Source organism: Paramormyrops kingsleyae, chromosome 13 (genome assembly GCF_048594095.1).
Source record: "Paramormyrops kingsleyae isolate MSU_618 chromosome 13, PKINGS_0.4, whole genome shotgun sequence".
Taxonomy (NCBI): domain Eukaryota; kingdom Metazoa; phylum Chordata; class Actinopteri; order Osteoglossiformes; family Mormyridae; genus Paramormyrops; species Paramormyrops kingsleyae.
Genome location: NC_132809.1, coordinates 24,749,810 through 25,038,167, shown reverse-complemented (window position 1 = coordinate 25,038,167; position 288,358 = coordinate 24,749,810). Strand labels below are relative to the sequence as shown.

The window sequence follows — 288,358 nt, the reverse complement described above, 5'->3', positions numbered from 1 at the left end:
TCCAACATGGTTAATGACTCGCTTTCTGCTTGTGAGGTTGAATCCCAGCCAAGCTGACTAAGGAATCGCTTGCGTTTGAAATTAAAAAATTCAAAATGTGTCATCTACAAAATAACCATCTGTACTTTATTTCCGCAGAGTTTCCGTTTACATATCCCAGCTTTGTTGTTAAAACGCAACAAGATTTCCAGCTTCGGAAATCCAGAAATCCACTCTTCTCCGTTTATGGGACAGCGGCAGTGATGCCAATATTCCAGATTATTCTTAGAGTCTCGGCACAGCAGCCTTGCAGTAGGTGACCGCCACGCTTTCTGGTCTCAAATGTGTGACTGTGTCACTGAGGGCACAGAGGACTTAATGGAGTGATTCTGTGAATCGCCAGAGTGGTGAAGTGACTTTTCTGTAGGTCGGGACAGCAGGAAATCAGAGGCTGTCAATGAAAGCTCACTTGACAGGAAATAAATGATGTCTTGTAAACAAATTGCATTATTGCTTTAATTCATATGAGCTAATTAGATTTGTCAGGATGGAAATGTGAATGTCAGGGAATGGAGTCTATCGGACACAGAGGTTCAGGATAAATCTGTATAGACGGAGGGGGTTGATGTCTCTGTCTATGCCGTACCTGTAACCAGATTATACGTCTCTATTATAACTGAGGATAAGGGGCTCTGCACCGAAGCTCATCAACATTTTCTTAACGTTCTGCACATAAATCGAATAACCATTTAAAATCAAGTTTGTCTGCCATATTGGTTTGACTTTTCCTGCTGTAATGCAGACGGGGGCAGGTCGAGATGCAGAACAGACACATTCAAAGACAGGAGATGTTTAGCTGCCAGCAGAGGGCAGCACTGAGGCTTTAGCTCACTACAGTGCCTCTAATCAGAGGTCAAGCAGCTTCCAGTAAGACAGAACCATAGTAGATCAAAAATGTAATCTTCTGTGGGTAAAATAACCATTTCAGAAATAATTGGTTAAAAAAAGATTTCAAATATGAGTAAAATAAGTTTGGCAGAACGAACTAGTAGCAGGATTCATAAGGTGTGGAAGGAAGGGAAAAAGGATAATAATAATAATAATAATAAAAATAATAATAATAGATTTTATTTCTAATGCACTTTACATTTAAAATAAATCTGAAAGTGCCACAAAAGTAAGTCACCCTAAAAAAGCGAAAACACCTATTAAAACAACAATTAAAACAAGCAAGTAGATCAATAAATTAGAAACCTGTAGCCTACAAAATTAATCAAAATCCATAAGTACTGTTAAAAAGAAATGTCTTAAGTCCTTTTTTGAAATGTTCACTAGTCTGTGTTGCTCTCAAATGGGGAGGTGTTCCATGGTCGAGGAGCAGCAGAACAGAAGGCCCGATCACCCATGGTGCTGAGTTTGGTCCTGGGAAATAGGAGACGATTTGTATTTGTAGATCGTAGAGACCGTGTTGAGGTTAGGGGGGTAAGTAGTTGTTTTAGGTAGAGGGGGGCATTTCCGTAGATGCATTTATGAGTGATAAGGGAAACCTTGTATTCGATCCTTGCCGAAATGGGAAGCCAGTGCAGTGACTGAAGAATGGGTGTAATATGTTCATATTTTCGAACTCTCATCTGAATCCTTGCTGCACTGTTTTGTATATATTGGAGTCTTTGAAGATCCTTGTTGGGCATTCCAATGAAAAGTGCATTGCAGTAGTCGAGTCTGGAGGAGATAAAGGCGTGAAGCAATTTTTAGCATCTGGCAAGGTGAGAGTAGGACGCAGTTTTGCAATATTTCTGAGGTGGTGGAATGAAGTCTTGCAAAGATGTTTAACATGAGCTTCAAAAGTGAGCTGAGGATCAAATCTTACACCAAGGTTGATGGCTGATGAGGCGAGGGGAATGTCGTGACCGGAGACTGTCATGCTGGGTATGAAGGCTGACTGAAGCTGATGCGGGGAACCAACCAAGATCACTTCAGTTTTAGAGCAGTTTAACTGGAGAAAAATTTGTTAATCCACAATCTGATCTCCTCAAGACAGATGCTGAGTATCGATGGCATTGATGGTGATGGTGAAGATGATGCTGCAGAGGAGTATTTGTCAGTTTTCATGTAAAGCTGTGTGTCATCAGCATAACAGTAAAATGAAATTCTATAGCGACTAATGATTTGGCCAAGAGGGAGCATGTATAAAGTGAAAAGGATGGGGCCGAGAACTGATCCCTGGGGGACTCCACAGGTCACAGTGTGTGTCCGTGACCTTGCTTTTCCAAGGGAAATGTACTCTGTTCTGTCAGTAAGATAAGATTGAAACCAAGACCAGGCAGTGTCAGTTAGTCCAATGGTGTGATGTAACCGATTGAGGAGTATATCGTGGTCAATGGTGTTGAATGCAGCAGACAAATCAAGGAGGACGAGCATCAGCTGCTATCAGCAAGTCATTTGTGACTCTAATCAAAGCTGTTTCTGTGCTATGGGCAGAGCGAAAACCAGACTGAAATTTTTCAAAGAGGTTGTTGTATTTGAGGGGATCGTGAATATAGATGGCAACTACTTTCTCCAGTACTATAGATGGCCCCTAGTGCACATTACCCACAATGCACCAGCCATATCCTCATTAAGTTATAGGCTTAAATGCTTTAAAGCATGAAATTACCTCCATCACAGATTAACCTGGTTTTCAAATGAAGGATCCATACCAAGCAGTGAGGTGTAGATTATGAAAATAATAGTGTGCATTGAAATGTGCCTGCGCTTGAGTACAATATGAAAGGCGTGTGCGTGTCTCAGTGATGGGTTAAGGCTGAGCTTTTTCCTCACTGTCCCCGATAATTTCCAGGAACCTCACAGCTCGGCCTTAAACGTCCATCCCGAGTGCTGCTGAACAGTCCCCACACTCCAGGCTGTCAGGCACATTGCTGTCGTTAATCCTGGGTTTGTGGCTGTTTTTGGAGGGACTCACATTCACAGCTAGAGTGAATTAAAGGGTAATGGAGAGACGCTGCTCTTCCATGTGCAGTTTGATTTCTGAGCACCCGTCTGATCCAGTACGCTCTGTCAGAACTCTACTCTTTCAAATAGAGAGAATTAGGAAAGTTTGGCCCAAATGAAAACTGTCTCCTCCTCTGTCTGCCCAAGTGAAGAAGGATGCACATTCACAGCTTTTTCTGAGCAATTACACTGGGGGGCACGCCTCACCAAGGAACAACAGTGAGACAAAATTAACACCAATCAGAGGCATTCTTCACTGTGCATAACCAATCATTATAAGGAGAATCATTTTCGCTTAATTGGATTTGACAATGCCTTAATTGATTTGTGGGATATGCATACCCTAATTCAGTAGTCAATTTCAATTCTCTTACATCATTTAATTGCTTAATTGGTTGTGTGCAGGGTGACCCATAATTAGCAGCTACACCTGTTTGATCTCGGGGGTAAATGCAGATGTGTGACAGCCAGACTCCTGCTGGTTTCTGGCTCAGGGAGTCTCTTATTAAGTTAGCATTCAGAGGGTAGTTTTTTTATAATGTGCAAAATAATGACATGATACTTTAATTATCATTTGTACAAGCACATTGGAATGTGTTAGTTTTCATAAATCCTCTCTTTCACCCATCCCGTATCAGACAGAGGGTGCTAATGCGCTACGCCAATACCACACCCCCATAAGGGGTTATCGTTGGGTTTGAACCCTGAACCTCTAATTAAGTAGCCAGCACCTTGCCCACTGCACTACACTGCCACAATCAGTGTGTCGCTATGGTAACAAACAGCTGCCCCACGCTGCCTGGGACAGGATCCAGGGGCCCTCTGACACTGAGCAGGATAAGTGTTTGGAAGGGAAGGTTAGGGTGGCAGCCTGCTACTGCAGGGAGGAGCAGCCAGGGAGCGCTGTGGAGGCAGGTCAGCTAGGAGCAGGGCTGCCTGCAGACAGGCACTGCATGGGGCAGCACATTCTGGGGCCTTCACTCTCCAGGAGGCGGGCCCAGTGCCACCATTCACTAATGGAAGGTTCTCATTGGTCTTCCTTTTGATTGACACCCACTCGTTGTTTCCTTAGTATGATTACGAATAATGCTTTTATCTCTTGTGTTACCTTCAGATTTTTGCATGTACTGGACTCTAGGAAGAGTTCTCAATTATGATAAAAAGTCAGTTTAAAGTTTAAAATGTGTATCAAATGATGTGCATAACAAGAAAGAAGGTGGATGTAAAAATGTGTGTGAAGCATTAATCACATCCTCAGCTATCGGGCAACCATATGGCCAAGCAGCATGTGATCCCAGCGAACCTGCTGATTCTCAGTCACTGGGGGCCGTTACTAGTAATTCCTGCCTCTCTCTTCATCTCACCTTTGTGTTGAAACCAGAAAAGCGCACTGGGGCAGAATCCTTTTTTGGTTTCATTGAAAATGCTGCAAATTTGAGAAATGAGTGGGAAGTTTTGTTAGCAGCTCTGGGAAGGGAATTTCAGCAAAGGGACCATGAATCCAGCTCTAACCACCTCAGAGAGAACATCTGCAAACATCTCTGAAGCCATCAGTACCGGGAAACTCCCACCTACTACCCGCCTTACTTTGCACATTTACACTGCACATATGCACAAACGTAGTTTATACACTATACACACACACACACACACACATATATATATATATATATATATATATATATTTATATATACGGCAGGGACAGGAATTTGGCATGTACAGCGCCCTCCATAATGTTTGGGACATTTTTCCTCAATTTACCCCTCAGTTTACCCACAGTTTAAAATTCAGACAATTCTAACGTGATTATAGTGCACATTCCAGACTTTAATTTATAGTTATTTGCATACATTTTGGTTTCACCATGTAGAAATTACAACGCTTTTTATACATAGTCGCCCTCATTGCAGGGCACCGTGATGTCTGAGACATTTGGCTTCACAGCTGTCTGTGATTACGCTGGTGTGTTTCATTGCTTCATTAGCAGACATTCCTTTTTAATCTGGCTTTTGCTTCAGTTCTATTGTTTTACAAAACTTTTTTTTTTTTTAATCTGTCATCTTATCTATATATGTGAATTTTATTTATTACTTATGAATGAATGTTACATTTACATAGCACTTTTTCAAACACCCAAAGCACTTCACAGAACCCCCCCCCCCCCCTGGATGATGCGACAGCAGCCATTCTGCACCAGTACGCTCACCACACAGCAGCTAAGGTGGTGAAGGGACAGGAGAGGATTCACCAATTAGATATCGGGGATGATTAGGAGGCCAGATCTGATAGGGCCACAGTGAGCAATTTTACCCCCCCCCCCAAAAAAAAAAAATTTTGCCATCCAGGTACTGGTCAGGCCCAAACCTGTTTAGCTTCAGATGGATTATCTAGGCTAAACTCCAGCTGCTATGGCCACTGTGTTATTGAGTCTCCACCATGGCTCCATGCGTGTGGAGTTTGCAGGTTCTCCCCATGTTGTTGTAGATGGATGGATGGATGGATGGTTGGTTTAGAACAGGCAGCTCATACATTGGCAGTTACAGTCTCTCATTTCATGCTACCCTTGTCTATCCTACAATGACAGGACATAAGATGAATGCATTAAGAAAAGAATTTGTTTGAGCGGTTGAAAGAGAATGCAGACCATAATTATTACTGCATGTGGCCCAATCCAGGGGAATCTCCAGCTAAAAAGATTGTGTCCAAACAAAAGCCTGTCAGGGGAACAGAGGCCGTGCTGTCAGGATTGCGAGATGAGCCCAGCAGGCTGCCCCCTGTGGTGATGGAAGGTACCGCGGCTACCTGGGCGCCTGATCGACCGATTGGCCGATCGACGGGTGATCAGGCCCTGGGAGCTGGGAGGATGCTGCTTTCTCATGATGGGGATCAATCGCTTCCGTATCTAACGGCGAAGAGAGTTCAGCTCATTATGCAGGCAGGGTGATGTGGGGATCTCACCCTGCACCTCCATCACCGTCTGAGGGGCCTCAGGGAATGGGGGGGGGGTGGTCTTTGATGGATCTGTCACTTCTGCCGCTGACAGACGCAGCACCTAAATAAGCACGTTTCATAAGGCACCCATCATTTCCGAACCACATATCCAGCTGTTTTGTTCTTTGCTCTCTGCGATGATACATTTACCTAAATAAACTGCCGCATTTCATGCACTTCCATGAATATTTTTTACTCTGTAAAACATACTGTACCTAAAAATAACTCAAATGAAAATTATTTTCCGCTCTCTCCTATGCACACGATGGACTCCCAACCAAACATGTACAGCGCTGGAAGGGGAATGACAATGTGAACTTTTTGTTCAACCGCCTGCTGAATCTGTGATTATTGCAACATGATGCCGTAACTTGACGTTTAATCGGGACCCAACGCCTCTGACTGTGTTGACATTAGTTATCACAGTCCATACTCAGTATCTGCTCACTCTGATGTAAGTTCCAGCATTTGTAACCCTCCAGTTACAGCTCCCTGGTGTGTGAGTGTGAGTATGTGAGTGTGAGTTTGTGTCTGGTCCAGGAAGGTTTCTGTAAGTCAGTAATCAATGCAGACAAGATCCCAGTTAAAACAGGATAAGGGGCACTATCTTTAAGACTAAGGGGAAAGTCCTAATCGTCCAATCGCACTGTTTTTCAATGGTGTATGAAGAAGGATTAATGGTGAAATGTTAATTAAACACCCAGAGTAATTAATTGGAGGATGTAATTAGGATCAAGTGGTTGAATTATTAGGAAGGAAGTGGTCCGGGAGACTAGACACACTGCCCTTCGTGAATCCTCTGAGCATGTTAATCACTTTATGGGAGGAAAAAATGCAAGGCATTGGACTGGGAAACGTGCTCTGACAGTACTGGTGTGAAGGCATTTTTAGGCACGTCTACGAACAGCTCGTGAAAACGTCTTACTTACAAAAAACAACACGCACCCTGGAAACCTATACAGCACACACACAATAATGTGAAGTGTGGGACAACGATGACAGGCGGCTGTTGTTAATGAACCAGTAACCACTGTGGTGCCTCACCAGCCACGTCGAGAAACATCTCAGGCTGGTCATCCAGGGCCAAGAGTGGGAGAAGCGACAGGAGGGTCACTGCCAGCTGCCCAGCAGATCTAAAACTAAATAAACTGTAGAAGCACTGAAGCTTTCAGCCATGGCTGTGTCACGAAATGCATGGAAATGTTCAATGATTTCAATTTCAGTGATTACTATCCATCCATTTCCTGAAACTGCTTGTCCTATCCAGGGTCACAGAGGGCCTGGGGCCTATAAGTACAAGGCAAGAAACAACCCAGGATGGGGCACCGACCAATCACAGAGCACAGTCACACACACACACACACACACACACACACACACCATTCACTCACACAGGCACACACAGGGACAATTTGGTAACTCCAATTAATCTCAGCAGGTTTTTTGGTTTGGCCGGGGGAAACTGGAGTACCCAGAGGAGACCCCACAACAACATGGGAAGAACATACAAACTCCAGTGTTAACCACTGCACCACCATGCCACCCCAACTGATTACTGCTTACAAAAAAAAAATCATAAAAAAATTAAATGGCATCATTTGTATAATTATTTACATAGAGGATTAAACAATGCAACAAAGCAGATAGTTTTAGTGTATCAGGGTCTAGGTGTGTGATGATTGTAATGATAAAGTTATCCAATACAAGTGCTTTATTACATATGAAACACGCTGAATGTATGTAATAAAACATATACATGTCACTTCTGTGTAAGACCACCACTGTAACATCAGTAATTCCATAATAATTTGTCTTGTAACAAAATGGAGTTTATGGGGCTTTTAAAAGGTTTTTACATGGGAGACAGACATAAAAGAGTAAAGTGTCCCGCAAATATTCTGGCTACGCACATGCTTTTGCTGGCCTGCCAGAGCCAGCGCTGCCCCCTACAGGCCACTGCCTGGGTTTGCGGCATCACGACGTCAATCGCACAAGTGTAGCTTCTTGGCCCCCGAAGACACATCAAGCCACTGCTCTCCAAACAATTTAAAGAGTAACGCCTCCCGGTGGCTAAGGGGAAATCAGCCTGCTCCGCATTTTCTGCTGACGACTGTGGGGCGGGCGGGGGCTCTGCTGAGCTAGCGGCAGCATGCTAACGGGCTGCACCCCGCCCCCCTTTAAACCGCCCATTCATGGTGTATTAGATGTGTGTGGAGATACGGCCGCGTACTAGAGCTGCAGGGGGTGTAATTGCCTTTGGCGAGTCATGCTTCCTCTCTGGTGTGTGATTAGGTCACTCTGCTGACGCGGGAAATGCTGATGGCCGCGGAGAGAGACGCAGCGGTATTACAGCAACTGCAAAAGGCCAGGGCAAGCCGTAAGTCTGATATGATGTCCACGTCCAAACAGCAGAAGCTTTACAAACGGTAACTGCGAATGGGTAACGCAGTGGCTCGCACTCAACTGGGAGACACGCTCTGGTTGTACTTGTGTGAAGCAAAACTGGTTCATATTTTCAGGCACATCTATGAACAGCTCGTTAAAATGGCTTCCTTAAAAAAACAAACACACACGTTGGAACCTATACTGCACGCATGCGGAAACCGATACTGCATGGAAACACACATCGCAAAGGCAGTGGAAACTCGCAGTGGAATACAGCATGTGCTATGGAATCCGGTACCGCACACACACAGAAACCGTATCGCATACGCAGACCCACATCACGAATGCGATAAAAACCCGTACCGCACGCGCTGTGGAAACCTGCACCATATACCGCAGAAAACCTTACCGCCAAACCTGTACCACACACCACAGAAAGCCTTACCGCCAAACCTGTACCACACACCACAGAAAGCCTTACAGACAAACCTGTACCACACACCGCAGAAAACCTTACCGCCAAACCTGTACCACACACCGCAGAAAGCCTTACCGTCAAACCTGTACCACACACCACAGAAAGCCTTACCGCCAAACCTGTACCACACACCACAGAAAGCCTTACAGACAAACCTGTACCACACACCACAGAAAGCCTTACAGACAAACCTGTACCACACACCGCAGAAAACCTTACCGCCAAACCTGTACCACACACCACAGAAAACCTTACCGGCAAACAAACCTTACCGCCAAACCTGTACCACACACCGCAGAAAGCCTTACAGACAAACCTGTACCACACACCGCAGAAAGCCTTACCGTCAAACCTGTACCACACACCACAGAAAGCCTTACCGCCAAACCTGTACCACACACCACAGAAAGCCTTACAGACAAACCTGTACCACACACCGCAGAAAACCTTACCGCCAAACCTGTACCACACACCACAGAAAACCTTACCGCCAAACAATCCTTACCGCCAAACCTGTACCACACACCGCAGAAAGCCTTACCGTCAAACCTGTACCACACACCGCTGAAACCTGTACCACACAGGACACGGAAACCCATACTGCACACCTCAGAAAGCCGTACCACACACACCACAGCAGTACCCTAAGGCAGAACAAGCTGAACAATATTTCACATATGGGGAGCATGTGTTATGGAGGCTAGTGTTAGGCTGTCTAATTTTACACGCAGAACAAGATAACCAGGCCAATATTCACATGATACAGCAACATATAGCACACAAGTTCATCAAAGGTTCAAAGTAGCAGCTGACATCCATACAGTCCAAATAAATGCTTTTTAAAATCTTTCTCTGTGCTCCTCGTGTTAAAGGTGCACAAACAAAGCTGGTGTAGCACATGGGGGTGTATTAATTACAGGTGTCACAGAGGCACACATCTCCAGCCATGAATATGTAACGCTTTAAAATGAGCCACATTCAGACACAAGGAGCCCAGCCACGCATAAATACTCACTATCCATCACGTGTGAAAAATTAATGAGACCCCGGAGCTGCAACTATGGCTTCCCAGCCAAAGGGCACCGAGGAATGATTATGCTTTATTTTAAGAAGTGGGTCAGAGAGTTCATAAGTTTGCTGGGAACATCTTGATGGTTAGGAAAAAAGGGGCATGGGGGTGGTGCTCTCTCTCCTTCAGAAGAAGGGTGTGGGGTCGGTGCTCTCTCCTTCAGAGGAAGGGTGTGGGGTCGGTGCTCTCTCCTTCAGAAGGGTGTGGGATCGGTGCTCTCTTCTTCAGAGGAAGGGTGTGGGGTCGGTGCTTTCTCTCCTTCAGAGGAAGGGTGTGGGGTCGGTGCTCTCTCCTTCAGAAGAAGGGTGTGGGGTCGGTGCTTTCTCTCCTTCAGAGGAAGGGTGTGGGATCGGTGCTCTCTCCTTCAGAAGAAGGGTGTGGGGTCGGTGCTTTCTCTCCTTCAGAGGAAGGGTGTGGGGTCGGTGCTCTCTCCTTCAGAAGAAGGGTGTGGGGTCTGTGCTCTCTCCTTCAGAAGAAGGGTGTGGGGTCGGCGCTCTCTCTCCTTCAGAGGAAGAGTATGGGGTTGGTGCACTCTCTCCTTCAGAAGATGGGTGTGGATATACACTCTATACACACACTGACACATTGCTGGCTCTGCTTCTTAAACGTGTCTTCAAATAATTTTCAAAATCATTTTTATTATGCATTTTCAAAGCTGGATAGGTAGGAAGACTGGAATCATTTTAAAATAACTTCACTGGGACATTCAGGAACAACCACACAACTGAGATTTCAGGCTGATGCCAAAAGACATACGCAAAGCCTCCCAAGAAGATCTATCAGATTTCCACCGGAGGAGCAACCTTCCTGTTATCCTTCTGTGATTACACTTTCACAACTTTCAAAACAAAGTGGCTTGGATAAGCAGAGAAAGGGATCATAACATATCATAACGTGCATTTATTTTCTGTACTGTGTGTTATTTAATCCAAATGGGTCAACTTTCTTTAAGATAAATCTCACCCAAGATGAGGTGCCACTCCCTTAAATGTTTATTATTCCAGGCGTTTTCTTTAAAGTGCAATGTTTTTAGATACTCATATGTCTTCCAGTGTTTAATCACTAGGCCGAGGCATTCGGAGGGTTGCCAGAAGAGATGTTTGAGATGAAAGCGAAGGCAATATTCAGCTGTGACTGGAAACCAGCTTGACCTGGTGAGAACATGCAAACTCCACACACAGAGCAGAGAAGGTAGGATTCGAACCACATGGTTCTGCTGTATCACCAGTGAGATGGGTTACCTTTATCGTGCGAGGTAGTGAGGCAGCACCTGCCGTACCCTGTGTGGTGATCACCATCACCACAGTCTGCTCAACTAAGCGCAACTGTCCACGGGATTAAATCCTGCACCCCCAACCCACATACCCACACAAAGAGGCACAGTGGTTAATATTTTTGCCTCAAACCTCTGCCCCCACTTTGCAATAAACCCACTTACCCACTCACAGCTGACCGTGGAATATCTAGCAGGGAAGAAATTTCACCAACTGACTTATTGCAGAGGTGGCATCGTATGACAGCACCACACTTAAATTCATTGAGCTCTTCAGAAAGGTGCTTTCATTCACAAATATTTGTAAAGATGACTGCAAGACTAGGTGTTTGATATTATATAACTGTGGCAATGGGTCTGACATCTGAATACAATGATTAAGCAGTGTGTCTCAATTCTTTTGTCTATATAGTGTATAAGTCCATTGATGTGGCTCTTTTAGTGCATCCTACTGTATGTTTACTGTGTCAAAACCTGAGTGTAATTTTTTAAGTGTTCATTGCATGCAGATATTTAATATGGATAATAAAAATAATGCAGACACACCTGATTAATAGCAGAATACCAGCGTCAGGCTAAACGAAGCCTCAGGCTTAACGAGTTTCCATCATGCCTGGCACATCACCCAGAGCCCAGACTTTCAGATTTATTTCGTCAGGCTATGCGGAAAACCTTTCAACAAATAAAGTTTTGACTGATGTTTTCTTGACTCTGAGAAGAAATACAAATAATCAGTGTAATGACCTTTTTTATTTTTGGCATTAAAATTTTTCCGGAAAACAAGGTTGCTACCCTGTGCAGCCGATGTGTTCAATCATTTCCGGAAAGACCTTTGTTTTAGCTATCATCTAGGTGTGCTGGTCACAGTCTCATCCTCATTCTCCACATCTAATGAGCAGAGGTGTAAAGTAACAAAACATAAATACTTGGTTAATACTTAAGTATTTTTTTTTTTTCAGATTTGTACTTCAGTATTGTATTTTAATTTTTACTTTAATTTTGCTAATAATGACATTTTTCTCTGATGCACTCTGCATGAGACCATCATTATCCACCCAATTAAAGGAATATTATTTGTGCAAAACCTGAAGCCCAACTGAGCGTAGGGCTGCACAATTCTGAGTAAAATAGAGATCAGGATTCATTATCATGATTTTTTTGAGCAATATATTTCTATCTTTATTATTATTTTACATTACTAATTGTCTTTATGAAGATGGAACAACCAATATGAGATGTGATGTATCGGTTAACATACTGATATTGCTGCCTGATATTTAAATTAAATGAAAATATGTAGTTAGCAGCAGTAGCACTTAGGCACAGGTGTCAGACTCCAGTCCTGGGGGGCCAGAGCCCTGCACATTTTTGAGTTTCCCCTCGTTTAACACACCTGATTCAATTTCTTGTGCTAATTACCCCATAGCTGTTGAGCTGAATCATTTGTGGTGGAACAGGGAAAGAACTAAGCTACACAGGGCTCCGGCCCCCCAGGACTGCAGTTTGACACCCCTGCACTAAAGACACAACTACTGAAATAATGGAGATGATTACATAGGATTACGGAGATGATTACATTGGATTACTGGTTTCCCAACCCCTCGCTCTGTGTATCAGAACAGGTCCGTGACCAGTATTACAGGGGGGGCGCAGAACACTGTGGTTTTGTGGAAGGACGAGTTCACTTCCAAAAACAAACTGTACATTTGCAATTATGACCCTTAACATTCATGCATTCCGTTTGCATTTGGAAAAAAAGTGGAAATGATTAAACTTATGACCCCCCACCTCCATTGCCGTCTTCCACAGGCATCAATGTGGAACCCCTAGAGTGGACAGTCAGCTATCCCCCATCCCGCCCCCCCCCCCCCCACGTCCACACCTGTCACAGAACAGGAAGCAATGTAACATCATTCCTCTAATCTGCTCCAGCAAGCTTGGCAATTATCACCACTTTTTCGGAAGAAAAAGAAAATATTCACTTTTCCTCTTGTGACTCACTTTTCCTTATTGCACTGCACTGTAACTTGCAGTGCTACAAGTGTATTCAAACCTGTCTTGAGTGAATTTAAAAGGATTTTAACATGTAACACTTCTTACTTTCGATACTTAAGTGCTTTTTTTATTTTTACTTGAGTAGTACTTTACTGGATGACTTTTACTTGAGTAACATTTTAGTGCGATATCCATACTTTTACTTAAGTACAAACCTTGAGTACTTCGTCCACCACCACTAACGAGCCAATTCTGGGTGTCAGCCGGCTGTGGAATCCTGAAGGGCTGTTATTCAGAGCAGGAATGCAGAGCCTCACTGAACCTCACCTCCTGGATCGGCAAGACTGAGCGCTGACCTAAATATCACTGGGAAAATGTTGACATTCTTGAAAATTTGCAAGCCATTGGAGAACTTAGGAGACGTATTACAGATACATCAAGCAGGGACTCGGATTTACATGTTTATTCACTGGGATGATGGTTTATAATTCATGCTTTTTGTAAATAGATGTTGAGTTCATGACCGAGTTCATGGCATCTTCTCACATCTCAGAGATGGAGATTGGCTTGGTGAGGATGAGGAGAGCTGTCTTCACTCTTCACCACAACACCCATCCTAATGTTCTTCATGCACAGGTTCTCCATGAATGTGACTGAAAAGTATCTTCAGCTGTGGTGCAGAGCTTAGATACCATCGACCCATTTTGTCAATGCTTATCTTAGTGAGGGTCACAACAGAATCTAATTACACATTTATTGCTTAATTATTAGTTATTAACTATGGTTTTTGTTCATAAAACCAATCGCTGTCCAATATGCTTTCTAACGAATGGCAAAGACGCCCAATTAATAATAATAATAATAACAATAATAATATAACTGTATAATAATAATAGTAATATCACAGATAGATTGTGGATGCAGGATGTCTGGCCTCAGCCTTAGAGATGCGGTGACAAGCTCAGACATCTGGGAGGAGCTCAAAGCAGAGCTGCTTCTCCTCTGCATTGAAAGGAGCCAGCTGAGGTGGTTTGGGCATCTATCTAAAACGTTTCCTGGACGCCTCCCTGGGGAGGCCCAGGGATAGACCCAGGACATACTGGAGAGAAAATATCTGTCATCTGGCCTGGGGGTGCCTGGGTGTCCCCCCGGAGGAGCTGGAGGAGGTGGCTGGGAGGAGGGAGGTCTGCTGTTACAACCCAGAGCCAGATAAGCGGTGGAGGAATGATGGATAGATGAAAGGTGTGTTTGGAGGCTGCAGGAAACTCCCATTCTGAATCACCGAGCAGCCTCACCTTTTAAGCTGCATGTGCTTTCCTCTCATTTTCTCTATGCGTTTATCGATCAGACAGAGACACAAACAGAGCTCACAGGCATAGACACCAAAAGACGTCCCAGACACACACACACACGGACACAGGCACAGATACCGACAAAAGACACAGGAACAGACGCACACAGAAGACATAGATACAGACTCGCTTTGCAGTCGGAATGCCAAACTCTCAAGTTGTCTGTTGTATCACACTCAGGCGTGGGAGATCACATGATTCATTAAGGTGGCACCAGGAACAGTACAGTGACACTGCCGCAGTTGATGTGGATGCTGTAGAGCTACAGGAAGCAGCACATCGCCTGACTCTGAGATTCAGGGCATCACCCGCTATACTAAGGAGTAATGCTTCCATATGCTGAGTCACAGAGAGGTAATCATGGACTCTCAGCTCCCCCCCCCCCCCCGTCCTCTCCGGATGGCTTCGCCTCCTTTGCCTCCAGCTGCTCGCTCTCTGGGGGTTGTTGGCTGTCCAGGGTTCCATTCCTGAGACATTCAGTTCTTCCAGACTTTCTGCTGAATATCTCTCCTGTTGTCTGTGGGCCGTTGGGCCAGCTGGCATGTCACTGTGCTCAAATGACTCAGGCACAGAGCAGAAATGTACAAATACTGCAATTAATTAAATAAGCAAAGTGGAGCCTGGAATTACCTCTGCTTTCAGAAAATGCTTGCAGAGCCAGCACAGGCCTAGTACACATCCAGCACAGAGCCAGCACAGGCTTAGTACACATCCAGCCCAGAGCCAGCACAGGCCTAGTACACATCCAGCATAGAGCCAGCACAGAGTTAGCACAGGCTTAGTACACATGCAGCACAGAGCCAGCACAGGCCTAGTACACATCCAGCACAGAGCCAGCACAGGCCTAGTACACATCCAGCACAGATCCAGCACAGGCATATTACACATCCAGCACAGAGACAGCACAGGCCTAGTACACATCCAGCACAGAGCCAGCACAGGCTTAGTACACATCCAGCACAGACCTAGTACACATCCAGCACAGACCTAGCTCCGAGCTGGCACAGAGCTAGCCCTGAACTAGTATAGAACCAGTACAGAGTCAGCACAGAGTCTGCACAGAGCTAGCACAAAGCCGACACAAAGCTGAAAAATATCCTACATAGAGCATGCACAGAGCTTACGCAGTTATCACAGAGCAAGCACACATTTCGCACAGAGCTTGCACACAACCAGCACAGAGCTTGCACACAACCAGCACAGAGCTTGCACACAACCAACACAGAGTCAGCAATTAACTAGCAAAGAGCAAGCACACAGCTGGCACAAAGCCAGCAGAGAACAAGGAGTGGGGGCTGCCTCTGCCATAATGCAATGATTACAGAGGCAGCACAGTGATTTTAACAGAATGAATGAAGAATTAGAGAATCTTATATCAACCATGATGAAATGTTCAAATAATGGCTGTAATGGCTTGATTTGCCTTCCAGTAGTCAGTGATAGCAACCTCTCCATGTAATAAAACATAGATATAAATCTGCAGCTGATGATGTCACAGGCAGAGGTGAGGTCATAAGGCCTTTCTGAAGTGAACTACCCTTAACCCCTATCACATCCCGGGCAGCGCAGGGCAGGGGGCTCCCCGGATGGGACGGCAGGTTTTTTTGTCTTCTTACTTAGAAGAGGCTTCATTACGGGGCTCCTGGCATTAGGTGGCACGCTCCAGCAGAACGACGGGATAAAGAGCAGCGCAGGTTGACGCTCCGCATGCGAGGAAGGAGGGACGGAGGCAGGAACCTTAAGCCTGATCGGGATTCATTGCTCATTCAGAGTCAGCCGACAGAAGGCGGTAAGGATGATCCCGAGGGACTCGTGCTGTTGAGGGCAGCGCGCTGGGGATGGCAACGTGGAGGGGGCACCGTGCCCATCCTGCCGCGACCACGCGCATCTCCCCGGCCTGACTACATGTCATTATCCGAAGAAGCGAGGCCGCGCTCCTCCCACGACCCTCTAGGGGACGCTAATTGGCTCCAGAGCTCCCCCTAACAACGTGGCAGTCTGCACCACTGCTCGTCCCACTAAACCCTAAACAGCAGTTTGCAAACAACACCAGGGCGGTAATAAGCGGCTAGGTGGGCAATTAATATACTTACAAGGTGCCTCGCTTGCATTGTAATGTAAAAAAATGCCCGTTTGGTGAAAATAAAATGCTAGGAGTCATTAATATATTCCGTTAAGCGGGGAGGCGGGAGCCTGACTAAGTAATTAAAGTCTTTAGGGGTTCAGTGATATGGCCCCTTAGGGGGGGAATTAAAGGGATTTTAAAAGGGAATCGAGGCAAAATGAAATATAGAATAATATATACACACGGTCACGGCTCCAGTCATTAGCTGTCAACTTAGACTGCCCTTATTACACAAAAAACACGCCCCCTTCCCGGAGGGGGGGCAAGCCGTGTCCTGTCAGAGCAGATGGCACCCCCCACGATGAGACCTGGATCTTAACAAAGCAACGAGGGCCGTGTGCTCATGTTTAGGGAGCCTGAACACAGCAGCAGTCAGGTAGGGGGCCTGAACACGGTATTCAAACCCTGACATGCAGGCATGTGCGGGGCCTGAACACGGTATTCAAACCCTGACATGCAGGCATGTGCGGGGCCTGAACACGGTAAAGCCCTGTCACGATAATTATGTTATCACAAAATATTTGGACATAACCTTAATCGCTTTTTCTGATCTCGATTTTGGTGAGTTGTGTTTACAAATGTGTTTACTTACATAAGAATGAATGCCACCGACACTTTAGGGCAGGGGTGTCAAACTGCAGTCCTGGGGGGCCGCAGCCCTGTGTAGCTTAGTTCTTTCCCTGTTCCACCACAAATGATTCAGCTCAACTGCTTGAGGTGTGTTAAACGAGGGGAAACCCAAAAATGTGCAGGGCTCCGCCCCCCAGGACTGGGGTCTGACACCTGTGCTTTAGGGAGTCACGCTGCCTCCACCCTCTCATCTGCTCTTTGTGCTGCAAGCCTTGACCTCAGGCGGACGAGTGAACATTGTAGCGCCAGACCTTCCACACCAAACCACCAGGCAACCCTGTACTTTGATGTCAGGCCTGGGGTGGCGCTGTAGAGCAAAGCTGCCCTTAAAAGACATATTTACGAAGTGTGACATGCATGTTATAAGAATAAATAAGTATTTTACTAAAACTAACCATGTACTATGCACTTACTGTACGCAAGACAGGGTAATAAAGATTAATGAACACATTTCCAAAAACCGAAACAAAATAAGATACGAAAATAGAATAAAAAATACAACAAAACAAAACAACAACTATAAATATTGGATCCAAAACCAACTGAACCAACATAAAAACAAACGCCAAATTCTTCCCGTTACTGTTTCTAAATATTTAACTGAAGTAATTAGTGCGATGCACTCAAACCACAGAAACAGTCAAACAGCACTGCATCATTTTGTAGTCACCGGCAAAATCTTACAACTTTCCATCTATCCGCAGAAATAAAACTGCTAAAACACAAAGTTAAACATGTAACCAAATAGATTTACATCTTTAAAATAAAAATTAATGAAACCAGATCAGAACTAAACAAGATTTCAAATGAAAATTAAATAACACTAATGAAAAAAAGAGTACAGATGTGTTTTATTTTAGTTTGTAGCCACCTGGGAGTCTTTATAACCCAGCAGACAGGAATCATATAAATGCCAATATTTCTGGACTTTTCAGTCAACCATTCTTGAAATGCGCTTGCCCTTTTCCTTATCATTCTGATCATAGAAAGTGTTTATATACTATCTTTGGTCCAACTACTTTCTGACTTCCTCCTGCTTTTCAATAGAACATTCAGCATGTAGCATGTAGCAGCGTGTAAAAATGCCGTAACAACCTAACATAGCTTTGCAGCTTTAACTTATCGTCCTGGAATATGCCCATTCCATTAGGAAAGAAAAAAAAATCTATTGATAGGATAACCTGGCCATTCAGTAGATTCAGGTACTCAGCTGACTTCACTTAATTGTGCATGTATCTGTCTGTGACTGTGGAGAGATTGTGCTCACAGAATGGAGTTAGGATTCAAACCCACAACCCTGGAGGTATAAAGCCACAAAGCTACAGGCAACTTATACCCTCCTCTAAACAAGAAATCTGTTCCGAGCACTCAAGAATAAGACTAATTCAAAATGATTCCATTTAATTAACAGTTTCTTGTAAACTGTGCTTAATTTATAGAGCAAACATGGGCCGGGGGGGGGGGGGCACCCGAAGTCTGCCCACTGAAGAAGAGCGAGCACAGAGGCGGGCGGCTTTACACAGGCTTTTAAGCCAATTAGGTAGCGTATTGAAAGAGTCATTCTTCTCTCCTGGACTGTCAATACGTTATTATCTTGGCTGCTTCAGGGCGCACTCTCCGCTCCAGTGTAGATTTACGCTAGATGATTCCTTCCTGATTAGTATAACGAAGCACTGCAGATCTCTCGCTACCTCCAGTGTCTACACATCTCTGCCCTAGCGGAGTCTAGCTGGTAAGTGAAGTTTTGGCAAAAACGCTAAATCGCAGGACCAAAATCAAGATACCATGTAGGAATATTTCATCCACTCGAAAAATCAATGTCTGGTCAGAGCTGTCATATTCCTGCAATGAGGGAGGTGGGAACAGGCGCGAGGGTGAAGCAAAAGGGGGGGTTAATTACGGGATGGGAATATGGTAAACAAAAGCGGGCCACAAGGGATCAAACGCAAGACGAACACAGAAAAAAGGGGAAACCACTGTAACACACACTTGGGCAGCATCAGTGACTGAACTGGGGAGCAGAGGACTGGGACGCACTCTTATACACCACTGATGCAGAGCAAACGAGAGGCATCCGGAGTGAATCACCCGAGGACTGAAACAGGAGCTAAGACAAATTAGTAACAGGTGTGGCTCGTTAACTCCAGTCTTTTAACTACATCTTGGGACATTAAGAAAAAAGGTTAACATTTAAGGAGGCAGAGATGCACTCTGGCAAGGTGCGATTTGGACATAAGGAGGTGGAGTTGAGCTCCGTCTTTATTTAAACCCTGGACGCATGTATGTATATATGGATGGATGGATGATTGTGAAGTCATTTAATTCCACTGGCTCACTGCAAACTCTTATCCATCGTCCTCTGCACCCAGACAAATGGACAGCACATGTAGTAACGTCTCTCACATGCGTTTATTTGTTGAAGCTTCCCTTTCACTTAAAAATCACCGAATGTCCATGATTAGCAGCAGAACATGCCCAGAACCGGATACCAGACTAGATAAGCACAAATAAACAGCTGTCCCAGAATCTAAAATTCATTATTCTAACCTGAGCACTGAAGTGTACAGTATATAAAATTTCTTCCCATTACCGAAAAGTATGTTAAGTATTCCTGGATGGATTGTGGGGCTGTCTGCTCTGGCTCAGTGAGAGCATATTTCTGTTCCTCCAGGTTGAAAAGCTGCCGATTTGTTGGATCTCTAAGCGCCTGTAATTACTCAGTCAGTTCCCCGTCATTATTTCCATGAAATCGCTTCTTTTCTGCTTCCGTACCTTTTGTTTTGTTTGTTTATCTTTGCAGTCGTTAGTCTGCCAGAGTGCGGTGATGTTACCCCAGTAATCGAGGGTTAATTATCACCCCACCCACACCCACTTTTAAGTATAAACCAGCAGCCACATGAACCCCCCCCCCCCCCCCCACCCCTCCATGCGTCACAGGGTGACAATACTCCCTGGTGTCCCAGCGAAATATACACCTGGGAGAGTGCTTAAGGAAACGTGTCTTTGACAAGGTCGATGCAGCACGCATGTGATAAGTGAACTGTGCAAAAAGATGAGATTACAAGGTTTCCTTTTGAGTGTCAGAGCTTAAAGGCGAATGGAATTTTTACATTTTATTTATTAGGTTAAGAGCCCAAACTATTACTGTCAGAGGAGCAGGGTGACTGGGGCATCCCGCTGGAAGCCTGAGCACATGGCTGCAGAGTCTCTGGCCTTATGTGCATGTGAAGGCGTGTTGTGATGGTGCAGTGTCAGTAGGCAAGGATGCCTTTCCGATGAGCCCAGAAGAAGTTGGTTCTCCACCAGTAATGACTGGGAGGGATGTGTCGCCCCAAAGTGAAATGTACTGTTAGTAATTACGAGTGTCTAGTGAGCACCATTCCACTTGAAACAGCTGACTGAATTCGATTACTCAAACCCCCTCCCTGTCAGCCCCCCCCCACCGCCGCCAGGCCACTCTGAGGTGCCCCAGTGGTCCATATCTCTGACCTCCGTGGTCACATCTTAGGTTCCACTTTAATTTGTCACGTTGCCCTGAGAGTGTGCGGTCACCACAGCCCCTGAGAGTGTGCGGTCACCACAGCCCCTGAGAGTGTGCGGTCACCACAGCCCCTGAGAGTGTGCGGTCACCACAGCCCCGTCCACTCTGCCATGTTCCCTCAACCCCTTCCTCACTATCGCTCCTGATCCCCCGCACCCCAGACCTGTCACCCTCTCTGTACTCCTGTTTATATAGCGCCTTTCCCAGTGTGGTTGCCTGAAAGAGCTTAACACAGAATCAAACAACGGTTACACTGATATAAATGATTAGTGAAACAAAAACTGTTTGGTACTTTGTTACATAACTGGTATCATGTTGAATCATTTGAGCTAAACTCCAAGCACAGCATTAGCACTGATTTCAGTGTATGCTTGTAGGCACTCTCCCGGTGATATGTCAGTCCACGTCACCTCTGCTCCAAGTAATCAGGGATCAAGTAATCAGGATTGAAGAAATGCAGATTACCTGGTGATTTCACATAGACTGGTTATGATTAAGACAGAGATGAGCATATATTGCAGACAAGTTCAAATAAACACCTGATACCCCCCCCCCCCCCCCCCAGCCAGGATCACCTGGGATGGGGGGGGGCTTCTGTGGTCCAGGAGACGGAATCAGTATACAGTGCCCAGCATAAATGAGTACACCCCCTTTGAAAATTAAGATTTTTATCCATTTCTCAGTGAACACAGTTTTATTAAACATGGAATGAACAAGCTGGTGACATACTGCTACATCTTTCTACATTTTTGGGGAATGAGCTCTTCCAGAACCAGGATGCTGGATGGGGAATGATGCTCAGCCTGTCCTTCCAGAACTCCCCACAGGTGCCCTTTGGGTTGAGGTCAGCTGACCACAGAATCACTTTCACTCTGTTCTTCCCCAGAAATGCAGCAGTGGCCTTGGATGTATGTTTTGGGTCACTGTCATGTTGAAGGAGTGCCCCGTCACCCTGGCACAGAGAGATGGTACCATCCTCTCTTTCAGCATATCTGTGAATTCATGATGCCATCAGTGAAGTGTAATTCCCCGACACTTGCAGCACTCGCACCCCCACAGAAGAACAGTGTCACCACCATGCTTTACTGGGGGTACCATGCATTTTTCATCATACTCCTCGCCCTTGAGACGTCATACAGTTTGGACGCCATCCGTTCCGAAAACATTTACCTTTATGTCATCACTCCAAAGTGTAGAGTCCCAATAGTCTTCACCTCCGTCACCGGCGCCCCGGCAAATACTAAACCGGCTTTTTGTGCACTGGCTTGAGCAGTGACTTCCCTCACAGACAGCATCCTTGCACATCACTCCCCTGCAGTGTATGTCGTATTACGTCACGGGAAACAATCACCCTAGTTTGGCTTTCTATTGCTTTAGCTGACTGTGACAAATTTGCATGGCGATTTTCCTGAACTCTTCACGTCACAAACGCTCATGTCGAGGTGTTAGCTTCCACAGAGGGCCTGGACGTCTCAGGGAACTTGCCACAAGTCCATCCATTTTGAATTTCTGAATCACTTTTGCTACTGTAGTCTGACTGGTTAGCAATCATTTATTAATTTTCTTGTAATCTTAACCTTTTTTGTGTAAAGAAATGACTTTCGTTCTCAAGTCTTGTGACATTCATCTTCCATGTGGTGCCATTCTTGTCAGCATTGAATGAGAAGGGATTTTATTTGTTAAATACCACCATTAATTATCTAGCGGCCACCTGTGTGATAACTGACTGGGCTCATCTATTGTTGAGTTCCTCTCAATTAGCATTTTATCAAGTTTTATTCCTAAGACATTCACTGGGGTGTACTCATTTTTGCACCATGGTCTTAAATCATTTTGTCTAAAAAATTCCCAGGTCTCCAAGGAAAAATCAGTGAACCAGATTTGCTGGAATATTTTTAGAATTTAGTGATCAGTGTTGGCACACCACAGCAACGACATGTGTCCTCTACATTTAACCTATATGTCACATCGTGACATGGGGGGGGGCAGCTAATTCAGCGGCCGGGGAGCAGTGCTAGGGGGCAGTACCTTGCTGTTCAAACCATTTTTCAATTACATATGTGCTTCCTTAACCATTATGGCATAGGATCGCATAGAAACTGTTAATTCTAAAGAGAGACAGATGATTTTCTAAGAAATCTTTTGGGGTGTACTTATTTATGGTGTAAACTGTATCTAGAAACGACTGATCTGTGCAACAATGCATGCTGGGAGATGCACTAAAAGACACGTGGTGGCACGAATTGATAAGAGGGTGCAGAGCTGTCAGGCACGGCCTTCAAGCCTGTCCCCCTCCCCATCATACCTCCCCAATCAACACGTTTTGAAAAACAGAGCATTCATAAATCCCTGCAGGAGTGTCCCGATTTCAACTGTGAGAGTCCATGTCGTGATATTTATCTCAATGCTGTTGTTGTCCTTCATTTACTGAGCAGCTCATTTTGATCCCGTTCTGTCTCCGGACGAGTCTGAGCTGCCGTGAGAGGATTCCTCGTCAAAACCGTGGGCCGATCATATGCACAGCCCCCCCTTCTGCAAACAGTCACGTGTTTTTCTCTCTACATTAGATGTTTTTGCTTCGAGACAGACCGAGTTTATTTAGCAGCGATTAAGAAAGACGTGGGATGCAGGGCAGTCTTTCTCACTCCGTACTGTAACATTACCGTGTCAGGGGGTCATGCTGACATTTGCTCTCCTTTCAGCCACCTGGTTAATCTTCCTTCTTCCTGCCATTTATGGTGTAACAGCCCCACCAAGTGGTCAAATAACAAAAGGAGATTTTTTTTTTTCAGGACTGAAGGAATGTATTTTCAAATCCTATGTTTAAGTCTTTCCTTTCTCTATACAACATATTATATGTCTACATGTTAATATTTTCTTTAACACATAAACGTGACAACAATCCTCCATCCCCTTTTTTAGATGAGATACCACACTTACAAGTGCCATACTCCAACATTAAGCATTTACAGGAGCAGCAGAGCAGTTTGCAAGCTGTGTCTTGGTAGGTGAAAACATCACCCTCTCCATCTTTTCACCTTCGATCAGTTCCTTGATGTTACGTATGTGACACAGTTTATGGGTAACCTCAGTCCTTCCCTGTCATCTGTGATGCACTGAATACAGTGTAGGAAAGAATATAGCATCATCAATTCCATCAGCCAACGCAAGAGTTTCTCCAGCAAGGTGACTGCGAACAACCTCCTTATACTCACTGATCTGGTGAGAACTTCCTATCCTGCCCCACGGGCATGATGTTGTTCCCGACTTCTGTTCCTCCATCTGGTTTCAGTGATGCATCACTGAAAAGAACAAACTTTGGTTTATCAGGTTAACCCAAAAACTGTAATTTCAGTTTCTCATAGTTAGTTTTCAATTTTCTCACAATTTTATTGGCTTCATGCAGGCTTTGTACTTTTGCACGCTTCATAGATGAAGCTGGGTAACGCACATCGAGCATGACAGCTTGCTGTCCACAGACGTTGACTTAGATCCAAGCTGATCTACTTCAGGGCTGGGGGGGGGGGTGGGGAGGGGGGTAGCTTCTAGGGCTCCTGCCTGGAATATTTTCTCAAAAGCCCTGAATCTTTTAGGTATTTAAAATAATTTTAACTTTGTGACATTTCCCGTCAGTCTCACTTGTCTAGACCGGCAAATGAGTGGGACAAAAGTTCTGTTACTGGGGAAATATCGCCAACTATAGGTCTGCCTTAACATTGCCATGGGGGAGTTGTCTTGTGTGTGTGTCATGTTTCATTCAGTCAAGCCTGCTCACTAGCTAGCTAACTAGCTTTGGGACTATAAGAAACATGGACATAAGAAAGTTTTAAGGAGCAGTGAACCACAGCCACCACCAGCAGCATCAGCATCAACCAGGGCGGAGAAATTGGTTCAGGTTCACAATGCTGCCAACTTTGGTCAGCTGGCTGGGGTGAGATTTCCAATTCGAGACAAGTCTGCACACGCATTTATATGCATGCAATAGTTTTATTACCCTGTAAATAGTCTGTAAGGTTTGCAAAGTAACCCAACGCTTTTGATTTAGCTATTTTTAGGTTTATAATGGAATAATATAGATTTGCCATAAGACTTCATGCACGAGCGTCAGAATCTGAAGGTGTGTCACGCCAGATGCATGAGAGTTAGCAACCCTGGGTTTGTGCATAAGCAGCTATGACATCTAAGCCGGCAGCAGTGAGTTTTGAGGTGACTAACCTAACGGATCGCTGCTGGCTAACTAGCTAATATGTCTCAGCATAGATACATGCAGCATAAGCCGCATTGTGACATGAGTCTCTGTCACTGCCATCTTGAGGTGGCATTCTGACCCATTCGAGTGGTAGAAAATGCCAGACTTTTTTGCAGCTTTTGGATGTTCTAACAAAAGAAATGTCAAGACTAAGCAACAGGGAATGACATATCACAGGTGTGAAGTTATTTAGAATATTTCACTGTTACGAATGTGATAAGTTATTGAATGTATTAATAAGATAGTGAAAGTGATATTTATGAATCATCGTCGGCCTTTTTCTGCATTTATATGAGATTAGAGCTACATTTGTATTGTTCGTCTCTCTTGTATAAACATGCAGCCCAAGTCATTTTCCTGGTGTTAAACTGGTTTATCACAGTTGTGTAACTGTCACATTGCAACTGATATTTGCCATAAATGGAGAAAGAAAAATCTGCCAGGAGGAGCCCCTGCCCCCTTAGGTTTGGGCTCCACCCCTGAGAATCACGTTATATAGCTCGAGTGGAATCAATGTGAATGGAATCCAGACTCGTAGCATATCTTTCTTGCTATACAAAGACAGCTTCATTCTCTGTGGAAATTTCAGTCTCTTGCATTTTTCATATCAGTTGTCACAGTGTCAGCGAAGTCAGCTGTGCTTCCCCAAATCAAATCATCCCCATGACATTGAAGTGCTCTGTTAACATCGCCTTCCTGATCCAACCAGGAAAATACAACTGGATCCACCTGAGGTACACTGCCCCCTGTTTTATATACAGCATTTTTCACTCTTTTGTACCAACGCAAATAAGCGCTCACAAGTCCCTAAACATTTTTTAAGCTTCTAAAGTTTTCCCTAAATAGCCACGGGTGGAGGGCAAATGTAAATGTCATGATTTAATGGAGCCACTTGTAGAAATGCAGATAGCAGGACTCTAAGGGATCCAGACAGGAATCTTTGGGAAGCCACTGAATTCAAGGTCTTCAAAGCTTCTAGCTACTAGTTGTGCATTTGGTGCAAATCCATATGAGGTCTCTTTCATTGTTCAGACCCATCTTGTTGAAATGCACTTTTTACCAACATCTGTTACCTCTTCAAAAACACCATTATTCTTCCGGTTACTTGATTCAACTTGTTTTGCTACTTCAAGTGGTATATCATCCATCACGAGCACATCTTCCTCCTCTTGATTGATTTGAGTCCCTGAATGGTCTAATGTATATATTCAGTAGTAAACGTGTCCAGTGTCCATTATCTAAAACTACAATGCAGTATGTTTTTGTCAAAATAAAATTAACTTAAATCCTCCAGATTTAAGTTAATTTTCCTCAGTTGTATAAATCAGTTGTTTAGATTAATCGAACCATTGGTAAATAGTTGATAGATTAATCTATAGAAAAATATACATTAGTGGCAGCTTAATGCATTGCGTCGCTATATCATTGATCTCAATATGACAGTTTTTTTATAACGTAAAAAAATATACAGGTGTTATTGTGAAGGGTAATTATATGGCACAGCCCTACTTTCAGCAGCACTTCCGCTAATTTTCGATTATGCTATTCAAGAAAGCTGGTGCTCCATGGGCTCTCTGCAGCACTGTTTTTAACTTAAGTGTTAAAATTTTCTAAAAAAACACCAGAACATTGACACCAGTGCTGCTATTTTTGGATAAGTGCATGTTTTAAATTAAACTGATGTTACCCATGTAAGTTTTCACGCACAAAGTCCCTTACGTGGCCAGGATGCAAGCAAGTGCGGTGACGGGGAGACATGAGGCTGAGGGTTGTGCCAGGCAGAGGGTATGGCTTAGGATGCTAGATCAGCTGATTTGGGCAGAGCTGGCACCTTTCGAAGGTGGCTGACGGGCGATAGGAGGTAGGTGGCGATGATATTTCAGGAGACTTTGATCAGGCCAATCTGAGGACAGCTCTATCTCATTATTATCAACAAGTGGACTTTGCAACCAGGGGAGAAAACACATTATAGCAGGTTTACACAAACATTTAGGGCAGCCTCCCACGCCCACCTTGGAATTTTGGATCATCTCTCTGTTACGCTAAATCCAACATGGAGGCCACTACTGTGAAGTTAATAAGGATTTTGCCAAAGGGAGCAACTTCAGCAAGTCTGTTTGGAATGTAATGACTGGACTGTGTTCTGAGAAGCTGCCACTGTCAAGCAACACGTCAGTCTGGGGGAGTATGATGGGATTCATAGCCAAGTGTGTGGATGATGTGACAGTCAACAAGAATCACCACAGGTGCCAACCAAAAACCCTGGCTCACAGGAGAGGTGCGTACCGAAGTCCCTCCAGACAGTGGTGAGAACAGCAGAGAAAATCATCAGGACCAACCTCTCGTCTACCCAAGATCTGTACTTGTCACCCTGCCTTAGGAGAGCCACCAAGATAGTCAGAGACCCCACCCAGGCAGCCCATGGACTGTTCAACCTTCACCAGTCAGTGAACATGTCTAGTCCAACCAATGGCCTTATGCAGCAGATTGTGACGACAAGACAGCCGAGTGAGACAGCTTGGCTCTAGAAAGAACTCTTAGAACAAGTGCTTCTGCACGGTCCTCCAAGGGTATCCTACCAGTCCTCCAGAGCATCATCATGTCACCAGACACCTCAGGTCCCAATCCTGCCATCAGTGGAGAAGGGCCAACCACAGTTTGATCAAACCCTACATGGTATATGTTCAAATCCTCCTCCTTGTCCACAGCCTCATAAGCCATGGCCTTACTGATGGAGGAGCTGTCTCGCACTCTGCAGAGAAACCTTCTGAGTAGCACTCAATTCCCCTCTCCACCTCCTATAAGCAGAGATTCATCCCTTCCTGAGCATTGCTATGCATCACCATGCTGCACCTCAGTTGCAAAGAGGACTGAGCCATATCAGAGAATATAGTCATTGCCGCTATGTCCAATATGGAAGCAGGGCCCATCAGTGCAACCCCATTTCCAGTTTTCCTACCAGCCACAACAGGCAAATGCTCCTAACCCCCCTCTTCCATTGGGTCCAGAGCTCCATACTCAGCCTGTACCAACTGTAACTCCACTTCAACCAGCTCCCCTTGTTCAGCAAGCAGTTCAGGGACCCCCTCAATTTAACAGCAAAGCTATGGCTGCCTACTTCCCCCATCATGGGTTCCCATTCGTTGAGGGCTCCACCTTTGCAGATTTCACAAGGGAAAACAGGGCTCAATACACTGAGCTTAGTATGGCTTTGAGCAGTCTTCTTCACCCCAGCCTTTCTGAGCTGAGTATTCAATCCACCTCAAGCATGTGAAGGTCCCTAATGCCCAAGACTTGTCTTGGCACATGCAGAGTCTTCAGTGCCCTATACTAACACATTCCATGAACTAGACAGAAGGTATGGACAACCCTATCAGTTTGTGTTGAAAGAGATCTTAGAGAGCCCACCACTCATTCTCATCGGAGATGAACAAGCCTTTGATGAATTCTCTCTGCATGTGCAGGCCAGAGTAGGAATGCTCAACGCCTTGAGAGAGGATGGCATTGAGGAGCTACACAGTGGCACCAATGTGCAGCATCTGTTGCGCAGGTTAACCTGCCATAAGCGGCAGCAGTTCAGAAGACACCAGAAGACATCAACCCTGACGAGGCAAAGTTCAATTTAAGTCTAAATTGGCCCTGTGAGTGTATATGCCCTGTGGTGTGTTGGCGACTGCCCAGGGTTGATTCCTGCCTGTGCCCATTGTTCCTGGGATAGGCTCCAGTCCCCCCCACAACCCCAGTTGGGATTCAGTGGTTTCGGAAAACAGATGGATAGTTCTTGCCTTTCCCCCTTGTTTCAGCTTTGTAAAGTTAGTTAATTAATATAATTAAAGTAGCTTGTGTAAGGGGATATTAGCCAGCTAGCAAGCTGTGCATAATGGCAGACGGTGCTAATATTGTTGACTTGCTTTTGGCAAAGCCATTTAATAGTTTTCCTTATGAGGAGAGACTTGGAATTAAACAGCAGGGCAGACCAACGCCCAAGATTGATTTGGTGCAAAAATCAGGGAAAAATAACTGGTCTTTTCAGCTCTCCTGGTATGACATGGTGAACTGGCTGACTGGAAGTGCTGTGACAAAATAAATGTACTGTTGACCATGTTTCTTGATGAACCCTTCTCAGGGAATGGGATGTGTGGTTTGGTCAAACGTGGGTTTTGTGGATCTGGGTAACTTTGACAGGGCATACAAAAGGCACAAAAAGTGCAAAGAACCTGTGAGTTCATGTGCAAGGTTAAGCTGTCTGGGCAGGGTCAGGGTTGAACATGCAGTGGTCTTTGCATTCAGGTGGCAAAATATAATGAAACAGTAAAAAAAACAGGGCCTTCATAAACCGCATAATTCATGTGACGTCCCTGCTTGGCCGTCCGGAGCTGGTATTCAGGGGACATGATGAGAGTAATGAATCAGCAAATAAGGGGAATTACAGGGAATATACAGAAACATTAGCTAAATATGACACTGTCTTGACCACACAATTTCAGGCATCAGCTGTGTTTTCTGGTATGTCCCACTCAATCCAAAATGACTTGATTTCTGCTCTCGCAGCCACTGTTTCTGATAATATCAAAGGTGAAATTCAATCTGCTCCTTTTTTTGTATGGCAGGTGGATGAAGCAGCTGACATTTCGTGCCATGCCCAGCTGTCTGTCATTGTTAGATATGTGGATACTGTAGGTAAAACTCAGGAGCGCTTCATTGGATTTTTGGATGTGTCTGGGCGTCGAGATGCTCAGTCTGTGGGAAGGGAGGGGGGGGGCTGTCATGTGGAGATGCCGCCTTCTGCCGGTATTTCATCACGGTCGGCTCTCTGAAACGGACCTGCAGCTGGGAGCGCAGCCATGGGGAACGGGATGAGCAAGGTAGCCTAAACCTAACCCTAACCCTAACACCTCAACTCTCACATTCCCCAAAGAGGCGCTCCACAATCCTCTTACGGCATTTTTCTCCTCATTCGGTTTGATTTGGTGCCTCCATGCCTCTATAATACCTGGCCAAACTACGCGGGCTGTGCCGTATATAATGCGCTGCGTTTCGGGTGTTGAGGGCACGTATGCGTGTACGTGGCTGATCCTGGGGCTGGTTTTTCTTTTTTCTAGCCCCATATAAAAATATAAAACCAGGTTCATGAGCAGATAACTTTTTTATATATATAAAAAATATATAAAACGGGCGATAGCTGTTATTCTTGTCTGAATGTTGTTTCCCTTTCTTTTGGTGCCTCCCGTCTGCTCCATGATGCAGCTTGAGCGTCTATTTTTACCCCTCATATATGGAGGATATTAAATTGCGCTGAACGATCGGCTGTTTTTCTCCTCACTGCCAGATAATATAAATATCAGTCTCCTCTCCCCCCAGGTCGTTGATGGGCTATATCTTGGAAATATAAGAGGTAGGATTTATTTTTTCTGAATAATGTGCAATGACATCTGTAAATTGAATATTTGAATATCCTTGCGTTACATTGAACTCGATTTTTTCCAGTTTCCTGATAAATTGTGGATGTTTTAACGCCTACTTTAGCTCAAAGTTCTCATTGAAGCATGTCAGCTGCAGAGGTCCCATTCCGCACTGCACGCGGAATCTCCACCACCACCAGGTGGAGCCAAAGCGCCACCTTGCTCATACATGATGCGCTGTTTGGTGCAGAATAATTTCCCTTTTGATTGGATATGACTTATTTCCAGATGAAATCCGACCCACACGAATGGTTCAGTGCTGACACATGGTCCGATTCTCTCTGTGACGGATCAGGTTTTCACAACACAGGACCTTTATAACTCGGGTCAACGGCTGAAAATAGAGGGAAGGATCAACCTTGATATCTGGAGCTGAATATACGAAGCTGCCAGTTTAAGGCTGGTCTGACCAAGGTCGTGGGTTTGGTTTCAACACTGGACACACACGGGACTCCTCTGGTAGTGGTAGGGACACGAGCCTACCGTCCATACCCAAATTTACGCCCGTGCATTAGCAGTGAAAGGGCTGTCTGAGTGCTCACACATATCCATGCATGTTTGTGGTACTTTGGATTTCACTTTCTGGAAAACTTGATACTGGGATTCAATGTGTTTTTCGCTGATGTCTGTAATTTCAGTGTTGAAGCCTTTTCCACTTTCCCCAGTCTAAGATCCCCAGTTTGTGGCATTACACCCTTTTCGAATTAATGACCCCGCCCACTGCCATGTGAAAATCATAGTGCTGTTTACATGTTTGTTTACTGGTATCATGTTTGACCAGTGCTCATCCCCAGTGCGTTTATAGTTACTGGAAAATATCATTGTATATTTAAGTTTTGTGTGTGCTTGTGTCAACATGTCTGCTTATTAAATCTGAAACCCAGTAATTACTAATAAAATTTATTATACATTCACAGACTCTGAAAACACAGAGAGTTTATCTGACAATGGAATCACCCACATCCTGTCTGTGTACAACAGTGCCAAACCAGTGATTGAGGTGAGAAGGACGCCCCCCACCCCCCCCCCCCCCCTTGCAGTAGAGGGCGCTGTCGTGTTGATGTCCAGCTGCTTATCTTCTCTGTGAGGAATAACGATGAATTAAATTTATTAGAAACAATGTAACCTATTTTACATGGGAAACAGATACAGGCCATTAAGTTAAATTCTGCACATCACTGGCAGAGAAAATTTTTGTGCTACACACTTAAGTTCACATAATTAGTTAATCTTAACAAAGTACAATGGGGGAGTGGGGGGGGGGAAGCATAGGGTACAAGTTGGGGTATAGGTATAGATTCTGGGCCCCCTGACAAAATGTCACCCTAGTTTCCCTTCCAATACAAAGAAATACTGAAAAAAACACAACGATGAAAAGAGGGTATAATAACACAATATTCACCCATTTTCAGTCCACTTCTGGTGAGCACGGTGCCTAGGTAATACTGTCTAATGACTGTTCTATGATGTTGATTCTGCCTTGGTCCCCATGATTACACATGGATACAGATAATTGCTGAATGATGTATTCAGTCTCCATGGCTGAGGTTTCCCTGTCTTCTACTCCAACAGGGTATGGCCTACCTCTGCATACAGGCCTCGGACTCATCCAGTCAGAACCTGTGAGTGTCTGTCAGGGGGGGGTGGGGGGGGGGGGGGGAGTACACATAAATATTTCGGTTTAGTTATCGGCCTTTAGATCTTTGAACTAGAAATTATTTCAGTTTTTTCACCCAAGATCTCTGTACCTCACATCCGGCTGGTTCTATGTTCAAGACCCACATGCAGGTGCAGTTTCATTTCCGCATCAGTCAGTAGCAGCCTGTGAGTGACCCTTCAGCTGGGGGGTGTCACATGGGCATCTCCAGCACTGGAAGCCGCTGATAATGGGGGGGGGGGGTGGGGGGTTCATCATTCTGTCTCAGTCTGTAAATGACAGGGTTACATCTGGTCAGCTTGTTAGTGGTTTGTAGATGGATTATTCCTGCTTCCTTGTCAGACACTGCCCTCTAGTGGACTGAGGGTGGCCAGCAGTGTCACCATTCGTAGGTGTCCCCACCATAAGCCTTTTTGCTGAAATGCCTTATGCCCCAAGGTGACAGACAACAATAAGGGGGGGGGGTGGCCAACTGCTGGCCCTGATGCCCCCTGGGTTACACATTGCTCCCTCACCCACCTCCCCGGGACAGCGCCCCCTACTGGGTTACGCATTAGGAACGCATGATGCTCCCCCTGTGGAACAGCACCCCCCTGCTGTGTGATGCCCCTCGCTCTGCCCAGTGACCCCCAGGTGTGAGTGGCCGTGCCAGCCTGCTATACTCCTATACGCTGTACTTGTTTATTAGAGTACCAGCTCTCCACCTCGGCCTCTCTCTCTCTCTCTCCTGCCATTTTTAATAGTTCATTCCTTTTTAAATTCTTTCTGCTCCCAGCTGAACAGGAGTGTTTTGCACCCATTTCACAATCACAGCATGGCGCTTAAATCTCCCAGTACGGATGCAGTGCGCTTCCTCAGACCTCTCTAAATCACTGCGGCGTGCTCCGTTTCCATGGCAGCTTGGGAAACTGTGCAACCGTTCACCACACTGCTGTTGTGCAAGGACTTCCTAATGACATGTGAAACTTCGGCCCTGGGCAGGATCACAGCACCCCCCCCCACCCCCCCATCATCAGGCAGACATGTTTTGTGTCCTTTTTTTTTGTTTGCATTTTAGTAATAATTGTGGAATATTTCCTGCAAATGAATCCTTTCATTGGGGAGACTAACAGTGAGCTTGTCTCTGCTATGTGCTTTATACAGAAACATGTTAGTGCTTATCGTGCCCCTTCTGAGAGACGTCAGTAGGGGGCGTCACTTCACAACCCAGCAGTAAGCGGTGCCGTGCCCACCGCCCCTTCACAGCCCAGCTATAGGGGGCGCCATGCCCACTGCCCGGCAGTAAGCGCTCCTTTGGCCACTGTCCATCTCAGCCCGGCTATAGGGGGCGCCGTGCCCACTGCTCTTCACAACCCGGCTATAGGGGGCGCCATGCCCACTGGCCTTCACAGATGCGCAGTAGGGGGCCCCATGCCCACCGCCCTTTCCAGCCAGGCAGTAGGGGCTGCCGTGCCCACCACCCTTCGCGATCGTGCAGTAGGGGTCGCTGTTCCCATCGCTATTCACAGCCTGCCATATCTCATGTTCATCTGCAACTTTTCTTTTGACAGGTTGAAGCATTTCAAAGAGTGCATCACCTTCATCCACGAGAGCCGGCTGAGCGGAGGGGCCTGTCTGGTCCACTGGTGAGGATCTGCAGCTGCCTCTGTGGCCTGCATGACCCACAACCAGGGACACTGATACCCTGCACTCCCCTCCCCCTGCACATACAGCACACCCTCCACACCTACCTGGCAAATAGCGACAGTCTCCGTGCCTAAATCATCTTGCGATGGTTACCATGGAGATGATCCTGTGACCTCACAGTCCCAAATTGGGGCTTGTGGGTAATGAGTGACACTGGGGACACACCAGAGTGAAGTATGGGGCTGTATTAGTGGGTACAGAGAAGAGTGCAGGTTTAAGTTTTAGTTTTGAGTCACCCTGGATTAAACCAGTATAACAAGCAGCATTCCTGAGAATTGCACTGCAGCATGTTCAGCGCAGTTTTTAACATGTTAAAGCACGCCAAAGGCGCCCTGTGCGCTGCCTGATCCGCCGCCCTGCTCCCGGGCCGCAGCCTGGCCGGGGTCTCTCGCAGCACCACGCTGGTATTGGCCTACCTCATGACGGTGACCTCCTATGGCTGGGAGGACTGTCTGTCCGCCGTCAAGGCTGTGCGTTCCTTCGTCGGACCCAACTACGGCTTCCAGCAGCAGCTGCAGGAGTTCCAGAGGGGCCTGCTGTCTGAGGTACGGCACACACCCTCCACACCTACCTGGCAAATAGCGACAGTCTCTGTGCCTTAATCATCTTGCGATGGTTACCATGGAGATGATCCTGTGACCTCACAGTCCCAAATCTCCAACGAACTATGCCCTGTTTAGCTCCGCCCCAGAGCTATTCCACACCCCCCCCCCCCCCAGATTCACCGCATCCAGCCATTCCCTGCCCACCCTCCAGCCAGTCTTTCTTCCCCCCAGGTGCACCCCATCTCCTGACAGCTGGATCCATTAATTGATCCCAAGGATAAATGATATAAGCAGAAATCTCAGATGTCAATCGTATTTGAGTAAACCTTATTATTTAAATGTTATTCTACAGATGGAGAACAGGGTGAAATCGTAGCTACACATATTGCACCATTATATTTAGTCAACTTGAATTGTTATCATCATAAAGCCATGCATTCGTGTGAAATCCCCACCACTGTGTTTGTGTACTGCAGCTTCTGTTTGTTTTGAAGCAATGTTTTTACAGAAGTTAAAGGCAGCCTGTTGACACATGGGTGTGACATGTGATAAGTGGAGAATTTGGGGGCCAGGGTGGGTCTGGGATGGGGGGGGGGGGGTGTTGTGCCATGGCTTCAGGCTGTCTAGGTACTTTTGCAGGTGTGATCTGCCTGGGGAATCCAACGGGATCACTGACGCTTGTGACCAAGTTTGTGGGAAAAGCCTCTGTTTCCTGCTGCGGTCTCACCAGCGGGGGTGGGGGGCACTCTCTGGTTCAAGAACCTCCTGTCTGCCACTGCGCTCTAACCAGTGCGGGGGAGGCACTATGCACCCCACCTCACTGCACCGTGGCTAAACCTGTGCATGGCTGCACATCCTGCGTTGAGGCCTTAGCGGCAGTGTCGCAGTTAGTGTGAGGTTTGTGTTTCCAGGCTGAAGGTATGCTGCAGTCCTGCTTAGTAAGGAATAGTCAGACACTGTAAGAAAAATGCAAATTAAGTGAGGAAGTGCTCATAGGAGGCACTTGAGAGAATTCCCGGAACTCTCAGTCGTTTTGTCAACTCATGACTAATGGCTTGTTGTGTCTGGCTGATTACTATCTTTTCTTATGCAGCAGGTCTTATACTGGAAACAGAAAATCGGTAAAGTCCTGCAGTGTTGAGCAACATCCCAAGCCGCTCTCCGCAGTGGCTTAATTATTTAGCCAATTCACCACGAGTTATGGTAGGAGCAGAAGTTGAGAGAAGTTGACGGGGTAACATCAGCCTGGGCTCTTCAAACCCGTGGCAGGATCTGTGCCTAAATCGGCGCAGCCCCACACTGATGGTTAATGAGCAGCTCGCTGCCACACTGATGGTTAATGAGCAGCTCGCTGGCACACTGATGGTTAATGAGCAGCTCGCTGGCACACTGATGGTTAATTAGCAGCTCGCTGGCACACTGATGGTTAATGAGCAGCTCGCTGGCGCACTGATGGTTAATGAGCAGCTCGCTGGCACACTGATGGTTAATGAGCAGCTCGCTGGCACACTGATGGTTAATGAGCAGCTCGCTGCCACACTGATGGTTAATGAGCAGCTCGCTGGCACACTGATGGTTAATGAGCAGCTCGCTGCCACACTGATGGTTAATGAGCAGCTCACTGGCGCTTCTTCGTACATTTGAACAAAACTGCTTTGAATCCAACTGAACATACAGTTATCCACAGGAACTTATAGCAGAGAGAAGCGTTACCCTTCCTATGGTGTTCAGGTCGGCACCGACCCGTTTGTAAGTTTAAAATCCATAAAAGCACCACATAGATTTGTGTCAGGAAACCAAATCAAGGCAAGACATGCCCATATACAGTATGCCATAGTTTTTCTAACCCTAACCCTAGCCTGAGTTTGCTAACCCTAATTTCGGGCCTTAGGGTGAATCAGCAGGTAGTTGGAAAGTAGGCAATATGCTACTAAAGCATGCTGAATTTTGTTTTCTCATCCGTGTGGGGAGCAGAACTGTCATAAAAACACATGTTGATGTCTGGATATGCCATAGTTTTTCTAACCCTAACCCTAGCCTCAGACTGGTAACCCTAATTTGGGGCCTTAGGGTGAATCAACAGGTAGTTGGAAAGTAGGCAATATGCTACTAAAGCAAGCTGAATTGTGGTTTCTCATCCGAGTGGGGAGCAGAACTGTCATAAAATCACATATTGATGTCTGTATATGCCATAGTTTTTCTAACCGTAACCCTAGCCTCAGTTTGCTAACCCTAACCCTAATTTGGGGCCTTAGGGTGAATCAACAGGTAGTTGGAAAGTAGGCAATATGCTACTAAAGCAAGCTGAATTGTGGTTTCTCATCCGTGTGGGGAGCAGAACTGTCATAAAAACACATGTTGATGTCTGGAAATGCCATAGTTTTTCTAACCCTAACCCTAGCCTGAGTTTGCTAACCCTAATTTGGGGCCTTAGGGTGAATTAACAGGTAGTTGGAAAGAAGGCAATATGCTACTAAAGCAAGCTGAATTGTGGTTTCTCATCCGTGTGGAGAGCAGAACTGTCATAAAAACACATGTTGATGTCTGGATATGCCATAGTTTTTCTAACCCTAACCCTAGCCTGAGTTTGCTAAGCCTAATTTGGGGCCTTAGGGTGAATCAACAGGTAGTTGGAAAGTAGGCAATATGCTACTAAAGCAAGCTGAATTGTGGTTTCTCATCCGTTTGGGGAGCAGAACTGTCATAATAACACATGTTGATGCCTGGATATGCCATAGTTTTTCTAACCCTAACCCTAGCCTGAGTTTGCTAACCCTAATTTGGGGCCTTAGGGTGAATCAACAGGTAGTTGGAAAGTAGGCAATATGCTACTAAAGCATGTTGAATTTTGTTTTCTCATCCGTGTGGGGAGCAGAACTGTCATAAAAACACATGTTGATGCCTGGATATGCCATAGTTTTTCTAACCCTAACCCTAGCCTGAGTTTGCTAACCCTAATTTGGGGCCTTAGGGTGAATCAACAGGTAGTTGTAAAGTAGGCAATATGCTACTAAAGCAAGCTGAATTGTGGTTTCTCATCCGTGTGGGGAGCAGAACTGTCATAAAAACACATGTTGATGTCTGGATATGCCATAGTTTTTCTAATCCTAACCCTAGCCTGAGTTTGCTAACCCTAATTTGGGGCCTTAGGGTGAATCAACAGGTAGTTGGAAAGTAGGCAATATGCTACTAAAGCATGTTGAATTTTGTTTTCTCATCCGTGTGGGGAGCAGAACTGTCATAAAAACACATGTTGATGCCTGGATATGCCATAGTTTTTCTAACCCTAACCCTAGCCTGAGTTTGCTAACCCTAATTTGGGGCCTTAGGGTTAATCAACAGGTAGTTGGAAAGTAGGCAATATGCTACTAAAGCATGTTGAATTTTGATTTCTCATCCGTGTGGGGAGCAGAACTGTCATAAAAACACATGTTGATGTCTGGAAATGCCATAGTTTTTCTAACCCTAACCCTAGCCTGAGTTTGCTAACCCTAATTTGGGGCCTTAGGGTGAATCAACAGGTAGTTGGAAAGAAGGCAATATGCTACTAAAGCAAGCTGAATTGTGGTTTCTCATCCGTGTGGAGAGCAGAACTGTCATAAAAACACATGTTGATGTCTGGATATGCCATAGTTTTTCTAATCCTAACCCTAGCCTGAGTTTGCTAACCCTAATTTGGGGCCTTAGGGTGAATCAACAGGTAGTTGTAAAGTAGGCAATATGCTACTAAAGCATGCTGAATTGTGGTTTCTCATCCGTGTGGGGAGCAGAACTGTCATAAAAACACATGTTGATGTCTGGATATGCCATAGTTTTTCTAACCCTAACCCTAGCCTGAGTTTGCTAACCCTAATTTGGGGCCTTAGGGTGAATCAACAGGTAGTTGTAAAGTAGGCAATATGCTACTAAAGCAAGCTGAATTGTGGTTTCTCATCCGTGTGGGGAGCAGAACTGTCATAAAAACACATGTTGATGTCTGGATATGCCATAGTTTTTCTAATCCTAACCCTAGCCTGAGTTTGCTAACCCTAATTTGGGGCCATAGGGTGAATCAACAGGTAGTTGGAAAGTAGGCAATATGCTACTAAAGCATGCTGAATTGTGGTTTATCATCCGTGTGGGGAGCAGAACTGTCATAAAAACACATGTTGATGTCTGGATATGCCATAGTATTTCTAACCCTAACCCTAGCCTGAGTTTGCTAACCCTAATTTGGGGCCTTAGGGTGAATCCACAGGTAGTTGGAAAGTAGGCAATATGCTACTAAAGCAAGCTGAATTGTGGTTTCTCATCCGTGTGGGGAGCAGAACTATCATAAAAACACATGTTGATGTCAGGATATGCCATAGTTATTCTAATCCTAACCCTAGCCTGAGTTTGCTAACCCTAATTTGGGGCCTTAGGGTGAATCAACAGGTAGTTGGAAAGTAGGCAATACGCTACTAAAGCATGCTGAATTTTGTTTTCTCATCCGTGTGGGGAGCAGAACTGTCATAAAAACACATGTTGATGCCTGGATATGCCATAGTTTTTCTAACCCTAACCCTAGCCTGAGTTTGCTAACCCTAATTTGGGGCCTTAGGGTGAATCAACAGGTAGTTGTAAAGTAGGCAATATGCTACTAAAGCATGCTGAATTGTGGTTTCTCATCCGTGTGGGGAGCAGAACTGTCATAAAAACACATGTTGATGTCTGGATATGCCATAGTTTTTCTAACCCTAACCCTAGCCTGAGTTTGCTAACCCTAATTTGGGGCCTTAGGGTTAATCAACAGGTAGTTGGAAAGTAGGCAATATGCTACTAAAGCATGTTGAATTTTGTTTTCTCATCCGTGTGGGGAGCAGAACTGTCATAAAAACACATGATGATATCTGGATACGCCATAGTTTTTCTAACCCTAACCCTAGCCTGAGTTTGCTAACCCTAATTTGGGGCCTTAGGGTGAATCCACAGGTAGTTGTAAAGTAGGCAATATGCTACTAAAGCAAGCTGAATTGTGGTTTCTCATCCGTGTGGGGAGCAGAACTGTCATAAAAACACATGTTGATGTCAGGATATGCCATAGTTTTTCTAATCCTAACCCTAGCCTGAGTTTGCTAACCCTAATTTGGGGCCTTAGGGTTAATCAACAGGTAGTTGGAAAGTAGGCAATATGCTACTAAAGCATGTTGAATTTTGTTTTCTCATCCGTGTGGGGAGCAGAACTGTCATAAAAACACATGTTGATGTCTGGAAATGCCATAGTTTTTCTAACCCTAACCCTAGCCTGAGTTTGCTAACCCTAATTTGGGGCCTTAGGGTGAATCAACAGGTAGTTGGAAAGAAGGCAATATGCTACTAAAGCAAGCTGAATTGTGGTTTCTCATCCGTGTGGAGAGCAGAACTGTCATAAAAACACATGTTGATGTCTGGATATGCCATAGTTTTTCTAATCCTAACCCTAGCCTGAGTTTGCTAACCCTAATTTGGGGCCTTAGGGTGAATCAACAGGTAGTTGTAAAGTAGGCAATATGCTACTAAAGCATGCTGAATTGTGGTTTCTCATCCGTGTGGGGAGCAGAACTGTCATAAAAACACATGTTGATGTCTGGATATGCCATAGTTTTTCTAACCCTAACCCTAGCCTGAGTTTGCTAACCCTAATTTGGGGCCTTAGGGTTAATCAACAGGTAGTTGGAAAGTAGGCAATATGCTACTAAAGCATGTTGAATTTTGTTTTCTCATCCGTGTGGGGAGCAGAACTGTCAAAAAAACACATGTTGATATCTGGATATGCCATAGTTTTTCTAACCCTAACCCTAGCCTGAGTTTGCTAACCCTAATTTGGGGCCTTAGGGTGAATCCACAGGTAGTTGGAAAGTAGGCAATATGCTACTAAAGCAAGCTCAATTGTGGTTTCTCATCCGTGTGGGGAGCAGAACTGTCATAAAAACACATGTTGATGTCAGGATATGCCATAGTTTTTCTAATCCTAACCCTAGCCTGAGTTTGCTAACCCTAATTTGGGGCCTTAGGGTTAATCAACAGGTAGTTGGAAAGTAGGCAATATGCTACTAAAGCATGTTGAATTTTGATTTCTCATCCGTGTGGGGAGCAGAACTGTCATAAAAACACATGTTGATGTCTGGAAATGCCATAGTTTTTCTAACCCTAACCCTAGCCTGAGTTTGCTAACCCTAATTTGGGGCCTTAGGGTGAATCAACAGGTAGTTGGAAAGAAGGCAATATGCTACTAAAGCAAGCTGAATTGTGGTTTCTCATCCGTGTGGAGAGCAGAACTGTCATAAAAACACATGTTGATGTCTGGATATGCCATAGTTTTTCTAATCCTAACCCTAGCCTGAGTTTGCTAACCCTAATTTGGGGCCTTAGGGTGAATCAACAGGTAGTTGTAAAGTAGGCAATATGCTACTAAAGCATGCTGAATTGTGGTTTCTCATCCGTGTGGGGAGCAGAACTGTCATAAAAACACATGTTGATGTCTGGATATGCCATAGTTTTTCTAACCCTAACCCTAGCCTGAGTTTGCTAACCCTAATTTGGGGCCTTAGGGTGAATCAACAGGTAGTTGTAAAGTAGGCAATATGCTACTAAAGCAAGCTGAATTGTGGTTTCTCATCCGTGTGGGGAGCAGAACTGTCATAAAAACACATGTTGATGTCTGGATATGCCATAGTTTTTCTAATCCTAACCCTAGCCTGAGTTTGCTAACCCTAATTTGGGGCCTTAGGGTGAATCAACAGGTAGTTGGAAAGTAGGCAATATGCTACTAAAGCATGCTGAATTTTGTTTTCTCATCCGTGTGGGGAGCAGAACTGTCATAAAAACACATGTTGATGTCTGGATATGCCATAGTTTATCTAACCCTAACCCTAGCCTGAGTTTGCTAACCCAAATTTGGGGCCTTAGGGTGAATCAAAAGGTAGTTGGAAAGTAGGCAATATGCTACTAAAGCATGCTGAATTTTGTTTTCTCATCCGTGTGGGGAGCAGAACTGTCATAAAAACACATGTTGATGCCTGGATATGCCATAGTTTTTCTAACCCTAACCCTAGCCTGAGTTTGCTAACCCTAATTTGGGGCCTTAGGGTGAATCAACAGGTAGTTGTAAAGTAGGCAATATGCTACTAAAGCATGCTGAATTGTGGTTTATCATCCGTGTGGGGAGCAGAACTGTCATAAAAACACATGTTGATGTCTGGATATGCCATAGTATTTCTAACCCTAACCCTAGCCTGAGTTTGCTAACCCTAATTTGGGGCCTTAGGGTGAATCAACAGGTAGTTGTAAAGTAGGCAATATGCTACTAAAGCAAGCTGAATTGTGGTTTCTCATCCGTGTGGGGAGCAGAACTGTCATAAAAACACATGTTGATGTCTGGAAATGCCATAGTTTTTCTAACCCTAACCCTAGCCTGAGTTTGCTAACCCTAATTTGGGGCCTTAGGGTGAATCCACAGGTAGTTGTAAAGTAGGCAATATGCTACTAAAGCAAGCTGAATTGTGGTTTCTCATCCGTGTGGAGAGCAGAACTGTCATAAAAACACATGTTGATGTCAGGATATGCCATAGTTTTTCTAATCCTAACCCTAGCCTGAGTTTGCTAACCCTAATTTGGGGCCTTAGGGTGAATCAACAGGTAGTTGTAAAGTAGGCAATATGCTACTAAAGCATGCTGAATTGTGGTTTCTCATCCGTGTGGGGAGCAGAACTGTCATAAAAACACATGTTGATGTCTGGATATGCCATAGTTTTTCTAACCCTAACCCTAGCCTGAGTTTGCTAACCCTAATTTGGGGCCTTAGGGTTAATCAACAGGTAGTTGGAAAGTAGGCAATATGCTACTAAAGCATGTTGAATTTTGTTTTCTCATCCGTGTGGGGAGCAGAACTGTCATAAAAACACATGATGATATCTGGATATGCCATAGTTTTTCTAACCCTAACCCTAGCCTGAGTTTGCTAACCCTAATTTGGGGCCTTAGGGTGAATCCACAGGTAGTTGTAAAGTAGGCAATATGCTACTAAAGCAAGCTGAATTGTGGTTTCTCATCCGTGTGGGGAGCAGAACTGTCATAAAAACACATGTTGATGTCAGGATATGCCATAGTTTTTCTAATCCTAACCCTAGCCTGAGTTTGCTAACCCTAATTTGGGGCCTTAGGGTTAATCAACAGGTAGTTGGAAAGTAGGCAATATGCTACTAAAGCATGTTGAATTTTGTTTTCTCATCCGTGTGGGGAGCAGAACTGTCATAAAAACACATGTTGATGTCTGGAAATGCCATAGTTTTTCTAACCCTAACCCTAGCCTGAGTTTGCTAACCCTAATTTGGGGCCTTAGGGTGAATCAACAGGTAGTTGGAAAGAAGGCAATATGCTACTAAAGCAAGCTGAATTGTGGTTTCTCATCCGTGTGGAGAGCAGAACTGTCATAAAAACACATGTTGATGTCTGGATATGCCATAGTTTTTCTAATCCTAACCCTAGCCTGAGTTTGCTAACCCTAATTTGGGGCCTTAGGGTGAATCAACAGGTAGTTGTAAAGTAGGCAATATGCTACTAAAGCATGCTGAATTGTGGTTTCTCATCCGTGTGGGGAGCAGAACTGTCAAAAAAACACATGTTGATATCTGGATATGCCATAGTTTTTCTAACCCTAACCCTAGCCTGAGTTTGCTAACCCTAATTTGGGGCCTTAGGGTGAATCAACAGGTAGTTGAAAAGTAGGCAATATGCTACTAAAGCAAGCTGAATTGTGGTTTCTCATCCGTGTGGGGAGCAGAACTGTCATAAAAACACATGTTGATGTCTGGATATGCCATAGTTTTTCTAATCCTAACCCTAGCCTGAGTTTGCTAACCCTAATTTGGGGCCTTAGGGTGAATCAACAGGTAGTTGTAAAGTAGGCAATATGCTACTAAAGCATGCTGAATTTTGTTTTCTCATCCGTGTGGGGAGCAGAACTGTCATAAAAACACATGTTGATGTCTGGAAATGCCATAGTTTTTCTAACCCTAACCCTAGCCTGAGTTTGCTAACCCTAATTTGGGCCTTAGGGTGAATCAACAGGTAGTTGGAAAGAAGGCAATATGCTACTAAAGCAAGCTGAATTGTGGTTTCTCATCCGTGTGGAGAGCAGAACTGTCATAAAAACACATGTTGATGTCTGGATATGCCATAGTTTTTCTAACCCTAACCCTAGCCTGAGTTTGCTAACCCTAATTTGGGGCCTTAGGGTGAATCCACAGGTAGTTGTAAAGTAGGCAATATGCTACTAAAGCAAGCTGAATTGTGGTTTCTCATCCGTGTGGGGAGCAGCAGAACTATCATAAAAACACATGTTGATGTCAGGATATGCCATAGTTTTTCTAATCCTAACCCTAGCCTGAGTTTGCTAACCCTAATTTGGGGCCTTAGGGTGAATCAACAGGTAGTTGGAAAGTAGGCAATATGCTACTAAAGCATGCTGAATTTTGTTTTCTCATCCGTGTGGGGAGCAGAACTGTCATAAAAACACATGTTGATGCCTGGATATGCCATAGTTTTTCTAACCGTAACCCTAGCCTGAGTTTGCTAACCCTAATTTGGGGCCTTAGGGTGAATCAACAGGTAGTTGGAAAGTAGGCAATATGCTACTAAAGCAAGCTGAATTGTGGTTTCTCATCCGTGTGGGGAGCAGAACTGTCATAATAACACATGTTGATGCCTGGATATGCCATAGTTTTTCTAACCCTAACCCTAGCCTGAGTTTGCTAACCCTAATTTGGGGCCTTAGGGTGAATCAACAGGTAGTTGGAAAGTAGGCAATATGCTACTAAAGCATGTTGAATTTTGTTTTCTCATCCGTGTGGGGAGCAGAACTGTCATAAAAACACATGTTGATGCCTGGATATGCCATAGTTTTTCTAACCCTAACCCTAGCCTGAGTTTGCTAACCCTAATTTGGGGCCTTAGGGTGAATTAACAGGTAGTTGTAAAGTAGGCAATATGCTACTAAAGCAAGCTGAATTGTGGTTTCTCATCCGTGTGGGGAGCAGAACTGTCATAAAAACATATGTTGATGTCTGGATATGCCATAGTTTTTCTAACCCTAGCCTCAGACTGGTAACCCTAATTTGGGGCCTTAGGGTGAATCAACAGGTAGTTGTAAAGTAGGCAATATGCTACTAAAGCAAGCTGAATTGTGGTTTCTCATCCGTGTGGGGAGCAGAACTGTCATAAAAACACATGTTGATGTCTGGATATGCCATAGTTTTTCTAACCCTAACCCTAGCCTCAGTTTGCTAACCCTAATTTGGGGCCTTAGGGTGAATCAACAGGTAGTTGGAAAGTAGGCAATATGCTACTAAAGCAAGCTGAATTGTGGTTTCTCATCCGTGTGGGGAGCAGAACTGTCATAAAAACACATGTTGATGTCTGGATATGCCATAGTTTTTCTAATCCTAACCCTAGCCTGAGTTTGCTAACCCTAATTTGGGGCCTTAGGGTGAATCAACAGGTAGTTGGAAAGTAGGCAATATGCTACTAAAGCATGCTGAATTTTGTTTTCTCATCCGTGTGGGGAGCAGAACTGTCATAAAAACACATGTTGATGCCTGGATATGCCATAGTTTTTCTAACCCTAACCCTAGCCTGAGTTTGCTAACCCTAATTTGGGGCCTTAGGGTTAATCAACAGGTAGTTGGAAAGTAGGCAATATGCTACTAAAGCATGTTGAATTTTGTTTTCTCATCCGTGTGGGGAGCAGAACTGTCATAAAAACACATGTTGATGTCTGGATATGCCATAGTTCTTCTAATCCTAACCCTAGCCTGAGTTTGCTAACCCTAATTTGGGGCCTTAGGGTGAATCAACAGGTAGTTGGAAAGTAGGCAATATGCTACTAAAGCAAGCTGAATTGTGGTTTCTCATCCGTGTGGGGAGCAGAACTGTCATAAAAACACATGTTGATGTCTGGATATGCCATAGTTTTTCTAACCCTAACCTTAGCCTCAGTTTGCTAACCCTAATTTGGGGCCTTAGGGTGAATCAACAGGTAGTTGGAAAGTAGGCAATATGCTACTAAAGCAAGCTGAATTGTGGTTTCTCATCCGTGTGGGGAGCAGAAATGTCATAAAAACACATGTTGATGTCTGGATATGCCATAGTTTTTCTAATCCTAACCCTAGCCTGAGTTTGCTAACCCTAATTTGGGGCCTTAGGGTGAATCAACAGGTAGTTGGAAAGTAGGCAATATGCTACTAAAGCATGCTGAATTTTGTTTTCTCATCCGTGTGGGGAGCAGAACTGTCATAAAAACACATGTTGATGCCTGGATATGCCATAGTTTTTCTAACCCTAACCCTAGCCTGAGTTTGCTAACCCTAATTTGGGGCCTTAGGGTGAATCAACAGGTAGTTGTAAAGTAGGCAATATGCTACTAAAGCATGCTGAATTGTGGTTTCTCATCCGTGTGGGGAGCAGAACTGTCATAAAAACACATGTTGATGTCTGGCTATGACATAGTTTTTCTAACCCTAACCCTAGCCTGAGTTTGCTAACCCTAATTTGGGGCCTTAGGGTTAATCAACAGGTAGTTGGAAAGAAGGCAATATGCTACTAAAGCAAGCTGAATTGTGGTTTCTCATCCGTGTGGAGAGCAGAACTGTCATAAAAACACATGTTGATGTCTGGATATGCCATAGTTTTTCTAACCCTAACCCTAGCCTGAGTTTGCTAACCCTAATTTGGGGCCTTAGGGTGAATCAACAGGTAGTTGGAAAGTAGGCAATATGCTACTAAAGCAAGCTGAATTGTGGTTTCTCATCCGTGTGGGGAGCAGAACTGTCATAATAACACATGTTGATGCCTGGATATGCCATAGTTTTTCTAACCCTAACCCTAGCCTGAGTTTGCTAACCCTAATTTGGGGCCTTAGGGTGAATCAACAGGTAGTTGGAAAGTAGGCAATATGCTACTAAAGCATGTTGAATTTTGTTTTCTCATCCGTGTGGGGAGCAGAACTGTCATAAAAACACATGTTGATGCCTGGATATGCCATAGTTTTTCTAACCCTAACCCTAGCCTGAGTTTGCTAACCCTAATTTGGGGCCTTAGGGTGAATTAACAGGTAGTTGTAAAGTAGGCAATATGCTACTAAAGCAAGCTGAATTGTGGTTTCTCATCCGTGTGGGGAGCAGAACTGTCATAAAAACATATGTTGATGTCTGGATATGCCATAGTTTTTCTAACCCTAACCCTAGCCTCAGACTGGTAACCCTAATTTGGGGCCTTAGGGTGAATCAACAGGTAGTTGTAAAGTAGGCAATATGCTACTAAAGCAAGCTGAATTGTGGTTTCTCATCCGTGTGGGGAGCAGAACTGTCATAAAAACACATGTTGATGTCTGGATATGCCATAGTTTTTCTAACCCTAACCCTAGCCTCAGTTTGCTAACCCTAATTTGGGGCCTTAGGGTGAATCAACAGGTAGTTGGAAAGTAGGCAATATGCTACTAAAGCAAGCTGAATTGTGGTTTCTCATCCGTGTGGGGAGCAGAACTGTCATAAAAACACATGTTGATGTCTGGATATGCCATAGTTTTTCTAATCCTAACCCTAGCCTGAGTTTGCTAACCCTAATTTGGGGCCTTAGGGTGAATCAACAGGTAGTTGGAAAGTAGGCAATATGCTACTAAAGCATGCTGAATTTTGTTTTCTCATCCGTGTGGGGAGCAGAACTGTCATAAAAACACATGTTGATGCCTGGATATGCCATAGTTTTTCTAACCGTAACCCTAGCCTGAGTTTGCTAACCCTAATTTGGGGCCTTAGGGTTAATCAACAGGTAGTTGGAAAGTAGGCAATATGCTACTAAAGCATGTTGAATTTTGTTTTCTCATCCGTGTGGGGAGCAGAACTGTCATAAAAACACATGTTGATGTCTGGATATGCCATAGTTCTTCTAATCCTAACCCTAGCCTGAGTTTGCTAACCCTAATATGGGTCCTTAGGGTGAATCAACAGGTATTTGTAAAGTAGGCAATATGCTACTAAAGCAAGCTGAATTGTGGTTTCTCATCCGTGTGGGGAGCAGAACTGTCATAAAAACACATGTTGATGTCTGGATATGCCATAGTTTTTCTAACCCTAACCCTAGCCTCAGTTTGCTAACCCTAATTTGGGGCCTTAGGGTGAATCAACAGGTAGTTGGAAAGTAGGCAATATGCTACTAAAGCAAGCTGAATTGTGGTTTCTCATCCGTGTGGGGAGCAGAACTGTCATAAAAACACATGTTGATGTCTGGATATGCCATAGTTTTTCTAACCCTAACCTTAGCCTCCGTTTGCTAACCCTAATTTGAGGCCTTAGGGTGAATCAACAGGTAGTTGGAAAGTAGGCAATATGCTACTCAAGCAAGCTGAATTGTGGTTTCTCATCCGTGTGGGGAGCAGAACTGTCATAAAAACACATGTTGATGTCTGGATATGCCATAGTTTTTCTAATCCTAACCCTAGCCTGAGTTTGCTAACCCTAATTTGGGGCCTTAGGGTGAATCAACAGGTAGTTGGAAAGTAGGCAATATGCTACTAAAGCATGCTGAATTTTGTTTTCTCATCCGTGTGGGGAGCAGAACTGTCATAAAAACACATGTTGATGCCTGGATATGCCATAGTTTTTCTAACCCTAACCCTAGCCTGAGTTTGCTAACCCTAATTTGGGGCCTTAGGGTGAATCAACAGGTAGTTGTAAAGTAGGCAATATGCTACTAAAGCATGCTGAATTGTGGTTTCTCATCCGTGTGGGGAGCAGAACTGTCATAAAAACACATGTTGATGTCTGGATATGCCATAGTTTTTCTAACCCTAACCTGAGTTTGCTAACCCTAATTTGGGGCCTTAGGGTTAATCAACAGGTAGTTGGAAAGTAGGCAATATGCTACTAAAGCATGTTGAATTTTGTTTTCTCATCCGTGTGGGGAGCAGAACTGTCATAAAAACACATGTTGATGTCTGGAAATGCCATAGTTTTTCTAACCCTAACCCTAGCCTCAGTTTGCTAACCCTAATTTGGGGCCTTAGGGTGAATCAACAGGTAGTTGGAAAGTAGGGAATATGCTACTAAAGCATGCTGAATTTTGTTTTCTCATCCGTGTGGGGAGCAGAACTGTCATAAAAACACATGTTGATGCCTGGATATGCCATAGTTTTTCTAACCGTAACCCTAGCCTGAGTTTGCTAACCCTAATTTGGGGCCTTAGGGTGAATCAACAGGTAGTTGTAAAGTAGGCAATATGCTACTAAAGCATGCTGAATTGTGGTTTCTCATCCGTGTGGGGAGCAGAACTGTCATAAAAACACATGTTGATGCCTGGATATGCCATAGTTTTTCTAACCCTAACCCTAGCCTGAGTTTGCTAACCCTAATTTGGGGCCTTAGGGTGAATCAACAGGTAGTTGGAAAGTAGGCAATATGCTACTAAAGCATGCTGAATTTTGTTTTCTCATCCGTGTGGGGAGCAGAACTGTCATAAAAACACATGTTGATGCCTGGATATGCCATAGTTTTTCTAACCCTAACCCTAGCCTGAGTTTGCTAACCCTAATTTGGGGCCTTAGGGTGAATCAACAGGTAGTTGTAAAGTAGGCAATATGCTACTAAAGCATGCTGAATTGTGGTTTCTCATCCGTGTGGGGAGCAGAACTGTCATAAAAACACATGTTGATGTCTGGATATGCCATAGTTTTTCTAACCCTAACCCTAGCCTGAGTTTGCTAACCCTAATTTGGGGCCTTAGGGTTAATCAACAGGTAGTTGGAAAGTAGGCAATATGCTACTAAAGCATGTTGAATTTTGTTTTCTCATCCGTGTGGGGAGCAGAACTGTCATAAAAACACATGTTGATGCCTGGATATGCCATAGTTTTTCTAACCCTAACCCTAGCCTGAGTTTGCTAACCCTAATTTGGGGCCTTAGGGTGAATCAACAGGTAGTTGGAAAGAAGGCAATATGCTACTAAAGCAAGCTGAATTGTGGTTTCTCATCCGTGTGGAGAGCAGAACTGTCATAAAAACACGTTGATGTCAGGATATGCCATAGTTTTTCTAATCCTAACCCTAGCCTGAGTTTGCTAACCCTAATTTGGGGCCTTAGGGTGAATCAACAGGTAGTTGGAAAGTAGGCAATATGCTACTAAAGCATGCTGAATTTTGTTTTCTCATCCGTGTGGGGAGCAGAACTGTCATAAAAACACATGTTGATGCCTGGATATGCCATAGTTTTTCTAACCCTAACCCTAGCCTGAGTTTGCTAACCCTAATTTGGGGCCTTAGGGTGAATCAACAGGTAGTTGTAAAGTAGGCAATATGCTACTAAAGCATGCTGAATTGTGGTTTCTCATCCGTGTGGGGAGCAGAACTGTCATAAAAACACATGTTGATGTCTGGATATGCCATAGTTTTTCTAACCCTAACCCTAGCCTGAGTTTGCTAACCCTAATTTGGGGCCTTAGGGTTAATCAACAGGTAGTTGGAAAGTAGGCAATATGCTACTAAAGCATGTTGAATTTTGTTTTCTCATCCGTGTGGGGAGCAGAACTGTCATAAAAACACATGTTGATGTCTGGAAATGCCATAGTTTTTCTAACCCTAACCCTAGCCTGAGTTTGCTAACCCTAATTTGGGGCCTTAGGGTGAATCAACAGGTAGTTGGAAGGAAGGCAATATGCTACTAAAGCAAGCTGAATTGTGGTTTCTCATCCGTGTGGAGAGCAGAACTGTCATAAAAACACATGTTGATGTCTGGATATGCCATAGTTTTTCTAACCCTAACCCTAGCCTGAGTTTGCTAACCCTAATTTGGGGCCTTAGGGTGAATCAACAGGTAGTTGGAAAGTAGGCAATATGCTACTAAAGCAAGCTGAATTGTGGTTTCTCATCCGTGTGGGGAGCAGAACTGTCATAATAACACATGTTGATGCCTGGATATGCCATAGTTTTTCTAACCCTAACCCTAGCCTGAGTTTGCTAACCCTAATTTGGGGCCTTAGGGTGAATCAACAGGTAGTTGGAAAGTAGGCAATATGCTACTAAAGCATGTTGAATTTTGTTTTCTCATCCGTGTGGGGAGCAGAACTGTCATAAAAACACATGTTGATGCCTGGATATGCCATAGTTTTTCTAACCCTAACCCTAGCCTGAGTTTGCTAACCCTAATTTGGGGCCTTAGGGTGAATCAACAGGTAGTTGTAAAGTAGGCAATATGCTACTAAAGCATGCTGAATTGTGGTTTCTCATCCGTGTGGGGAGCAGAACTGTCATAAAAACACATGTTGATGTCTGGATATGCCATAGTTTTTCTAACCCTAACCCTAGCCTGAGTTTGCTAACCCTAATTTGGGGCCTTAGGGTTAATCAACAGGTAGTTGGAAAGTAGGCAATATGCTACTAAAGCATGTTGAATTTTGTTTTCTCATCCGTGTGGGGAGCAGAACTGTCATAAAAACACATGTTGATGTCTGGAAATGCCATAGTTTTTCTAACCCTAACCCTAGCCTGAGTTTGCTAACCCTAATTTGGGGCCTTAGGGTGAATCAACAGGTAGTTGGAAGGAAGGCAATATGCTACTAAAGCAAGCTGAATTGTGGTTTCTCATCCGTGTGGAGAGCAGAACTGTCATAAAAACACATGTTGATGTCTGGATATGCCATAGTTTTTCTAACCCTAACCCTAGCCTGAGTTTGCTAACCCTAATTTGGGGCCTTAGGGTGAATCAACAGGTAGTTGGAAAGTAGGCAATATGCTACTAAAGCATGTTGAATTTTGTTTTCTCATCCGTGTGGGGAGCAGAACTGTCATAAAAACACATGTTGATGCCTGGATATGCCATAGTTTTTCTAACCCTAACCCTAGCCTGAGTTTGCTAACCCTAATTTGGGGCCTTAGGGTGAATTAACAGGTAGTTGTAAAGTAGGCAATATGCTACTAAAGCAAGCTGAATTGTGGTTTCTCATCCGTGTGGGGAGCAGAACTGTCATAAAAACATATGTTGATGTCTGGATATGCCATAGTTTTTCTAACCCTAACCCTAGCCTCAGACTGGTAACCCTAATTTGGGGCCTTAGGGTGAATCAACAGGTAGTTGTAAAGTAGGCAATATGCTACTAAAGCAAGCTGAATTGTGGTTTCTCATCCGTGTGGGGAGCAGAACTGTCATAAAAACACATGTTGATGTCTGGATATGCCATAGTTTTTCTAACCCTAACCCTAGCCTCAGTTTGCTAACCCTAATTTGGGGCCTTAGGGTGAATCAACAGGTAGTTGGAAAGTAGGCAATATGCTACTAAAGCAAGCTGAATTGTGGTTTCTCATCCGTGTGGGGAGCAGAACTGTCATAAAAACACATGTTGATGTCTGGATATGCCATAGTTTTTCTAATCCTAACCCTAGCCTGAGTTTGCTAACCCTAATTTGGGGCCTTAGGGTGAATCAACAGGTAGTTGGAAAGTAGGCAATATGCTACTAAAGCATGCTGAATTTTGTTTTCTCATCCGTGTGGGGAGCAGAACTGTCATAAAAACACATGTTGATGCCTGGATATGCCATAGTTTTTCTAACCCTAACCCTAGCCTGAGTTTGCTAACCCTAATTTGGGGCCTTAGGGTGAATCAACAGGTAGTTGTAAAGTAGGCAATATGCTACTAAAGCATGCTGAATTGTGGTTTCTCATCCGTGTGGGGAGCAGAACTGTCATAAAAACACATGTTGATGTCTGGATATGCCATAGTTTTTCTAACCCTAACCCTAGCCTGAGTTTGCTAACCCTAATTTGGGGCCTTAGGGTTAATCAACAGGTAGTTGGAAAGTAGGCAATATGCTACTAAAGCATGTTGAATTTTGTTTTCTCATCCGTGTGGGGAGCAGAACTGTCATAAAAACACATGTTGATGTCTGGAAATGCCATAGTTTTTCTAACCCTAACCCTAGCCTGAGTTTGCTAACCCTAATTTGGGGCCTTAGGGTGAATCAACAGGTAGTTGGAAAGTAGGCAATATGCTACTAAAGCAAGCTGAATTGTGGTTTCTCATCCGTGTGGGGAGCAGAACTGTCATAATAACACATGTTGATGCCTGGATATGCCATAGTTTTTCTAACCCTAACCCTAGCCTGAGTTTGCTAACCCTAATTTGGGGCCTTAGGGTGAATCAACAGGTAGTTGGAAAGTAGGCAATATGCTACTAAAGCATGTTGAATTTTGTTTTCTCATCCGTGTGGGGAGCAGAACTGTCATAAAAACACATGTTGATGCCTGGATATGCCATAGTTTTTCTAACCATAACCCTAGCCTGAGTTTGCTAACCCTAATTTGGGGCCTTAGGGTGAATTAACAGGTAGTTGTAAAGTAGGCAATATGCTACTAAAGCAAGCTGAATTGTGGTTTCTCATCCGTGTGGGGAGCAGAACTGTCATAAAAACATATGTTGATGTCTGGATATGCCATAGTTTTTCTAACCCTAACCCTAGCCTCACACTGGTAACCCTAATTTGGGGCCTTAGGGTGAATCAACAGGTAGTTGTAAAGTAGGCAATATGCTACTAAAGCAAGCTGAATTGTGGTTTCTCATCCGTGTGGGGAGCAGAACTGTCATAAAAACACATGTTGATGTCTGGATATGCCATAGTTTTTCTAACCCTAACCCTAGCCTCAGTGTGAATCAACAGGTAGTTGGAAAGTAGGCAATATGCTACTAAAGCAAGCTGAATTGTGGTTTCTCATCCGTGTGGGGAGCAGAACTGTCATAATAACACATGTTGATGCCTGGATATGCCATAGTTTTTCTAACCCTAACCCTAGCCTGAGTTTGCTAACCCTAATTTGGGGCCTTAGGGTGAATCAACAGGTAGTTGGAAAGTAGGCAATATGCTACTAAAGCATGTTGAATTTTGTTTTCTCATCCGTGTGGGGAGCAGAACTGTCATAAAAACACATGTTGATGCCTGGATATGCCATAGTTTTTCTAACCATAACCCTAGCCTGAGTTTGCTAACCCTAATTTGGGGCCTTAGGGTGAATTAACAGGTAGTTGTAAAGTAGGCAATATGCTACTAAAGCAAGCTGAATTGTGGTTTCTCATCCGTGTGGGGAGCAGAACTGTCATAAAAACATATGTTGATGTCTGGATATGCCATAGTTTTTCTAACCCTAACCCTAGCCTCACACTGGTAACCCTAATTTGGGGCCTTAGGGTGAATCAACAGGTAGTTGTAAAGTAGGCAATATGCTACTAAAGCAAGCTGAATTGTGGTTTCTCATCCGTGTGGGGAGCAGAACTGTCATAAAAACACATGTTGATGTCTGGATATGCCATAGTTTTTCTAACCCTAACCCTAGCCTCAGTGTGAATCAACAGGTAGTTGGAAAGTAGGCAATATGCTACTAAAGCAAGCTGAATTGTGGTTTCTCATCCGTGTGGGGAGCAGAACTGTCATAAAAACACATGTTGATGTCTGGATATGCCATAGTTTTTCTAATCCTAACCCTAGCCTGAGTTTGCTAACCCTAATTTGGGGCCTTAGGGTGAATCAACAGGTAGTTGGAAAGTAGGCAATATGCTACTAAAGCATGCTGAATTTTGTTTTCTCATCCGTGTGGGGAGCAGAACTGTCATAAAAACATGTTGATGCCTGGATATGCCATAGTTTTTCTAACCCTAACCCTAGCCTGAGTTTGCTAACCCTAATTTGGGGCCTTAGGGTTAATCAACAGGTAGTTGGAAAGTAGGCAATATGCTACTAAAGCATGTTGAATTTTGTTTTCTCATCCGTGTGGGGAGCAGAACTGTCATAAAAACACATGTTGATGTCTGGATATGCCATAGTTCTTCTAATCCTAACCCTAGCCTGAGTTTGCTAACCCTAATTTGGGGCCTTAGGGTGAATCAACAGGTAGTTGTAAAGTAGGCAATATGCTACTAAAGCAAGCTGAATTGTGGTTTCTCATCCGTGTGGGGAGCAGAACTGTCATAAAAACACATGTTGATGTCTGGATATGCCATAGTTTTTCTAACCCTAACCCTAGCCTCAGTTTGCTAACCCTAATTTGGGGCCTTAGGGTGAATCAACAGGTAGTTGGAAAGTAGGCAATATGCTACTAAAGCAAGCTGAATTGTGGTTTCTCATCCGTGTGGGGAGCAGAACTGTCATAAAAACACATGTTGATGTCTGGATATGCCATAGTTTTTCTAACCCTAACCTTAGCCTCAGTTTGCTAACCCTAATTTGGGGCCTTAGGGTGAATCAACAGGTAGTTGGAAAGTAGGCAATATGCTACTAAAGCAAGCTGAATTGTGGTTTCTCATCCGTGTGGGGAGCAGAACTGTCATAAAAACACATGTTGATGTCTGGATATGCCATAGTTTTTCTAATCCTAACCCTAGCCTGAGTTTGCTAACCCTAATTTGGGGCCTTAGGGTGAATCAACAGGTAGTTGGAAAGTAGGCAATATGCTACTAAAGCATGCTGAATTTTGTTTTCTCATCCGTGTGGGGAGCAGAACTGTCATAAAAACACATGTTGATGCCTGGATATGCCATAGTTTTTCTAACCCTAACCCTAGCCTGAGTTTGCTAACCCTAATTTGGGGCCTTAGGGTTAATCAACAGGTAGTTGGAAAGTAGGCAATATGCTACTAAAGCATGTTGAATTTTGTTTTCTCATCCGTGTGGGGAGCAGAACTGTCATAAAAACACATGTTGATGTCTGGATATGCCATAGTTCTTCTAATCCTAACCCTAGCCTGAGTTTGCTAACCCTAATTTGGGGCCTTAGGGTGAATCAACAGGTAGTTGTAAAGTAGGCAATATGCTACTAAAGCAAGCTGAATTGTGGTTTCTCATCCGTGTGGGGAGCAGAACTGTCATAAAAACACATGTTGATGTCTGGATATGCCATAGTTTTTCTAACCCTAACCCTAGCCTCAGACTGGTAACCCTAATTTGGGGCCTTAGGGTGAATCAACAGGTAGTTGTAAAGTAGGCAATATGCTACTAAAGCAAGCTGAATTGTGGTTTCTCATCCGTGTGGGGAGCAGAACTGTCATAAAAACACATGTTGATGTCTGGATATGCCATAGTTTTTCTAACCCTAACCCTAGCCTCAGTCTGCTAACCCTAATTTGGGGCCTTAGGGTGAATCAACAGGTAGTTGGAAAGTAGGCAATATGCTACTAAAGCAAGCTGAATTGTGGTTTCTCATCCGTGTGGGGAGCAGAACTGTCATAAAAACACATGTTGATGTCTGGATATGCCATAGTTTTTCTAATCCTAACCCTAGCCTGAGTTTGCTAACCCTAATTTGGGGCCTTAGGGTGAATCAACAGGTAGTTGGAAAGTAGGCAATATGCTACTAAAGCATGCTGAATTTTGTTTTCTCATCCGTGTGGGGAGCAGAACTGTCATAAAAACACATGTTGATGCCTGGATATGCCATAGTTTTTCTAACCCTAACCCTAGCCTGAGTTTGCTAACCCTAATTTGGGGCCTTAGGGTGAATCAACAGGTAGTTGTAAAGTAGGCAATATGCTACTAAAGCATGCTGAATTGTGGTTTCTCATCCGTGTGGGGAGCAGAACTGTCATAAAAACACATGTTGATGTCTGGATATGCCATAGTTTTTCTAACCCTAACCCTAGCCTGAGTTTGCTAACCCTAATTTGGGGCCTTAGGGTTAATCAACAGGTAGTTGGAAAGTAGGCAATATGCTACTAAAGCATGTTGAATTTTGTTTTCTCATCCGTGTGGGGAGCAGAACTGTCATAAAAACACATGTTGATGTCTGGAAATGCCATAGTTTTTCTAACCCTAACCCTGGCCTGAGTTTGCTAACCCTAATTTGGGGCCTTAGGGTGAATCAACAGGTAGTTGGAAAGTAGGCAATATGCTACTAAAGCAAGCTGAATTGTGGTTTCTCATCCGTGTGGGGAGCAGAACTGTCATAATAACACATGTTGATGCCTGGATATGCCATAGTTTTTCTAACCCTAACCCTAGCCTGAGTTTGCTAACCCTAATTTGGGGCCTTAGGGTGAATCAACAGGTAGTTGGAAAGTAGGCAATATGCTACTAAAGCATGTTGAATTTTGTTTTCTCATCCGTGTGGGGAGCAGAACTGTCATAAAAACACATGTTGATGCCTGGATATGCCATAGTTTTTCTAACCCTAACCCTAGCCTGAGTTTGCTAACCCTAATTTGGGGCCTTAGGGTGAATTAACAGGTAGTTGTAAAGTAGGCAATATGCTACTAAAGCAAGCTGAATTGTGGTTTCTCATCCGTGTGGGGAGCAGAACTGTCATAAAAACATATGTTGATGTCTGGATATGCCATAGTTTTTCTAACCCTAACCCTAGCCTCACACTGGTAACCCTAATTTGGGGCCTTAGGGTGAATCAACAGGTAGTTGTAAAGTAGGCAATATGCTACTAAAGCAAGCTGAATTGTGGTTTCTCATCCGTGTGGGGAGCAGAACTGTCATAAAAACACATGTTGATGTCTGGATATGCCATAGTTTTTCTAACCCTAACCCTAGCCTCAGTTTGCTAACCCTAATTTGGGGCCTTAGGGTGAATCAACAGGTAGTTGGAAAGTAGGCAATATGCTACTAAAGCAAGCTGAATTGTGGTTTCTCATCCGTGTGGGGAGCAGAACTGTCATAAAAACACATGTTGATGTCTGGATATGCCATAGTTTTTCTAATCCTAACCCTAGCCTGAGTTTGCTAACCCTAATTTGGGGCCTTAGGGTGAATCAACAGGTAGTTGGAAAGTAGGCAATATGCTACTAAAGCATGCTGAATTTTGTTTTCTCATCCGTGTGGGGAGCAGAACTGTCATAAAAACACATGTTGATGCCTGGATATGCCATAGTTTTTCTAACCCTAACCCTAGCCTGAGTTTGCTAACCCTAATTTGGGGCCTTAGGGTTAATCAACAGGTAGTTGGAAAGTAGGCAATATGCTACTAAAGCATGTTGAATTTTGTTTTCTCATCCGTGTGGGGAGCAGAACTGTCATAAAAACACATGTTGATGTCTGGATATGCCATAGTTCTTCTAATCCTAACCCTAGCCTGAGTTTGCTAACCCTAATTTGGGGCCTTAGGGTGAATCAACAGGTAGTTGTAAAGTAGGCAATATGCTACTAAAGCAAGCTGAATTGTGGTTTCTCATCCGTGTGGGGAGCAGAACTGTCATAAAAACACATGTTGATGTCTGGATATGCCATAGTTTTTCTAACCCTAACCCTAGCCTCAGTTTGCTAACCCTAATTTGGGGCCTTAGGGTGAATCAACAGGTAGTTGGAAAGTAGGCAATATGCTACTAAAGCAAGCTGAATTGTGGTTTCTCATCCGTGTGGGGAGCAGAACTGTCATAAAAACACATGTTGATGTCTGGATATGCCATAGTTTTTCTAACCCTAACCTTAGCCTCAGTTTGCTAACCCTAATTTGGGGCCTTAGGGTGAATCAACAGGTAGTTGGAAAGTAGGCAATATGCTACTAAAGCAAGCTGAATTGTGGTTTCTCATCCGTGTGGGGAGCAGAACTGTCATAAAAACACATGTTGATGTCTGGATATGCCATAGTTTTTCTAATCCTAACCCTAGCCTGAGTTTGCTAACCCTAATTTGGGGCCTTAGGGTGAATCAACAGGTAGTTGGAAAGTAGGCAATATGCTACTAAAGCATGCTGAATTTTGTTTTCTCATCCGTGTGGGGAGCAGAACTGTCATAAAAACACATGTTGATGTCTGGATATGCCATAGTTTTTCTAACCCTAACCCTAGCCTGAGTTTGCTAACCCTAATTTGGGGCCTTAGGGTTAATCAACAGGTAGTTGGAAAGTAGGCAATATGCTACTAAAGCATGTTGAATTTTGTTTTCTCATCCGTGTGGGGAGCAGAACTGTCATAAAAACACATGTTGATGTCTGGAAATGCCATAGTTTTTCTAACCCTAACCCTAGCCTGAGTTTGCTAACCCTAATTTGGGGCCTTAGGGTGAATCAACAGGTAGTTGGAAGGAAGGCAATATGCTACTAAAGCAAGCTGAATTGTGGTTTCTCATCCGTGTGGAGAGCAGAACTGTCATAAAAACACATGTTGATGTCTGGATATGCCATAGTTTTTCTAACCCTAACCCTAGCCTGAGTTTGCTAACCCTAATTTGGGGCCTTAGGGTGAATCAACAGGTAGTTGGAAAGTAGGCAATACGCTACTAAAGCAAGCTGAATTGTGGTTTCTCATCCGTGTGGGGAGCAGAACTGTCATAATAACACATGTTGATGCCTGTATATGCCATAGTTTTTCTAACCCTAACCCTAGCCTGAGTTTGCTAACCCTAATTTGGGGCCTTAGGGTGAATCAACAGGTAGTTGGAAAGTAGGCAATATGCTACTAAAGCATGTTGAATTTTGTTTTCTCATCCGTGTGGGGAGCAGAACTGTCATAAAAACACATGTTGATGCCTGGATATGCCATAGTTTTTCTAACCCTAACCCTAGCCTGAGTTTGCTAACCCTAATTTGGGGCCTTAGGGTGAATTAACAGGTAGTTGTAAAGTAGGCAATATGCTACTAAAGCAAGCTGAATTGTGGTTTCTCATCCGTGTGGGGAGCAGAACTGTCATAAAAACATATGTTGATGTCTGGATATGCCATAGTTTTTCTAACCCTAACCCTAGCCTCACACTGGTAACCCTAATTTGGGGCCTTAGGGTGAATCAACAGGTAGTTGTAAAGTAGGCAATATGCTACTAAAGCAAGCTGAATTGTGGTTTCTCATCCGTGTGGGGAGCAGAACTGTCATAAAAACATATGTTGATGTCTGGATATGCCATAGTTTTTCTAACCCTAACCCTAGCCTCAGACTGGTAACCCTAATTTGGGGCCTTAGGGTGAATCAACAGGTAGTTGTAAAGTAGGCAATATGCTACTAAAGCAAGCTGAATTGTGGTTTCTCATCCGTGTGGGGAGCAGAACTGTCATAAAAACACATGTTGATGTCTGGATATGCCATAGTTTTTCTAACCCTAACCCTAGCCTCAGTTTGCTAACCCTAATTTGGGGCCTTAGGGTGAATCAACAGGTAGTTGTAAAGTAGGCAATATGCTACTAAAGCAAGCTGAATTGTGGTTTCTCATCCGTGTGTGGAGCAGAACTGTCATAAAAACACATGTTGATGTCTGGATATGCCATAGTTTTTCTAATCCTAACCCTAGCCTGAGTTTGCTAACCCTAATTTGGGGCCTTAGGGTGAATCAACAGGTAGTTGGAAAGTAGGCAATATGCTACTAAAGCATGCTGAATTTTGTTTTCTCATCCGTGTGGGGAGCAGAACTGTCATAAAAACACATGTTGATGTCTGGATATGCCATAGTTTTTCTAACCCTAACCCTAGCCTGAGTTTGCTAACCCTAATTTGGGGCCTTAGGGTTAATCAACAGGTAGTTGGAAAGTAGGCAATATGCTACTAAAGCATGTTGAATTTTGTTTTCTCATCCGTGTGGGGAGCAGAACTGTCATAAAAACACATGTTGATGTCTGGAAATGCCATAGTTTTTCTAACCCTAACCCTAGCCTGAGTTTGCTAACCCTAATTTGGGGCCTTAGGGTGAATCAACAGGTAGTTGGAAGGAAGGCAATATGCTACTAAAGCAAGCTGAATTGTGGTTTCTCATCCGTGTGGAGAGCAGAACTGTCATAAAAACACATGTTGATGTCTGGATATGCCATAGTTTTTCTAACCCTAACCCTAGCCTGAGTTTGCTAACCCTAATTTGGGGCCTTAGGGTGAATCAACAGGTAGTTGGAAAGTAGGCAATACGCTACTAAAGCAAGCTGAATTGTGGTTTCTCATCCGTGTGGGGAGCAGAACTGTCATAATAACACATGTTGATGCCTGTATATGCCATAGTTTTTCTAACCCTAACCCTAGCCTGAGTTTGCTAACCCTAATTTGGGGCCTTAGGGTGAATCAACAGGTAGTTGGAAAGTAGGCAATATGCTACTAAAGCATGTTGAATTTTGTTTTCTCATCCGTGTGGGGAGCAGAACTGTCATAAAAACACATGTTGATGCCTGGATATGCCATAGTTTTTCTAACCCTAACCCTAGCCTGAGTTTGCTAACCCTAATTTGGGGCCTTAGGGTGAATTAACAGGTAGTTGTAAAGTAGGCAATATGCTACTAAAGCAAGCTGAATTGTGGTTTCTCATCCGTGTGGGGAGCAGAACTGTCATAAAAACATATGTTGATGTCTGGATATGCCATAGTTTTTCTAACCCTAACCCTAGCCTCACACTGGTAACCCTAATTTGGGGCCTTAGGGTGAATCAACAGGTAGTTGTAAAGTAGGCAATATGCTACTAAAGCAAGCTGAATTGTGGTTTCTCATCCGTGTGGGGAGCAGAACTGTCATAAAAACATATGTTGATGTCTGGATATGCCATAGTTTTTCTAACCCTAACCCTAGCCTCAGACTGGTAACCCTAATTTGGGGCCTTAGGGTGAATCAACAGGTAGTTGTAAAGTAGGCAATATGCTACTAAAGCAAGCTGAATTGTGGTTTCTCATCCGTGTGGGGAGCAGAACTGTCATAAAAACACATGTTGATGTCTGGATATGCCATAGTTTTTCTAACCCTAACCCTAGCCTCAGTTTGCTAACCCTAATTTGGGGCCTTAGGGTGAATCAACAGGTAGTTGTAAAGTAGGCAATATGCTACTAAAGCAAGCTGAATTGTGGTTTCTCATCCGTGTGTGGAGCAGAACTGTCATAAAAACACATGTTGATGTCTGGATATGCCATAGTTTTTCTAATCCTAACCCTAGCCTGAGTTTGCTAACCCTAATTTGGGGCCTTAGGGTGAATCAACAGGTAGTTGGAAAGTAGGCAATATGCTACTAAAGCAAGCTGAATTGTGGTTTCTCATCCGTGTGGGGAGCAGAACTGTCATAATAACACATGTTGATGCCTGGATATGCCATAGTTTTTCTAACCCTAACCCTAGCCTGAGTTTGCTAACCCTAATTTGGGGCCTTAGGGTGAATCAACAGGTAGTTGGAAAGTAGGCAATATGCTACTAAAGCATGTTGAATTTTGTTTTCTCATCCGTGTGGGGAGCAGAACTGTCATAAAAACACATGTTGATGCCTGGAAATGCCATAGTTTTTCTAACCCTAACCCTAGCCTGAGTTTGCTAACCCTAATTTGGGGCCTTAGGGTGAATTAACAGGTAGTTGTAAAGTAGGCAATATGCTACTAAAGCAAGCTGAATTGTGGTTTCTCATCCGTGTGGGGAGCAGAACTGTCATAAAAACATATGTTGATGTCTGGATATGCCATAGTTTTTCTAACCCTAACCCTAGCCTCACACTGGTAACCCTAATTTGGGGCCTTAGGGTGAATCAACAGGTAGTTGTAAAGTAGGCAATATGCTACTAAAGCAAGCTGAATTGTGGTTTCTCATCCGTGTGGGGAGCAGAACTGTCATAAAAACACATGTTGATGTCTGGATATGCCATAGTTTTTCTAACCCTAACCCTAGCCTCAGTTTGCTAACCCTAATTTGGGGCCTTAGGGTGAATCAACAGGTAGTTGGAAAGTAGGCAATATGCTACTAAAGCAAGCTGAATTGTGGTTTCTCATCCGTGTGGGGAGCAGAACTGTCATAAAAACACATGTTGATGTCTGGATATGCCATAGTTTTTCTAATCCTAACCCTAGCCTGAGTTTGCTAACCCTAATTTGGGGCCTTAGGGTGAATCAACAGGTAGTTGGAAAGTAGGCAATATGCTACTAAAGCATGCTGAATTTTGTTTTCTCATCCGTGTGGGGAGCAGAACTGTCATAAAAACACATGTTGATGCCTGGATATGCCATAGTTTTTCTAACCCTAACCCTAGCCTGAGTTTGCTAACCCTAATTTGGGGCCTTAGGGTTAATCAACAGGTAGTTGGAAAGTAGGCAATATGCTACTAAAGCATGTTGAATTTTGTTTTCTCATCCGTGTGGGGAGCAGAACTGTCATAAAAACACATGTTGATGTCTGGATATGCCATAGTTCTTCTAATCCTAACCCTAGCCTGAGTTTGCTAACCCTAATTTGGGGCCTTAGGGTGAATCAACAGGTAGTTGTAAAGTAGGCAATATGCTACTAAAGCAAGCTGAATTGTGGTTTCTCATCCGTGTGGGGAGCAGAACTGTCATAAAAACACATGTTGATGTCTGGATATGCCATAGTTTTTCTAACCCTAACCCTAGCCTCAGTTTGCTAACCCTAATTTGGGGCCTTAGGGTGAATCAACAGGTAGTTGGAAAGTAGGCAATATGCTACTAAAGCAAGCTGAATTGTGGTTTCTCATCCGTGTGGGGAGCAGAACTGTCATAAAAACACATGTTGATGTCTGGATATGCCATAGTTTTTCTAACCCTAACCTTAGCCTCAGTTTGCTAACCCTAATTTGGGGCCTTAGGGTGAATCAACAGGTAGTTGGAAAGTAGGCAATATGCTACTAAAGCAAGCTGAATTGTGGTTTCTCATCCGTGTGGGGAGCAGAACTGTCATAAAAACACATGTTGATGTCTGGATATGCCATAGTTTTTCTAATCCTAACCCTAGCCTGAGTTTGCTAACCCTAATTTGGGGCCTTAGGGTGAATCAACAGGTAGTTGGAAAGTAGGCAATATGCTACTAAAGCATGCTGAATTTTGTTTTCTCATCCGTGTGGGGAGCAGAACTGTCATAAAAACACATGTTGATGTCTGGATATGCCATAGTTTTTCTAACCCTAACCCTAGCCTGAGTTTGCTAACCCTAATTTGGGGCCTTAGGGTTAATCAACAGGTAGTTGGAAAGTAGGCAATATGCTACTAAAGCATGTTGAATTTTGTTTTCTCATCCGTGTGGGGAGCAGAACTGTCATAAAAACACATGTTGATGTCTGGAAATGCCATAGTTTTTCTAACCCTAACCCTAGCCTGAGTTTGCTAACCCTAATTTGGGGCCTTAGGGTGAATCAACAGGTAGTTGGAAGGAAGGCAATATGCTACTAAAGCAAGCTGAATTGTGGTTTCTCATCCGTGTGGGGAGCAGAACTGTCATAATAACACATGTTGATGCCTGTATATGCCATAGTTTTTCTAACCCTAACCCTAGCCTGAGTTTGCTAACCCTAATTTGGGGCCTTAGGGTGAATCAACAGGTAGTTGGAAAGTAGGCAATATGCTACTAAAGCATGTTGAATTTTGTTTTCTCATCCGTGTGGGGAGCAGAACTGTCATAATAACACATGTTGATGCCTGTATATGCCATAGTTTTTCTAACCCTAACCCTAGCCTGAGTTTGCTAACCCTAATTTGGGGCCTTAGGGTGAATTAACAGGTAGTTGTAAAGTAGGCAATATGCTACTAAAGCAAGCTGAATTGTGGTTTCTCATCCGTGTGGGGAGCAGAACTGTCATAAAAACATATGTTGATGTCTGGATATGCCATAGTTTTTCTAACCCTAACCCTAGCCTCAGACTGGTAACCCTAACTTGGGGCCTTAGGGTGAATCAACAGGTAGTTGTAAAGTAGGCAATATGCTACTAAAGCAAGCTGAATTGTGGTTTCTCATCCGTGTGGGGAGCAGAACTGTCATAAAAACACATGTTGATGTCTGGATATGCCATAGTTTTTCTAACCCTAACCCTAGCCTCAGTTTGCTAACCCTAATTTGGGGCCTTAGGGTGAATCAACAGGTAGTTGGAAAGTAGGCAATATGCTACTAAAGCAAGCTGAATTGTGGTTTCTCATCCGTGTGTGGAGCAGAACTGTCATAAAAACACATGTTGATGTCTGGATATGCCATAGTTTTTCTAATCCTAACCCTAGCCTGAGTTTGCTAACCCTAATTTGGGGCCTTAGGGTGAATCAACAGGTAGTTGGAAAGTAGGCAATATGCTACTAAAGCATGCTGAATTTTGTTTTCTCATCCGTGTGGGGAGCAGAACTGTCATAAAAACACATGTTGATGCCTGGATATGCCATAGTTTTTCTAACCCTAACCCTAGCCTGAGTTTGCTAACCCTAATTTGGGGCCTTAGGGTGAATCAACAGGTAGTTGTAAAGTAGGCAATATGCTACTAAAGCATGCTGAATTGTGGTTTCTCATCCGTGTGGGGAGCAGAACTGTCATAAAAACACATGTTGATGTCTGGATATGCCATAGTTTTTCTAACCCTAACCCTAGCCTGAGTTTGCTAACCCTAATTTGGGGCCTTAGGGTTAATCAACAGGTAGTTGGAAAGTAGGCAATATGCTACTAAAGCATGTTGAATTTTGTTTTCTCATCCGTGTGGGGAGCAGAACTGTCATAAAAACACATGTTGATGCCTGGATATGCCATAGTTTTTCTAACCCTAACCCTAGCCTGAGTTTGCTAACCCTAATTTGGGGCCTTAGGGTGAATTAACAGGTAGTTGTAAAGTAGGCAATATGCTACTAAAGCAAGCTGAATTGTGGTTTCTCATCCGTGTGGGGAGCAGAACTGTCATAATAACACATGTTGATGCCTGGATATGCCATAGTTTTTCTAACCCTAACCCTAGCCTGAGTTTGCTAACCCTAATTTGGGGCCTTAGGTTGAATCAACAGGTAGTTGGAAAGTAGGCAATATGCTACTAAAGCATGTTGAATTTTGTTTTCTCATCCGTGTGGGGAGCAGAACTGTCATAAAAACACATGTTGATGCCTGGATATGCCATAGTTTTTCTAACCCTAACCCTAGCCTGAGTTTGCTAACCCTAATTTGGTGCCTTAGGGTGAATTAACAGGTAGTTGTAAAGTAGGCAATATGCTACTAAAGCAAGCTGAATTGTGGTTTCTCATCCGTGTGGGGAGCAGAACTGTCATAAAAACATATGTTGATGTCTGGATATGCCATAGTTTTTCTAACCCTAACCCTAGCCTCACACTGGTAACCCTAATTTGGGGCCTTAGGGTGAATCAACAGGTAGTTGTAAAGTAGGCAATATGCTACTAAAGCAAGCTGAATTGTGGTTTCTCATCCGTGTGGGGAGCAGAACTGTCATAAAAACACATGTTGATGTCTGGATATGCCATAGTTTTTCTAACCCTAACCCTAGCCTCAGTTTGCTAACCCTAATTTGGGGCCTTAGGGTGAATCAACAGGTAGTTGGAAAGTAGGCAATATGCTACTAAAGCAAGCTGAATTGTGGTTTCTCATCCGTGTGGGGAGCAGAACTGTCATAAAAACACATGTTGATGTCTGGATATGCCATAGTTTTTCTAATCCTAACCCTAGCCTGAGTTTGCTAACCCTAATTTGGGGCCTTAGGGTGAATCAACAGGTAGTTGGAAAGTAGGCAATATGCTACTAAAGCATGCTGAATTTTGTTTTCTCATCCGTGTGGGGAGCAGAACTGTCATAAAAACACATGTTGATGCCTGGATATGCCATAGTTTTTCTAACCCTAACCCTAGCCTGAGTTTGCTAACCCTAATTTGGGGCCTTAGGGTTAATCAACAGGTAGTTGGAAAGTAGGCAATATGCTACTAAAGCATGTTGAATTTTCTTTTCTCATCCGTGTGGGGAGCAGAACTGTCATAAAAACACATGTTGATGTCTGGATATGCCATAGTTCTTCTAATCCTAACCCTAGCCTGAGTTTGCTAACCCTAATTTGGGGCCTTAGGGTGAATCAACAGGTAGTTGTAAAGTAGGCAATATGCTACTAAAGCAAACTGAATTGTGGTTTCTCATCCGTGTGGGGAGCAGAACTGTCATAAAAACACATGTTGATGTCTGGATATGCCATAGTTTTTCTAACCCTAACCCTAGCCTCAGTTTGCTAACCCTAATTTGGGGCCTTAGGGTGAATCAACAGGTAGTTGGAAAGTAGGCAATATGCTACTAAAGCAAGCTGAATTGTGGTTTCTCATCCGTGTGGGGAGCAGAACTGTCATAAAAACACATGTTGATGTCTGGATATGCCATAGTTTTTCTAACCCTAACCTTAGCCTCAGTTTGCTAACCCTAATTTGGGGCCTTAGGGTGAATCAACAGGTAGTTGGAAAGTAGGCAATATGCTACTAAAGCAAGCTGAATTGTGGTTTCTCATCCGTGTGGGGAGCAGAACTGTCATAAAAACACATGTTGATGTCTGGATATGCCATAGTTTTTCTAATCCTAACCCTAGCCTGAGTTTGCTAACCCTAATTTGGGGCCTTAGGGTGAATCAACAGGTAGTTGGAAAGTAGGCAATATGCTACTAAAGCATGCTGAATTTTGTTTTCTCATCCGTGTGGGGAGCAGAACTGTCATAAAAACACATGTTGATGCCTGGATATGCCATAGTTTTTCTAACCCTAACCCTAGCCTGAGTTTGCTAACCCTAATTTGGGGCCTTAGGGTGAATCAACAGGTAGTTGTAAAGTAGGCAATATGCTACTAAAGCATGCTGAATTGTGGTTTCTCATCCGTGTGGGGAGCAGAACTGTCATAAAAACACATGTTGATGTCTGGATATGCCATAGTTTTTCTAACCCTAACCCTAGCCTGAGTTTGCTAACCCTAATTTGGGGCCTTAGGGTTAATCAACAGGTAGTTGGAAAGTAGGCAATATGCTACTAAAGCATGTTGAATTTTGTTTCCTCATCCGTGTGGGGAGCAGAACTTTCATAAAAACACATGTTGATGTCTGGAAATGCCATAGTTTTTCTAACCCTAACCCTAGCCTGAGTTTGCTAACCCTAATTTGGGGCCTTAGGGTGAATCAACAGGTAGTTGGAAAGAAGGCAATATGCTACTAAAGCAAGCTGAATTGTTGTTTCTCATCCGTGTGGAGAGCAGAACTGTCATAAAAACACATGTTGATGTCTGGATATGCCATAGTTTTTCTAACCCTAACCCTAGCCTGAGTTTGCTAACCCTAATTTGGGGCCTTAGGGTGAATCAACAGGTAGTTGGAAAGTAGGCAATATGCTACTAAAGCAAGCTGAATTGTGGTTTCTCATCCGTGTGGGGAGCAGAACTGTCATAATAACACATGTTGATGCCTGGATATGCCATAGTTTTTCTAACCCTAACCCTAGCCTGAGTTTGCTAACCCTAATTTGGGGCCTTAGGGTGAATCAACAGGTAGTTGGAAAGTAGGCAATATGCTACTAAAGCATGTTGAATTTTGTTTCCTCATCCGTGTGGGGAGCAGAACTGTCATAAAAACACATGTTGATGTCTGGAAATGCCATAGTTTTTCTAACCCTAACCCTAGCCTGAGTTTGCTAACCCTAATTTGGGGCCTTAGGGTGAATCAACAGGTAGTTGGAAAGAAGGCAATATGCTACTAAAGCAAGCTGAATTGTTGTTTCTCATCCGTGTGGAGAGCAGAACTGTCATAAAAACACATGTTGATGTCTGGATATGCCATAGTTTTTCTAATCCTAACCCTAGCCTGAGTTTGCTAACCCTAATTTGGGGCCTTAGGGTGAATCAACAGGTAGTTGTAAAGTAGGCAATATGCTACTAAAGCATGCTGAATTGTGGTTTCTCATCCGTGTGGGGAGCAGAACTGTCATAAAAACACATGTTGATGCCTGGATATGCCATAGTTTTTCTAACCCTAACCCTAGCCTCAGACTGGTAACCCTAATTTGGGGCCTTAGGGTGAATCAACAGGTAGTTGGAAAGTAGGCAATATGCTACTAAAGCAAGCTGAATTGTGGTTTCTCATCCGTGTGGGGAGCAGAACTGTCATAAAATCACATATTGATGTCTGGATATGCCATAGTTTTTCTAACCGTAACCCTAGCCTCAGTTTGCTAACCCTAACCCTAATTTGGGGCCTTAGGGTGAATCAACAGGTAGTTGGAAAGTAGGCAATATGCTACTAAAGCAAGCTGAATTGTGGTTTCTCATCCGTGTGGGGAGCAGAACTGTCATAAAAACACATGTTGATGTCTGGATATGCCATAGTTTTTCTAACCCTAACCCTAGCCTGAGTTTGCTAACCCTAATTTGGGGCCTTAGGGTGAATCAACAGGTAGTTGTAAAGTAGGCAATATGCTACTAAAGCAAGCTGAATTGTGGTTTCTCATCCGTGTGGGGAGCAGAACTGTCATAAAAACACATGTTGATGTCTGGAAATGCCATAGTTTTTCTAACCCTAACCCTAGCCTGAGTTTGCTAACCCTAATTTGGGGCCTTAGGGTGAATCCACAGGTAGTTGTAAAGTAGGCAATATGCTACTAAAGCAAGCTGAATTGTGGTTTCTCATCCGTGTGGAGAGCAGAACTGTCATAAAAACACATGTTGATGTCAGGATATGCCATAGTTTTTCTAATCCTAACCCTAGCCTGAGTTTGCTAACCCTAATTTGGGGCCTTAGGGTGAATCAACAGGTAGTTGTAAAGTAGGCAATATGCTACTAAAGCATGCTGAATTGTGGTTTCTCATCCGTGTGGGGAGCAGAACTGTCATAAAAACACATGTTGATGTCTGGATATGCCATAGTTTTTCTAACCCTAACCCTAGCCTGAGTTTGCTAACCCTAATTTGGGGCCTTAGGGTTAATCAACAGGTAGTTGGAAAGTAGGCAATATGCTACTAAAGCATGTTGAATTTTGTTTTCTCATCCGTGTGGGGAGCAGAACTGTCATAAAAACACATGTTGATGTCTGGATATGCCATAGTTTTTCTAACCCTAACCCTAGCCTCAGACTGGTAACCCTAATTTGGGGCCTTAGGGTGAATCAACAGGTAGTTGGAAAGTAGGCAATATGCTACTAAAGCAAGCTGAATTGTGGTTTCTCATCCGTGTGGGGAGCAGAACTGTCATAAAATCACATATTGATGTCTGGATATGCCATAGTTTTTCTAACCGTAACCCTAGCCTCAGTTTGCTAACCCTAACCCTAATTTGGGGCCTTAGGGTGAATCAACAGGTAGTTGGAAAGTAGGCAATATGCTACTAAAGCAAGCTGAATTGTGGTTTCTCATCCGTGTGGGGAGCAGAACTGTCATAAAAACACATGTTGATGTCTGGATATGCCATAGTTTTTCTAACCCTAACCCTAGCCTCAGTTTGCTAACCCTAACCCTAATTTGGGGCCTTAGGGTGAATCCACAGGTAGTTGTAAAGTAGGCAATATGCTACTAAAGCAAGCTGAATTGTGGTTTCTCATCCGTGTGGGGAGCAGAACTGTCATAAAAACACATGTTGATGTCAGGATATGCCATAGTTTTTCTAATCCTAACCCTAGCCTGAGTTTGCTAACCCTAATTTGGGGCCTTAGGGTGAATCAACAGGTAGTTGTAAAGTAGGCAATATGCTACTAAAGCATGCTGAATTGTGGTTTCTCATCCGTGTGGGGAGCAGAACTGTCATAAAAACACATGTTGATGTCTGGATATGCCATAGTTTTTCTAACCCTAACCCTAGCCTGAGTTTGCTAACCCTAATTTGGGGCCTTAGGGTTAATCAACAGGTAGTTGTAAAGTAGGCAATATGCTACTAAAGCATGTTGAATTTTGTTTTCTCATCCGTGTGGGGAGCAGAACTGTCATAAAAACACATGTTGATATCTGGATATGCCATAGTTTTTCTAACCCTAACCCTAGCCTGAGTTTGCTAACCCTAATTTGGGGCCTTAGGGTGAATCAACAGGTAGTTGGAAAGTAGGCAATATGCTACTAAAGCAAGCTGAATTATGGTTTCTCATCCGTGTGGGGAGCAGAACTGTCATAATAACACATGTTGATGCCTGGATATGCCATAGTTTTTCTAACCCTAACCCTAGCCTGAGTTTGCTAACCCTAATTTGGGGCCTTAGGGTGAATCAACAGGTAGTTGGAAAGTAGGCAATATGCTACTAAAGCAAGCTGAATTGTGGTTTCTCATCCGTGTGGAGAGCAGAACTGTCATAAAAACACATGTTGATGTCTGGATATGCCATAGTTTTTCTAACCCTAACCCTAGCCTGAGTTTGCTAACCCTAATTTGGGGCCTTAGGGTGAATCCACAGGTAGTTGTAAAGTAGGCAATATGCTACTAAAGCAAGCTGAATTGTGGTTTCTCATCCGTGTGGGGAGCAGAACTATCATAAAAACACATGTTGATGTCAGGATATGCCATAGTTTTTCTAACCCTAACCCTAGCCTCAGACTGGTAACCCTAATTTGGGGCCTTAGGGTGAATCAACAGGTAGTTGGAAAGTAGGCAATATGCTACTAAAGCAAGCTGAATTGAGGTTTCTCATCCGTGTGGGGAGCAGAACTGTCATAAAATCACATATTGATGTCTGGATATGCCATAGTTTTTCTAACCGTAACCCTAGCCTCAGTTTGCTAACCCTAACCCTAATTTGGGGCCTTAGGGTGAATCAACAGGTAGTTGGAAAGTAGGCAATATGCTACTAAAGCAAGCTGAATTGTGGTTTCTCATCCGTGTGGGGAGCAGAACTGTCATAATAACACATGTTGATGCCTGGATATGCCATAGTTTTTCTAACCCTAACCCTAGCCTGAGTTTGCTAACCCTAATTTGGGGCCTTAGGGTGAATCAACAGGTAGTTGGAAAGTAGGCAATATGCTACTAAAGCATGCTGAATTTTGTTTTCTCATCCGTGTGGGGAGCAGAACTGTCATAAAAACACATGTTGATGCCTGGATATGCCATAGTTTTTCTAACCCTAACCCTAGCCTGAGTTTGCTAACCCTAATTTGGGGCCTTAGGGTGAATCAACAGGTAGTTGTAAAGTAGGCAATATGCTACTAAAGCAAGCTGAATTGTGGTTTCTCATCCGTGTGGGGAGCAGAACTGTCATAAAAACACATGTTGATGTCTGGATATGCCATAGTTTTTCTAACCCTAACCCTAGCCTCAGTTTGCTAACCCTAACCCTAATTTGGGGCCTTAGGGTGAATCAACAGGTAGTTGGAAAGTAGGCAATATGCTACTAAAGCAAGCTGAATTGTGGTTTCTCATCCGTGTGGGGAGCAGAACTGTCATAAAAACACATGTTGATGTCTGGATATGCCATAGTTTTTCTAACCCTAACCCTAGCCTGAGTTTGCTAACCCTAATTTGGGGCCTTAGGGTGAATCAACAGGTAGTTGTAAAGTAGGCAATATGCTACTAAAGCAAGCTGAATTGTGGTTTCTCATCCGTGTGGGGAGCAGAACTGTCATAAAAACACATGTTGATGTCTGGAAATGCCATAGTTTTTCTAACCCTAACCCTAGCCTGAGTTTGCTAACCCTAATTTGGGGCCTTAGGGTGAATCCACAGGTAGTTGTAAAGTAGGCAATATGCTACTAAAGCAAGCTGAATTGTGGTTTCTCATCCGTGTGGAGAGCAGAACTGTCAAAAAAACACATGTTGATGTCAGGATATGCCATAGTTTTTCTAATCCTAACCCTAGCCTGAGTTTGCTAACCCTAATTTGGGGCCTTAGGGTGAATCAACAGGTAGTTGTAAAGTAGGCAATATGCTACTAAAGCATGCTGAATTGTGGTTTCTCATCCGTGTGGGGAGCAGAACTGTCATAAAAACACATGTTGATGTCTGGATATGCCATAGTTTTTCTAACCCTAACCCTAGCCTGAGTTTGCTAACCCTAATTTGGGGCCTTAGGGTTAATCAACAGGTAGTTGGAAAGTAGGCAATATGGTACTAAAGCATGTTGAATTTTGTTTTCTCATCCGTGTGGGGAGCAGAACTGTCATAAAAACACATGTTGATGTCTGGATATGCCATAGTTTTTCTAACCCTAACCCTAGCCTCAGACTGGTAACCCTAATTTGGGGCCTTAGGGTGAATCAACAGGTAGTTGGAAAGTAGGCAATATGCTACTAAAGCAAGCTGAATTGTGGTTTCTCATCCGTGTGGGGAGCAGAACTGTCATAAAAACACATGTTGATGTCTGGAAATGCCATAGTTTTTCTAACCCTAACCCTAGCCTGAGTTTGCTAACCCAAATTTGGGGCCTTAGGGTGAATCAAAAGGTAGTTGGAAAGAAGGCAATATGCTACTAAAGCAAGCTGAATTGTGGTTTCTCATCCGTGTGGAGAGCAGAACTGTCATAAAAACACATGTTGATGTCTGGATATGCCATAGTTTTTCTAACCCTAACCCTAGGCTGAGTTTGCTAACCCTAATTTGGGGCCTTAGGGTGAATCAACAGGTAGTTGTAAAGTAGGCAATATGCTACTAAAGCAAGCTGAATTGTGGTTTCTCATCCGTGTGGGGAGCAGAACTGTCATAAAAACACATGTTGATGTCTGGAAATGCCATAGATTTTCTAACCCTAACCCTAGCCTGAGTTTGCTAACCCTAATTTGGGGCCTTAGGGTGAATCCACAGGTAGTTGTAAAGTAGGCAATATGCTACTAAAGCAAGCTGAATTGTGGTTTCTCATCCGTGTGGAGAGCAGAACTGTCATAAAAACACATGTTGATGTCAGGATATGCCATAGTTTTTCTAATCCTAACCCTAGCCTGAGTTTGCTAACCCTAATTTGGGGCCTTAGGGTGAATCAACAGGTAGTTCTAAAGTAGGCAATATGCTACTAAAGCATGCTGAATTGTGGTTTCTCATCCGTGTGGGGAGCAGAACTGTCATAAAAACACATGTTGATGTCTGGATATGCCATAGTTTTTCTAACCCTAACCCTAGCCTGAGTTTGCTAACCCTAATTTGGGGCCTTAGGGTGAATCAACAGGTAGTTGGAAAGTAGGCAATATGCTACTAAAGCATGCTGAATTTTGTTTTCTCATCCGTGTGGGGAGCAGAACTGTCATAAAAACACATGTTGATGCCTGGATATGCCATAGTTTTTCTAACCATAACCCTAGCCTGAGTTTGCTAACCCTGATTTGGGGCCTTAGGGTGAATCAACAGGTAGTTGTAAAGTAGGCAATATGCTACTAAAGCAAGCTGAATTGTGGTTTCTCATCCGTGTGGGGAGCAGAACTGTCATAAAAACACATGTTGATGTCTGGATATGCCATAGTTTTTCTAACCCTAACCCTAGCCTCAGACTGGTAACCCTAATTTGGGGCCTTAGGGTGAATCAACAGGTAGTTGGAAAGTAGGCAATATGCTACTAAAGCAAGCTGAATTGAGGTTTCTCATCCGTGTGGGGAGCAGAACTGTCATAAAATCACATATTGATGTCTGGATATGCCATAGTTTTTCTAACCGTAACCCTAGCCTCAGTTTGCTAACCCTAACCCTAATTTGGGGCCTTAGGGTGAATCAACAGGTAGTTGGAAAGTAGGCAATATGCTACTAAAGCAAGCTGAATTGTGGTTTCTCATCCGTGTGGGGAGCAGAACTGTCATAATAACACATGTTGATGCCTGGATATGCCATAGTTTTTCTAACCCTAACCCTAGCCTGAGTTTGCTAACCCTAATTTGGGGCCTTAGGGTGAATCAACAGGTAGTTGGAAAGTAGGCAATATGCTACTAAAGCAAGCTGAATTGTGGTTTCTCATCCGTGTGGAGAGCAGAACTGTCATAAAATCACATATTGATGTCTGGATATGCCATAGTTTTTCTAACCGTAACCCTAGCCTCAGTTTGCTAACCCTAACCCTAATTTGGGGCCTTAGGGTGAATCAACAGGTAGTTGTAAAGTAGGCAATATGCTACTAAAGCAAGCTGAATTGTGATTTCTCATCCGTGTGGGGAGCAGAACTGTCATAAAAACACATGTTGATGTCTGGATATGCCATAGTTTTTCTAACCCTAACCCTAGCCTCAGACTGGTAACCCTAATTTGGGGCCTTAGGGTGAATCAACAGGTAGTTGGAAAGTAGGCAATATGCTACTAAAGCAAGCTGAATTGAGGTTTCTCATCCGTGTGGGGAGCAGAACTGTCATAAAATCACATATTGATGTCTGGATATGCCATAGTTTTTCTAACCGTAACCCTAGCCTCAGTTTGCTAACCCTAACCCTAATTTGGGGCCTTAGGGTGAATCAACAGGTAGTTGGAAAGTAGGCAATATGCTACTAAAGCAAGCTGAATTGTGGTTTCTCATCCGTGTGGGGAGCAGAACTGTCATAATAACACATGTTGATGCCTGGATATGCCATAGTTTTTCTAACCCTAACCCTAGCCTGAGTTTGCTAACCCTAATTTGGGGCCTTAGGGTGAATCAACAGGTAGTTGGAAAGTAGGCAATATGCTACTAAAGCAAGCTGAATTGTGGTTTCTCATCCGTGTGGAGAGCAGAACTGTCATAAAATCACATATTGATGTCTGGATATGCCATAGTTTTTCTAACCGTAACCCTAGCCTCAGTTTGCTAACCCTAACCATAATTTGGGGCCTTAGGGTGAATCAACAGGTAGTTGGAAAGTAGGCAATATGCTACTAAAGCAAGCTGAATTGTGGTTTCTCATCCGTGTGGGTAGCAGAACTGTCATAAAAACACATGTTGATGTCTGGATATGCCATAGTTTTTCTAACCCTAACCCTAGGCTGAGTTTGCTAACCCTAATTTGGGGCCTTAGGGTGAATCAACAGGTAGTTGTAAAGTAGGCAATATGCTACTAAAGCAAGCTGAATTGTGGTTTCTCATCCGTGTGGGGAGCAGAACTGTCATAAAAACACATGTTGATGTCTGGAAATGCCATAGTTTTTCTAACCCTAACCCTAGCCTGAGTTTGCTAACCCTAATTTGGGGCCTTAGGGTGAATCCACAGGTAGTTGTAAAGTAGGCAATATGCTACTAAAGCAAGCTGAATTGTGGTTTCTCATCCGTGTGGAGAGCAGAACTGTCATAAAAACACATGTTGATGTCAGGATATGCCATAGTTTTTCTAATCCTAACCCTAGCCTGAGTTTGCTAACCCTAATTTGGGGCCTTAGGGTGAATCAACAGGTAGTTGTAAAGTAGGCAATATGCTACTAAAGCATGCTGAATTGTGGTTTCTCATCCGTGTGGGGAGCAGAACTGTCATAAAAACACATGTTGATGTCTGGATATGCCATAGTTTTTCTAACCCTAACCCTAGCCTGAGTTTGCTAACCCTAATTTGGGGCCTTAGGGTTAATCAACAGGTAGTTGGAAAGTAGGCAATATGCTACTAAAGCATGTTGAATTTTGTTTTCTCATCCGTGTGGGGAGCAGAACTGTCATAAAAACACATGTTGATATCTGGATATGCCATAGTTTTTCTAACCCTAACCCTAGCCTGAGTTTGCTAACCCTAATTTGGGGCCTTAGGGTGAATCAACAGGTAGTTGGAAAGTAGGCAATATGCTACTAAAGCAAGCTGAATTGTGGTTTCTCATCCGTGTGGGGAGCAGAACTGTCATAATAACACATGTTGATGCCTGGATATGCCATAGTTTTTCTAACCCTAACCCTAGCCTGAGTTTGCTAACCCTAATTTGGGGCCTTAGGGTGAATCAACAGGTAGTTGGAAAGTAGGCAATATGCTACTAAAGCAAGCCGAATTGTGGTTTCTCATCCGTGTGGAGAGCAGAACTGTCATAAAAACACATGTTGATGTCTGGATATGCCATAGTTTTTCTAACCCTAACCCTAGCCTGAGTTTGCTAACCCTAATTTGGGGCCTTAGGGTGTATCCACAGGTAGTTGTAAAGTAGGCAATATGCTACTAAAGCAAGCCGAATTGTGGTTTCTCATCCGTGTGGGGAGCAGAACTATCATAAAAACACATGTTGATGTCAGGATATGCCATAGTTTTTCTAATCCTAACCCTAGCCTGAGTTTGCTAACCCTAATTTGGGGCCTTAGGGTGAATCAACAGGTAGTTGGAAAGTAGGCAATATGCTACTAAAGCATGCTGAATTTTGTTTTCTCATCCGTGTGGGGAGCAGAACTGTCATAAAAACACATGTTGATGCCTGGATATGCCATAGTTTTTCTAACCCTAACCCTAGCCTGAGTTTGCTAACCCTAATTTGGGGCCTTAGGGTGAATCAACAGGTAGTTGTAAAGTAGGCAATATGCTACTAAAGCAAGCTGAATTGTGGTTTCTCATCCGTGTGGGTAGCAGAACTGTAATAAAAACACATGTTGATGTCTGGATATGCCATAGTTTTTCTAACCCTAACCCTAGCCTCAGTTTGCTAACCCTAACCCTAATTTGGGGCCTTAGGGTGAATCAACAGGTAGTTGGAAAGTAGGCAATATGCTACTAAAGCAAGCTGAATTGTGGTTTCTCATCCGTGTGGGGAGCAGAACTGTCATAAAAACACATGTTGATGTCTGGATATGCCATAGTTTTTCTAACCCTAACCCTAGCCTGAGTTTGCTAACCCTAATTTGGGGCCTTAGGGTGAATCAACAGGTAGTTGTAAAGTAGGCAATATGCTACTAAAGCAAGCTGAATTGTGGTTTCTCATCCGTGTGGGGAGCAGAACTGTCATAAAAACACATGTTGATATCTGGATATGCCATAGTTTTTCTAACCCTAACCCTAGCCTGAGTTTGCTAACCCTAATTTGGGGCCTTAGGGTGAATCAACAGGTAGTTGGAAAGTAGGCAATATGCTACTAAAGCAAGCTGAATTGTGGTTTCTCATCCGTGTGGGGAGCAGAACTGTCATAAAATCACATATTGATGTCTGGATATGCCATAGTTTTTCTAACCCTAACCCTAGCCTCAGTTTGCTAACCCTAACCCTAATTTGGGGCCTTAGGGTGAATCAACAGGTAGTTGGAAAGTAGGCAATATGCTACTAAAGCAAGCTGAATTGTGGTTTCTCATCCGTGTGGGGAGCAGAACTGTCATAAAAACACATGTTGATGTCTGGATATGCCATAGTTTTTCTAACCCTAACCCTAGCCTGAGTTTGCTAACCCTAATTTGGGGCCTTAGGGTGAATCAACAGGTAGTTGTAAAGTAGGCAATATGCTACTAAAGCAAGCTGAATTGTGGTTTCTCATCCGTGTGGGGAGCAGAACTGTCATAAAAACACATGTTGATGTCTGGAAATGCCATAGTTTTTCTAACCCTAACCCTAGCCTGAGTTTGCTAACCCTAATTTGGGGCCTTAGGGTGAATCCACAGGTAGATGTAAAGTAGGCAATATGCTACTAAAGCAAGCTGAATTGTGGTTTCTCATCCGTGTGGAGAGCAGAACTGTCATAAAAACACATGTTGATGTCAGGATATGCCATAGTTTTTCTAATCCTAACCCTAGCCTGAGTTTGCTAACCCTAATTTGGGGCCTTAGGGTGAATCAACAGGTAGTTGTAAAGTAGGCAATATGCTACTAAAGCATGCTGAATTGTGGTTTCTCATCCGTGTGGGGAGCAGAACTGTCATAAAAACACATGTTGATGTCTGGATATGCCATAGTTTTTCTAACCCTAACCCTAGTCTCAGACTGGTAACCCTAATTTGGGGCCTTAGGGTGAATCAACAGGTAGTTGTAAAGTAGGCAATATGCTACTAAAGCAAGCTGAATTGTGGTTTCTCATCCGTGTGGGGAGCAGAACTGTCATAAAATCACATATTGATGTCTGGATATGCCATAGTTTTTCTAACCGTAACCCTAGCCTCACTTTGCTAACCCTAACCCTAATTTGGGGCCTTAGGGTGAATCAACAGGTAGTTGGAAAGTAGGCAATATGCTACTAAAGCATGTTGAATTTTGTTTTCTCATCCGTGTGGGGAGCAGAACTGTCATAAAAACACATGTTGATATCTGGATATGCCATAGTTTTTCTAACCCTAACCCTAGCCTGAGTTTGCTAACCCTAATTTGGGGCCTTAGGGTGAATCAACAGGTAGTTGGAAAGTAGGCAAAATGCTACTAAAGCAAGCTGAATTGTGGTTTCTCATCCGTGTGGGGAGCAGAACTGTCATAATAACACATGTTGATGCCTGGATATGCCATAGTTTTTCTAACCCTAACCTTAGCCTGAGTTTGCTAACCCTAATTTGGGGCCTTAGGGTGAATCAACAGGTAGTTGGAAAGTAGGCAATATGCTACTAAAGCAAGCTGAATTGTGGTTTCTCATCCGTGTGGAGAGCAGAACTGTCATAAAAACACATGTTGATGTCTGGATATGCCATAGTTTTTCTAACCCTAACCCTAGCCTGAGTTTGCTAACCCTAATTTGGGGCCTTAGGGTGAATCCACAGGTAGTTGTAAAGTAGGCAATATGCTACTAAAGCAAGCTGAATTGTGGTTTCTCATCCGTGTGGGGAGCAGAACTATCTTAAAAACACATGTTGATGTCAGGATATGCCATAGTTTTTCTTATCCTAATCCTAGCCTGAGTTTGCTAACCCTAATTTGGGGCCTTCGGGTGAATCAACAGTTAGTTGGAAAGTAGGCAATATGCTACTAAAGCATGCTGAATTTTGTTTTCTCATCCGTGTGGGGAGCAGAACTGTCATAAAAACACATGTTGATGCCTGGATATGCCATAGTTTTTCTAACCCTAACCCTAGCCTGAGTTTGCTAACCCTAATTTGGGGCCTTAGGGTGAATCAACAGGTAGTTGTAAAGTAGGCAATATGCTACTAAAGCAAGCTGAATTGTGGTTTCTCATCCGTGTGGGGAGCAGAACTGTCATAAAAACACATGTTGATGTCTGGATATGCCATAGTTTTTCTAACCCTAACCCTAGCCTCAGACTGGTAACCCTAATTTGGGGCCTTAGGGTGAATCAACAGGTAGTTGGAAAGTAGGCAATATGCTACTAAAGCAAGCTGAATTGTGGTTTCTCATCCGTGTGGGGAGCAGAACTGTCATAAAATCACATATTGATGTCTGGATATGCCATAGTTTTTCTAACCGTAACCCTAGCCTCAGTTTGCTAACCCTAACCCTAATTTGGGGCCTTAGGGTGAATCAACAGGTAGTTGTAAAGTAGGCAATATGCTACTAAAGCAAGCTGAATTGTGGTTTCTCATCCGTGTGGGGAGCAGAACTGTCATAAAAACACATGTTGATGTCTGGATATGCCATAGTTTATCTAACCCTAACCCTAGCCTGAGTTTGCTAACCCTAATTTGGGGCCTTAGGGTGAATCAACAGGTAGTTGGAAAGTAGGCAATATGCTACTAAAGCATGCTGAATTTTGTTTTCTCATCCGTGTGGGGAGCAGAACTGTCATAAAAACACAGGTTGATGTCTGGAAATGCCATAGTTTTTCTAACCCTAACCCTAGCCTGAGTTTGCTAACCCTAATTTGGGGCCTTAGGGTGAATCAACAGGTAGTTGGAAAGAAGGCAATATGCTACTAAAGCAAGCTGAATTGTGGTTTCTCATCCGTGTGGAGAGCAGAACTGTCATAAAAACACATGTTGATGTCTGGATATGCCATAGTTTTTCTAACCCTAACCCTAGCCTGAGTTTGCTAACCCTAATTTGGGGCCTTAGGGTGAATCCACAGGTAGTTGTAAAGTAGGCAATATGCTACTAAAGCAAGCTGAATTGTGGTTTCTCATCCGTGTGGGGAGCAGAACTGTCATAAAAACACATGTTGATGTCAGGATATGCCATAGTTTTTCTAATCCTAACCCTAGCCTGAGTTTGCTAACCCTAATTTGGGGCCTTAGGGTGAATCAACAGGTAGTTGGAAAGTAGGCAATATGCTACTAAAGCATGCTGAATTTTGTTTTCTCATCCGTGTGGGGAGCAGAACTGTCATAAAAACACATGTTGATGCCTGGATATGCCATAGTTTTTCTAACCCTAACCCTAGCCTGAGTTTGCTAACCCTAATTTGGGGCCTTAGGGTGAATCAACAGGTAGTTGTAAAGTAGGCAATATGCTACTAAAGCAAGCTGAATTGTGGTTTCTCATCCGTGTGGGGAGCAGAACTGTCATAAAAACACATGTTGATGTCTGGATATGCCATAGTTTTTCTAACCCTAACCCTAGTCTCAGACTGGTAACCCTAATTTGGGGCCTTAGGGTGAATCAACAGGTAGTTGGAAAGTAGGCAATATGCTACTAAAGCAAGCTGAATTGTGGTTTCTCATCCATGTGGGGAGCAGAACTGTCATAAAATCACATATTGATGTCTGGATATGCCATAGTTTTTCTAACCGTAACCCTAGCCTCAGTTTGCTAACCCTAACCCTAATTTGGGGCCTTAGGGTGAATCAACAGGTAGTTGGAAAGTAGGCAATATGCTACTAAAGCAAGCTGAATTGTGGTTTCTCATCCGTGTGGGGAGCAGAACTGTCATAAAAACACATGTTGATGTCTGGATATGCCATAGTTTTTCTAACCCTAACCCTAGGCTGAGTTTGCTAATTCTAATTTGGGGCCTTAGGGTGAATCAACAGGTAGTTGTAAAGTAGGCAATATGCTACTAAAGCAAGCTGAATTGTGGTTTCTCATCCGTGTGGGGAGCAGAACTGTCATAAAAACACATGTTGATGTCTGGAAATGCCATAGTTTTTCTAACCCTAACCCTAGCCTGAGTTTGCTAACCCTAATTTGGGGCCTTAGGGTGAATCCACAGGTAGTTGTAAAGTAGGCAATATGCTACTAAAGCAAGCTGAATTGTGGTTTCTCATCCGTGTGGAGAGCAGAACTGTCATAAAAACACATGTTGATGTCAGGATATGCCATAGTTTTTCTAATCCTAACCCTAGCCTGAGTTTGCTAACCCTAATTTGGGGCCTTAGGGTGAATCAACAGGTAGTTGTAAAGTAGGCAATATGCTACTAAAGCATGCTGAATTGTGGTTTCTCATCCGTGTGGGGAGCAGAACTGTCATAAAAACACATGTTGATGTCTGGATATGCCATAGTTTTTCTAACCCTAACCCTAGCCTGAGTTTGCTAACCCTAATTTGGGGCCTTAGGGTTAATCAACAGGTAGTTGGAAAGTAGGCAATATGCTACTAAAGCATGTTGAATTTTGTTTTCTCATCCGTGTGGGGAGCAGAACTGTCATAAAAACACATGTTGATATCTGGATATGCCATAGTTTTTCTAACCCTAACCCTAGCCTGAGTTTGCTAACCCTAATTTGGGGCCTTAGGGTGAATCAACAGGTAGTTGGAAAGTAGGCAATATGCTACTAAAGCAAGCTGAATTGTGGTTTCTCATCCGTGTGGGGAGCAGAACTGTCATAATAACACATGTTGATGCCTGGATATGCCATAGTTTTTCTAACCCTAACCCTAGCCTGAGTTTGCTAACCCTAATTTGGGGCCTTAGGGTGAATCAACAGGTAGTTGGAAAGTAGGCAATATGCTACTAAAGCAAGCCGAATTGTGGTTTCTCATCCGTGTGGAGAGCAGAACTGTCATAAAAACACATGTTGATGTCTGGATATGCCATAGTTTTTCTAACCCTAACCCTAGCCTGAGTTTGCTAACCCTAATTTGGGGCCTTAGGGTGTATCCACAGGTAGTTGTAAAGTAGGCAATATGCTACTAAAGCAAGCCGAATTGTGGTTTCTCATCCGTGTGGGGAGCAGAACTATCATAAAAACACATGTTGATGTCAGGATATGCCATAGTTTTTCTAATCCTAACCCTAGCCTGAGTTTGCTAACCCTAATTTGGGGCCTTAGGGTGAATCAACAGGTAGTTGGAAAGTAGGCAATATGCTACTAAAGCATGCTGAATTTTGTTTTCTCATCCGTGTGGGGAGCAGAACTGTCATAAAAACACATGTTGATGCCTGGATATGCCATAGTTTTTCTAACCCTAACCCTAGCCTGAGTTTGCTAACCCTAATTTGGGGCCTTAGGGTGAATCAACAGGTAGTTGTAAAGTAGGCAATATGCTACTAAAGCAAGCTGAATTGTGGTTTCTCATCCGTGTGGGTAGCAGAACTGTAATAAAAACACATGTTGATGTCTGGATATGCCATAGTTTTTCTAACCCTAACCCTAGCCTCAGTTTGCTAACCCTAACCCTAATTTGGGGCCTTAGGGTGAATCAACAGGTAGTTGGAAAGTAGGCAATATGCTACTAAAGCAAGCTGAATTGTGGTTTCTCATCCGTGTGGGGAGCAGAACTGTCATAAAAACACATGTTGATGTCTGGATATGCCATAGTTTTTCTAACCCTAACCCTAGCCTGAGTTTGCTAACCCTAATTTGGGGCCTTAGGGTGAATCAACAGGTAGTTGTAAAGTAGGCAATATGCTACTAAAGCAAGCTGAATTGTGGTTTCTCATCCGTGTGGGGAGCAGAACTGTCATAAAAACACATGTTGATATCTGGATATGCCATAGTTTTTCTAACCCTAACCCTAGCCTGAGTTTGCTAACCCTAATTTGGGGCCTTAGGGTGAATCAACAGGTAGTTGGAAAGTAGGCAATATGCTACTAAAGCAAGCTGAATTGTGGTTTCTCATCCGTGTGGGGAGCAGAACTGTCATAAAATCACATATTGATGTCTGGATATGCCATAGTTTTTCTAACCCTAACCCTAGCCTCAGTTTGCTAACCCTAACCCTAATTTGGGGCCTTAGGGTGAATCAACAGGTAGTTGGAAAGTAGGCAATATGCTACTAAAGCAAGCTGAATTGTGGTTTCTCATCCGTGTGGGGAGCAGAACTGTCATAAAAACACATGTTGATGTCTGGATATGCCATAGTTTTTCTAACCCTAACCCTAGCCTGAGTTTGCTAACCCTAATTTGGGGCCTTAGGGTGAATCAACAGGTAGTTGTAAAGTAGGCAATATGCTACTAAAGCAAGCTGAATTGTGGTTTCTCATCCGTGTGGGGAGCAGAACTGTCATAAAAACACATGTTGATGTCTGGAAATGCCATAGTTTTTCTAACCCTAACCCTAGCCTGAGTTTGCTAACCCTAATTTGGGGCCTTAGGGTGAATCCACAGGTAGATGTAAAGTAGGCAATATGCTACTAAAGCAAGCTGAATTGTGGTTTCTCATCCGTGTGGAGAGCAGAACTGTCATAAAAACACATGTTGATGTCAGGATATGCCATAGTTTTTCTAATCCTAACCCTAGCCTGAGTTTGCTAACCCTAATTTGGGGCCTTAGGGTGAATCAACAGGTAGTTGTAAAGTAGGCAATATGCTACTAAAGCATGCTGAATTGTGGTTTCTCATCCGTGTGGGGAGCAGAACTGTCATAAAAACACATGTTGATGTCTGGATATGCCATAGTTTTTCTAACCCTAACCCTAGTCTCAGACTGGTAACCCTAATTTGGGGCCTTAGGGTGAATCAACAGGTAGTTGTAAAGTAGGCAATATGCTACTAAAGCAAGCTGAATTGTGGTTTCTCATCCGTGTGGGGAGCAGAACTGTCATAAAATCACATATTGATGTCTGGATATGCCATAGTTTTTCTAACCGTAACCCTAGCCTCACTTTGCTAACCCTAACCCTAATTTGGGGCCTTAGGGTGAATCAACAGGTAGTTGGAAAGTAGGCAATATGCTACTAAAGCATGTTGAATTTTGTTTTCTCATCCGTGTGGGGAGCAGAACTGTCATAAAAACACATGTTGATATCTGGATATGCCATAGTTTTTCTAACCCTAACCCTAGCCTGAGTTTGCTAACCCTAATTTGGGGCCTTAGGGTGAATCAACAGGTAGTTGGAAAGTAGGCAAAATGCTACTAAAGCAAGCTGAATTGTGGTTTCTCATCCGTGTGGGGAGCAGAACTGTCATAATAACACATGTTGATGCCTGGATATGTCATAGTTTTTCTAACCCTAACCTTAGCCTGAGTTTGCTAACCCTAATTTGGGGCCTTAGGGTGAATCAACAGGTAGTTGGAAAGTAGGCAATATGCTACTAAAGCAAGCTGAATTGTGGTTTCTCATCCGTGTGGAGAGCAGAACTGTCATAAAAACACATGTTGATGTCTGGATATGCCATAGTTTTTCTAACCCTAACCCTAGCCTGAGTTTGCTAACCCTAATTTGGGGCCTTAGGGTGAATCCACAGGTAGTTGTAAAGTAGGCAATATGCTACTAAAGCAAGCTGAATTGTGGTTTCTCATCCGTGTGGGGAGCAGAACTATCTTAAAAACACATGTTGATGTCAGGATATGCCATAGTTTTTCTTATCCTAATCCTAGCCTGAGTTTGCTAACCCTAATTTGGGGCCTTCGGGTGAATCAACAGTTAGTTGGAAAGTAGGCAATATGCTACTAAAGCATGCTGAATTTTGTTTTCTCATCCGTGTGGGGAGCAGAACTGTCATAAAAACACATGTTGATGCCTGGATATGCCATAGTTTTTCTAACCCTAACCCTAGCCTGAGTTTGCTAACCCTAATTTGGGGCCTTAGGGTGAATCAACAGGTAGTTGTAAAGTAGGCAATATGCTACTAAAGCAAGCTGAATTGTGGTTTCTCATCCGTGTGGGGAGCAGAACTGTCATAAAAACACATGTTGATGTCTGGATATGCCATAGTTTTTCTAACCCTAACCCTAGCCTCAGACTGGTAACCCTAATTTGGGGCCTTAGGGTGAATCAACAGGTAGTTGGAAAGTAGGCAATATGCTACTAAAGCAAGCTGAATTGTGGTTTCTCATCCGTGTGGGGAGCAGAACTGTCATAAAATCACATATTGATGTCTGGATATGCCATAGTTTTTCTAACCGTAACCCTAGCCTCAGTTTGCTAACCCTAACCCTAATTTGGGGCCTTAGGGTGAATCAACAGGTAGTTGTAAAGTAGGCAATATGCTACTAAAGCAAGCTGAATTGTGGTTTCTCATCCGTGTGGGGAGCAGAACTGTCATAAAAACACATGTTGATGTCTGGATATGCCATAGTTTATCTAACCCTAACCCTAGCCTGAGTTTGCTAACCCTAATTTGGGGCCTTAGGGTGAATCAACAGGTAGTTGGAAAGTAGGCAATATGCTACTAAAGCATGCTGAATTTTGTTTTCTCATCCGTGTGGGGAGCAGAACTGTCATAAAAACACAGGTTGATGTCTGGAAATGCCATAGTTTTTCTAACCCTAACCCTAGCCTGAGTTTGCTAACCCTAATTTGGGGCCTTAGGGTGAATCAACAGGTAGTTGGAAAGAAGGCAATATGCTACTAAAGCAAGCTGAATTGTGGTTTCTCATCCGTGTGGAGAGCAGAACTGTCATAAAAACACATGTTGATGTCTGGATATGCCATAGTTTTTCTAACCCTAACCCTAGCCTGAGTTTGCTAACCCTAATTTGGGGCCTTAGGGTGAATCCACAGGTAGTTGTAAAGTAGGCAATATGCTACTAAAGCAAGCTGAATTGTGGTTTCTCATCCGTGTGGGGAGCAGAACTGTCATAAAAACACATGTTGATGTCAGGATATGCCATAGTTTTTCTAATCCTAACCCTAGCCTGAGTTTGCTAACCCTAATTTGGGGCCTTAGGGTGAATCAACAGGTAGTTGGAAAGTAGGCAATATGCTACTAAAGCATGCTGAATTTTGTTTTCTCATCCGTGTGGGGAGCAGAACTGTCATAAAAACACATGTTGATGCCTGGATATGCCATAGTTTTTCTAACCCTAACCCTAGCCTGAGTTTGCTAACCCTAATTTGGGGCCTTAGGGTGAATCAACAGGTAGTTGTAAAGTAGGCAATATGCTACTAAAGCAAGCTGAATTGTGGTTTCTCATCCGTGTGGGGAGCAGAACTGTCATAAAAACACATGTTGATGTCTGGATATGCCATAGTTTTTCTAACCCTAACCCTAGTCTCAGACTGGTAACCCTAATTTGGGGCCTTAGGGTGAATCAACAGGTAGTTGGAAAGTAGGCAATATGCTACTAAAGCAAGCTGAATTGTGGTTTCTCATCCATGTGGGGAGCAGAACTGTCATAAAATCACATATTGATGTCTGGATATGCCATAGTTTTTCTAACCGTAACCCTAGCCTCAGTTTGCTAACCCTAACCCTAATTTGGGGCCTTAGGGTGAATCAACAGGTAGTTGGAAAGTAGGCAATATGCTACTAAAGCAAGCTGAATTGTGGTTTCTCATCCGTGTGGGGAGCAGAACTGTCATAAAAACACATGTTGATGTCTGGATATGCCATAGTTTTTCTAACCCTAACCCTAGGCTGAGTTTGCTAATTCTAATTTGGGGCCTTAGGGTGAATCAACAGGTAGTTGTAAAGTAGGCAATATGCTACTAAAGCAAGCTGAATTGTGGTTTCTCATCCGTGTGGGGAGCAGAACTGTCATAAAAACACATGTTGATGTCTGGAAATGCCATAGTTTTTCTAACCCTAACCCTAGCCTGAGTTTGCTAACCCTAATTTGGGGCCTTAGGGTGAATCAACAGGTAGTTGGAAAGAAGGCAATATGCTACTAAAGCAAGCTGAATTGTGGTTTCTCATCCGTGTGGAGAGCAGAACTGTCATAAAAACACATGTTGATGTCTGGATATGCCATAGTTTTTCTAACCCTAACCCTAGCCTGAGTTTGCTAACCCTAATTTGGGGCCTTAGGGTGAATCAACAGGTAGTTGGAAAGTAGGCAATATGCTACTAAAGCAAGCTGAATTGTGGTTTCTCATCCGTGTGGGGAGCAGAACTGTCATAATAACACATGTTGATGCCTGGATATGCCATAGTTTTTCTAACCCTAACCCTAGCCTGAGTTTGCTAACCCTAATTTGGGGCCTTAGGGTGAATCAACAGGTAGTTGGAAAGTAGGCAATATGCTACTAAAGCAAGCTGAATTGTGGTTTCTCATCCGTGTGGGGAGCAGAACTGTCATAAAAACACATGTTGATGTCTGGATATGCCATAGTTTTTCTAACCCTAACCCTAGCCTGAGTTTGCTAACCCTAATTTGGGGCCTTAGGGTGAACCAACAGGTAGTTGGAAAGTAGGCAATATGCTACTAAAGCATGCTGAATTTTGTTTTCTCATCCGTGTGGGGAGCAGAACTGTCATAAAAACACATGTTGATGCCTGGATATGCCATAGTTTTTCTAACCCTAACCCTAGCCTGAGTTTGCTAACCCTAATTTGGGGCCTTAGGGTGAATCAACAGGTAGTTGTAAAGTAGGCAATATGCTACTAAAGCAAGCTGAATTGTGGTTTCTCATCCGTGTGGGGAGCAGAACTGTCATAAAAACACATGTTGATGTCTGGATATGCCATAGTTTTTCTAACCCTAACCCTAGCCTGAGTGTGCTAACCCTAATTTGGGGCCTTAGGGTGAATCAACAGGTAGTTGGAAAGTAGGCAATATGCTACTAAAGCAAGCTGAATTGTGGTTTCTCATCCGTGTGGGGAGCAGAACTGTCATAAAATCACATATTGATGTCTGGATATGCCATAGTTTTTCTAACCGTAACCCTAGCCTCAGTTTGCTAACCCTAACCCTAATTTGGGGCCTTAGGGTGAATCAACAGGTAGTTGGAAAGTAGGCAATATGCTACTAAAGCAAGCTGAATTGTGGTTTCTCATCCGTGTGGGGAGCAGAACTGTCATAAAAACACATGTTGATGTATGGATATGCCATAGTTTTTCTAACCCTAACCCTAGGCTGAGTTTGCTAACCCTAATTTGGGGCCTTAGGGTGAATCAACAGGTAGTTGGAAAGTAGGCAATATGCTACTAAAGCAAGCTGAATTGTGGTTTCTCATCCGTGTGGGGAGCAGAACTGTCATAATAACACATGTTGATGCCTGGATATGCCATAGTTTTTCTAACCCTAACCCTAGCCTGAGTTTGCTAACCCTAATTTGGGGCCTTAGGGTGAATCAACAGGTAGTTGGAAAGTAGGCAATATGCTACTAAAGCAAGCTGAATTGTGGTTTCTCATCCGTGTGGGGAGCAGAACTGTCATAAAATCACATATTGATGTCTGGATATGCCATAGTTTTTCTAACCGTAACCCTAGCCTGAGTTTGCTAACCCTAATTTGGGGCCTTAGGGTGAATCAACAGGTAGTTGGAAAGTAGGCAATATGCTACTAAAGCAAGCTGAATTGTGGTTTCTCATCCGTGTGGGGAGCAGAACTGTCATAATAACACATGTTGATGCCTGGATATGCCATAGTTTTTCTAACCCTAACCCTAGCCTGAGTTTGCTAACCCTAATTTGGGGCCTTAGGGTGAATCAACAGGTAGTTGGAAAGTAGGCAATATGCTACTAAAGCAAGCTGAATTGTGGTTTCTCATCCGTGTGGGGAGCAGAACTGTCATAAAAACACATGTTGATGTCAGGATATGCCATAGTTTTTCTAATCCTAACCCTAGCCTGAGTTTGCTAACCCTAATTTGGGGCCTTAGGGTGAATCAACAGGTAGTTGGAAAGTAGGCAATATGCTACTAAAGCATGCTGAATTTAATTTTCTCATCCGTGTGGGGAGCAGAACTGTCATAAAAACACATGTTGATGCCTGGATATGCCATAGTTTTTCTAACCCTAACCCTAGCCTGAGTTTGCTAACCCTAATTTGGGGCCTTAGGGTGAATCAACAGGTAGTTGGAAAGTAGGCAATATGCTACTAAAGCAAGCTGAATTGTGGTTTCTCATCCGTGTGGGGAGCAGAACTGTCATAAAAACACATGTTGATGTCAGGATATGCCATAGTTTTTCTAATCCTAACCCTAGCCTGAGTTTGCTAACCCTAATTTGGGGCCTTAGGGTGAATCAACAGGTAGTTGGAAAGTAGGCAATATGCTACTAAAGCATGCTGAATTTAATTTTCTCATCCGTGTGGGGAGCAGAACTGTCATAAAAACACATGTTGATGCCTGGATATGCCATAGTTTTTCTAACCCTAACCCTAGCCTGAGTTTGCTAACCCTAATTTGGGGCCTTAGGGTGAATCAACAGGTAGTTGGAAAGTAGGCAATATGCTACTAAAGCAAGCTGAATTGTGGTTTCTCATCCATGTGGGGAGCAGAACTGTCATAAAATCACATATTGATGTCTGGATATGCCATAGTTTTTCTAACCGTAACCCTAGCCTCAGTTTGCTAACCCTAACCCTAATTTGGGGCCTTAGGGTGAATCAACAGGTAGTTGGAAAGTAGGCAATATGCTACTAAAGCAAGCTGAATTGTGGTTTCTCATCCGTGTGGGGAGCAGAACTGTCATAAAAACACATGTTGATGTCTGGATATGCCATAGTTTTTCTAACCCTAACCCTAGGCTGAGTTTGCTAATTCTAATTTGGGGCCTTAGGGTGAATCAACAGGTAGTTGTAAAGTAGGCAATATGCTACTAAAGCAAGCTGAATTGTGGTTTCTCATCCGTGTGGGGAGCAGAACTGTCATAAAAACACATGTTGATGTCTGGAAATGCCATAGTTTTTCTAACCCTAACCCTAGCCTGAGTTTGCTAACCCTAATTTGGGGCCTTATGGTGAATCAACAGGTAGTTGGAAAGAAGGCAATATGCTACTAAAGCAAGCTGAATTGTGGTTTCTCATCCGTGTGGAGAGCAGAACTGTCATAAAAACACATGTTGATGTCTGGATATGCCATAGTTTTTCTAACCCTAACCCTAGCCTGAGTTTGCTAACCCTAATTTGGGGCCTTAGGGTGAATCAACAGGTAGTTGGAAAGTAGGCAATATGCTACTAAAGCAAGCTGAATTGTGGTTTCTCATCCGTGTGGGGAGCAGAACTGTCATAATAACACATGTTGATGCCTGGATATGCCATAGTTTTTCTAACCCTAACCCTAGCCTGAGTTTGCTAACCCTAATTTGGGGCCTTAGGGTGAATCAACAGGTAGTTGGAAAGTAGGCAATATGCTACTAAAGCAAGCTGAATTGTGGTTTCTCATCCGTGTGGGGAGCAGAACTGTCATAAAAACACATGTTGATGTCTGGATATGCCATAGTTTTTCTAACCCTAACCCTAGCCTGAGTTTGCTAACCCTAATTTGGGGCCTTAGGGTGAACCAACAGGTAGTTGGAAAGTAGGCAATATGCTACTAAAGCATGCTGAATTTTGTTTTCTCATCCGTGTGGGGAGCAGAACTGTCATAAAAACACATGTTGATGCCTGGATATGCCATAGTTTTTCTAACCCTAACCCTAGCCTGAGTTTGCTAACCCTTATTTGGGGCCTTAGGGTGAATCAACAGGTAGTTGTAAAGTAGGCAATATGCTACTAAAGCAAGCTGAATTGTGGTTTCTCATCCGTGTGGGGAGCAGAACTGTCATAAAAACACATGTTGATGTCTGGAAATGCCATAGTTTTTCTAACCCTAACCCTAGCCTCAGACTGGTAACCCTAATTTGGGGCCTTAGGGTGAATCAACAGGTAGTTGGAAAGTAGGCAATATGCTACTAAAGCAAGCTGAATTGTGGTTTCTCATCCGTGTGGGGAGCAGAACTGTCATAAAATCACATATTGATGTCTGGATATGCCATAGTTTTTCTAACCGTAACCCTAGCCTCAGTTTGCTAACCCTAACCCTAATTTGGGGCCTTAGGGTGAATCAACAGGTAGTTGGAAAGTAGGCAATATGCTACTAAAGCATGCTGAATTTTGTTTTCTCATCCGTGTGGGGAGCAGAACTGTCATAAAAACACATGTTGATGCCTGGATATGCCATAGTTTGTCTAACCCTAACCCTAGCCTGAGTTTGCTAACCCTAATTTGGGGCCTTAGGGTGAATCAACAGGTAGTTGGAAAGTAGGCAATATGCTACTAAAGCAAGTTGAATTGTGGTTTCTCATCCATGTGGGGAGCAGAACTGTCATAAAAACAGATGTTGATGTCTGGATATGCCATAGTTTTTCTAACCCAAACCCTAGCCTGAGTTTGCTAACCCTAATTTGAGGCCTTAGGGTGAATCAACAGGTAGTTGTAAAGTAGGCAATATGCTACTAAAGCAAGCTGAATTGTGGTTTCTCATCCGTGTGGGGAGCAGAACTGTCATAAAAACACATGTTGATGTCTGGAAATGCCATAGTTTTTCTAACCCTAACCCTAGCCTGAGTTTGCTAACCCTAATTTGGGGCCTTAGGGTGAATCAACAGGTAGTTGGAAAGAAGGCAATATGCTACTAAAGCAAGCTGAATTGTGGTTTCTCATCCGTGTGGAGAGCAGAACTGTCATAAAAACACATGTTGATGTCTGGATATGCCATAGTTTTTCTAACCCTAACCCTAGCCTGAGTTTGCTAACCCTAATTTGGGGCCTTAGGGTGAATCCACAGGTAGTTGTAAAGTAGGCAATATGCTACTAAAGCAAGCTGAATTGTGTTTTCTCATCCGTGTGGGGAGCAGAACTGTCATAAAAACGCATGTTGATGTCAGGATATGCCATAGTTTTTCTAATCCTAACCCTAGCCTGAGTTTGCTAACCCTAATTTGGGGCCTTAGGGTGAATCAACAGGTAGTTGGAAAGTAGGCAATATGCTACTAAAGCATGCTGAATTTTGTTTTCTCATCCGTGTGGGGAGCAGAACTGTCATAAAAACACATGTTGATGCCTGGATATGCCATAGTTTTTCTAACCCTAACCCTAGCCTGAGTTTGCTAACCCTAATTTGGGGCCTTAGGGTGAATCAACAGGTAGTTGTAAAGTAGGCAATATGCTACTAAAGCAAGCTGAATTGTGGTTTCTCATCCGTGTGGGGAGCAGAACTGTCATAAAAACATATGTTGATGTCTGGATATGCCATAGTTTTTCTAACCCTAACCCTAGCCTCAGACTGGTAACCCTAATTTGGGGCCTTAGGGTGAATCAACAGGTAGTTGGAAAGTAGGCAATATGCTACTAAAGCAAGCTGAATTGTGGTTTCTCATCCGTGTGGGGAGCAGAACTGTCATAAAATCACATATTGATGTCTGGATATGCCATAGTTTTTCTAACCGTAACCCTAGCCTCAGTTTGCTAACTCTAACCCTAATTTGGGGCCTTAGGGTGAATCAACAGGTAGTTGGAAAGTAGGCAATATGCTACTAAAGCAAGCTGAATTGTGGTTTCTCATCCGTGTGGGGAGCAGAACTGGTATAAAAACACATGTTGATGTCTGGATATGCCATAGTTTTTCTAACCCTAACCCTAGCCTGAGTTTGCTAACCCTAATTTGGGGCCTTAGGGTGAATCAACAGGTAGTTGGAAAGTAGGCAATATGCTACTAAACCATGCTGAATTTTGTTTTCTCATCCGTGTGGGGAGCAGAACTGTCATAAAAACACATGTTGATGTCTGGATATGCCATAGTTTATCTAACCCTAACCCTAGCCTGAGTTTGCTAACCCTAATTTGGGGCCTTAGGGTGAATCAACAGGTAGTTGGAAAGTAGGCAATATGCTACTAAAGCATGTTGAATTTTGTTTTCTCATCCGTGTGGGTTGCAGAACTGTCATAAAAACACATGTTGATGCCTGGATATGCCATAGTTTTTCTAACCCTAACCCTAGCCTGAGTTTGCTAACCCTAATTTGGGGCCTTAGGGTGAAACAACAGGTAGTTGGAAAGTAGGCAATATGCTACTAAAGCATGCTGAATTTTGTTTTCTCATCCGTGTGGGGAGCAGAACTGTCATAAAAACACATGTTGATGTCTGGAAATGCCATAGTTTTTCTAACCCTAACCCTAGCCTGAGTTTGCTAACCCTAATTTGGGGCCTTAGGGTGAATCAACAGGTAGTTTGAAAGTAGGCAATATGCTACTAAAGCATGCTGAATTGTGGTTTCTCATCCGTGTGGGGAGCAGAACTGTCATAAAAACATATGTAGATGTCTGGATATGCCATAGTTTTTCTAACCCTAACCCTAGCCTGAGTTTGCTAACCCTAATTTGGGGCCTTAGGGTGAATCAACAGGTAGTTGTAAAGTAGGCAATATGCTACTAAAGCAAGCTGAATAGTGGTTTCTCATCCGTGTGGGGAGCAGAACTGTCATAAAAACACATGTTGATGTCTGGATATGCCATAGTTTTTCTAACCCTAACCCTAGCCTGAGTTTGCTAACCCTAATTTGGGGCCTTAGGGTTAATCAACAGGTAGTTGGAAAGTAGGCAATATGCTACTAAATCATGTCGAATTTTGTTTTCTCATCCGTGTGGGGAGCAGAACTGTCATAAAAACACATGTTGATGTCTGGATATGCCATAGTTTTTCTAACCCTAACCCTAGCCTGAGTTTGCTAACCCTCATTTGGGACCTTAGGGTGAATCAACAGGTAGTTGGAAAGTAGGCAATATGCTACTAAAGCATGTTGAATTTTGTTTTCTCATCCGTGTGGGGAGCAGAACTGTCATAAAAACACATGTTGATGCCTGGATATGCCATAGTTTTTCTAACCCTAACCCTAGCCTGAGTTTGCTAACCCTAATTTGGGGCCATAGGGTGAAACAACAGGTAGTTGGAAAGTAGGCAATATGCTACTAAAGCATGTTGAATTTTGTTTTCTCATCCGTGTGGGGAGCAGAACTGTCAAAAAAACACATGTTGATGCCTGGATATGCCATAGTTTTTCTAACCCTAACCCTAGCCTGAGTTTGCTAACCCTAATTTGGGGCCTTAGGGTGAATCAACAGGTAGTTGGAAAGTAGGCAATATGCTACTAAAGCAAGCTGAATTTTGGTTTCTCATCCGTGTGGGGAGCAGAACTGTCATAAAAACAGATGTTGATGTCTGGATATGCCATAGTTTTTCTAACCCTAACCCTAGCCTCAGACTGGTAACCCTAATTTGGGGCCTTAGGGTGAATCTACAGGTAGTTGTAAAGTAGGCAATATGCTACTAAAGCAAGCTGAATTGTGGTTTCTCATCCGTGTGGGGAGCAGAACTGTCATAAAATCACATATTGATGTCTGGATATGCCATAGTTTTTCTAACCGTAACCCTAGCCTCAGTTTGCTAACTCTAACCCTAATTTGGGGCCTTAGGGTGAATCAACAGGTAGTTGGAAAGTAGGCAATATGCTACTAAAGCAAGCTGAATTGTGGTTTCTCATCCGTGTGGGGAGCAGAACTGTCATAAAAACACATGTTGATGTCTGGATATGCCATAGTTTTTCTAACCCTAACCCTAGGCTGAGTTTGCTAACCCTAATTTGGGGCCTTAGGGTGAATCAACAGGTAGTTGTAAAGTAGGCAATATGCTACTAAAGCAAGCTGAATTGTGGTTTCTCATCCGTGTGGGGAGCAGAACTGTCATAAAAACACATGTTGATGTCTGGAAATGCCATAGTTTTTCTAACCCTAACCCTAGCCTGAGTTTGCTAACCCTAATTTGGGGCCTTAGGGTGAATCAACAGGTAGTTGTAAAGTAGGCAATATGCTACTAAAGCAAGCTGAATTGTGGTTTCTCATCCGTGTGGGGAGCAGAACTGTCATAAAAACACATGTTGATGTCAGGATATGCCATAGTTTTTCTAATCCTAACCCTAGCCTGAGTTTGCTAACCCTAATTTGGGGCCTTAGGGTGAATCAACAGGTAGTTGGAAAGTAGGCAATATGCTACTAAAACATGCTGAATTTTGTTTTCTCATCCGTGTGGGGAGCAGAACTGTCATAAAAACAGATGTTGATGCCTGGATATGCCATAGTTTTTCTAACCCTAACCCTAGCCTGAGTTTGCTAACCCTAATTTGGGGCCTTAGGGTGAATCAACAGGTAGTTGTAAAGTAGGCAATATGCTACTAAAGCAAGCTGAATTGTGGTTTCTCATCCGTGTGGGGAGCAGAACTGTCATAAAAACACATGTTGATGTCTGGATATGCCATAGTTTTTCTAACCCTAACCCTAGCCTCAGACTGGTAACCCTAATTTGGGGCCTTAGGGTGAATCAACAGGTAGATGGAAAGTAGGCAATATGCTACTAAAGCATGTTGAATTTTGTTTTCTCATCCGTGTGGGGAACAGAACTGTCATAAAAACACATGTTGATGTCTGGATATGCCATAGTTTTTCAAATCCTAACCCTAGCCTGAGTTTGCTAACCCTAATTTGGGGCCTTAGGGTGAATCAACCGGTAGATGGAAAGTAGGCAATTTGCTACTAAAGCAAGCTGAATTGTGGTTTCTCATCCGTGTGGGGAGCAGAACTGTCATAAAAACACATGTTGATGTCTGGAAATGCCATAGTTTTTCTAACCCTAACCCTAGCCTGAGTTTGCTAACCCTAATTTGGGGCCTTAGGGTGAATCAACAGGTAGTTGTAAAGTAGGCAATATGCTACTAAAGCAAGCTGAATTGTGGTTTCTCATCCGTGTGGGGAGCAGAACTGTCATAAAAACACATGTTGATGTCTGGATATGCCATAGTTTTTCTAACCCTAACCCTAGCCTGAGTTTGCTAACCCTAATTTGGGGCCTTAGGGTGAATCAACAGGTAGTTGTAAAGTAGGCAATATGCTACTAAAGCAAGCTGAATTGTGGTTTCTCATCCGTGTGGGGAGCAGAACTGTCATAAAAACACATGTTGATGTCTGGATATGCCATAGTTTTTCTAACCCTAACCCTAGCCTCAGTTTGCTAACCCTAATTTGGGGCCTTAGGGTGAATCAACAGGTAGTTGTAAAGTAGGCAATATGCTACTAAAGCAAGCTGAATTGTGGTTTCTCATCCGTGTGGGGAACAGAACTGTCATAAAAACACATGTTGATGTCTGGATATGCCATAGTTTTTCAAATCCTAACCCTAGCCTGAGTTTGCTAACCCTAATTTGGGGCCTTAGGGTGAATCAACAGGTAGTTGGAAAGTAGGCAATATGCTACTAAAGCATGCTAAATTTTGTTTTCTCATCCGTGTGGGGAGCGGAACTGTCATAAAAACACATGTTGATGTCTGGATATGCCATAGTTTTTCTAACCCTAACCCTAGCCTGAGTTTGCTAACCCTAATTTGGGGCTTTAGGGTGAATCAACAGGTAGTTGGAAAGTAGGCAATATGCTACTAAAGCATGTTGAATTTTGTTTTCTCATCCGTGTGGGGAGCAGAACTGTCATAAAAACACATGTTAATGCCTGGATATGCCATAGTTTTTCTAACCCTAACCCTAGCCTGAGTTTGCTAACCCTAATTTGGGGCCTTAGGGTGAATCAACAGGTAGTTGTAAAATAGGCAATATGCTACTAAAGCAAGCTGAATTGTGGTTTCTCATCCGTGTGGGGAGCAGAACTGTCATAAAAACACATGTTGCTGTCTGGATATGCCATAGTTTTTCTAACCCTAACCCTAGCCTTAGTTTGCTAACCCTAATTTGGGGCCTTAGGGTGAATCAACAGGTAGTTGGAAAGTAGGCAATATGCTACTAAAGCATGTTGAATTTTGTTTTCTCATCCGTGTGGGGAGCAGAACTGTCATAAAAACACATGTTGATGTCTGGATATGCCATAGTTTTTCAAATCCTAGCCCTAGCCTGAGTTTGCTAACCCTAATTTGGGGCCTTAGGGTGAATCAACAGGTAGTTGGAAAGTAGGCAATATGCTACTAAAGCATGCTAAATTTTGTTTTCTCATCCGTGTGGGGAGCAGAACTGTCATAAAAACACATGTTGATGTCTGGATATGCCATAGTTTTTCTAACCCTAACCCTAGCCTGAGTTTGCTAACCCTAATTTGGGGCCTTAGGGTGAATCAACAGGTAGTTGTAAAGTAGGAAATATGCTACTAAAGCAAGCTGAATTGTGGTTTCTCATCCGTGTGGGGAGCAGAACTGTCATAAAAACACATGTTGATGTCTGGATATGCCATAGTTTTTCTAACCCTAACCGTAGCCTGAGTTTGCTAACCCTAATTTGGGGCCTTAGGGTGAATCAACAGGTAGTTGGAAAGTAGGTAATATGCTACTAAAGCATGCTGAATTTTGTTTTCTCATCCGTGTGGGGAGCAGAACTGTCATAAAAACACATGTTGATGTCTGGATATGCCATAGTTTTTCTAACCCTAACCCTAGCCTCAGTTTGCTAACCCTAATTTGGGGCCTTAGGGTGAATCAACAGGTAGTTGGAAAGTAGGCAATATGGTACTAAAGCAAGCTGAATTGTGGTTTCTCATCCGTGTGGGGAGCAGAACTGTCATAAAAACACATGTTGATGTCTGTATATGCCATAGTTTTTCTAACCCTAACCCTAGCCTGAGTTTGCTAACCCTAATTTGGGGCCTTAGGGTGAATCAACAGGTAGTTGGAAAGTAGCCAATATGCTACTAAAGCATGTTGAATTTTGTTTTCTCATCCGTGTGGGGAGCAGAACTGTCATAAAAACACATGATGATGCCTGGATATGCCATAGTTTTTCCAACCCTAACCCTAGCCTGAGTTTGCTAACCCTAATTTGGGGCCTTAGGGTGAATCAACAGGTAGTTGGAAAGTAGGCAATATGCTGCTAAAGCATGTTGAATTTTGTTTTCTATTCCGTGTGGGGAGCAGAACTGTCATAAAAACACATGTTGATGTCTGGATATGCCATAGTTTTTCTAACCCTAACCCTAGCCTGAGTTTGCTAACCCTAATTTGGGGCCTTAGGGTGAATCAACAGGTAGTTGGAAAGTAGGCAATATGCTACTAAAGCAAGCTGAATTTTGTTTTCTCATCCGTGTGGGAAGCAGAACTGTCATAAAAACACATGTTGATGCCTGGATACTGTATGTAATGCAAGATAAGATCAATTCAGTTTATTTATACAATTCTCTTGAGGCTAATTTTATCTTTTTTTTTTTATTGAAAACGAGAGGTATGCTGTCAAATGAAAGGTCCAGAAAGCCACACCAAAAATATTAAAACCAATCATTGCATGGATAAGGAAGACTATCAAGGTAACCAAGAGGTTACAAACAAATTGGATTATAAATAATTGTTTTGAGGGTATTTTACGGCTGATTTAAGACACGGGTCGGTACTGACAGGAACAGAAAGCTAACACAGGACAAAGCTTAAAGCTTTTCTGCTTTTTCTGCTTCTTCTCTGCTTCCATCATAGTGAAAAGCCTTATTCACTCACTGCCTTCTCTGACTCATTCATTCATACACCGTGAAGCTGGTGTCTGTCCCCTTCCCCCTCCTCTGGACCCCTGCCTGTCCTCGGAGCTGGTTATCCCCCCAGCTGTGTGCCAAAACCCGTCCTCTCTGAGATTAAAAATACCCCACGATCCAAGGGAGTTTCCAGAGATTAACACCAACAGGCAGCTGGTTTATTGTAAATATAATAATTCTGCATAATGTGCCTCAAACCAGGTTTACTGAGGTACCACAGGTCAGATTAGCCTAGAATTTGATGTAACCCAATAATCAGGATGAAGGAATAAACGCTAATGTGCATTGTCGCTGTCCAGGTGAGGTTGTGTAGAGACCCTGAAATGACTTAGAAAAGGAAAACACTTTCACTGATAAGTTAACTGTTGATGTTTAGTATCTGCCTGAGTGTGGGTGTGAAATACTGCTGTGGGGGTGAAATACAGGCATATTCCTGGAAAGGAGAGTGGGTTTTCTTAGAAACGCATGGGAATTCCCCAGGATTGGAATGCAGTGCACCCTCCCTACTGTGCCAGTGGCCTGTCTGAGCGGGGGTGGGGGGCAGTGTTCTTCTGGAGTTTTCTATGGCAAAGAAACACTAGCGCTTTCCGGAAAGGAAATCTGGCATCAAAATTAAAAAAAAACTGGGATTAAATGTCGAGCCACCGCCCATGTAGTACTCACGGAGCATCCTCTGAGAGGCTTGCATTATTCCGTAAAAATGCTGCAGATTTATTTACTTAAAATTACTGGTTGTTTCTAATTATATTTTTTGTAAACGGATAAAGTAATGGTTTTAATTATAAAATCAGTAAATTTTTACCGAAATATGCAAGCATCCCAAAACTTGGTCAGCACTGTACATACCTATGATAAAATATGCCATTGAATGGATGAAACTGGGGATGCTTGTGTCCCATTTGATGTCTTGTTGGATGATAGGAATTTGAAGGTCTGGTGTCCTGTCTGACCAGTGGAGGTGGTGGGTTCTAGAAGTCAATGATCATGCCCACGGCCTTTTGTGTCTTCAGCACTAATTTGTTCACACCACACCGTGTCACTAGGCGACTGAACTATTTTTGGTAACCAGACTCATCAGAATTCTCCATGATTCCAATCAGGATGGTGTTGTCTGCAAACTCTGTGAAGGTGTACAGGGAGTAGAGCAGAGGAGAGGAGAGAGTACGTCTTCGTGGGGCACCAGTCCTGTGGAAGACGTGATCTGAAGTGTAGTTTCTAATCTTCATGATCTGTGTTCTGCTGGTCAGGAAGCCATGGATCCAGTAGCAGAGAGATGGCTGGAAGCTGAGTGTCTTGAGGGTTGATAGTATTAAAGGCAGAGCTGAAATCCACAAACAGGATGCAGGCTTAAGACTCATGGATGTCCAGGTGCTGCAGAATGTGGTGCAGGGTCATGTTGATGACATCGTCAACAGACGTTTGACCTGTAAGTGAACTGTAGAGTGTCCAGGAGAGCTTCAATTGTGATTTTGAGGTGTTGATTTTGAGAGTCTGCAAGTCAAACAAATGAATGAGTGCAGAGGCTCCTTTCCCGTCTGTTCGTGTCTTCATGGGTGGTGACCTTCTGGCATCTCCCCTTGTGATATTTACTAATTTCTTACTACAGAGCTGTTCAGGTTCAGCTGAACATGAACGGGCAGGTATACAGTGAGACTGGGCTCAGGACTTGAACTGGGCCCATCACAGACCTGTTTATTATTTAGTCACAACCTTGGCACAGTGGGTCAATATGACCCTGAAAGATAAACATCCAATTTCCATTATGCAGAACTTGTGACACTGTTGTAGCCCAAGGTGATCATCGTTTGACAAAAGTCCCTGAAAGTGGACGTGGTGTTCTTGCTGGCCTCCCTGATCTGTCTCCTAATCAAATTTTAGAGGATCCCATATTCTAGGCCAGGTCTTGAAGGTATCTCAGGTTGTTTATTTCTTAACAGTGATCTTCAGTGTTCCAAGGGCCTTTTAAATCCACCCATCATCTGATCTGGAGCTCTCCACAACTTCTTTCCAAAGATCTGAAACTTTCTGGTTGCCCATTGCTAAGTTTGAATTTTGTGACGTAGTCACTCATACAGGAAGCTCACAGGAACCGCTGCTTTGGATTCACACCAAAGAAATCCATTACAAGTGAAAGCAACTGGACTTTAGCTGGTTTCTTGCTTTAGCTAGAAGGAAATCAATCATCCCTCAGCTTATTAACCATGTCTGCTGTAGAAGGGCTATCCAACCACGGTGTCACACTTTTTTTATGCTGAGTTCACTGACAGGACGGCATAAGAAAAGATTGCCCCTAGGTGTGCATGTGCGAGTAACTGGTGTGTGAGTGTGCCCTGTGACGGGTTGGCAGCCCATCCTGGGTCGTTCCCTGCCTCCTGAATAGGAAAAGCTATTACAGAAACTGGTTGGGTTGGTGACTGGTTCATGAACTTAATGTATAAATGAATCAATCCATTGTGTCAGACACCAAAAGGGTGTGGGCTGTTTCATGGTGACCTGTGTGTACTGTAATGTCAGAGTGTATCATTCACAACCAAGAAGCTTCTTGTCATGTTTCCACTTGAGCTCAGATGTCCTTCAGAGCAGCCTGCCATTGCTGTCCTTTGCGAGTTTGGGCACCCCTTCACTCACCTCCCTGATTCTGCCCCCCAGTACCGTAGTTGGCTGCGGTCCAGTTACAGCCATAACTCCTTCAAGGACCAGGAGAGGGTAGAGGAGCTGCTGAGGCAGTACAAGGAGCAGCAGCAGCTGGAGCGACAGAGGAACGGACAGCAAAACTGGATGAGCCAGGTCCCTGGCTTGTACCCGCTGCCCTACTAGGCCTTTGGCTCCAGCGGTAATTTCTGAAACTCCTGAACGAGGAGTAGGCTGACAGCCCCAACCTGACCGAGAACCTCCAGAGTTTCTCCAACACGCCAAGGAAACTGATGGAAGCTTCCAGAGACTAATTTGTGTAGTATAGGTCTTGGTCTCATCACCCGCATGCACCTGCATCCTGTCAGCACCCTCTGCCACCTTCGTTCCAGGTTTAGCCCTTTTAGTAGTGAACCCTGAGCCAATGCTGTGTATCTTTAGAGACCCATCAGGAGCTGCTAAAAGCAACAAAGTGCCTTGAGTGTTGCAGTTTTACCCAGCAAATTCTGCCTTGTTTTGTTATTAAGCAATACGCAGCAGTCAGAGCCATAATCATTCATACAGAAGTACATAACCCTAACATGACACATTCAGAATGAAATGCTCATTAGGTACAATGAGCATTTCAATTAGGTACAAGGGTGTACTTCAATCAGATGTGTGTAAAAATACATGTTGAATATTTTAACATTAATCTGTATAAATAATTGTAAATAAATAATACATAAAATCATTTATATATGTCATGTGTCGGCTGTAATTGATTTAAAGGATGTCTTCCACATTGCAGCATCTTTCAGCTGGAGCGGAGAGCTGGCTGACATAGCAAGATCTGAGGCAAACATTTGGTGCTATAGTCTTCTGGGTACTGTAGCTTTACCATAAGGTTACTCCACCTTTACTGCAAGGTTACTCCAGCTTTACTGCCAAGTTACTGCAGCTTTGCTGCCACATCACTGAGGCTTTATTGCCAGGTTACTTCGACTTTACTACCATGTTACTGTTAGGCTACTCTGACTTTACTACCAGGTTACTGTAACTTTACTGCATTAATAGCAACTTCACCCCTGCGGGTGGGGTGTGGCTCAGCAGGTTAAGTCTCTGTGCCTGTGATCAGGGTGCCAGTTCAAGCCCAGCCTCAACAGATTAGTTACATGTCCATGAACTTCTGAGCGAGACCCAAAACCCCCAGCTCCCTGCCCCTTCACTGTGACTGCCAAGCGTGCCCCCCAGCTCTCTGCCAGTTCACTGTGACTGCCAGGCTTGCTCTTACCTGTATCGAGAGGAAGATGGGGCACAGAAAAGAGAATTTACCTACAGGAATTAATAAAATATCACTACTCTATTGTTCTGCTATAGAAAAGAGCCCATAATCACTTACGTTCTGTAAACTTAAACTAAACTAATACAGTGACTTGTATGATGACGAGTCACTTTCAGGCTTCAAATCTCTGAACTGGGTGTTTCATGTCCACTGGAAGACTGAAATTCACCTCCAAGGCTGTCTTACCTATGAATCTGCTTCTTTTATTCATGTAATTCCACATATTGGTATTAACAGAGGTGGGGTACTTCAATAAAACCCTGTGTCTGCTTTCTGAAATCTCCTTCATCACCGACTCCACCTCCTAACGTAATGGAGGATTTGGGGAAGTCAAATTTGAGCCCCTGATTAAGCAACAAGCCATCGTGATGTGCTGAATACTGTAAAAATCACACCAAGCCAACTACATGAGCACTAAATATTGGTTTGTTAAACTAAAGAAGAAAGCAATCATGCCCAGGAAAGAGCAAAGCTTAACATGGTTAAGGTGTGAGTGCAGCTGTGCATTGATGTGAAAATCCCAGGCAGACATATGTCCCTAGGAGTCAAAATATCTGTGTTAATTCAAAATAACTTTCTACATTTTTATGTGTCTGATAGTGTTAGCAAAAATCTAGTGCTGATCCAGCAAACATGTAATTTATATATAATATATATATATATATATATATATATATATATATATATATATATATTGTATTTTTATATATTATTAATATAATAACGTTACAACTGGGAGGTTGTTCCTAAACATGGTTAGATAGCCAAATCCTCATTTAACAGATGTGTACAAAGGTTTTGAAAATAATCGATTTTTTTTTTTTTTTTTTTAGAAAATCAAAACCTGCGGATCCCTAATCTCAAGAATCACTGATTCAATAATTCACTATGATATACTGCTGAAATAAAGTAATGTAGTCAGTTCACACAGCGTGAATGTACTTAAGTGAAAAACTCTGATTCACATTTCGGTTTAGCGGCGAATGTGTGGGAGGTTGTGTAATGCTGCGGTATATATCTTCACAAGAAAAACACAGCCAACAATTTAGTACAAATGTCTGATTGTACCCTCTCTGCAGGAGGTGCCAGGTGCTTTTAACTGGTGAAAATAGCAGAAAACCAGGAAATAAAGCGGAAATACTTTTTTTTTTTTTAAAGAGAGCATAATGAATGCAACATGCTTAATTTCATTTCTTGGAAGAGAGGCGCCTTAGCGGAAAGCCGTACTTCCTCCGGGGCCGGAAGACGCTCCACCCCTTCGCTCTGATTTCAGCGGTATAAATGAATGAAAGCGAGTAGGAGTCCATGCAATGCAGCGGAGTCTGGAGCAGGTTATGGTAATACAATTATTATTATGAAAGCATCGACTCTCCGTATGTTACATGCCTATGTCTGTGTGCGACATGTCACCCGAAACGCCTTGTCGCCGTGGCATACAGGTTGCTGTGAAACCGGGCTCACGCCGCCTCCGTCAGTGGCTCATCGAGCAGGTCCACAGCCTCTCGTACCCGGGTCTTTCCTGGGAAGATGAGGCCCGCACCATGTTCCGCATCCCCTGGAAGCACGCCGGAAAGCAGGATTACAACCAAGAGGTGGACGCCTCCATATTCAAGGTAAGGAAACCTGTGCGCAGCTTTTAAGAGTTATAGTGGTAAAGTAATGTATCAGTGTGAGACGCACTTTTTAACACGAAGCGCATCATCATTCATTTCTACTATTATTAAACAATTAAAGTTTTTTTTCCAGTTATTTCTGTGTTCTTTTAAATTCTTGTTACGTTGGTTTGTCATTTGCGTTGTTTTTAATGGTTTATCGCCTGTATAGCACTTTGGGTTCAACTCCTGTTGTTTAAAAGTGTTCAAATAAATAAATAATATTATTTACTGCACCAACTCGTCATCTGCCATGTGTTCGTTTATAAATAAAGTTTTACTAATAATTCAATTTTGCCCAGGATCATCTTCATTAGAGCAAGTGAAAGCTGCTTCATTTTCCAATGCTGTGACTCCTGCCACAATTTTTACAGTATAACTATTGTCAGTTCCTCCTTTAGCATGTAAATATTCATGCAAACAATGTAGGAGATGTTTCACTGCCAGGAGGTGATCAGTTTTTGCACACAGCTTTTCTGCTAATTAAACATTATTACTGCTAATGATTGTTGTTAGAATTTTGGTAGAAAGTTTGGTGTGTTTATTTTTAAGGATTAAATGATTGAGATCATTTTGTTCTGATCCCAGAAGTACGAAATATTATTGGGAATTAATTCGGGGGTCACGTCTGGTACTTTGAGCCCAGAAGGATCAGGAACATGGAAGGATGAACACGTTACATCAGTCAGAAATGAGTGGTACTGCTGGGTCTATATTTCTATAACATACTCTCATCAAGGCAGCTGGTCTGTTTAGTTGTGCAGAAACACATGCCGCCTTTTGGGGGCGCTGTCCAGCTGAAAGTCTGGTCTCTGTGCTCTTCTCCAGGCCTGGGCATTGTACAAAGGTAAGTTTAAGGAGGGGGACAAGGCTGAGCCAGCTACCTGGAAGACCAGGCTGCGCTGTGCGCTGAACAAAAGCCCCGACTTTGAAGAGGTGAGCGACCGGTCTCAGCTGGACATATCGGAGCCCTACAAGGTGTACAGGATCATCCCAGAGGAGGAGCAACGATGTGAGTGAAGACAGGGGAGAGAGCACCCTCATGCTGTCACACATCTATCCATCCATCCATCCATACTCCTAAACTGCTTGCCCAGTCCTCAGCTGCCCCATAAATACACAAATAAGTATTCATACTTATGAATGTAACTGCCCAGCAAGGGCGTAACTTTGGCTGGAACATTGGGGGGGTTGAGGTCTCCACCCATTACGGGGGAAACATGATTATTGGGGGGGTTGTATTAGCTGGTTTTGATTTATTGGGGGGGCTACAACCACCCCATCCCCCCCCCCCGCCCATAATTTACACCCATGCTACCCATTGTTGTCATTCATTTCATCAAACTACATTATACTCTGTATTACTCTCAACTTACAGTTGTAATGTGACTGGCCATTTGGGCCTTACATGCAGCCTGAGTACAAGGGATTTGTTAAAGTAAAGTAAAATAAAGCAAATTACAAAAATAACATAAGAGTATGAACTTGGAGAGATAACCAACCAGCCATGCAGAACACACCACTAAACAAAATGCGACATTTGGATGAGGAGCAATGGGACAAACCGCGGTGACAGTGTGGTGCAGAAGATACAGCGGGGACAGCAAAGCGCTGAGCATGAATATTACAGCTAGAAACAGCCGTATGAAGTAAATAAACCAGAACTGGGCCTTAGTGTCATGTGAATGCTGGATCTGTGCTTGCGATTTACAGAAGACGTGCCCATTCCCTGCAGGCAGGAACTCAGCCAACCTGAGGGACGGCGCGTGTGCGGAGGTCACGGAGGTCACGGACATGCAGCGCAGCCCGTCAGAGCTGCAGGAGCTCATGGAGGAGGTGAGGCCCATGCTCCGGCCCCGACCGGCTTATCTTAAAGCTGTCCATTATGTGTCTGACATGACTGATTATGGGGGCACAGTGTGGGTCAGCAGGCTGGGACACTGTGCTGGTTCAGATCCCAGGATCAGTAGAGGGGTGCCACCACTGGGCGAGGCCCTTAAACTCCAATTGCTCCAGTGACTGTCTGAGCCTGCTTTGTCAAAGATGTATTTAGCTTTGGATAAAAGAGTCTGCTTTGTGACTATAAAAAAAAAAAGTCATTCCCCCCCCATACAGGCTCCTGAGGATTATGTGGGCAGCCTGACAGGGAGCCCCTCACCAGACTGGGACCCCAGTGTCATTCCACCCAGTGAAGACCGCAGCCCACCTCACTTGTGTAAGTGCATCGCTGAGTCCGAGCGACACCCTGTCATTTCATTTATGTGCACGTTCACTTTTTATGGGTGTTAATCGAGCCATTGTGCTATTGTTAGCGTCAGGAATGGCTCAGCCCGAAAGGGGAAGTACGAGGCATTCTCAGAAGACCTGCCTTGTAGTTTGAAAATCAGATGTGTCGACCTCAGCTCGGGGTTTTCTGGTCACAGCGATGTTGGCTAATCTCCTTGGCCAATTTGCTGACACCAGCTGTTTTGATTTGGCTTTTGCGACACTTTGTGTCAGTTTCACAAAAAACAAGTTTAATGTGGAATGAATTCGCCTGCCAGCGACAAATTTCTCTGTGATACTTTTTGGTTGTCCTTACAGCCCTACTTCCACCTACCTCCATGCCAGCTTTTGATGAAGGTGGGTATATTTCTGTCATGATCATCCTGCAGGGGGCGCTCCCGAGTCCCAAGCCTGCTGCGCCCGCCTCGCTCACGCCCTCTCTGTCCTGTCCGCAGCCCCGTCAGCAGTCACCATCACCTTCTTCTACGGGGGGCAGCTGGCGGGTAGGACGTTGTGCAGCCACCCAGAGGGCTGCCGCATCACCCCCAATCTGGAGAAGCCACCCCTGAGTGCTGGCGGCCTGCAGAATATTGGCTTCCCCCCCATCGACGGCATCGAGGCCGAGCGGCAGCGCCACCTCACCCAGAAGCTCTTCGGGCACCTGGAGCGCGGCGTGCTGCTGCAGGCCAGTCACGCGGGCATCTTCATCAAACGCCTGTGCCTGAGCCGCATCTTCTGGAGCAGCGCCTACGCACAGGGCGGCCCCGGGCCCCGCAAGCTGCAGCGGGAAACCGTGGTCAAGATCTTCGACACCAACCAGTTTCTGCGAGGTAAAGGGCTGGGGAAGGCCGCCGCACCGTGATGGCAGAACCGGCGCTCGGACCTCATCACTGAGGCCCAGATCTGTGCTCCCTTGCAGCTCTGCAGGCCTTCCGGGACGGCCTGTACCCCGCGCCAGACCCCACCGTCACCCTGTGCTTTGGAGAAGAGCTTCATGATGTCAGCAGTGCCAAGAGTAAGCTGATTGTGATTCAGGTGAGAAGTAAGGATGGGGAACCTTTGGGATTTTTCCGATACCAGTGATAGAACGATTCTGGCCTGAACTGCCAGTCATGAAAAAAATTAAGTAGAAAACAAAGTACAGTGTATGGCGTTTTTTTATTTATAAGGCAAATTTGAACAATATATTAACAGCCATCCATCCATCCATACATCCCCATAACCACTTAATCCCAACTGGGGTCATTAAGTCCATGAGTGAGCACAACAGCAAGGATGAGAATTGTGATGACGAGACGGAGGGCACACGCCGAGATCATGTGAAGCAGCGGCGGGAAACTGTAGATCTGATTGTTTTTTGTTTTTTTTAAACGTATACTAGAACCATCATTAAAATTGGAAAGCTTGCTAAGTTCTGAGTCAAAATGTTTCAGTGCAACTTATTGATGGTTTGAACCCAGAAGAGTATCGCAATTCTTGCCATGTGACAGGTGCATGTGTGTGAAATGCCGTATCGATATTAGCACCACACATGCTGTAAGTCTCTGTGCCACTGTGGGTAGCACTGTTCCACCAGTCATGTGCATAAATTATGTGTTATAAATTTACGATTACTCAATGAATCGTCAGATTAATCGGTTTATTACTCAATTATTGATATCGATAGTGACAGCTCTAGTAAAAACATAGAGTACCTGAAATAAGCGTAACTAATTTTTGTCAGATATTCATATGTGACATTACTAGGCTATGGCTTGGATGAAGCTGTCTGCCCCACCAGCAGATACTGAGATCTTTCAGGAAAAGCTCCTCACATGCAATGCCTTTGCTGCCCCCTGCAGATCACACCCATGAACTGCCAGCAGCTACTGGACACTGTCAGCAGCCACAGGTCCTTACAGGGCAGTGGAAACCCAGAGCTTCCAGCAGAAATCCATAGTGAGCAGAACGCACATATCTTCCAAGACCTGTGTACCTACGGCATGCAACAGCCGTGCATCTGGGAGCACCAGCCAATCACAGTGTGAGCGTGCCGTAACCTGCCAGCAGAGGGCAGGATGACTCAAGACTGTTCTTCCTCAACCTGTAATTAAAGCTATTGATAAAACTAATATATTGTGAAAAGCTTAATACATAGAGTATATTCTAATTGCCAAAAAGATTGTGTAATGACCAGCTACTCATGTTACAATAAAAGCTTTATTTTCTTTAGTGTGTTTGATGTATTTTTGAAGATTTCAGTGTTTAAATGCTTGATGGCCTCCATTTAACTTTACAGCCTGTGATTTTCATTCTGCTATGAAATAACTTTTAAGAGGCCAGTCTTACAGGTATTGGACAATGAAACTGAAACACTGGCCAACAGTGTTTTAAGATTTGCACCTATAGATGGTGGCCAATCTTCACTGATTGCACATTCCATCAGTAAGAGCAGAGTGTAAAGGTTGAATTACCAAGGCAAAAGCACGGCTGTAAATAAAATATTGTAATCCACATAACATAATGGGAGACATAAGAGAGTTAAAAAGAGGACAAATTGTTGGAGCGTGTCTTGCTGGTGCGTCTCTGACCAGGACAACAAGTCTTTGTGCTGTGTGGAGAGCCACAGTATCCAGTGTAATGTGGACATATCACCACAACAGACGGACCACATCCAACAGGAGTAACTATGGATGCAAGAGGAATTTGTCTGAAAGATGTCCGGGTACTAATCCGGATTGTATCCAAAAATCATAAAACCACACCTGCCCAACTCAGACAAATGTGCACCTCGACTGTTCTGTTTCCACCAAAATTATTCATCAGGAGCTCCAATCAGGAGTGTCAGATGTCTGCTTCAGTGGTGCAAATCTTGGGCTGTAGACAATGTGAAACGTGCTGTCTGGTGAGTCCACCTTCCCTGTCGTTCCCACATCTAGGAGAGTTACGGTGTGGAGAAGCACCACGGTAACCCCATCCTGCACGCTGTGTACCCAGAATGGATCACTGATGGTTTGGGCTGGAATATCATGGCATTCCCTAGGCCCACTACTCTAAAAAGGCCAATCACTGTCAAGGACTACCGAACCATTCTGGAGGACCATGTTCATCCAGTGGTTTGAACATTGTACCCTGAAGGTGGTGCTGTGCATCAGGATGATAATGCACCAATACACACAGCAAGACTGGTGACAAAGTGGTTTGATGAACATGAAAGTGAAGCTGAACATCTTCCACGGTCTGCACAGTCACCAGATCTGATTACGCTATTTAGCAAAATGTAAACTTTTTCTTGTTCCTGGGCAGAAAGTGTTATTTCCCAATTGTTTATGCCTAAAGTAAATGGAAAAGACCTATTTTTCTCTTCAAACTTTGCTTTTGTGACCTGGGTAATGACATTTTCAAATGTACCCATTTTCAGAACATTCCAGGTAGATTCCATGCTACGGAGCCCCTAGAGGGACATTGGCAAACAAAAAAAATCCTTCACAGTGTCATGTGAGCACCAGAAAGTTTCAAAGGATTTATTTGCTTGCTAATGTCCTTTTAGGGACTCCATACAATGCTGAGTAGCTGATAGAGAATTTTTAGAACTTTCCACTATAATCCGCATAACATAATGGGAGGCATATGAGAGTTCAAAAGAGGACAGGTAAGGGTAATGGCAGGAACAGCTAACTAAGATCACAGCTTCTTGTGAGGCTCTGTGGATGGGAGAAATGCAGAGTACAGGCTTTTTGGGCACAGATACTGTACTTCACTGCAATGATACTGTACCCCACTGCACGGATACTGTACCTCACTGCACAGATCCTGTACCTCACTGCATTAATATTGTGCCACACTGCATGGACACTGCACCTCACTGCAGTGCCAGTCAGAGTGGGAATAACAAACTATTCTGTCCTGCTACCATACTTTAGTAGGGCTGTGTATTGGTTTTCAAAATATACATATAAAAAAATAATTAAAATTCTCTCTCACATTTGAAAGCTGCCCGGACTACCCGTGAACGTGCAGCCAGATAAATGGTTTGGCCCTCGCTGGCCCTGCCTCGCACCGGTCGCTCCATTTGCCGTGACCCGTAAGTGCTCAGGGGCCCGGCCCTTGCTCACACTGGGCTCTTTGTCCCTCTGCTTCTGCGTCAGCCATCACGGACCGACCCAAAGGCAGGGCGTGGTCTCCAAGAGCGGCGTGGCCACAGCGTCTTGCAGGCCCGCTAATTAGGCCACATCTGGGGCTGGTTAGAGGGTTGCCTGACCTCGGGGATGATGCTTCTCTGCTGGCCGGGGCTCCGACTCTCACGTTCGGAGCCCCCAAAGCCCAGCAGGGTGCTGCGCTTCCCCTGCCCGGCAGGAGGTAGGAAGGGGGAGACCAGGAGAAGAGCGAGCACCTTTCTTATGTCCGATCTGAGGAGAAAGGAGCCATTATAAAACAAGCCAGTCCTGAGGCAACAGGAAACCTAGGGCACCCTGGTCAGAGGGGCAGCCGTTCCTGCATCCATCCCCTTACCCCGGCATGGAGACACAGACACACTCACACGCACTCCTCTATATCTTTGTGGGGACTCTCCATTCATTTCTAAGGGCATAACCCTAACCCTAACTGTGACAACCCTAACCTTACCCAGCCCTAACCTTAACCCCTACACAGCCGTCACCTTAAACATAATTAACCAGGCAAAATACAAGGCTTTTGGCTATTGTAGGTTTTTTAATTGCATTCACAGGTTTTTAGAATTTAGAGGTTTGTATAGTGGGGACCTAAAAAATGTCCCCACAAGGTAACGGTTTTCAGTAAATACACCTCCTCTCACACACACACACACACACAATTATGTATTCATTTGATTTTTGTAACTAGACAATTAACTTAAATATAAACAAAAGGTGCTAACTGAAAAGATGTTTCATAGCACAGTAAGATTAAATGCGGGGGGGGGGGGGGGGCAGCCGCATCCATCAACCTGAGCCCCTGAGGGCGTCACCCTCAGCAGGATGATGCCCCCCCTGACCTGGAGATCACCCCCACGGCCGGAGTGACGAAGACGGACGAGCCACGGGGCGAATCCCCCAAACGCTGCCATTATGGGATGTCATTTAGCATTATGGATTATTATGGAAACAGTAAGAGCATCTTCTATCTCCACGAGTGAGGTATGTGTGATCATTCTGAAATGAAATCCATCACACAGTCTGCTTCCATGCCAATTTGCACAATCTTTCCCCACCAATAAACTTTTGTCTTAAGATCCACACCTTGAAATGTCATGTTTATATGTCTGAGTATTTATATTCGGTTTGTTACCTTCAAATTTGCACCTTGGCCACTGAAACCAATGTGTCACTTCAGTGTCTGACCCACGCATTATATATCTGAAGTTGACAGTAAAAGATACTCAGATTTTGACTTTTTAACATACAGTATTAACAGAGTCCCCATCTGGTATATTCCCCTTATGGTCCCAGCTTTCTGTCACCTGATGTTGCAGTTCTGAACCCGTGTTTGACTGCCCTGAACATGCCTCTCTCATGCCCCGCTGTCCTGAACACACCACTTCCACATTCGGCTGCCCTGAACAGGCCCCTCGCACGTACAGCTGCCCTGAACACACCTCTCTCATGCTTGACTACCCTGAACACACCTCTCTCACGTTCAACTGCCCTAAACAGGCCTCTGCTGTGTTCGGCTGCCCTGAACAGGCCTCTGCTATGTTCGGCTGCCCTGAACAGGCCTCTGCTATGTTCGTCTGCCCTGAACAGGCCTCTCCTATGTTCGTCTGCCCTGAACAGGCCTCTGCTATGTTCGGCTGCCCTGAACAGGCCTCTGCTATGTTCGGCTGCCCTGAACAGGCCTCTGCTATGTTCGGCTGCCCTGAACAGGCCTCTCCTATGTCCGGCTGCCCTGAACAGGCCTCTGCTATGTTCGGCTGCCCTGAACAGGCCTCTCCTATGTTCGTCTGCCCTGAACAGGCCTCTGCTATGTTCGGCTGCCCTGAACAGGCCTCTGCTATGTTCGGCTGCCCTGAACAGGCCTCTGCTATGTTCGGCTGCCCTGAACAGGCCTCTCCTATGTTCGTCTGCCCTGAACAGGCCTCTCCTATGTTCGTCTGCCCTGAACAGGCCTCTGCTATGTTCGGCTGCCCTGAACAGGCCTCTCCTATGTTCGGCTGCCCTGAACAGGCCTCTGCTATGTTCGGCTGCCCTGAACAGGCCTCTCCTATGTTCGGCTGCCCTGAACAGGCCTCTGCTATGTTCGGCTGCCCTGAACAGGCCTCTGCTATGTTCGGCTGCCCTGAACAGGCCTCTCCTATGTTCGGCTGCCCTGAACAGGCCTCTCCTATGTTCGGCTGCCCTGAACAGGCCTCTACTATGTTCGGTTGCCCTGAACAGGCCTCTGCTATGTTCGGCTGCTCTGAACATGCCTCACGCGTGCTCAGCTGCCATGCATATGTCTCTCCCATGTTTGGCTGCAGGCTTCAGCAGTTCCTTTAAGGTCAGACTTCTCAAATAATGCGTGGCTGCTCGTCCCGGCCTCTCGACACCCCCAGGTCATCTCCATCTCAGTTGCTAGGATGGAGAAATGAGCCTCAAAGCAAAAAGTATTTGTTTCATGGAACAGATGGAAAAGACAGGGTCCAAGCTTTCCGCTGATGGAGGAGAAGCATGCTGGAACACTCCCGAGATGTTTACTAATGCGCCTGGCCATAGAAGGTGCATCAGAGACTGCACTTACCTACCAGTCCAGTCATCCAAAACAGCACCAGTTACAGCTACAGCCTTACACAAAGCCATTCAAAGTGCTATTTTGCCACTAGGGGGCACTGTAAAGCCTCCTAGGGTGACTTTTTGTCTGTCTGTCCTCCACATTATTACCTTACAAAAAATGTTAATGTTTTAGCAAAAACACAAATATGTTGAACGAAACCCTACATCAGACTAAAAAGCCAGCAAGAAAAGATGGTCAGTTAGATGGACTTTGGAATCCATCTAAATGTTAGTGTAACTTAAGCATCTCCTGACATATTATACCAAGTAATTACCTCCCAAACTTCGGGGCAGCAGACACATACCACAATACACAGCTATATTCAATCAAACGCAGAACCACTATAGTGGGTTTTGGAAAATTCAGGATAATTTTCACCCCATTTCTTGGTGTGTGGTAAAGCCGTTCCAGGCTCCTGGTAAATATTGTGCTTCCTGTCTCCCCCTTAACCATTTCGGTAATTGGCTTATGTTAACCGTGTGACCTCTGACAACCTGTGAGTCCCCCCCCCCCCCCCCCCACCCAACTGTGCATAGAGGATGATTCCGGAAGCCTCACAATGCCCAGTGTTGTTTCCCTGGCCGCGGAACCACGTCCGACGGCAGTGAGGCCCAGGGGACATGCCTAACCACTGCCACTGGCATGGTTCACATTAACACCAGTAATTAATCCCCGTGCCCACTGGGGGCTCCGCCTCACTTCCTGTCAGGGCTGCTCCTCAGTGTCGCCATGGCAATGTCTCATTTATCTCTGCTACTACAAGACAGGTATTTAAGGCTCATATCTCAAATAATTATCAAAAACAACTGAGGTGTGTTCGTGTTTCAAAACAACACTGGCATCAGCCAGTCAGGGAGCATGGGGCCTCGTAGGGAGCTCAGGACAGGACGACAGGAGGACAGCAGGACAGAACACGGGAGGAGTGAAAGAGCGCCACCTTCTGTCTCAAACATCAGCGTGCCCCATGAGAACCAGTCACTGGATAAAGGGAATCACACGGCGGGATCTGCGGGTTTTAGAAAGGCATTCTTCAGAAATGGGCGTCCCGCTGGGGTGTCTGTCTCTAAGCGACACCCATCCTACACCACACATGAGTCTCCCCCCCCCAGCGTCTCAGGGCTCTGGTTACCCGGGGGGGGTGGGGGTTGAGGGGTGCCCTTCTTCCAGCAGACGAATTACAGGCAATTAGGCACAGAAATGATAACATTTTAAAAGTCAAAGGGACTTCTTGTAGAGAGCAGCCGATCACAGCAGCAGTAACCCCCCCCCCCCCCCCCCCCCCGCCCATCCCCGGTATGGGGTTGGTGCCCCGGGGCCCCTGTTTCCTCCCCGACCTAGAGGGCATTACCAGAAAGCCCCTTGTGACCCCAGTGTGGACAGAAGCAGCGCCACCGGCAGAGAGATAATGATCCACATTATTTCATCAGAATCCCATAGGGACATTGGTGATGGGGGTGGGGGGGGAGTCCCAAGTGAGAGGTGCCTTTTCAAAATAACTCAATAAGCAGAGCGACTGAGACACAGGGGGCGCCATTTGCTCACCTGCCGGAATTATTTCACTGCTGTGTCTTCCTGAGGGCTCTCCCTTTCTTTGGTATTACTCATTCCTACAGACCCCACCCTGAAAAAGCAAACTGAGGAGCTCTGGAGCTGAGGAGCCCAATAGCTGAGGAACAGAGGAGCCCGGGAACTGAGGAGCCCAGGAACTGAGGAGCCCGGGAACTGAGGAGCCCCGGAGCTGAGGAACCTGGCTGCTGAGGAACCTGGCTGCTGAGGAACCTGGCTGCTGAGGAGCTCTGGAGCTGACCGGCAAAGTGCCACAGGAGCTCAGTCAGGGAGCAGAGGCTGTCAGAGCACGCCAGACCCACTTATGGCTGTCTGAGTGGGACGCGGAGCAGCTGTGTGTTCCTGCTGGGGGCAGTGGGGGGAAAGGGGGGCTGCTTTAGATTAGCTACACATCCTGCTCATTTCAACAGGAGAGACATGAACCCCCGTGGCAGCAGTGGTTGGGGGGGGGTACAGTGACAGCCATGACACTCAGCAGAGCCAAGGGGGGGATATTGGCCACCCTCATCGCCGATGGCAGCGTGTGTTTGTGCGAGCCAGACATGGTAACCATAAATGAAATAACTGTCTTTTTACTGAATCAAATCAAATCAGTCTTCAAATGAGTGTAGCCCATGTTGGCAGTACTGAATTGATATATATATATGGAGCACGTGACAGGCTTTTTTCTGCTGACACTACACAGGCATGTTGCAGACACAGATTTAAATTCCCAGAATCGGCATATGGAAACTGGAGCAACTCTGTAAACAGAGAGGACAGAATTGTCCGCAGAGCTGGTGCCGTCCAGTAGTAAGACCAAGCCAAATCCATCTGTGGCCGCATGTTTATTTTATGAAAACGGGACGGTTCTCCAAGCTGGAGCAGCTGGATTTTTCTGGAGCGGTACTGCTGAGCTGTTATTGCTGACTATAGCACCCCCTAGAGGCCAGCCTGGTCCTGGCATGCAAAGGAGGGGAGCCCCTCTCTAGCGCTGCTGTTACTGCTGACTATAGCACCCCCTAGAGGCCAGCCTGGTACTGTCTTACGAAGGAAAAGCAACCCTTCTTCAGCACATCCCCGACCACACTCTGACACACAGGCTTGTTTATTTAAAGGGCCACATTCACCCCAGAATATTCAGGGGAAAAAGGACTTTTGTGGGATTTGCATGAGCCGCTTTTCCCCCGGAGCGTTTTCGGAGAGGGCAGCCCCCGGCACACACGCCCAGCCATGTCCTCACCTCCCAGCTTTCAGTTCCTGTGCTACTGCTTTATAACACCAGCTCCCGGTCACCCAGCAGAGCTGGAGGTAGCGATGCTTCACCAGCCACAGGGATCCATGTAGCTGCCACCCTCTGGAATAATCAGATGAAAATTAAATTATGCTGTTTTTTCCATGTACAAGTATGATTTGAGGTACATTGGAATGCCTCTTTTCACGTATCCCATCATGCTCTTCTTTGACACATATACACACACAGTAGAGCGGTGATTTACTTTCACTATAGCTTAAATGCGGACTGACTAGTAAAACATCTCTGTCATACCTTTCTGATATAGATGCAAGGCTTCAAGGTCTGAAACCTACAGGCCATTTTCAGACAGGAATTAGTACATATTTTCATAGCACACATATGGCGCAGCTATGTGTAAATTAATAAACTACTAGCATAAACAAACAGCCATCACCACAGGAACTCTGCGGCACTGAAATAACTCCCGGAGATACCTGCTGACAATCCCTTGGCTGTCCGTGGTCGAGCCAGGTCTTTCCTGTCTAGACTGGAGGGGGCGCTTAAATGACAAGCAGCACTCCTGAAGGTATCTGTACTATTTATCTTGACGCCTGACTTTCACCTCACAGCCTGTTTTTTTGTCCAGAAGAAAATCAACTGTTTCTATGATTTTGTATGATTTCCCCTCAAGAATGCTGGTCAGTCACTTAAAAGGTGCTCATCATGCTTCAGATGCACATGCAAAAATCTCCATTCATCCAGCAATTAAATTTTAGGGTGGTAAGCACACCCAGGAATGGATGTGGAAGATGTTAATCACAAGATTATATCGGCACTTTCGAGGTGAGCGAACATCTGCCTGTTCGCAAGAAGCCCAAGAACACATTCCGGTAACAGGACTTGGCAATGGGACACAGTAACGGAACAGAATAATGCAACTCCAAAGAGGAAACAGTAACACTGTAACATAGTAACACAACACAGTAATGGACAGAGTAACATAGTAATGCAACTAATAACAGGACACAGTAACATGATTCAGTAATGGGACACAGTGATGTGACTCAGTAATGGGATGTAGGACAACATAACAGGACACAGAGCGATTTGGTGGGATGTAGGGGGACACAGCAGGACATAGTGGGACATAGTAGGACACAGGGAGGCATGGTGACATGCGGCGGGAAGTGGCAGAACACAGAGCAAGATACTGCAGAATGAGGTGGAACACAGGGGGATGTGGCAGGACATAAGGGGATGTGGCAGGACACTACAGGATGTGGCAGGACACAAGGAATACAGCAGGACATGGCGGGAAACAATACAATGGGCAAGACATGGCAGGACACAGCAGGATGTGGAAGGACACAGGGGAATGGGCAGGACACTGCGGGATGTGGTGGGACACAGCAGGATGTGGAATGAGACAGGGGGATGGGCAGGACACTGCGGGATGTGGTGGGACACAGCAGGATGTGGAATGAGACAGGGGAATGGGCAGGACACTGCGGGATGTGGTGGGACACAGCAGGATGTGGAATGAGACAGGGGAATGGGCAGGACACTGCGGGATGTGGTGGGACACTGCAAGATGTGGTGGGACACAGGGGACACAGCGGGATGCAGCATGATGTGTCTGAATGTGGCAGAATACAGGACAATGGGCAGGACATATGGGTACATAGTGGGGTGTAACAGGACGTGGTGCCCACAGCCCTGTCTGCTCCTGTTATTCCTGGATGGACGTCAGCCCTCCCCCAAACAAAAGGCCTATTTAGGGCAGACCTTCTCCACACTGCCTGGTTTCACTGGTAAATGGGGTGTGTAACAGTGGCCAGTCTGGTTGGGAGCTGGACATGTGGGCAGCAGACCAGGATCGGGGGGTTGGGGGTGACACAGGAGCCTGGACACCCACTGGAGCAGACTAGACACAGATTGGACAGAACACACATATACAGATATACACACATACGGAGAGAATATACATTAATGACAAAGATTACAATACAGCAAATAAATGTGTAAAATACATGTTTATTATTGTATTATGAGTTATTGGTGCTATAAAAGTACGTACTGTACCATTACACGGCAGGCCAGTCACTTTTTAAACTGGCTACATGCAATTTACTGTGTTCGCTTATGTCTGCTGTGTCCCACTCCCACCAGAATCTTTAAACTCTGTTTTAACCTTATGGGACCTTGGACTTTGGGCGTATATATGCTTGAATGTTGTGTTGAAAGTCGTTAAGCGATGTGTAACTGTATATAGTTATTAATACTATTATACGCTGAAAGATACAGCCCTGTTATTAGTGTTACATTATGTAATGTACAAACTGCCAAAATACAACCAAAATGATAAAAGTTTCCCCTGCCTATACTTTGGTCAGACTCGTTTTCAGTCTGCGCTCTCTCTCCTCCACTCTGCTACTGTCTTCCTGTCACATCAGCAACCTGCAGTTTATACATTATGTAATGTATAAACTGCCAAAATACAACCAAAACGATAAAAGTTTCCCCTGCCTATACTTTGGTCGGACTCGTTTTCAGTCTGCGCTCTCTCTCCTCCACTCTGCTATTGTCTTCCTGTCACATCAGCACAAGCAGGCGGAGCAGAAATACCCACCCAGCTCAGAGTTATGAGGAAGACCAGCTATTCGCTATTTGGTGCCAGCAGTGCAAAGCTTTGGCTGTGGAAAATGTGAAACATGTATTGTTCTCTGATCAGTCCACTTTCACAGTCTTTCCCACATCCGGGGGGGGTTACGGTGTGCAGAAGCCCCAAAGAGGCTCACCACCCGCACCACTGCATACACAGAGTGCAGCGCGCGGGGGGGGGGGATCAGTGATGGTTTTGGGCTACAATATCATGGCATTCCCTAGGCCCACTACTCATCCTAGATGGGCACTTCACTGCCATGGACGACCGAACCATTCTGGCGGACCATGTTCATGCAGTGGTTCGAACATTGTACCCTGAAGGTGGTGCCGTGCATTAGGGTGATAATGCACCAATACACACCATGCAGGACTGGTGACCGAGTGGTTTGATGAACATGAAGCTGAAGATCTCCCATGACCGGCACAGTCAGCAGACCTGAATACTACTGAGCCATTTTGGGGAGTTTTAGAGGAGGGAGTCAGGACACGATTTCCTCCGCCAGCAACGCATAGTAACCGGACTAATGTTCTGCAAGAGAAATGACTCATAATCCTTCTAGCCACCATGGAGGATTAGTATCTGTTGTTCCCAAGATGAATTGATTCTGTAATGGCTGCAAAAGGAGCCTTGGGGCACTAATGAATTGAATTTGAACCAGAAAAGTATCTTTCAAAGTTTCCCTTGGCTAAAGATGATTGCTTTCATTAATACATTTATTTTCCATAAAGGATGCTTTAAAATCCTCTGAAATTCCCAACTGAAAACCATCAGAATATGAGTCACAAAGGCAGAATCAATTAGGCAGAATCTTACTGAGCATATTTACACAAATAAAAAGACAAATTAAAACTCCATGTTAGCGGACTGCTCACATGCTTCACATTTAATTCATGCGACAGCCTTACAAACCTCAGGAATTTCAGCTGTGGTGGAATGTAGCCTAGAGTCACCCGCAGGGTCTAAATTCAGAGGTTAAAGGTCAACGTGGCCCGCCCTCTGGGCTGCCCTGGCGTCTGCCAGCACAGAAATCAATTTGTCAAAAGCAAACACTGAGATCCAGCAGCTTCCTTCATGATGGGCAGCTGAAGGTCCAGCAGCAGCCCTGTGGCTGAGGGGAGGGGCCTTCCGAGCTTGGGGTGAGGGTCACGGTTAGAGTTAGGGTCAGCGTTAGGGTCAACGTTAGGGTTACCATGGGTCTGTGTAATGTGCTTCAGTTTGTTACCCAAACTGGAAATTAATATGCTGTAAATTATTCTTTCCAACAAAAAACATTGATCTTGGTAATTGTTACTGTCCATGACCGTACCATTTCACACTAAGGACTGACAGAGTGCAGATATTCTGGGTCATTATGTAGCTCAGCAGGTTGTGGGATCTGTGGCCATATCCAGAATGTTGTGGGTTCATTGCTGGCAGACAGTAATCATATCTCCATCAGGCCTTTGAGAAAGACCCTTAACCCCATCTGCTGCAGTGGCGCCGGCTGACCTTGCTCCCGGATCCTCACTGTACGTCACTTTGGACAAAAGCATAAAATGATGAAAATGAATGTAAATGGCAGCATGAACACAGCAGCTGGACCACACACGCGGTCCCGGACGGACCACACAGGGATGGGGCCCCGGGGCCCTCGCATGAAAGCACGCCCACCCCGGGCTCCTGTCTCCTGGGGCCCCACGGCCCTGCGGACGGCGCCTCGCTGAGTGAAGAGCACAGGGGCTCCGCCGCAATGTTTACAAGCAGAGTCAGCTCTAATCTTACACTGTGATGTAAAGGCATAATTCTCCTGAAGGGGTTTCCCACGGGTCATATGTGACTGTAACAGTGACAGGGCCAATTCGGGGGGAGGGGGGGGGCATTTTAATAACATATTCAGATAAACAGTAGGACCATGTCCAGGACTACAACCCTGCAGAACCAGAAACATTTCAAAAGAGGGTTTATGATCTGCAAAATCCCAGAAGCAGAGCTACTGAGAAATACCTGGGACTAAGTGTGTTTGTGTGTGTGTGTGTGTGTGTGTGTGTGTGGGGTGGGGGGGTTGTGGTTAGGCTTTGAAATAAGATCACTACAGAGTCACCTTCACTCTCCAAAGGTCTAACATCATGACCCACAGCAGACAGTCCTCTCATCTTGTCTGTTAATCTTCCCAGGAATAAATGACTGTATTTACAATCTGCTAAAGAAGAAAAGTGATGCCCCAGATTATCGGGTCAAGATGTCAAAAGTCGGGACGGATCTGAGTGTCAGTTACATGGGAAGATGTACACAGACAGCCCAGAAAGGGCTTCTAAAGTCTGCTTTTGACATCTCATTTATAAACATTAGAGGGCCAGAGACCCCAGGCACAGATGCACTGTGGCTGTCGCTCACCCTCTGCTCCTGGCTCTACATCCTTCACCACCAGCCCAATCCTACAGGACTGCCCTAAATATGTCACAAAGCTTCGTGAAAACGAGATTTACCCCTGAATTACAGATTCCAGAAACACTGGCTTCCCAGAAAAATAGCATTGTAAAGAAAATATGCTTAATTTGCATAAAAATATACTTTGTTTACATTAGCTTCACAGCACAAACATGAACTCTGAATTTCAGTCAGGAATGATCATTCAATTGTATAATTTGAAATGCATTTTGTATACAGTGATAAGTGTTTTTCTTTAATAAAAATTTGATCACAAAAAGGATGCATTTTGTAATGAATGCAATTTATTTTAACATTTGATCAAAGCACAATGATATGCATTTATCTTAAGACAATACATGGTTATTTTGTCTTAAAGAATGCTTGGTTATTCAATCATAAATGCATGACAAACTACTTATATTTTTCTGCCAGGATGAAACAAAGTCTATAATATCTACACATTTCAATTTTGTTTTTGCAACTTGGAAAAAACAGTGGATCTTTTCCAGTACTGAGATTTTAAAAATGATCACTGCAGCTTCTCACAGGGAGGAGAACATCTCCTGATGATCAGGGACCTAATCATGAAAGTATGTCTGTTTGGCTTAACTGCCAGTTTGAAAGGAAGAGACGCTCATCCTGTGACAAGCCTCGCCTGCAACAATCCAGCCAGACGAGCCTGGTCAGAGACGGAAAGCCCAGTTAGCAATAAATCCGGTCAGTGACAAGCCCAACCAGTGATGACAAGCCCAGTTAGCAACGAGCCCAGCCAGTGACAAGCCCAGTCAGCAAGGATACCGTCCTGCAGTGAGACCGTCCTGCAGTGAGACCGTCCTGCAGTGAGCCCTGCTGTAATTTCCCATTGTGACTTTACCTACAACCTGTATGCCACACCGTGGTTCTGGGGGAGTCTTATTACGTGCCAATATGTGCAGTGAAGCCCAGTTGAGTAGATGTGATCAGAGCTAAAACTCAGTGTCCCATTCCCCGATGCTAATACCAGTCTCAGAGTCACAGGGACACAGAGTCGGTCCCAGAGAAAGCAGACACACTGCCTTCTTCACCCCCGAGCTCTCTGTGTCCTTTTCCCCGTCCGTACCCCTTTGATGACACAGCGAGAGGCGTCACTTGGAGTCTCCCAAACGTGGGAAGCGGCATCGAGCCGCAGAAAGACGCTTTTAAGTCCTTCTGCGTGATCGTCGTGCACATCTCCCCGGTGGCCTGCCTACGTAAGGACTGCATGCCATTCGTCTGAGTCAGCATGCAAACAAAACAGAGCCTTTTTTCCATTGCAGGATTTCGGTAAGACACCCACAGAAGGCTCCACCGACCGGAGCCATTCTCATGCAGAGCTTACCTCCAGGGAGCGAGCAACATGGAGAGCAGACGCAGGGTTTCCACTGGCGATAGACACGAAGCATGAGCCTCAAGATCCTCACTCGTGTGACCCCGGCCGCAGAAAAAGGTGGTCCATTTCCAACGAGTAAGGGCTTTCTTAAGCATCTTACTAAACAAAAAGGCCCCAGATTAAGAAAGCATTAATTATGTGATCATGGTAGTGGTGGGAAAATGTGGGTTTTGTAAACATTATTATGGTAGCAAACAAAGATCCTCTGAGGAAGATCAACTGTAAAAGTAGGGTTTCCAGAGGGAAAAAAGCAGAGACTTAAACTCTGACCTCTAATAGGTGATGAAACCCATCATGATGACTGGCTGCAGAGTGAATGGTCAGCACACTGCAACAGTCACACAGTGCCCTACACAGACAAAAGCACACTGAGACAGTCATGCAGTGCCCTACACAGACAAAAGCACACTGAGACAGTCATGCAGTACCCTACACAGACAAAAGCACACTGAGACAGTCATGCAGTGCCCTACACAGACAAAAGCACACTGAGACAGTCATGCAGTGCCCTACACAGACAAAAGCACACTGAGACAGTCATGCAGTACCCTACACAGACAAAAGCACACTGAGACAGTCATGCAGTACCCTACACAGACAAAAGCACACTGAGACAGTCATGCAGTACCCTACACAGACAAAAGCACACTGAGACAGTCATGCAGTACCCTACACAGACAGAAAGCACACTGAGACAGTCATGAAGTGCCCTACACAGACAAAAGCACACAGACAGTCATGCAGTGCCCTACACAGACAAAAGCACACAGACAGTCATGCAGTGCCCTACACAGACAAAAGCACACTGAGACAGTCATGCAGTGCCCTACACAGACAAAAGCACACTGAGACAGTCATGCAGTACCCTACACAGACAAAAGCACACTGAGACAGTCATGCAGTGCCCTACACAGAAAAAAGCACACTGAGACAGTCATGCAGTGCCCTACACAGAAAGAAAGCACACTGCCACAGTAATGCAGTACCGCTTGGATAAAGTACACCACAACAGTCACACAGTACTTCATGCAGAAAATACACTGCAATAATGACGCAGTACAGCATGCAGAGGAATGAACATGAATATTTTGAGTCCTAGTTTTTAAAAAATCATTTACCAGATACATTCTGTGACATGCCTAAAATTATTGTTTGAAACATCTTTAATGTGAATATATTTTCAATACATTCAAATAATATACAGTTTTGACGATATGTCAAGTGGTGCGATCATTTGTGTACAGCAAAAAAACCATTTAATTTGGTAAAGTAATTTAAATATTAAATTAATTAGACGTAATCCTATGGTTGAAACTGTCAAACTCCTAAAAAGTTAATGGATTTAGAACCATTAAGATAACAGAAAAGCCTTTTGTTAGGTGGGACAACTGGGGAAAATAGGGCTTTTATTTTGAAGTAATTTCAGAAAACAGTGGACAGGATGTTACATCATAAAAATACCCCGAGTTCAAGGTGCCATGGGAAGGTTAGTTCATCTCAAAATCTCAAATACTGACAAATAAAACTCCTCCATGTCATTGGTAAAACCCATGATAAAACTTTTTTTTAAATTGCATATATAAACTTGATATGAAGGACAAACATTTGTCTGGGTGTAGTAGATGCTTGTTTAATTTTAAATGAGTCGGAAAAGTCAGGCGGCACAGTTGCAATTTATATTACTACCAAACATAAATGCAAAAAAAAAAAAAAAAAAAACAAATAGAAATGAACAAGGTCTGATGCACTGTAGACACTAAAATTACCTATAAAGGTTTTAATTTGGGAAAAATTACATTTTTCAGGTGGTGAAAACCTGATTTGCCCTTCACCCACAAACTGCGTCTCGGTAATCCTGAACAAGTTAATGCACAAGCGGTAGCAGGTCAAACCTCATTAGATGCCTCTAATTAGTGGCGCCTGGGTGATTTTGCCTTCATTAACTCAACTGGCTGTTAACTTCCTCCATGTACTAAGAGGGGCTCCCAGGAAGACATTATCTTAAAGCACAGTTAACACAAAGTGCCCGTAATGTAAACGGTTTCATTGAGATTTTGCCTCGTGCTCAGTCCCGACAGGAAGGCCGCCGCTGGACCGTGACCCCCGACTCGAGCCTGCTTCAGCTCATCCGCATCAATGGGCGTCAAAAGCTGGACTCGCTGGTCTTCCTCACGTGAAGAAAGCTGCAAAGTTATGAGACCATGAATTCCACTGAAAGTTAATTGCCAGTATTTGTGGTCAAACATTTTGAGGAAGTATTTTAAGCAGAATTCACCCTTGTAATGTAAGCCACAATCACGTCAGCAAGAGCCTTTCAATCAGCAGATTTCATTGGCTGAGAGTTTTAATCGCTAAATTATAAATGTTCCCTGAGGAGACACAATAATAGAATATCTCCGCCCATCAGGCCTACGATCAGAAGTCTGTCAGCCGTTGGAACATTCAAACCTTCCATATCTGTCGGAAACAGTGATCATTTTGCAATCCAGTCCTCCATATATTATTCCTAGATTCTGTCTGATCTGAAAACAACATGCAGGCTGTCCACCACTGACTGAATTTCTTAGGATGACTGTAAAATATAGAGTAGTTTCTGCTGCACTGCTCCATCACCTTCCACTGGCAAATAGCTAAATTATTAGCTTGACTGCTAAACAGGGGCAAGGCTGTTAGCATGTCACTTTCATTCTATGCTATAGCGCTAGCTCACCTTTGGCTGGCAATTAACTGAGGTTTTAGCCTGGCCTCCAACCACTGATGGTTAGTTGAGCTAGTTGAGTGGTTTCCACGCCACAGTTACAGCACCTATGGCTGGCCAGACAGCTCCAGTAGGAAAGAAAGATGACAAACTGAATTGTTGGAAAAGGGGCTAAAAGGCACTGAACTCTTTCTACCACCAATTTGTATCCATGAAGATTGCAGGTACTTGTGCCCGACTTACACACCAGTTAGCCGTGGGTGTGGCTGAAACGGCAGAACCCACTAATCTGACTCACTGATTGGGCACCACATGGTTTTGTTGCTATTTTTTTAAACAATCATGCTCGACTAGTTGGCAGTTATGATAATCATTTTTGATTGCGGCACTCTCACGTTCACCTTACCCCCACCTCAAATTCTACTGAGAGCCCCACCCCCTTCTCTGTAAAAGTATCTCTAACTGTAAAAAGACCCCAGCTGTAAAGGAATCAAGCATCTAAAAATCTCCTCAGTTTTGCAGCAATAGCTGCCGAATGCTAATTTGCTTGAAAACACATGAACCAAGCTGAATGACAAGGATAAAAAAAGTGGTGGGTTTGGAACTTGTACTTACAGTATATTGTATTAGGATATTACTTGAGTGAACTGTGTGAGATTGAGGTGTTAAACAGCACAGTGTTTTAGTTAAAAGAACAAGGAAGCACAGTGTACAGTGTACAGTGTACAGTCCAGGGAAAGGTGTTATTAAACACAGACGTTATTTCATTTCCATGCTGCTTTCGATGGTGTGCGGATCCCCGGCATCATGTGCGTCGCACATGGCAAAGCCTCATTCCTGTAAATATTTATTCCTGGTGTAAAATCCTCTCCAACCCTGTCCAGAGGTTATTTCCCTTCGTTTTCAGATTTCAGATGCATGATACGCATCTCAGTGACACTCCAAACTCTGAGCTATATTTGGCGAGGGACGTCCAGAGAGCCGGCTGAGGGAAATTAAGCCGAAGAGCCGGCAGAGACCCTGACAAACGTGTTTGTCTGTCGCACACAGTGGCTCAGTGGGGGCTCTGCAGCCCCACACCTCTGCGGGTGGGGATCTGGATCCCAGCTCCCACAGCTCTGTATGTGTGTACAGCTCCTCCCTGTGTTTCCTTCAGGTACTCAGGTGGCTGCCTACAGTCCAAAGGCATGCAAGTAGGCTGACGTGGGCGTCTCTGATGTTCCCGTGGAATGTGAGTGACACATGATGGGCTGACATCCCATCCAGGGTGTACCCTTATTCTAACCATATAATCTCCCCACAACGTCAGAATAATGGGGCTTTATCCCATTGTGAGAACACTTTGATCATCACAATGTAATCTATACATGACTCTCTCTCTCTCACACACGCACACACACACACACACACACACACATACATACATATAAAATGTTATTTTAAGAAACTTGTCAGAACATAAAGGGCATGGTCAGACAGTCCCTTCAGGAGACCACAACCTTCATGCTGCCCATGCTGGAGACATATGGTCCTGGTCACATGCTTACTCCCACTATCCAATCAGCTCTCAGTTTTTAAAGCCACCATTTGCACTCAACCAAAGCTACATAACTTTGATACCAGATTCTGCATTTAATGTATCTGCCATCTTAAGATATCTTGGGAAAGGCAAATAAATATGGTTGAATCACACGTGTGAATCCCACTAGGGAACTTTGATCAGCCCAGTATTTCTAAACATGTCACAGCATCACAATTTAAGGTTCACTTCAGATCCGCTATGTGAAATTGACCATAACAAACCAACTATCAATTGCCTTTCTCCAGATGGATCTGGTCAGCAGCTATAAATGTCTTCCTATATGGAATTAAAGCCTATGGGAAAAAAAAAAACTTCCCAGAACAGAGAGACTTTCCACGCAGAGTCACTCCCAAACGTGGAAAAAAGGTCGAAAGCAAACTTCACTCTCTTTTACTGCTGTATACTGTGCTGTGCTGTACTTCACTCTGCTTCCATTACAGCTGCCCGTCGACGCAGTCTGGCCAGCTTCCAGCGTGTGAGGATGACACGGGGGGTGGGGGGGGGGCAGGTGGGCTGCAGCTCAGCGCCCTTTAAAGGGAACATCAGGGAAGAAGCAAGCCTCGCGGATATAAACAAGTCGTGGGTGGCTGTAAAGCAGGGTCAGCGGAGGACTCAGAACCGGCCTCTGGGGCAGAAGCGTGTAGCTGAGCCGGGTCACAGCCAGACTCAGAACCGGCCTCTGAATGGAGCATGTAAAAAATAGGTGCCACTCTGACTGTGCAAAGGGCACAGACACAATCACACAGTGCAGAGTGTTCAGACAAGATCACAGGTCTTTGAGACTTGGGAGGAAACCTGCACAGCACAGTGAGAACATGCCATCAGAACACACAAGGCGGAAGCGGGATTCAAACCTAGAGCCTCGAGGTGAAAGACAACCCACTGTGCCACCCTAATAAAATACTAACTGAAATTCATTAAAAGCCAACTCTGAAGATAGTTAAAGCACGTTAAAGCTGAATTGGGTTAAAGCAAAATGTATAAAGTTACATATATCAGTTCAGCACATTTCGGGCACTTTGTGTGCTTTTCTGTAGTACTTCAGACAGCACTTCATCAACGTGTTTATGAAAAACAGAAAACAATACGGAAATGAAATGCCAAACAAACCAATTCCACAGGCATATTGGTGATAGGGGAGATTGCTGAAACTGCACATGTGCAGAAAGGCCCGACAGGGCGTCTCGATTGGTAGCTCAACTCGTCAGACCACTGGCGCTCTGGGTTCTGCAGGGTGACTGGCTCACAGTCACATGGGCGTTTCAGCAATCATAACAGATCCTACTGCACCTTTTCTCCGTTCATTTCATGTTAGGACCACAGGGCACATAGTTTTTCGAAATGTTACTTTAAAATGGCATTTACTTGTTAATTTACAAGTATAATTATTATCATTTGAACGAGTACAAAGAGAAAATCCCGTTTGATCCTCCCACTTGCTGAGATCTGGCCAGAGTGAGAATCAGAATCAGAGTGGCTGAAGGCAGTGACCGTGGCTCCGCAGGCCGTCCTCTGATGCCACACCAGTGGTCCTGCAGTTCATTGCAGCACCGTGTCACCTCCCTCAGATACACACACATCCCCAATCAGATACCCGAGTCCCCAGCAGAACCTCGGGGGATGACCAAAGAGCCTGAACACTTCACACACATTGAAATCCTGTCCACTATGTGTTACCTGATAACAGCCCCCACGAGAGCTTCTCTCTGTCTACAAATGACACACATGCCACGGATAACTTCTTAATTACTTTTCAGTCATATTCAAAAGTGTAGAAGTACTGTATATACATTCATACATACATTCATGGTATTCAGTAACACTAACCCAAAAAATGCCATGTAGTTCAGTTATGAATGAAGTATTAACAGAAATGCAAATACTGTATAACATATATACCACATATCTGTCACACACACTGACACACATATTTTCATGTCTTTGTGGGTATCGTCCATTCATTTCTATGGGGAAAACGCTAATCCCAACTATGACAACCTTAACCCCCACCCCAAGACTTTTGGCATTTTTAGTTTTTTGATTGCAGTCACAGATTTTTATAAAATTGAATTCCCCCTTGTGGTCCCTACAGCATCAAGATAACAGGTTTTTATGACATTGTGGGGACATTTGGTCCCCACAACGTAATATATACACCACACATGCACACTCACATACAGACACGCACGTGCACATACACACACACAAACACACACAGAGATACGCAAAGGAAAACAACAGGGCACAGGATGCAGCTTCAGCAGCCTCAGGAAATCAAAGACATGCTGCATGGTGATTAATAGAAAATAAATTCTGGGCTAAAGATTTGACTGAAATGTCCAAAGGCATTACATCATTACATCAGAGCAGAGGAAGCTCTTCTGCAGTCACAAACTGCCAAGCTCCTGAGCTCACGCGAGCCACCACATACTGGGCACGATCACCCAGACCGCCCCCTCCCCCCTAAGCAGACAGCCCACTCCCCACCTAAACCCACCACCGTGATGCTGAAGCCTCAGACATTTGTCTGCCACGTCGCAAGATCGGGGGGTGCTTTATGGGGGGTAGTTAAGACAATTCCAAGGACAGGGGCCATAAAAATTCAGAACATAATTGGTTTGGTCTGGGGGCCCAATATGATATGTTTTCATGGGGCCCAAAATTTCTAGCAGCACCCTTGAAGAGGATACACTGCATGAGGTTAACAGTGTATGTCGTCAATGGATGGATGGATGGATAAAAAAAATACACAAAACACAGAACGGAAAAAACAACTTTACCATTTTTATATCACAACTGGGTGTACATTAATGCATCTAGATAAATTCACGAAGGATTAACAGCAATTCCTTATAGAGTAATGAAGCCATTAGTTCCTTACGCACCACGACCAGTGATTTCTGGTTCCATTTTTCAACCCACAAAGACAACTTCCATTTTCCAGAGACACTACGAAAACATACAAGCTAAAGAAGAATAAGACTTACGCGAGTGGTGTATCAGAAGGTCTTCATTACAATTATTAAATGATGAAAGGAGGATCTGCTCCGCTTTGAACTTTCATCTGCAAGCTGTTTCCAAACTGTATTCTCTGGACACTCGCATAGTTCCCATGTGTCAGTGAAACGGAAACAGCAAAGCGGTCTGTACATCACACGACGGCCGAGCTCGACAAATTACACCCCATTTCAATATTATTCAGCCCGGGAGCGTTTTTCTGTTCCCCACTATGACCGGTCCTTACTTGCACGTTATAGACGGGAAGCCGACGCCGGTGTCGCCGTTTGAGATGGTGCGTTCACGTCGGGGTCTCGAGCAACAGATGCACAGCCAAAGCACACTGACGGGCATCAAGGTACAAGAACCGCTTAGAAAAAAAAGCAACAACGCAGCTAGTAGGAATTATTCGTAATTAACTTATCGTAAATATCCAGCACTTAATTTGCGCGGGATCCTATCGTTACGCGTTCCGTCACCTCTTCATTTAATTACTGCTTATATCTAGAAGAATGAGTTAATCAATTAAATACTAATTAATGTAACTATACGTATACGTTAAGCCTATTATATGGACAATATGCACATTGTCCGCCGTGCATTTTAAATAGGCTAGTTGGTTATTTTCTCTTTGTTGGTATTCATTTTTTATTTAAGCATGACGGTATTCTTTACACGTACACCCTAATTCTCGCAGTTAATAATCCATTTTAATAATAAAAATTTCCGCCTAGAAATTTAACATGGGCCTAATCTTAGCTTTCGAATTTCTCTTCGTGATTGACAATCTGCTCTGTAATGCAAAAATAATGATCCAATTGTTGTAACATGGGTATTATCACAAATTAAAAGCCGTTTTGTTTGCAATCCCGTATAAGTAATTTGTAGGCCTACGTGATTTTTACAATCAGATATGCACTAAAAAACTCCCGCTAGCTGGAACTGTTCAGTTGCATGATTCCAAGTACGTAAGTTAGCAACTATGCTTTAGAGAAACGTACCCAGGATCGACAGATGGAATAATTAATAATAATGATGATGATGATGATTATTATTATTATTATTATTATTATTATTATTATTATTATCATCGTTGTTGGTGTTGTTGTGATAATAACTACTAAATAACAACTATTTTCAAGCAGTTTAATGAGTCCTACTCAAATAATTTGTAAACATTTCTATTGTTTTGGAAAATTAGCACAAATTAACACCACAAGTCCTGTGTAATTTCGTTGTTTTTAAATGTGTAATTCAGTACATGAAAGCGTGTTGGTACAAATTAATTGTGATTTATGTACCAGTGTGTAAGTGAAAACGAATGTGCTTTTTACGTGTCTTTTACATGTTAACCTTTTGTGTTTGCAAACAGCTGGTGTACAAAGACGTAATGCAAGTAATACTCACATAAGAACACTTGATATTTTACAGAATTCCTTGCATAAATAAACTTTATAAAGCCCTTTATTTACACTTTAATTTCATTCAATTAGCTCGAATTAAGGATACAGCTGCGTGACTCCTGTCGACAAAACTTATAATTGGGAGACACACACACACATGATCTGGGGGAAAACCGGCTCCGTGGGTCCGGGCTAATGTTCCTGCTGCGAAGCACGAATGAATGAGCCGTGCTACTGTGTGGTTTACAGATAAAGACCCAGAGGGACTGCGCTGGTCCTGCTAACCTACTTAGTACTTAATAGATTCGTTTCAATATGTGTTAACAACCTAAAAAAACAGTATGATTAAAGACCGAAGACCCTAAATGTGTAGGATAGGGCCACAGTGAGAGTTCCAGATTCTCCTGTGTCCTGGCTGCTTCATTCTCTCATAGTGTAAGGCCCTCTGGACAGCTTCAAAAAGAGCCGCGTAGCTTTGTATTTACATCATATCCATTCGTCCATAACTACTTATCCAGTAGAGGGCGCCGGTTAGCTTGGAGCCTGTCCCAGACACACAGAGCACAAGGCAAGGGACACAGTGGACAGGATGCCAGTCCATCATAAGTCGGGGGACACTATGAAGAGGATGCCAGTCTATCACAGGGCACAAAGCAGGGGATATGCTGAATAGGATGCCAGTCTATCATAGGACAAGGGAGACTGAATAGGATGTCAGTCTGTCACTGTAGGCAGGGGTACACTCTGAACAGGTTGCCAGCCTATTACACTGCACAGCAGGGGACACTCTAAACTGGATGCCAGTCCGTCACACAATCATACACTAAGGAATAGCATTTCTCTAAGCCAGTATTTCTTAAGCCAGTTCTTAGGGACCCCCAGCCGTCCACCCAGCCCCCAACATACCTGTACCTGGAATATGTTGTTCTTGATTGGCTGCAACTGTCTGGGGGTCCCCAAGGACTGTCTTGAGAAACACTAGATTGAGCATATGCTTTGGAACCATGCAAATATGTGGAGATGCAAACTGGACATACACAGGAATGGCGGCAGGAATTGAACCCAAGGTTCTGAAGATGTGAGTTTACAGTAGTGTCCCTGAGCTTCAATTCTGTCCATTTATCTTGTAAGGTATCAGTCCATCCATGCATGCACGCATACATGTAACCATCTTCTGAATGCGTGTCCTGGTCAGGGTCTTAAAAAAATACAATTGAAGACTGATTATCAAGATTTTTTTTCCATCAGGACGGTTTTATCGTTAGACTACAGACAGGCTAGGCTTTCGGCACATAATTTAGTTTACTTTCTTTAATTCAGGGCATTTACCGGTATTATGTGAGTCAATAAGCAAACAGCATACATTGTAGCCAAGCATGCCATTATATCCGTTCAAATCTTTCATTTCTGTGTTGCAGCGCATTTTTCTCTGGAGAATAATCGGTTCCCTGAATAGATACAAATTTAAGCAGCATATTTACAGGGGTTCCTGGACTTTTTCGGTCCATGTCTTCCGTTTTAAAATCCAGAGATTATATGTCCGGGCTGTTTTCCTGAAGGTAACAGAGGAACGAAATCCATCAGCGGACATCGACCTGATCCAGGTATGAGAAGACGGACGCGTTAAAGGACTTCGGTAACGATGATCCTTACGAATTACATGAATTGCTTACAAAATAATCATATTGTAGCTGATGAGATGGGCTCCGCATAGCTGAGCCTAGGAGCATATCCCAGCATGCCTTTCCATAGCCCGCGTGTGTGATTGTGTTACTGTCAATACTTGCTGTGTTCCCGATTGTCGTGTGTGTCCTTGATTCTGTCATGTGTCAATCCCCTCTTGTCTCTTTATACTGTGTAAACTACCCACCGTGTGTGTGCCGTCCGTCGTCAAACTTCCCTGTGTTTCCTTGTCTGTTTGCTCCCTTTGTGGTCACTGTCTGTGTTATTTATATATATATATAAAGCGGTATTATTTAAAAACACAATTTATAGACCAAAGGAACGGTTCCACGTTTCTCACCCCTATAGCCGCAATGCGTGGCTCTGCCGGTAATTAATATGCTCAAGAAAAACACTATTTCTGTCCACAAGCATTCTGATAGTAGCACGTGCTATACATAAATAAGTAGATGTAGATGACTAATGGTGACTAAAATATCTGCTAAATCCAACAAGGTGATCGATGTGATGCGTCAAGTATTAATGTTTAATATAGCCTATACTGTATATACTTCTCACCATACCTCGCTACAAAATACCTCATACAATTTCAACAATTTATCACAGATTTGTATTAATGCAGTGTTGTGTTCCCTGTGTTGGAGCTCCGGAAGGTGGGCAGTTCCCTGCCTTCCCGCCCAACCTGCCCACACATCTGCCGTCCTCACCTCCTTACTGCTGGACCGGACCACCCCTCCATCCTGCCAGAGGAAGCAGCTTCCTCACCTGCCTGTTCCGACATCAGCCGGACCGTCCGCATTTATACCTGAACTACACACAGATTTACTTTATAAATCGGGAATTAGCTATTTTGCACTTCCTTTGCGTCCCCAGGAGGTTGGGCTCCCCCTTTGAGTCTGGTTCCTCCCAAGGTTTCTTCCTACTAGGGAGTTTTTCTTTGCCTCTGTCACCTCTGTCTTACTCTCTGGGAGTTTTCGGCAGGGATAATGTACAGTCATTTGAGGCAACGTGATGTTGTGAAAATGCGCTATAGCCTATAGAAAAAAAAGTATATAAACATGTGTGTGTATCTATATATGTATACGTATGTATAAGGCCACACACATTTTCCAGCTACACATTTACAGCCGTCCCAACTAGATATACAATACATATACTGAGTAATTGTTGTACCAGCCGTCGACAGACACAGGTGGCGATGTCTTCTGTTGTAGCCCGAAAATCTGGAGCTGGGACCGTCAGGCGTGTAAACATTCAGGTGCTGAATGTTTACACCCCGCACAGCCCGTGTGCAGTCTTAGTAAGACTATTAATCACTCGCACATTTCATTTAAATTATTGTAGGTTTACAAAAATGTCGAGGAGATAAGAGGAAGAATATACAGATAGGCCTATCTATCATCTTTAACTTATACTAATATTACAGTCAGCGAAAGAAGTATCGAATATAACAGGTATAGTAGGCCTACGTGGTTTAAAAAGCTATATTGTGAAGTATTCGGTTTTTTATTATTCTTAAAAAGTTCGTTCAGAAATTATGAATAAATAAAGTGTTATTTAGGTAGGTGTAATCGTCGAGAAATGTCATCCAGCCATTCCTATCATTGTGCTAAATGATTCCTAAAAGAGACGAGGATTTTCCTGTCTTCTCCGATTTCTGACTGCCGATTACACCAGAGGAAGACCTCGCACCTTATCCTGTCATGTACATCAGCACAAGAACCTAGAAACGCAATCGAGACCCGACAGAAACCAAGGAACAATGGGAATAGTTAATTTTTGCACTCAAGGTACCTATAATGATAACAATCAAAAAACAAATGGGATATAATTCAGCCCCAAGACAAATACATTTTAATTGCCCCTACAATGTTTCAGTGCTATGCTATAAAATATTAATACCCTCGAATAAAAAAGAATGACAGAATAGTAACATATACGTATTTCTATAACTGAAATGATGTAACTATAATGTACAATTATAACGGTTAAAAAACAGTTGTTGCTTATTTTGTGAGCAGAGCAAAATCCAAATTATAATATATATATTACACACACACACACACACACACATATATATATATATATATATATATATGTGTGTGTGTGTGTGTGTGTGTGTGTGTGTGTGTCAGCCAGGTTTTGTATCATTTAAAACGGAATTCAAATGTATGTTTAATTTAGGCCGACTATCGAAATATTTATGTTTCTGGTTAAATAAATGAAGATAAATCACCGCTAAAAGGCGTAATGCAAAAATGAACAGGCGGATTAAATAATGTTTTTAATAGAAAGTGACCATTGTTTATTTATTTTTTTTATTTTTACATTTCATAATTTAGCCTAACTTATTTAGAAAGCCTGGAGAATAAAAGTCGCGTGTTTGACGGCTCACGTCTACTAGTAGTATTATTATGAAATTTTAGGCTACATTTCCTCTAGAGTGCAGGTCAAGGAAAGAGAGGATGGTCACCGCGCAGATCACCGAGTTTAAATAGTCAAGTGGGTAAAAGCGACTCCTGGAATGAAGTCATCACCGTTAATTAAAAGCAGGGACGAGCAGGCTGGCCTCCGCCTAGCCGTGTTCGTACGCGGTGGGTGGTCTGTTCTTCCGAAAAATGTCTTTCCAATCTCTTTCAGTGTAGAAACCGGTATAAACCATAACGACTTTCTTCATAGCTTAAAATACAGGTGCTGTGTTTTGCGTTCTGATGTTAGACCACGTTGCTGCATGTATCTATAGCTACTGCTCGACAACGTACCTGTTATCCAGGAGAGCAGAATTAACATCGCAGTAGATGTTAATGTATTAGATATTCACACAAAAATAAATTTCATGGAAAGTTCGTATTTAATATTAAATTCGATATCGTATGTATGAGTGGCATAAATATATTGTTTGTAATATTTATTTTTCAAATACCTTAAGTCACTTTAATAAACGATATATATATGAGGAACCTTTTGAATATAGTAGAGTTCTTTAATATCTCAAAACAATTACTCGACAATGACAATTTTAATCAACCTGTAGCATGTAATCCAGTAATTCGAGAGTACATTAGTCTTTTGAAAATTATTTATCTAAATTGGAATCACATTCCGACAGCGGCAATTTTATCATTTAATTTTATAATTTTTCTACGTCTCTGTTAACTGAATTTGTTTTCTTTATACTGTTTAAAGCCTGAGCTTTTGAATGAGCTATCCGTATTTTAAAGTAAGGCAGGACTTTTGGTATAGGAGCGGTACGGATCGGAGAGCGCGTGCAGACGATCCCTACGGAGTCTCGGCGAAGCTGTGGGCGGCTTCTCTGGTGCTTAAAAATAAAACCGAATCAGAATTTGGAAATCCAGTTAGAGATTTAACGACAGCAACCGCAGAGATATTTCCCGATACAAATGTCCTCTTTATGCAAAGGAGCGGCTTCGCTTGAAGTACCAGGACATGTATTTGATTTTTATTTTAAAGATGTCCGGCAGGCATGTTTGTATATTATTGTATAAACATCCTGCCCATTTCCCAAACTTTCGCAAGTCAGACTCTGCTCTCTAAATTCGTGGGTATTTGCTATACAACTCAACGCAATAATTCGTGTAACCTCTCTACACATTATAGGCTACATCACCTGGTAGTCCAGCGATGCTCCGAAGTATTGCGACGGAATATATGGAATTTGTATACTGATACACATAGGCCTTTAAGTACTAGTAAAGCTAAATGCAGAATTAAAGGCAAACTGATAAACATCACTAGATTGTGCAACGTAATTGATTTAAGACTGGACACTGGAAATACCCTACTTACAAAAAAAAAAAAAAAAAAAAACACCGACATCCCAGCCAATATCACGTAATCGGTCCTGTCACTGAAAATCGGCTCATTTTATGCAAAACTGTTTCACTTGGAGTGTAGCTGAAGCTCTATTTCGTTCTGGACAGGCGGAAAGAAAGCGGGAAAAAGTTTGTCATTAGAAACAGAAACAGGCATTTCCCTCGACTGCGTCCCACTGGAGTGGGAGGGGCTGAATGGGCGGTTTCTCAGGGTTTGTAAGACGCTGATGACAGGAGATAAGTGTAAAGGGATCTCCGCAGGAAGAAGGAGCGCACTCGAACCGCAGACTTCATCCTGTTTAACTGCGCTCAAAGACGCGGTATGCAGGCATGCAGCAGGCCTACAGAAAAACGGCAATCCGATCACAGCGTTTGTTTTAATACATTGCGGCACCGCGGACTTTACTAATAAAGCAATAGAGTCTCCAGGTTAGTGACTGAAGGCTGTGCACGAGAATAATGACGGCAGAGTTTGCGCAAGCCTCGGCACAGGCCCCTGCTCAAAATAACTCCACGTGTACCCCATCGGAAGAAGCGAGCGGACAGACATCAGCGATGGAGCCCACCTCCTCGACGACTAAAAATAAAAAGACCAACGCCGGAATCCGCCGGCCCGAGAAACCTCCCTATTCCTACATAGCTCTTATAGTCATGGCCATCCAGAGCTCGCCCAGCAAGCGCCTGACGCTCAGTGAGATTTACCAGTTCCTCCAAAACCGCTTTCCTTTCTTCAGGGGCTCCTACCAGGGATGGAAGAACTCCGTGCGCCACAACCTATCCCTCAACGAATGCTTCATCAAGCTGCCCAAGGGGCTCGGCAGACCGGGGAAGGGGCACTACTGGACTATGGACCCCGCAAGCGAGTTCATGTTTGAAGAAGGGTCGTTCCGTCGGAGACCGAGGGGATTCCGGAGAAAATGCCAGGCGCTGAAGCCCGTGTACAGCATGATGAACGGGCTCGGATTCAACCATTTACCGGAGTCCTATAACATCCAGGGAACAGGAGGATCCCTGACCTGTCCTGCGAGCGGATTCTCGCTGGATAGCGGGATTGGGATGATGAACGGGCACTTAAACACCATGGAAGGCATGGGTTTGGCAGGGCACTCTGCGTCTCACATGTCACCCAGCAGTGGACATTCATATGTGGGGAGTTGCACAGGATCTGACGGGGGCGAGTATACGCATCATGACAATCCCGCCTCGCCGTTGCTTCCAGGCGGGGGAGTAATCGAGTCTCACCTAAGCTACTCCGGCGCAGCCTCCACCTGGGCAAACGGCCCCTCTTACATCAAGCAGCCGCCGCTGGCACCCTGTAACCCGGGAGTAAATCCGCTACAGCCGGCCTTGGGGGTGCATCCCTTGGACGGTGGCTATCTACACCAGAATGGCCACGACCTACAAGGTACGAAACCTGTCGTTACATTCTATACAGTCTGGAAATTATTCTAAAAAAAAATCACATTATTAACATTATTTTTAAAAGAAATTATATCATCTCACAGATCAATCATCATTACTCCGAGGTTTAGTTAAACTGCTCTGAAAGTTAATGTGATTTATTTAAACAGTAATTGTAACATTGTGTTACTTTAGTCCCATTTTTCAAAGCGAGCCTTGACGTTTGATTATAATGCATAGCAACGTCTGTACATTTGACGAAATGCATCGAGCATAAAACAAGTTTTCTTTTTCAGATTTTAGAATATGTAGTTTGAATGAAAACAGAGAAACCCCAAACATTACACCACGAACGATGAGAATACGATGTACCTGCTTTTGTTTCCTGTCCTATTTTAACTCACAGCGGGTAACCCTGGATATATGTTTATTATACATCCCTGGAGCTATTTGTGGAAACATACGGAAGCATCTCGCTAGGAGTTATGTTCGCTCTCCATGCAGCGGCCTGAAGGTCCAGATCGGGCAGTGAGGCGGACCTGAGGCGCCGCATCTCGGGGGATTTGCGTGCAGCCGATCCGCTGTCTCCGAAACAACCAAGCCCAGATAATTACCTTTAATTATCCACAAAAAAGATAAAGAAATCCAGCCGAGCTTATGGGAATGATTCGAATAACATTTTTTTTCTGCAATATGATAACTTTTGCAGTACAAAAAAAAAATGTTTGCGTTACTGTTCAGCGTAATGTGAAATTATTGGTGTTCATTTTCTGGTTGAGCACCTCCAGAAATAATCAGGTTTTCATAGCTTTTGTTCAACAGCTTAACATTTTCTGTATGCCTATTTGCTATAAGCACAAGATATTTCATAAAAGGGAGATTGGCCTAATTTCAGATTTGTAAATAGTCTGTTTTAGAATCATTTTTGAACACAATTTACATATTTTATGGGCACCACATTACAATAAGGCTCCCTTTTGCTACTTGTAAATGGTAGTTACTCATTAATAAAAAGAAAACTGTTATAACTTGTTTAAAATTGTCTATTAATTTATAAAGTGTTACAACCTAATTAATAACCAGATTATAAACCATTCATGAACTCTTTATATGGGTAGCCTTATTGCAAAATGGTACCTTTTTATGTATATGTAAACTATAAATAGTCTAAAATTTAATATCAAAAGTGTAACGTTCTATTACAGTGGGCCTATCTAAATCTTTTTTTCATTAGGCCTATTATTCAAACGCGATATTTTAAGAAAGTATAGGCCTGTTAATAAATATAGTTTGTCGATTTCTTCTGAAATATTATATGACAAATGACTGGAAAATAATTTCAGTTTTATTATTTTCCAACAGCGTTGCATTTGGAATATGATGCGTAACGACGTTAGGTGTCTGTCTATCAAAGCTCTGTTGAATTTCGTCACTTTTAATGACTGTAAACTTATTTTGTCAGGAATCGCACGCTATCATTCCCAGTCCCCTGCCATGTGTGACAGGAAGGAATTCGTCTTCCCCTTCAACGCGATGCCATCGGCCGCCATGCACTCTGCAGTCGGCGGCCCTTACTATCAGCAGCAAGGCACCTACCAAGACATAAAACCCTGTATTATGTGACATGGACCAGTCACTCCTTCATTTCTCTAGCTGCTGGAGAAAACAAAAGAAATCGACGAAAAATGCTGCCAAGTCACCATGGCGGATTTATTACACGAAAACGGCATCACATATATACAAATACACCGCTTTTCATGTTTTGTTGGTTCGCTCAGTAAGTACATCACGGCTACAGCTTATAAACATCTCCTGTTGGATGTGTCCCCGTGGATCTTCGAAATGACTGATTTATCTTGGAGAATAAAATGACTTTGGACTTAAGTTGGACGCAATTTTATCAATCATAGAAGATGTAAGGCACTTTGAATTGGCGACCGATTATTTATTATGCTTTTCTAATGTAAATGTAAAATATATCTTTATGGGCAACATTTGCCATGATTGTTTTCGCTTGAAACACTAAAGATGTGTGCCTACATAGAGCTGTAGTTTCTTAATATGTATATGTGAATTATTCAGACATACAAAAAATGTACATATCATGCATTTTTACTTTTTCAGTATACGTGATATCTTGAAGGAAATTTATTTACGCTATTTGTATAAAGAAAATGCACTGGCATGCAGTAAAATTATTGGGGATCGCGATTATTTGTATATACAATACATATAAAATATTTTCTCAAATTATGATTTGTCCTATTCATACGGAACATTTCTCTAACAGCACTTAACAATGATATTTGTAAATATTTGTAAAATCAATATTTACAGGTTTGCGAGGGAAATTAATATAATTTCACACTATCTTTCCTTCAGCACAAATCGATGATTTTGATTTTTTTCCCCCCATTTTGAAGCGCCGTTTTGTTTTCTCCAAATAGGCTACACAAGTACGGCCTTTCTCCTGATTGTTTTAATAATATTATATTGGGTATAGGTCGGATCACTGGTTGATTGGTAGCCATCATTTTGCTTTAAAAAATTGCAGTATTTTTTATGAAGCACTTTTTAAAATTAGGCACCTCCAACAAAGTACAGCAGAGCTATAGAGACCCCGTGCCTTACCGCTAAGATCCGGGAAGGAACGCTGCCGGAGTGAGGTGAAACGCCGAATAATTTGATTATAACTTTGTTTTGTTTAGGAAAAAGAAAAAAAAACAGTGGAGGACAATGATTTTGTGATTATTTGGTGCTGAATGCCAGGCAGCCTACGTTTGACGAATCATTGAATTTTGAGTGTCGCTGCATTTTGTGAAATTTCGGCGGACTCGCGGACCCCTGTTAGAAGACCAATGCTGTACTGGTTGGAAGATAGATGGATATTATTATTATTATTATTATTATTATTATTAGAATAAAGTTCAGACTTATGAGCTTTAAACCTTACACTTTATCCCTTCTTTAGCGTTGTGGGAAGGAAACGTTCCGGCTATTGTAGCATCTGATTCATCAAGCCAATCAATTTTCGTAAGAAATATCAGTCCTGCCCAGATTCATGAGTGCTAAAACATAACCAGGCGGTAAAGAATCGGAAAATATTTCTGTCTGGAAAAGGTCAATCTTGGTGTACTATTAAATATGAAATAAGCATCACTCACGTTTCAGAAAGTAAAAAAAAAAAAAAGTATTATGTATATATGTCTAATTTGGAAATCTCAACTAAAGGATTTAATCTCTTTAGTTTTGCAGTCATGTTTCCCTGGGATTAAGCATGAACACGCACACTGACAGTAATCTATGTGGTCTGATTTAACATATAATCATGACCAATTTCTTATCAAACGTCTTTGCGGCTGTGAAGCGGTAGATAAGAGCGATTCTCTTTGCCCACCTGGACTGTATGAATCCTCAGCTGACCTAATGGCTGGGATCCCTAACTATTATGCATTAAGCCTATTAGTACAATAGCCGCAGCATTTCCAAGTATCCAGCTATTAGCTGTAAAGTTATTAAAACACCTTATAACCATATATTATATTATTATAATACCCGACAATACTGATCCTAGCTGGCGTGGCAGCATACACTGGTGCCTTTTGTCGGAGACAAAGTGAAATTGGCGCCCTAGGCGGCTGCCTATGTCACCTACAGGGCTGACTGACCCTGATGTCCAGAGATTGCAGTAGAGAGTGTCGTCCTGTTTTAAAATGCCCCTGCACATGTGGAACTGAATTTCTAAATGTTCGAAGTGCATTTCTAGCTGGTCGGACACTGTATCCATAAAGCATAGGAGAAAGTTTGATGTTTGGCGGGGACACACACAACATAATAATTTAAATGGAAGGCCTACTTATTTGGGGGGGGAATAAGAGAAACAGATCCTACACCCCTAACGGTGCCTGTAATTGGATGGTCAGTGGTTCGAATCCCAGAGTTGGCAGAGTTTCACTGTTGGGTCCCTGAGCCCAGCCCCTAATCTCCAGTTGCTCCAGGATTGTCTGATCCTGCTTTCTCGATTTTACGTCTCTTTCTATAAAAGCATGAATATGAATAAAACCACCTTAAACAATAAGTAAGGCCTTCACTGCGGATCTGAAGCCCTTTGAAGAGGGGCCCTGATAACACCACCCACCCCCCACATTCCCGCTGGCGCATTATATAGGGTAGGTAACCTAGTAATAGTAACCAGGACAACAATTCACATAAACAAACACAGTATATTTACCATTTTTGTAAATGGAATCAGCATGACCAGTGAAGGCCTATGGGTATTGAAGTCCTTTGTAATCATAGGTGGGACTGGGCCTGTGCAAATAGATATGGGGAATCAAATTGTGAAATCAAGCCAATATCTGGGTCAGTATGAACATTTTTAATATTTATGGTGGACAGATTAAGTTAAATTGTTTCATAAACATGAATTGTTTGCTCGGTTGCAAAAAGGAAGGTTAACTGTCACATGTGACTAAAAGTGTAGAGGTGTGGAGAATGAGTGAGAAGAGCTTTGGTTCTTGTGGAATATGAGCCTTTGTATGTATAGGGTTTGTTGGTAGTAATGCCGTTCTTCCCTTACACATTTCCCTCTGATAAAGCCCCCTGCTGCTTTTGTAAATATTTGCTGTAGTTTTGCTTGTTCCTTCCACAGTCCACTAGAGGGTGACATCTACCAAGAATTCCTGAAGGAAATGCCATTAAAATATATCATGAAAACTGTGATATATTGATGCCTGGTTCTATCAGCATGCGACTGGCTGTGTTTATGAAACATTAATCAATTATCTAACTTATTACTTTTGTGTCAAATTCTAAACATAGTATTTCTGTGAAAAGAGGACCACACACTTTGCCAATAACTTCAGGTTATTGGCAAAGCTTCAGGTTTGAATGAAATAGCAAGGTTTGTCCCCCTGGGAAGGACAAACTCACCAGCAGAGGCATGAGCTGCAGTCCAGTGCAAGTTCTGTCACCCCACAGAAGATGAAGGAGAACATCCGGAAAGAGGAGGGTGCCGTCATAAAAAACCCGAACCCACTGCATCCTGCTCAGCAGCAAATCTGCCAAGAGATAAAGGTGTGAAGAAGAACCACCTGGAGATGACTAATAAATCTGCTCAAGTCTGCTGAGATGTCTGCTGAGAAGCACAATGCTTTCTTTATCCTCCACGCTCCATTCGGAATCTCAGACAGACTTGTCTACTTGCTTGCTTGTTCCAGATACTGGCCAGCAGATTCAGGGGCTCAGTTGGATGGCACCTCCAGATATGTGTAAATAAGGTCAACTTTCTACTTACTGCACTCAAGCTGGAAGCTGTGGACAGACAGCAGCAGCCTGGGGGTAGGAGCCAAGCCCCTCTAAAATGCTTTTATATCTATTATATTAACCCTGATTCACAGCCACAGTGCGAGGGGGTGTACCACATGGTGTGTGTGTGTGTGATGGTAGATGCTTCTGAAGCCAGAGTATGGCGTCTGCAGCGATTCAGAGCTCAAGCAGAGCCTCCACATGTTCACACACGTTTCATCATGCCGGGACCAAGTCTTACCGTCCTGATGGATACTCGCTGGTCCTTCTCCCCTAGAGATCTTGTGCTTTTATCTAATCTTCCTCCCTCTGCTTTCTGAGTTCATAAACGATCCAGAAATCCCCCCGCCTTCATTTTGTCACTGTGAAGTAGCTCTGTGATCTCTCTCTCTCTCTCCCTCTCTCTCTCTCTCTCTCTCTCTCCCTCTCTCCCCGTCTGCTCCAGCTGACTACATCCATGCCGTGATGAGGGAGCGGCCCCCTCCACTTTCTCCACACCCCGCTCTCCCTCGCCCTCCTCATGCTCATGCCACAGAGGGTCCGGATGGAGGCACACGGAGGAGCAGCTGGCCAAGGTAGGGGCAGCTGACTGTGTGTGTGAGTCACGGGTGTGTCAGGAGTGGCAGGGAACACGCTATCTACATGTAACATGCATGGTGACATTGAGGGACAGGTATATAATGAGGAGAGCAACAGCATGACTATATTCGATTGGAGGAGACGGACCCAGTGCAGAGGGACCAGGATGTGGGCATGGAAAGGCTGCTCTCAGCTCTGAGTATCGCCTCATTGGAAGGAGCTCAGATTACGTGTTTAACAGAGAGAACTTAGGGTTGATTTGAGCAGGGGGTGTGTGCAGCTGGTCAGCATGAATGTAACATGGATGGAGTCATCAGTCCATGCTGACTGAACAGAGATGGACTTTCCAGTCAGACGAGACCGAACTTCCTGAAGGAGACCTCAGCTCTCAGCCTCTGAAGCATCTGCTGTAAAAATGTGTCATTCGCACACGGCCGGTTTTCTCATGTTCGGATGAGACCCGAAGTCGCTACAGGTGGTGACGGCGTGACTCGAATGACAGAGACGGAGCAGGAGCTGAGAGTCTGCTGAGGCGTCACCTGCACCTCCGTTAAATTAGTGAGACACCAGCCAGTGAAGTGCATACTCGTGTGATACAAGTGTGATACTCGTGTGTGGATCTGTCAGATGCTCCAGATGGCTTTTATTAAAATGAAGATAAAGATACCTCAGGAAACTGAATACGGGGTAAAATGCAGAGGTTTGTGTAAGATCATCACTGGTGACGTGCTCTCAAAAAACTCAGTGTAGCCAAGAAATTGGAAGGTAGTCTTCTGTAAACAGCCCTGAGATTGTGCAGAATGTGGGTCCCTACAGAAGGACGTGTAGCTTGAGTTCAAGCAGTTCGAGCAACTGATGATGTGCTTGAACTGGAATGTGAGCTACCAAAAAAAGGGCTGGAATTTGAGCAGCTGATGCTCCCAGGAAATGGACGGCGAATGAGATACATCCTCACCGTGACACCATCTGTTCCTACATACTCAAGTCCCTAGAGTCACATGACCCAGCTGGCTGCTGTCTAATCCCATAAATTTACTTTACTACTAATAATCAGGCATTATTGTACAGTGATCAGGAGACATCGTGATTGAAGAATGAATTTGGGGCTGCAGGAACCAGCTTTGGGGCTGCAGGAACCAGCTTTGGGGCTGCAGGAACCAGCCCTGAGCGCTGTTAAGCAAGCGGTTGATTTCTCATCCCCTGCTTGTCCTTCGCAGCAGATCCAAACAAGGATGTTCAGAAGCCACTGAAGTCCTGCAGCTCAGGGGAACTGAGCCCAGAGGCATCCCATAATCCTTCACTGGGAGAGGAGAGAGCAATCCCACTGCCCCTTTCTGGGCTACTGCATCTGACAGACAGGAGACGTGAGTGTTAATGATGGCAAATGGCGGGGGGGGGTCGGGGTGCTATTTGGCAGGGGGGTTGATGGAAACTGCATCCAAGCTTGTTTGGGCAGAATTCTACTAATAGCTTAAAGTTGTTACAATCTTATCTAGCTCTGATTTAAAGGAACCCAGGGTTTTAGCTTCCGCTACACTAACAGGAAGACTATTCCATACTCTAACTACACACTGTGTAAAGAAGTGCTTTCTCACATCCAGTTTAAAATGTTCTCCCGCTACTTTCCACTTATGGCCACGAGTTCTAGTATTTAAACTAATAAGTAGCCATTTGGCTGAACAGCATCCAGACCCGTTAGAATCTTATAGACCTGGATCATGTCCCCCCTTAGTCTCCTTTGCTCGATGCTGAACAGATCCAGCTCAGCTAACCTCTCCTCATAAGACATTCCTCTAGGACCAGGAATCACTCTCGTAGCCCTCCGTTGCACCCTTTCCAAGGCAGCAATGTCCTTTTGAAGGTATGGTGACCAAACCTGCACACAATATTCTAGGTGGGGTCTTACCAAGGAATTATATAATCGTAGCATCACCTCCCTTGACTTAAACTCCACACACCTCGAGATGTAACCTAACATCCTATTGGCCTTTTTAATTGCTTCCCCACACTGGTGGGAGAGAGAGAGAGAGAAAGGGGGGGTGAGGGAAGATGGGGCCACCACTCAGAGCTTGGTGAAGACAGGGGAGTCGGCATCATGACTCATTCTTGCTCTGATCGTAGGATCCCTGCTCAGACTGACACGTACAGACTGCAGCCATTGTTCTTTGTTACTTGTGCAGCTGAAAATCCACTCTGTGTAGTCCCACAAAGGTATGGCCGTTCCCTCCCTGGGTGAGGTCCAAGCCTGAACAAGAAGCTACAAACACGGCCCACAGACCCATCATTGTCGCTGGATGGTCAATGCATAATCACAGAGGATGTGGTGAAAGGCCCGTATCCCGCCCCCCCCCCCCCCACCCCCCCATATTGCAGTGTCAGGGAGCGGGATACTGAGCATCCCTTAAGGGGTTTGATTTGCCTTGAGACATGTGGGGCTGTGACAGGAAATGCCAACAGGAGACAGGAAGTGGCTTCCTTCAGTAATCCAGATCAACTTGGCCCTGGTTTCCAGATTGTGGCTAATAAAGCCATCAAGGGCAGATTCACAGCCGAATGGCCCAGATCTGTCACGTTAACCTTTAAAACTTCCCTCTAAATCGCTGTATGTGCCAGATCTAGATCATACCGTTGGGTCTTTGTATCACGTGATGTGGGGAGGATGGACATCCTAAGCCATTACTTGTGAAAGTGTCACTGCCACATCCTCACGATGATCTTGCAGAAAGCAGCCAGTTCTGCCCCCATGCCCCATAATTCCCTGCAGGCTCTGTGAGAGACGGCTTCCCGCTTCCACAGCTCAGAGGGGGAAACCACATGAATCTGGGATATGACATCATTGGCCCCCTTGGGTCTCTTTCGGATTTTCACAAAACTGTCCAAAATGATTGATAACATTTTTTGCTGTTTATCCCAGTGGGGAACAGAGGGCATGTAGGGCTGGCACAGGAAGGCTGTATAGAGAGCCACAAAAACGCCCCATGGCCACTTTCTGATGTCTCTCTCTCTCTCTCTCTCTCTCTCTCTCTCTCTCACTCACACACACACACACACACACACACACACAGTCGTGTAATCATATCTTTTTGGGGACCGCTCATTCGTTTCTATGGGAAAAATGCTAATGCTAACTATGGCAACCTTAACCCCTATCCAGCCCTAACCATAACCATAAGTAACCAAACAAAATACAGGAGTTTTTGCAATTTCAGTTTTTTCATTGCAGTCATATGGATTTTTATAAAATAGAGTTTTCCCATATGGGGACCAGGAAACTGGTCCCCTTAAGGTAAAAAACAAACGGGTTTTCATCATGTTCTGGGGATATTTGGTCCCCAAAAGGTAAGGTATACCTGGACCACACACACACACACAGACCTGTACTCATACCTTTGTGGGGACTCTCCATTCATTTCTATGGGGAAAACTCTAATTCCAACTATGACAACCTTAACCCCTACCCAGCCCAAACCTTAACCATAAGCAACCAAACAAAATATGGGACTTTTGGCATTTTTAGTTTTTTGATTGCGGTCACAGATGTTAATAAAATAGAATTTCACCTTGTGGGGACTGAAAACGTGGTCCCCACAACATCAAAATAACAGGTTTTTATGACATTGGGGACAATTAGTCCCCACAATATATTATATACATAACCCAAGACATCCACAGTCACACACACACACACACACACACACACAGACCTGTACTCATACCTTTGTGGGGACTCTCCATACATTTCTATGGGCAAAACCTAATCCCAACAATGACAACCTTGACCCCTACCCAGCCCTAACTTTAACCATAAGTAACCAAACAAAATTAAAATTAAATTTCCCCTTTTGTGGACTGAAAAAATGGTTCCCACATCAAAATAACAGACAAAGTGTCCACACAATGTAATGTATGTCTGAACCACACACACACACACACACACACACACACACACACACAGCTAACTCCTGCCCTGTGAATGATGGGAAATCTCATCCCACGAGTTAGAACTTGGTGACTGATGCACAACAGTGTCTGCAGAAGTATCTAGAAGGATGCTGGAGCTCTGCACTGGCCGGGGCGTAACAGCGTCTCCTGGTCCCAGCCGTGGTACCCATCAACTTCTGCCTCGCTCTCCTGCAGAGCCTCTGAGCAGCGTCTCCTCGCTGGAGGTGCACTTCGACCTCCTGGACCTGACCGAGCTCACGGACGTGTCCGACCAGGAGCTGGCTGAGGTCTTCGGCGATTCGGATGAAGAGAAGCACATTGAATCACCAGCAGGTAAAAGGTCCCCGATCCTCAGACTCCTCCTCATGCCTCTTTGACTGACAGCGTTGGCCCCGCTGCTGATTATATTTTAATCATATAATAATGATAATAATATCAATCTTACGTGTGGCATTAGTGATTACCTTGGGACTGTGAGATATCGTTCTTTTAACAGCAGTGATGGGACCCATCCATCGTTCATTCATCCATCTGGCCGCCTTACGACCATCTTACCTTAGACAGTCAGGGGGAGCCTGTTCCAGACAGCACAGGGAACGAGGCAGAGCCACGACACCCATCCATTACGTGGGAATATACATGAACATACTATGGTGCATTTTTAGGAAGTGTGCCTGACACAGGGGGAACACACAGACTGGACACATAGAGTAGAGGTGAGAGGCAACAGTTTTACCCAGGGAGCCACCGCACCATCAGTCCTCTGCAGCCAGGGGGCGATAGCTGGCAGAATAGCAACCGGACTTAGAAATCAAACAGCCGCTCTAGTAAGATGCCAAAACAAGGCATTTGAGACATTTTAGAAGGCCATGCCTGATCATGATGTTTACCTTAATCACACTGTGCTTGTAATTGTGCTTTAGTCATTAAAACTTAGGCTGCCCCACATATATACCTCTCTCACCACGAAGAGGTTCATCTGGGCAGTTTCCTCACTGGCCGTGTGGAAAGAAACAGAGCGAATGACCCAGCGTGACCTTTAGGGTGAAGCCGACAGAGATGGAGGCACCGGGTTGATTCCCAGCCACATGAAAGTGGGCTGGACCGCAACGTACCAACACAGAGTCTGAGCTTCGGGACGAAGGGGTGCCGCAGATCCGTCCTTAGCCATCTGGCCAAACAGCTGCAAGACCAATATGGAGAAAAGATCATAAAGTGTAAAATAAAGAATATAAAGATAAAAATAGGTTAACCACATGGACCTGACCAGCTGGGGGTGTGGGGGTGGGTGGGTTCATACTAACCATTTCACTGCTGTTTCTGTCCACTGTCTCCTGTGCCTGGTCCTCTCGTCCCCAGGTCTGCGTCGAGACACACCAGCTCTCCAGCCTCACAGTGACAGTCACCTACCAGGTTCGACCCACAGAGCCCATCTGACATATTATTTTATTTATTGTTTTATTTTATTTATTTGTGATTATTTGTCATTGTTGACACACCACAGCATACAGTGCACAACAACGAAATGTGTCCTCTGCATTTAACCCATATGTGACTTTCGTGACATAGCAGGGGGCAGCTAATTCAGCGCCCGGGGAGCAGTGCTTGGGGGTGGTACCTTGCTCAGGGTACCTCAGTGGTGTCTTCGTGGTCGGGGATTTGAACCTGCAATCTTCTGATTACGAGTGCGCTTCCCTAACCATTAAGCCACAACTGCCATAAGCTAAGGACGTGTCATACAACGGGGACGTGTCATACAACGGGGACATATCATACAACAGGGACGTGTCATACACCGGGGACGTGTCATACAACAGGGATGTGTCATACAACAGTGATGTATCATACAACAGGGACGTGTCATACAACAGTGATGTGTCATACAACAGGGACGTGTCATACAACAGTGATGCGTCATACAACAGGGACATGTCATACACCGAGGACATGTCATACAACAGGGATGTGTCATACACCTGGGACATGTCATACAACAGGGATGTGTCATACAACAGGGACGTGTCATACACCGGGGACATGTCATACAACAGGGATGTGTCATACACCTGGGACATGTCATACAACAGGGATGTGTCATACACCGGGGACATGTCATACAACAGGGACGTGTCATACACCGAGGACGTGTCATACAACAGGGATGTGTCATACAAGAGTGATGTGTCATACAACAGGGACGTGTCATACACCGGGGACATGTCATACAACAGGGATGTGTCATACACCTGGGACATGTCATACAACAGGGATGTGTCATACAACAGTGATGTGTCATACAACAGGGACGTGTCATACACCGGGGACATGTCATACAACAGGGATGTGTCATACAACGAGGATTTGTCATGCACCGGGGACGTGTCATACAACAGGGATGTGTCATACAACAGGGACGTGTCATACACTGAGGACATGTCATACAACAGGGATGTGTCATACACTGAGGACATGTCATACAACAGGGATGTGTCATACACTGAGGACATGTCATACAACAGGGACGTGTCATCCTTGTAAATTTGTCTTTGTGCCCCAGGGCGAGACCTGTCCCCCTTGGGCCACAGCCAGTACATGTACTCCACCTCCTGGACCCAATACAGTAAAAGTGAGCCAACTCAAGACAGGGACCGGCAGCATAAATCAGACAGCGAGGAGTAATTCCTGCACCCGGAGATTCGAAGCGGCCAGAGCCAGTGACAGAAGGAGGATACTGGGGACCGAGGGCGCTGGCGCTAAGCAAACCCACTCAGACCCAGAGAAAGAGGAACATGTGCCTGCAGTGCGTTCTGGGAACTTCTCCTCCCTCACAACACCAAGGGGCTCCATCTCAGGGGGCCAGGGAGGGGACCAAACCACAGTGTCACCATCATGCTGCTTCAGGAGAATGTCCTGCTCACGACGCAAAAGAAAACTGGCACCCGGAGACAGTTCTGATGGGAAGGCTGTGAGGTCAGAATGACAGCTGATACTAAAGCTGCCATGCCACAGGGACAAACATGTCCGCTGTCACCCGCTGACCTTCAATAAAACATGAGCAAAGATGGGTTTTGCCCATTTATCACTATCAGAAAACAGATGGTCCATGATGAAGTACAAGGCTGCAGATTTGTGTGAGAGACAGACGCATTTACCCATGTGAGCGCTCAGCGAGAACCTAACGCTTACATATTTAGCATGTTGGAATCTGAAGTGCTGTGGGTCTTACTACACTGTGTGTGTATGTCTGTTAGGATGGAGAGCGTTAATCCAATAAACACTGCATCTATTTCAGTTTATGTTAAGGTGTTAAGTCTGACTGTGCTTAAGTGAGACCTACAGCAATGTAACAATTTATAACAACAAAATTCACTAATGAAATGGATGGCCCCCAACCTACGGTATAACAGATTGCACCAAGCAGCCCAGCGTACCTGTCCTGGTTCTGTTCTCGTGTCTTTTCGTTTGTGAGTCCTGAACCAGAACCGCTTACAAAACTCCGGCCACAGACTCTGACACACAAGTGATGGAAATCCTACCCAAAGCGCTCATGTTCTCAGAGGTGCCGCTGAGGCCATTTTCAAAATGTGCTCCTTGGGGAGGTGAACCTCTGCTCCTCCCAGCAGTCCCTGTGAGAGCTGAAGCTTTGTTGAAGGTGCTCAGGATCTGCACTAGAATACGACATAAATTAAACTTTGTGCATTTCAACCCTATACACAAGCCTGAACACAGGCAAAACGTCATGTAACATTATATCCTGAAGCATAAGCATTAACAAAGAAACTGCACAGCTCATGTCCCAACACTGAAGCGCAGTGCAGGTGTGAATGAACAAGGCCCCGGGGCCAGGGGCCGATCCTCTTCTCTGGTTGGGGCCCCATCAGCCTGATCCCATGGGGGGTCCTTTCCAGCAGCTTATATTAAACATGAATGTATGCTCTTCAAATTTCTTGTGTTTTAAATACTTTTTCTCAATGAAAAAAGTATAACGGCATAATTATGTAATCTGTGTTCATTTACAGGGAAATGTAATTCAGGATATATGGTGTATATATTATGTATTGTATTTAAAACCTGCATAAAACACAAACCCATTGTATAACACATTTGTAACATACATTTATTTTACATAGCTGTTTGTTTAAATAAAGAGAATTCCTGTTACAGTACAGTCTGTGGCCTTTTTGGTGGATCTGGGCACCGATTACACACCCCTCACCTTCACGTATCTCATCGGTTCCGGGGGGGCAGGAAGGTAGCTGAGACCTAACACAGCATTACGATGACGTGGCAGCCAGCTGGCTCGCCCAGCGTGTCCTGATATTAAAGATCACAGCAGCACCATGGCACCCGTTTCATCCTAGAACCTCCTGTAAGGGATTGAAAGATGTTTAATAGGAAAATGTTGCCATTGGGCCTTTGAGCAAGGTCCTTAACCCTTGCTGCTCCAGAGACTGACCATGTTCTCTGAGCCTCGCATTGTTGCAGCTAATGAAACATTCAATAAATTAGAATATCCAGTTAAGAACCTCCACTCTGAAAAACACTGCATGAACCGTCAGTTTAATCCACAAACACGTTAATGCAAACCAGCCAAGGGTATATAACAAACGGCCATCCTCAGATCAAACAAAACACGAACACACGCGTGACAGTTGGGGACATTTAAAGGATAGACCGCAATGCTCAATTACTGCAGAATGTAGGATGCAGGTATGAGATCAGGTGGAAGTATGAACTCATAGATCACATAAAGGGAGGAGAAACATCTCAGATAAACACTGAGTGTGTATCTTCACAAAGAAAGAGACATTTACACACTATCCCTTACAAATAACAGCTGTTCATACAGGAGCATCTGAAAGTACTTTACACACACCCCCTAACAACCTATTTAGCCAAACCAAAGCTCTAATACAGGTACTTCTGCTCCATGCCACCACCTGAAATGAGCCAACCTGCCTCCTGTCAATGTTCTCCTTATCAGAGTTCTGAGTCCTCCAGTTTTCACACTGCACTATATGGACCATTTCTTCTTTGAGGGTCCTGGCTCTTGTTCCCTTTATGTTCCTGTCATGCAGTCCTGAGGGAGGCTGGTCTCTAGCACCTCCACAAACTCACCACATCTCCTCAAAGGGTCGAGGTCCTAACAGCTCCCGCGTGTCACCTTTGCCCCACCTGGACAGAGCAGCTGTAAGCCAAGGTGAGCAGGAGACCGCCACGTATAAGAGACATCACACATGCGATGTTCTCAAACAACACATTAATCAGGAAAACACCCAATCTGCTGTGTTCAGCTGCTGAGCTGTGATCTCAGGGGCCTGAAGGGCACAACTAGAGCACCCCCCCCATACGGATCTCCTATCTCTCTGTGACCGGTGGAGGTCACAGAGGTCACAGGAAGCCCAGAGGTGGTGGAAGCTCGTCTCAAGCAAAGACTATCCCAGGGAACATGGCGTACAGGGAGCAGTGCAGTTTGATGTCTGCATCTGCAGCCCACGCTGTCCTTCCATTGCAGCATCTTGGAAGCCCCAGCAGCATCCCTCCTCTGCAAGCTCCTCACTACAGAAACTGCAGCAGTGCCTGTGGCCACACCCACTGAGCCATGACTCAGAGCTGTACACCGCTGCCACCTGGTGGTGTGGATCATCACCCGCTGGGCACCCTCTGGGTTACAATCTGAGGGATGGGGGGGAGGGCACAGACATGAAATGCAACGGTAAGATACAGATACTTAAATTAACAACACAAGAGGGACCCCATTGAGAGATATTCGGTCACGTTAAACCGTCTCAAGCCGATAAAGTGAGGAGCTCAAGACGCTGCAGTTGGCATCTGCTAAAGTGCAAGCTGAACCACCAAGGGCTTCTTATCTCCACGCAGCTCTTCACTGGATACATTCAGCTTTTAAACTGAGTTGACATACACTAGGCATCTTGGGGTGAGAATACGTATGTTTTTTCAAAAAACGAATTAAATGATGTGTAATTAAATAAGGCGTAATGCTTTGTTTATACACAAGGTGTCACTGCAATCCTACTGTGAAGATGTGATAGATGACGTGTTAGTTTGTAGACGGCCGAAAGCCGCCATTTTTACGTGTGACTAAGCAGTTTCATTTCCCATTTCATTGCTTTATTTTTGGAAAGAGCATCTGGTATGAGTGTTTTTTTAATTAAGCTTCTACGGCACTTTGAGCCAGTGGAAATAATACAGCGTGCCAACGGGAATCAGAATGGCAGCACTGGGCTGCTCTGCAAGCCTCCTGCTGCAGCACTGGGGGCATGACCCCTGGCTTCGCGTGTGTGCCTTGCGTGTTCTCACCGTGTTCATGTCTGACCCCAGCTTTGTGTGTTTGTGCTTTGCATGTTCTTGCCGTGTTGGCGTGTGACCCCTGGCTTCGCGTGTGTGCCTTGCGTGTTCTCACCGTGTTCATGTCTGACCCCAGCTTTGTGTGTTTGTGCTTTGCATGTTCTTGCCGTGTTGCCGTGTGACCCCTGACTTCGCGTGTGTGCCTTGCGTGTTCTCACCGTGTTCATGTGTGACCCCAGCTTTGTATGTTTGTGCTTTGCATGTTCTTGCCGTGTTGGCGTGTGACCCCTGGCTTCGTGTGTGTGCGCTCCGCGTGTTCTTTTTGTGTTTGCATGTGACTTTTGGCTTTGTGTGTGTTTCGCTTGTTCTCACCATGTTGGCATGGATTGTCTCCCACACTCCAAAGAGTCGACTGACGTCTCTTGATTGCCAATTGTGTGCCCTATGGTCGACTGGCATCCTGTACGGAGAGTCCTTGCCTTCCTGGGATAGGCTGGAACCTTCAGAATATTCAAAATTTCCAATTTCACCTTAACAATAAGCAGTATTGAATATACAACTCATCACTAAATTGTTAGTCTATAAAAGTATTTGTATAAAACATTGCAAATTGTAAAATTTTTTCAAATAATGACAGCACGATTGGTTAAAAATTAAAAGAGTTTCTACTACAATAGTGTATAAATGTAGCTTGAAATGAGAGAAAGAATTTGAAACAGAAAGTCAGATGAGATCACCATTTTTAATTCCACATTATGGTGTAATTTCAGGGATGTTATTCGAGGCAGCAGTGATAAATCTGCAGAAGGTCAGAGGAGAGCTACAGCAAGATCATTTAGGGAGGTGCATCAATGAGGCATTCTCACAAAATTACTGGGTCACGACCACGTGATGAATATCGTTTTCAGTTCTGTGGCTGACGTAGTGTCCTGTTACCACCGCACTGCTACCAGCACATCCTACCTGCTGAAGATGTGATATTTATAGCCCCCAAATAGGTCACTTAGATGTGGATGCAGCACCCCCCCCCCACCCCAAACAGTATTTTTATCCATCTTCAGAAACCCCCCTGTAAAGTCCTTGTAAGATGGCAGATTTAACAGTAATATAAGTACATGTATGAATCCTTTCAGAGTAGCAGCAAAAAAGCAAGAAAGTAAGATGAAACGGGGCTCTGGCCAAAATGCAAGGACCAAGAGGTTCTGCAACTCTGTGATTTTTATTACTCTGTATTTTGTGTATCTGAACCAAATCTTTAGCTGGAAAGGCACCAAAAAATACTGGTTAGGTCAAGAAATACTTTTAAGCAATAATAAGTTCGCCAAAGGGAGCCAAACGGAAGGACAGCAGAGCGCTAAATGGAGGCTGGGTTGGCTGAGGATGAGCTCGCCCAAAACGCTCCTCAAATCAGCAGGGGCTTCTGAGGTGGGGCCTCTGACTCCTCTTCCTCATCTTCGTACATCTCCCCTTCATCGTCGGCCGTAGCATCCTGATACTGCTGGTACTCAGACACCAGGTCGTTCATGTTGCTCTCGGCCTCGGTGAACTCCATCTCGTCCATGCCCTCGCCGGTGTACCAGTGCAGGAAGGCCTTGCGGCGGAACATGGCGGTGAACTGCTCGGAGATACGCTTGAAGAGCTCCTGGATGGCCGTGCTGTTGCCGATGAAGGTGGACGACATCTTGAGGCCTCGGGGAGGGATGTCACACACTGCTACCTTGACGTTGTTGGGGATCCACTCCACGAAGTAGCTGCTGTTCTTGCTCTGGATGGCCAGCATCTGCTCATCCACCTCCTTCATGGACATGCGGCCGCGGAAGACGGTGGCCACCGTGAGGTAGCGCCCGTGCCGCGGGTCGCAGGCCGCCATCATGTTCTTGGCGTCAAACATCTGCTGGGTGAGTTCGGGCACGGTGAGGGCGCGGTACTGCTGGCTGCCCCGGGCCGTGAGTGGGGCAAAGCCGGGCATGAAGAAGTGAAGGCGGGGGAAGGGCACCATGTTGACAGCCAGCTTGCGGAGGTCAGCGTTGAGCTGGCCAGGGAACCGCAGGGAGGTGGTGACGCCGCTCATGGTGGCCGACACCAGATGGTTGAGGTCCCCGTAGGTGGGCGTGGCCAGCTTCAGGGTGCGGAAGCAGATGTCGTAGAGCGCCTCGTTGTCGATGCAGTACGTCTCGTCCGTGTTCTCCACCAGCTGGTGGATGGACAGCGTGGCGTTGTACGGCTCCACCACGGTGTCGGAGACCTTGGGGGAGGGCACCACGCTGAAGGTGTTCATGATGCGGTCGGGGTACTCCTCACGCACTTTGCTGATCAGCAGCGTGCCCATGCCGGAGCCGGTGCCCCCGCCCAGCGAGTGCGTCATCTGGAAGCCCTGTAGGCAGTCACAGTTCTCACACTCCTTCCTCATGACATCCAGCACAGAGTCCACCAGCTCCGCCCCCTCGGTGTAATGGCCCTTGGCCCAGTTGTTCCCAGCTCCACTCTGGCCTGCACAAGAACAGCAACAAAGACACTTATATCTCATAAGATGAAGTCACAGCCATGTAACCAATGAGTCAGCAGTATAAATAGTAAAGAGTAAACGCATGTATAATGCCAAGTAACCATGTGACCCCTAATGTGATGTAGTATAATGTAAATTTAGTATAATAATAAATTCAAGCCACCAGCAATAATGTCCCCAGTATAACATAACTGCAGGGTTAGCTGGAGTTCATAATGAAAGTCATACCTTACACACACCTTCTCCAAATTTCACCTTTCATTCACACCACCTTTGTCTACTTATTCTCTCCATTCGGTAAAGTAAAAAGCACAATTGGAGCTGTGTGCAACATATGACCTTTAAAAACAGGACATATCCTGCAGTAATAATGTGCTGTTGTAGGTAAAGTAGTTCCTGCTCCTGCATTAAAATACATTCAGTGTTGACAAGGCATTAAGATGAGCATCTTCACCAGACGATCTTCAGTAAAAGCCAATGGCATTTCCTCAAGCAACGTATAGGGAACTGACTGGCCAATGACGGTGGCCCTTTTGACAAGGCCAATCCATCACCGTGTGCACAGCTACAGAGCTCTGTGGCATTAGCAGCCCACAACGTTGCAGATGTGACCTTCACAGAGGGGAGGGCACACTCAGCATTTAACATCTACATGACAGTGCAGATCAGCTCAGACAGTGCAGTTGCTCAGGGAGCCTACAGTCTGAAATAGGTCAATGTAACCAGAGACGTAATGGAAACTGTGACATCTTTGATAACCGCTTACACTGGTACAAAGAGCATCTGCAAGAACATTTTCCTGTATTCGTGATACAAATAATAAACTTTACATTAACTGTACCTTCATAATGGATTCATTATGCATTCATAGAATATTCATAAGCCGTTAAGGTGTGTTAGGTGGTTAATTTCTTACATGCTGCTTATGAATGTTCTATGAATGCACTATGAAGGTACAGGTAATGTAAAGCATTACTCATAATTGGTTGTTACAAGGATACAGGGCCTAATGACTGGTGTGTTTTATCATTTGTTCATGGTTTCTAAAACCTTCTCCACAGATCATCATAAGGTCCTATGAAAAACACATGAAGGAGAACACTTCACTGACCAAAGATGAAGTTATCTGGTCTGAAGAGGTGGCCAAAGGGACCACACCGTACCGAGTCCATGGTGCCAGGCTCTAGGTCCACCAGGATGGCTCGAGGAACGTACTTGGAGGCTGAAGAAAGACCGGCTTCCTCTCAGCGATTCGTAAACACATCATTGCTACAGTACAACGCCAGCAGGTTTTAAATGCAATAAGGTGGCCATTAATTAGGTTTGGAAAGAAGTAGCCATTAACTAAGAGCAGTGCGTTCATAACCAGACCTTGGATTATAGGTCTATTAATAATGTATATTATCATACTTATACTGTATATCATATGTTATAATAATTGATTATATCATTTGGACTTACATGAGGCCTCGTTATAATAGACACTAATCCTCTCCAGTTGCAGGTCAGAGTCTCCGACATAGTTCCCGGTGGGGTCAATGCCATGCTCATCACTGATCACCTCCCAAAACTGCAAGGCAAACAGAGGAAGCAAGCAGCTTTGCTACAGCCTGCGAAATATGCATCAGCAGAGCATCTCCCTATAAATAGGAGCTACTTTGCGAGTATTGGTGCATTATGCTGCCAGTTACCATGTGAGAAAGACTGAAAGAGTCTGATCTTCAATGACAGGAAAGTGGGAAATTCAACAAACATGTAAATAGTAAGAGCAAAAGATGTCTGGATATCAAGTGTCACATAGGGAGATCCACAGTGGCAGAACAGGTCATGTAAATGGGGAGATGAGCACTGTAAGGACATTAAAAGTCTAGACAGAGATCAGCAGCTTCAGGACATAGAGTCTACAGGGAGATCAGTAGTTTCAGGACATAAAGGGTCTACAGGGAGATCAGCAGTTTGAGGACATAAAGGGTCTACAGGGAGATCAGCAGTTTGAGGACATAAAGGGTCTACAGAAAGACCAGCAGCTTCAGGACATAAAGGGTTTACAGAGAGATCAGCACTGTCAGGAGATCAAAAGTCTACAAAGAGATCAGCAACTTTAGGACATCAAGAGCCTAGACAGCGATCAGCAGCTTCAGGACATGAAGAGTCTACTGAGAGATCAGCACTGTCAGGACATCACAAATCTACTAAGACATCAGCAGTTTCTGGACACCAAGAGCCTACAGAGAGATCAACAGCTTTAGGACATCAAGAGTCTACGGAGAGATGAGCAACTTCAGGACATCACATGTAAATTGTGAGTTACTGACAATACCTGCAGTCTACCTGGGATGGAGTCATTCCACTTCTGTTCAGTAGCTGTCCTGCAGATCTCATCAGCAGCCATACAACCTGCCATCTGAAGCTAAGCAGATTTGGGCCTGGCCAGTACTTAGATGGGAGACCAACTAGGAAAGACGGGTTGCTGCTAGAAGAGGTGTTGGTGTGGTCAACCGGTTAGCCCATCCTGTGGTCAGTGTGGATTCCAGTGCAGTGATGGAGACACCATGCTGTAAAAATGGTGCTGTCCTTCAGATGAGATGTAAAACCAAGGTCCTGACTCTTTGAGGTCATGAAAGATCCTCGGGCATCTTTTGAAAGAGTTGGGCTGGCACCCCAATATCCTGGCTAAAACTGCCCACTGTAGCCCTATCAAATCTCCTCCTAATCATCCCCTACATCTAACTGGTGAATTCTCTCTTGCCCCTTCACTACCTTAGCTACTGTGTGGTGAGCGTACTGGTGCAGAATGGCTGTCATTGCATCATCCAGGTGGGGGCTACACAGGGGTGGTGGTTATGTCTTCCCATTGGTTCTATAAAGCACTTTCGGTGCTCGAAAAATGCTATATAAATGTAACTTTCATTTGTCAGCCATTAATAAAAAGACCCATTTACACAAAGACATAGATAGTGTACCCTATGATAAAAATGATTGTTTTGTATGGGGAACAATCTTTCCTTCTGCCCCTAATATTTTGAATTACATTTTACATTTTATTACAAATGTATGTATCTACAGCTTGACCACAGAGTCTTTGTGGATAACAAAGATATATGCCTGAGTTTTACTCCTGTAGCCTATTTGTAAACCAAATACAATGTGACCTTTTAAACAGTTTGTTCTAATACAATATCTTTAAATAAACAAAGAGTATAAACCACTCTTCTATGTTCAAGAGAAAAAGGGAAAAAATATTAAGCAGATAAATGTGAATGCTAATCTCATTAGCTTCATTACAGTTTTCCTGTAGATATGACTACACTGCATGTATTCAGTTGAATGAAACCTTAAAACATAAGCCATTTTCAGTGTCACTGCCCCCTAACAGATGACATCATCCTGACCTTTATTTCACCCTAATAAATGACCCCAGTCCATTAAGAGTTTTTTATACTCAGCCAAGACCTGTATTTCAGGTCCAGAAAGTACAAATCCAGAACAAGATTTTGTTTCAAATAACCAGGTGAGTACTCTGTGACTGTGACTCTTTATGCTCAACAGGTTGGTTGAAACGAAATCATGGTCTGGATTTTTACTTTCTGGACCTGAAACTGCCACCTCTGTTATTGACATAACTACATTTAAATCTTTACGAAGCAGCACTGACACAGCACTTTGGCTTACTGCCACCGTGTTCTCCTTAGGGTTTGTGTGAGGTTCCACTAGAAGCATTTATTTTCTCCCAGGCTTCAAAGATGGATGCAGATTAGTGTCTCTGAATTTCCCTGACTGTGCACGAGATTGTGCCCTGTCATGAACTCGCATCCCTTCCATGCTGTCCCTGCCTTTGCCCTGCACCACCTGGGATCGGTTCCAGGAGCCCTATGACCCTGATCTGGATAAATGGTTAAGGAGGATGGATGGATGCAAGAAAACACCACTGAATCTCCATTTCCACTTAGCCTGTACAGGAACTGTACATACGGACTGAAAATGCCATCCCATCATCCTTCGATCAAGGAGCTTACCCAAACGCTGGCAACCTGCCTCCCCAGCTGCAAAAAATGGTGTGTAATAATGTTCACTGCTCAGTTAAGACGTCCCGAGCATGAAGACAAACCCAAGTATAACACATTTAATTAAGTACCCGGTCACACAAAAAAAATATCTGAAGTGACACATCAAACAGACAAGAGGATGTCAGGCGTGTTCAGGAGGGATGTCACAGAGCTTTATGGTCCGGAAGACAATCTGGCACCCTCTGATGTAGCCTGCACCTAAGAATAGACTACTGCACGTGCCTACTTCACATTTCCGGTATAGAAGTGTTAAACGTTTTTAGTATATATTTACTCATATGTTAATTAACTTGCAATCCAGGTTTCCCGTCATTCCTGGAAGCTCAGTCCAGCAGACCAACGCCTAGCTAACTCCTTGACAGCACGTACGTTAATGTTTGCAATGTGCTATTTGTCGCACTTTTACGTCACTTTGGACAAAAATGCCTGCCAAATAAATATATGTACATATATTAATTAGGTATGACCTTTACAGTGTAAATGTCATTCTCTGGCTTGGCAGTACCCGTTATTGCTCTGACTTGAGCAGAACAGCAGGGGGAGTGCCGGGAACATAATCTGAGCAATTTTTTTTTAACAATAACAAAGTAACGGTGATACTGAAAATTAGGACATACGGATAAAAAAATAAGTGACGTAAGACAATGTCAAAATGTACAATTTGTCCATAATACATAATGCTGGACACTTCAACGTCTCCGTTAGTGCAGACATATACACCGAATACCATGGGGATGAAAGCCAACTTCTTGAGCCAAGTATTCATTTCCATGTGGGATCGGTACCGGAGCGCGTGACGATACGGGGCAGTGCGCACTGCGGACTGGGGTGCGGCGATGCGGTCGGGGGGGGGATGCGATAATACCCTGCTGAAAAATTCTGCGTTGTGAAACCCTACAGTGTTCAAGGGACGATCTAACGGAATAACCGAGTAACAACGCAGGAGGACGGCGCTCTGTTCTCCGCCCCCCCACCAGAAGGACCCTGACAAACTGTTGCGCTTTCGGACACCGCGCTGATCCCATGCGACTCGGCAGTGGGGGAGCGATCATGTCTCCCCCGGTTACGTCTTCCCCGGTCACGTCTTCCCCGGTCATGTCTCAGTTATGATTTACTCCCTCATGTCTTTCCTTATAGCAAAACCGACCATAGTCCGCTGCTGCGTCATACTTTCATTCCGTGCCGCTTTCTTGAACTTATTCCATATTCATATTCCAAATATTCAAATCAATTCAAATTTTTTTTGTACAGCGCATTTTCACATTACCTTAAATACGCGCCTCATTGCCCTTAAGAATCACTTTACGTGATGTAAAACAATCTCTCAACACCCTGTCATGTGGAATAAGAAGACTAAAGGATCAAAAGGGGAAAAAAACGAAAATCAAATAGATAGCAGACTACGTTAAAACATATAATAACAAAAAGGGATTTACACGACTTGGCTGGCAGTTCGCATTAAGGATTGATTGGTATTCATTTGGTAGTCATTTTACCTTAGCGCCGATCTGATTGCCACATTGGCCGGCCTGAATATGAACGATTTCCCGCATCGTGCTCTGGGTCCTCGGCGTGTCCTGCGAAGCGGCACAGCTGGGTTTGTTGATACAGAGCGACGCGGGGTTTTATATGCAGCTGAGGTGGCTCTACTTCACTGCACAGCCGGTACCCAGGGCATCGCAGCACAGCTGACCAATCAGGAGGCGCAGATGAGCAGCATCAGGACCGGGCAGGCAAAGCGGGGGGGTGGTTAATTTACTCTTCAGATAGTTAGTTCATTTTATAGTAAAAACAAATATTTTAGGACGACGCGGTTTACTTTTCTACAAAAAGCCCTGTGTCATGACACAATATCCTATAGGCATCATCAAAATGATCTGCTTTTGTGCTGCCACAGCCATTCTGTTGCATTATAGACAAAATATGTAATGTAACACATTGGGCTTTTGCTAACAGCATAACATTTTAAAACACTTTGCACCCATTTGTAACAAACACCATTCATTGTAGTACAGCGCTGGTTCCGAAACCAAGAGCTCAACAAAAAAAGGCAACTTGAGACAAACTACCTTCCTGCTTTAAACTCATTTCAACTAAGCTGTAGATACCATGAGAGAAAATGCTTCCTAAGCCTTCAGAAAGCTAATACAGTAAAATCCCATTATAGTGGACTCGCTTATGACGGAATATCGTTTATAACGGAGGAGGTCCGCTGGTCCCGGCCGTGCGCCTTTACGAACATGCAGAAAAAGCGTTGGATACAGCGGACTCGCATATAATGGAATTTCACTTATAACGGACAAACAATTTGGTCCCCAGGGCCGCTTTTAGCTGTAGTTTTGTTCGGCTATAACGGACATGCAGGCTCCGCCTACAAGGCGCGTGGCGTGCCGGTGATATCCAGCGCAGATACGTAGTCGGAATTATTAATAGTCACGCATCTGGTCAGGTAAAGTTGGATTACTACATGTACAATATAATAATCTATACCACACGTGTGTCTGCTGGGGTGCGGCATTAGTAAATGGTGTCCTGTAGTTGCGTTCTGGGCTTACAGCAACTCTGGATATAACGGACTGTTTTTTCAGGTCCCTTGAGGTCCGTTATAACGGGATTTTACTGTATAGGAGGTCCTGCTATTAGCTAATTGGTGGCCCTTGATTCTTTAAATCAGACAGGTCAGATTGTTATTGAGAAGTCAACATTTAACCCAAACATCTGAGCTATGAGACCTGATAGATTAGATTCTGGTATTTCTGGAACATTCCCCTGGCCCTGCATTGATCTGCTTGATTGGCACCAGACTGGGAAAGTGCTGTGACAGTAGGATGCAGTCAAGAGGAAGGTGCTGTTTGGTGATGGAACCCCAGAGGGCAGCTGGACTGGATTTTTAAATCTGTTCCCAAAGGAGGATCTCTGGCTCAAAATGGCTAATAAAAATATGTAACTCATAGAGTGTCTCTGTAGTCATAGGGCAGAAAGTCTTCCAGGAAGAAGATCATTGATACATAAAAGTGCTAGGACTTTTCTTATGTGGTGCTGGACTGTGGGACCACCCTGATGAATAGCCCATTAAGACTGGCCCAGAATGTGAGGGTCTGCAGTGAGCCTCCTTCCTGTAAAGCACAAGGCTTTACTGGCATACTGGAAGAACATGCAAAACCCATATTTAGAGACTGGGCCTACAACCTTGCTCGTCTCAATCCCTAACAAGCACCTTCTATTCACATTATAAAGGAAATATCTCCCTCTAGTGGTGATGTTGTCATAATTAAAATTCTGCTTATACTCGTCTTGGCCAGATCAGCAAGACATTTTGATCATATCCTAGTTCTTTATAAAGAGAAATGTTAACATGACTCAGATACATATCATACAGGACAACATATCTCCTCAACGATTTCAATTGATTGAAAACCTTTCGCTAATTTTAAAACTTAATCATAAAGCCAACTTTAGGGAATATTTTAATCTGCATATTTATATAAACACTTTCTGAATATTTTATTTTATTGTGAAAACAATTCAGGCCATATTATCAAGCTGCAATAAGGAATCCTAACATTAAAGTTGTGTCAATGTTAGTTATATGAATTAATTTTGGAGTAGTTGCACATCAGATGGTCTTAATCGAATCAATCAACACAAATTATTGAAGTAAACGCAATATAATATGATATAACTGAAGTACCTGCCCTGGCTAGACCTTGAAATTATGACGAACTGTTGACATTTGACTCACCTTATTTGGAATGATACAAGCGTTTATAATATGATGATAAACACTTGTTTTGACATGCTATCTGTAACAAGCAGACTGTAATTGCATCAAAACTTGAACACCTCACCTGAAAAACCAACACACACACACACAGCCTCTGTAGCAGAGGTGGAAAGTTTCTGTTCAGAAAGCACAAATCCAGACCAATATTTTGTTTCTACCAATCAGTTGAGCATAGTCACAGTCACAGATTACTCAGCTAGTTGGTTGAAACAAAATCTTGGTCTGGAACCTGAACCTTCCACCTCTGCTCTCCAGTCATGTACCATAAAGGACCAGGACATACGCCATAGGTCCCTGTCATAGTTTGCATGTTTAGTGTAGCCGTTATTGGGTCATTTTTGGGCCAGGTTTTACACCCAGCTTCTGAATCAGAAGCTCAGTGTTCTAGTTCATGGGTTCTTGTACAGCAGAGGATGATCTGTCTCATTGTACATGCAGACAGTCTTCTAGTGCTGAAGAACCTGGTTACTAGCATCAGTTATGTAAATGTCCTCATTTGTTCTCGTTTTCCCTCATTGACTTTGCTTCTGGTTCTACTACAAATGTGTCCTTACAGCAAAGGATAAGTGCTTATGTATTAAAAGGCTCAGTGGTTTAACCAACATGGATTTCTTTCACACTTTCACACTTGGACCATCCACTTCAAGGTCACATCTGGTCTGTTCATCCACACCTTTGACCCTTCATTACAGACCTGCTAACTATCGTGCTTCACATATTATCACCTGTCCTTCATTTCTCTGTATTTCTAGTGTCCTACAATTAGGCGTTTGTAGTATTACGGTAATATTACGCAGCAGTATTTCGAAATCTTCCCAATTTTAGAAAAAAAAATTAGCCAAGTGCGCGTTGGTGGTACTTTTGCAAATATCATCAAAATACCATAGTTTAATTCTGCATGTTCTGGTTACTAATTATTGTTTGATTAGACCTTGGTGATGTTCTGTGACACCAGGGTGCACCTGGGCCAATCAGAGTGAACATTCTCAATTACCCAGCCTATCACAATGTAACTTTTATTCCATGGCATATAACCACTCAACCCCATCATCACGACAAACGCTTCAACAGGAACACAAAGACACTGCCACTTGCATATAGTATACCTGAAATGGTGCTCTCTGGAGCTCCTCTTGTCACCAGCATCCCCTTCAGTTGGAGGTTTGATGACAGGGAGGATGAATCTTCAGGACCTTCAGGATGAACCTTCAAATGTGAAAGAATCCACTGGCACAAAACATTTAATAGTTTCTAACAGAAATAATGTTTACTGTTGGCTGAAACATATGTGAAGGCAAAGTCTGCAAAGACAATGACTGTGAAGGCATCATCGGTGAAGGCAACGTCTGTGAAGATATTGTCTGCAAAGGGACTTAGTACCCAAGTCCAATACAACACAGAATCACATTTTTATTTGTGCGATTTTCAATTGCAAAGAAAAGCAATAAGCAAACTACGTGACATGAATTTAGAATTAGAATTTAGTGATTGTCATTGTTGACACACCACAGCACACAGTACACAACAAAATTTGTTCTCTGCATTTAACCCATATGTGACAATGTGACATAGCAGGGGGCAGCTAATTTGTCCCCAAAAAGGGGATGTGATGTGGCTGTCCCTTGTGTGCTGTAAAAGGATGTCCTGTGGCATTCCAACCTACCTGTACTTGGGCAAATGGAAAATAACAGATTGTTTTATTTAATTTCCTTTTCATTAAACCCAGAAGGCCAGTGCTGCAAACCTGCATCTTCAGCAAAGTTAAGCTTCTGTCTAAGGGACCAACATGTCCAAAAATGTAACGCCTGCCAGATATTTCAAGGCAGGCAGCACTGAGAGGTGAAAGGGCCCAGAATATCTGCTCAACGCCTCACATGTACGGTATCATTTCATGTTCGGTTCAATCTTTTTAAATTTAATTTCATCTGCTTACAGCTTCGCCACTCACTCAGACTGCTTGACTGCTTCCCCTGTATGCACATGCAAGTGAGGAATGAGGCCGGGGTGGGTAACAAGTGCCAGTACCAGAATTCCTCTTACCATTAAGAGTTAATCTAGCATTCAGATGGATTTCAGCTTTTAACATCCCAGCAGACAGAGCAGCTCAGGTTCAGTACCTTCACTGAAAGGCACAGCGGTTGGAACCCTTCATGGACCTGAAGTCTCCAGTGTTTGTCACAGTGTAGTGGTAAGTAGTGCTGGACAAATTAAGCTTCATGAACCATTAGTGGTATTTTCTGTCTCTCTTACATGGTGTCATCTGCTCATAAAAAGACTCAAAGCATGCCCTAAAGCAAACCAATAGCACCATCTAGTGGGGTAAAAAAAATACAGCAAATGGTTCATGAAGCTTCATTTGCCCATTACTACAGGTCAGTCCATGGACACAACCCAGTGAACCGGTGCGCCCTAGTGGGCATGCTTTATTTCCTTCTTATTTAAAAGCCCACAAAGACACAGTAACTCATTTATTTTCTCTTGCATGTCGTATATACACGTTAGGAGGCGGATTTACACTTACTCCCACATTAGTGTCTTAGAAAACTGTACACAAGTTCAGTTCTGCTCCCCCTTGCAGTTTAGCAGAAAGGACTTTGGCAGACACCAGAGGGGAGGGGCTTTGCGGCCCTGCTCAGGCCGCTCCTTGGGCCCAGTGCTGATTACACCAGGGGCTCCTCGCCGAGGCGAACATCACCCGCAGGATACAAAAGGGAAACCTTTTAGGTTTCATATCAAACAAATAAATAGGCACAGTGTCCGGTTTTGTACATGTAGAGGATCAGATGGAGTGGACAAGTCCTCCTGAGGTCAGAAGGTGCTCTGCAGCAGACAGTGGCAGCCACAGCCTGTTGGACACACCTCCTGCGTGCGGAACCACTCCATCATGTGGCTGGTGTGTCCGCCGTGGCCACAGCTCAGGCAGAAGGTGGAAGAGCCGCGCACTGCCACGTGGCAGATGGCGCACTGGAAGGTGAGATGCTTGCACACAGCGCACTGCGTGCCCCGGACCTCACTGCGGCAGTACCAGCAGTATACCCCAAACTCTGTGGAGAGAGGGTGCTATGTTACCCCACTGCAGCAATAAGCGGGGTCTTTTACACCACATCACTAGAGAGTATGACATTTAGGGGATGAAGACCTGCTGGGGCAGATTCCACCTTCTCACTCACCGATCCCCTTATGTGGTTCTGGAGGACAGGAGCTAAATTTCAGGACCTCAGCACGCTTCTCCTGGAGTCCCCAGCGGTATAAAATCTCACCGTAGCACTTCTTAAAGTCATCGAACTGCATGATTTTTGTGGGATCTAGAAGCCTGGAAGGACCATGTTCAGAGGAGGAGATGAACTCATAGTGCAGTGTGGTACCCATGCCAGACATACGGTGGCCTCTTACCTCTGATTCATCTCATGCTGCTCCTTCTCTCGCTCGCGTGGGTCAGTGTAGCCTTGGTTACTATAGCGATAATCATCGGGGGAGGACTCTCCCCAGGGGACAGTGTGCTCAGGGTCCCGAACCACTAAAAACGACATGGGTTTCCCCACACAAATAAGACAAGATAACAAACCTGAGGTTATGAAGGATATCTAATGTCCGCCTGGATACAGGCACCAAACTGGAGAAGATCCTAAACCACTGCATCACCAGGTGTGTCTAGCTCTGCTTCCCATCCCACCCCATGAACCTGAGGAGTGGGTAGAAAAGTGAACCAAATGGCGTTCCTGGGATCCAAAAGGCGACTATATGCTCTCGGAAGCAAACGGTTACTCCGTGCAATCGGGACCCAAATGGGGACTACATACCGCGGAACCAGGAATCCAAACAGCAACTCTTAGAATCAAACATGGACTCAGTACTTTCGGAACCAAACAGCTACTGCATGCTCTCGGAACCAAACGCCTACTCTATGCTTTCGGAACCAAATGGAGCAGGGGATCCAAACGATGACTTTGTACTCTCTGAAGCAAAAAGCATATTTGATATATTTTTACATTTATATTGTTATTTTTATACATTTTACAATACTCTTATGCACAGCTGCTCGGAGTGACCAGGGTTACATTTCACTACATGTTGTATGTGATTAACTGTGTACATGACGAATAAACGTCTTGAATTGAATCTTGAATCAACTACACACTCTTGGAATCTGAGAGGTGATTCCATGCAATGACTCCAAGCTCTCGGTGACTCCACTACCTCAGAACCAAACTGCGACTGCACGTTCTCAGAATCCATGATCCAAATGGCGCCTCCATGCTCTAGGAACTGAACAGCAACTGAAAACACTCAGAACTTGGAATCCAATTGGCGACATGCTCTAGGGACCGGGATTCAAATGCGGACTCCACACTCTCAGAAGGAAACCTAGAGTCCAAATGGCAACTCCATACTTTCTGAACCCAGGATCCAAATAGGGGCTACACGCTCACAGAACTCAGGGTCCAAACAGCGAAGCCATGCTGTCAGAAGCCTCCCTCGCCTCCTCTTACCCACATTCCAGGCGGTGCCGCTGCTCCCAGAGTCCGAAGTACAGGAACCGGCACCAGATGTGACAGATCCAGAAGTGTAGCTTGGCTGTATGAGACCAGTGGGACATCCCTTAGAACCACATCATGTTTTGAAGCAGCCTGTGGTACCAGGTCAGTCTCACCCCAGTAATTCCCCCCATGTTCATGATTAAGATACCCAAAACCAGAAAACCAAAAACAGAAAGCTACTCTGTCCTGCCTTCTTTAAAACATGTTCCTTGTTAATGACCCAGTGTAGAATCTAACACATTTCTGATGGATAAGCACAGGGCCAAAACAGAACTCACGTATCGAGAGTGGGCTATGGAGAAGGCCGGGGGCCGAAGAGTATGGTGTCCGAAGAGGGAGAGGTAGTCCTGGGGGCAGCACTGAGCCTCGAAAACACTGCACAGCATGGCCAGCGTCTGAATGTCACTCATCTTGCTGTAATAGTCCAGTCTGCACAGCAAAAGACAGAGACAGACAGACAGGCAGAGAGAGATAGTGAGAGAAGGACGGGCATGCAGACATGCAGGACGACAGACAGAGAAACAGGAAGTAGCGCTTCACGATATCACACTGCAATATAATTTCAATTACAGGACACGTGCAATAATCACCAGGAGGTCACCAGGGAGTAAACATTTGACCTGATGGTGGCTTTTCAGTGCTATATGGACGTTTACTTACGCCCACAGTTCAGTAAGCAGATTATTAGTACACCTATAATATTAATGAGAAGCGTATTGTGATGCCCAAAACTTTCTATAAAAATTTGTATAAATTTGGCGTATCCTAATGGTTATTAAATTCATTTAGTGGAGCACGTCACATGCTACTCTTTTGGTAAATCATGGAAGTGGCGGTGAAGAAAGGGACAGCCTAACAATCCACAGCATCCTTTTTAAAAGAGGAAATATTGTGGATAAACAAGGTGAAAAGACAATGGTGATGTGGTGGTACTTTTTGAAGTTTAAAGTCTGACACGTTTAGTGAACATGAGGCTACACCAAACTTATTCCAATTACTACACAGTACGCTTCTCATTAATATTTCAGGCTAATACTAATCTGTATATAATACTATACTGTATACTGCGGGTCTAAGTAAACGTCCATAAAGTACTGAAAAGAAGGCGTCCAGGCAAATGTTTAGGCTCGTCATCTGAAGCTCTGGTGATGAATGCGCAGGTGTCAAATAATCATGAGCAGGCAAGCAAGCAAGCGGGCGGACGGATGGACAGAGAGATGCATGGATCGGAGTTTTTGAGCGGAGCCACCCAGCCACTCACAGTGTCTCCAGCAGCAGACGTCCAAAGGGATGCTGGGCCCACGGGGCGCCGGCATCTGGCTCCGCGTTTGGGCTGAGGCCCCCACTGGTCGCGGCGGATGCCAGTGCCCACACCTGTGTGCACAGAACCATGGATGAAGTAGGTCTCCCGTAATCAGGTACCACACGGGCACTGTATGGGCATCCGTGGTGACCTGATCGCGGCGCCCTTCCGACAGCTACCTTAGCGAGGTCCCTGCGGCCCACAGCCAGGGCTGCGGTGGCGTTCCGCTGACACGTGTCCTGGATGTCGTTCACGTTGAGGCTGCAGGGTGACAGAAAGGCAGACTGAACAGTGAGACAAGGCTGCAGGGCTACAAACGGTGCAGGTTGACTGCTACAGGTGTATCGGCTGGGAGCTCCGCACGCCCCGGCGTGGTGCGGCCCCCGGCCCCACGCACACGTAGGTCTCTCCCAGGGCCTTGTGCACGGGCAGCAGGCTGGAGATCTCCTGGATGATGACTTTGCCGGCCAGCTTGACGGGCCGGCTGCTGGCTTCCGTTCCTTCACGCTTGTTTTTCCAGCGGCGTGATTTCTAGGGAACAACATGAAGGTCAAGCCCCATCCCTGAGTGTTATTTTAACACTGACAGTGTTATCTTTTCATATGACGTCGTTTAATAACCGAAGAAACATCAGAATCTGGCCTTTCTCCTTTGATCATTAAGTGCGGCAATGTTTATTTAAAGCAGTTTTAAAGAAATGTAGACTAACATCTAAGTTAGTATTTCCCAACCCGGTCCTCTGGGACCCAGAGACGGTCCACATTTTTGCTCCCTCTCAGCTTCCTACTGACAAAAACTTGGACTATCTGCGGATCCCCAAGGGCTGGATTGGAAACATTGATCTAAATGAAACTTCAAGTCACAAGCCTGAATGCTTATGCAAGGCATTATATGCAGAATGGCTGAAACCCTCCCCCAGCTGCTAGTCCTATGGTACCCATCCCCCCCCCCCCCCCCCCGCAGTGCTCACCCGCTCCTTGTAGTAGAAGGAGGAGATGGAGACTTGCTCCTTCTCGCTCCGGGTGGGGCTGCCACTGTAGAGCCGCAGTGAGCTCTGAGACTCGCTGCGGATCTTCATGGGGGTGAGTACGCCGCTGTGGTAGGCGGACAGCGCCGACAGGGACCTGGGTGTGGGCTCCGTGGGCGACACCGAGCGATGCATGGTCACCGGCCTCGTGAAGAATACCAGAGAGCCTGCACAGAGACGGCCATGACCACCACGTCTCCTAAAGGACGAGGTCACTTCCTCCCGCCGCCACCTACACAGGGCGCTCACCCGTGCCACAGAAGCGGGCTCCTGACGTTCGCGGAAAGGGAATGTTGGCGTCCTGGTAGGAGCCGTAGGAGTAGGTGGAGAAGGCTTGCAGGGAGGGGGGCGTTACTGGCACATAGGAACTGCTGGCGTTGCCTTCCTCCTGGGCCTGAAACACACACACATATACATACATATTATTTACTATATATTTATGGGGACTCTCCGTTCTTTTCTATAGGCATAACCCTAATCCCAGCTATCACAACCTTACCCCCTACCCAGCCCTAAGCTTAACCTTAAGTAAAAAAAAAAACAAAATGCCTTGGTATTTTAAGTGTTTAGATTGCAGTCACAGATTTTTATAAAACTGAGAATTGAGTTTCCCATTGTGGGGACTGAAAAAATATCCCCACAAGGTCAAAATAACAGGTTTTTAATCAAAAAGTAATATATACAAGCCTGCCACTCACACACACACACACACACACACACACACAACACGCAAGATACGTAAGATAAAGTGAAATCCACCATTCTTGGAGGAATTCCTCCATTGTGACTCTCCTGCTCAGGGTGTGTGTGTGTGTGTGTGTGTGTGCGTGTGTGTGTGGGAGCACAGCTGCTGGTGCTATGAGGAGGTGTGTATTCAGAGGAGGAAGGAAGGAGAGCATCTCACTATGCAGGTCTCCAGGCAGGACACCAGTTTCCTTAAACATGGTTCCAAGCAATTCTGATTCCTCTTCACCTTCTGCAAGGAGGTGTCAGTGAGGATCTGCAAAGGACAAACATGACTGAGAGCAGACAGACACTCAGGGGGAAAACCGGTCACCGCCCCGCTGCCGGACACGGCGCCCTTCATAGCTCCCCGGCGTGGTCAGCAACAGCCAGAAAGTCTCAGGGAGCCCAGCTAGATGCCCTGGGGGAATGTGTGAGGGGCCACTGACATCATGAGGGGCCACCGACATCATCACCAGGTTCTACAGGACCAATGATGCCCACACTTACAGTCTGGGGCCATCAGCAGGCGGAAGCAGGCACTGAAATAACGGGAAGGCTGCAGAATGATGGCGTTATGTTTCACGGTGTACAGTCATGGAGGATATTTTTGCGACTAGTCAATAACGTTAGGCTACAGTCCTTAGATTTTTTTTAGACGTTAAGTATATATTTTTATTTTGCAGTAATTATATTTTACTTTATGCTTCTAACTAACATTACACCATTGATATATTATCATGCTTGTCAGGTACATTGTTTTTTTTCTTACTGGAAGTATCACCCCAGGTTTACTGAATTTACTGGAATGGAATGGAATGTCTATTGTCACTGCACTCAACAAGTACAATGACAATAAAGACATTCCATTCCAGTCCAGTCCATAATTGCTTGATGATTATAACCGTCTCACACATCAAGATGCACGTCACAGGGCTCTCCGAGTGCCAGTGAGGCCTTTACCTTCTGGATTTTTATCTTCATGGAGGGGTGGATGGTGGTGGGACTGACGAACTGGAAGGTGGGAGCGGCATTGTTGGGGTACTGTGCCGGGAACTTGACCACCAGCCGCACGCGGTTGGAGCCGCAGCGCGCGGTCACGAAGCAGCTCCGGTTCACGGCGTCCATCTGGGGACGGGGACACGGGCCGGCCGTCAGCGAGAGGCGGAGCTTGGCCCGTCGCCTCGCCATTCAGGGTCAGCCGAGGGACGGCCTACCTCCACGTTGACGTTCCGGATCTGCAGGTTGACCAGGGAGAACTCCTGCTGCAGGGTCTGAGGGACACCGGGAGGCTCCTGCTTGCTGCTGGGCTGCAGACTATCCCGCTGATCTGGGATCAGAGTCAGCGCATGCTCAGCGTGCTGCATACTGAAGCTGCACGGGCTGCTTCTGCTGAGGGAGCAGGGTTGGCCTCGGCCGCTCGATCGGGTCAGGAACCCCGTTCAGAGCCGATTTAGGCCTGGCATTCATTCCTACTTAAATCCAACATAGGAGCTGAAAATGCTGGCATCTCCCACAGCAAACTGACATTCAGGAAGCTTCCATGGCCCTAGCGACAAATCTGCTGACTTGCTTTTACTGGAGGATCAAGCAGCATTTCCCCATGAGCAGAGGCGGACATTTCAGGTCCAGTAAGTAAAAATCCAAACCAGAATTTTGTTTCAACCAACCAGTTGAGTATAAACAGTCAGTCACAGAGTACTCAACTGGTTGGTCGAAACAAAATTTTGGTCTGGATTTTTACTTTCTGGACCTGAAACGTCCGCCCCTGCCCATGGGCAAACAGAACCGTCCATACCAAGATCAATGCATACATTTAGTATCTCAGCTTTTAATGAAGTAATAATGAGTAATAACTAAGTGTACAGAGTATAGACATATCCTGCAGAGAAAGCCAGGGGTCACATGACTTCCTGTCCCTCTGGAGGCTTCCTCTGGCAGCCGATACTCACAGTCGGGCTCCTCCGTGGAGTGTTCGGGGCTCTGCTGTGACTCGGGGAGCTGGGGTTGCAGGCTCTTCTCCGCCTCTGGGGTCAGCAACATGCCCTCCATCAGCTCATCCACACTGTCCATGACGTCATTGGAGCAGAGCTTCAGGAGACACCAGCAGGCCCATCAGTGTGGAGGAAGCCGGACCTTACCCTCACCTGACCCGACCCCTAAGGTAAGATCGCTGCCAAACAGATCTGCTCCGAGCCTCTTGCCTTCTGCAACTGCTGATCCACACGCCATATCCTCAGCGTCTGATCCCGGGACCAGGTCACCAGCTGGAAATCCTTGGACCCTAACACACGAAACAAAGCACGTGAGGATGGAGTATAACGGAAGCCTCTGTGCCAACGCACGGATGGAGTCCAGGGCAACACCCACCCTCCTTCTGGCGCCGCCACTGGAATTCGAGCACGACATCGTCGTGGCCGACAAAGGCGTGAACCGGGCTGTTCAGCTCCAAGGCGCTCCACAGCAGCAGGCTGTTCTCCCGGCGCAGTTGGGGCACCATGACCGTCACCAGGCCGTTGGAGAAGGGCTATGAAGAAACGAGGCATGACGCTGCCTCACACACACTGGCACACGCACTTTGGGGAGACGAGGCAGGGTACTGCCTCACACACATGGGCACACGCATTGTAAGAAGACGAGGCAGGGTGCTGCCTCAACACACGCTGGCACACGCACTCTGTGGAGACGGGGCAGAGTGCTGCCTCAACACACATGCATGAGCATTGTGGGGAGAAAAGGCACGGTATTGCCTCATACACAGGCAAACACACTGGGGAGTCGAGGCACACATTGCGGGGACTCGACCTAGCTGCCAGGACCACACTCACCGTGTACCGGGCCTTCCAGACCGGCATCTGGCAGGACAGGATGTTGAGGTATTTTCGCGGCTGTCTGTAATCCCAGAACTAAATGGACACAAGAGAAAGTGCGAAAGTCAACACCGGACAGCCCAGCTGCTTGCGATTCCTTGGGGACAGAGATCCGGCGACAGCCTCTCACCCGTACAGAGTTGTCCTGGCTGGAGGTGGCCAGGACGTACTCGCTGTCAGGATGCCAGTCCAGTCCGTGGATCTTGGACAGGTGAGCAGCAACATACTCCACAGCCGTGTTGGGTTTCTACTGGGCGAATGGGGGGGCTGCGTTAGGGCCACCTCAGCCCGATGTGCAGGTTCCCTTCCCAAAGCCCCAAGTTACCCTTTTGTCCCAGATTCGGACATCGCCGTCATGACTGGAGGCCAGGCAGAAGGGGTTCCGCTTATTCCACTTCACCTGGGAGGCTCCCGCTGCGGACAAGATGTGGGGAAGCAGCCACAGATCAAGGCACAAGCAGAGCCCAAACATGCAGGCAGAAGCAAATGACCACCCACATCAGACAGACAGAATCACCCATGACAGACAGACAGACAGACAGACAGACAGAATCACCGATGACAGACAGACAGACAGACAGACAGACAGACAGACAGAATGCACTCACCTACAGCAGACAGCGCTACTGTAGGCTTTCGGGTATCTCTGTAAAAAGTAACAATAAATTACTCATAATGTGAACAAGGTTTCCAATTCTCCTGGAAAGCCTGGAAAATATTCCAGTAAAATAAAAAAAATGGAAATTGAGAGAAAAAGTAAAATGTCCTGGAAAAACTTGCAGTGCAGCTTACCCCTGAACTCCTGCTCTGCATATTCCATCCCATGTTTCAAAAATGATTTTCTCGTTGCAGAGAAGAAAATCCATGTGTATGCTAGATGCCCTAAAGGCTGTGACTGAAAGACGTATGGATACCAGGTGTTCTCCAGAGAATCTTGACATCTTCCTTACTTCAGAAGCACACCAAGGGGCCCCTCGTCCACACCTCAATCATTACTCGTTCGGATGAGTGCCCAAAGAGTTTCTTGCATGCAGTTTGAAATGTTGTCACCACTATGGCTAACAGCCACTGGGGCAGATCTACATCACTACTGCCCCACAGTGGTGGCAGTTCATATGGCATCTCTGCCGTGAGCTCACTACTAGGAGTGACTCTTACAGGAGATCTCACTGTACCCACTGTATAAGAAACAAATTGAAACTACCCACTGAATGCTAAAAAAAAACAGCATTTTTGAGTGTTATTTCCAACAAATAAGCACAATTTATATATGTAAAAACCTTTTCATTGTACCAGTTTTGCAGACTATAGTTTATCATCATTATATTGTATAATAAATCAAACTTCAGCCTTACCTGGTGTCCCAGATATAGATAAAAGCATCCACAGAGCTGGTAACAAGAAACTCTGGATCAAACCAGGACCAGTCAAGGTCACTGTCAAAAGCCAGGGAAACAGAAGTAAAAGGATGAGGGAGTGTCCACCAGCCTTCAACACCCACTTATGTATAATAAGGGCTCTAATAAAGTCTAATAAAACGAGGCAGGGAGGCACGGGACAGTCTAATAATAAAAGGCAGGGCAGGCAGAGGACAGTCTATTAAAAAGAGGCAGGCAGAGGACAGTCTAATAATAAGAGGCAGGCAGGCTTGGGACAGTCTAATAATAAGAGGCAGGCAGGCATGGAACAATCTAATAATAAGAGGCAGGCAGGCATAGGACAGTCTAATAACAAGAGGCAGGCAGGCTCGGGACAGTCTAATAAAGAGGCAGGCAGGCATAGGACAGTCTAATAAAAAAAAGACAGGCGGGCATAGGACAGTCTAATAAAAAGAGGCAGGCATAGGACAGTCTAATAAAAAGAGGCAGGCAGGCACGGGACAGTCTATTAAAAAGAGGCAGGCAGGCACGGGACAGTCTATTAAAAAGAGGCAGGCAGGCACGGGACAGTCTAATAAAGTGGTCATTCTATACCAAGTCACCCAGATGGTCCCAGCTTAGTAGTAAAGTGACAGTATGTTCCTCTCATTGATATGTCTGTTGTCACATGCTGTAAGTCCTTGGATTATATGCTGTGCCGTTTTGCGGTGGAATCCTGTATTGTGTTCCAGTAGACGTCGTAAGATGAGCCAAAGAAGATTCGCTGGCCTCGCCCAAATCTTCGCCCTAACAGCATCCAATATCATCAGTTCTGGGACCTACAAAAGGGCCGCAGATGCCACCATCGCCTGCCTATTTTGCTGATTTGCTCTCACTATTGATTTTTCCTTATTTCCGGTTTTGACTGCTTGTGTATGACTTTGGTTTGTTTCTGGTTTACTGATTCTTGTCTAATCCCTGGTTTTGGTCGTTATTCTTGATAATTACCTTTCTGCGTATTGATATTTTTTGTTAAACTTCTGTGGCAACAAGCCCATGACAGCACATTCTTTAAAAGAAATCATAATTCTTGTCTTCAGATATACAATAATACGGGGGAAACATGAAAATGATAGTCAAATGAGGACAAGAAGATGGGAAATTTTAAAAATTGAGTACATTTCAAAAGACTGATCTGATGCTCCGAAACCAGTAATAAAAAATTGTTACTGCATACATGTGGCCTAATATCTCATAAATGACAGGAAAGAAATTGCTTTATCTAGCATAATGTTCTCAAAAGCTCTCAAAGGGGGCATCATTTTGAGTTTTCAGCCATTTTCAGAGCCTAGTAAAAGAACAACATATGACACAGCTCATCTCAAAGCTGTACATAACAAATTTAAATTTTTTTTTTTTATTAAAATTCATAAAGCTGTAGTTTCAAAACTAAGAGATAAAAACCTACTATCCGGGATTTCAACATAAGTTTGTTATAGGAGAACCTGTGAATTTTTCCAGGAGAATCCAAGAGGGTGACCTGGGGAATTTTTCTAAAACAGGGTGGGTTGATATGAAATGACTCACAGGCAGAGAGGGAGCAAAATGTAATAGTTAAAGGCAGAGACAGTGACACGCACAGGGACACGCACTCACATACAGAGCATCCACATCACTGCAAATCCTCCAGCAGTGCGGCTGCTCTACCTGATGACACGCGTGTGACCCAGTAGAGAAGTGTGGATTTCCCCAGCACCGTCCTGCCACTTGTACAGATCGACACGCTGGTTATTCTAGGGAAACAGCAGGAGAAGGTGAGGAATAGCGGTTTGGCGCCATCCCGTCACGGTGGATTTCTCCAACACTAACCGAGGCAGCAAAGAGGTGGGCCTCAGCTTCGTGCGGATTCCACTGCACCGTCCCCACATCCCACTTGCACTGCCGCGATATCTTCCTTAAGGGCTCGGAAGGGCTTTCCAGATTAAACACATACAGGAAGCGTCGTCTGGAAAACAGTCAAGTCCATGGGAAAAAGGAAAGCGGGAACAGAGCGTGGAGTCAATTCAGTGCCACACTAACCAGACCAAATCAAAGCCTTTTATATAGAAAAAAAGGCAGTTACAAACATTGCATAGATGTGCATAAGTGCAGATGGGTACCATAACTTGGTAAATGTGACTCCTTAAATAAGCCTGATATCACTTTGGTGCGACAGCTAGTGATAGTTGATTTTAGGGGCAGGGGATCTCACAGCATAGTGTAAATGACTGATCACTGTGCAAATGACAAACTCTCTAAAATCTCACCCTGACAGCACAGCATGGCGTCCCAGGCAGTCCACGGACATGGCAGTAGCCTGAAACACAACAAGAGAACAACAACATCGTATGTAATGGGGAAGAGTCGCCACCTAAATACAGGATCCGCTGGCAACGCTCAATGCAATTAGTCTGGACTGTCAGGCATGTAGGAACATCAGGAAATATGAAAGAGAGCCGCAGAATTGACTCATACGTGATATGTATTGTATGACATGACCCCCCGCATTCCAAGTAAACACTTTCAGACACCGCAGGAGGGAGTCACGGGGAGGACTGCGACCGACCAGCCGTTTATTCCAGCAGCTACCTCGCATTAAAGTGAAGGTCTGACCGCGGCTAAAACGCCGCCAACTACCTGTGAGTCTCTCAACTCCACCACAGCATTCTCACTGCTCCAGCGCGCCGCCATGTTCAAGCCGGAGCCAGCGCAAAAGCGCTGTGACGCCAAAGACGTGCGCCGGCGAAGTGGCGTCAAAACCAAGCGCCGCGGTTGCGCGCTCCCGGCACGCTCCACGCTGCCGAGCCACAGCGACGATACTGGAGCATCTGCGTGTTTGGGTGCTTGTTGCGCTACTGCGTACAGTGGCGTACAGTGACTTAAACACTTCTACTAGATATTGTTAATAAACTCAGACCGAGCCATATAAAGCTAACGCAGTTATAAGAGTTTCATTTTGTTTTGTATGTTTGTAATGTGCTTGAGAAATAGAATCATAGAATGTATTATATGTGTGTAACAGCGGCATCGAAGCGTAATACAAGACATCAGATTGCACTCATGTTCAGGTCATTAGTCTTTATTTCAAAAATGGAGTCTTTATAATATTCTCTTAGATAAAAATCATTATACAAAATAATATCCAATTTGTGAGAATGTCTTATGAAAGTCTGAAGCATTTGATCAAAAGCTGCTTGCCCATCTTTGTCGACTTAATCAATGGTTTGTGTAATATAATCATGGGCGTTTTTATAGCGATGCTATAGGAGCGTCACGTGAGGCTGCTGCTCAGCAGCGAGGTTTGACGCTCTCCGTGCCTCTGGGGGTGACGAGCCTCTTGAGGATGAGGAGCTGCAGGTATGCAGCTGTGATGATGAGGGCGCTCTGGGCGGCAGACCACCAGGTCACGTAGCTGGCGTTGGATAGGAGCAGGTAGTAGTCTGCCCCTTTCGTCATGCGCCCGAAGTTATAGTGCCGCCACATCTGCCATATGTTACCCTGCAGCTTTTTAGAACTACTCTAAAAAGAAAGAGTAATTTGCGGTTATTTTCAGTAAATACATTTAACGGCAAGTAAAGGTCATCCATAAACTTTACAGTAATTAAGTAGGTAGTGCTATAAACTGCCTAGGCGAGTGTAGAAGAGAATAAGTTATGCATTTAAATAGCCAAAATATGTCATGTAATATCCAGGCATTTGCAGTGCTACCTCAATCTGGGACAGGGTGTCTGTGATGTTCCTTCTGCCATCCTCCGTCTTTGTCGTGTCGCCTGCACCCTTGTAGTAAACCCCGAAGTTCAGGAAGACCTGCATGCTGCCAAAACTATTGTGGGCGTTGGTGAGACACATCTGGTAAAATCCTAGAGTTAAGAAATTACACATAAAAATCAGATATCGCAAAATATGTACTCCACGTAAATTATATGACATATGTTTGTGAACTAGCCAAACTGCGCATTGTAAATGTTTAAACATAAGCTATATAATCACACTGAAGTGTTTGATGTACCGGAGGACGAAATAATTCAGACAATAAGATAAAATCACATCAGGCTGTCAAACTGCTTTTGGCCAATAGGGGGAGAAAAAGTGATTAAATACCCCACGGCACCCAGTCGCTTTGGATAAGGAGCCACATTCATAAATAATATGAAAAAGAAGTTAAATGCCGAGGTTCTAATTATTACAGGCGATTTTTAAAGAAAGCATATTTTCACATGTGAGGTAATTAAAAGTGTTTTACATCGAAGAAAAGCCAAAGCCTCTTCACCACTTGTGGCTCAAACTTTAGCCAGCATCTACTTTGACCAGGTTTGTGTCCCTTAAAGATATACATTTTTCGGAAATGTAAACTTTATTGACTTAAACTGTTCTTTATAATTGCTGTGGTGTTATTACCTGTTTCTTGAGTCTGGAAGTTAATTTGGCCAACGGCATCATTTGAGGAGGTCTCCAGAAAACCCTGAGGGGTTAGGACCCTGACTGACAGGCGTCTGTCATTGGCCAAACCGCTGAGCTTCTGTACCTGTGCAGAAAAGAGAAAAGCCGTCAGCATGGCATCTACTTCAGAACATTCACTGCAAATGTAGTAAAGTTCTCAAGGTCATTAATCTCAATTGAAGACAACAGACAACACATATTAAAGTCCTTTATGTCTCTTTTTTGTATCATAACAGAATTCATAGTCAGCAGTATTTAAATAGCTATTGATCCAGTGCCTTTGAGATAAATTATTCACAAATAAGAGTATGATTCTCTAAATAGGAAAGACATTGGCTACTGTCTGGCATGTAGCACAGTCACACAGAGCAATACCAGCTCATCAGGTCTCCAGCATCTTTGGACTTACATGAGACCAAAATATTCACATGCAGGAGCACTGAGGTTTCAAACAGATTGGGAGCTGATGGCTAAGGAAACAGCTCACCAAGATGTTTATCATTAATCCCGGTGCCAAAATATCCAGCCTTGCAAATGTCTGTTATGCGGCTACACTGAAATAAAACGTAATACCAAAGGTAATCTGGATTTTTAAATGATATGTTGACACTAAGAAGAAGGACGTATGTTAGTGTATAAGAATTTTTTCGTCATGAGGCATCTGGCCACTGGGGGTGGTAATGGGGGTGTTCAAGCAAGCCTGGCACCTGAGGAAGGTGGAGATAAGGTATCACTTCACCTGAAAGAGGCAGGTGATAAGCCCAAGGAGAAGCAAGGCTCCAGGTTACATACTTATTGTAAAAAGCTACCAGAATGTAATGCTAGTTTTCCAGAGCTTAGTGAAGCTCCCTAAATCCTGTCATTGACTGCTTAGATACCAAAAACAATCTCACGCTGTCAAATACCATTCAGTACTCTACACTGTCATCCTGTTCTTATTAAAATCACAGAGACGGATGACTGCACAAGTGGTTCATCAGGTCACACGTGTGTGAAACATTTGGCTGATTACCTGACATACCAAAACGCCTTTTTTCCTAACTTGAAAGCATCCCAGTCGGCCCAGTCCCATCCGCCGGTGTCCTGTCCTTCACGCCCGGCCTGTACTCACCATGTATGTCAGGTAGAAGCGGCCGCTCTCTTGTGCGAAGTGCCAGAAGCACTGCAGCCCCGAGCCGGGCAGCATGATGGTGAAGTCGTAGTGATCGGATCCCCAAAACGTGGCCCGTTCCCCTCTGTCAGCAAGCGGTTCTGTTTTTTGCCCCCCATCACCACGTCTAAGCAGCAGCAGCAGCAGGGAGCAGCAGAGCCGAACGTGCATGACCTGCATTCACACTCACGCTCACACTCACACACATGCTGTGGTGCAGCTCAGCGGCTGCTATCTGATGGATTTAATGATTAACTCCTCCTGCACTCCTGCATTACACGTGTGCTTTATTAACTTTAAGGTGCGTTCAGCGGCAGACACAGGAAAATCATAACGGGCATCCAACTTCAGAGGTGTTTGTACCTCATCACTAAAAGAAAGGTCTTCCGCACCACTGAAAATGTGTTTTATAGCTGTGCTACAAAGCTTGTAGAATAACATGGGCATTATTTAACACATTCATTTATCTGACACTTTTACAATTTTTGTGTGTACCATGGGATTTGAACTGATGACCTTTTTATTGTGAGCTACAGGAGCCTTTAAAATACAAACCTCCTTCTTTTAGTTAAAGTACTGTCCTTTTATTTGCAACTCTTAGTTGAGAACAGATTACATGATTATCACTCTTGAATAAAAGCTGATCCCTCTTGTATAAGAGCTGATCCCTCTTGTATAAGAGCTGATCCAACAGGTAACCAGCTCAGTAATAGGTAAAGCAACATGGTGGGTTGCCAGGCTGTGGGCACCGTGCCACCGTGGGGGCGACTTCGAGCCGGGCCACAGAGAGATGCCTCAGCAGCGAGGCTTGTTGCTCTCTGTGCTTGTTGTGGTTTTGAAGAGCCTCTTGAGGACGAGAAGCTGCAGGTATCCAGCCGTGATGATGACGGCACTCTGGGCGGCAGACCACCAGGTCACGTAGCTGGTGTTGGATAGGAGCAGGTAGTAGTCTGCCCCTTTGCTCATGCGGGCAAAGCTGTAGTAGCGCCCCATGTGGAACACGTAGGCCTGCAGCCTGTAGGAACTATCCTGTCAAGCAAGAGCAGGAACAGCTGCATGAACGTTCTGCTGAAAATGAAAAGGTTACATTTTATTTGTTTAGCAGATGCTTTTATCCAAAGCATCATGTGTCTTATAAGAAAGCGAGGTCATTCTGCTTCTGGAGAAATTGTGGTTAAGGGCCTTGCTCAGGGGCTCAACAATGAAATCACTCTGCTGATGCTGGGATTTGAACCAGCAACCTTCCAGTCACGGTTTTCGTAACCTGCTGAGGCAAAAAAACACCCAAGTCTCCCATCTAAGTACTAACCAGCCCCAACTCTGCTTAGCTCCCTAGATCAGATGCATGCAGAGCAGGATGACCACAAAGTAACATAATTATCTCCCACGGATACGAAACTGAAAGCCTGTAAAGGCTGCTCTTGTCCACGCTGTAATTCAGGCTTATTAGAAACATGACAGTTGCTACCTAGAAAAATGACAATCAAATTCAGCAAGATTCAGCAGTTGTCTTAAGACCATCACTGGTTTCAGGACATCTGCTCTTAGACCGGCTCCTACCTGAATGATGGACAGCGTGTCATTCAGTTCTTTCTGCTTTTCCTCCTTCTCTTTCCCTTCTCCTGCACCTTCGTAGTAAACCCCGAAGCTCAGGAAGACCTGCATGCTGCCCAGGCGGTTGTGGAAATTGCTGAAGCACATCTGATAAAAACCTGTGTTCAGAAAAGCCACCAGAGCAGTTGCTGAAGTGCAGGAGTGAGACGTTTCCCCAGTAATGTCCCACAATGCTGATGTCCCTCCCATCCTTTAGTGTATGAATTCATATTCGGCAGACCCATGTGGGAGGGACCTCCAGGAGAGAGTGGCTCTTTACCTGTCTCTCGTGCCAGGAAGCTGACTTGGCCTTTGGCGTCGTCGATCATGGAGAGCAGGAGGCCAGCGGGAGAGTTAACAGAAACAGACAGACGCCTGTCGGCCACCCCTGTCACCCACTGCACCTGGATGCACAGGCACAGCAAGTCTGCAGGCCACAGCCAGACACTAACATCTTTATATGGAATCAGTGTCCTGTCTGATGGATTCCCCAGTTTGACAGAAATGTAACAATCTTTTACTAAGCCCGTCTATTTTTGAAAACTATAAAAGATACATTATGGACACAGAGTGGACCTTAGGTCAGTGATTTCAGATTTCCCTTTGTTTTCTGTGTGGTAATTCACTCCATTCCCTCACTCCTGTGAAATGGCTACCATCCATCCAAATGCAACAAAACAGGGGAGACTTTGCATTAAGTCACAATATCACAGATCTCAAATGAGCGCCTGCATGGTCACATCCTCCGGTGGCAGCTGCCAGCGGGTGCGTCCGCTGTCGGACTGCATTATCACTCTCATCTAGACACACATCTGCTCTGGCAGACACTTTTGATCTCATTACTTTCCAGTTTTCAATCCATGAGCAGTTATTTCTCAGTACTCATTGCAGGAGAGGCAATACAGCCTCTGATCAAGTTAGTGTTCACATTGATTCCTGAGAGAGCAGGCGGTGCTGCACGGTCTGATCGCCCAGCCACCACGCTGGTCAGGGAGAGGGACAGTCTGATAGGCTCACCATGTAGTTTAGGTAGAACTTCTCCCCTTGATGCACGTGGTGCCAGAAGCAGTCCAGAGCCGAGGCCTGCACCACAATAGCGAAGTCGTATTGGTCCGAGCCCCATAAGAGCTCCTGACCCGAGGGGCCGGCCCCCGGATTGGCCCCGGGCCCCCCGTGTGCCGGGCCCTGGAGCACGAGCAGCAGCAGGATCAGTGAGTAGCTCAGCACACGTAGCATGATATGCCTGTCATGGGCCGAGGCAGGAGCCTGGTGCAGACTGCAGCCAGAGCTGGCAAATGATTAACTGTCCATATTGTGGGAAATGAACATGTGCCGTGAGCCACTCTTACATTAACACGTCAAGGCCAGGAAACAAGTCTCTCCCGAAGACACTCGCCTACGGGCACACGCGGCTGTTTGGATACCCGCCTACGGACACACGCGACTGTTTGGATACCCGCCTACGGGCATGCATCACTGTAAGGATACCCGCCTACGGGAACGCATCACTGTCAGGACACCCGCCTACGGGCATGCATCACTGTAAGGAAGAAATCAACACACAACACATTACTTTTATTACCTAAATGAAGTAATATTTATTTACAGAAAATTATTAAACTGCATCAGTAACCTTTTAAAGGTCAGCATTTCTCAAAGTACAGTAGGGGGGGAGGAGGGTTCACTTTCACCCAGCACCTGGAAGCTGCCCTCAGCTGTCAGGATCACCAACCTCACCAACAAATGAACGTGTGATATGCAAAAAGCAATAAACTGCCCAGCCCATAGCTAAATCACCAGCAGCTCCAGTTTCCACATTCTTGGCAGTCTCAGTCTGGCTCCTAGTCTTGAGGATCACACCATCTTCAGCTTTTTCATGGTCCTCCATCTGTCCTTGATATTCACTGGGGTCCGGCCCACAAAGGGGAAGCTGCTCCGTATCTGGGCCCAGCTCCCTTCGCCGTACTTGGCCACTCCCGTCTTGAGCCACTCGCTCTCCTCCACCGTCCACCTCTGCGGAAGACGAACATGACAGGAAGAGGTCCCTATCTGTCAGGACAGACCCCCCCCCCAACCAACCAATGTCACATGACCACAGCATCATTGTTACCTTCTTTAAAGTTCGGCCTCCAGAGCCATCGCCAGTCAGACATCCCCTGGAGCCTTAGAGAGCAGAAGAAAGATAAAGAGCGCTGTCTTCATCGGACAGGAGGCGCTACGGCAGCCCGTGCCCCCCCCCCTACATCTCCGTTACCGTCTTTCGTTGGCGAATTGAACAAAGACTCCTCATCACTCCACTCAGCCTTTGCTCCCTTCACCACTGCAAGCACTCTGGACCTGCGGGAGAAGGCGTGAATGCGTGAGGAGGAAGGTCATGGAGCAGAGATGACTGGGGAGAGTCAGCGTGGCCCAGGGACAGCTACCGTTTCCCTGGGGACGGCGAGCTCCGCGCAACCCTGTCCTGGTCCAGGCCTTCCGGAGCGTCCGACATGTCCGAACTGTCCTCGTCGTCATCGGGGAAACGTCTTCACAGGGAACAGGGACCATAATTATCTCAGTGACAAACCTCAGATCTTCCTGAGGAGACGCTGGCTCTGGCTCACCTGTTATATGTATCTCTCCTGGAGGTCCTGTGGCGGGGATGGTGGCGGGTCAGGGGGCTCCTCTGGGGACTGGCTGCGAGCTCCTCCTGATCAGCCACGTGCTCCTCCTGATCAGCCACATGCTCCTCCTGATCAGCCACGTGCTCCTCCTGATCAGCCACGTGCTCCTCCTGATCAGCCACGTGCTCCTCCCGGCCTCCCGAGGTCTCCTCCTGGCTGGCGGAGGACTCCAACTCGCTGGGCTGACTGTCGGGCTCCATAACCAGCCTGGACACAGTGTATGGCCTCTGCTGGCCCTGCACAGGCATCTCCGCCTGTGAGGCCTCCCTGGGACTGCCAGCGCCCCCTGGTGGCTGGGCATGCAGAGCGGGAGTCCGTGGGGAGGTGTTGCCCGCACACTTGCCGCTCTCCCCTTGCAGCTCCTGCTCTAGCGCCTCCTGCAGCTCGGTGAAGGTAGTAAGTAGGCCCTGCTCTGCTGCCAGCTGTGTGAAGGCGGACTTCAGGAGGCGGAGCTTCAGGAAGCTGAACGGCACAAGGAGGGAGGAGATGCAGGAGTCGCTACAGGGTCGGGTTCAAATCCCAGCGGGAACCAGGAACCAGCGCCCTGAGCCCTATGTGAGACAATCTGTGCACCTGGGTCCTGTTATGGTGCCACTGTCCTCCGGCTCCGTCGGCCGCACCGAGACGCCGTCCGGTTCCAGAACCGGTTCCGGTTCGGCGACCTTGTCGTCCGCCGCCATGGGTCTCAAGGTCTGGACCTTCCGTGCCATCTGGAAAAAACCCAGTGCTGGTCAACCTTCACACTAGGCAGTCTGAAATTATGCTTGGCTGCTGCTCTATCCTAGGCAGCCCCCAACCCCTCCCCAAATAAATTGCATGAACCGCAGTGAAAAAATTCAAATGTAACTTGAATGTTTTGTATCCATTAGGAAGTACACACAAGTTTGATAAAAAAAAAAAAAAGACTAATAATGAATGTGTATACGGCTGTGGTTTTGGCACAGACAGGTTTACCTTGAAGAGGAAGGGTTCAGAGCTGGGGAAGAGGCTGGCAGAAAACTTCAACATGTCTTGTCTAAACTGCTGAAAGGTGACCTTCTCGAGGGCATGGTGTGAGCTGGTCCTCTGCTGTGCCAGTCTGAGGAAGATGCCACCCTGCGGGACACCGATGGCACAAGGGGAAGTATCAGCTTCTCTACCTGCTACACAGAGCAGCTACAGAGAGGCGCACCACACCAATACTGCCACACACCCCACTGAACGTGAACACAGCTGGCAAAGTGACGGCACCAGAAAGGAGCTTGCCGCAAGTAAAGGCCTGCGCTACGGAAACCAGACAGCTGAGAAAACTCACCCGTCCTGTCGGTCCTTCAGGGAAGTATGTATGAAGTCGGTCCTCAGCCTTCTCAAACTCTCCATTCTTAAGGCACAGTACCACGATCTGCAGTTAAAAGCGTATCACTAAGAATGAACGGTAAAAAAAATATCAAACATCAAAACAGAACGATCTGAACTGGGAGTGAATCCGAGCTTTAGCCACTGGTTTGTGTGCGACCAGTGTCTCGTGTAAAGGCTGAGTGCCATCATCAGCCTCACTGTCTGGGGGATGTAGCACCTGATAATGCACCCAGACAGAAACCTTACTTCCTTTTGAATGGACTTCACTGGATGTAATGGGAAAAATGTATCTCATGCGAGGGCTGGGAACATTCATCAAAACAAAATAATCAAGATAAAACAATTATTGTGCTGCATTTCCTCTTGCTCCCATTTTGCTTGTGTAATAAATCAAGCCGTTCCCAGTCGCATTTTATTTCTCATTTGAATTATATTTGGAGTTCAAGAAATCCACTGTATAATAATTCCAAATTCAATTTACAGTTGAATAAGTGTGATCCTAAAAAAAGCACAAAGTGGCATGCAATCTAAAAATCTTTCCAAATAAATTAAAATAATCAATTCCAGTTCAGGAATAAAGGGCTGATAGCAAAAATAGTGCCATTTCAAAAAAGTTAAACCGCAAAAGAGTACAAGATATATAACAATACTCGTGCAGCTTCAAATGTACATCAGCACAAACAATCAGATCAGATTTCAAGTTCAAGTAACACTGCATATAAGAAACCAGTGGGAGTGCTGGGTATAGTTTCTTCAACACATCCCAGCAACCAATTATCCTCATATGTAGCCAAAACATAACCTATGATGCTTGAAAAGTCGAGCGATTCCCTCATTGTGCACTTACACTGGACCGATTTGCACACCTCACTCACCTCTGACGAATGCAGGGCATTTACAGTATTAGCCATATTTACTAGCCATGTGGGCCTATTCAGTAGTATGGCAAGTACAGGTGTCTGCAATGACATTAATGAAGCTTCCATTCAATTTCATTGTAGCATATTTGTAACCTTAATTAATGTTATTACTGACACCTGTGCTTGTTATACTGTTTCATGTCAGTCTGGCTGCCATTGAAAAGGCCCATTAGCGATATGAAAGCATGTGACGCTACCTGCTATCTCAGCGACAACATAAAAACCAAAGACCACATTTTCTGGAGATGTTCATGACATTATGATCTAGCTTTCATAAAAAAACTGATACATTTTATTATTTGTTCAATTTACAGAGCTGGACAATAGTTTTAAAACAATATAAGGACCACTTCTGTGAAGCTTACATTAAGGTAAATATAGCCAGTCAAAATCATAGCCCATAACAATTGTGTGATGTCATTCTGCTAATCTCCGTCAGAAATCTCAGCAAGCTGATATTTATAACTGCGTGAGGAGAAAAAAAAAGATGGAACTATACTAATGCAGGGTGGCAGCGAAGCTGATATTTACTGCCTGTACTCACACATCCTAACAGAAATGCTCTTCCTCACTTCACCAGACCACCGTGCGGAGCCACATCAACTCCCCCAACTACAGCAATCTGCTAAACCTGGGCCAGATCTCACCATCTCACAGATGGACTTGTGGACTCTCTCCAGTTCCTGCTGAGGCACCTCCACTTCCTGGCTGATGGACTCCAACACGGACAAGGCAGACTCCAGGGGGGTGCAGGACTCCTGAGAGTCGAAAATACAGTCTGGGGACAAACAGAATGCACCTTCAGGTCTCATTAGGCAAACAGCACACACTCCTCCTCCACTAAATGCCCTGGGGCAAGCCTAACCCCACTTACACATTTACATGGAGACTATTCAAAAAATTCTGGACTGTGGTGCTTGAATTGTTGCAATAATATTTGTGCATCAGCATTTCCCTATCAAAGTAGTGATAATGAGTTTGGAAAAAGGAGGAATTTCTCACCCAGCCTGTCTCCTTCGTTTATGCGGGACAGGAACTGCATGACACGTATCTTCTTTTTCCCGATGTCTGAGAACTCGAAAGGCCGAACCAGTAAATCTGTAGAGCACCAAAACAGACACATAGCTGGTACACATGGATGATACTGCAGTCTTTAGCCAAAGACTGTAAGAGCCAAATAGGAGGTGCAGACACTTTTATCCACATACCACTGAGGGATTAGGATCAGCCTGTCCCAGGAGCATTTTGGGTTTAAAGGTCCTGCTGAAAAGGCATCTTTTCTGGTATCAAGCCCTAAACTACAGTCATGTACTCTTGCATACTCAGAAAGCCCTTAGTGCAGTACTTCTGATTCTGATTTTAATAGCTGTCTTATTGGGTTCTTGCTGTGTTTGTATGTACTGTACAGCTTTTGCTACGACACTGCTTAGTGTCTTAGTGGCAGTAGTGTCTTAATGGTTAGGGAAGCGTACTTGTAATTGAAAGATAGCTGGTTAGAATCCCCAACTGGCAAGGCACCACTGAGGTACCCTGAGCAAGGTACCACCCCCAAGCACTGCTCTCCCGGCGCTGAATTAGCTGCCCCCTGCTATGTCACGATGTCACATATGGGTTAAATGCAGAGGACATTTCGTTGTTGTGCACTGTGTGCTGTGGTATGTTAACAATAACCACTGATCTCTAAATTATAATTCTAAATTACAATGTACCAGGGCATCCGTTGGAAGCCTATTCGACTATTTACATATAAAAACTAAATCATCACGTTGCTGAGCAAAACAGAAATTCGGCGCTTTAACATTTTCCCGCGGTCATGTGAATTCAAAACACCAGAGCCACCAGGTGTACTCGGCCGAGTAATTAAAACTTACTTTGTATAATGTCCCTAATTTGAGAGAAGTCGTCGTACCGTCCATCCCTAAAGGCTTGCAGCGCGGAAAACAAGTAGTAATCCAAACTCCACCGATTCACCATACGCTCCAAATCGACAGTTTCATCATTTCTCTGTCCGCAAATACGCGACAAATTCTCATTTACCGCCATGTTCTTCCCAGAAGCGGAAGCTAAGCGATGCAACTTCCGCTTCAGTAGCCATGATGGTAAGGTCAAGCCGCGCTGCTACTACTATGCGGGTTATTCTTCTGCAAGGCGGGTAATTATTAGGCGAGCAGTGTGTTCTAAAGTGATTAGAATTAGAGCTAGACATTTTTGTCATTTTGAAAGTCGCTTAATCATTTTTCATCAGTGAAAAATTTAATCAGTTCATCAGTGTTGGGACAATTTGCAAATCCTTCGGATTATGCAGAAAGTAATACATGTATATAAATGTGTGTAGACTTATATTGAATTGAAAATCTCACGTCAGCCAGCTGGCCAAATTTGGCAATCCTGGGTTTGCGAACAAAATTAGAGAATGACTTGTTATACTTGACAGTTTTTGATTCTGATCTGAAATATATTGAAATATCTGGCAACTCCAATCTGTTTGGCAACATTGCTAGGCATTTTGCACAGTGGTGGGCCTCTCCAAGGTGACTGAAACCCTACAATGTACAAGGGTGATAGGATGACCATTTTAACCAGTTGAAGAGAAGTTAGTGATTACCAAAAGCTTAATTTATCAAATATTCAAGCTGCACAAAGAAATTAAGTCATACATGTCCCAAATTAAAGGCCAGTCACACCCAAGATAAGCACACAAGAACAGCACATGCAAGAAAAGGGTGAGGAGAACCGATCCAAAGATCATTTCAGTGATGAAAGCCAGTTTCATTTAGTTGGTTCATATGTGAAATATTATGTGCTGCTTTAGATTTGATAAAGACTCCACCAAAAGTGTGTGAAGAAGTCAGTAAAGTTGGGAGGGGTAAGTGTCGTGGTGTTTTATGTGTTCCCTGCCACAGGCCTCTCATATGGCTACCTGAGAAGGTGAATGCTAATGAGTATCAGAACCTGCTTCAGCACCATGCGGTTCCTTCCCTACGAGCGTCACCCAGTCAGCCAGTCATTTTTATCCAAGACAGTGCCTCTTACCACACTGCAAAACCGGGGAAGCAATTCCTCAAAGCTGAGAACATCTAGGTGATGAAATGGCTGGCCTAGAGTCCTAAAAAATCTCAGAAATTTTAGGAAGATAATTACCGATAAAGTTCTGGCAAACAAAGCCACTACAATTACTGAACTGTAGAAGAAACTGGAAGACGAGTGGAACAAAACGAAGTCTGACCAGTGCATGAAATTGTTTATGTCCTGTGGGTGTTGATGTACCAAAAGTACACTTCCAAATAACCTAGATAACATTAACCAAATAAGTCTAAATGCCAGTGGTAAGCATGGTGCATATAGGCATGGAAGTGCCCATGCTATGCAGGATGTACTCAATATTTTATTCTTCATTGTCACTGTACATGACAGTTCAGTAAGTTTGGGATTGCAGCTCCCGAGTGGTGCGAACAAAACACAAGACATAACATTTAATAATATGTACAAAACACAAAATAATCAATAAGTATGCGCAAGGTACAAATGGATAGGTAGTATACGGTGGTGCGGTGTGGGGTATTGAGAGTGCTTTAGTGTCCAGTTCAGCCTAGGTACCACATGGGGGTAAAAGCTGTTCACTAGTGTGGCCTTTGACTGCTCTGTACCTTTTACTGGCCTTGTGCCTGGGACTGGCTCCCACCACACACCACACTGACCAAGACATCAGTGTCGGCTAAATGTGGTATTTTGTATCTCTGTATGTGTATATTGGTAACAAAATGGACAACTTTATAATGCCATAAAAGTGAACAGAGAAGTGAAAAAAAAAATCTCTTTGAGCTCAATCAGGCTGGCACTGTTACAGTTGTATTCCAAAATTAAATCTTCATTTTAATGTAATATAACTCAGTATATCCTTTCTATAATTTGCTATTGAATAAGCTGAGTCAACAGCAGAGCCAGAAATCATAGCGTGGGTTGGCTGGCAGAAAATCAGGTGAGACAGTCACATAACAATTATCTTGGTGACAAACACACACTACAGACTGAACAACATTTTCTTTTTTTATTAATGTTTTTAAAATAGCCATTGGTGTTACTAAGACCCAATGAACTAAGAGAAAGAAAAATCTGTTAGCCTCTCTACAGCACTTTCTCTCTGTAAGAACACACACAGACCTGTCAGACACAATTGTTTTATTGTAGTGTATTACTGGGAGTGAACACTGAATGGGTGGGCCCAGGACCACCCACTCCCACCCATGCCGCTGTGGTAGACCTGAGCACAAGCAGACAGGAAGCAGGGTAGGCATTTTGGCAAATGATACTTATAAAAATGTTCAAAGAACAGTGAAGCACTGCAGCATATCTCTGTCCCACTTCACTTACACGTCCAACTCCATCTTACCAGCTGCGGAGGACATTGACTGTACATTTTAACATTGCTGATGTGCCACTGATGACAATGTATACAAACACAGAAAAAGGAAGACAGAAGAAGCTGATAAGAATCAGACTTTAAAGACGAGCTGGGCCTCTCTCTGCCTCCAGACGCAGTGTGAACTGTCAGTTGCACAACGGCTCTGCTGTAATCTGAGGTGCACACAGCAAATGATGTAACTGCCCTCCCCCCAGCCCAATCCCTGCTCTGTGCTGCTGCTCACAAATCCAGTCCAAGCATCTCAGAGTAGATTGGGGGGGGGGGGGGGGGAATTGAGTGGCTTTGACTGCAGGCATTGCTGGATAAATAAAATGGCAGAAAGAATTAGTTTGACTGCAAAACCCCAGGACACTCAAAAGAGAGAAGCTGAAGCTGCGGAGGTCTGCTCCGAGCTTTTCCCGAAACTGCAGAGGTCTGCTCCAAGCTTCTCCCGAAGCTGAGGAGGTCTACTTTGTCTGTTCAGAGCTGCTCCTGAAGCTGAGGAGGTCTCCTCCAAGCAGCTGCTCGTGAAGCTGTGGCGGTCTGCTCCAACCTGCTCCCAAAGCTGAAGAGATCTGCTCCAAGCTGCCTCTGATTGTATGTCTGGCTTCTATGCTGTGAAATATCAATATCTTTATACCTTATCAGGTGACTTTGGGTTGATTGCAAAAGCTCACTTGATAGATATACACACATGCATACATGTATGCACACGCATTTGCACGTAGATATTTTAGTCCATATCTTCAATAGGTTGCTTCCCCACCAACCAGAAGAGGAACTGCACGACTGCATGAATGACAGGTGCTAAAAACAAAGCCACACTGCATTCTCTGTACATAATACGGCTGCTAAAATAAAATTTAAAAGGGGGTCTCGTTTGAAAGGGAATACTCAGATGGATGTACGTTTACATCATTCATTAGGTGAGATAACCATTTAAAGCAACATGTTAAGTACCAAAGAAAAAAGAGCAATTATGTAAAGTGGTTGATTTTGGGTTAAGCTGGAATATGAAAAATGTTTTAAGAGATGCTTTTAAAATAACACATCTCTCCTGAATAGATACAGGCCCAGCGGCCAAGCTGACAGCTCAGAGAGGTTGGGGCTGATCTCTACTTTCTGCTTGTGCTCTGCTGTTCACATGGTAAGAGGGTCAGCTTATAAGTGAGCTGGGAATGGAGAGCTGATCACGATTCAGGGCTGAGAGTATTATCGGCAGACGTGCCTAGATGTTATATGAACAGTTTAAGCCCCAGAACACTCAGCATAAATATAATCCCCTCAAATCGCTCACAAATCCATTCAAGCTCCGATGGGCGTGTTTGATATTCGAAACCAGCAGGATGGGAGCATCGCAGAAACCTTTGAGCGCTGATTCATGCTGCTTAGGGGGCTGTACCCTGTGATTTAAGGCGATCCCCCGAGCAGGAAAGGTCAGTTAGGGTCAGGGTTAGGGTGTGAGTGAACGTGTAAGAGCACTGGGGTGGACGGCATTGTGTCATGGTGGCATCTGTCCCTGCCTTGAAGTCGGATTGATGTCCACAGAAACCGCAGCCAGGAATGCTATCGCAAATTGCCAAATAGAAAATAAGCCAAGCAGCTACTTCTTTGGAGGAGACTGGCACATCAATACTGAACCGTAACAGCAGCCGAGAAAGCGGTAACTCGTCCAATGGAAGCATTTCATTCTGTCTAAGCCTACATGGGCACCTAAGTACGCAGCCGTCTCACTAAAGCTGGTATACGATCATGGAGCAGCAGCAGAGAGGGATGTGCTCCGGAAACATGCTGAAAGACTAGAGGCTGCCGGCAATTTCTGCAGATGCAGAGGATATACCTTATAGGGTACCGGTCAATATCTAAAATAAAAAAATCACTAGAAAGGAAATGGGGAAGGACGAGTGCAAAACTCTGCTGGACGCCCTGAATAAAGTGACTGCTTGCTACAGACATCTGGTCATCACCCTGGGCAGCAGCTCAGACTCGCAGAATCTGCGGGAGGAGCTCAGGAGGACGCGGAGGAAGGCACAGGAGCTGGCGGCGGCGAACCGCTGCAAACTGACCGCTTTGCTGAAAGACAGGAACATCAGTGAGGAAGAGCGATCTGAGTACGAGCGCCTCTGGGTGTTATTCTCCAGCAGCATGGAGCTGCTGGATGCAGACATGACGCGGTCCCTGGATATCGGGCGGGATTTCCCTCTAATGATGCCCGTCCGACACCTGGTCCAAACCGGAGTAAGTGGCAGTACCAGCACTGTGGCGGCCAGGGCGATGAACGTGCACAACATGAAGTACGAGGCCGAGAGCAACATCGACACGGTCGATCTGAAGGAGCTTCAGAAGGAGATCCTCCACGTCAGCCAGATGATAGAAGAGATGGAGATGAAGGTGCAAGTAGCACCGTGGACAGTAGAAGCCAAACAGGAGGCGGGTGCGGAGCTGAAGTCCACCGGCAGCGTGCGGAAATCCTCCGCGGGCATCATCTCTCTCTGCGAGGAGCCCGCATGCCTGAGCAGTGAACCTGGCCTTCGCAAAATCCTGCCTGGAATCATTTTCACCGGCATTCTCTTCATTGCGGGAATTCTGGCATTTTGCGTAATTAAACTTTCCTGAGATGGCCTAATACGCCGTTTTTTCCTTATGAAACACTAGCAGGTGCTGCACATGCGGAGTAAATGTCAAAGCCGGAGGTGCGGACAGGAGCAAAATATGTCTGCATAATTTCAGACAGACACAAGCTGAGAGTATAGTCTACATGTCATGCTGGTTGGCTCATTAATACAATAGTGAGATGCGAGAACATCTACCTAATGCCATCTACCTGTCATTGTATCACTGCTTTTCATGAAGAAATCAAGGATGAAGTCCGAAATGACCGCATGCTACACCATGGCTAGAATCCTGTACTGCTTAATGTTTTTTTTCTGTTTTTTTTTTGGTGGGGGGGCAGGGACTCTTTTTATTGAAATGCATTAACAAGGTCAGTAGAAAATTGCCTGATGTCTTGTGAAATACACTAGGCCAGAGCTGAATTTCGTCATTTAATTATGTGCAGACACACACAACAAAAAGAATTTTGGTTCATGTTAATTCAAGACACTACTGGTTTAAAGCAGATGCCAGTGGCCAGCATCCATGTATCATGTGTTTGAGAAAGCAATCAAGCCAAGGATAAAAGCTTTCGGGATTCCTGCATCCACGTGGCTTTCTTTTGGTGAAGAATGCACTGTGTGAGTGTTTGCATTACAATTCAGATGGCAAGACATTACAATGAACACAAATCTAGTGCAATATGTGCTCCATTAAACCTGCTGTTAAATGTAAAACAGAGCAATCTCTGAGACAGCAAAACAAATTCATGCATCTAAAGCAAGACTGGATGGAGGCTCTTTTCTCAGATTTCACCCCATTAAACTGATCTACAACAATTATTTGAATATTCCTAGTTTCGATACTGGTTAACAGTAGTCCTGAATGAATTATTATAGGTACTGCCCTCTAGTGTTAATGACATAACTCTAGTCATTCATTATGAACAATAGAACATAAAAAAGTTGGACAGATACTAGAGGGACACACCAATTCAGTGGGTTGCAGCCTCACACTTCCTGGGCTGCGTATGTACATCCAGTGCATTGCGGGTAGGTGAAATGGTATCTCTAAATGCAAAGGTTCTTAGCATATGAATGTCTGTCCTGTGCATCCTGGGATACACTCTAGGCTCAGCGTGACCCCGTGCTGGATAAGTGGCATGGATGGTTGGATAGATACTCAATTTCTCCTATAAAGGTTATCTTGCAAATATGGTGACGGCTTGTAGGAAACTCACAGTTGTGTACAAACAGGCAAAAACGAGTACTTGAAAACCGTCAATGACATGCAATCACTCATCATGCCAAGTGGCTTTTTATTAACAGACCAACAGAACTGAAAATGCAACATACTAACCCTATGAACATATTGATCATCAAACGAACAAAAGAATTTCAAGATATTAAGTGGGGATGTCAGAGATCCCCCCCCCACACTCTAAACAAAAACATGACTTTTCCACTCTCTCCAAGCATAAATGATAAACTCATTCCCTGTTCTGGGCTATGACTGTAAATCTGCAAAACAAAAGCAGTTGGAACTCTGTAGTCATACAGTTGGTGTCGTGCTGGACAGTCAGTCAGTGTCGCTGCTGCTGCTGCCATCGCCGATGTGAGGGGACCAGTAGCAGCCAACGTCCTCGACGAGCTCCACGACCCAGCGACCTTGAGACATGATGAAGCAGGTGAGTAAAATAACTCAAAAAGTTCTATTATCACGTGTTCAGATGAATACAGTGTAATTCTTATGCCAGTTTCAGGTAAGGGGATAACTGCATGGGGAACAATATGCAGATGGCAGTGCAGTACGTGACAGGCGGCAGTGTGACACAGGACAGAGTGACACAGGACAGAGGGCAGAGTGACACAGGACAGAGTGACACAGGACAGAGGGCAGAGTGACACAGGACAGAGGGCAGAGTGACAGAGGGCAGAGTGACACAGGACAGAGTGACACAGGACAGAGTGACACAGGACAGAGTGACACAGGACAGACGGCAGCGCAGTAGAGAACTAGACAGTACAAGACAGAAGAGCAATATAAGAATGAGTAAGTGCAAAAGTAAGTTTGTGCAATGGGGATATGGATTGCAAAAAGAATAAGTACTGATAAAGCACATAAGTGGAATATCAACAGTGTGCAATATAACAGAGTGGGGAGACCAGTGCAGATTATTGGTCATTTAGTGACCTTATGGTTTGGGGAAAAGAAGCTGTCCCTTAAGCAGGTGGTACGGATGCTGATGCACCATTAGCTCCTCCTAGAGGGCAGGAGTGTGAGGACGGTGTGAGCTGGAGGGCTGGAATCGTGGTATTCAGCCTCAGCGACGATCCCAGATCTTACCATTCTCAGGTTTTTCAGGTTCGTCCTCAATATGGTCAAAGTCCAGACTGACAAACACATTCTATACAAAAAGCAGATTTACTCATGAGTTTAATGAAAATTAAGATGCTATCTGGATAACGTAGCACGTAACATATATACAGCATTTGGATAAGTCGGTGTATAACCTAGTATATAACACGGTGTATGACCCAGTATATAATGCAGTCTATAAAAGTATATAAAGCACTTCAGTCACTCCTTCACATTCTACGATGTTTCGGCAAGCTCTAAAAATATTTCATTGTTCACAGCCAATTCACCAGTAACTGAAAGCGCAAATTTCAAATTCACAAATCTGGAGGGGCGACTCTATACAGGACAGTATATAACCCAATGTATAACCCAGTGTGTATCACCTTTTCCCGGAGCAGCCTTTCCCACAAGCCACTGCGTGCTTTAATCAGTTGCAGGACGGGTCCACCGCTCTTCACCTCGCATGTGCACTCGTCTGGTTCAATGGTGCCCTGCAGCACCAGGTCGGCCCGGTACTGTTGACCATTAACGGTGGCACTGCAAACAAACCAGAGTGAAGTCACGCAGTGATTGTGTAGCTGAACTGTGGGGGGAAACTGAAGGATGCAGTGAAAAGCCAGGTTAACACTGGGTGGACATGCTAACTCCACATGCAGAAAGCACTACCCACTGTGCCACTGTGGCCCTGACAGGCATGCGCGATGTTAATATTGACATCATGACATCATGTCACATACATGCAATCGTCACATCGCAAAGACCATCAGTAATTTTCATTCTCGTAGGAAACATGATTCATTAAACAATATGGTACATAAAAAAAAAATAGTGTAAAGTTTACTGATGCTGTACATTTATGAACTCTGACTCTCATCCTTGCTATTGGACTGAATTATAGACCATGCGGTACATTTGTGTAAAATTTAATTTTTGATTGAAGTGGATAAAAATGAACAATAAGACATTTGTCTTCTGAAGTATGGAAATATTCTGGATTCCATAAAGGTCATTTTGAGTAAGTCATGTGTTGACAGTCTCTGTTGGCACAAGTTCTATTTGGCTACAGTAAACTTCGGGTAAATTTTCAACTCCATGTTTTGTAAATAATGCAATATATTTCACGAAAATTTCATATATTGCAATGTGAACAACTTGTACTATAGTTCAGCCTACACCAATACACAAAATATGTTCACAAAAACATTATATGGATATTATGTACCATGTTACGTAAGATGATGCGGCTAAGCGATGGGGCTGGCCTTTGTTTAATTGTATAAGGTAAAATTGGTAAGACTATTCAAAGCAAAGCGAGAGGCTACGCTACTCTGAGAGGCTAAAGAGTACAAATCTACAGCTAACCCCACATTACTGGGTTGAGTCCATTACTACTTGACTGTCTTATAAGATGCAGTTGCATTGTAGTCGTTCCGTGGTGATATTTAAGTTCTGCTTTGTAATACTGACAGATGACTGCATTTTCATTCACTTTTAATGTGCAGTGTCTCCACACAACTGATTCTTTCGCTGTTTGGAGCCTTGCCTGCTATGTGCCCTCTTCCCTCCGCCATGCTGCTGAGTAATCAAGGAGGAAGATTTTTATCGGTGCTTTCTTAAAATTGAGTAATCGGGTTTATTCGAGTAATTGTAAAAGCTCTAATTGCGATATGACGTTTTGGCCACATCGCCCAACCCATCCTCAAAGCCCCTTCAAAGACAGGCAGGATAATATCATGCATACCTGTACATGACTCTGTCAGAGAAGAATTCACATGTCTGTTCAGTAGGGTTGGGGAGTTTGATGTTTATGACGATGGACTTCATTCTCTGAAACCACTGTATCTGCGGGTGGAACCTGCAGCAGACATTCAGTTATGCAGCAGGGAACCTGCATCTCCAGAGGTCCAAGTACAAAATCAGTAAAACAGGACCTACCACTGTGGAGCATCAGCAGTGGCAGTGCCCTTCTGCCCCGGGTCTGTGTGTTCTGCCACGGGCACCTTAAGGTCACGTGACAGTCCGTTCTCCACTGGTCTGACAGGGAACTGAACTTCATTCACAGGAGAGCCAGTAGGAACCGCCTCCATGGGTCTGTGTGTTCCTGCCTGGCTTTCCAGGTCCCTGCTAAAAAGAGAGTCCTCCAGGGTGGGGGTGGATGATGGACTTTGTGGTTCTTCTAAAAGGGCAGGACAGCTCAGTGTATCTGCTGCTGGTTCCAGGGCCATCGGTTCCTTCACAGCTGCAGCAGGGACCTCCACCCAGGTTGGGGGACCTTCTCCTGCTGGGTTTGCAGTACTTCCTGTGGCGTTGGCGGGGAGCGTCAGTCCGGTCCCCGGTTCCTCAATGGCAGTGGGGCTACTGAATGGCAGGGAGAGCCAAAGGCTGTAAGACCTGACCCGACACTGACCAATGGCGTGCCGGCAGGGGCGGGCCCTCACATCTCGCCAGGCGGGACCTCCACGAATGCCTCCTGGGACAGCACCTTCAGCAGCTCGACGTGCTGAGGGTTGGTAACAGCCATCCCCGTGCTCAGGATCACTGAGAGGACGTTGTACTCGCTGATGAAGGTCTTCAGGCCCGGTGGCCGGGTCAGCCGCACCTTCCGGGGCAGAGACAGACACGTTCGTGCCGGCTGTGATCAGAGCAGAACCATCTACGTGCAAACGTACCACTGCAGTGTCATCTGAAGTGTGCATGAGGGTTAAGCAACAGAAAGACGCCATTTATCATCATCATCATTATTATTTAAACATGACAGCTGCAAGTATAGCAGCTCCAAGCTCAAAGCCAGCAGTGAGGCAGCATCCTACCATCGGATCCACCCAGATGGTTTTTCCCAGACTGAGGACGACTTTGGCCTGATGCTGCAGACCTTTAATTTTCTGATTGATGTATCTGGTTACCTGTTCAGTGTAGAGAAATCATTACAGGGTAAGAAATCTATAAATGTAATGAAACACAGAGGAATGCTGTTCTTTATCACCCCACCGTTTTTCCACAAAATGAATGAATGAAGAAACATGGACACCTTCGGGTTCCAGTCCATCTCGCCATCGATGGGCTGGACCCGGCACACGATGACCTCCACGGCCTGCGGGGGCAGCGCTTGGAAGCGGCTGGGCAGCTCCAGCAGCTGGTGGCCCTTCACTTCCTGCTCTCGGCCCTCGTCCAGGAAGCAGACGTTAACGCTGTAGAAGAGACGCTTCTCTGTGTCCGGGGTCGTCAGGAGCTGGACCCTGGCAGAAGGGAAGGGCAGAGATCCGTCCCATGGCCTGATCAAGCTTAGCCAGTTGGCGGTAGAACATCAGAAATGACTCTGAATTACGATGTACTTCTACCGGATATTTTTATCCAGGGAGGCTTTTTTGAACAAAGTAAGAGAAGACTAACTATTTCTAAAATATTAGAAATATTTTTCCAAGACTGAAATCTGACTACACACGTCCACCAATGGGGTGTCATAGGGCTCAGCAACGCCTGTGATCAGAAGGTCACTGGTTCAAATCCCAAGGTTGGCAGAGTGATTTCCTGAGGAGCAAGACCCTAACCTCCTCTTACTGGCTGACAATTGTACGTCACTTTGGATAAAAAGAAATCAATACATGTAAATTTTCAAACTTACCGGTGATACACATCATCTTCTTGCACCGTATAAAGGCCTCCCTGCATCAGCCCCGCAGCATGAATCTTCTCCTGGGAATAGTGAGCGGCCATGTCCGTGGCCAGGCCCTCGTAGAGGCCTCCCTCCCCGCTGACTATGCGTCCGTAATAACAGGACGCGTTCTTAATATACAGGGGCACAAACTACCAACAAGAAACAGGGGTTACGTTACACCAGTAGCAGGTCGGGTCACATGACAGCACGGCCACTGAAGTGAGGCTGCTCACTTGGATGTTGTGGGAGACTGGTTGCCGTGGGGCGTCTTGCTGGGGGTCGATCTGGTGTCGGTCAGGGCAAACCCTGTCGTCTCTGTAATGAATCGAAATTCATTTCAATCAAGAAAACAAAGCAGAGGTCAAATATTTCCTGGAGTCAATAGATAACAGGAGTGGAAACATGGCCGCAGTAACACACTAAAGGGAACCTGCAGAAGCCAAAATTCTTCAGGTAGCTACAGAGAGGCCTGGCAGACTTCTGCAACTCCTTGGCCTGCAGGAGCCCACGGGTGAAACGCAGCAGCTCATGGGGCAGATCCGTGCCAGTCCGCTCCAGGTAGCGCAGGAGTCCGACGACGTGCCGGGCGTGACCCTCCGACAGCAGCAGCATGGACCGGGCCTCACGGGACGGCAGACTTGAGCACACCTATCAAAGCAGGTGTCAGCAGTTAGGACTGCAGAGGAACACTGCCACCTACAGGACGACTGTTAGATACACACCACTAAAAAAGGACAAAGCACTTCATTCCACTATTAGGCTCAGTGGGTTAGGCCTCCATGCCTGTTGTGGCTACTGTTATGAGCAAAGGATTCGAACCAGTGACATCTCCAGTGGGCCCAGTAGTAAATGTTTTAGAGGCACTGGATGGGCAACTGGCCTTGTGCTAAGACACCAAACTTTGCTCTTATCTCTGTATGTATGTGTCTCTCATAGGAGAACAGGATTGGATATGTGAAAAGGAACATTCCAATGTACTTGTACTTGTGCAAATGGCAAATAAAGCACTACTTCATTTCACTAAGGTGCCCCATCCACACGGCATCACGAAAGCTGTGTCAAGAATTAAGGACACAAAGTACTACAGCAATGTCTGGGACTGCACAGTGCTAGTGGCGTACATCTTGAGAAAGCTCAACATATTCACACGAGACCCAGCGGTGGCGATAGGCGGTGGCTGAGGAAGACGGGGTCGCTCAGGTCCGGGTTTACCCTCCAGTACCTTGTCAGAGAGGTTCCGGAAGTGCCTTGACATGCAGTACAGGCGGCTTCCGAACACTTTGGGTGAGCGTGGGAAGCCGTAGTGCACAACACAGGTAGCATCGTCGATGTGTAGCGCCCTCACACAGTCATCGGTGGTAACTGTCAGGTGAGGAGCAGACATTACCTAAGTGACAGCAAAAGGGTTGGCCTGCTCTGACAAAACGAGCGCTTCATCCTCCACGTACCCAAGATGACGTGAGTTCCTGGCCCGATATCACTCTTCCACTGCTCCACCACGAAGCTAAACTGGTGGGTTAGCTTCTCGTGAACCTTCAGGCAGAAAAATGCCGTGGTTCTGACAGCCTGTAGGGAATCGAAGCAAACATCACTGTGTTGTTCCAGAAGGCTGATGATCTTACTAAAGTCATTAACAGTCCTTTGCACATACAGCATGTGGGGCAGACAGTACCATCGAACATTAACATGAGATGTTTGCAATTTGATTACTGATTTACACTTCAGTAACACATTGGATTAAGGCACAACATTAAAAGAATGTTGTAACATGGCAAAAGTAAACAAAAGAGCCCTGAAAAGAACAAGATGTAATTTACAAGAACTCATCACCAAGGCAAGATCTTTAATCATTATGACCTTACAAGAACCTGTACAAGCTAGACAATTGAATGATAATATTTTTTTCATTGTTGGATGGAGTAAAAAGTCAGTCCCAAGACCAAAAGACCCACATGCAGGCGATTACTGTAGCACACTGATTTCCCCCAAAGCAGACCTCATTATGCAGCAAACACAGATTTTACGGAAAACCCATCAATAATGATTATTCCTTTCATTAAAAGGGAGCCCATCACTTTAACTAAAGTGGTCAAGCAGCACCACTGTTATGTAACTGAATGGGCACTGGTGTAATCCCCATAACAATTTTTTGTTCTAGGTCACCGAACGTTATGATTAAGGTATGGTAGAGTAAGGTATGGATGTTCCCAGAACGTTATTCCTCTATTACTACTACCAAGAATAATTATTATACATTAAAAATAATCATAATATTGTTATTATTATGTTTTTATTACTATAGATAGATGATAGATAGATGAGATAGATGATAGATAGATGAGATAGATGATAGATAGATGAGATAGATAGAATTAATGTTGAAAAGTATCTAAGGATGTTCAGGAACTCATGTTATTCTGCTACCATTGACAGAACCTTTGTTAAAATGTGGAAATAACATTTCATGTTTTTGGCCAACTTGGAGAAGAGCTTTACATAACATTGCCTAAAGTTCTGGGAACGTTCCCTGTTAGTTGGGATGGCTCTTGGTAGCATCCCCCACCCTAAAAGGGCAGGAGAAACAAGGGGAAAAAAACCATCTGCATGGCTGAAAGATTCCGACTCGGTATCAAGCGAGAGAGAAAACTCCCAGCAGGTCAGTTGGTCAGCAGAGAAGCAGACAGCACATATCAATGGGAAGTTTGTGTTTAGTAGGTTTACTTTGAAGTTAGGGTCAATATTTAGCAGAGGGGGTAGCCAAGGTGTGCTGAGATAAATACTGAAAATATGACATTGCCCAGAAATGAGTTACTAATCCTACCATTCAAGCTATTTTACCACCAAACATTTACAGGTACTACACAGTTAGGTCCATATATATTTGGACACTGACACAAGTTTTACTACTTAACCTGTTTACTGAAGTACATTCCAATTGAAGTTATACAATGGGCATGGACATAAAGTGCAGACTCTCAGATTTCATTTTAGGGTATCCACATTCAAATTGGATGAAGGGTTTAGGAGTTTCAGGTTCATTAACATGTCACCCTCTTTTTAAAGGGGCCAAAAGGAATTGGATAATTCACTTAAAAGCTATTTCATGGACAGGTGTGGGCAATTCCTTCATTTTTTCATTATCAATTAAGAAGATAAAAGGCCTGGAGTTGATTTGAGGTGTCTTGTTTGCATTTGGACTATTGAGATGTGAACATACAACATGTGGTCAAAGGAACTCAGAATGCAGGTGAAACAACATTAGGAGTGGCAAAATCCACAGTTTGGTACATCCTGAGAAAGAAAACATTGGTGAACTCCACAACGCAAAAAGGCCTGGACGTCCTCGGATGACAACAGTGGTGGATGATTGCAGAATCATTTCCATGGTGAATAGAAACCCCATCGTAACAGCCAACCAAGGGAATAACACTCTCCAGGAGGCAGGTGTATCAATATCCAAGTCTACCAGAAAGAGAAGACTGCATGAAAGCAAATATAGAGGGTTCACTGCAAGATGCAAGCCACTCATAAGCCTTAAGAATAGAAAGGCTAGACTGAACTTTGCAAAAAAACATCTAAAAAAGCCAGCACAGTTCTGGAACAGCATTCTTTGGACAGATAAACCAAGATCAACCTGAATCAGAATGATGGAAAGAAAAAAGTATGGAGAAGGGCTGGAACAGCTTATGATCCAAAGAACACTCATCATCTGTAGAACATGGTGGAGGCAGTGTGATGGCTTGGGCGTGCATGGCTGCCAGTGGCACTGGGTCTTTAGTGCTTCTTGATGATGTGACACTGGATGGAAGCAGCCGAATGAATGCTGAGGTGTTCAGAGACATCATGTCTGCTCACATCCAGCCAAATTGATTGGGCGGCATTTCATAATACGGAAGGACAATGACCCAAAACACACAGCAAAAGCAACCCAGGACTTTATTAAAAGCAAAGAAGTGGAATATTCTCGAATGGCCAAGTAAGTCACCTGATCTCAACCCCATTGAACATGCATCTCACTTGCTAAAGACTAAACTACAGACAGAAAGACCCTCAAACAAACAGCAACTGAAAGCTGCTGCAGTAAAGGCCTGGCAGAGCATTAAAAAGGAGGAAACCCAGCGTCTGGTCATGCCCATGTCTTCAGGCAGTCATTGCCTGCAAAGGGGTTTCAACTAAGTATTAGAATTGAACATTTTATTTGCAGTTATATTAATTTGTCCAATTACTTATAAGCCCCTGAAAGGAGGGGATTGTGTAGAAAAATTACTTTAGTTCCCCATATTTTTATGCAATGTTTTTGTTCTACCCACTGAATTAAAGCTGAAAGTCTGCACTTCAACTGCACCTGACTTGTTTTTTTTAAAATGTATTGTGGTAATGTACAAAGCTTAAAAATGTAAAAACTTTGTCCAAATATTTATGGTCCTGACTGTATTTGCATTCTTACCTTGAAGACCTCTTCGGTTTCTTCTGCAGTGCTGGTGAAGATAAGAGTCTTCTGTGCCACATCAGGGACAAAGTCCAGAGCATTGAGCAACACTGACATTTTGGTGGTTTCTAAACAGAGCAGGACCATCTGTGGAGGGACAAACGAAACCCACACCTTTACCATCAGACCAAGCTGTAACATTCACCAGAACTAGAGAAAGGCTTAGCCTGCTTTAGAAAAACTCTACAGTCTACCTCTACACTTTCTGAAGACACCATAAAATGACCTATTACAGGTACTTTCAGCATTTCATTGATTAAAGTTATGTTACTATACTACGTTATAATGTCCTTGTTAATTGGGTGCATAGACCCAGTAATCGTACTGCTGATGACCTGATATACCTCTGCCTTAAGATTACCATTTAAAAATACACTTTTTAACAATTTATTCATGCCGCGTGTGATTGCACAGCTCAGAATTACAATATAGGACTTAATTTTTGGCCACCGTTGTCACAACACACAGGTATGCCGAGTGATGCCAAACTGATGTCATGCTTCCTGGGGGATGCGGATGCGCTGATGCTACACTGACGTCATGCTTTCCAGGGGACGCGAACGTACTGGTCCCTGTAAGACACTGAACCCACGTACCCACTGACCTGACGCACGTTACCATATAAAGCTGCTTCTTCGGGGACCGTTATGATGACACAGGGGTCCCTCATGCTCTCCTTCACCAGCGCCTCCATGTGGTGGCTCCAGCGAGTTCCCACAGCGATGAGCTGCCTCAGGGAGAGGGCTCGCTCCTCTTTCCGGAAGTACTGCAGGACGGCGCACGTCTGACAGGCAGGTGGCTGCCATCAGTATTCTGCTCCTCATGCCTGGCCGTGAGCTTCGATGCAGAAGGACGAGCCTCACCTCCTGAGGGACCCGGGCGTACAGCAGATCCACATCATCCAGCACCAGGTGACAGAGCCGCAGGAAGAGGAAACAGCACGACTGAAGCAGCTGCAGCAGGCTGGAGGGGGTGGTGACCAGCAAGCGGCCTAACGGGCACAGGGGGCGCCACTGCTGTTTAACCGGACTGAACCTGCTAAGCCAGTGTTTACCAACCCAGTCCTCGGGGACCCCCCCAAATGGTCCAAGTTTTTGCTCCCTCCCAGGTCCAGGTGGGAGCAAAAACGTGGACTGTCTGGGGGTCCGCGAGAACCGGGAGGGAAACACTGCGCTAAGCATTCACTAAGGTCTAATAAAAGACATGCTCGAGAGTCAGCCTGGCTCTGACCGCCCATTTCGGTTAGAACTGATGCAGCGGTGGTGAGCAGGAAACCTCACAGTTGCTGGGGATGTGTGCAGCCTCGGCCTCGGCCTTCCCCCGGCCAAGCAGCACGAGCGTCGGGTGCAGAGAGGCACCGGCTGGCAGCTCCTCCAGCACCCCGGAGACACGCTGGGCCTTCTGCCATCCGGGGCACAGCACGGCGGCAATGGGCTGGGAAGGGGGCAAAGGGTACAGCAGTGTTTGAGTGTCCGGCCAGAGACACTGTGCGAGTGCCGCCATGGCAGCAGTGCACACAGAGCTCTAACTTGACATATACTGTCAAAAGGCTTTTCCATCCAGTGATACCATTATGGATGATTCTGTCAGTACTCAGAGGCAGTGCTCAGAGGCAGTTCTACACAAGGGACCAGGCTCTGCTTAACGCAAACGCAGCCAGCTGTTTACCCCGGAGCAGGAGTTGAGGGCACTGCGGACAGCGCAGAGCTGCAGGTGGGTCAGGAACGGAGGGATGTAGCACATGGGGTCGCTGCCCGTTTGGGCGACGAGCAGAGTGTCACAGCCTCGAGACACTGGGGGCCAGCAGTGACAATCGGCCAGGGTGGGGCCACCATAGCCCGTCTGCAGGAGAGCCTGAAGCCACAGGCACACACACACACACACACACACACACACACACACACACACACACACATTACAGAGTACATTCAGATCATAGAGGAGGGCGGACGCCTAAATAGCTAAAGCAGAAAGCTCTGCTATAGGAAGGGTTACCAGTACATCCTGTCATCCAGACTAACACCACAATTAGTGGTTTCACAGAAACAAGCACCTTTCGCACGCCGTCAGAGACGGGGGCGGCGGCCAGGCTGCCACAGGGCTCAAAGGTCATGGGGGAGTGCATCAGGATCCTGCTTCTGTAGGGGTCCTGCCAGAAAGGCTAATGGAGGGACAGCATAAGACGACAAAGTAACAGCAGACCCAGCTAGTTTATTGGCTGATATCTAACAAACCATTTCAGAAGAATCCCTGTCTGGATTCAGAGGGTCTGGGTTCAGAAACTGCAACAGCCTGCAAAACAAGCAAACTAATAAAACAGATACAGCTTGTAGTAAAATGTGCGTTCAGAGCAGGAGACACCAACACACCGTGCGCAGATCAGCTCGTCTCCGATCCTGCCGTGAGCTGTCACCTCCTGGGCTTGATCTCCAGCGAGATGGCGGTCAGCTCTGCTGTTCTCACACACACACACACACACACACACACACACACACACACACACACACACACACACACACACACACACAGATTAGTTATCTATGCCTTTGTGGGGACTATCCATTAATTTCTATTCTAATCCCAACTATGACAACCTGTTTTGGCTTGTGCCATCTGTGAGTTTCTGCGACTATTTTGGCAAGGTCAGGTCGGGGAGCATGCACTGATGCAGCGCGTTGCCGCACCCACCACACAGCAAAACTCCTCAGGATCCCAGCCAGCCATCCCCCAGGCAGATATACGGAGTATATCAGATATGCAACGTCTCAGAATGTCCCACAGGGCAAATCCATCAGCTGAGTGGAACGCTTTACGAAAATCGACAAAGGCTGCAAAGAACCTCTGCCGATATTCGCGGCACCTATCTAAATGAGGACCTTCCATTCACATATCTACTCTCCAACGAGAAAGAAAAACTTAAAAAATCCAGGCAAAAAGGACAAGTGTCTGCAAATTAAACACAACACGCTACCAATATGACAAAAACACAAAATCTCGTTCAGGGACGAGTGTTGTCGTTTCTGGGGCCCCACTCAAAAAGTCACTCTGAAACGCCCCATCCCATCTAGCATAGTAACTCTTTGTAGACCAAAAGGGGTCCTCGCAAATTCATGTTTTGAATGGGGGCAATTTGCACGATCATACCCCACACAGGCAGCCACTATGCTGGACGATCCATCAGGCAGCATTACTGAACCAGCCCCCTCCATCGACACCACCTCCTCAGGGTCCTCCTGAAAAGAACGGCTCATACAAGCACTACAGGACAGCATAGAGGGAAACACGAACACTACAAAGGGTGTGTGTCACACCATAGAGGGAAACACGAACACTACAAAGGGTGTGTGTCACACCATAGAGGGAAACACAAACACTACAAAGGGTGTGTGTCACACCATAGAGGGAAACACAAACACTACAAAGGGTGTGTGTCACACCATAGAGGGAAACACAAACACTACAAAGGGTGTGTGTCACACCATAGAGGGAAACACATGAACACTACAAAGGGTGTGTGTCACACCATAGAGGGAAACACAAACACTACAAAGGGTGTGTGTCACACCATAGAGGGAAACACAAACACTACAAAGGGTGTGTGTCACACCATAGAGGGAAACACAAACACTACAAAGGGTGTGTGTCACACCATAGAGGGAAACACAAGAACACTACAAAGGGTGTGTGTCACACCATAGAGGGAAACACAAACACTACAAAGGGTGTGTGTCACACCATAGAGGGAAACACAAGCACACTACAGGACACCACAGAGGGAAACACGAACACTACAAAGGGTGTGTGTGATACCAAAGAGAACATATATTAACTCTGGAGCTTAATCTAAAAATATGAAAGATAACTACAAAAAGAATGTTCCAACTGGACTGCAAGAATGAGAGAGAAACTTCAGTACGAACAACATTTCATGTTATTTGGTCAAAAAAAAAAAAAAACTCACCTTGGGATCAAATCCAGTTTTTGAGATGGGATTTAAAAACCACAAAACCCTGTTAAGAACAAATGAGAAATATTGCATGACATACTACAACCTTGAGTGAGATTTTAAAAATTAATTAAGTTAATATAAAAACAAATATAATTAAGCTTCTGACCTTAACAAGTTTAATTTTTGAGACAGTTCCTCAGCATGGGAGGTTCCTGTCTCTGGAGCTAATTCAGGACAGCTGGAGACAAAAAAGAGCCACAGATTAATTCTTCAATGAAGAACTTCTGCTCATTAAAGTTATTAAAAGCAGAATAACTAACGGTGAATGTGACGTGATGTTTGGGCGCCTAGTTTACCTCCCATTGGCCTGCTTCTCCTGCTTGCCGCTGCTCTCTGCTTCAGCCCCGGTCTGCCCGTCATGCACTACACGTTCCTATAAAGCAGAGAGCTGTACACTGCCATATGCTTATGTCAAAGCGACGTACAGTTAAGAGAACATTGTCAGCCAGGACCTGGAGCAATTAATGGTTAAAGACCATGATGAGGGCCCAACAATACCATCACTTTGCCAGCCCTGTGATTCTAAACAGTGACCTTTTGATCACAAGCACAGCCTCCTAACATGCTGAGCCACACAGCACCAGCTTCTTTAACATGTCTCTTTCACAGGCAGCAGTCCTGAGGTGCTTTAAGATGGCCAGGATCATCACCCCTGTCACCACCTAGCTCTCGATGGCACTATAGGACCAGTTACTCCCACATATCCAGACTGAGGAACAGTTTCTATCCAAAAGCCTTCAACCATTTTAACCAGGCAAGAAGCAACAAACCCAGCTAAGGTTACTCGACCACACCACCAAAAACATTCGATATGAACCCACAGAAAAAATTAAGAGACCACTCTATATTTTTAAACGAATCTACATTTTTAAATCTCGGTTTAATCATGATTCTGCTGGCAGAAGGCTGCACTGAGCAGCAGGTTTCTTCCAGGTTCACAATTTCTAAGTCAGCAGTACACAAGAATAAGGCGAAGCAGGAGACACTGGGAATGACCAGAAACCAGCCAGGTAGAGGGCAGAAGCGACTTTCTAATGCCAGAGATGACCGCTAAATTTCTCATGAATCGGAGGATGACATCAAATGACCTTCAAAAGGAATAGGAAACATATAGTGCAGATGTGAAGTACATTGCTAGGAGAGTTTGTATCAGGCTCCTAGAAGCAAGACTGAAGTCCCATAAAGCAAGGAAGCAGCCCTTCATTAATGAGAAACAGGGAAGAACCAGGCTGCAGTCTGCAAAAAAAAATTAATTAAAAAAATACATTATTCACAGACGCACACCCATAAATTCAAAAATAAGTGAAACAAAAAATTGTGCTGTGGTCTCATTTTTTTCCACGGCTTTATATGGTTTAGGGACCGGTCTGCTGCAAATACTTTCTAATTAGCACAATAACTTAAAAAATATTTGACTAATCTTTTTCAAACTTTGCAGACACATTGTATGACTGAAGATCTGGAACTGGTCAAATTTTGAAACAAAAATTGCACCAAAACTGAAGCAGGGCCATGTAGTGCAATTCACAAATTTAGCAGATGCTTTTATCCAAAGTAACAGATCAGAGGGAAATAGCACATTACAAACATGCATGCTGCGAAAGTCAATTATGCATAAGTGCAGCTATGCTGAGCTTCCAATGAATGCCCAGGTACAAGGGTAAGCAGTAATAAAGCAGGAGCTACACAACTTCTAACGAAGCAAGAACCTAATAAAAATATTCAGGCAGCATTAGAACATTCTGGGAACGTAAAGAAGCATCAGGCTTTAGAGGAAATCACTAGACAGTTGGGCCTTGAGGTGCATCTCGAAGGGAGAAACAAAATCTGATGACTGAACATGGTTTGGCAGTTCATTCCTTTGAGGAACCACACATGGGAAATGTCTGGAGTGACACTTCTTGCAAAGTGGAGTCATCTCCAAGTGGTGTTGGTTTGCCAACTGAAGCGCTCAAGTTGGGACATACCCTACAGAGACAAAAGTACTGGGACACCTGGCCATTGCACCTCCAGGAACCTTATGACATCCCAATCTAAATCCATAGGCATCAGTATGGAGTTGGTCCCCCTTTGCAGTTATAATAGCTTCCACTCTTCTGGGAAGGCTTTCCACAAGATTCTGGAACGTGTCTATTGGAATTTTTGCCCATTCATCCACAAGAGCATTTGTGAGGTCAGGCACTGATGTTGGATGTGAAGGCCTAGCTCACAATCTCCATTCTATTTCTTCCCAAAGGTGCTTGATGGGGTTGAGGTCAGGGCTCTGTGCGGGACAGTCAAATTCTTCCACACCAAACTCACCCAACCATGCATCTATGGACCTTGCTTTGCGCACTGGGGCACAGTCATGACAGAACAGAAACAGGACTTACACAAATGGTTCCACAAAGTTGGAAGCATGGAATTGTCCAAAATGTCTTGGTATGCTGAAGCATTAAGATTTCACTTCACTGGAACTAAGGGGCCCAGCCCAAGCCCTAAAAAAACAACCTCATATCATCATCCCTCCTCCACCAAACTTTACAGTTGGCACAATGGAGTCAGGCAGGTAACATTCTCCAGGCATTTGCCAATCCCAGATTCATCCATTAAACTGCCAGACAGAGAACACGTTTCCACTGCTCCACTCCATCTGACGCTTGGTGACGAGAAAGTTGCATGCAGCTACTCAGCCATGGAAGCCCATAGCTTTACAGTTATTGAGTCAGAGTGCTGGTGACTTTTACGCACTATGCAACTCGGTACTCGGCAATGCTGCTCTGTTACTTTATGTGGTCTGCCACTTTGTGGCTCAATTTCTGTTGTTCCTAAATAGTTCCACTCTGCAATAACATCACTTACAGTTCATCATGGAATATCTAGCAGGGAAGGAAACTGACTAATTGTGAAGGTGGCATCATATGACAGTATCACACTTTCATTCATTGAGCTCTTCAGAATAACCCAATCTTTCCCAAATGTTTATGATCTGCTAATATAGAGTTGGAAGTCTATTCTTGACATAAATGCCTGGACTAGCAGCTGAGCTCAGACAGAAAAGGTCTAATCTTCCTGAAGTTATACAGGGTAGTCCTACAAGATCAGAGAGCAATATTATGTTCTTGGATACAGACAGCTGGTCATCTATCATTACTTCTAGGTTCCCGGCAGAACTTGGAGACAACATGGATTATCCAAGCTGAATAGTGATGTCATAATGAATGGCAGGGCTAGCAAGGAAGACAAGAAGCTCAGTCTTGGAAAGATATAGCATGAGATGATGGCCCCTCATCTAGGGTGCAATGTCAGCCAGGTGACATAGAAAGGTAATGCAAAGAGAAGAGGAAAGGACCAAGGACAGAGACATGGGGGGACCAGTGATTACGTGATGTCAATTGGACACCTCTGTACCCCAAAGAGAATAGCAGTCTCTGACACTTGATCATGCCAGTGCGATAACTCAAAAAGTATTTGACCAATCTTTTTCGAACTCTGCAGAAAGACTGTACGGAAGATATGGAAACTAATCAAATTCTGAGAAAGACTGAAAATTGAAGCAACGCTGCTTAGTGGCATTAAAGGGGAAGCAACTATTGAAGATGATTGACATTGTGAATGTGATAACTCAAAGGGCAGTTGATGGATCTTACTACCACATAAACATTATATGGATGAAGATTTATACCTCATTTCAGACAAATCACACCAAAATTGAAGCAGTAACACTGCAGGAAGTAAAGGAAAGCTATAGAAGATACTTGATCTTATGAACACAGTAGCTCAAAGTATTTTGATGGATCTTTTTTAAATTTCTCAGGAAAAATTTATAGCTGATGATCTGGAACCAGGTTCATATTGAGACAAATCGCACTATAACTGAAATATTGTCACTTAATTGCCACACATGAAGTGATGAACCTGATTAAGAGAAGTCATAGAAAGGAGGCCTTATAATAAAGATTTTTTGGAGAGGTGGGGAGAGTATATGGGGGGGAAGAGATTGTAGGTTATGGGGTATGGGAGCAGTTGGGCTTAGAGTGGGGGGGTGATGGGGAATACATTGCTTTCTTGTTTTAAACCAAATGACTGCTGATTATTTTTTTAATAGTCATATACTGTACATCTATATCTGTATTAATTCAAATAAATGATTGCGCTGCTGCACTTTAGTTCATTCTTCTTCTACATATACTTATTTTTTTTCTATTCATGTAGTAGTGCTGCATGGGAAACTGGTACTGAAAAATTACTGGAGTGCTGCGTTTTTGAAATCTATAACCATGTTTTAATTCCAATACTAATTACACTCAGAAGTGGACATTACGGGTCCAGAAAGCATAAATCCAGACCAAGATTTTGTTTCAACCAACCAGATGAATATTCTTTTGACTCTTTATACTCAACTGGTTAGTTGAAACAAAATCTTGGTCTGAAGTTTTATTTTCTGGACCTGAAATAGCATAATCTGAGGTGTGACATTACAGACAACACTAATGCTAACCAATGAATTAGAATCATAGACTCGATATGTCCAAACCACTGGCAAAATCAATTATACCCGATGTCAGAATTGCCCGCATTATGCTATATAGCATATAGTTCCAGCAAACTAGGAAATTTGATATATCTGCTTTAAGTGCTGTGCATAAAAAGAAATGAGGCTACTAAAATGTCATCTAGGTAAATATGATCTCACTAGCTTCAAGTCAGTGATTTATGTAAGGGATCTTATAGCAAGATCTTATAATATAGCAAACAGGCTACAATAATATCTTCAAACTAGCATCTGTACCTACAGGTTACTTTGCAACGCTGTTTTAAGCAGTTAAAAAAAAAATCAAGCAAGATGCATATGTTCATTGAGCAGATGAATGGAAGAAAGCAAAATAAACTTGTTGTAACCTTTATGGGTGCTTATTTCACTATCTTTTCGCAATAGAAAGTAATGGTGATGAGTTTAATCGCAGAAGAAATATGTTTTACAGTTTTGCCCATTAAACCCCTCCCTCCCATGTCAGCACAGTGCCATGTCAAAATCCATATAATGAATTGCATCCATAATGATCCTCCTATCCCCCCCCCCCCCCAATACTCTCCTTACACGCAGTACTCTACCCCCTCACACGCATTTTAATAATGATAAGGCGGAAGTGCATTACAATCAGGGGCAGATACACCCTTTATGAATTTTATAGAACATACTATCATTCTCCTTGTAACTGAATGAATCAGAGCGATCATGATACAGTATGATGCTTGGTAATATTAGGGTGTGTGTTGGAGTGAGGTTTCATTTATTAAAATAAAAAAAAAATCAATTTAAAAGCATTTGAAATAAACGTCTCCTGAAAATCAGTGACATAAATGTATAATTTAGGATGAACAATATTTAACTTTTTCTGCATTGCTTTTGTTGCAGTATCATGATACTTAAAGTGGTATCAGTATTGAGGTTGTAATTTTGGTATCGTTACAACAATTATGTAGTATTGGTGGAGAACGCACACAGAGTTTGGTTGTACATACACAAAGACAGTAAAGATATTCTATTCTGTAAGCCCTACCGCAGTAACCTGTACCCCCTCAGGGGAGAGGTGGAGAAGGTGGTTTTCTGGAACCTTCTGTCCATTACCCCCTGACCAAAAATCAACCCCATCTTTTTCCTCACATGTGATCTCCGCATTCCGGCTTGTCCCTAGATTGAAAATACAAACATTTATTACACAGCACAGTCAAGCAAAAGGATTTTTCAAGACCCGATACAAAAACATCAAAGGCAACGCTGTAGAGAGCCCATGAGTCTTTACCGGACTGGACATCCATGTCGTCATTTTGCACACGCAAAGGAGACTTCCCAGAAGCGAGGGTGTTGGAGGCTAGCAGGAGAGCATCGGCACCATAGTCCTGCAAGCTCTGCTCAGGCCTCGCACTTGAGAAACATGCAAACCTCTTTGTCACAAGTTCGTCATTTACGCAGATCTGCAAGGAGAGATAAGAACTGATGGCCCTACAGCTTTAAAGTGAAAAATACCTGAAATTACCCAAAATTTTTAACCTCTCATACACTACAGGAATTAGCACAATGTGAAGAGTAGGCACTTCCACGGCCATGATGCTGCAAAGCCAGTGATGCATCGAGATTTTAGCACCTTTATGTCCCTGATAGTGAGATAAAGCTGGACAGCAGTGGACTCCGCATTCTGACCACAGACAACAGCCTCCTTCAGGGTAGAAGCTGCCGGAAACAGCATTTAAAGAGGTTCAGTTTAGAGGCAATATTAAAAGGCCTGAGATTCTGGTTAAATAAAAGCTGAACCAGGTGTACCTTGAATGAGCTCATGCAGGTAGCGTGTGGCAGAGCGGTCCCAGCACGCTGCACGTCTGAGGGGGCAAAGGGACAGCAATGAAGAATGCTGCATTCCATTTGCCTTGGGATCCGATTTTTGGATTCCGATATTACCTCACATCCGTTAAAAACTCAGGAAAACCGAGTCAGATATGTTCCATTTGCCACAGAAGTAGAAACACCATGGACTCATATGGAAAAAGCAAGATTTTTTGTCGGATTTAAGGTACCTCAGTTTAAATGGCCTTTATCTTCATTCACTTACAATTAGCCCGAACTACCTTAAATCCGACAAATAATCCGACTAATCATGAAATCCAATTCTAGACCGGTTAATTGGTAGCCATTGTTAGCAATATCACTTGATAACACATTACGCGCGGTGCTTCACGTATTAAAGTCCGTAGCTACACGTCCACAGATAAGTTGGACGGTATAGTGTGTGCGACCGATTTAATGAGCCACAAATGAGAAGTAGTGCTTAAACAGGATAAAAGTACAACTTTCCCTTCTGTTGATAAAGGGCGCAGCAATCTTCGATTCTGAACTCAGGATCCTCTGCGTTATCCGAGATATTTCTCGGATCTCCGAGAAACGGGGAGCGCGCATGTCATCACTTCTGGCCTCGAAACTCGGAGTCCGAGTTCCGAGGGCAAATGGAATGCACGAGAAGCATCCAATTCCACACATTTAAACACGGTGGAGAACAACAGACTCCATCACCTACTTTAGTGTGGCTTTCTGCAGGCAGGCAGACACCTCCAGAGTCAGGGGGTAGATACCAGCCAGCTGGAAGCGTCTCACCCAGAACGGCAGCAGGAGAAACTTTTCCAGAGGAGCTCGAATGCTGTGGAAAAGAAGGAGAAACTCAAAGGTGTTGTCTAAACGTGTACCAAAATAATATCACGAGAAAATGAATGTATGTAATTCTGTAAATCTGCATCTCACCACACCCTGCGTGAGGATTTAATGCTTATTTGCTAAGTAAAAGGCTTCCAGTTACATGCCTGTCTGAGTCGACAATAACGTGCTCGGCGTGGTCCAGCAGAAAACACAAGACCTGGGAGCCAGCAGTGCTCAGGAAGAGGGATTCCATAACAGCCCTACACCAGCTCCTCATGGCAGGTGAATAGACAACGCACACCTGGGGGACAGGATAGGGCAGGACAGGACAGAGTAGGATGGGGCAGGACGGGGTAGGGCAGAGCAGAACGGGGCAGGACGGGGTAGGGCAGAGCAGAACGGGGCAGGACGGGGTAGGGCAGAGCAGAACCGAGCAGGAAAGGGTAGGACGGGACAGGAGAGGGCAGGACAGGACAGGGTGGGGTGGGTGAGTAGGGGGCAGGGCACGACAGGAGAAGGCAGGACGGGGTGGGGCAGGACAGGGCAGGAAAGAGCAGGACGGGGTGGGGCAGGACAGTCGAGGGTAGGGCAGTGTGGGACACATCAGAATGATCACAAAATTTTAAATGTTAAGACTCCCAGTAAAGCAAATCAGTCAGCAAACTGCAAGCAGCCTTCAACTCCAAAATAAACAGTTGCACATTATCTGTGCTTCAAAAAAGTATTTGCATACCTATTAAGAAGAGCAGAAGCGATCTTATGTACTAATGTCAGAATGTAAAATATCTAAAAGGCACAGAGTGGGTGAGCGTGTAAGGGGCAGAGTCTTGGTATGGGTTTGCGCTGGAGCTGGAGATTTTTCCAAAATTCAAGGCGATATCAAATAGCATGGCTATGACAGCACACACTGAAGGCTTACAAATGATTAAGGAATCCATTTCTCAGCAACATGATAACCCAAGAACATAATGTGCAAGAACTACCTGGTAAAGAAGTAAGTGAGGGAGGAACAACTCGAATGAATGACCAGGCCTGTACAGGCCCACAGAGCTGGTATCTAACTGCAGAGCAGTGTCCAAGCAGAACAGTGCTGTAATATATTATCCTAAAAAAACACCTGAAGGTAGCAGAGTTCAGGCACCGGCCAAGACTCCTGTTAGTACAGTACCTTGCCTTCCTCCAGCAATTGAGGTTTTAGTTTTTGAACATCCAGGTTGACCTCATGGTAGAAGAGGTTCATTTTGACCTGCAGCTTCTGATATTCCTGGTCTTCTACACACACACCAGCACCTTTGACAATCCTGCCCCAGAAGCAGCTGGGGTCCTCGATCTACATGAACGAAAGGCAGATGAGAGGAGACTGGGAGCCTGTGATTGGATGTAGCTAAGCGAAGATCAAGTGTGTTACCCTCAGACAGTAGCGTTTCACACATACCTTTAAAATGTCGATTTCCAGCAGTGGGCCGCCTGCTTCCATGTTGCCTGAAGCCCAAAGCTCAAAGTTAGTGGATGCATCTCAAGGGATTTATACCCTCTCTCTCTCTCTCTCACACACACACACACATCTGAGACCTCAACACGCACAATTTTTACTAGATAGTCAACATTACTTACTTCACATAGGGGTAGGTATAATGTTTTGGCTCACTGATGTACATACAGACTGATACACAAACAGATATACACATACAATGTTGTAGGAGAGTTTGATATTGGGGGGGATTAGACTGATTTATTTTTTTAAGTTTTTATTGGATTGACTGAATCCAAATAAAATACTGGGGTGCAGGCATTCCTGCCCAGAGTCTACACCCCTGCACACAAAGATAAATGCACACCAGGCCATGTAACTAACATGATAAGGTCCCCCGACTTACCTATCATTACACATTCGTACGCACCGGCAGTTAAAAACTGAAAATGTTCATTTACCGAATTCCATACACCCGTCGTATAACTGTGATGTCCGATTCGTGAACGAATCGTTCTTTTACCGGTTCTTTTCACTGAATCGGTCTAACCGGTTTTCAGATTTAAAAGAACCGGTTAGTAAATGTGCCGATCTAAAGTTCGATTCGTTTAAACAGACAGTTCGATAAAATCGGGTCTGTAAACTGACCCGGATTTTCCAGCACTACAATGAAATCGCCGGGCTGCTCGATTCTTCTGCGCAGTGATACGATTGATGTGTCACGTGTGGCGTTCGGTAGCAGAAAATAGTCTAGGGTGACCAGACAATCCATGTCAGGGAGGACACTTTGAGCTACTTCGGGTTTTACAAACTACTTTCTAATTGAAAGGCTCCTGTGCTCGGCTAAATAGTTTAGCTCTTCTTGTGCTTTGACTGGTTTGTTTCCTTGACTGAAAGACTCATCCAGCTGTTTCACATTAGCATTAGTGACACATGCATGATTATAGGAGACTGACCAATCAGCACACAGCAAGAGCTGAGTGCTCAAGTGAAATCCAGGTCCGTTTAATTGAAATGGTAATTTACAAATCCTGTCCTAGCTCAGAGTGTCCTCCCTGACATTGATTATCTGGTCACCCTAAAATAGTCCCTACATTAAACAGCTCACTACAAAGTCTGTGCACTATCTTGAGTGACTGGTTTATGATTTCAGGTAAGAGACATTACTGCTGAATTTTTCAAATGTATTTTCTGACGCTTTAATCACCACATAAAGAATGCTATTCACTCCTACCCAATATATTCGATAGAACCTTTTTAAGGCCGACATCTCCAAAAATAGACAACTCTCAGCAGAACAACCTAGTGGCACAAAAGCCCATCTAAAACACATCTTTTTCAGTTTTGCAATGAACTGGTCATTTAAAACTGTAATTTTTAACGGTTTCTTCCACTGGAGGCTCCGACCAAAGCAGCCGCAGTAGAGCCAACGAGATTGCAAATATATAACGCTGCAGCGCATCTGATTCAACCTTTCCGTACAGAATTAATACATATAAAAATAAACAGTAAGAAATACATTTGGAAAAAGAGTCACTAAAATGTTTTAATAGGTGCAACATACCAAGGTGTCCGCTAACGCCCATAAGCCTGTCTTCCGCTGACTGGCGGCCCACAGAACCTCCCTCCGACTTAAACCATCCGTCCATCCATCCATCCATTTTCAAAAACCGCTTATCTTAGGGTAACGGGGTCCGGAGCCGATCCCGGAAGCTACGGGCGCAAGGCAGGGAACAACCCAGGATGGGGGGCCAACCCATCGCAGTGCACACTCACACAAGTACACCTATGGGTGATTTGCTAAATCCAATCAGCCTCATCATTTTTTTGGACTGGGGGGAACCAGAGTACCCGGAAGAAGGGACCCCCCGAAATTAAACAGTTTCTTATGGTTAGATAAACTTTATCGATCTTTGGGGAATTTCTGGTGCATACAGCTTCTATGTACGTATAACACAGAATGCACGACTGACGAAGTGCCATTAGTACATTAGTGATGCGCGGGCCGGCCCGTAAAACGCGGTCTGGGCGGGTTAGGGGCAGCTTACCTGGAGATATCGCGGGTGCTGTCTGTAACAAAGGCAGCGTTACGAGTAAATTATAAAGAACTTAGGGGCACGTAGAGTATAACAGGCTTTGCGTTTTAGGCTCTCCGATTTCCTTGCAAAAGCTGTGATTAGTATAGTCCACCTGCGGGGAACAGGCGCGCTCAACTTCAACTCAGCTGGATCTTTCTGTGCGAATTAAATAAAGATTAAAGAAAAAACTATATCGAATGACGGGCGCATTTCCGGACATCCATCTTCAGCGTCCGTTAGTGCAGAAATGCGCCCGTCATTCGATATGCTCCGAAATATATAAAAACCGAATAGCCTAAAAGAATCCTTAACTTAGCTGCGAACAAAAATCTGTTGTATATCCTCTCGCTCTTGCTTTGTGAATTTCTAGTTCCAAACCTAAAAAATATTTTTCAGCTTCCGTCATTCGATATATGACGAGAGTTGGGGCTTTGGCCACTTAGAAAATCGGCGGTTTACGTATATATCAGTGCGATTTTATTTAAATTAAGGTGTGTGTTTCAATGCTAAAAACAGAAGCAGACCTAAAATGTCAAGATCAAGAATATAACTGGTGGTTGTGGGTTGCCGTAGCATTCTGTTTTGCGACCAAATTCTGTGCGCTTGGTCACAGGCAGTACGCGTGTTTCACCAGTGCCTGTCCTTTTTGAATGGTAAATGGACTGCGTTTATATAGCGGTTTTCTACTCCTACAAGTACTCAAAGCGCTTTACAATTTATGCCTCATATTCACCCATCCACACACCGGTGGCGGAGGCTGCCATGCAAGGCCAAATGTGCCAACCTGCACACCGGGAGCAATCAGAAATTCAGTGTCTTGCTCAAGGACACTTTGATGGGGACCGGAGAAACCAGGGCTCGAACCTGCAACTCTCCAGTTGCTGAACGATAGCACTACCGCCTGTGCCACCAAATAAGAAATGAATAAGAAAACGCTTTTTCTTACTCAGTAATATAGACGTTTTCCCTATATAGGAGAATGTTAGCGATGTGTGTGTCGGGTTGGGTTCAAATGGTTGATCATTGCATATTTCTGCTGGTCAGGTGGTGCTTATTGTCTCTCATAACGGGCCGGGGGGGTGCCGGTGTTGTGCGGAATTCTGCACCCCTGTCGGGAGTTCGCACCGCTCTTTTCTTGTATTCCAAGGGGGAAAAGACGTAGTTCCGTCAATGTAAATGTGCAACAGAAATATTAAATTGCGTTTGTACATTTTGAAGACGTTTATCACGGTTTCATTTAACGAAAGCTGCATTTAACCCGGTGTTCTATCGACCAATGCTACCTACAGTATGGAGACGTGTGACCGAGCCTTTCTGCGCATGTGCAGTTCCACGGTCTTGAGATTAGGGTTAGGTTTTAGGGTTTGGGGCTATTGTTATGGTTAGGGCTATCGATTAGAGTTACGGTAGCCTAACTCGACCAAGTAGCTTAACTTGTAAGAACACCGGGCTTATCACTACAGTACACAGTGGAAATGAGTACATTGAAAAGATTATACCCTATTGATCCCCGTGGGGAACTTTTGTTTTTTTTGCCTACCCCAATTTGCTCTCCATAGGTGAGATCAAGCAGAAAGGTAGCCACCCATAACAGTGCCCTGAGGGCTGAGGGCCTAGCTCAAGTGCCCACAGTGACCTTCCTATCACAGGCACTGAGGCTTAACCCACTGAGCCATACGCTGTCCGCTAAATCTAGCATGAGTACACATATTTCATAATGAAAAACAGAATATTATGCAATAAAATATGGGATGAATTTATTTAGTAATCTGTATGCCTATAGTATATGGTAGTGATACTGACAGCACTTAGGATAACTATCCATAGGTGTGGTGTTGGTGTTACGGTTAATATTATTTATTATTATTTAGTGTTTTGACAGTAGTTAGTCTGAAGGGACGAGTGATAGGAAAAGCTTAGCATTCTGGGGGGACAGATCTGGACCAGGACCTGAGTGAATGGTTAACTGGTCATAATTAGAGCAATGAAATAAATGAATGGCAGCTGAGAGTGGATTTGAGCCCACTGCCAAAGACACAGCTTGTTTGTGTCACATTGTTTTTGTTCACATATCGTGACATTTGTGTATATTGCATATGTGAAGATTCACTTTCCACTGTCACTCAGCTGCCTCTGCTGGAGCCACCTCCATTAGCAGCTGGAGATGTATGGTGAGTGGTCCTGCAAGGTCAGAACACAGGCGAGATGCTGGCTGAAATATACATTGCAAATTCACAAAGGTTGCCAATGCAAAACTTGTTCAATGAGCTATCCAGTGTATTTCCTCTTAACCTCTTTAACATTTTCTCGATTTTGATCTTGCTTGGGACTATGTGATCATGGACCTACTTACGTTCATGGCAGAACATTGAATGTGGAAATGATGTGGTCAACATGAGATGAGTGGAAGATGTTTTTACTCTGAAAACACAATTTCAGGGTCATCGTGCACTTTGATCACTTACTCATGACCTTTTTCAAGCAGCTTAATTTGCAGCGAACAAATGGGAAGTAAAGTATCAGTCCACTCAGGGCAAAGGCAATGCAGTAGAAATACTCCCACTGGGGTTTTTCCAGAATGGGAGCCAGCACCAGGTACCCACACATCAGTATCAAGACAGCTGGAATAACCAGTGGTACCTGAGTATGACAAAAACAGTTGTTAATTTTTCAGAAATGAGTGATGAACCTGTCTGCCCGCTCCAGTCTGTTCATGGCATATTCTGCTTTCAGCCTCACCCTGAATGGTCTCTTCATGTCTTTCCTAGTAAATCTCATAACGATGAGAGCTGAAGCAGTCAGTCCATAAAAGGCCCACTGAGCAAAGCTACAGTAGTTAATCAAGCTATCGATGTCCGCTGGGAGTATGTAGAACATCGACAGAATTCCCTTGAAGTCAAGAACATGGTGAGGTCAGATGGTCATGCGATTCACCCATTTCCAGGTCACCGTGGTCACATCACCATAGAAACAGGGCAACACTTACATTGAAGATGACGCCAGGAGATGGAGTGTGATGCTTGAGACTGATGAAGGACAATATCTTCACCATGTGACCTTCTCGGCCTGCTCTGTAGGTCAGCCTGCGTCAGAGAGTGGCCATGTGGTCAACAGGCCAGATGTCAGAGAATGTCTTCACTTCTAAAATTGAACCATGTGCCTGAAATCTTTTCTCAAGTTTAACATGTTGAAATAAGGCTTTTTGAAAGCTCCTTACCGTCCACCAGTTAAACCGTAACCATTGGCAGCTCCGAAAGAAGATAAGACCACAAACAGAGGGACGATCCATGAAAATGGGTACAGGACTCTGTCACCAAAAGTCTTAGGAATTCAGAGCAAAGTATATATGAATATAGGAAACAAGTTTAATTAAGTCATGTGGTACCTTTACATGCTGACACTGAATTGCAAAGGATTTTATGGATCGCTGTGGCTAGAGGATTTAATCAAGGAGTATGTGGACTATTTCATTCTGCAACATACATGACATTCTCTAAATGCTTACTGTACCTTTGTTTATTTCACTGTATCATGTGAATGCTAACGCTAGCACTCTCAGTGTGCAAAGACATCCTATACTTAATTGCAAATTTCCACATAATGCAAACTTTATGTTGCCATTTGCACCCTGACTACCACATACAGTATTTACTACCATTTCACACTGCCTACCATACCCACTACATACTTGCATTACCACACTGCCTACCGTGCACACTGTGTATACTACCATTCACACACTACCTACCTCACATACTTTACATATTACCTTTCACACACTGCTTACCATGCACACTGTACATACTGCCATCTGAACACCACCTACTATGCACACTGTATATACACTGTACTGTCATTCATACACTGACTACCATCCACACTATATACTGCCATCTGTCCGCTGTCTCTTATAAATACTCTTTCATTTATCTTCTATTTAGCTTTTGTTTCTAGCCTACTACTAGTACTCTCCCCCAACTCAATTTTACTTCACTATAACAAGAGCAAGCTAGAGTTTCATTTCACTGGAACTGCCAGTATAATTGTGCATGTCACAAATAAAATCTTGAATCTACATATCAGTGCTTGTGAGTATAATGCTCTATAATGAAGGTTTCAGTATTGGTTTTATGAAGTCCTTGTTGTGGAGAGTAGCCATGCGGCATCTCCATGGTTACACGCTCACCACAGCCACCGCCGGAGATTGCAGTATCTCCGTGGGAGTCATGACGGTGAGGTACGCTATGTTCACCAGGATGTAGCAGACAGAGACGAGCGGGATCCCGATGAAGATGGCCAGCGGCAGGTTCCTACATGGACACCACATGTGTTAACCATCATTAATTTCCCCTCCCTGAGCAGCATGTTCTACTGGCTCATGACATTTTTGTAGAACGTACAGTACCAATCAAAAGTTTGGACATGCCAAGCCACCTGCAAAAGAAGAGTGATAGGGTCACATCACAAGACTAGGCCACCTAACCTAAACAGAGTGGAGATGGTTCAGGAAGAGTTTGACCAGAAAGTGAACCAAAACTGACCGATGTGTTAAGCATATGAGGGACCAGGACAGCTGGAAAAGCATCCCAGGAGGTCACCTCATGAAACCAGTATAGAGGAGAAAGTATGGTCACTCAGTCCTTGGGGCAAATGCGGTTAAGCGCCTTGCTCTAGGACACAATGGTGGAATCACTCTGCGACCACAGGATTTGAACCATCAACCTTCTGAGTCCCAACCCACAGAGCTGTCCCCCTTCCCAACAAATTACATATGCAGCCAAGGAAAAAATTAAGAGACCTCAGCACAATTTTTAGTGTCATTCATTTCTCAATTTATGAGTGTGTCTGACAAAAAATATATATATATATATTTATTTATTTTTGCAAACTGCTGCCTGGTTTTTCTCTGTTTCTCATTATTGAAGGGCTTCTTCCTTGCTTTATGGGTCTTTAGTCCTGCTTCTAGGAGCCTGATACAAATTGTCCTAGCAGTGCACTTCACACCTGCACTTAATGTTTCACATTCCTGTTTAAGGTCATTTGATGTCATCCTACGATTCATGAGAAACTGTCGGATAAGTTAACAGTCACGCCTAGTATTCGAAAGTTGCTTCCTCCCTTTACCAGGCTGGTTTCTGGTCATGTCTTAGAAATTTTGAACCTGGAAGCAACCTGCTGTTCAGCATAGCTTCTGCCAGCAGAACCACGATTAAACCATATTTAAAGAATATATTTAAGATGGTCTTTTTTCCACAGCTGTATATATGTTTTTTAATACTTTTTTTTGGTCAGTGCATAATTCCATATGTGTTATTTTATAGTTCTGATGTCTTTATAATTATTCTAAAATGTAGAGAATAGTACAAATAAACCTTTTTTTGGGTAAGTGCAGCCAAACTTTTGACTGGTACTGTATGCTGGTCATGAAAAGGTGATAGGCTATTCTTTCGGGAAAGAAAATGTACCTAGAAGGATCTTTGAGCTCTTCTGTTATGCAATTCAATTGATTCCTGTCAGAGAGATGAAAAAAATTCAAACAGTGAAACAGAAGGACTGTATTTATTGGCTAAATTAAACATATTATGAGATTGAAAACAATAAAGTCAGCACTAGAGCCTTGATTAATGAGGAGAGAAACTCTGACTCACCAGCCGTCATAAGCCCAGAGGCTGCTGTAAAAAGCCAAGCCAAGGTTCCCAGGTAACAATGATGCACCTTCAAATGCATTTGTAAGGTTTTGTGTGTGCCCTGCATGAAAAAACAAAGTGCTCTAGCAGTAAGTCATACAAGTCATACATGTCCTTAAAAATTCATAAAAAAGTTAAAGCTTTAAATTGGCTAAGAATATTGACCAATGCAATACAATGTATAATTATATTACTGGGAGAATGCTGTTAATATAAATCACCAAAACCGTATTTGTATACATGTGGTTTCAACTGATGGTACCCTGTGCCAGCAGGACAATCCCAGCCACTGTGAAGACAAAAATGATGGAGAGCTTGGCCACAGTGAAGAAGTTCTGCACGTAGCTGACCAGCTTCACACTCTGGCAATTTACCAGGAGGATCAGCACTAGGACAGGTAGCAAACAGCACGTATTACAGCAGGTAGCAAGGAGCTGCATTACTGTAGCACTGGGGGCCTCATAATGCACTAATAGATTGCCACACATGCTTATCAAGTGCCTTGGGGTGACTGTTGTGAAAGATACTATATGAAAATAATTACAGATGGAGACGGCAGACAGACTCTTGACGACCAGCACTGGAGGGCTGCATCCTTGATAGAATGGTGCCGCAGCATATTCTCCAATAGTGAGAGCACTGACCGCCGCTGACGCAGGTCTCAGGACGACGATGGACATCCAGGAGAACAGGTAGGCAGTGAGGGGCCCAAAGGCCTCCAGCAGGTAGGAGTACTCCGCCCCGGACTGCCTGATCATGGTGCCCAGTTCTGCATAGCAAAGAGCTCCTAGACACGCATAGTTAGCTGATCAGTGTCTGTGTTTTCACTGAGCTCTGCTATTCCCAGCATGCAATGCGCCTCACTAGCTCTGCTCACCCAGTGTGGACAGAATGCCACCTGCAGCCCAAACGGATAAGCATGGCCCCACGGCGCCAGTGTGCTCCAGCACGGCTCTCGGGGACATGAAGATGCCTGAGCCGATCATACTGCCCACAATCAGGCAGATTCCACTGAAGAGCCCAACCTGTTGGAGCAAACGCAGTGATAGCAGCATAATGCTGTGGTAAATTTTGTCCCGTGCCCTGTGATGGACGGGCATCCCATCCAGGGTGTGCCCAGCCCCGTGCCCTGTGATGGACGGGCATCCCATCCAGGGTGTGCCCAGCCTCGTGCCCTGTGATGGATTCAGCCCCCTGCAATCATGGGCAGCATCACCATGTATAGTATAACTCTTTCTAATATGAGAGACATTTGAAATAGAGATAACAGTGGGTACCTGACATGATGGATTAAGACACGTGATCAGCAAAGCTGAGGCAAAGATCACTTTTGTTCATGATTTCACTTTATTACGGCCCAGAATTCCTGGAGTGCAGATGAACTTGAGACTCAGTAAGCGATTATATGACGCACTAACTGTTATAAGGAAGTAAAAACTCAGCAGGTCCCTCCCAAGCTGCTGTACTTACATCTCTATGCAGCGCTGGTCCACGCACGCTGTCCTCTGCATCCAGAGTTTGGTGGCATCCATCTGGGGCCCCTGTATCTCTGGGGTCTCTCCTCTTCTGAACGGCATCTTTCCCCATGCTGATCGGCGTCAGGAACATAAGCGACTCCAGAAGTGAGGGCAGACCAGCACTTAACCCAGTGCTCCCACCTTTCCATGGACTTCGCCCAGAGCTCACTATGGACTTCAGCAAGATCAAAAAAAGTGCACCTAACCCAGCACTGACACTGTACAGTATTTACCCCACTGTAAGTTTTACAGTTTATTTTTATTTAGTTTTAGTCTTAGTCTTTTAACAAAAATGCAATTTAATTTTAGTTATCTTTTAATCGTGATTTTTAAAGTTTTTTTTCTCTTAGTTTTAGTCGAAGAAAATTACACAGTACTTAGTCGATTAAACCTGCTTTAGATCTACAGTACATGCAGTCATTGAAACTAATTGATTTAGCCACAGCCTAATACGTAATTTTCATATTTCTTTCAGGATTCTACCTCCCCTCTATATTCCTGAATGAAACATCTGTAAAGCTGATATTATAGCAGGACATTAGGTTTGAACATGTAGTCTTTAAAGATGCAGGTAATTGTAAAGGTTGTAATATGAAATATTGCGCTAATTCAAAAATCACTGTATATGAATTTTATTTATCATTAAATGAAATATAAATAAAACCAGGATTTATTCATAAACAAAATAGTTGCATATGGCAAATCTTCATTCAAGTTAAAAGAAAAAACACCAGAGCATAGAAATTCAACTGTCCTCTCTCAAAAATGTAAGCAAATATCTGACGAGTGAAAACTGACTGCCTTGTGCTTATTTCTACACCTAGTTCAGTTCATGAGTGAACTTTTCAAACACATTAAAAGAAAAATAAGCCATTTGTTTGTATTCATTTCATTGTGCTTCAGGTTTGTGATGTTTGTACTTCTTACTACCGCTCTATGTGTCTTACACTGAGCCTTGTTTTCTTTCACATTAAATGTGAACTTTATTGATAATGTCAGTATGGTTTTTTTCCTACCTAAAACCAACTGTAGCACAAATCGATCTTGGGTGGGTAATATTTCCTACCGTCATATCATCCAGAGATTATACGGTCCCCCACGATAAAAGTTCTTGGAATTATAAATGATTTTTTGATCATCTTGTTTTGCCCAATAAATTTTTTTTTGTTGATGAATACTTTTCGTCATAGTTTTCATCAACAAAATTTACACTGATTTACCTGAGGTTTAGTCAATTCAGTATAAAAGTACACACTGCAAACGTGACATAGGCAGTCTGGCAGAGGACGCAGCGTAACACGGCACTGTAAGCATCTGCTCTTTCACAGTGAAAATACTAGGAAGTTAAAGATTTCAGCATGATAACCCCCATGCATAGCTTCACGTCATGCTTATCATGCAGTGACAGCAGAACATTATGCCCCTGGATACTCGTGTGTGAGGTTGGGAAAGTGACAGTTTATCTCTTGAGGCTTGTGAAGTTTGCAGGAGACCAGTGTGCAGCTGAGGGGCCACTGGCAGTGCCAGAGCTGCCGACGCTCTGCAGGGTACCTTAGTCTGCATCCAGTAGTTTCCCACCCTGTTTTTTTTCAGTGTTCAATTCCCACCCCCCCTGAGCTTCCGTCCCAGTCGGCAGTCACCTGCTTCTGGTGCCGTTGTGCTTCTTCCCCCAGGGCTCTTTTTGGCGGGAGTTTCAGTCTGCAGTGTTTGCTGGATCTCGATACTAAAACTTGTTCCCGCTGTGAAAGCAGCATGCACTAAGGGAACTGTACGTTCTCTCTGGCTTGGTGTCCTGTGTTAAATGTTGATTGAGGTTGCTAGAAGTAATAATTAAGCTACTTTTTAGAGCAAGATTATACAAGATATAGTTATACTGTCATCTCATACTAGGAGATAAATGATCATTAACTCAATGGACTGATTTCATTGTTACCAACGTCACCTGCTGCACAGAGAAGAAGATAGTGTTGGGAACTATTTGTTAAATGCCTGGTTGTTTTTTAGGTTGAATCCCATGCTAGGCAGAAGTACTCTTAACCCCCCCAAAATGCTCCAGCGCTGCTGATGGGGGGAGTCAATGGCAACAGCCAAACCTTGCTCTCCTAAAGGCTTGGGCGAAGGGCCAAAGCTAACTGATGTAGCTCCTATGTTTCATTCATCTTTTCTGCAACCCCTTATCCTATTCAGGGGGGTCCAGAGCCTATAGGCACAAGGCAGGGCACAACCCAGGGTGGGGTGCGAACCCATTTCAGAACGAACACACACAATTTGGCAACTCCAATAAACCTCAGCATATTTTTGCATTTGGGGAGAGAAAGCACTATATGCAGAGGAAACCACATGACAGCATGGGGAGAACATGCATGCAAACTCCACACATAGAACCATGGCACTCGACCCTTGGTCCCACAGTTGTGAGACATTAGTGCGAACCACTGCACCACCGTGCTGCACTGCTCTTTTGATCAGTATAGTAAAAAGACCAGCTTTAATGTGTGACATATTCCTCAGCCATACCATGAGGACATACGTGAGGGCAGAAACACCTTTGCGTTTATTATTACCCACCCTGATAGTGTCCCAGGTGAAGAGCTGTCTCTGCTCATAACGGGATTGTCACCCAGTTAAACTTCCACAGGTAGCTGTTAAAACGTATTATGTAATAATGCCGCATTACGCAATAACTTGACAAAATATCACAAATGAATATTATATTACAATTTTATATGGTAACATTACCCTATTTGTCATGCCGATCCTCTTGTGTGCCACGCCCCCTCATCTACCCCGTGTGGAATCCCTGTGTTATCAGCAGTTTCTAGCCGTGTTTAATGAGTCCAGTGTATTTAAGTGCGTGTCTTTGACTTTGTTTCATACTCCTAAGTGTGTTTATTCAGCGTGAACCTCGTGCTCACCAGACTTCCCTGGACTCCCGTGCTTGATTCCCCGCTCCGTACCAGCGTTTCTGTGACATTATTATTATCGTTGTCTTTGTTATTATTTTCATCATTCAATTTGGTACATTCTGTTATTACATAATACAGCATTACAGTAGCCCTTCCAGCTGCGTGCTGGCTGTGTTGGGGGCTCCTTTGTGGGGAGATACAGTCACCTCCTCATGGTATCGCTGCTCCTCCCATTCAGCCATCAGGACATTTCAGCCTCCCTTATGTTGCTAGGTTACCGTGTCACAAATGAGCCCTGACAGCTTAACATGTGAAGCTGAAAGTGGCCCCTCAGTCAGCGGCACGTAGAAGGGAAGGGGGACTGCCTCTATTCTCCAACACATACTCCTCAGCTGGAATTAGAGGTGAGCTATTCAATCAGGTTTAATACCCTCTCAGGAAGTAAAGTCAGCTGCTTCACTGTCTACTTTCTAGAAATATCTAATGTACAGGGTTAGTATTGGAGCAATATGAAATAATGGAGAATGTTAGAACTTTATATCCAGCATAATTTGACAGTACAATTGTAATATTGTTTAAAGCAACTCCTCCCTCAGTGTCTGTCACTCATTGTCAATAGACTGGTTTATTCTTGTTAGTACACTGAAACAATGACTTATGGAAATCCATTAACACACGTTCCATGAATATTATAACTGCGCAATATAATGACCAATATGACCACTGTGAAATAACTGTGCAATAATTAATTGTAAAATAAATACGCTGCTATTAAAGTTAATGTAAAGCACAATGCTTGCACATCTACAGCTTCTGAGGTAAACTGCACACACTTTTATATAACGTGTTCGAAATGATCTATTTATCTACTATTTATCTATTTTATTATTTATTTTATTGTTACTGTATGCCTGCTTAATTCCCTGTTCTCGTCATACGTCTTGGCTGGAGCAAGTGTACAAAAACCAAATCCCCCGGGATTAATAAAGTATTCTGATTCTGATGTATATTCTTTCAACCAAAGTACTCAAGCTACGGGACCCTAGAGATATAAGCGGCTTGTGCAGTTCAGGAAGGCATTTAGGTCAAACTCTTCAAATTGCAGCATCACCACAAACCTCTTACAATTAATATAATTAGATAAGAAGATGAGGTAAATTAGCAAACTTTGTACCCACAGAGAATGAGCTCCTTAATAACTACACCAAAACTCTCTACTTTGCACTGAGTTTTAAGACCACAAATCTTCTATCAGTGCAACCTTGTGAAAGAACACTTAAGTGCTTAGCGACTACAAAGGATCTATTCAATCTCCTCACATAACACTTGTTAGTGTAAATAATCAAGAGTATGCAGAATAGCGCAGAAGAGTAGGTATACTGAAAGTATGCTGCTTTATCTCACCAAGGAAACCAAACACAGCTCCTTTGTTCTTTTCAGGGCCTTTAACCAGTGAACAAAATTCCAGTCTGTCTGCTTCTCTCAGCAGCTGTTTGTCTTTGATCTTTAGCCAATAACCTTAATGACAGACTTCATTAGGAAATACAGTAGCACCAGCTCCGTTATCAGAACTGTACTATGTGCTGACATACAGGTTTATTCCTTATACATTTTCTTTATTGTACACATCAAAGCACGGCAAACATTAACAAATAATCAAATTAGAATGTAGCCACATTAATCATATTAATGATAATTTCAAATCTGACAAAATGTCTGGCTAAGCAAGAAATTCTGCTTCATGACACAGGCCCCAGAAGCTCAAAGTACCATATTTACTGAGCGGGATAAGATAAGCCCCAGTAGTGGTACTGAACTGTAACTTAATATAGCAAGACTTATTGAAATAAGCTGGGATTTTCGTTTATCAAGATTGATGGAATACCACCCCCCCCCCCCCCACAGGATTAGGTTGTTGCTTAGTGTAGGTGTTTGGGTCAGGGTTAGGTTGTTGTTAAGGGTGGATGCTAAAGTCTGATTCATATTTCTGTGCAAAATCTACGCCGTAGCCTGACACGCATCTCCCCAGAAATGCAACAACAGGCGTCAGGCTACGGCGTAGGGATCTTTGCTACCTACAGCGCAGATTCTACTCAGAATTACTAATCAGCTTTAATATTCAGGGTTAGGTTGTTGTGTGGAGGCAGTTCGCTCTACGCTTCACCCACCCTGTCCCAACCTGAAAACTTAATTTATCAGGAAACAACAACCTAAGGCCTTCTTCTACAAGGGCATCTTTCCGTTCCAGTTCTGCTTAAATGTCTGTTGTACACATCACCACTGTAACATTATACTATATTAAACCGCAATGATTTTAAAGCAAACTTGTCATATATGTGTGGTGTCTGATTGACGTCTTTCCATCTTTTAAAACAGAAAATGAGATGAAAATGAGCTCTACTCAAGCAGAATCGCATTCAAAGGCGGTCGGCGATGAGCTGGAGTGTAAGATCTGCTGCCAGAGGTACGACACCCAGAGCCGCAGGCCCAAAGTGCTGCCCTGTAGGCACAGACTCTGTGCCCGCTGCTTCAGCAGCATCCTGGGCATGGGGGGCACCCCCCAGTGCCTCCGCTGCCCTTTCTGTCGCCATGACACCGACATCACACTCTGTCAGGTAGCTGGCCTCCCTGACGACTCCAACATCATAGCCCAGCTGGCGAACACAGAGAAATGCTGGCCGTCAGATTGCGGGGGGGTGGTCTCGCCCCCCCAAGGCCTCTCCTCCAGCCTGGTGGAGCAGGATGCTCCCTCCCAGCTCTGCAGACACATGCCAAGGATTCTGGTCTGGCTGCTGGGCTTTCTATACTTTGGGTCATTCCCTCTGGGGATCTACATGCTGGTTATTCAGAAGGTCACCCTGGGGATTGTGTGTGTCAGCGTGGTGCCATGCAGCCTGGTGGTGTGCTTGGTGTACACTTTCTGCCAATGTCTCTGCCATGGAACATGCACCTGATGGCAGGTTGTGGTTCAGCTTCTACCCGGAATTCTAGGGGTCCGTTTTAACACACCAAACTGCACAAGTGGAATCTATATTGTGGTGATTTCCTCCTGACCGGGAGAATTTTTATTTTTAGCATTGTTAAGGTTTTGATAAACACCCCGCTGGGGGAGGGGGAGGGGGGTGATAAATTTTGCAATGGTCCCTGGACTTTAACAGCTTTAAACTACCTAGGATGAGTCAGTATCTCAAATAAAGTTGTTTCACACTTCAGCTCCCAGCTGCATAAACTGCGCATTTCTTTGTGCATTTATAAAGTGCACTTTAACAAGGTAGACACTTCACTGCATTTTTGCATTGCAGTGCACTTAGCTTAGGCTACATAAACAGCATATTTCTAATCAGCAAATATATATAAAAAAACACCATCTCCCAGGATTGGTCCCTGCCTTGTCCTGTGCTGCCTGTTGTTGTTTCCACATTTGGCCAGTAGATGTTGCTGGCATCCCATTCTTTTATGTTAGTAATTTGTCATGGTGACAGATCTTGGTGATTGAGTCCTTGGTGACTGAGGCCTTGGCATTGTGCTGTAACTCCCAATCCCTACTGCTATTGATCCACATCTGTCCCTTGTCGATGACCTTGTTCTTTGTGTATATAATTGCCTGCCCTTGCCTTGTTCCTTTGTCGCTCTTTGTGAGTGTTGTTAGTGCTGTGCTTCTGTACCCACTTCTTGTTGGTAGTGCCTGCATCTAAGACCCAATTTAGTGTTCTATGCTGCTGTTTCCCATAAATTTGAAACCAACCGTAGTTTGAAATGGTAATGTGTGTGTGTGTATATATGTACAGTATGTGTGCATATATATATATACACACACACACACACGCGTTTATATAATTAATTTCTATAGGCTATAGCGCATTTGCACAACATTAAATTGCCTCAAAGCGCTGTACATTATCCCTGCCCAAAACTCCCAGCGAGTAAGACAGAGGCGGTAAAGGCAAAGGAAAACTCCATAGTAGGAAGAAACTTTGGGAGGGTGTGTGTGTGTGTGTGTGTGTGTAGTCCTGGTGTTTATTTCTTATAAATTAATAATTTTCCAAAAGTCAAAAAATTTTAATCACAGCAAATGAATTATGATCATTAAATGTGAAATATTCCAAACCACAAAAATGTTTCCTTCTCATTAAAATGAATTAAAACTGTTGTATCTTGAATCTTTTAAATGACAGGAATTATTTCCAGTCACTCCAAGGAATTACTTGTAGTCTTCCAGTATATCACTTATATATTGAAGGTGGGAACAAATGTTTTTTTTCATGAAACCATCCATTAATCTTCCAGCTGCTTATCTTGGTCTTGGTTGCAGGTTTTTTTTCCAGATGGAGGAAAGAATAATGATGTGAAGAACAGGAATCCCACTGTGGATGGATTTTTGTGCACTCTTCATTGTTACATGGTCTAACCATCTGAAGGAAGATGAGACCATCTGGTGATTGAAACACATGATATTCCTGCCCTCTGTGGACTTTTCCAATTGATACCATAAACAGATACACAGGTTCCTAAAGCATCATCATAACTATTTGCTGAAAAGAACACTTTAATTGGTTTAATCACACACTGAAATCAGCCTGGCCCGGATTAGCAATATTGCATTTTCAACAATTAATTTGAATATTTCCAGTAGGAATTTGGTTGCCTTGTTCATCTTGGGCCAGGTAAATCTGAAGTGGAAAATGCACAGCAGGTTTGCCACTGTAAGGGAACACTGAAACTGGCCTGGCCTGGACTGGTTTGATGTCTGAAAAATTCCTACTGGAATTCTGGTTTCTTATTCAAATTAATGGACTGCAGGAATGGTGCAGGCAGAAAATAGCAATTTTAACCCACAAAATCCAATTCAAAACCACCCAATTTGGCAACACTGTAATTATGACATGTCAGGTAACCCCTACTGATAGGTCTGTCTTGGTAGATGTAACCGGGGGGTGCTCCGTAGATTTCACCAATCAGGGGTGGGTGGTTCAAATTCCTAACTTTAGTTTGAGCTTGATCAGTCACAAAAAAAAATCATGGGGGGGAGGGGGGTCAGACCCATTATTTTACTTCTTGGTTATGTGCCTGAATAGGCAACATGCCAGCGTTTGCATGCTTCAACCCCCATGGGGGTCACAAATCACTGCGACAATTGATTTCATCGTCTCAGTAACCACCTATAAGGGGTCTTAAAGTACCGGCCACGACATGTTTATGATTCATTAAATCTGTCCCGTAGATCGATCTTTCATTTTCTGCATAATAATAATGACATCATCAATAATAATAATAATAATAACAACGGCAACAATAACACTATGTCATGTCTAATCGGCCCTGGTAATCTTGGCAAGTTTCACAAACAGCCGACTCTCTGGCCTTCCTCTAATGAACATTCGCCATGACATCAAAAGTGTCCGGGAGAAAGTGCTACAAGAATTTGATGAGAATCAACTTCAAATATGTAGGCAAGTAAGTGATTAATTAATAGGCAGGTTAGTGCATGTGTGCGTACCCTGAGGTAAAATCCTGCAGGCGCCCCAGTAAGACACTGATATGAAACCAAATGCACGTCAGGAGAGTGTCCTCAGGTATAGTCATCATGGGGGGAAATTGCTGTTGTACCTTTGGGAAGTTTCTCTAACGACGACAGTGATTTTTGCCATGGCCACTCTAGAAACCACTAGATGGAGCAAAAGCTTGTGAATAAGTTTGAAAAAATTCAAATTCCTTCTGATACAGTATCTCTTCAAGAGAAAAATGACAAATTTTCCATAGAGCCTGTTTCCTCTATATAAGAAAAAACTCAAATTGTACAGCCCTTTGTCATTTGGAAAGTCATAATGTGTGTGTGTGTGTGTGTGTATTGCATTACTTCTGCAAGTGGCCTATCGTTATTGCACTTTTCTGTCTTGCTGTCCCAAAAACCCCAAGTGAAAGTAATGAGGAAACAGCCACAAGTCTCATCCTACAAGCTAAATGGTATCACACAAGCTTCAGTGCACCTCCTCTGTTCAGTTGCTATGCAACGGTGGGCTCTGTGCAAAGAACGATGTCTGTTTTGTTAGGTAATTTTTTTTATGCAGGAACACAGCAATCCTTTAGAAGAGCAAAGAGGTTCACTTCTTCTATGGAAGCGGCCTTTTCCCCTGTTTACTTTCGGAACCTTCTTACATGTCAGGCTGAGTTGGGGGGGGGGGGGGGGGCACTGTTTCTTGGCATCAGTGTGGACCTTAGTTCATTCCAGGCACTTGTCAGAGGTGCCCTTTAATGTCAGGGATCCCCACGTTCCCTGAATGAATCTCACTTTTCTGTAATGGTAATTCACCATCATACACCAGTCTACAACATGCCCCCTCCTGCCCTCCAATATCTGCTCCTCCTATTCCTAATCTCCACCTAGTTTTTGCATGATTAGTCACTGTGGTTCCACACAACTATAGATTTTTTGAAAATATCTTGAATATCTTAGTATTTTGAAAAGTAAACATCCTTTTTCAGTTGCTGCATTCACTTTGTGTTCTTAGACCATAACATGAATTTTCTCATGTCTTATTAAACCAACTGGATATGAATAGATCATACATTTCTTTCCTAAGTATATATAATATATAATATACATTTTTAATTAATTAACATCAAGCATAAACATGTTTTTCCTGTTAAAGCCATATGTTGTCATGTATGGTAAAATGTAACGTTCATGAAAAGTTTGATATTTTTCCTATAGACTTTTCCTTTGAGTGCTGATGTTACATATCGTGTGATTTTTGGTATGAATGTGGCCATAATCATACAAGAAAAAACACTGACTTGAACATAGAAAAATATAATGTGTTGTCATTGAAATAAGAAAAATGCTTGATAGCTTTATGTGAACCATGTGATTTTTTTCATGTGGGTAGATCTGGCAATATGATTAATTCAGTGCTGCTAACCCTACTCCACACATTCAAAATGAAATGATATAGTGGGATGTCTAAGACTGAATCTGAACCAAATTTTACTGTATCATTATCCTAGTGATTATTTTGCAGATAAACCTAGTAACCCCCCCGCCCCTATGATAAAAAAAAACCAGAATGACGAATCGTTTCAAGTGCACTACTCAATACTATTAATATAAAGATGGAATAAACCAACAAGCGCATGTCACGCAATGTCTGCATGTTTGGAGGCTGTAACAGTAGGTTTACTAAAAAAAAAAACATTTATCTGGGTAGTAAATATATTGCTCAGAACAAAAAACACAGTTTAACATTAGAACACAAGCAAATTTAGAGTAATACAATAAAAATGAACAGGAGTTTCTTCTGCGCTCCATAAAGTTAATGACATCTTGTTGGACGGCTAGAGGAACACTGTCAGGGTCTATACTGTCCTGTCCTGGCCTTCGGTTCCTAGTGTGTTTTCCGTGTCAGCTGGCCTGCTGCATGGCTACATGGGAGGAGTGTGCAGCCCTGAGACTATAAACCTGATCAGTCATGAGTTTGTGGCTGACCGGAGACCAGCCTCTTTTATTAACTTAAATATTACCAGTTTTTCCTGTGTTTGGTATTGTATCTTTGTCTTTGCTTTTTGTCAATCAACTGACCAATCAATCAATCAGTTGATTGAGTAACCAATTAATTACATTACTTAAATATCTCACTGAGGTATCGATTAACCGTATGAGGTGTGCTAGTGTTTGAGTCAAAAAATGCATGTGTGTATTGGATGGGTTGCTCAAAATACTAGGTTGACTTTAGGAGAGGGTTTGAAATGGTTAATCTAACACACTTTTATAGCATAATATTATGGTTTTGTACCAGAATGAAGATCATTTAAGCATCATTTAGTTTGACTGCCTAAGTACAGTACAGTGGCCAATTGCGACTTGCTCGAAAAGAACAACAGTGAACAGACTAAAATGTCTATGGAAAATACAAGAGGAGCTTAGATTAGTCTCTGTTATTACATAACACATGAATTAAAGTTCCCATTTATTCAGTTATAACTGCCAACTTCCCACTAAAAAGCTCTTTGTGCTGATCCTGACCTAGACATGGCCATGCTTTGGTGAGGGAAATATGAACAAAAGGTTTCAATGATTTTTTTTTTATCAGTTCCTTAATTATTTTAGCTGAATTGTTCTAGTGCAACCAACTATGGAAAATCACTTTTCCCCTGACTTTCATTGTTACTTGTTAGCGCTGATTCATTTGAATATTTTCCTGGAAATCTCTCCTTTACGTTTGCATGACTTTAGATCAATCAGCCCTCCAGTCTGACAGCTTCTACCAGAGTAAAGTTAGCAGCGTGTTCGATATTCGCCAGACATTCAGAGATCTTCTCTATATTTACTCTATTAAAACGTTACAAAAACAAGCAAGCCCCACATTCACTAATTTGTGTGTGTTTGTGAAATTACATGCACACGTTAGTTATTCAGTCACTACATCCAATAAATTGTGAAAATGCTAAATAATCCACCTCCTGTTGTACATAAATTTACACATTCACTGGGCTTTTGACAATCTGAGACTTTCAAAATAAAAGTCACAAATGAAATAAGGAATTTCTTAACGATTATTACTGAAGACATGCAACACTCTGAAGCTCCATTCTGAAGCTCCATGATGCACTTAGACATGGTCACAAGCACATACAGGACCCGCTAACGCTGGAGATGCTATGAATAATAATATAAGCCAACATGTCCAATACTTTTCTATGCAGATGGAACATAAGGCATCCTAATGCTCTAAAGCCACAGAACTAAGCACTAAGCAGCTCCATTTCAACTTGTGGTTGAAGGACACAAATAAACTTACACTTTGGCATATGTGAAACCTGTAGATAATTTGTGAAATTAATTCATATGTCTGAAATCCATTATTTTCTAAGCAGGTGGCATATAGGCCATCGTCACACTCTAATGATACAGAACCCAACAACTAAATTTCAAGCTGTGGTTGAAATTCTAATCATGTTGTTTTCAAAACAGCGTTTCAGCATTTTCATTTTCATTTTCATGACCTAATGTCATACTCCCCCCTACAGGTGACACAGTGATTAGCACCATCACTTTTTAATACGTCCTCTATTTATCTTTGGTTTTTAACCTACTACCCTCCCCCCTTAATTTATGCATACTACGTTTTTTCACAATCACAATAGCAAACCAGGCTTTAATTAAACCGTACCAGTATATCAGTGTTTATGGCAAATAACATGTTGCATCTCCATGTCTCCAGTTTGTGTAGGTTTTGTTTGCAGATTTTCACGTGTCCTACAAAGACGCGCAGTTAGGTGAATCGGTGTCTCTAAACTCTTTCTTGTTTGTAGGCCTGCCTTTGCCTATATATGATGGTCTGACATCCTGTCGGGGTCTCCCCCTGCCTTGTGCCCTGTGATAGACTGGCATCCTGTCCGGGGTCTCCCCCTGCCTTGTGCCCTGTGATAGACTGGCATCCTGTCGGGGTCTCCCCCTGCCTTGTGCCCTGTGATTGACTGGCATCCTGTCCAGGGTCTCCCCCTGCCTTGTGCCCTGCGATTGACTGGCATCCTGTCTGGGGTCTCCCCCTGCCTTGTGCCCTGTGATTGACTGACATCCTGTCCAGGGTCTCCCCCTGCCTTGTGTTATTTCCCCCCCCTCCTGGTCAGTTGTTATTTCTACCTGCCTTCGTTAGACCCCTCGTGGTTCCCTGTGTTATTCTTTTATTTTCTTTTGAGTTCTGCTTCCAATAAAATCCCTTGTGTTTTGTAAGCCGCACCGCAGTAATGTATATTCCCTTCATATTCGAGGTTTCGGTTATTCGCGATTGTCCGTGAACAGTTAAACTGGGATATTTTGGAGTTTGCCGGCTGATAGCGGGAACTCGCGGATTCCACGTAAGCTAAATACGATACTGATGATGACTTCGATCACACACAATAATGTAATGTTACGAATATATAAATATCAGAAATACGTAATAGTACGTAATAGTCATAGTTAAACTTATAAACTTTTCAGTGCAGTTAATTTTGAATTAATAATGAGTCAAAAACGTTGTGCTCCCAGTGCGTACAGTATTAATTTTGCACATACAGGGGAATATTTTAGATGGTTTGTATATTACATAAAAATTCTTGATATGAAATGTCAATGTAATTTGACATGCAAAGTGTACAATACTGTTTGTTTGGAAGTTGGTAATTGACGTTTTATGTTATCGTTCAGGCTGATATGTGTTTAGCTTAGGGGTGTCCAAATATTATTCGCGAATTTTCACATTCACGGGGATCATTCGGGATTCAGCGCGGATCAGCGCGCGTCCAACAGGTGAGCGGCTTCGTGCCGCGGATGGTCTCCGGATCCCAGTCGTTAACATTCCGCGCGGAGCGGCCACCAAGCTCTGCGCATGCGCGTCCCATTCACCCTACATCCATTCAAATCGGGGTCCGTGATCGGGAATTCCTGGATGGTTACAGACATGGATGGAGGTAGGAGGATCAGGACTAACCCCGCGAAACTGGAGCCAGAGGCCCCTCAAATGATGATACTGAAAAATGGGAATAACAAACATAGCCATATTCCGGAGAGAGTGACACTTAAAAAGGAAATTGGATTACTCAGCGCGTGCGCTATTATAATAGGTAAGTTGGAGATGATCTTCTGATGATTATTATTCTGACACACGGAGTATGCTTTATTTGAGTTTCACGGTACTGTTCTGCGAAAATATAATTGTTAAAATTTAGGCTTCAAGTTGATGTGTTGGATTAACTTTCTGGAAGTACGTACGGCTATGCCGGTTTCGCGCTTTTGTGTACTGTTGACTGGTGAGAAGTGAGAGGGGAATTATTTGAAGTGAGAGGTGCATTAGCAATATGTAAAGATGTCACCAATGTTTAAAGATGATACAACATAATAACATCAACAATAATAATTATAATAATTGGCATGTGTGTATATAGTAATGCAAAAGATATATATCACATTAGAAATAACCAGTAGTTTTAAGTACAACATTAATTTCAAGTAGTAATAAATTGAGACCTAGTTCTAAAAGAGCTGTTCTGAGTTAAAAAAAAAAAGTTAACTGACAATCAGTCTCATTGGATGCTTTTTAAATTAGTAACACACGTTGGTAGTCATATGAACCTTGCGTGTCACCCGGCGCATCAGTGAAGAACAATGGGTTTTTACACTGTGTTTTGTCAAGCATATTTGAAAACATGTTCTATAACTTCATCTGTAGAGTTTTGCTCTGGAATACACAGAGCAAATTTGGGCTCCACTAGCATGATTTCTAGTAATGGCTAAATGGTTGGAGGATAGATTTGGATGATCTCAACCCACCTATAAAGAGAGCCCTTCAACACCTAAAGTCTTATACAAAAATCACATTTTCCTTCATGGATTCCACAGTGCAAATATGTACATCTTTTTCAACATAAATCAGTTTTTTTTCCTCCAAAATATTAACAGAAGTAAAATCAGACATTCAGAGTTAGGAAACATTAGCAGCAGAAAGAGAGACAGATCAACTGTTTCACTCCCTGAAAGCAGGACAGATTGATTGTATTACCTCCAGACAATGGGACAGATAGACTGTATCACTCCCAGAATGAGAAATAGATTAACAATGTCATTCCTAGAAAGAGGGACAGATAGACTGTATCACCCCAAGAAAGAAGAAGAGATTAACAATGTTATCCTAGAAAGAGGGACAGATTGACTGTATCACTCCCAGAATGAGGGACAGATTGATTGTAGTACTCTCAAAAAATGGGACACATATCACTCCCAGAATGATTAACAATCATTATTATTGATTAACAATGTCGTTACTAGAAAGAAGGACAGAACGACTGTCACTCCCAGAAACAGGGATAGATTGATTGTATTGCTCCCAGAAAATGGGACAGATAGACTGTATCTCTCCCAGAAAGAGGAAGAGATCAACATTGTCTTTCCCAGAAAGAGGGACAGATCAACTGTGTTATTCTTAGAAAGAGGGACAGCTTGACTGTATGACTCTTAGTAAGAGGGTCAGATCAAGAGTGTCACTCCCAGAAAGAGGGACCAATTGATTGTATTACTCCCAGAAAATGGGACAGATATCACTCTCAGAAAGACGAATAGATTAGCATTGTCATTCCCAGAATGAGGGACAGATTGACTGCATCATTCCCAGAAAAAGGAATAGACTGCCTGCATCACTCCAAGAAAGAGGGACAGACTGATTTTATGACATGCAAACGCGTTACACAGGAATCAGGTGCGACAGGAAACCAAGCTTGTGTTTCACTTTCTTTGTGCTTATTGATGATGGTGCATTTTGATAGTGAGATGCATCCATGTCCAAATATACCAAGGAAATACAGACACCAGCCTCACAAATGCATTGCAGTATATTTATCATTCTTAACGTATCATGTTTTTGCAGCTCAGCCCTGTATCTGCTCACCCCACAGGTAACATCATCGGCTCTGGCATCTTCATCTCCCCAAAAGGGGTCCTGGAACATGCCGGCTCCGTGGGCCTGGCGCTCCTGGTGTGGATGGCTGGCGGGGGCATCTCTGCCCTGGGGTCCCTCTGCTACGCCGAGCTTGGGGTCACCATTCCCAAGTCAGGTGGAGACTACTCCTATGTCACAGAGATATTCGGAGGCTTGGTGGGGTAGGTGGCCCATGGATTTTATAACTCTATGCATGTCCCAGCAGAAGCAGAATGCTGCTCAGTCATCTCCGCTTTCTATAGCGCAGTCTAAAACCTTTCTTGGTATTGTCTAAAAGTTGTAGTTTTAATGTAGTGAAATATAAATGTACAGTATTTGTGTCCTTTGGTGAGTGTGACCTCAAAAACAGCTCACCTGTGGACGTTGGGGGGAGGGGCACAGCTGCTTCTTTGACACTGATGCCCCCCCATCTCCAGGTTCCTCCTGCTGTGGAGTGCAGTCCTCATCATGTACCCCACCACCCTGGCGGTCATTGCCCTCACCTTCTCCAACTACGTCCTGCAGCCTGTGTTTCCCAACTGCATGCCGCCATACATGGCAACCCGCCTGCTGTCCACGGCCTGCCTGTGTGAGTGACTCCCGCCTGCTGTCCACGGCCTGCCTGTGTGAGTGACTCCCGCCTGCTGTCCACGGCCTGCCTGTGTGAGTGACTCCCGCCTGCTGTCCACGGCCTGCCTGTGTGAGTGACTCCCGCCTGCTGTCCACGGCCTGCCTGTGTGAGTGACTCCCGCCTGCTGTCCACGGCCTGCCTGTGTGAGTGACTCCCGCCTGCTGTGCACGGCCTGCCTGTGTGAGTGACTCCCGCCTGCTGTGCACGGCCTGCCTGTGTGAGTGACTCCCGCCTGCTGTCCACGGCCTGCCTGTGTGAGTGACTCCCGCCTGCTGTGCACGGCCTGCCTGTGTGAGTGACTCCCGCCTGCTGTGCACGGCCTGCCTGTGTGAGTGACTCCCGCCTGCTGTGCACGGCCTGCCTGTGTGAGTGACTCCCGCCTGCTGTGCACGGCCTGCCTGTGTGAGTTACTCCTGCTGCTTCTTCAGGAACCCAGCGGAGACTTTCTTTCTGAGCGGATACTCTCTGTCTTTCTTCTCGTTTAGAATTTATATGCCTCCGTCTTTAATGTCCTTTCCTGAAAATAATGTCTATTGTTCCAGTTCTTTGTAATGATTTCCTCAGTATCTGAAACTGGAGTGTGACAGGTGCTTATATCAGTCAGCGACTAATGGTAACAAACTGACCACTTCCTGATGTGCCCTGGCATATATAAGAGTCCTTTGTCAGGCTGTGTGTCTGGACAGCGAGGCCTGCCTAGAGGGATCGATCAGAGCTGTCCTTATCTGCCCTCTGCCCGCATGCTCCTCCTCATGAGGTCCAGAAGCCCGGCAGCGTTTGAAGGCCTCCAATGAAGTTCGTGCTGTCACCTGACACATCACACAGTTTGCATCAGCCTACATAATGGTGCCAGCCTTTGTGCAGGGTGCACCATGTGCATTGTGTATTGTTTGAGGGTGGGAGGATTCCCTCTGCTCCTCTACTATCAGTTGAATGGATGGATGGTCCCACTTGTTTTGAGGAAACACTGACACTGATAGAATTTCTCCTTGCCAAGGTAGTTACAGAAGGGAGTATAATCATGTATTTATTACAGAAAATAACAAACAACACAGACAACTGTGCTGCCCTTTTTGCCTTTTCCAATCCGGGACCCAGTCCATTCACCTGTCCATCTTGTAGCTGCTTATTCTGGTCGTAGTTGCGGGACCCTGGAGCCCATCACAGGCCCCACAGGGCACTAAGCCGGTTGTCCTTCACCCAGGGCGGGATGCATTTACAGCATCATCTATCTCAGTATTTCTCGGCCACTGGTCTGCAGCCCAGTAGTGTGGCTATGAGCAGCCTTTAGCTGGCTGTGTTCCATGGTGCTGTGGCAGGGAAACATGGCTCGGTCCGGAATGGGCCACCACACAGACACGAACTGAATGGCTGCCCAGGAAACTTCCCCATTCAGCAAAATTTATCGAGGGGATTGGGCTGGGTGACACTCAAGCCTTCAGACTCTCAGAAAGAAATCTTATGGCAAATCTATGTTATTCCATTACAAACCTATAATTACAAGCATTTGGGTAGTTTGCAAACCCTACAGACTGTATACAAGGTAGTAAAACTGTTACATCCATGTAAATGCATGTGTATGTGTGCACAGACTTGTGGAGGCCATCTGGTTATACAAGAGGTACTTGTTATTACTCAAGGTGATTCATCGTGATTACTCCAAATGATTAGTCACAATCACTCCATGTGATTAGTCGCGACTATTCCAGGTGATTACTTGTGATTAATTGCAGTTACTCCAGTCAATTATTTCAGGTGATTACATGGTTTTACTCCAGGTGACCCCCATGATTCAGGTGGATGCGAGGGGCCAGTTTTTGAAGTGCAGGGTGATTTTTAGAGTGTCTCTGACAACACTTGCTGCCACCGTCTGCCATTTTCTCCTGTGCCCAGTGCTCCTGACCTGGGTGAACTGCTCCAGTGTGCGCTGGGCCACCAGGATCCAGGATGTCTTCACGGTGGGGAAGCTGCTGGCACTGGGACTCATCATTGTGGTGGGATTGGTGCAGATACTCCAAGGTCAGTCCCACAAACATGATATCAAGCATATCAGAATCCTCTGTGATAGCTATCCAGTACATCATAGCGCCCAGCGACCGATTAGTGCATAGGCTATCCTAACCTGGGGCAATGGCTAACATTAGGGCCCACCCTGTCTCGGGAACGATGGAAGTTAGTTAAATCGGCAATACTTGAGTAAGCAACACCAGAGAAGTTAATCTGCACTAATAGTGTTGCATAGAGAATTGTTCCTAAATGCAAGAATCTACCAAGATCTAACCATCATTAGGGGTCAAAGAGAGGTCAAAATGGACAGTCTGCTTTATCTTTTTAACTTCCACCTTTCTCCCATTACATTGACATCATGGGGGCAACAAGCTTTTGAAACTAAAACAACAAAGGTGCCTCAAACACAACTTGCTAATGAACTTAGCGTTACGTATGTGGTCAATGATAATGGCAAACAGCTATAATTTGGTGGGCTGAACAAGAACAGTGCTGCTTTACAGGGTTTACACACAATGTGAAGATACAAAGTTTTCCTTGACCTCAGCACTGATGGCAGAGTAGAATGATATTTAAATTTCCATGGTAAAAATAAGCCAAAGCAGGGCTATCAAAGGGTGTGGCTGAAGACTGAATTTGTTTGCTTTCTTTGAGCTGTGAATTTGTTTGCTTACTTTGAGCGAGTTCTTTGAGTTCTTCTGTGTCGCTTGGGGTTGACCAGAGAAGGGCAAAGGTGAAAGGTCATGGCAGGTGGCCACGCATTGTGCTGCTCCCTCTCAGGCCACTACGAGGGACTGCGACCACAGGTGGCATTCGAGTTCTCCAGGACACCGTCTGTGGGCCAGGTGGCGCTGGCCTTCCTGCAGGCCTCCTTCGCCTTCAGTGGCTGGAACTTCCTGAACTATGTGACCGAGGAAGTGGTGGATCCCCGCCGGTGAGAGGCCCACCCCTGGGCCGCCCCTGCCACACCCAGTTTAGCACTGTTTCTGTTCGCAGTGTAAAACAGGCCGCCCCTGCCTCACCCAGTTTAGCACTGTTTCTGTTCGCAGTGTAAAACAGGCCGCCCCTGCCACACCCAGTTTAGCACTGTTTCTGTTCGCAGTGTAAAACAGGCCGCCCCTGCCTCACCCAGTTTAGCACTGTTTCTGTTCGCAGTGTAAAACAGGCCGCCCCTGCCACACCCAGTTTAGCACTGTTTCTGTTCGCAGTGTAAAACAGGCCGCCCCTGCCACACCCAGTTTAGCACTGTTTCTGTTCGCAGTGTAAAACAGGCCGCCCCTGCCACACCCAGTTTAGCACTGTTTCTGTTCGCAGTGTAAAACAGGCCGCCCCTGCCACACCCAGTCTAGCACTGTTTCTGTTCGCAGTGTAAAACAGGCCGCCCCTGCCACACCCAGTTTAGCACTGTTTCTGTTCGCAGTGTAAAACAGGCCGCCCGTGCCACACCCAGTTTAGCACTGTTTCTGTTCGCAGTGTAAAACAGGCCGCCCCTGCCACACCCAGTCTAGCACTGTTTCTGTTCGCAGTGTAAAACAGGCCACTCATACAATCTGGAGTATAGCTTCTTTGTTAAGACAAACTGCTTCTCTGACAAACAAAGGATTCCTAATGGCACTTCTCCACTGGTATACAGGAACCACGGCCAGATCTAGAAGTGGGTAGGAGTGGTCAATGCCCACCCAAATATCTGCTCTCCAATTGGTCACCTTTAGCCCGCGCCATCTGAATCTGCCAGTCACATTTATATAATTTGTCCCATCAGATATTTTTCTGTGGAGCATTTGTAGTCCCCTGTGAAAGAGGATGAGGAATGTTACCTTATTCATATTAAAGCTCCTTCTTCCTATCGTGAGTTGCTGTAGTTTGCTGTAATGTTGTATTGAATAAGGACCTTTGCTAGTAGTGGTTTAGTTAACTCTAAGATAGTTAGTTAGCTAGCTAACATTAATGTCGGCAAGGGAACTCACTAGAACAGTACAGTGAAACCCCCCTATCCACTGATCTGGTAACTGCGGGCTCACTGTAATTTATAAATTAAACTTTATCATAGGTATGTAAGAATTCAAAAAACAAGTAATTTAAAGTGTACACTGCTATCCACGGTTTCGGGTCTCAGCGGTAGGTCTTGGACTGTATCCCCCGTGGAAATGGGCGCACTGCTGTATTTAACATTTGCCAGCTTGCTAACGTTGATATCAGTGCAGGGCTGCCAACTCTGGTCAGCTGACGGGAGTGAGATATTCAATTTGAGACAAGTCTGCACACACATGTACACTAGCGTGGGGTGAAAAAATCTAAATTTCCAATAGTGCGGATAAGTTGTCACTGGACCTCGTTATTAAACGCGCAAAATATCTTTGAAATAGGTTGATATTTTCAGGTTCCGCAGTGCGATCGAAGTTTTCACCCGTCATGTCACAGCGGGTATGGCTTGGGTACGGCTCGCATAATTGACAATGGAAAACCTTCAGTTCGCATTACGACTCGGGTATGGGCCGGTTCTTCTTGGCAGTGGAAAAGCGCCATAAGTTCATCTGTGTAAACTCTGCTTACAGTTAACCTTCTGGTTTCAGCGTAGGTTGGTCAGCTGTCACCACACTTTGCCCTTTGAAGCATAACTTCCACAGGATTTTTAGGACAACATGAGGCCATTTTGACTTCCAGCCTCTCACTCTTTTATCAGGAATCTACCTCGTGCCATTTACATCTCCATTCCACTGGTGACTTTTGTATACACCCTCACCAACATCGCCTACTTCTCCTCCATGTCCCCAGAAGAGCTGCTGGCCTCCAACGCCGTGGCTGTGGTGAGACGTAGAGGCTGCTTTGTTCCTCCGCTTTGTGTGAACATATCATAATCATCAAGGGAGCTGCAATGTTCTTATGTTCTAGTTGTGTTTTGTAAATGTGCAAGTTTCTTAACATTAAATATATTTAAGTAAAATATATACAGTTCTCCGCCTTTATCCGTGGGTGAGACGTTCCAATACCTACCACAGAGGGCAGAAATGGCAGATAATAATGAATCATCCACAGACCCCATATATGCATGATAAATTACATTACCAACATTAAGTATAGGAATAATAAAGTGTATTGTGCATTATTATACAGCACTGTACAGTACTGCACTCTCTCAAATGAAACGGAATGAATAGTTTTAGCTTAATTCTCAAGAGATGATATAGATTAAAAAAATATCCTGTATCAAGGGATTTTTGAGCAATGAAAATCAAGCTGTGTTTGCGTGGTGTCCTGCAGACCTTCGGAGAGAAGCTCCTGGGGATGTTCTCCTCCATAATTCCCATCTCCGTGGCCATGTCCACCTTCGGGGGAATCAATGGGTACCTCTTCACCTCCTCCAGGTGAAGCCGTTCTCACGGGAGCTGATCCCACATGACACTGAGGAGCTCAGCTCACAGTGTGCAGATTTATCCCCGGATCTCTGCTCTTCCAGGCTCTGCTTCTCAGGGGCCAGGGAGGGCCACCTTCCCAGTCTGCTGGCCATGATTCATTTCAGGAGCTGCTCCCCCATACCTGCCCTGCTGGTCTGTGTAAGTCAGTCTCTCCACTTCCTCTTCCTAAACATGGTCAGGCACTTCGGTAATGTCCATTTGGGATGAAATAGAGACTCTGCTCATTCAGACTGATGTCCAGGTTTCGAAGGCATTTCTCCTTAATTTTGACAGTGTACGGCCACCATTGTGATCCTTTGCATTGGAGAGACACACAACCTGATCAATTATGTATCCTTCATCAACTACCTCTCCTACGGGGTCACCGTGGCCGGTCTGCTTTACTACCGCTGGAAGAAACCAAAGCTTCTGCGTCCCATCAAGGTGTCGCCTGCTGTCCCTCTCACCACGTCACCCGGGCCTGTGCGTCTGACTTAGGACTGTGAAACCTGTTGCGCCTCCTGTCCTGTCCCCCTCAGGTGAACCTGCTGGTGCCCCTGGGCTACCTGCTCTTCTGGGCATTCCTGCTGGTGTTCAGCCTGTACTCAGAGCCCATCGTCTGCGGTGTGGGCCTGCTTATAATGCTCACCGGCGTGCCCGTCTACTTCCTGGGCGTGCACTGGAAGGACAAGCCAGACTGTGTCTACAGCTTCATTGGTAAATCCCACAGAGATAATGGCCAGCCCAAATATTTATTCCAAAAGCCTCTGCACCATTAACACCAGTAACAACGACAGCCATCATACTGGAAGCCAGTCTATCACCAACAAGCACTCAGAGGGCCTAAATGTTACTACTGATATGATTTTCAATATAATCTAATGGATAATAGGCAGTCTTTGGGGTAAGAATGTCTGACTTATTGACAACTCGCACTTTTGAACAGACTGACATAAGGCCAATTATACAAAAAAATTCTGGTTAAATACAATGGTTTGTGATAACGGACGCACACTCATGAAAACATTGCATGGATTCAGTGGTTTGTCAGCTTGAGGTACAGTACAGTACCGTCGGTAGTTACTTTTATTACTTTTATAATTGCTGTATTATTATTGTTTCTGCTTGCCTACAAATTTGACTTAGATGCTTCGTCAATGACTGAAAATAATAAAAATATATAGTTAATAACAAGAATACATTTTTATAAACTGATTTAAAAATCTGAGAATCAATGCTGCTGGTTGAGATGAATGAAGGGGGCTCCTGGATTTCCTTCTTTTCAGAGGCAGTGACCTATGTGGGACAGAAGTTATGCTTCGTGGTGTTTCCGCAGATGGACCCAGCCGAGGGCCCGCGCCCCACAGAATGGACATCCGAGAAATCCGAGTCGTGAGCGGCGCGTCCACCCCCCGCTTTCCTCTTATCTAATTCATCTACTCCGTCCCACTAAAGTCTGGCTCCATTGAAGAACCGAAGCTGGGAAACAGCTGCCAGAGGTCACATCGTTTTGTCATTTTTTTGGCGTCTTTTACCCATAAACAACAGCCACATAATTCTGATTAAATTTCCTGTTTCCCACTAAGGGACTGTTACTTCAGATATTGGCAAGATATCTCTGAATTTATCTAAGAATTATCTTACTTTGCTTTACAAGAAAAATGCGACTTTAAATTCATGAATTCGAGGATCTCTTAAGTAACATATAGTAAGCTTGTGTTGTCTAAGGTCACCATGAGGTTTGTGGTTTGCTTCCTGGTGGGTCTTCATCAGCGAGAGGAAGCACAGTGCCCCCCTGTGGCCATGACTGAAGCATCTTTTATGCAAAGTGAAGTTTAAAGACCAACCTACATCTGAGTCATTCAGAGAGTCATACACAGACTCGTGTGCTTGCAGTACTGTGTACTGTTTACTTGTACATCTGCTGAGGGGTTAAGAAACTCAGTTAAACTCTGTCCTTACACCAGCCTTGTATTGTTATATAAGAAAAAGAAAACAAAGTATTCATCATGAACATAAGAACATAAGAAATTTACTAACGAGAGGGGACCATTCGGCCCATCAAGCTCGTTTGGGGAGAACTTAACTAATAGCTCAGAGTTGTTAAAATCTTATCTAGCTCTGATTTAAAGGAATCCAGGGTTTTAGCTTCCGCTACACTAGCAGGAAGACTGTTCCATATTCTAACTACACGCTGTGTAAAGAAGTGCTTCCTCAAATTTGTTTTAAAATGTTCTCCCGCTAATTTTTTAAATACTCTCTAGTATTTAAACTAATATTGAAGTAGCCATTTGGTTGAACAGCATCCAGACCCGTTAGAATCTTATAGACCTGGATCATGTCCCCCCTTAGTCTCCTTTGCTCAAGGCTAAACAGATTCAGCTCAGCTAACCTCTCGTCATAAGACATGAAACATTTTAATCAGTTGCCAGGCATTTGAGAACAGTGCAAAACGTGTAACATGGCAAGTAAAACCCAGTGTGGCATCTGCTGGTGCCCCATAAGCAGAGGGCAGAGGTGGAGAGTTCAGGTCCAGAGAGTACAAATCCAGACCAAAATTTTGTTGCAACCAACCAGTTGAGTACTGAGACTTTGACTCTTTATGCTCAACTGGTTGGTTGAAACAAAATCTTGGTCTGGATTTGTGCTCTCTGGACCTGAACTCTCCACCTCTGGCAGAGGGAGAGGGAGCCTGGCTCAGCAGACCTCACAGCTCTGCTGAGATTTACCTTTGCTTTTGAGGAGAATTGATTTAATGTAGTTTACTGCTCACTTAAAATCATGCTGGTGACAAAAACATAACCAAAAGATCAATGTCAAACTGATGATTTGCAGTGCTAAATTGCAGTGCTAAATTGCAGTGCTACAATGAAGGACTAATGGGATTATTCCTCAACAGAAAATGCTGAACGTGGGCTGAGATCTCGCTACGCCTGCACAGGGATCTGTGTATGTTATAGGGAGCAGAGAGATCCCTCTCCACAGACAGACGCTCGCTAAACACTCAGCCTAACCCAGGTCCTTTGCAACTTCCTAGCCGATGTACAGTTCTGAAGAGACAGATACTATAAATTATTTGTAAAGCATCAGATATTTACAGCGATTTGCAATGACTTATGTGTGTGGTGTATTTTTTGTAAAGAAAAAAGATAAGAATAATTGCATAATAAATTAATATTGAAAAACAACTAGATCAAATCTGATATGTCTTTTACTGCAAATGTTAAACCTCATTAGATGGACAATTGACCATCTGCTCTGTCTTCAGATTCAATGAGAGGAGAGCAATTCAGCGGAATGTAAACAGCCCACGTATGCAGCAGCATATGAGTTCAAGCTCTTGCTCTTTGCCATTCCAAGTCATCGTCATAATGATTCCGAAAGTCTGCAGGCTGAATCCAGCTGTTCTAAAATACCCTCAGGACAGTTTTCAGTTCATTACCTTTTTGACTTGTGACGGCTTTATGGACTGTAGGTAGAAATTCGGCAGATAATCCTCTAATAGGCCAATTGACATGCAGCACTCATTAAAATCTCAGTTATAAGTGTGCGATGTGTAGACAGACATGACAGCCAGCACAGAAAGGCTGAGGAAGAGCTTCTTTCCCCAGGAAATACGGATCCTTAATGGGGATGGTGTCTCTGTCTCTCTGTCTCTCTCTCTATCTGTCTTTGTCTCTCTCTCTCTCTCTCTCTCTCTCTCTCTATATATATATATATATATATATATATAAATGCTCATGTAAATATTTATTGCTGAACTCTTCCACTACCTTCACTGACTTGCTCGTCGATTCTGCACGCCATAGATATTTTAATATCTGTAGTACATGATGTTGTCTCTGTCTTGTCTCTCAGGCTTTTGCCCCCCTTGTTTTCCCATAGACTGGCTCTAGGCAGCCGTGCATTTCACTGCACACTGTACTCAGTATCATTCTATATGTGATGAAAAAAACTTTGAAACCCAAAAGATCAAGAAAAAAAACTACAAAATGACCTGATGTTTTTCCCTGGGAGGTACTTCCTGGCTCTTTTTTTAGCCCCTACTCCAGTGTAGGTACATTTTGTTCGACCAGGAACTACTGAGACGGGTTTATAGCGATAAACTTCGCTGTGCACAAGTACCACGCCAACTTGGAAGTTATGTGTAAGTGCGGAGAGACAGAAGCAGCGGAACAAGAATCGAGACGTATCTCAAGTACATTAAACAAGCTGAAGCTGAATAAATACAGCTGCAGGACCAAAACTAAAATATAACATATGGCTCGTGCTCAGTGCCAATGGTCTGCAACCTCAAGAAGAAAAAGTGTGAAAAAGTGAGAGCAAGTACAGCCTCCATCATTAAAGAACTCCTGCTCATCTTGGACATGATGCAATATCATGCTAAATTCACACCAAAACCATGTAGGGTAAAAATATACAGTACGGTGCAAAAGTCATAGGCAAAATCATGTTTAAAGTAATTTATCTGGGTAAGTAAGTGTATATTTGCTCAGCAAAAACACAACATTTAAACATATGCAAAGTAACAGGAATAATAAAAACCACCAAGGATTTCTTCTCTGTTCTGCAAGGTTCCTGATATCTTGTTGGGTGGCTAGTTGGACACTGTATCAGATCCCAAAACTCAGCTCAGGGGCAGCTCAAAGCTTGATTAGCCATTTGAGGTGTGCTAGTGATCAACTCAAATGTGTGACTGTATTAGATGATTGCTGCAAATACTCGGGTGACTTTAGCTGAGGATTTGAAATAGCTAAGCTGACGCGCTTTGGCAGCCACATCGTCTTAATCTTACACGACGATGAAGTTGAGTTAAACCTCATTTTCTTTGACTGTCTAAGACATTTGCACAGTACTGTATATGATATAAGTGCCAAAATCATAGGGAAGTGTAAGAGGATATTGATGTTTGTGGTTACTTGCTGACAAAGCAATTTCTATTGTCGTCCAATTCGTCTGCCTTATGACACTGATCGACAGCACCAAATATCAATGTTTTTTCATATTTAATGACTCTGCAAACTAATGTGAAGCAGATCTTTGTTTTGTTGCTGGTTTCTTATGAACAAAACTGAATTAATGAGTGAAGAAGCGAACTTCCCCCCCCTGCATGCTGATGTCATTGGGTGAGGAAGTTTGCAGGTAAATTCAGCTTAACTTCAGTTCAGTCTGCGATTTGCAGACCTGAAATTAGCAAACAGCTTGGAGAAGCAGAGAAATCAGGATGCGTGGCGGATTAACGAAAGGCACTGCTGAGATTTAACCCCAAGTCACCCAGTTTATTAAACAGGAATTTTAGCTAAATAATCCTCACTGCCACAAAGCAGGAGGCAAAAGTCCCAGAATTACAAAGATTATCCTAAACAAATGATCTGCATTCTGACATTTTTAAAAATATAAATATAAGGCTAATATAAATGGTTTGATTTTATAAAGATTTTTACCAATCAAGTACATTTGCATATAAAATTGCATGTAAGCATTATTGCAAAACAAAAGGATTAAACACACCCGCACAGCAAGCCAAACTGGAGTTTTGCTAAAATTGGCTGCACATCTATTTCTAAGAAAAACACCATTTGTGTCTGAAAGCCAGGTCTTTGTTATGTGTACTAAATTAGCATTTTCACTTTAGAAACACTTTCCCTGGCTATTATGGGAGTTTTCATGAGTGAGTTTTTCCTTGCCGCTGTCGCCTCTGGATTGGTCTCTGGGGGTTTTGGGCAGGGACATTGTAATATTGTGAAAATGCACTATACAAAATAAAATGAAATTGAATTATCTCTGTCTTTCTTACATTTGCTGCTCCACTAGCACAGAACCCCCATGTTTCGCCATGTGGGTGGTGGGCCCACCAGGGGGCGACATGCACCCATTCAGAGCCTTGCCAGGTTATGTGGGTGGTCTGCCTACCTGGCACTCTCCAGCAAACACCACATCCAGTCCTGCCAGGCCTAGTCTGGCCAGGGTGCTCTGAATTTTGTTTGTACGTTTCATGGAGGTCTTTTTCTGGCAAAGAAGAATGAACCCCCCCACCCACCCCCACAATGCCATGGTCACAATTTTCTGATGAACCCACCATCCATCCATCAATCTTCCAACTGTTTATCCAGTACAGGGTTAGGAGGTTAAACAATAATAATGTACATAAATATTTATTTCAATGTAGAAAAAAAAATGACTGGGATACAATTAATTTGTTGATCATTTATTCCTTTATTTACTCATTCACTAATTAGCATCTCTGCAGATATATTCATCATGAAGAGCTGCTTTTAAGCTGCATGCCCATGCACATCATTATATCGCCTAAGGGTTTGTGCCTCACACTTAATTTTTCTTCTTTGAGCATCATCCTTCTCCGAGCTTCTGGTGTTCAGATGTTCATTTGCATTAATATCTCCATCTTTATGTTAATGTACATAAGGCAGCAGCGGGGGCCTGGCGCCCAACTGATCCGCTGATCATATCCCAGATTAAATTGTTTGTCTTATTACCACATACTTATTTAGCGGGAAAAAAAATCAACATACAGCTTCATGCTAAGAAACAATAAACAATTGTTTGGAATGGAATTATAGGTAATGAACACAATCATACATACTGTATGGGTTTCAATGCATTGAGGAGAAATGTTCTTCTTCAGTCAATGCTTCAGAGCAATGTTTTTGAAACCCCAAAAACTTCAGCTTTACACATGATTTTACAGATCTACATTAGATTTATAACAGAACAGCAGAACAGACCCATATTTTTGTTTCAGTTCCCCCAAAACAATAGTATTCTAACTCCATTTAGCAATTTCATCCCCTATTTATTTTGTGCTGAATCCTAAAATTGCCCTTGGCAAGCATTAAGTATGTACTTGTCCCTTTGGATATGCTTTGCATCAGTCTCTGATGGTTCAAGTCGCAATGAAAAGACTGCTAAGGAGTCAGACAGTCCCTGGATCAGACACTAGATGGTGCAGGCAGCACACGTCAATGCGACAAATGATTGCATTGCATCACCAAATTAGCACTTTATCTGGAGTGCTGAGGGCAGGGCTCTTCAAACCTGAACCTCGATTCCAAATCCAGGCCTTGTTTTCAGTTCTCCCAGGTAGTTAGTTTAATAATTACTGATTCTGATTGGTCAGAGGCTTCACACCTGGCTCACAGGTAAAGAAAGGCTGGAAAATCAGCAGTACTCGGACCTCGAGGACCGTGATTTGAATAGCCCTGGGTTAGACATTATTTCATTCTAGCATTAAAGAGTCACACTGATGGTCTCTTATATAGAGAAGTCATTTGTATAATATGACTTATGTAAAGTAGCAAATTAAGAGCCACATTCTTTACACATTCCCTAACATGCATATTATATATGATAGAAAATGTTAAAACAGATACATGAAGCATATATGAAAAATGAGATGGAATATTTCAACATTAGACACTGTGTTTCAGCACACTAGCTGCATTCGCAACAGAAAGGATGCTGAAATGCTTTGGTCTGTGATTCCACCTGTAGCTGCTCCACATCCCTAAGCCTAACCCTCACCCCTAACCCAACCACCACTACCAGCCGCACAATTTAAAGTGACTGAGGACCACATCCACTGAACACCAACCTGCTTAAAAGCAATGCCATTCCAGCCAACATTTAGGTTTCAAAATACGGGAGTATTTTCCAAAGGTGTGGTGGATATGTAAATAAATAAGGATAAGGAAATACCCCAAAACCTAACCCTAAAGCCTAACCCTAAACTCTCACTCCACACTCCAAAGCCAGGCATCTCAGATCCGTGTTCCTGGGCGGATTCTGGCAAGTGTACAATGAGGGATTGCCCTCATGGGGGCAGCAGGGGCTCCTCTCAACTGTACATCTGAACAGGCTCCGATTTCACCCAGGGTGCCAAGTGTGCTGGAAGCACCACTGGCCATCTTCATCTTCATCTAATGCTTCAACAGATCCAGATTATTACACCATCAGCAAACCCTTAATCTTACTGGGATCGCTTCTGCAGTCTCCCACAATCTCATTTCCTATGCTATTTATTTATTAACTCCTTCCTAATTAAATGCGTGCTATTTGAAATGGCAAAGAATACAGAGCAGAAACGAATTTCACAACAGCCACTTCTCAACTTCATTGAAGGCTGATTTCTGGCTCCAGCACCAGGACCAGAAGCAGCCACATTTGTGCCGGAACCAAGAAGGAAAAATGTTACTTTTAATGATGCAGAAAAATCACCTTACTATAACCTGGATATTATTGCTTTATCAGCATAAATACAGTGATTGCCAATTATTTTACAATTAAACTGCAGGGATAGAAAATCTGATAATAATTAATACAGAAATGAAAAGTAGAACAATATGAACACAAGTAATTAATTTGGCAGTCGATTCCCCTGTTTGCAAAAGTCTAGAATGAATAAGAGCTGTCAGGACTGGATGTGTGCTTTTCGCAACAAATTCCTGCAGGCTCGTTTTTGCAATGTGGGTACTTCTTTAAGTTAGGGAATCATATGAGTCAACACGTTTTAGTTTAAAAACAATGAAAAGAACAAGAATGAAGCCGCAAACCAGACAGGACATAATTACTTGTAATTCTCTCCTATAAGGCAAAATCCCTGCCGATCCCGGAGATCTGCAGCCACAGCCCAGCTGCTGCTCACAGACAGAGTTGTAATAATACCACGGTATTTACCGCACCAGACAACACTGCATGAATCATATTCACACTCACAGGTGTTTTTATTTTCATCAAGTGTAATTTTGTAAATGAAAGCAACGTAACAATAGTGATAGTTTAAAATATTAAAATTTAACGTGTTTCAATTCGCAAATTAATCCAGTGAAAAGCTTTTCCACCTGTTTCCTGGATTGTGCTCAAAAGAAATATTCAAAACAAAGAAAAACAAAATAGTATAAGGTCAGAACCAATAAGATGGGGAGGCAGAGTGGTTAGTGCTGCTGTCTGACACCTGTGGGATAGGGTTTGAGTCTCCGCCATGGAGTTTGTTCTCCCTGTGTTCTCAAGGTGTTTCCTCTAGATATTTTGGTCACCCCCTGCACGCTGAGGCTCCAGAACCCCTACAGCCCTGAATATGACAAGTGGGTACAGAAAGTGGATGGATGGATAAATAAGATTCATGTAACAATAACAAAAGTGAACATCTGGTGTAAGTGTGTTTCCATCCAGCAATACTGAGTTCATGCTGTCCACTTCCAATCCACCTTCTCTTGTTATATGTTTTGAATGACTATGGTGAAAAGCATGCAAATGTGTTTTACTTTACCAATTTGGAATCAGGAAGGTACTACACATGCTGTCCTCACTGATTAACATTTACTATTTGCCCAGTGCAAACATTATATAGAAATGTAATGAGATTCCCTAATTCATATTTGAGTGGAGCTCAAAGGCTCCACTCAAATCAGTAAAGTGCAACTTGCTGTTGCTATGCTTTTTATCTATCTATCTATCTATCTATCTATCTATCTATCTATCTATCTATCTATCCAGCAAGAGTTAACACTATTCCATGTTCCTCGGCCTTTCATAAATACAGTTTTTACATCCAGCAGTTATACCAAGATGCATGGCTTTAATCTGCAAAGACTGATCTTCAGCACATTAAATGAGGGAAATTGTGCACTAGTTTGCTCATTCTACAGGATCTCCTTTCTTTAGTATTTCATATATTTCATGGATTTCATTATTGCTGATTACAGATGCTGACATCAGGGGCTCTTTCCAAGTTCTGCCCAAAATTTCAGACACTGGAGCTCTGTGGGAAATAACGGAACACTCCCCCTTCATCCTGAAGCAAGAGGTTTTACTCAGTTCTGTGTAGAATGGAGCTTTTCTGGTGGCTGATGTCACACAATGTCTCCATGGACAAAGTCCATTTACAGTTTTTCTCAGTTGCTTTTGTAACCACCACGCCTGCGCGTGAGCGTGGCGCTGTCACGTGAATAGTACTTGTCTCACTCCTGTGATGGGAAATAAGACGACACTTCAGTTTTCGTGGCAAATGGCTTTCAGCGTATTTTATTCTGCGTCTAGCCATTGCCCGTCTCCCAATCCCACCACTCTTGGAGCGCCACCTACAGGCCTGGAGATGAACTAACCAAGACTATTTCAGTACATTGTGTACTGTGTTAGATTGAGAAGATAATAATGAAAATAACTGTATTAGACCAACTTTCCTTTTAAACAGAAATTTGCTGAGATTTTAGTGAAAAAGCAGAATGAAATAAATTCAGTATGACTCTCAGTGATGAATGTGATGAACTGTTTTGATGAATTGTCAAGGTCAGATGAGAAATGTTCATTTGTGTGGGACACTGTGTTACTGTTTTGAGACCTGCATTAAGAGTGGTGAGAATGGTGCTTCTGATGAAGAAATTGCATGTAAGCGACTGGGAAAAACTGTAAATCAGATAAATGCCTCAAGGCATGGGGACCACAGCTATACCCAAATCTGACCCACTGTTATTGAAAGGCGCTCAGCCCTTGTAGCTAATATTACAATAGCAAGGATAATATTTATCGCTCTACCTTTACAGGACTGCAGTTGTTTTTAAACAGCCCCTTTCACTAACTTGGAGCAAAAGTGTTCCATGTTACTTCAGGATAAAACAAAGCAGTACCTTGGCTGTCTGTAATTTGCACATTCCCAGAATACCTCATGCCTTTCAGTGCTTGGTATTATTATGGCGATTGAGGTTGCTGCATGATTTATGCACAATTTGCTCCATTTTCTCCATTACTGAGCTGGCAGTGAGACAGTAATCCCAGAGCTCAGGGAGCTGACCGTGACTCAGTGTTTTACAGCCTTAGCGTAGAGGCGGAGTTGTGTTCATATTATTGGGCAGGTTGGGGCTGGATGAGGAAATGTGGCCATATTGACTTACATCACAGCTCTGCACAAGTTGCTCTGATAAGTGAGGCTGGACTTTATCCCTTCTTGAAGAAAGCCAAATGATTTCTTTTGGCAAAACCTAAATAATAAGGCAAATTATAACTATATAGGCAGTCCCCAGGTTAAGAATGAGAACCATTCCCTAACTCTGTCTTTAAGTCAAATTTGTAGGTAAGTTTGAAAACTAATAATGCAGTACATAATAATACAGCGGAATGCTTATAGTGATCACGTCTGTCTGGGTGAAATTAATCACTGTAAGCGGATGATCATTATAATCAGTTTTTTTCTTCTTCTTTATCTCTCAGGCAGATTACCATCTAATTGACATTTGTATATTATTGCATGCATATATGGTCATAAAACGGACAGCATCGCTATTTACTGTATTTTATTAACTGTAAGTTCAAAATACAGTACAGCTGTTTCAAATACCATTCGAATTACAGTACTGGACAAATTAAATTGCACTTAATTGCATAATTCAACCACAAAACAACACAACACAGTACTGTAAATACAATAAAGCTTATCGTAGTTTTGCTACTGCATCTCATTGGCTCGTTTTTGGCAGTTTATCATAAACTTTGAGTTTATATTTGTAATTGACAGAAAATGACTTTCTTTTTCCCGTCATGTTTTCTATGCACGCAGCATTAGCCTCAGGTAGTTAGCAGAAGCAGATGGGCTACTGCAAAGCAAAGTAGGCAAGTCAAAAAAAGAATTTTTTTCCATAGTATAAAAGTATAAAAAGAACCAAAATGAACACTGTAAGCGGACTTTTTGATTATTATAATTATTTAAACATTATTTGTACAGAAATGATTCTATCCCCAGCTTTTTGATCCATATAAGCAGTTGATCACTAAAAGCAGTTTCCACTGTAATTATACAGGAATAATAAAAGTAACTACGTGCAGTACTGTACCTTGAGCCAATGAACCACTGACACTGTGCAATGTGTGACCACTGAGTGTCACAAAGTAATGCATGCGTTCGTTATCATAAACCACTTTATTTAACCCGAATTTTTAATATAATAGGTTTTATGGCAGTCCGGTCCTAAGTACTAGATGTCCGTAAGTTGAACATTCTAAACCCAGGATCTGCCTTTACACAAGGTAGATAAAAACTCACCTACATAACGAAAAACGCACTATGGAAAATTCTGAGACACAAACTTGCCTAAAAAGAAGTACATTCTACGCAGGAAACAGGGATACCATGTCTGTTCCACACACTGAACAGAGGAAGGATTCCAACCTACTGTACCAAACCCGAACATGTGATGCCATTGTAGTACTTTCTAGGTCTTACGACATTTATCATAACATGAACAAATTCATTGTGCCCAATGTATCAAACAGACTACTGTTGCAATCGTTTGAAGATAATTCCCTTGAAGATAATTCAGAGAACAATGTGATAAAATTTAAATGTGCGAATCTGGAAGGTAATGATATAAACTAGCATGAGAAAGATGTGGTCCAGTACGGCCATATAATAGTGTAACAGAGCTGTATGCACTGATGAAGACACATTTATCACCACTTTAATTCATTGGAAGTTACCCTGTTAGTAGTGAGAGTCACACATGTCACTAGTCATTGCCGTAATGGCTGCTTAGGAGATTCACACTGTTGTTCTGCTCCTATCGTAACCCTCTCCCCAGATGTCCATCCTCATGCAATGCATATCTGCCTCAGGCTCTGCCAAGGCCCTCAGAAGAGCTCCTTCATGTTCAGAATAACAGAGAGTCCTTGGCCTGGGTTCACACTGACGGAGAGCGGTCCAGGGAGAAGCGCAGTGCATCTAATGGCTTACAGAGCAAGGAAAGACTTCGGCCTGCTGGCTTGGTCCTTCTCCTGGTTTTTCTAACTGGGGAGAAAAAGTTGTAGGGAAAATGTTTCAGTTCCCAGCAGGAGTCGCTTACAGAGACCAAGATATCTGTATCCAAGCATGCTTAAACCTGTCGAATCATTGTTTTTAAAGAGATGGAATTAGTAGATAACATATCTGTTCAGTGTCCAGATTCAGACCGGTTTGGAGACACTATAGAGAGAGCGTTAAGGGAGGGACATAACTCAGCCCTCCCACTGACAGGAAGACCTCCCCACAGACATGAACGCACGAATGTGGCCAGAGTATGCCGGACACCTGCCAAGGGGGCAGGATCAAGCAAATCCTCGGATGCCTTGAAAAGTTCTAACAGGATTGAAAGTTCCCCAAGAATACTGCTGGTTACTAGGTTACTAATACGATAACAGTGGTAGTACTACCCATGCTGGTGTATTCAGGAACACAGTTTACAGGCAAACACATGTGTGTGGGATCTCTGTCAGGAGCCAATTGGGCTGAGCTTCCAAAGGATGCCCAGGTACTAGAGTAAGCAGCACCGGCAGAATCAAGAGCTACAGCTTCCAAACAAAGCAATAACCCGATAGGACCACCATTCAGAGCAGCAGGCAAAGGGCAGCACTAAGAGCATCCAGGGAACATTTAGCCATCTAGTGTAATAGAGGTGATCTCAGAGCAGGTGAGGGGCAGGCTTGTGAAAGGGGTCGAGGGGGGCACCTGCCCCATTTGCCCCAATGTTCGAAAGTGCCCCCTTTCGAGGCTGTAAGTGCCTGCCCCTTTTCGATAAACAACAATCATGCAAAACTGCTCGCTCCCCCCTGGACAGTGAAATTCACTGAAGGGATCCCCCCCCCTCAAAAAGTTCTGTATATGGCGTATGGCACTGTTGAGGTGTTTTGTGAAGCTTGAGAGGGAATCTGCATCCAGTTAAATAGGTCATAGTGAATACAGTTTAACTCAACAGAAAGACCAATCCATCACACACACACACACCCAGGTTTGCTTTTATATCTTTTGTGAGGACCGTCCATTCAGTTCTATGGGCATAAACATAATCCTAAGTATGACAACCCTAAACACTATCCAGCCTAAACCTTAACCATCAGTAACCAAACAAAATACACAACTTTTTTGTTTTTATGAATCACAAATGCAATATTACAACACCTGCTTCATTTCTTCCATCATTTTGATATTTGTTACCATTTTTTGATTGTATTCACAGTTTTTAATAAAATTGAGCTTTACCAGGGACCAGAAGAATGAAAAAAATACACACACACAAGTTTTTGACATTTTTAGTTTTTTGATCGCAATCACAGATTTCTTATTAAATTTCCCCTTGAGGGGTGGGGACCGAAAAAATGGTCCCAACAACATGAAAATAACAGGTTTTTAATCACATTGTGGGGACATTTGGTGCTGTGGATGACAGCAAAAGCTAGAGTGAAGTGGATCAAGCAGACTGCTGTGTTGTAGGATATGAGTTGACTAGCAATGGCAAAAAGTGAGGTTGGAGATAGGACAGTAATTATTGAAGTTAATGGTTCAAAACTATGCACTATTCGAAGAGATAGAAACTTTAAGGATGGTCATAGGAAAGCTGAGAACAGTTAGGCAGACTGTAGATAAACAGAGGTAGCCTGTAAGTACCAAAGTGCTGCATTGTTTTTGCACTGTTCTCTTATTTATTCTTTTTTATCGTATTACTGACTTTGCTTTATGTGTTAATTGTCTCTTTTTACTTCTGTTATCCTTTGTAGTACAGAATTACACTTACATTATCTGTTGCTTTATGTATTGCTACTACACAAAGAATGTTCCGCCCACTAGGATCAATAAAGCTCCATCTTATCCTGTCTCATCTTAGCCAAGCCCATCGTGTTCAAGAAAAGACAGAACCCTGAGCAAAGTTTGCTGCTCTCATTATAAACCCCTGGGGCGGGTACTTCCTGGCTAGAACATTGGCACAGAGACCATACCCATTATCTCTGCAGTGTGCAAGGTGCTAGAATCTCTGCTGGTTTGGTAGCAAGTGTGACAAGAAGTGTGAAGCACAGATACATCATAGCTGGATCAGACAGAGAAGTCATCTCTAAAGAGAAGTCATGGACAGAAATAAACAAATTGTAATGCCATGCAGCCCTTTAAATTAGGAAATAAACCAAACATAATGCAACGCAGTGCTTTAAATGAGGAAATAAACCAAACATAATGCAACGCAGTGCTTTAAATGAGGAAATAAACCAAATATAATGCAACGCAGTGCTTTAAATGAGGAAATAAACCAAATATAATGCTACACATCCATTTAAATGAGGAAATAAACCAAACATAATGCTACACAGCCATATACATGAGGAAATGAACCAAATGTAATGCTACACATCCATTTAAATGAGGAAATAAACCAAATGTAATGCAACACAGTGCTTTAAATGAGGAAATAAACCAAACATAATGCTACACAGCCGTTTAAATGAGAAAATACACTAAATGTAATGCTATGCACCCAAGTGAATGAAGATGGATGTGCTGTCAGGAGAAATCCATCTATCTATTCAATCATAATCCATGACTGCTTATCCAGCACATGGTCCCGGTGAGCCTGGACCTACTCCAGAAAGCACGAGGCCGGGGACACCATGGCTATGATGTACTCAAACACCACAGGCAGTGTACAGATGCCAATTCATCTAACCACATGTGTTGGACTGCGAGAGGAAACACACGTAAGCACTCAAACAGAGCTAGGACTGGGAATCTTCACGCTTGGGGGTATGCAGCCGCAGCGCTAACTGCACCACTCTAGGGGAAAATCAAGTTAGCAAAATATTTGCGCATTTTACCTCCTATTTTGCAACATGCAGAATCACCTGAGAGGAACTTCTGTGACACGGCAAAGGACTCAGAAAAGGACCTAGCACGGGAAATTCTACAGAACCCAGGTTTCCTAGTGTTTCAGGTTATTCATAATCAGAAAGGTTCATCTTACCTTCGAGGGTACAAGAAAAAGTATTAGAAACGATGAAACAGAGGTAAAATGTTACGCATTTTCTTGGGGGTTTGAATGTTCTAATCCTCTCTTCAGCATTTGAGGCCTGGCTCACTGGGGGGGATCTGGACTCTGTTCAACCCCCAACCTCAGCCAACTTTGGAGACTTCAAGTATGGCTTTGCCTAAACAGTGTTGAAAGAAACTATCTGCCTGGCAGTGATCCATATATTTCGCTCTGCTTTTTGCTTTATTTTGTTCAAAATTTGGATCCATACACCAGCACCCTGCTGCCATAGCAGCAGTTAGTCAGGAGACAATTCAAGCCAGTCACCCCTATTTTTCTCCATTCATTTAGTAACTTCACAGCATTATATTATTCTCATCAATGCATTCCCATTGTTGTTTATTTCAAGCCATGTTCTGGATTAATCACCTGAGACCAAGGATGCATAATACTTTTGGGTGAATGAACCGCTGCTCATCACTGAACGTGGAGGTAATCAGGCAGATATGTGTAGAGCTACAATGAGTATCAACAAATCCACTTACTCAGGACTGGTTTCTCATGGTTACTGTTATGGTCCCAGTATCTAAATATAGTCAGTTACAGACCACATTCATTACATATGCAACACAACACATGGTGCTGCTGTCGTGTAAAATTTGATTTGGCCCCCATACAGTATTTTATTGACTTTCTGAACTCATATGGGGTGTGATTTGTCACATATCTTATGAGGTAACCCCCCCAAACACACACACCCACCCACCCACGCACACACACAAACTCGGCAGATAATATTTGGCAGGGATTGAGGAGGGGGTGTATGTCTTCAAATTGAAACCCAAGAGACTGTCCTGTCACTGTGCGGTCACAGTCTGACACTATCAAGTCAATTTCAAACCAAAACTCTGTCTTTTTGCCTTGGTGTTAAGTCTCATTATAGTAAAAATAAACGAGGGTATTGTAATATTGCATTTGTGATACATAAAAGCTAAAAGCTCTGAGATGAGGGAGTTAGCCCAGCATGTGCAGTGACTCACTGACAGCACTATTGGCTCCTTCTGGAGCTTTACTCTGCACATCAGTCCAGCTTGTACCTCTTATGTTCCCCATAATTACTATAAGTTAACTTTGGGTTTCAGCTTGTTGGCGACAAATGCAGCCATACAGGATTTTCCTTTTGAATATTCCTCCAAAATACTTATATATCTTGGAATAAAATTTATGAAACACGCACACACACACACAGGTTTGTAATTATATCTTTGTGAGGACTCTCCATTCCTTTCTATGGGGAAAGCTCTAATCCTAACATTACGACCTTAACCCCTACCCAGCCCTAACCTTAAGCATAAGTAACCAAAGAAAATATGAGACTTTTTGAGTTTTAGTTTTTTGATTGCATTCACAGATCTTTGTTTGGACCATTTTTCAGGTTTTTATTACATTATGTGGAACATGGGGTCCCCACAATGTAATATAAACATAATCATATGTACCTACTCACCCACACACAAACATACATTCATATACTCACACACACACACACACATACTCACATGTATACTTTATTAGTTGTACCTGTTCAACTGCTCATTGAAGCAGATATCTAATCAGTCAATCATACGTCAGCAGCACAATGTATAAAATCATGCAGATATAAGGACTTCAGTTAATATTTACATCAAACACCAGAATGGGGAGGAAAGCTGATTTAAGTGACTTTGAATGGTTGGTGCTAGATGGGCTGGAATGAGTATTTCAGAAACTGCTGATCTGCTGGGATTTTCAGACAAAAATCATCTCTAGGGTTTATAGGGACTGGGCTGAAAATGAAAAAATATCCAGTGACTGGGGTGGTTCTCTGGGCAAAAATGCCTCGTTGATGGTAGAAGCCAGACTGGTTCAAGCTGATAGAAAGGCAGCATATAACCACTCATTACAACTAAGATGCAGAAGGGCATCTCTGAGGGCACAACGCATTGAACCTTAAAGCAGCAGGAGACCACACCGGGTGCCACTCCTGTCAGCTAAGAACAGAAAACTGAGGCTACAGTGGACACGAGCTCACCAACATTGGACAATGGAAGACTGGGAAAACATTTCCAGATGAGTCTTGATTTCTGCTACATTCAGATGGTCGGGTCAGAATTTGGCATAAACAACATGAAAGCATGGATCTATCCTGCCTTATATTAACATTACAGTCTGCTGCTGGTGATGTAATAGCGCAGGGGATATTTTCTGGGCATACTTTGGGCCCCTTAGTACCAATTGTGCATCATACAAATGCCACAAACTACCAGGGTATTGTTGCTTATTTCCAGCAGGATAACACACCATGTCACAAAGCTCATATAATTTTTGACTGGGTTCTTGAACATGATAATGAGTTCACTGTACTCAAATGACCCTCGCAATCACCAGATCGCAATCTGACAGAGCACAGGGAGAGGGATATGGTGGAACAATAGATTTGAATCATGAAGGTGCAGCCAACCAATCTGCAACAACCGCGTGATGCTATCATGTCATCATTGACCAACATCTCTGAGGAATATTTCACGTACCTTGTTGAACCTATGACTGAAATAGGCTGAAATAGAGTTTCTGAAATATCTTTACTTTGTAAACTCACTACAAAAATATTTTTAAACACCCCAAGTTATCTAACTTATAACTGGTCCATTTGTCAAGTTCAAATCTTGTCAAAACTTGTTAAAATATGTAACAGTCATGGTTAAAATTCTACAGATCTTTCATACATTAATCAAATCAGAGTGAAAAGTCAAATGTTAAACTTTGACTGCGAGGACTGCATGCACGTGCCGCACCGTTTCTGAAATTACAAGCCCCATAAGTGAGCAGTTGGCACTCCAGCCTTCTTTTCCCATAGACCAGGATTGTTCAAATCTGGACCTCGATTCCAAATCCAGTCCTTGTTTTCAGTTCTCCCAGGTAGTTAGTTTAATAATTACTGATTCTGATTGGTCAGAGGCTTCACACCTGACTGACAGGTAAAGAAAGGCTGGAAGGTTGGCCTGAGAGGTGCATAGAGGTTAGTCACAGGTATTATGAATGTCTGATAGTTATACCTGCAAAATGTATTAGCTGAGAAAAGGGTTAAAGAAGACATACTTTTTTTTTCAGTTGAGTCACCCAATTTATTGTTGTTTCAATTTAGAAATTACACAACAATATACAATAAAGTTCACAAAATACAATATCAACATCTTTGGAGTGTTCCCATCCATTCCATCCATCTGTTTATGTTTACTGACCTCTCTGTAAACCCTTCTGACCAAGGTTTTTAAGTGGTCAATCCAAAAATACTGAACGCTGCAGGCCGCCCCATTGCTAAACACCATAACTGAGCCAAAGCCCCATACCAATAGGAAATGCGCATTGTTCCAAATCCTATTGCTATAATAAGTGTAGCTTCATATTGAACACAAAGTAATAAAACAGGTAAAAAATCAGACTACAGTGCTTATATTTGCAGAAATTAAGTCTACTGCCTCTATTTGTACCTCTGCGAAATAAAATCATGCATCTGCAAAAGAAACACTTACTGTAACTGGACAAAGTGGACTGATTAGGAGTCTATTGATGATTTACTCTAATGAATAATTGTGCTTTGTTTGTTTTCCCTCAATCAGTGATGGAAAATATTACCTTTTCTGGTCTTCTGAGCACACCAACTGGGAAAAGAACAACAGATGCTTTATACCTGGGCCAATGTGACATCTTACCTTACTGAATTTTATTTGCTTGAAATTAATTGCGTTCAAAAGTACACACTTATCCTAACATTTTTGTGACTGGAAATTTAATGCTCATTTAAAGGGTGAAAAATATCATGAGGGGCAGCTGTCCAACCATGGCTACTATTTGAAAAACATTGTTAAAAACACTCTAAACCTTTGTGAACCTTTAATATGCCCAAGGGTGTCATATATTTTGTTTGTTTTCTGTCAGCCTGACCGTGATTCCCCGCTCCCTGCTCGCTCGCCCGCCCAACATGCAGTCACTACAAATAAACAACAAATCAATTCTTCTCACAATTTTATTGGTTTACGCTAACATTCTAAAGGCATACAGGTATACATTGGACAATTGTTTTTAATTGAATCACTTTTCAGGAGAAATGAAGCATTGTTTCAATGACCTGTTTCAATCCATTTTATATGTCAGTTAATGAGAACACCAGCTCAGCTGCTGAAATCTAAAATTGAAATAAATAAATAAACTTTAAACAGGCTAAATGTTTTTTTTTTCCTCAGGACAACTTACTGTACTGTGCATACTAAGGAAGCATATTTAAGCATATTTTTTCAAGAGCACGTTTTTCTCAAATTTATTACGTACGTATCAGTCAAAATATTTTAACAGTTGCCAAAAATATACTAGTGGTCGGCGACATTGCAATTTACAAGCCTGACAGTGATGCAGCTGCATAGGATGTTCTCTCTGGTTCCTCTGTGGAAGCTGGTGAGGATGGGAGGAGGAGGTCGACTTTCTGCAGCGTCCTCGGGAATTGTAGTTGCTGTTGGACTTTATTGGAGATGGTCATGGTGTTGAAGGTCCACACGAGGTCTTCTGTTATTTACACTCGGAGGAACTTCATGCTGCTGTCCCCACAGCAGAGTCATTGATACTGATGTCCAGCCCAGTGTGAACAGCAAGAGTACTCCAGAAGTCAATAATCATCTCTTTTGTTTTATTCAGATTTAGAGTCAGATTGTTGCCTCAACATCAATCCACCAGCCATCTGTCCTCTGTTCTATACTCATCTCCTTCCATCAAACCAGAATGCAGAACCAAATTATTGCAAATCAGTGCAAGTCAACCATTCCATCTTGACAGCTACACTATTTAATATCAGTCAAAATGCTGACTTTGCACCCATTATACTACATATGTAATAAAAAGTACATGACATGAACTAACTATGGACTAGATCCAGATCCTGGTATATTTGAAAGGATAAGGGAGAACTGAGAAGAAAGTAGTGCACAGGAAAAAAGCATGCAAGTGAAAGAGATACAGTTATACTCTGTGAAAGTCAGCTGAATAATCCTAAACCTAACCCTTACCCTCCAGTTAAAGTTGAATCATCATCTACTCCACTTTCTCTCATACCATGCAATAAAAATAGTGAATCCAACACTGTAAAAGCTGGGAGAGCTTAAAAATCTATTTTTCTCGTTTGTTTGTCAGTTCAAAGAACTGAATAAGCACTGAAATATATACATCAAGTTTCCAGATGGAGCAAATGCTTCCTGACATTATTCTGACAGAAGTAATATAATGATAAATTCAAAGTGGACTCACAGTCCAGCCAGTACAATCATGGACTGAATTACATCATTCAGGAACAGGCTGAAAGGTATGAGTATCCAGCATTTTCACTTATCACACACTTGTGAGGCTCACTGGGATTTTACGCTACAGAGACCCCAAGGAGCTCACAAGCCATCTCTCCCCGAAAACACCTCATTAGAGCCACCCCAGTCCATGCTCACTCGTCATCAGATAAACCCAAAATACTAATTATAAACCTTGCAGCTCATACTGTATTCCACATTCTTCAAAGCAGTTGCTACCCTCATGACCATCTATAAACAGAACAAGATAGACATATGACTGGTAAAGCAATGATGAAACTTTTACAGGCAGGACCAAACTGGAGTGCAGTTGCTGGCATGAAAATGCAACTCATGTCATCTACAGGCTGCTTAGTTTTTTTTGGATAAACATTGATTGAATTTACAGATATCAAACTTCCTTTGTGTCTGTTATAGCCACAAAGGAACAATCATCATTATCATCCTCATCATCATCATCATCATCATAGTCAGGCAGATGGTGTGTCTCCTGTGTGAAGCATTGTTAGGCCCCCACTACTTCTGACTTACACCGTTTTTATTCCATGCTTTATTATCTGGGAACTGCTCAAGACCCCTGATTTAAGCACTTTTCCCAGGAATAGCCATGCATGGGGACCCATTTCAGGTCAGTCTGCACTGCAAAGTATGCAAAGGACTCAGTCATAAAAACCACACACATCTCCCATGTGATATGCACATTCATTTTATCGTTTAATAATTGATATGGGTTGATATGAATTGTCAAAAATAGCTAATGTTTGATTTCTCAAGTATAGTCAATAAAATACAGTTCAATAAAATATGCAAGTAACAATAAAACGGAAGCTGGTAAAGTGATATCTTCCCAGAAATTTTTGAAAAGTTTGTTGTCTTTTACGTAATTTATAATGTTACAATTGAACAAAAATCCCGATTTGAACGGGATTCAAAGCCTATGGGCACAAGGCAGGGACCAATCCAGGCTGGTTAGTTTGGTAACAAACCCAATTCACCTTAGCATGTTTTTGGACTGTGGGGGGGGGGAGGGGGGAATGGGTGACCTGGAGGAAACTGAGCGACAGCACAGGGAGAACATGCAAACTCCACTCATGATGGTGGAGACCTGAGCCCTGGTCACATGGGAGTGAAGCCAGGGCTAACCACTGTACCACCACTGCATCTCTCCCACATGTTTTTTTTTACAACATAGAGGTGATGATGCTATGCTATAGGAAAACTTTTGATCTTCCAAGTACACCTAAATGTTGCCTCTCTGCCTCTCTCAAGAAAAACTTCCTGTTTTCTGAGCAGCTGTAGAATCGTAGAATCTCCAGGCAGTGCAGCTTCCTTTTCGTATCTCCAGAGCCTGAGAAACACAAGTTAATGTTCGTCTGCCAGACTGCTCTTTGGCCATTTACTAAATTCAAGGGTCAGAAGACCATATGGTCAGAGGGTCATATGTCCAATTGAAGGAGACATTTACAATGAAAAATATTGCATAAGCTTGAGTCTGAAGACACAGTATTTTGTCTGCAACTGCTCTAAAAGGTAGAACAATTTTTTTTTTAAATCCTATATATTATTTTTTGTTCACGATTCAGGAATTCATTCACTTTCGTATTGTCACTGTGAACTGACATAACTAACATATCAAAACAAAAATATTTACTTTGTGGAGCATTCAGTTACTTGGCATTTTGACACAAAATATCTAAAGCTAAAAGCACTCAAGAATACCATCCAAAAACATGGTATTGAATAGGTATTTTCAAGGTATATTTTTGTTTTGGTTGTAACAGAAATAGCATAAAATTACTCTGTGGTTCCTGATAGAGGCTGTGACCCTGAACTAGCCAACTGAAATTGTTGGTCAGAAAATACTCTTTTTAGTTATTATGTCACATTACCTCCAAACTCTCACCAGTGATCCTCCTTGCCAGAATACTAAATGGACTGTTTGGTTTCCTAATTGACTTATAAGTGTCATCAAATAACCTGTATATATTGAAATCTGTGGAACTCAACCAGTAGTGGACAGAGTACCCAAAAGCCATTAAAATACGATTTGAATGAAAGTCTTGCAGTATCCGATATTAAGAGTACTTGAGCATCAAAAGTATTTAGCTGGGACTAAATGTAGGCTTCACTAAAGTGGTACAATTCAGCCACCCATTCCTTTATTTGTTACCTCCTAGTGAGGCTGCTTCAATTACGGTGTGATTTGGCAGAGCACTCTCCAAACTACAAGTATTCCATGCCTGGGGAAAACAAAGCAAAATTAGGCTGGCCATGTAAATTGTAATGAGTAGTGCCCATTGTCAATAGAAATACATTACAGTAAAAAGTACATTTCTTTATCATTGTATTGAGTAGAAAATGAAAGTTGCTAATATTGTTAATAAGTTCAAAGTTACCAAAATAATACTTACAGTACAGTAGTGAAATACAATTACTCAAATACTACACACCACTCTCAATGCAGTGAAAAGTCTCTTTCCTCTTCTGAGTGTCTTGATTTGATTCCTGATTCTCTTTTCATGGCCGTTTGGTTTGCTTACCCATTTCACAATACACGATTGTCATTATTGCCGTCTTTGCTTCTGATTGACCTCTGTCTGACCCTCAAGTCAGATTTTGGATTAGTGATTTGGCAGTTGGTGATAAACACTGCCATTGGATCACATGTTGCAAGTTTATTGTCTCTGTGACTGATTCATTTTTACTGAAGACTGCTGGATGTTGTTGAAGATTATTACTGTAGCATCTTTTACCTTCAAATTAAAAAGAATAGAACATTATAAAGGGTCTTTCATTTAGAGAAAGGTTCCAACATTTACCCCATACAGAAACTTACCATTTAGGTGAGAGATGTCACTCATAATCCAGTGTTATATTGCAAGTAATACAGTTTTTATGGCTGGAATATCAGATACAGTCTGCTGTGATGCACATCATCCTGGCTGGAATATCAGATACAGTCTGCTGTGATGCACATCATCCTGGCTGGAATATCAGATACAGTCTGCTGTGATGCACATCATCCTGGCTGGAATATCAGATACAGTCTGCTGTGATGCACATCATCCTGGCTGGAATATCAGATACAGTCTGCTTTGACGCACATCATCCTGGCTGGAATATCAGATACAGTCTGCTGTGATGCACATCATTCTGGCTGAAATATCAGATACAGTCTGCTGTGATGCACATCATTCTGGCTGGAATATCAGATACAGTCTGCTATGATGCACACCATTCTGGCTGGAATATCAGATACAGTCTGCTGTGATGCACATCATCCTGGCTGGAATATCAGATACAGTCTGCTGTGATGCACATCATTCTGGCTGGAATATCAGATACAGTCTGCTGTGATGCACACCATTCAAATGTTTGAAAAAGACGGAGACATTTTTACAAAGCAATAGTGCAAAAATGCTCTTATATGTCTCAAATCTCAATAATCATCTCTTCTATTCACAGATTCTGCCAAAATCAAATGGGAGTTACAGAAACCCAGTTGTATTTTTCACAATAAAACAGCAGGAAATCAGTGGCTTCTTACTGTCAATGAAATCTTGATGGTACCAGAATATTAAGGTAAGCTGTGAATTTTTGGTGACAAGTCTGAAAGTGTAGCTAATATTTAGAGTACAGAGATACCAAACATACTGTAGGCCTATGTGACAGAAAGCTTCCACATGTCTTCAGTGCTAGCATGTCTCCTGGCAGAGGTGGAAAGATCAGGTTCAGAAAGTGCCAAGGTTTTGTTTCAACCAACCAGTTGAGTACTCTACGACTGTGACTCTTTATACTAAGCTGGTTGGTTGAAAGAAAATCTTGGTCTGACTTTGTACTTTCTGGACCTGATCTTTCCCACTCTGTGTCCTAGCATGTAGAGTAATGGTCGCAAGGTCTGTAACTAAATTTACAGCCAAACACTAATTATGAGCTGCAGCATCACTGTACAGAAAACTGTAAAGGACAGCAGTAATAGAAAATTTAAAAATTAAATTACACTTGTTTACATATAGTACATTTCCCAAAAACAGATACTCCACAGCACTGAACAAATAATCCAGAGAGTTCCTGTAAGTTTTCATTTGTGAATCCTTTGTAACTCCAAGTAAATCTCTACAATATTTTTTCTTTAGTATAAACCCTTGAGAGTCTCATTAATACTTCTGTTTTTTTTGTCATGCTGGGTATTAAAATACAAATGCTATTTACAAAACAATACAACAACACTTAAGGCATCCCCCAAAAACTCAAGATTTATAATCTTCAAGATAAACACATTCTTTGCTCAAGGAAAAGAATGGCAATAATACTCATCCCTGTTATATGTATTCAGGCTGTTTGCTGTTTATTGGGGGGGGGGGGGGGGGCATTGCCTGGAATTTCTGGCTAGGCTGTTTTTTATTAATGGGAAGTGATACCATTCCTATGCTGTTTGCAATTTGCTATTTGTATTTTCTAAATAGTTATGCTCATTAAATAAAAATCAGTTAATAATACTGTGGCCTGCAAATGCATTTGTGCTTGATAGGTATTATTCAGAGATTAATTTAAAGTTTAAAATTTAAACCTGTCATTAAGCCTTTTAAATCAAACCCAACAAAAGAATGCATGTGATATCTTTCATTAAGAGAATAATAATTTGAAAAAGGCAGTTCACATTGAGAAAGACAAATTTTTCAGTTCAAATCTCTGATACACATTCTGCTGCAAATAATGCGACATTCGTCCTAGGTTTTAGATACACATTTATCTTTTGACATCCTGCAGTAAATATGTGGATCCATTGATGCTGGTCATAACACATACACCAATGAACCATAACATTAAAACCACTGATAGGTGAAGTGAATAACATAGATTACCTGGTCAAGGGTGTCATTTTATATTAGGCAAGTGAACAGTCAGCTCTTGTAGTTGCTGTGTTGGAAGCAGGAAAAATGGGCAACCGTAAGGATCTAAGTGACATTGACAAGAGCCAAAATGTGATGGCTAGACGACTGGGTCAGAGCATCTCCAAAACGGCAGGTCTTATGAGGTATTCTTAGAATGCAGTGGTCAATACCTACCAAAAGTGGTCTAAACAGGGAGGAGAGTAAAAAAATTAGTGGTAGATGAAAAAGGGGGCAGGGGAAGAGGACCCAAAAAGCCCCCAGCAGCAGGCTTGCTGTTACATCCAAACTAAATAAGAACTAATAATATGGAGATAAATCAAATTCGAAACAGAACATAATCTGTGCCATTATATTAAAATGTGCAGTATCTGACCTGTTATACTCACACTCAGACCTTGATGAAACACTCTATAAACTCAGCGTTTCGTCTCACGCTTTGGGCAGGAATGCTGTGTAAATGTGAAATGGATCCACAGAACACTGCTGACTACAAATCAAATCAGAGCTTATTTATCCAATACACAACAGTACAGCAAACAGCAGGACAAACGATCAATTAAATGAGTTTCCCTGAGAGCTTCCTATAGTAAATGATGGACATATGTAAGTAATATGAAATATATATGTAAAAGAGTACACAGTAATAGTAAAATAGTAACACTAACAGGCTGATCAGCTATTGAGTAGCCTCACTGCTTGTGGGTGGAAACTCGGTTTGTGATGCTCTGGTTCCTTTTCCTTGATGGCAGGAATGAACAGAGTGTGTGGTTGGGATGGCTGGGGTCCTTGAGGATGGTGCTGACTTCCTCCAGGCATCTACTTGTGCAGATATGCTGGATGTTAGGCATGTTACATCCGCCTCCCTCTGTTCCGACTGCACCAGTCCACTGCAAGGCTTCCTGGTTGTGGGCTGTGCAGCTTCCGTACCCTGTGGTGATGCAGCCACTTAGGCTGCGTTCTATGCTGTGCCTGTAGACAGAAATATGAGGCTTATTGTTTCGTATCTCCTGAGCGAGGAAGTGCATCATTACAGGGGGACGATGTCACTGTCCTGCCACGGCTGCCATGTGCTATATCGCAGGTTTTCTGTTGACACTCTCCTCTTGGCCTACAACGGCTCCCGAATTTTAAGACATGATATAAACATTACAGAGATTTTGTAAATAACCTGTGTTGTAAAATATGTTTGAGATGCCTTCCTTATATTAGTATATCAGCTACTGACTGGCCTGTCAAAAGAGAACAGATGGTAATGATATACTGTACAGCTTTCTTGTATCTGTATTTGAGCTGTGAAAACAGTTTGTGATAATTACATTTGTCTGGCTTTTGACTATCATTGGTAGTGAAAGTGAGGGTTCAGTGTTACTGTGGACTGATTAGACATGATTTTTGTGGAGGGTGGGGATGGTTTTGGCAAACAGAGCTCATTATCTTTGAACAATGCTGTAGCAAACTGATGTGGGTTGTGCATTCTGCATAAAGCCCATGGCATTCTATGTCCTGCTTACCGTTGGGGGTTCCTTGTGCTCTGCGAACAGGCCATGCCTTCTTGGACCCTGTCTAGGATTAGCTGTGTTTCACCACCAGTTCACAGAAAGTTCAAGGACTGGAATTAACTCTGTGTCAAGCAGCCCTAGTCAGATTACTTAATATTCCACGACGCCACCATGCACCATGAGATATAATGTAGTATTTACTGGATAAATGTTAATCAAAGGCAGCACATGAGGCAGAAAGGACATTATGAATTAGAGCTGTAGTTACACATTCGTCCAATTTTACATGATAATGACACAAAATATCAGCTAAGCACCATGCTACGAAAATAATGACTCAGGAGCAGCCTTATGACACACATAAAGGGGGTTTTATTCTGGAAAACGAACAGTGAAACAAAACAGGACCACGAGGGGTCAAAACGGGAAGGCTATTGGACGGTAGGGCACAGGCAACGGGTGGAATGATGTCAGTGACTGGACTGGGGATGACGAGACAAACAGGTACTTCAATAGAAATACTAAGGAGGGGCCCATGAGGGCCATATTAGGGTGGAGACGGGGGGGGGGGCAGGCAGACGTGGCGAGCAGGACGTGACACTAAGGACACTTTATATTCCACGCTTATCTGAACTTAAGGCAAAGCGCAGAGCTGTGCTGATATACCCTGGAAAGGACTGACCCGACGAGCAGCTGGGACTGGACGCCATGCAGGACACCTCACCGTGACACTGACGGTCCATTTGCAGGCTGCAGCAGCTCCCATATATTTATACTGTGTTAAAGTGCCGTGTGCAGCCATTCAGAGACATTCCTCACGCGTCTCGTCGTGTGTTACGCACAGTTACTGAGTCCTTCAAGCACAGCTGCTGTAACTCTGCTGTCTCATCGTGTAGATGTGGGAAGGCTTTTCCCAAACGTCTTTCCAACAAAGAATTTATTCACTCGATCGAGCAAGTCATAAGTACACTAATGAATATGTGTTGCATATTAAAGACGATAATGCCTACAACAAATGAAGTTTTTTTCTCTTTGAGGTACAGACCCATCGATCCTTTTGAGCCGCATACTGGTGTGACTCTGATCTCATGATCGCTGGCTTCATACTGGCTCGTTTTCTCAGTGTCTGTTCGGCATCCGGCTGCTATTCTGAGCCTCTGTGACGGTTCATACCTTCCCCATGAGGAGAAGTACAGGAACCTGCTGTTATGAGCGGCTGCCTCTGTGCTACTGGACATGAAGCCCCCTATGATGGATGGAGGATGGAGACGTGACTGAGGATATGGAGAATAGACGAGTGCACAAGCACCTTTCTTAACAGCCCAAAGAGACTTCATCATAAATTAAGTGAAGCCCAGCAATGTCAGTCCTGAAAGGCTGAGTGAATCCTGATGTGAGATGGAGGTGGTGCGAGAATATTCCAATGTGGGGGGAACCCCAGAGTGGAAACCCCAGATCCTGATGGACAGATCCATTCCTGCACTCCATTGACAGGGCAATTTGATAGCAAAAAATGTCACTTGTCATTCCTGTTTTAACTCAAATTCCCCAAATTACTGCATTTTACATGTTAATTCCTAAGAAAATTCTAAGAAAAAGTTTCTATATATTGCGTGCATTCATCAGAATTGTCATTTTGCTTTGCGATATCTGTCATTCTTCAGTGCCCAGGGCTGCTATGGCGCAACGATTCCCATGCTAATTTTTAAGGTGTCCTTAAAAACAATTCTTGTTCTTTGATAAGTTACCTTACTAAGCATAGCAAGAAACAATGGAGTCTTTGTTGGTCTTTTTAGCTTTCCGTTTTTTTAGCTTTGTCAGAAAATAATGCGTCCTCCAAAAGTTATTAGGGAAAATGAAAGATGAGACGGGAAAAAAAAACCCAGAAATACAGAGGAAACAGAACCGATAGAACCACAGAACCGGCCAAATGAAAGTGATATATAACGATGTTATGTAATTATTGGGAGGGACTGGGGATGCCCGAAAGCAGATAATGTCAGTCTCCTGGTTTGAAGGAATCCAGTGAAATGCCTCATTTTAAAAAGGCTTATGTTCCTGCAATTTTGGCATTAAGATTGCGAGTTGCTTTTTGATGGGGGCAGGTATGAATGAACATGTTCCAAAGCGATCTGGGCTTTAAGGCCACAGTGGACTCCAGCCATTTATTTGTGATCTGTCAAAACTCAGCTGTACACCTCTGGATTAAATTAATCTTTGGAAAGTTGGTGCTGTGTCCTCGGACTTCTGAATGTTCCTAAAAATCAGTATTGATATGATGAAATGAAGTCTGGGGGCGTCACAGTGGCACTGTGGTTTGCACTGTTGCCTCTCACCTCTGGAACCCGGGTTTGAGTCTCTGCCAGGATTCCATGTATGTGGAGTTTGCATGTTCTACTGATGCTGTGGTGGGGAACCCTCTGGGTACTCCAGTGTTCCCCCACAGTCCAAAAACATGGTGAATCAGAGTTGCCAAACTGCCCATAGGTGTGCATGTGTGAGTGCAACCAGTGATGCGTTGGTGCTCCATCCTGGGTTGTTTCCTGCCCTGTCCTTCCAGGATAGGCTCTGGACCCCCTGTAACCCTGATTAGGAAAAGCGGCAACAAAAAACAGACTGATACAAAGTGACAATTCTTTTCAGTTAATTGCTTTTGGGAAGGAATTTTTGTACATTTCTTTCTTTATTCACATAAAAAAATGCAACAACGGCTGTTGAAGCCCAGTGTTAAATCTGTGCGGACGCTGCAGGACAGCTTGGCTGGGACGGCCATTGGAACAGTCATATTCCTCAGACTGAAACACCTCCCACACCCCCCACCTGGCCAGTCAAAGCCTTCAGTTCTGAGCGCTGCCAGATGTTCCCCGAGAACTTACAGCTGTTCTGCATCATCCACAGATTGGCAACACGGCAGCTGGGTGTGTTTCACCAACCACGTTACACAGTGCAGAAGCTGTGAGTGCTTCCCTAGAGCTGCTCGTCGTCACAGCTTACAGATACGATCGGGGATGAACTGCCAGCCGTCCTCAGCCTGCATCTGCACATATCACACTAACGTTGGAGCTCCATGCTGGTTCCCACCCTAGCCGAAGCCATTCTGTGAACTATTTAAAAGAAATAATTTAGAGATGTAGATGTTCATAAAACAAACTCACTGGACTCAATTCCAGCTGAATGTGTCATATTTAACTATTTTATTATTTATTTTACCAACTTAATTATGGAATCACATCCTTGTGTGACAAATTCAGTAAACCTGACGGCTACAAAAATAGAGGAGAGTTTACGTTTGAATCAGGAAGTTGCACAGCTGAAAGCTTGACGATCATATGAGATGCAGGATCGATGCATCCAAGCACACAACACCATGCTCATCTGTGTGCGTGGCTGACAAACCCAAACATGCATGATTCATCATCACTTGTCATCACTTGTCCTCATCCAGTGCCTCATTGCCAAAGAGGGATTTAGCTGTTTGTAAACACAGATCACTCTATTATATTAGCTAAGAGCTACGGTGTATCACAACTATTTGTTTCGCACGTTTCTTTTAGTCCAACACATAAGCACATAAATCTGTTCCATAATTAACTTGAATGCTTTTAGATATGAGAAGAAAATAGATTTACTAAGACGTTCCAGCTGAAAAACTTTGGATGACCTCTTTTTATTTTTTGATCATGACAGTTTTAGTGGAGGAAAGGTATCATTCATTGTAGGTAATTATTCAGCTGTTTTATATCCTTTATACTGTACAAAACTTAGCATCTTTGGCACAGAAGTAGACAATGGATGTGCATTTATGTAGTAACATCTAACCTTTATCAACACATTAACTTCACAAATCTAGCCCTCGGAATAATTTTGGAATGGGTATTTTGAAATGTGTTTTTTCATTGACAATATACCTTCTAAATATTCTTTAATATTTAGAACGTAGAAGGGGTCTGCAGCTATTTTTACAGTTATGACATTAATAAAATCTGCGATGTGGGGATGCATGCCGGTTGCATGACAGGTTTAAAAAGTAAACAGCGGGAGTAAGAGTGATAAAAAGATAAATACACATTATAGAAACTGAAGACAAAAATTAAAAACAACGTGAAGAGACACTATGCAGACTGAGCCTGAGTCTGATGTCAGAGAAACACAGTCAGATTTTCAAGTTGCATTTTGGCATATGACCGACCAGCTTTTGTACTTTTGTATTCTAAGGGTACAGGGATTTGCTCACATACAATAAAACCTTTAAAGTTGTAATCAACAGAGATTATGACAAAGAACATGCAGTAAAGCTGCCTGTTAAAATACAACAAGGTCATGAAATAATGCTAAAATAATCATGGTGAAACAGAGGCAGTTAAATACAGTATAAACTTAAGCTCATAAATCCAATGTAACTGGAAAATGTGCTTCTTAAGTCTGAGAAGGAGGAAGTAATTTTTAGGGGTCCATCAGCAGCCTGTGCTGTAGTGCTTCGGTTGTGAGTTAAGCTTATCCTAGTTACTGTATGTCAGGGTCAGTTCCCGTCTGTCCGAGTCTTTCGTGTCTCCTCCCTGCTTGGCCAGCAGGTGTCGCTGGCCATCCTGTCCTCCCTGTCGTTACAGTATTTAGTGTACCACATGGCTCAATGCGCTGGGCATGCAGCTACTGTATCAAACCCTGTAGTCTTGTGTTCAAATTCTGCCTCTTCTGTTTTTGTATTTCGTTCCCTAGTGTTTCACTTATCAGTTTTTCTAGTTACTGTGATTTTGTGGTTTGTTTTCTGCTTTGGTTTTTTGCTTTGCCTTGGTTCTGTTTTATCTGCCTTTGTTATTTTCCCTGTGTTTAGATTCTGTTTCCTTGTGTTTCTGTCAGTTTCTTAGGTTCCCCGTATGATCTCCCAGTTCCTTGAGTTAATTATTAGTTTCACCTGTTGCCTGTTCTTGTGCCGGTCCTTGTGTGTTTCCTTTTTGGTCATTGTCCTGCACCCTCCTTGATTGGCTAATTGTCTCATGTCTCACTCCTGCTGCATCGTTACCCGGTTCAGTTTATTTATTTAAGTTCCTGCCTTAGTTCAGTTCGCTAGTGGGTCATTGTTGCATTCGAGTTGCATTCGGAGTCCCTGTTGTGTTGTTGTGTTGTTGTGTTGTTGTGTTGTTGTGTTGTTGTGTTGTTGTGTTGTACTTCACCTGCCTGTTCCTTGTTGCCCTGACCCTTAGTAGTTAGTCTTTGTTTTTCCCCATTTGCTTTTTGACCCCTCGTGGTCCATTGTTTTGTAGTGTTCCCCGTGTTTTCAGTTTCTGTTAATAAACCCAGTTCGTCCTGTGAGCCACAAGTGGATTGTCCACCTTCCTTTTCCCCACCTGCACGATGCCCTGTCCTCGTGATAGAAACACTGAGTCCCTGACAAGTAAATCTACACACCATCTAAACACCCCAGCAGAGTTTAGCCTGGTTATGGGACCGCAGTGTGATTCGGGGCAGGCTGGATTCATACTCATACTTCCAGAGGACACCCTGTAACAAATAATTCTAGAAATTTTCTCACATTTGAGTTAGTTAACAACAGGCCAGATGTCAGCTTGTCTGAAAGTCATGTTTTGCTTCATAATCCCTGTTTTGTAAGCTTCCCTTCCTTTTCATTTCAAAGTCTCTGCCAAGTGCTGTAACATAGTGTCTCCTTCCAGAACTTCCCTGGCTTAAAACAATTCCATCAATCACTTAAATCCTAATGGATCCCCTAAGAAACAAATGTGGTAACCAGTGTAAACAAAGCACATAATTTCATGATGAGTGCTGAATTCGAACAAGCAACTCAGGTACAAGCAAATAAGGGACAATAACAGGAGAACGGTGTTGTGTTATTAATGGGGCACTGGTAGCCTATTGGTGAGAGAAGCATGCTTGTGATTGGGAGGTTGCTGGTTTGAATACCCAACCAGCAAGGTACCACCTCCAAGCACTACTCCCTGGTAACAGCTGCCCACTGTGATCACATATGAGTTAAAGGCAGAAGATACATTTCATTGTGGTGTATCAATAATAACAATTTATTGCTTGCAGAGTCACCGAGGTTGGATGACGGAACAATAACTACTGAAACCCCCTTATATACAGAGCTGGACTGGGCATCTGGACAAAAGTTATTGTGTGGGGTCAAATATACTGTATCAGTCCATCATATCATGCATTCCTTTAGAGGAAAAAGCTCTGGGTGCTAAATTTCCAAGTGTCACCTCCCTGTGCAATCACCACATGTATCCTAAGCGAGCTTCCATGCAGATAGCGTGCCAGACACACCCAAACACAGACACTGAACGTGCTCAACATCACAGCAGCAGCTTTTCTCATGTTATACTTCCTGTGAGCCGTGGGGTAAAGGCATACCCAATAAAGACAGAGAAAGAGAAAATTGAATTTGAAGGGACCAGGAAACATCAGCCTTTAACAAAGAGATCGAATTGTCCCCCATTAGAGCTCTTGATTAGAACAACAAAGCAGCAACTCAGAACTGCTGCATATGACCTTACCCTCCAGGATGATCCTGCAAAACCTCACTCTCGCTCAGGCAAAAACATCGCTGCATATTTAACCACGGGAAACAAACCTGATACTGGGCTGAAGATAAAAAAAAACAGTCTACACTAAAATGTTTAAGGTGGGGTGAAAGAAAAAAAAAATGAACTTCTGTAATTCGGTGAAAAGAAATCTATTAAAAAGTTAATATAACTTTGTAGCTGTTTGTATTCTTTCCTAGTCAAAAGTCTGCTCAGTAATACAATAAAGAATTAATGTACTACCAAGAGCCAATAAATCTTTTAAGTGCATTTTATATTAGTAATATTTGATACAAACAACGTCTGTAAAGTTATTTTAAAGCTAATATGTTGATACCTAATTTGACCCCAATAAAAGAGAATATTGTGCAATGACTTCCATTTTCCTACTTCCAAATAAAAACTAAGCACATGATGTCAGAACTGTTGGGATGAATGACTCGGGGCACGCATGGTGGACAAACAAAAGGAGTTTTATTGAACTTGAAGAACAAAGACTGGAAATAAACTGGATCACGGGGGATCAAAACGGGAGGATTGGGTACAGGCAAGAAGACGGTAACGTTAATGAGCAGACTAGCAACAACCAGACAAACATGTACCTAAATGCATGGACTAAGAAGGTCCAACAAGCATCAGGTGCAGTGGATCAGGCCATGTGACGGAGGAGACAAGAGAGTCAGGCAGATGTGGCAGGCAGGAAGTGACACATGACAGTTCTATTGGACTGAAAATTATTAAAAGCAGTTTTCATTACCTTTGAGTAGAGAATGTACTGCTTATTAAATAATACAATATGCTTTCATTAGAATAGACGTGTACCATAAATACATCACAGAAACACTCTACAATGTTTAACAAACTATATTTCATATTAGCATTTCAGTATCCATAACCAAGGCGCTTGATTAGAACACCTCACATATGTAGCTTTTGCAAAAATTAGAGATGTTTTATAGCATTATAACTTGCTAAATTAATAGGGTCTTATATAACCTATGTGTTAAATGAAACTGAGCTCTTAAAAAGTTACAGAAGATGGAAGACAATGGAATCCCTGACTTCTTTTTGTACAAAGTTATATACAAGCAAAGCAAATTGTAAATTTTATGATAGGCCAATAATAATAATAATAATAAAATATTATTAATAATAATAACTATGTACAAAAACATGTACATAGCAACTGTTTGATATGACCTTTTGAAATAATGTATTTTTATTATGAACCCTGCTGAATGTATATTTTTCCCAAACACATCATCATGTTTACTTTTGTACAGTTATAGGAAACGCGGCACATTAGCCATCTTTAGCAGGCAAATGGCGTCTGATCCACGGCACCTGGGGAAGCCACCTGGAACACATCTCAAATGTTTCCAGAGCCACAAAGAACATAATAAATATCGCCATCATTTAAACAGGCCTACTGCTCATTTAAACCATGCATTATGCAGGCACCAGTCTGATCAGTTTTTACTTTTTTGGTTTTCTATGGTTTACAAGTGGATTTTATGTGCTTTTACAATATAGTTTGCTGGTTTATGGTGATTCAATATACAATTATGAAAAATTGATAAATTAATAAAATTCCAGCATGATTAGTACAAGAATCAAAAGAATAGAAGAAAAATTAATGTTGTTAATATTATAGGATTCAACATATGTTATTTATTTCAAATGTAATTTATTGGAAAAGTATTTTCAAAGTGTCTTTTAAAGTGCTTATGTTTCCTTAGTTTTAGTCAATCGAAATATGAGCCAACAGGAAAAGTCAAAAGCATCACCTTCAGTGTAACAATGGAAAAAAAACTGCATGAAGTGACACCCGGTCATTACACAGACACACACACACACACACACACACACACACACACAAAACTAAGTGCTTCTAATAAGCAGCAGTACACAAGTACACAAAGTAAAAGAGATTTGGAGAATAAAACAGGATGTTTAAAATGCTTCATGCCAACCCAGTTTTAAGAGTTACAGTATAATAACGAAGTATAAGGCCAAAGTATTATTAATGTCTTCCTGTCCTTTGGAATTTATAGTCATCTAACAGCCTCTGAAAGCGGAGTCACATACGCTTCATTACAGCAAAAGGTTTACAAATATTACTCCTTTAAGAAAAATAAGGAGATAAAATTCTACATAGCTTTAAGGCACATTATAAAGGCACACATCCGAACTAAAAGTAAATCTGGTAGAACATGAAAAAGAATTAAAATTGTAATGTATCCTGGCTGCATCGACAAGTTCTATGTAGGTAAATACAGTAGTAGTAGTAGTAGAAATAATAATAATCTTTCAAAAAGATAAAAATTCAGATAATAATCATAAAAACGTGTGATTTATGTTGTAGAACAAAACAGCCATACATCCACTATAGATACAGGTATAGAAAATAAGCTTATAATTTCAATCGCTTTGTATAAAAGGCACGTGTGTCTACCTCAACTGCCCAGCTCATCACGAGAATCCAGCAATAATCATTTAAACCCATTTCCAAAGTCGCTTGAACTCATGTGTTCGTTTATGCGCAGCTGGCCATCAATGGATACGAAGGATCCGTCGGGCAGTTGCTTGAAAATGCCCCTCAGAGTATCCAACTCACGGCTGAGATGTTCCACCTTCTGTCGGAGTCTCTCGTTGTCCACCGCCAACTCCAGCACCTTCTGCTGCGTCTCCGCGTTGCGCATCTTCGCCTTGTCCCTGCTCTTCCTGACAGCCACGTTGTTCCGCTCCCTCCTTAAGCGGTACTCGCTGCTGTTTTTGTCAATGTGCTTCTTGGATCTGCTTGTCTTCACCGGTCCCTGCTGCTGGTGGGGACTTGGTACCGGTGTCGGAGGAGGTGTCGGGTGGCCAGGGTGGATGTGCATGGACGTCTGTGCGCAATGCGCGATCTGGTACTGAAGATGCGTAATGTGCTGCGCAGGATGACGGGGAAGGGAACTGGTGAAAACGGGGGAAACTGATGATTGACAAAGCTCGTCATCTTCCCGATGTTCCTGTTTTATCGCCACGGGTCGTTTTCCTCTGACAGAATAGTTCTCGTAAATTGGTTCAGACACGGAAGCATCTGTGTAGTTCGCCACGCTGCCGTACAACTGCTGGTTAACCCTGGGCTCCGGGTATCCGTAATCAGCGCCTGCCAGTTTGACTTTCTCCAGTTTGTTATTGTTATGCAGAAGATCTTCCAGAAACTCGTCGTTCAGTTGCGCAGGATCGATGTATGCGCTGATATCAACCGAGCTTTCGTTCTCGCATATCTCACTTAGGTCTCCGATGATGTTAGTTTCTTTGTAGCAGAATGAACTTTGCTGTGGAAAGCAAGTCATTAGGGGTCGTTGCGCGACCTCGTACAAATTCGGCTGCTCCATGAAGGATCTAAAGCGCGCCAGACATGGTGAGGAGCTCCGGGGATCCAGCTTGATCGAATGGAGGGATGAAAAAAGCAACACTCGCAAATGTTCCCAATACACTTTATGACAGACAACCCATATTCTGACCTGCGGTTAAAGAGTTGCAAAACCTGTAGTTGGAGTTCAACGAGATACCACGAAGTAATTAGTCCAATTCACTCCTAGAGCTCGCCGTTGACTGCCTATATATATAGGGAGTGACGGCTTGCGCGTCAAGTTTTCTGGGTCCTAACGCGCACTACTCTGTAAATTGAGTACCACATTTTAAATGTGTTATGTATTTAGGTTAACCAACAGTAAATACGACAAAATATCTAACATGGAAGTTTAAAATGCCGTTACACGTTTACCGATGTGTTTACTGATGCATGCACTTTTCGGCAAATAAATTTAGGCTGTGTTGACAATTACTATATAAGTATGCTCCTGATCGCCATAATTCTGAATCATAGTTCTCAATTTCATCATCATATCTCAGTTTCACTGAATGATTATTTTTCTTTAGCAAACTGATACTTATTCAGAGACCAGTTTCAACATTACAAGGCTCTACATTACAGTAAGTAAAGTTCGCTGGCTGGAGAAAGCACTCGCATGCTCATGTACCTTCAAGAAAATGCCACATCACTGCAGTTAATGGAGTGTATCTTAAATTTGAATTGTTTTGAAAGCTTGGTTAACGGTTTTCCGTGTGGTGGCTAACATGATGATCACGTACATAATCTATTTTGACCAACAAGACTAAAGTAACTAAATATTGTGTCAAATGATGACAATTGTACAAAACTATTTGCATATATGTACTAAAACATTTGGAAATTTGTGTGAAGCAATGAGAAATTATGTTTTGCTGTGCAGAAGTGACATTATGGTGTGGGGATTATACTCATTGTCTTGTAAATGTTAATTGTCATTTGAGAAATGTGGCAATCAAGAAAAACTGTAAATAACACTGCTGCCGTTGTTGTTACAGCATCTATAGAGTTATTTTCTTTCAATTGTCAAATAGTAACACTGTGTTGTGCTCTATCAGTACATGCTGTCCATCTGAAGGTTCATGAGATCCACCTCTGAGATATTTTAGATAACTGGTTGATCATTGGTTGTTCTAATGCACGGGTGGCCAATCTTATCCGCAAAGGGCCGGTGTGTATGCAGGTTTTCGCTGCAACTCCCTAATTAGATTACTAATTAGAGGACTGATTGGCTGAAGAGTCCTCACACCTGGGTTTGAACAGCTGACCTACAGGTTATTCCAAAAACCTGCATACACACCGGCCCTTTGCGGATAAGATTGGCCACCCCTGTTCTAATGCATGAAACATTCCCCTCCATTAGTGAGTAAAGATTCATATGAAATCAATTACAGTTTTGTGCTTGTAGAGTCCAAATGTTGCTAAATGAAGTTGAGAACCATGTTATTATTGCCATCTACAACAATGGAGTAGGAGAGAGGTCAATATAGGACAAAATGTAATCATATAAAGGCAAAAGTGCAGCCACGTCGTCTCGCCTCATTGTATACATGTATATAGCTGAGATAAAGTTTTTTACATTTGTTCTTTATTGTTTCATATTCTGTTTCTTCAAATTCATATTTGCATGTTATATGGATGAACTTGAAGAATTCAGTACATTACCAGCAACTGTGAACTTTCTTCATGTTAAAATGTTCATAATTCAAACTCATTTTTCATCCTACCTGTCTGTTGTACTTCCATTGATTTCCTCTTTAAGAACAACAAATAATGCAATCACAAAAAAAAGGAATACAAACTCATTAACAACATTGGAAAAGAAAG

General features: G+C 43.9%; 14 protein-coding genes and 1 long non-coding RNA gene across 27 annotated transcripts; 6 read left to right on the top strand and 9 right to left on the bottom strand.

The window, feature by feature from the left end:
* The first annotated feature begins 34,280 nt into the window (after positions 1-34,280).
* Positions 34,281-108,368, top strand: LOC111843548 (interferon regulatory factor 8-like). Of its 2 annotated transcripts, XM_072698437.1 has the most exons (10): positions 34,281-34,409; positions 103,442-103,577; positions 103,680-103,853; positions 104,721-104,904; positions 105,628-105,728; positions 106,008-106,107; positions 106,476-106,514; positions 106,613-106,987; positions 107,077-107,192; positions 107,999-108,368. In XM_072698437.1, the coding sequence occupies exons 2-10, from the start codon at positions 103,551-103,553 to the stop codon at positions 108,182-108,184; spliced, it is 1,302 nt and encodes a 433-aa protein (XP_072554538.1). In that variant the 5' UTR covers positions 34,281-34,409; positions 103,442-103,550; the 3' UTR covers positions 108,185-108,368. The 2 variants fall into 2 exon arrangements, with proteins under 2 accessions (XP_072554538.1, XP_072554539.1); XM_072698438.1 differs by lacking the exon at positions 106,476-106,514.
* A 14,356-nt stretch (positions 108,369-122,724) lies between these two features.
* LOC111843568 (uncharacterized) lies at positions 122,725-143,553 on the bottom strand. The gene is made up of 4 exons (XR_002838193.2): positions 143,314-143,553; positions 142,698-142,825; positions 141,997-142,076; positions 122,725-124,351 (listed from the first exon to the last, which is right to left on the bottom strand). It is a non-coding gene; the product is annotated as an uncharacterized lncRNA (long non-coding RNA).
* LOC111843566 (forkhead box protein F1-like) lies at positions 136,586-140,018 on the top strand. The gene is made up of 2 exons (XM_023811236.2): positions 136,586-137,769; positions 139,228-140,018. Exons 1-2 carry the CDS (start codon positions 136,824-136,826, stop codon positions 139,386-139,388), a joined length of 1,107 nt encoding a protein of 368 aa, XP_023667004.1. The 5' UTR covers positions 136,586-136,823; the 3' UTR covers positions 139,389-140,018.
* dbndd1 (dysbindin domain containing 1) lies at positions 143,516-151,759 on the top strand. 2 transcript variants are annotated; one of them, XM_023811237.2, is made up of 5 exons: positions 143,516-143,647; positions 144,869-145,015; positions 147,789-147,926; positions 148,953-149,006; positions 150,151-151,759. In XM_023811237.2, the coding sequence occupies exons 1-5, from the start codon at positions 143,593-143,595 to the stop codon at positions 150,270-150,272; spliced, it is 516 nt and encodes a 171-aa protein (XP_023667005.1). In that variant the 5' UTR covers positions 143,516-143,592; the 3' UTR covers positions 150,273-151,759. The 2 variants fall into 2 exon arrangements, with proteins under 2 accessions (XP_023667005.1, XP_023667006.1); XM_023811238.2 differs by having other exon boundaries at positions 143,518-143,647; positions 144,872-145,015.
* Positions 151,760-154,625: 2,866 nt separating this feature from the next.
* On the bottom strand, positions 154,626-162,159 carry LOC111843574 (tubulin beta-3 chain-like). Its single transcript, XM_023811242.2, has 4 exons — positions 161,972-162,159; positions 157,870-157,978; positions 157,520-157,630; positions 154,626-156,392 (listed from the first exon to the last, which is right to left on the bottom strand). Exons 1-4 carry the CDS (start codon positions 162,026-162,028, stop codon positions 155,305-155,307), a joined length of 1,365 nt encoding a protein of 454 aa, XP_023667010.1. The 5' UTR covers positions 162,029-162,159; the 3' UTR covers positions 154,626-155,304.
* Positions 162,160-166,657: 4,498 nt separating this feature from the next.
* wdr59 (WD repeat domain 59) lies at positions 166,658-178,874 on the bottom strand. Its single transcript, XM_023811240.2, has 25 exons — positions 178,755-178,874; positions 178,385-178,434; positions 177,948-178,083; positions 177,786-177,871; positions 176,076-176,156; positions 175,329-175,366; positions 175,046-175,134; positions 174,851-174,967; positions 174,679-174,756; positions 174,221-174,377; positions 174,055-174,134; positions 173,803-173,941; positions 173,068-173,180; positions 172,814-172,978; positions 172,032-172,127; positions 171,377-171,521; positions 171,071-171,294; positions 170,498-170,631; positions 170,280-170,361; positions 170,059-170,171; positions 169,076-169,226; positions 168,750-168,834; positions 167,653-167,776; positions 167,430-167,572; positions 166,658-167,303 (listed from the first exon to the last, which is right to left on the bottom strand). Exons 1-25 carry the CDS (start codon positions 178,806-178,808, stop codon positions 167,068-167,070), a joined length of 2,916 nt encoding a protein of 971 aa, XP_023667008.2. The 5' UTR covers positions 178,809-178,874; the 3' UTR covers positions 166,658-167,067.
* Positions 178,875-179,193: 319 nt separating this feature from the next.
* Positions 179,194-182,106, bottom strand: LOC111843569 (transmembrane emp24 domain-containing protein 6). Its single transcript, XM_023811239.2, has 4 exons — positions 181,669-182,106; positions 180,516-180,642; positions 179,826-179,977; positions 179,194-179,636 (listed from the first exon to the last, which is right to left on the bottom strand). The coding sequence occupies exons 1-4, from the start codon at positions 181,885-181,887 to the stop codon at positions 179,406-179,408; spliced, it is 729 nt and encodes a 242-aa protein (XP_023667007.1). The 5' UTR covers positions 181,888-182,106; the 3' UTR covers positions 179,194-179,405.
* A 149-nt stretch (positions 182,107-182,255) lies between these two features.
* Positions 182,256-184,714, bottom strand: LOC111843564 (transmembrane emp24 domain-containing protein 6-like). Its single transcript, XM_023811235.2, has 4 exons — positions 184,318-184,714; positions 183,581-183,704; positions 183,268-183,419; positions 182,256-182,736 (listed from the first exon to the last, which is right to left on the bottom strand). Exons 1-4 carry the CDS (start codon positions 184,534-184,536, stop codon positions 182,503-182,505), a joined length of 729 nt encoding a protein of 242 aa, XP_023667003.2. The 5' UTR covers positions 184,537-184,714; the 3' UTR covers positions 182,256-182,502.
* A 159-nt stretch (positions 184,715-184,873) lies between these two features.
* terfa (telomeric repeat binding factor a) lies at positions 184,874-190,332 on the bottom strand. Its single transcript, XM_023811149.2, has 11 exons — positions 190,093-190,332; positions 189,224-189,319; positions 188,869-188,999; positions 187,258-187,344; positions 186,918-187,058; positions 186,537-186,673; positions 185,904-186,425; positions 185,724-185,825; positions 185,555-185,637; positions 185,411-185,463; positions 184,874-185,313 (listed from the first exon to the last, which is right to left on the bottom strand). Exons 1-11 carry the CDS (start codon positions 190,262-190,264, stop codon positions 185,155-185,157), a joined length of 1,683 nt encoding a protein of 560 aa, XP_023666917.2. The 5' UTR covers positions 190,265-190,332; the 3' UTR covers positions 184,874-185,154.
* Positions 190,333-194,513: 4,181 nt separating this feature from the next.
* LOC111850591 (regulator of G-protein signaling 9-binding protein-like) lies at positions 194,514-195,239 on the top strand. The gene has a single exon (XM_023824628.2). The coding sequence runs from the start codon at positions 194,514-194,516 to the stop codon at positions 195,237-195,239; it is 726 nt and encodes a 241-aa protein (XP_023680396.2).
* A 1,243-nt stretch (positions 195,240-196,482) lies between these two features.
* tdrd12 (tudor domain containing 12) lies at positions 196,483-220,706 on the bottom strand. Of its 10 annotated transcripts, none has more exons than XM_072698435.1 (34): positions 220,417-220,706; positions 218,333-218,379; positions 218,066-218,227; positions 217,062-217,198; positions 216,782-216,901; positions 216,034-216,089; positions 215,858-215,943; positions 215,516-215,687; positions 215,273-215,403; positions 210,026-210,102; positions 209,836-209,907; positions 209,682-209,730; positions 208,865-208,953; positions 208,090-208,173; positions 207,955-208,012; positions 207,774-207,881; positions 207,389-207,574; positions 207,001-207,154; positions 206,584-206,711; positions 206,325-206,504; positions 205,679-205,807; positions 202,680-202,797; positions 202,454-202,593; positions 201,662-201,879; positions 201,465-201,546; positions 201,199-201,380; positions 200,605-200,812; positions 200,387-200,479; positions 200,015-200,175; positions 199,512-199,934; positions 199,318-199,431; positions 197,960-198,113; positions 197,562-197,622; positions 196,483-196,882 (listed from the first exon to the last, which is right to left on the bottom strand). In XM_072698435.1, the coding sequence occupies exons 2-34, from the start codon at positions 218,372-218,374 to the stop codon at positions 196,794-196,796; spliced, it is 4,263 nt and encodes a 1,420-aa protein (XP_072554536.1). In that variant the 5' UTR covers positions 218,375-218,379; positions 220,417-220,706; the 3' UTR covers positions 196,483-196,793. The 10 variants fall into 10 exon arrangements, with proteins under 10 accessions (XP_072554536.1, XP_072554533.1, XP_072554537.1 ...); XM_072698432.1 differs by lacking the exon at positions 220,417-220,706 and adding an exon at positions 219,933-220,300; XM_072698436.1 differs by lacking the exon at positions 220,417-220,706 and adding an exon at positions 219,603-219,713.
* Positions 220,707-222,178: 1,472 nt separating this feature from the next.
* Positions 222,179-229,439, bottom strand: LOC111843559 (b(0,+)-type amino acid transporter 1-like). 2 transcript variants are annotated; one of them, XM_023811232.2, is made up of 13 exons: positions 229,291-229,439; positions 227,604-227,721; positions 227,011-227,158; positions 226,678-226,920; positions 226,396-226,521; positions 226,095-226,194; positions 225,912-225,956; positions 224,633-224,756; positions 223,664-223,767; positions 223,433-223,529; positions 223,186-223,335; positions 222,912-223,086; positions 222,179-222,627 (listed from the first exon to the last, which is right to left on the bottom strand). In XM_023811232.2, exons 2-13 carry the CDS (start codon positions 227,718-227,720, stop codon positions 222,566-222,568), a joined length of 1,491 nt encoding a protein of 496 aa, XP_023667000.1. In that variant the 5' UTR covers position 227,721; positions 229,291-229,439; the 3' UTR covers positions 222,179-222,565. The 2 variants fall into 2 exon arrangements, with proteins under 2 accessions (XP_023667000.1, XP_023666999.1); XM_023811231.2 differs by lacking the exon at positions 229,291-229,439 and having other exon boundaries at positions 227,604-227,741.
* Positions 227,753-233,510, top strand: LOC111843516 (E3 ubiquitin-protein ligase RNF182-like). The gene is made up of 4 exons (XM_023811160.2): positions 227,753-227,889; positions 228,126-228,221; positions 230,830-230,960; positions 232,933-233,510. The coding sequence occupies exon 4, from the start codon at positions 232,941-232,943 to the stop codon at positions 233,508-233,510; it is 570 nt and encodes a 189-aa protein (XP_023666928.1). The 5' UTR covers positions 227,753-227,889; positions 228,126-228,221; positions 230,830-230,960; positions 232,933-232,940.
* Positions 233,511-240,961: 7,451 nt separating this feature from the next.
* On the top strand, positions 240,962-252,226 carry LOC111843506 (asc-type amino acid transporter 1-like). The gene is made up of 11 exons (XM_023811147.2): positions 240,962-241,158; positions 242,983-243,187; positions 243,443-243,594; positions 245,530-245,655; positions 246,424-246,577; positions 248,327-248,450; positions 248,905-249,008; positions 249,101-249,197; positions 249,333-249,482; positions 249,578-249,755; positions 250,325-252,226. Exons 1-11 carry the CDS (start codon positions 240,984-240,986, stop codon positions 250,432-250,434), a joined length of 1,575 nt encoding a protein of 524 aa, XP_023666915.1. The 5' UTR covers positions 240,962-240,983; the 3' UTR covers positions 250,435-252,226.
* A 31,359-nt stretch (positions 252,227-283,585) lies between these two features.
* On the bottom strand, positions 283,586-287,166 carry LOC111843507 (CCAAT/enhancer-binding protein alpha-like). The gene has a single exon (XM_023811148.2). The coding sequence runs from the start codon at positions 286,512-286,514 to the stop codon at positions 285,624-285,626; it is 891 nt and encodes a 296-aa protein (XP_023666916.1). The 5' UTR covers positions 286,515-287,166; the 3' UTR covers positions 283,586-285,623.
* Positions 287,167-288,358: the final 1,192 nt, after the last annotated feature.

Bases quoted from the DNA above. Each gene is read 5' to 3' on its own strand.
- LOC111843548 (XM_072698437.1), top strand. From the start codon at position 103,551: ATGCAGCGGAGTCTGGAGCAGGTTATG. The intron at 106,108-106,475 runs GTAAGTGCATCG...TTGTCCTTACAG, and splicing joins CCGCAGCCCACCTCACTTGT to CCCTACTTCCACCTACCTCC. The intron at 106,515-106,612 runs GTGGGTATATTT...TCCTGTCCGCAG, and splicing joins CATGCCAGCTTTTGATGAAG to CCCCGTCAGCAGTCACCATC.
- LOC111843566 (XM_023811236.2), top strand. From the start codon at position 136,824: ATGACGGCAGAGTTTGCGCAAGCCTCGGCACAGGCCCCTGCTCAAAAT. The intron at 137,770-139,227 runs GTACGAAACCTG...TTATTTTGTCAG, and splicing joins GAATGGCCACGACCTACAAG to GAATCGCACGCTATCATTCC.
- dbndd1 (XM_023811237.2), top strand. From the start codon at position 143,593: ATGCTCATGCCACAGAGGGTCCGGATGGAGGCACACGGAGGAGCAGCT. The intron at 143,648-144,868 runs GTAGGGGCAGCT...TGTCCTTCGCAG, and splicing joins CGGAGGAGCAGCTGGCCAAG to CAGATCCAAACAAGGATGTT. The intron at 147,927-148,952 runs GTAAAAGGTCCC...TCTCGTCCCCAG, and splicing joins GCACATTGAATCACCAGCAG to GTCTGCGTCGAGACACACCA.
- LOC111843574 (XM_023811242.2), bottom strand. From the start codon at position 162,028: ATGCGGGAAATCGTTCATATTCAGGCCGGCCAATGTGGCAATCAGATC. The intron at 157,979-161,971 runs GTAAAATGACTA...TTTGCCTTGCAG, and splicing joins GCAATCAGATCGGCGCTAAG to TTTTGGGAGGTGATCAGTGA. The intron at 157,631-157,869 runs GTAAGTCCAAAT...GTCTTTCTTCAG, and splicing joins CTATTATAACGAGGCCTCAT to CCTCCAAGTACGTTCCTCGA.
- wdr59 (XM_023811240.2), bottom strand. From the start codon at position 178,808: ATGGCGGCGCGCTGGAGCAGTGAGAATGCTGTGGTGGAGTTGAGAGAC. The intron at 174,135-174,220 runs GTGGGTGTTGCC...TTCGTGTGTTAG, and splicing joins GTGGCGGCGCCAGAAGGAGG to GGTCCAAGGATTTCCAGCTG. The intron at 170,362-170,497 runs GTGCGTGGGGCC...GTCACCCTGCAG, and splicing joins GCCCTGGGAGAGACCTACGT to CCTCAACGTGAACGACATCC.
- LOC111843569 (XM_023811239.2), bottom strand. From the start codon at position 181,887: ATGCAGGTCATGCACGTTCGGCTCTGCTGCTCCCTGCTGCTGCTGCTG. The intron at 179,978-180,515 runs GTAATAACACCA...TCTTAACTCTAG, and splicing joins CTTCCAGACTCAAGAAACAG to GATTTTACCAGATGTGTCTC. The intron at 179,637-179,825 runs GTAGCACTGCAA...CTTTCTTTTTAG, and splicing joins ACACCCTGTCCCAGATTGAG to AGTAGTTCTAAAAAGCTGCA.
- LOC111843564 (XM_023811235.2), bottom strand. From the start codon at position 184,536: ATGCTACGTGTGCTGAGCTACTCACTGATCCTGCTGCTGCTCGTGCTC. The intron at 183,705-184,317 runs GTGAGCCTATCA...CTGTGCATCCAG, and splicing joins AGTTCTACCTAAACTACATG to GTGCAGTGGGTGACAGGGGT. The intron at 183,420-183,580 runs GTAAAGAGCCAC...TTCTGAACACAG, and splicing joins CTTCCTGGCACGAGAGACAG to GTTTTTATCAGATGTGCTTC.
- terfa (XM_023811149.2), bottom strand. From the start codon at position 190,264: ATGGCGGTAAATGAGAATTTGTCGCGTATTTGCGGACAGAGAAATGAT. The intron at 189,000-189,223 runs GTGAGAAATTCC...GTTTGTCCCCAG, and splicing joins AAACGAAGGAGACAGGCTGG to ACTGTATTTTCGACTCTCAG. The intron at 186,674-186,917 runs GTAAACCTGTCT...GGTTTTTTCCAG, and splicing joins CTGAACCCTTCCTCTTCAAG to ATGGCACGGAAGGTCCAGAC.
- LOC111850591 (XM_023824628.2), top strand. From the start codon at position 194,514: ATGGGGAAGGACGAGTGCAAAACTCTGCTGGACGCCCTGAATAAAGTG.
- tdrd12 (XM_072698427.1), bottom strand. From the start codon at position 219,140: ATGGATTGTCTGGTCACCCTAGACTATTTTCTGCTACCGAACGCCACA. The intron at 218,380-219,016 runs GTCAGTTTACAG...TTTGGGCTTCAG, and splicing joins TGTAGTGCTGGAAAATCCGG to GCAACATGGAAGCAGGCGGC. The intron at 202,798-205,678 runs GTAAGAATGCAA...GATTCCCTACAG, and splicing joins AAACCGAAGAGGTCTTCAAG to GCTGTCAGAACCACGGCATT.
- LOC111843559 (XM_023811231.2), bottom strand. From the start codon at position 227,741: ATGTTCCTGACGCCGATCAGCATGGGGAAAGATGCCGTTCAGAAGAGG. The intron at 223,768-224,632 runs GTGAGCGTGTAA...TGAATTCCTAAG, and splicing joins AATCTCCGGCGGTGGCTGTG to ACTTTTGGTGACAGAGTCCT. The intron at 223,087-223,185 runs GTGAGGCTGAAA...TGTCATACTCAG, and splicing joins ACATGAAGAGACCATTCAGG to GTACCACTGGTTATTCCAGC.
- LOC111843516 (XM_023811160.2), top strand. From the start codon at position 232,941: ATGAAAATGAGCTCTACTCAAGCAGAATCGCATTCAAAGGCGGTCGGC.
- LOC111843506 (XM_023811147.2), top strand. From the start codon at position 240,984: ATGGTTACAGACATGGATGGAGGTAGGAGGATCAGGACTAACCCCGCG. The intron at 243,595-245,529 runs GTGAGTGACTCC...TCCTGTGCCCAG, and splicing joins GCTGTCCACGGCCTGCCTGT to TGCTCCTGACCTGGGTGAAC. The intron at 245,656-246,423 runs GTCAGTCCCACA...GCTCCCTCTCAG, and splicing joins ATTGGTGCAGATACTCCAAG to GCCACTACGAGGGACTGCGA.
- LOC111843507 (XM_023811148.2), bottom strand. From the start codon at position 286,514: ATGGAGCAGCCGAATTTGTACGAGGTCGCGCAACGACCCCTAATGACT.